At 40.4% G+C, this 272312-nt stretch overlaps 13 protein-coding genes across 28 annotated transcripts; 4 read left to right on the top strand and 9 right to left on the bottom strand.

Moving 5' to 3' along the window:
* Nucleotides 1-1971: 1971 nt before the first annotated feature.
* On the top strand, nucleotides 1972-2922 carry LOC101463992 (sialidase-3-like). Its single transcript, XM_023154307.3, has 2 exons — nucleotides 1972-2199; nucleotides 2302-2922. Exons 1-2 carry the CDS (start codon nucleotides 1972-1974, stop codon nucleotides 2920-2922), a joined length of 849 nt encoding a protein of 282 aa, XP_023010075.3.
* A 3178-nt stretch (nucleotides 2923-6100) lies between these two features.
* LOC101472204 (forkhead box protein D1) lies at nucleotides 6101-7271 on the bottom strand. The gene has a single exon (XM_004567860.3). The coding sequence runs from the start codon at nucleotides 7148-7150 to the stop codon at nucleotides 6233-6235; it is 918 nt and encodes a 305-aa protein (XP_004567917.1). The 5' UTR covers nucleotides 7151-7271; the 3' UTR covers nucleotides 6101-6232.
* A 1291-nt stretch (nucleotides 7272-8562) lies between these two features.
* zglp1 (zinc finger GATA like protein 1) lies at nucleotides 8563-15940 on the bottom strand. Of its 3 annotated transcripts, none has more exons than XM_004567861.5 (5): nucleotides 15665-15940; nucleotides 12297-13772; nucleotides 12077-12189; nucleotides 10328-10421; nucleotides 8563-9642 (listed from the first exon to the last, which is right to left on the bottom strand). In XM_004567861.5, exons 1-5 carry the CDS (start codon nucleotides 15673-15675, stop codon nucleotides 9510-9512), a joined length of 1827 nt encoding a protein of 608 aa, XP_004567918.2. In that variant the 5' UTR covers nucleotides 15676-15940; the 3' UTR covers nucleotides 8563-9509. The 3 variants fall into 3 exon arrangements, with proteins under 3 accessions (XP_004567918.2, XP_004567919.2, XP_076741132.1); XM_004567862.5 differs by having other exon boundaries at nucleotides 15701-15940; XM_076885017.1 differs by lacking the exon at nucleotides 15665-15940 and adding an exon at nucleotides 15100-15211.
* A 613-nt stretch (nucleotides 15941-16553) lies between these two features.
* fdx2 (ferredoxin 2) lies at nucleotides 16554-19302 on the bottom strand. Its single transcript, XM_004567863.3, has 5 exons — nucleotides 19084-19302; nucleotides 18698-18749; nucleotides 18012-18118; nucleotides 17838-17925; nucleotides 16554-17724 (listed from the first exon to the last, which is right to left on the bottom strand). The coding sequence occupies exons 1-5, from the start codon at nucleotides 19268-19270 to the stop codon at nucleotides 17568-17570; spliced, it is 591 nt and encodes a 196-aa protein (XP_004567920.2). The 5' UTR covers nucleotides 19271-19302; the 3' UTR covers nucleotides 16554-17567.
* A 38787-nt stretch (nucleotides 19303-58089) lies between these two features.
* On the top strand, nucleotides 58090-62386 carry s1pr5b (sphingosine-1-phosphate receptor 5b). The gene is made up of 2 exons (XM_014411687.4): nucleotides 58090-58229; nucleotides 59537-62386. The coding sequence occupies exon 2, from the start codon at nucleotides 59804-59806 to the stop codon at nucleotides 61013-61015; it is 1212 nt and encodes a 403-aa protein (XP_014267173.1). The 5' UTR covers nucleotides 58090-58229; nucleotides 59537-59803; the 3' UTR covers nucleotides 61016-62386.
* A 2503-nt stretch (nucleotides 62387-64889) lies between these two features.
* On the top strand, nucleotides 64890-80757 carry keap1b (kelch-like ECH-associated protein 1b). 6 transcript variants are annotated; one of them, XM_004567870.6, is made up of 8 exons: nucleotides 64911-64994; nucleotides 66504-66570; nucleotides 68623-69817; nucleotides 70885-71130; nucleotides 72175-72851; nucleotides 73988-74193; nucleotides 77080-77256; nucleotides 78086-80757. In XM_004567870.6, the coding sequence occupies exons 3-8, from the start codon at nucleotides 69512-69514 to the stop codon at nucleotides 78325-78327; spliced, it is 1854 nt and encodes a 617-aa protein (XP_004567927.2). In that variant the 5' UTR covers nucleotides 64911-64994; nucleotides 66504-66570; nucleotides 68623-69511; the 3' UTR covers nucleotides 78328-80757. The 6 variants fall into 6 exon arrangements, with proteins under 6 accessions (XP_004567922.2, XP_004567927.2, XP_004567925.2 ...); XM_004567868.6 differs by having other exon boundaries at nucleotides 64921-64994; nucleotides 66444-66570; XM_076885015.1 differs by lacking the exon at nucleotides 64911-64994 and adding an exon at nucleotides 65361-65787.
* A 2247-nt stretch (nucleotides 80758-83004) lies between these two features.
* Nucleotides 83005-89065, top strand: si:zfos-323e3.4 (volume-regulated anion channel subunit LRRC8C). 3 transcript variants are annotated; one of them, XM_076885012.1, is made up of 4 exons: nucleotides 83008-83075; nucleotides 83484-83608; nucleotides 83764-83922; nucleotides 86022-89065. In XM_076885012.1, the coding sequence occupies exons 3-4, from the start codon at nucleotides 83782-83784 to the stop codon at nucleotides 88302-88304; spliced, it is 2424 nt and encodes an 807-aa protein (XP_076741127.1). In that variant the 5' UTR covers nucleotides 83008-83075; nucleotides 83484-83608; nucleotides 83764-83781; the 3' UTR covers nucleotides 88305-89065. The 3 variants fall into 3 exon arrangements, with proteins under 3 accessions (XP_023010077.2, XP_076741127.1, XP_076741129.1); XM_076885014.1 differs by having other exon boundaries at nucleotides 83020-83075; nucleotides 83523-83608; XM_023154309.3 differs by lacking the exon at nucleotides 83484-83608 and having other exon boundaries at nucleotides 83005-83075.
* Nucleotides 89066-94013: 4948 nt separating this feature from the next.
* Nucleotides 94014-96590, bottom strand: cdkn2d (cyclin-dependent kinase inhibitor 2D (p19, inhibits CDK4)). The gene is made up of 3 exons (XM_004567872.5): nucleotides 96432-96590; nucleotides 95923-96081; nucleotides 94014-94979 (listed from the first exon to the last, which is right to left on the bottom strand). The coding sequence occupies exons 2-3, from the start codon at nucleotides 96061-96063 to the stop codon at nucleotides 94626-94628; spliced, it is 495 nt and encodes a 164-aa protein (XP_004567929.1). The 5' UTR covers nucleotides 96064-96081; nucleotides 96432-96590; the 3' UTR covers nucleotides 94014-94625.
* A 404-nt stretch (nucleotides 96591-96994) lies between these two features.
* Nucleotides 96995-104526, bottom strand: ap1m2 (adaptor related protein complex 1 subunit mu 2). The gene is made up of 12 exons (XM_004567873.4): nucleotides 104292-104526; nucleotides 101745-101901; nucleotides 101543-101610; nucleotides 101218-101348; nucleotides 100951-101098; nucleotides 99799-99925; nucleotides 99542-99684; nucleotides 99123-99194; nucleotides 98573-98731; nucleotides 98342-98467; nucleotides 97382-97457; nucleotides 96995-97264 (listed from the first exon to the last, which is right to left on the bottom strand). The coding sequence occupies exons 1-12, from the start codon at nucleotides 104331-104333 to the stop codon at nucleotides 97239-97241; spliced, it is 1275 nt and encodes a 424-aa protein (XP_004567930.1). The 5' UTR covers nucleotides 104334-104526; the 3' UTR covers nucleotides 96995-97238.
* Nucleotides 104527-111940: 7414 nt separating this feature from the next.
* ldlrb (low density lipoprotein receptor b) lies at nucleotides 111941-140076 on the bottom strand. 3 transcript variants are annotated; one of them, XM_076885011.1, is made up of 18 exons: nucleotides 139837-140075; nucleotides 119113-119238; nucleotides 118681-118803; nucleotides 117998-118366; nucleotides 117685-117807; nucleotides 117446-117562; nucleotides 117150-117272; nucleotides 116902-117030; nucleotides 116619-116790; nucleotides 116254-116481; nucleotides 115484-115602; nucleotides 115239-115378; nucleotides 114779-114920; nucleotides 114552-114689; nucleotides 114294-114467; nucleotides 113770-113847; nucleotides 113475-113635; nucleotides 111941-113367 (listed from the first exon to the last, which is right to left on the bottom strand). In XM_076885011.1, the coding sequence occupies exons 1-18, from the start codon at nucleotides 139916-139918 to the stop codon at nucleotides 113329-113331; spliced, it is 2583 nt and encodes an 860-aa protein (XP_076741126.1). In that variant the 5' UTR covers nucleotides 139919-140075; the 3' UTR covers nucleotides 111941-113328. The 3 variants fall into 3 exon arrangements, with proteins under 3 accessions (XP_076741126.1, XP_014267174.3, XP_023010073.3); XM_014411688.4 differs by lacking the exon at nucleotides 139837-140075 and adding an exon at nucleotides 123137-123414; XM_023154305.3 differs by lacking the exons at nucleotides 111941-113367; nucleotides 113475-113635; nucleotides 113770-113847; ... (12 more) ...; nucleotides 118681-118803; nucleotides 119113-119238 and adding exons at nucleotides 128913-129290; nucleotides 129428-129550; nucleotides 130141-130278; ... (11 more) ...; nucleotides 136740-136862; nucleotides 137079-137204 and having other exon boundaries at nucleotides 139837-140076.
* Nucleotides 140077-143366: 3290 nt separating this feature from the next.
* Nucleotides 143367-171384, bottom strand: smarca4b (SWI/SNF related BAF chromatin remodeling complex subunit ATPase 4b). Of its 3 annotated transcripts, none has more exons than XM_004567874.5 (34): nucleotides 171189-171384; nucleotides 170494-170750; nucleotides 169593-169725; nucleotides 168521-169063; nucleotides 168222-168320; nucleotides 167732-167990; nucleotides 166631-166757; nucleotides 166286-166459; nucleotides 166017-166190; nucleotides 165749-165922; nucleotides 165588-165635; nucleotides 165004-165134; nucleotides 162792-162849; nucleotides 162572-162681; nucleotides 162310-162457; nucleotides 160996-161159; nucleotides 160814-160880; nucleotides 160624-160734; nucleotides 159814-160056; nucleotides 159610-159723; nucleotides 159343-159450; nucleotides 159044-159130; nucleotides 158771-158817; nucleotides 158511-158677; nucleotides 158222-158385; nucleotides 157708-157968; nucleotides 157547-157624; nucleotides 157228-157446; nucleotides 156820-157082; nucleotides 156285-156393; nucleotides 156035-156136; nucleotides 145608-145740; nucleotides 145295-145434; nucleotides 143367-145076 (listed from the first exon to the last, which is right to left on the bottom strand). In XM_004567874.5, the coding sequence occupies exons 2-34, from the start codon at nucleotides 170707-170709 to the stop codon at nucleotides 145041-145043; spliced, it is 5007 nt and encodes a 1668-aa protein (XP_004567931.1). In that variant the 5' UTR covers nucleotides 170710-170750; nucleotides 171189-171384; the 3' UTR covers nucleotides 143367-145040. The 3 variants fall into 3 exon arrangements, with proteins under 3 accessions (XP_004567931.1, XP_012779180.1, XP_076741124.1); XM_012923726.4 differs by having other exon boundaries at nucleotides 157741-157968; XM_076885009.1 differs by lacking the exons at nucleotides 160624-160734; nucleotides 160814-160880; nucleotides 160996-161159; ... (13 more) ...; nucleotides 170494-170750; nucleotides 171189-171384 and adding an exon at nucleotides 160269-160584.
* A 904-nt stretch (nucleotides 171385-172288) lies between these two features.
* On the bottom strand, nucleotides 172289-182091 carry atg4da (autophagy related 4D, cysteine peptidase a). Its single transcript, XM_004567875.3, has 11 exons — nucleotides 181751-182091; nucleotides 179006-179276; nucleotides 178815-178898; nucleotides 178292-178465; nucleotides 177269-177620; nucleotides 177100-177164; nucleotides 175555-175706; nucleotides 175388-175466; nucleotides 174615-174691; nucleotides 174316-174435; nucleotides 172289-173549 (listed from the first exon to the last, which is right to left on the bottom strand). The coding sequence occupies exons 2-11, from the start codon at nucleotides 179223-179225 to the stop codon at nucleotides 173370-173372; spliced, it is 1503 nt and encodes a 500-aa protein (XP_004567932.1). The 5' UTR covers nucleotides 179226-179276; nucleotides 181751-182091; the 3' UTR covers nucleotides 172289-173369.
* A 2826-nt stretch (nucleotides 182092-184917) lies between these two features.
* Nucleotides 184918-270590, bottom strand: mast1a (microtubule associated serine/threonine kinase 1a). 3 transcript variants are annotated; one of them, XM_004567876.2, is made up of 27 exons: nucleotides 269340-270590; nucleotides 253108-253139; nucleotides 223495-223583; nucleotides 222779-222854; nucleotides 222186-222258; nucleotides 217162-217322; nucleotides 214933-215008; nucleotides 211885-212094; nucleotides 211694-211795; nucleotides 208327-208459; nucleotides 206723-206790; nucleotides 206544-206620; nucleotides 202533-202741; nucleotides 201567-201705; nucleotides 200179-200311; nucleotides 199045-199210; nucleotides 198726-198827; nucleotides 198140-198262; nucleotides 197898-198007; nucleotides 193283-193446; nucleotides 191782-192026; nucleotides 191356-191613; nucleotides 191030-191262; nucleotides 190499-190621; nucleotides 190235-190371; nucleotides 189456-189643; nucleotides 184918-189367 (listed from the first exon to the last, which is right to left on the bottom strand). In XM_004567876.2, exons 1-27 carry the CDS (start codon nucleotides 269376-269378, stop codon nucleotides 187701-187703), a joined length of 5133 nt encoding a protein of 1710 aa, XP_004567933.2. In that variant the 5' UTR covers nucleotides 269379-270590; the 3' UTR covers nucleotides 184918-187700. The 3 variants fall into 3 exon arrangements, with proteins under 3 accessions (XP_004567933.2, XP_004567934.2, XP_004567935.2); XM_004567877.2 differs by having other exon boundaries at nucleotides 253108-253136; XM_004567878.2 differs by lacking the exons at nucleotides 253108-253139; nucleotides 269340-270590 and adding an exon at nucleotides 245505-245885.
* Nucleotides 270591-272312: the final 1722 nt, after the last annotated feature.

Genomic DNA, 272312 nt, shown 5'->3' with positions numbered 1-272312 from the left:
AACTGTAAGACTTGGTTCTGCAACCAGAGGAGCCCCTGCTGGCCATTAGACAGAAGGCACATCAGGAACTTGGAGTATGTTTCTCTCCTGAGAGCTGGAGATGACATCCATGTTTTATAAATACAGTGAAAGGGCAAAAAAAAAAAAAAAAAAACAATGCTAAGGGAAATGTTAGATATTAAAAAAAGAAAAAGAAAAGGAAAGAAAATTTAAAGAACAAATTTAAAAGAAATGTCCTTCCTCACAGAATCTGTAACAGTACAGATATTTGGTGTCATCCTTCTGAAAGTGCTCCAAGGATCCTTTGTGCTGTTTATCGAGAAAGTGCAGCAGTTTGAAGGGAGACGTGCGAAACAAATAAAGCTATAAAAATCCTTCCTTGAACAGGATTTCCTGTTTCCTGTAATAAACGAGATGAAAGGTTAATCATATTCAAGACTGAATAAACAGTAAATTGAAATTATGAAATAAGTAAGATTTTGACTCACTAATTTCCACTCTTTCGATAAACTCTTCCACTTGCTGCACAGATGTATAAATGAAATATGAGTTTGTGGCCCTGCTGCTGTATATCATCTGTCTCTTGCAGGTTTTAATGGAAGGGGTCTCCTGCTTGAAATGCTGCAGCATATTTACTGTCACAGGACTCACATCTCAAAGGCTCCTCCTCAGACTTTACCAGCTGACTTTATTGGGCTACCATGAAATATACACACACTTTTTTTTTACAAGGGCTGAGAGTGTGTGTGTGAGCTGTAGCCGAATAAAACTTAGTAGAACTGAGTATGAAAAGCAGACTGTACTCTGAGGGTCATTTCGGTTGAAGACGAATGGTAAAAGACCATTTATGAGTCACATCAAACTTCCTAGTAGAGATTACCTGTCATGGATCAATATAGAAACATGGTTCCTAAGAGAAACTTGTGTATTACATCTTTTCATCTTAAAGATATGTAAACGTGTAAACAAAGCTTCAGTATTTGTATATTCTGATATATTGAAATACCATAAATAATTTGTGTAGCTTTAGAATTAAAGAGTTTAACACTGGGTACAATTTTAGAATAGAAGAACAGACGATTGCTGAGATTTTGGTGCAAAGTTTGGGTTCATTTACTATTTATAAAGACTGTCCCACTGATGCATGGTGCTGCTTCTTTTATTTACGAACTAATGCCATCTCTTTTAAACTGATACCCCTACCATAGCCTAATACACATGGGTGTACATGATGTGTATGAGAAGACAAGCAAAAGCCTTTTGGTCTGTGTAGAGAGCACTGTAATCACTGGTATTCAAACAGATCGTGCCACTTTATACTGATTACTTGATATTCGTTGTAGTTCCAGTGATGAAGAGGGCAGTACACGTCAAATAATGCAGTATGATCATTGCAAGATCAGGTAAATGTGAAATGACAGAGGTTCATGGTGAAAAAGACCTCAGTTCAAATTACTGCAATGCTCACAGTGACAAAGGCTCTTGACTGGAAGCTGTCAGTAATTATAATTAATTTTAGCACACTTTAATCTGCTGGGAAGCTTGTGTAAACAAATTCAGACTGGCAAGGAAGTGTGGTGTCCTTTCCAACTCAAAATGAAAGTGCAAATACAAAAAATGACCCAAGCCAGAACTTGAACAAGTGGCTGCTTTTCACACATCCAACCGGTAATGCTTAATTTATGCTACCTGGGTTGTGTCTGTTTGCTGAGGTAGTTGCCTACACAGACGGGTTATGTTAATTCTGATCTAAGCTTGTTTTCCGGAACCACCTCTTTCCTTGGACTTGGCTTTCTCAACAAGGGGAGACTTCAGCTCACTGAAATGTTAATAATTTCTTCAGAAAATGAAAAGTCACACTGTGTACAAACCAGCCTTATAAAATCCCCATCAGACAAACTTTGACAGTCATAGAGATATAACCAGCAAGACCTTTATTACATGGTCATTTTGCATGCAAGGACACCAACCATGTTCACCGTACCTTTACCAAAAGCTCAGCTGCAGAAGCAAACTCTTTTTACATCTAATGAAACTGCTGGAAACGTTTACAGGATCCCTGCTCTTCTGTATGAGAGAGAAAGTAAAACTTTATTTGCCTTTGCAGAGCAGAGGAAGACTTCAGATGATACCAGCGGAGAAAAGCTGGTTATGAGAACAGGAAAGATCAAGGAGGGATCCTCTAAGAAGACAGTTGGGGTAATAGTGATAATCAACCATTTCAGTTCTAAATTACTTGTTAGTTACGCTCCTGCTTTAAACTGTTCTGTTTTGTTTACTCCTGAACAATCTCTCTTTTAGTGGTCAGAGCTCAAACAGCTGGAAAAGGCACTTATCAAAGGATACCGTCCAATGAACCCCTGCTCGGTGTATGGCAAGGTCAACAACAAACTTTTCCTGTTTTTCATCTGTGTTGAAGACGCTATCACTGAAATGTACCAGAAAGAAAACTGTGACAACCGGACCCGTCTCTGCTTCATCACAAGTGAGGACCTCGGAGAAACCTGGAGCGATGTGATCGATTTGACGGACGAACTGAGTGAAATAAAAAACTGGTCCACATTTGCTGTTGGGCCAGGCCATGGTATTCCAGCAGAGAGTGGTCGACTGATTATCCCAGTTTATGCTTATACTTCCTTTTGCTGCAAACCTTGTTTCTTACCAAACAGTAAATCGTATGCACTCTCACTGTATAGTGGTAGTCATGGCAAAAACTGGAAATTTGGTGAACTGTTTAATACGGTATCAGTTGAGTGTGAAATAGTTGAAATTTCCAAAGACCACATCTACTGCAACGCCCGTAATGTGGGCGGCTATCAAGTGGAAGCAGTCAGTGATGATAATGGAGTTAAGTTCAACAATCTCCAACCTGGAAACAAGCTTGTCTTCTTTATGCAGCATCCAATAAGAGTCCTGCTCTGAAGGCATCGACATGCTGCCCGTGAAGTTTCTCTCATGCACAATATCAAAGATGCAAAGTCTTCATAATTGCTGCTTTCAGCTTTAATTTCTTGGTAATTGGAACAAAGATATACTGCCTCAGTACTGCGGTATGTACTACAGTACTTTGGTATCAACATATTTATTATATGAAACATAATTAGTTGACTGGAGACATTATCTTATATGTGATGCAGAAGTTTATGTTTAATAATAGATAAGTGGAAAGGTTGCAACACAAAGGGCATCCAGAAAAAAATCTGTGCCAAATCAAACAAAAAAGTGGCTAACCTCCTCCTCATTTTCATTCTTATCCTCCTCCTTCTTCTTCTTCTTCTTCTTCACATAGACTACATATACACTTATGCCAAAGGTGTGTGAAGTACTGTGTGAATCCTCAGGCTGAACATTCACGTCGTGTTACCATTGTAGTGTTTTGAACCACATTTGACTAAAGAAAAACTCATGATAAATAAATTCATACCTTCATTTACTCAAAAGAACTTAAATTGCAAAAGCAACACTTGGGTAAGACTGGAAACAGGAGACTGAGAGCATAAACTGATCGGGAAAGTGCAGTAAGGTCATGCTGTCTTAAGACTTTTTGCAACCAGAGGAGCCCCTGCTGGCCGTTAGACAGAATGCCAAGGGAAATGTGCATCAGATCTGGAAGGAAGGAAGGAAGGAAGGAAGGAAGGAAGGAAGGAAGGAAGGAAGGAAGGAAGGAAGGAAAGAAAGAAAGAAAGAAAGAAAGAAAGAAAGAAAGAAAGAAAGAAGGAAGGAAGGAAGGAAGGAAGGAAGGAAGGAAGGAAGGAAAGAAAGAAAGAAGGAAAGAAAGAAGGAAAGAAAGAAAGAAAGAAAGAAAGAAAGAAAGAAAGAAAGAAAGAAAGAATTGAAACTAAATTTCCACTTATTGAAAGATGCCACAGAAGCTTTAGCAGTGCAGATATTTGCTGTCATCCTTCTGAAAGTGCCGGAAATATCCTCTCTGCTGTTTATCGAGAAAGTGCAGCAGTTTGAAAGGAGACGTGAAACAAATGGAGCCATAACAATCCTTCCTTGAACAGGGTTAGGAGTGACTGAGGGAGAGCAGCCAAAAACAGGACAACAAGGACTATTTCTGTGGTGTTCTCTCATCGCGTGCTGTTGCTGTGATCACATTTCATGTCCAAACCCACTTTGTCTCTTACTGGTAAAAAGAACTGAGGATTTATGGAGCATCACAAAGAGCCTAGATGATTATTCATTTATTTTTACTGCAAATATTAACATCACTTTCTTTGTCCTCAGCGAAAGCCTGTTGCAAGAAACAAAAGAGAAAAGGAGATGAAAGGTTAATCATATTCAAGAATGAATAAATAGTAAATTGAAATAAGTAAAATGTTGACTCATTAAATTCCACTCCTTCAATAAAGTCTTCCACTTGCTGCACAGCTGTAGCCGAATAAAACTCAGTAGAACTGAGTATGAAAAGCAGACTGTACTCTGAGGGTGATTTTAGTTAAAGACAGATGTTAAAACATGGTAAAAGACCATTTATGGGACACATCAAACTTCTTAGTAGAGATTACCTGTCATGGATTCAGAAACATGGTTCCTAAGAGCAACTTGTCCAGTCCATGTTGATCACATTCTTTCATCTTCAAGAATTTAAAATCATGAGCAAAACTCCTGAAATTTGTAAAACTATTATTTTATTTCACAAATACTGTAAATTATCTGTGCACCTTTAGAATTAAAGTGTTCAACCATGAGTACAATTACAAAAATAGAACAATAGATGATTGTTATAGATCTGAGTGTAGAGGTTAGGTTTATGCACTCTTTATAGAGACTATATGCATTACTAATATTGGCAGGATATGGAGGAAATTTGTTCTAATCTCTTACTGACGCATGGTGCTTTTTATATGTCAGTTTTATATGTCAGTTTAAGAACCAATGCCACCATTTTTCAAACACAGCATACACGCAAACATGCCTTTTCTTTTGATGAGTTGCACATTTGCAAATTAAATGGTTAACTCCTCTCAGACCTACAATAATGAAATGGTTTATACATATTTCTGCATTTCTCTAGAAAGAAAGTGCCAAAGGGCCTTTGATCTTGATAATTCTGCACATTTTAATCATAATTGTTCCTATTTTGCTGTGTGTGTGTGTGTGTGTGTGTGTGTGTGTGTGTGTGTGTGTGTGTGTGTGTGTGTGTGTGTGTGTGTGTGTGTGTGTGTGTGTGTGTGTGTTTGGATCCGAAGCTTTCTTCTGGGAAATCAGCCATCCTCCACAACTCATCTCTGCATATCAAACACCACGGAGAACTTCTAAATAAAGACGAGGCATAACTTGTAATAATACCCAGCAGCCCGTTGATTGAGTGAATCTAATATTCTTGCTGTGTACAGGCTGGAGTACACCACAAAGCAAAAACGTGACTATTAGCTCGCCTGACAGAAGTGTTTTGAAAAATGAAGACGTGGTTTTAATAAAGAAGGCCTGGTTTGCAGTAGGATGTGAGCGAATATATATGCACTCAAACCGGCCAAAGCTAAACAGAAAAGGGAAGGATAACACGTGTACATGCCCAGATGTCTTGTGTTCTTTCATTCTCTAGGTAGCAAACTAGTCACCCACCACAAAATAATCTAAATAATCAAAATAATCACGACACAACACCGGGAACTGATCATCCTGTTCTTCAGATAGATCGATAGTTGAACTGTGAACGCTGTAGGCGCAGACTGTGGGTGTTCAGAATAATCAGTGTATTTAAATTATTTAAACATACGTATTCTTTTATCTTAAAATGATACAAAATCAAATGGCCCATTTGCCACACAATGATGGATATTGTCATTAATATTTGTATAAGCCTAAACAGTCTCTTTATGATTTATCATCGTCAAGTAAAATTAAGAATATTAAACTTGTTTTTTTTTTATTTCTCGTTGTTTTCACAATTTTATTTAAAATCCTGCAAATTTGTCATTTAAGTCTAGACTTTAGTTGTATTCAGTCGTAAAAAAGATTTAAAATTAAGCAGTAATAATTAAAAACATAGCTGAATGCATTTATATGAACCGGGTTCATTTGATATGGTCTTTTTAATCTTGTACACATTCCGATGTAACAAATAATTGTAATAAAAAGTGCACACACGAAATTAAAATGATCCATTTTATTCCAAACACACTGAAAGATTTTAAAAACATCCGTGTTGAAAGCATTTACTTCAGGGAATCTGATTCAGTATTTGGTAGCCTTGTCGGTCTCAGTGCAGGCGCACATCATTAGATTAAATTAAACTAGACGAAATCTTAAAGATCCCGTCGGGAAAAGCAGGCAGCTGCGAAAGAGTGAAGTTGGGTATCATTCCGTGGAGTGAAACGGGATGCAGGAGGCAGGAGGTCGGAGGCAAAGATCGCACAGCGGCGCAGCATCCGGCGTCCAAATGTTCCAAGTTTTGACAAGAAGGGAAATTTTTGGAGAGGATCGAGGAAAGCGCAGGTGTGACGTTGCTTACAGGTGGTCTGTTGGGGATAACCCGGGACTCGAAACCACTTTCTAGATCCTGATCTCGGTACAAATCGGGACTCTGGAGACTAGAGACCACCCTGCGCACTCCGAGGAGAGGAAAAACGGGCATCAAAGTGAGCTCCTGCGCCCTGGAGCCTTTCATCGGTGCCAAATATAAACTTTGCCGCTTAAAGCGTTTCCTGCGACGAAGAAAACTCCCATTTTCAAACATATCCGCCGACATGGGATCCAGAGTCCAGTAATTCCCCTTGCCTGGGTTCCCGGGTTCCCGGGGCATTTTGACAAAGCAGTCATTCAAAGACAAGTTGTGACGGATTGAGTTTTGCCACGAAGGGAACTTCTCCCGATAATAAACAAAGCGCTGGCTGATAAAATCGCATATCTCACTGAGAGTGAGCCTCTTTTTGGGGCTTTGGAGGATGGCCATGGTGATGAGAGCGATATAAGAGTACGGAGGCTTCACCGAGGCAATTCTCCTTCCGGGACCCTCCTGCAGTCGGACTTCAAAGTCGTCCTCTCCCTGCACGCCAGGAGAAAAGGATGAAGGCCGTCGCTCCAAGTCTACATTACTCTCCCCGAACACTGATACATCTGTCCTCCTCACAACTTCTCTGCAGTCCGCCTGGCCCCCCACTTCAATGTCCGCCTCATCCATGGGCTTGTTGTCCAGCGTCATGATCCGGACTGTCCGGTAGGCCCCAGCGGGCGAGATTCAGTGCCTGTCTAGGACAGAAAGTGGAGACCCCCTCGTTTCCTTTCATTCACAAAAAAAGTCGCGCATCTGACTGCATCCTGACTTTTGAGCCTCCCACTCCGAACTTCCCCCTCCTCCTCACGCAGTCTGTTTTAACACAGCTGCAGGTATCCACAAACCTGAAGCTGTGGGGGGAAACACTTTATTTAATCAAAGATAGAGAAATTAAACGATGATACTGAAGGCGTGGTTACACTAATTACACTAACTCGTGCATATTTTCTCCAGTGTATACACGCTTTAACTATAGTTGTTTGTTTTTTAAAAAAAAAAATAAAGGTCTTATTTTTATTCTTTTCTTCCTTCTTTATATGTTGTTTTTTTACTGTTGTGTGTTGCTTTCAAGTACATTTAAACTGCACGTCCATGATGCATATTATTTATTTATTAAACTTTTTGGGGATCTACACAGTTTTCTGACTCAGTAATCTTTGCGTGTGTACCGATTAAGTTGTTCTTTTTCTTGGCTATTATGCCACTTCGTGTTCTTATTTATTGTACCCTTTTTGTGTACAGAACTTTGCGACTATAAAAAAAAGACTTAATACATTTCATTTGCTAGATTTGATGAATGGTATACATCAAGCAGTAAAACAATGCCTTCTAATTAAAGTGAAACTGCAAAAGCAAAACAGAAAAAGTATTTCGGCCTTAACATTGTACAATAGGGTTGGAGAGCCAGGCTTAGCCATTTTATCTACTATCTGCTAATTGAACAATTAGCCTTATTTTATGTACCCATAATGTTTCAGCAACAATTAAAATGAATAAATCTCCACAGAGGTCTTTAAGCAAACGTAACTGAGTAAATGCATAAGGCTCGCCTTTGAACTGCACTCCAGTATCAGAAGTACAAAGCTGGACAGGCTGCCAAGTACCATAAAATTTGATTTGTGTACATTCATTCATTATTGATTATAGCTGATGTTTAAATGACCGCAGCAGGTGAGACGTTTTGGAGCATGTGTAATGTAAAATAAGAGCAGGCATATGAATTTCATTGAGCTTGAGCTCTCTTTTATGTCCTTGGCTTACATAGCGCTCATTTCCTTCAGTATTGCTCTTTGCTGGATGGTTTAGCACAGGCAAGAGAGCCAACTCAAGAAGACGTAATCCATTTTGAAATAATAGCTGCACTGTATCAATCCGTGCGAGGCCACCCACTTGGCCAGCAGGCCTGTAGTGCATGGTGGGCTGAAGGAACTGTGGGAAGCCTCATTACTGAACCTTTCTTCCCTCTCACTGTACTTTAATTTGATATGTGCACCCATTTGAAACCAATTTATCATTTTACAGTCACTGCAATACTAAGCTAAATTCTTAAATGAAGAACGGGGAGACACAGGTTTGTTCATGAATTTAATACAAACAAAAACCCATGCAAACACACACAAAACCCCTTTTCCCCATCTCACAGAAACCAGCAATACTAAGGAAATCTACACACCGATTTAACAAGCCAAATAAAATAATGCTCAGAAACAATGGCCCAAATAAATACCAAAGAAAAGTGACCACTTATTACAACCACAATTAGAAAAAACAACAAAGACAACAAAATAAATAGCTTGATTTAACTTGTTCAACTAAATGTATCTGATGAACTTAGTAACTGAACTGTCGCTGTCAGGATTAGGAGCAGTAGGAGTGTTTTACAGTTAATAACAGTGAAAAGCAGCACTGAGCTCAGGGCCTGTACAGAAATAACTTTCTATTACAGCTGTCGGGTACTACTGACCATTATATGTAAGCGACACTGAAGCTATTTCGATGAAAAATTTCACGACTAAACTTTCCACTGAATGCGTCACTTTCTGACAGTGGTCCTTCAGTATCCCATTTATTTGTATAAAGGATTCTCAGCTCTGCTACAAAGTCTGTGCGTCCTCAGTATATCCCTCTTGGTGAAAAAAAACAAAAAAAAACAAAAAGTAAACCTTCTAAGCTCCATCACACATGCTAAATACAAATTAAGGAGCAGAAATAGGATCAGTACAGAAAAGACTTTTTTCTCCATACAAATTTAAATGTTTTACAAGTTGTTTTATTATTACTTTTTTTGACGCACACAGTCATAGAGGTAAATGTGTACTATTGTCTGAGGTACAGTGCTATAACAGTAAAACGAATTTAAATACCTTGAGTCAGGTAAGAGGTAGTCATATCTGTAGTGAACTGTAAAGATTTACGAGAGCAGCGAGTATTGTTTCAAACTGTTGTGTGCGTCTGTGCAAAGCTCTGTCACATGTGGGCATAAAAACCTGTGATGTGTGCAAGTTCCCTAGTTGGTGTGTTTCCGCTGAGCTGAGGTCAGCCTCACAAAGTTTCCACACTTGAGGCAGCACGAGTTGGAGTTGCCCTCTTTCCGAGGGATATGCCAGCAGTTGACACAGCGCACCCTGTACTTCTTATACCTTCAAAAGTACGAGAAAAAAAATGCAGTGGTGGTTCAACTATTTGCCCTTTAATGCTCAGGTGCATAAATGCTATTTAGTCAAATTATCATAGGCAGATGACTGATTTATAATAATACTACAAGGCATTTTACAAGCATGGACATGTAATACTTTTCCAAAGTAGATTAGCTGCACATTCTTTTGAGCCCAGCACTACTCCTTATTTCCAAAGCTAACCTGTGTTTATTTCTGAAAGAGAAATTATGAGCCAGTGAGTACTAACATACCGTTTCATGCAATCATGAGATTAATGCATTAGTCTGGGAAGTCATGCATGAAGTAAAGTTTCTGTAAGGTGCAGTCAGACTCTTGTGAGAATGGAAAAAATAAGTTGATCGTTTCTGTTGTTTGTGAGGCCTGAACTTGTTTAACTGCACAGTGTTGTGGCAACTGACTGCTCAAAACATGATGAAAAATGCTGGCAAAATAAGTAAACATCAACACAAACTGATTTGGAACAGGTTTCCACAAAATACAAGTTAGAATATATTAATTCCTTTAAGCTATAATTCAACATCATCAATGAGGACTCAAAGAAAATTTTAGACTCTGTTACAAATCACAATAATCCAACTGATTATTGTGATCAGCCCTAATGCACAGCTTCAGTGTTTAAGACATTGAATATTGAATATCGAGCTACCTTATCCCACAGGCATTGCACAGTGGAGTCCCGTCCTCGGCATCTCTCCACATGGGGGTCTTCCTGGTGCAGCATGATGCACAAACTTTACCCTCTAGTGAAACAGAAATGAAAGATTAAGCAAATAGCAGTAAAACTGAACTGAGTGTGCTTAAATCACTTATTTCCAAGCATATTTTTTTAAAAATCTGAATTAAGGAAGTGTTTTAATGCAACCAAACATTGCGACTACATTTGCAATAATCATTTAACCTCCTAGGACCTGGTGTCCACATATGTGGACATCACATTTTGGGTTGTCTAGACCACAATACTAAATTTTGCTCTACAAGGTCCTGATATCCTCCTCTCGGAAACTACATCAGGTAAAAAGATGATTCTTTATTTTTACATTTATCAGCTCCCAATCAGCCCAAATAGCAAAGAGAAATTAAAAATGCATGCCATGAAAGAGTTCAGGTCTTAGGAGGATAAAGATACATTTGTAATTTTACGCCTCAAAAACTTTATTGAATTATTAAACAATAACCGACTCCAGACAATAACCTCAATTGAGCGAAAGACATTTATATTTTTTAAAAATACAACTACAATCTAAAACTTCACTGGAACATTTATACTGCATTTTCTGTTAACTGACCAATATATGAGAACAAGGCTGCATATCTGTCGAGAAGATTGGCTCTTTGGTCTTTAAACGCTGGAAATACAGCGCACTGACATTCCCACTTTACCAAAAATGAAACATAAGCAAATGTCAAATAGTTATAGATTTGTAAAGAAACTTTGTATAGGAGAAGAAAAGATTTGAAAAATTATGAATGAAATTGAATGAAATTAAAGATATGAATGATGAAAAATTATTTAGAGTATTTTTTAATAGTGTTAGCACTCAGATCTTTACCTGATGATAAGTACATTTATTTAAAGTTGAGCTTATTTTTCTCTTGTCTTAGCTGACATTCACGTTCTGGTATTAAGTTATTTAAACCACAACTTTCCTAAACTTGTTTGAAACAGTCACACCTGTCTGACCCTGTTGAGTTACATATTTCTAAGGTGGTGGTGTCCTCTAGTGGAGATTATGGGTATCACACACACATGCACTTCTATAACACTGTAATGCTGCAGATACTTTTATTTATAACTCATAATTAATTAAACATTAAAATATTACAATTACTTAATATACTGTATTTTACATATTTTATTTGTTCTTACAAAAAGTTATATATTTTTATTTCCAATATTAATATATTGGGATGTTTTGCTGAGTGTTTCACCATCTGGGGTTAGTTTAGTGTTGTATTCTGGATAAAGTCTCCTAAGACAAAATTTTCTAAGACACACTTTTGGCAAGCACAAAAAAAAAAAAAATCTATTTCTTCCTCATATTAATTTAGTTAAAGTTGAAAAAATGCAGTGTGTCTGTATTAGATAACTAAATAAATTTTTTACAAATCCAGTCTCAAACTGTGTTAAGACTGAGATGCCAACATGACCTGTTACACTTGTTCAGAATGTCTTTAATTTAATGCACATTATTATATTTAAAAAAAACTAAATAACATTGAAATATGCTAAAAAAAAAAAAATTGTACTTTGAGCTTAATATTTAACATTGAAAAATCTAATTAAAACAAGCAAAATACTCTGTAAACTCTTCTCTGCATCTTCTGTTAGATGATCCAGGAAAAACAGTAAAATAAACGAGCAGCTTGCTTGAGGACATAGTTAGGGGGTACTCACTTAAAACACTGGTTGTGTGGCCGTTCTCCTCGTCTGAGCTGCTAGTTTTAAATGATTTCTGTGATGACCGTGTCCTCAGCCTGGGTTTTCTCACACTCCTGCAGAGTTCCTTGCTGTTGTGGGTACACACAGATAAAACACCAATAATGTGAGAGGATTTCATGTAAGCTCCTACCACGTTTTGTAATGCATGGCGTGTACCGAAGATGTGTTTGTCTACCTGTATCGTGAAGTTATGAGAAGCCGACACTGTTCCCTGCTTTCGTCTAGCTCCGTGTCCATCCTGAATGTCACTCCCTGGAAGTCTGGGTCTTGAATATCAACACTACGACTGGGATGAGGCTGTTTTCTAGGAGTCTTAGTTCTCCACTGGTGCGAAGATGAACCGTGATCCTCCTTTTGCATTGTCCAAAGTTCTGCTTTGGATGGTGCAGAAGATTTTATCGGGGCAGTTGGAGGGGTGTCTCCATCTATGGGGGCATCTGCACATTCATCTGGTTTTGAACCGAAGAGAGAATTCTCTGGAGCGCTGAATGTAAGTGATGGTGATTGTGAACAAAGTTGGATGGGGCTCAGAGGAGGCAGCTTGCCGTCACATTGGGCTTCCACAGATAAAGTAAGATTTGCATTAATATCTAGTGACAGTACTGGCTTTGATAGAGTAGTACAAGTCTCATCATCTGAATTACAAGTTAGCTTAGTATTAAGACATGCATTGTGTGCTTGTGATAAAGCATATTCAAAAAAGGGTGCATTTAAAATATCCTGTTTGCTAGAAGAACAACCCTGCTCACACTCCTGGCTGCACCCAATTTGTGTGTTGACAGTGAAGTTAACTTCTGTTTTGTTCTTGTGTTGAGGATGCAGAGATGCTGTTGTACTGTCTCCTGGCAAGTCTGCTCTGTCAGTGTCTGTTGTCTCAGCAGTTTCAAGCTGAACACCCATCTCGGAGTCTTTCACACAGCACTGTAGTTTAAATCCATCTCCTGTGGGTCTTCCTGTCACTTTTTCATCAGCACTGACAGAGGGTGTGATTTCTTGTCTCTCAAAGAGACGAGGAGATGGGCCTAACATGCATTCACCACTTAGAGTGTCACTTTCAATTGCAGCTTCTGTAACATCTGGTGCTGCAGTGGATAATGTGACTGTTGAATAGCCTAATTTTGTGGCAGATGAGGCTGAACTTGGGTCTAACACCTCAAGATTTTCCAAATGAAGCAGCTTTTCACACTGCAAGTTGATCAAGCTCAGCACTTTCCAGGGACTATTGCGTTCACACTGTGATGTAGTTGTGACATTGCTGCTTTGACACTCCTCATTTACCGTTTCCAGCTCATTACATGGCAGCGAACAAGACAAACTATGGTGGCAGGAACCATTACAGGTATGAAATGAATGTGCATCGCCTTCCTTTTTCATTTCTAAAGTATCCTGGACAGAACTAGCAGAGGCTTCAAATGAATGTGGACCCTCTTCTTTTTTAATTACTAAAGGATCCTGGCTATATGTCTTAATCTGTGATTCACTGGGTAGATCTGAGTCTGGGAAACTGTTGTGGATAGGGGATACAAGCTTGGAAACTTCTTGGAAAAGGTAGAAGAGTGCAGACTGGGGTGAATCGTGTTCCACTTTGCTCTGGTTTCCCTGGATAAAGTCAGCTTGCATCCTTGATTTCGTACTCATACTGAGGCAGAGTCTGCAACATGAATAGGAACAAATAGCTTTAGGACTAGCAGAGGTAAATCTGTGCATGTTTTCCCTGTACTTTCCCTCTAGTCTTCATCTTTTCTTTATTACAAAATATTGTACCTTCAGCCCTTTACACCTCTGACATGACAAATATGCTTCCTACCACAGGTCATTGAAAGATATTAGTTTCTATCAATAGTCCACAAGCAACAAGTTGACTGCAAGCAGCTAAATATTTTATATAACGTAAAATAATAGCATAGTGTCATTTGGCCTAAATATGTGGGTCATATAACTGGAAGACAATTTAGGGTTCAGAAATGGTTAAATTGGACGCTATGTAATTTTCTGTTGCGTATTTAAGGAAAAACAATTTATTTTTAATAAATTATTGACCATTAATAAATACTCAATAAATTTCAAATAAACAACAGGTTGAAATCTACCTTGCCCAGCTTTTCAATAGTCACACTTTTTTGTAGTAATTTCACTATTTAATTTCAAATTTTTATTTTTATTTATTAATTTTTCTTACATATTTTTAAATACACAATTCATATAATAATTAAGTCTATTACAAGGAAAACAGATTAAAAAGATTTCTTGCGAGCTAAGAAAGTAATTTATAAACATGTTATTAAAAATGATACAGTAACCGTATAATATTACACAAGATTAATTATCAAGATAATTATTTATTTCTTTTATTTATACATTATGTAATACAAATGACAAACAAATGACATAAATACTCATGATCACAGAAATGCTGTTTTTTTATACACACATTCTGCTCAGAAAAAGATACTAGGAGTCAATTGTAAGACTCAAAGTCAAGGAGGTTCTTTTGGTAACACTGGGTAACAGGGTTTTATTAAATTTGGTCAGAAAAAAATGTAATGTAAAAATTATATTAAGAGGTCTGACATTTGTCTACCTTTGGTGTTAGCACCGGAGTCAATCATTCATCACATCTTCTTTACTGTCACTAACTGTTTTTCTCTTCCTTTTCCAGACAAGATAGGCGCAACACTATTTTAACTGTTATATTTGGATCAATAATTTTTTTTATAAATTACATTTTGTCGCAGAAAAAAAATTGTAATTTACACAGCAAACGTATGTTTTGGTATTTTGTGCATAGATTAATGCACATAGGTGAAACAGAAAATGTCATGCCATTGCAGAATGGTCCATGCATGCTACTTAAGGCTATCCTAAAACTGAGCTAATGCGGCCAATTATATGCATGCAGTTACAGCAGATAAGCTAATGCTATGTTTGTTTTTGTATCAAAAAACAACTTTAAAAAAAATGTAACTAGTTCAACTCACCGAAAAGACTGTAACAAAACTTTTCTGTGGCGTTTAAACGTGTTTGGGAACGTCAAATGTTGCACTTCCTGCCTTCTAGAACGTCGAGTAGCCTAAATTTTTCGCGGTCGTCGGGCCGTCGCGAGCGCAGCAGCAAATCCCACTAATATTACGTTAATGCGTTAACATGAATGCTTTTAAAATTAGTGACTTTTTTCCTCTTACAGGCCATGGATTAACTGATGCCTAAAAGTTTCATCAAAAATACATAATTCTACAGCGCATGCAAGCAGATCTACAATTTAGCATTGTGATTATATTTAAATAAACTCTGTAGGCAATGACTCACTTCATGTAAACTCAGTATCAGATCTCAGTAAGCACCCGTCAAGTTAAATGATTGCATATTCCGAACCATTATCTTTAATCGTGCATCACCTTCACCTCCTGCCATAATCGATCTTTGTCTTCTATGTTTTTGACCTGTGATGGCCTCTAGCTAACAGTGTCTTTATCATGAGGCATGAGATGAACACGTTTAAAACTCGTGGTGTAACTCTAACTACAAGCGTTCAGCCCACTTTACCTGACATTCATGTGGAGTACCAATCTCGACGCTCACCCGTGATCTTCAATCCGTTGTCAAATAAAAAATTAAGCGTGTCGATTTGCTGGGGAACTCGAACCACTGAAGCTGGTTGCTATGACTGGATCAGATTCTGGGGCCAGAAGAAGGTACGCGGGTGTTTTCCGTTTGCTAGATTACAGCCTGTCTGGGTATAAAAGCTTTGACACTCCTAACTCCTGTTCATTTTGTAGCTACTACTTGCCTGGATACGCGAGTGGAAAACCCTTTTTCTTTTCCCCGGCAATGACTGTTAGCTAGTCATGCAGCCAGTAATGATTATTTAACTGTTGGTGAGTCAGTGATAAGGTCAGTATCGTGGCCTTTGAGTTGTTATTGTAAGGTTGCTGGCTAAAGAGTTAAGGTCATCACCAGGTAACCAACTTTGACAGGGGGCTATCTGGTTGAAGTCGTCATTTCACTTTTAACAACCTATATTAAAACCTTTCACAGATGTGCATTTGCACTAGCAGTCACACACATGAGGTTATAAAATAAAATGTGCACAAAAGCAAGAGCCACATTTAAATTCACCACATGCGTGACGGTTGCGAGTTGAGTTTTGTTTTTTTTTTGCACTTTGGTTCTTTTTAGCTCCAAATTCATAGGGATACTTCCTGAAGTCCGACTTGCATTTGGCTCAACCACTCCAACCTCACTATCCTTCCCAGTTATGCCATTTTCTGCAACTGCTGCAGAAGCACTGAGCTTTGGTTAACCAATTAACTTCAGCTTGGGCAGCAATGACCTGGGTGACTCAAGTGTTTCAAGTTGTTCATCAGTCGAATTCAGCTGAGGGGGCACAATGACCTTTTTGGGAAGGCCCAGGTAATGAGTGCACTACTCAAAATAGCTTTTTAAACTGATTTTATTGCACAACTTAAAACATTTGTATTTCATCAGACATAAAATACACAATTCACTTGTGCGTAAGTTGGACAAGTACAGTAGACTTGAGTAAAAGGTAGATGTGGTAAACTTAAACTATGGTAACATGAAGATCACCAGCTTCCAAGCAGACATGCTTCCACTTCCACCATCCTGTTGTGGATCCAGCTGGACCAGATCCTCTAATCAAGCCTTAATCACTGACAGTTGCAAAGAAAACACTTTATCTGAAATGCAATTCACATGAATGTTTCTGAAATGTTTGGAGCAAATACAAAATACGTTTCAACAGTATAAATTCTGCTTTGATTTCTTAGGAGCCCGTGTTTAAGAATCAGGCAAACATGACTGTTTATGGCTTTTTTCTGTCTTGCAGAATAGGATGATTATGGCAGTGAGCATGTACTTCTACATCATAGACACAAATGTATAAATGAGCATGGTGCATACAAAAGTAAATGCTATGCATATATTGATAATAATGGACTAGCCAAAACAATAACAATCTTGTGATACTTGTGCGCATTTGAGCTGTAACAAGGAATGTTCCATTAATCAGCACAAAAGATTTAACTCTGTTAAATAAAGTCTCCCCCTGCAGTTCTCTTTTTTTCCAAAAAAAAAAGAACAGTTTGATTGAATTGTGTCTTAAAGCTGGCCTGAGAAGACGCCACAAACCCCCCAAAACAAAAAAAACACAGGATTTGTTAAACATCTTTTCGTTTTTTAAAGTTTTTTTCCCCCCGAAGTAACATCACCTGTGAGATATAGTGTCTGACTCTGCCTAGGACTGTCCTGTCAGTGGTTAACTGTAGAATTAGTCAGTTGTTAAAACATCTTGGGAGTTGCTACGGACTTTTCTATCCTTGTCATGCTTTTCTTCATGGTTGCACCCCCCTCCCAAACTCAACCAGTACATATGGTGCTTAGCGCAAAGCTAAAAGCTCCAATTTTTCTGAACACCCCATCTCACTTGTCAGTGAGGTTTGGGAACATGGCCATCCACGTAGAAGTTCCTGGTGACTTTGGGCAAGGTGAGTTCAATCCCATCAAGCTCCGGAGTGAGAATGATCTGACATCCCAGCCTGGAGTTCTCCTGCAGCATCGGTGCCATGTCAAGCATGTCATCCTCCCTATGAATGGATATATGTGTCAGTAATAATGATTTTCTTTCGAACTGCATCACATAGATTTGTCAAACTTAATGTGACATGGTTAAATAAGATGGCACTGGTAGCAGTCCTACCTCTCTTCAGGTTCTCGCAGTTTGTCAAAATGAGCAGCACTCACATAAACATGACATGTTGAGCAAGCAAGAGATGCCTCACAGGCTCCTAAATATTACAAGACACAAATATCTCAATGACAATGGTGCAAGGATAATGGTGTTCATCTACAGTTCATCTGTAACGACCCTCACCTTCCAGTTCAATGCCATGCTTGTGAGCCAGGTAGAGGACATTGTCTCCCACTTTAGCTTTCACAGGGATCCTCTGGCCTGACCGATCTATATACACCACGTTGACACTGAACAGAAGACATCAAACTATTAAAAGCAACAAACAAACAGGTGACACAACATTTCATGTCTGTGATGCATTCAAGATTACATGAGCTATTAAAGTAAATTTGTTTTTCAAAGAAACGGACATTTATGTGTGTTTGGCCATAATTTAAGTGTTTATTCCACCATTCTCAACTTATAATATACAAAATATATATAAATAATGAAGTCTGAAAATCTATAAATGATTTTATCTATTAAGTATCAGAGGTCTATTTTTTAATCTTATCTGGCATTTTATTTATTTTTAAATAAGAATAACTTTAAATGCAACAAGAGGTCTGCTTATTTTTAAGTATGTGCTCTCAAATTAATAACTCACATAAGCACTCTTTAATGGTTTAGGGTGCTTTTAAACTGGATCCAGCCGCTGCCTTGGTTGTGAGTTTTAATTTTCCATTTACACTTACGTCTAACTTCGGCTTTAGTTTTTGACAGAAGTAGCTGTGATAACAATTCTTATTAAAAGTATTACGATGTATCCATTTATGTGCAGTTCACCGTACCCTGTTGTTTCACAATAAAAGCCTCAGCTGACTTACACATCCTCAGGGTGCTCTGCATTGGAGCTCCCCTCCTCACTGTGGTAAAGACCTGGGGAAAGAGCAACACAGCCATCATTACTGTGAGAGTATTCAAAGGTGACATCAGCTCCTTCACTTTGATAATGGGACTGATTTACTTGTTGCACCCAAGTTTTACATCCCTAACTGGGATTGCCGAAACGAAGTTACGCAAGTGTTATTGAACCGATTTTCCAGGCAGATTACTGCTAATTTTACTGACCAAACTTGGCTGGCATCGCCGATGACTGAAACTTCATCAAGAAGAAAACTTATGAGCACTTATTCAGACTTATCGTAAACCAACAGTCCTGACAGGAAAGCCACCGGCTTTAGGCTAAATGCTAGCAGGCTGCATCACTCACCTATACTCGTCTGTAAGTGTCGGTTTATCGTCCGGAGACTATCAAAGGACCCCCTCCTTTGTAAATTAGCCACATTCTTCGCATTACACTTTAACCTGAACAGTGGACACGTGCTACAGTCCGGGATAACTCGAGAAAGCCTCAAAGTGAGTCCCATGCTCGACCGGACTGCAGCAGAGGCCGCCATGACTCTGTTTTGGTCACATGACTGCACGCAGCCAATAGGAAACGGAGCGGTGACATTTCTGCTGTGTAGAGCTGCTCTGACAGCAGAGGGTGCCCCCGCGTCACCAGCTGCACGTGAGAGAAGGCCGATTATGTCTGTGTTACAAACGTTTACACGTGGACCTAAATGAACTTATACGATAAAATTTACTGAAAGTGCTAAAAGTGGCAGAGCGCATTATGTTGAAAGCAGCCTGTGAGAGGGACTGTCTATGGTAGTCATTAGTGTTGTTGTATTAATATGTGAATGCTGCATTTTTGAACTTTCTTTTCACTGCTTATCTGTTTAACAGGTTGCACATAGGAATAATTTTATGATACAGCTTACTATAAAAAGTCAGCACATAAAGCTCTCATATATTTTAGAAATTGAAGTACGTATGTAATTAAGTATCACAGGAATTTGTACTGAAGTACAGCACCACGAAAAAGTCTCGAGCCATCCCTCATTTATTTATATTTTACTTTCACACAGGCAGATTTCCTTAAAATGAGGAAACTGCACAAGTGAATGACAAAAAAAAGTGGCAGGCCTAAAAGAAAACTACCCACAGCAGATGAACAGTATCGGAAAGTCATGTACTTAAGAAAGAGAAGAAGATCCAGCACAGTCCTGACACAGGACGTGAGAGGTGCATCTTGCCCCTCTGCATTTGCTGTTTGATTCAGCCTCAACAGAAATGGTCTCAGTGAAAGGGTGGATGTGAAGAAGGAACTGCTAAGGAAGGGAAACAGGGGGAAAAGGCTGAGACGGCAACAGGTCTTATGGAATGATGAATCTGAATTTGACATTTCTGGTTCAAATCGTCGTCATATATAGGATATAAAGTATCTACAGCCATCTGTAAACCACAGTGGAGACTGTCAGTTTGAGTCTAAATGATAGAATTCAGAATGCAAAAAATAATAATAATAATTTGATCCACCATGCAAAACTGTCTGGGAAGGATCTGAGAGCCAATATAATATTTTTTTTTTAATATGAAAATGATTCCAAACATTCTGTCAGTCCAGTAAAAGCAAACTGGGACAGAAAGCAAAACACACACGCTCACACAATGGAACATGGGAGAACAGTGGTGTGGTGGTTAGCACTGAGTCATCATAGCGAGGTCCTGGGTTTAAATCCACTGACCTGGCATGTTCTCCACATGTGTGCGTGGGTTCTCTTTGGGTACTCTGGCTTTTTCCCACAGTCTCAAGACATGCAGTCAGTGGGATTAGTTTAATTAGTGAATGTGAGTGTGAATGGACTGGAGACCCATCCAAGGTGTACCCTGCTTCTTACCCTGCTTCTCCCCAGAGGCTGGACCTCAACATTATTAAAGCAGCGTGAGCTCATCTTAACAGAGAACAGAACAAAAGGCAGCCAACATCCAGAGAAGAGCGTTGAATTTAATACAAGAAGCCTGGAGAACTATTCCTGAAGACTACTTAAAGAAAGTATAAGAAAGCTTGCCTATGAAAGTACAGGCCATGTTGAGAAATAAAGGTGATTATACCTAAAGCTGACTTTCAAGCTCCCTAGACTTTTACTATCTATGTTTTTGCATATATACTCTATTTCCATTTATGTCTTCAAATGTTTCAGTAGATATTCAACAAGTATTATCTTTCCACTGAGTCATTGCTAAAGACTTTTATACAGTTGTATAAACTAGCATTGAAAGACAATACTGAAGAACTAATACCTTAAAAAGAAAACTGACAACGTGTTTCAAATTACATTTAACCACAGGAGACTCAGTATAAACTGAAATCAACTAACGGTTTAAAAAAAGAATCGATTGAACTCAGTACAAACAGCAAGATTAGTTTGCCTCCATTAGGCACTGGCACATCTAAGTTATTATAGACTATATAGGTTTTTTATTTTACCTTCTATTTAAACAAAATGTCTTGTAGAAATACATTTTCATACACTTAGGCGCTATAAGCACATATGCAAAACATACTTCAGTGTTATAATATAAATAACGTCCTAATGTGAAAAAAAATATGGCAGTCAATTTCAATCTGTTTAAAAGAAGACATTTTATATAACATACTTATGCAACACAGCTGCAGCTTTGACTAGTCTAAGCCTGTTAAAATTATATGGTTCTGATTAAGGAAGCAGGTTATATTTCAGAAGTATTAGACAGTTTTGCCCCAGTGCTTCCCTCTGTAAATGGCCTACAGTACACAACAATAAATTCATGTTTTGCCCTGTTCTGCATGTGCTGAAGGCAATCTTAGATAAGAAACGATGCAGGCTGGCAGCAGGACCCTGTATGACTGAGACCACTGCGTGTAAAGACAAAGACGTGATGTTATGACTAGAGGCAGGTTAAAGGCTCAGCCGCTCTGTTTCTCTCTTGCTCTGTCTCTTGTGCTCAACTTCCACTCGAGCAAAAAGTCAGCTGCTATTAAACATGTAACCCTTTTGCAGAAAAGCACTGCGTTGATACTTGAGGTGTAATTTATTGGCCTCAGGGACCCTATAATAAAAAACGATGAGCTCATTCTGCGTGATATCACTAGAAGTCTTGTTTCACTTCTTATCTTTCCTTCACTGTGTCATAATGAACTATGGTTTGGGGAAAAGCAGACACTTAAAGTGGGTTTAAGATGCACACTAAACCCCCCATCTGGTTCTGGCTGTGGAGGTTCCTCCCATGTGGATGGCAATAAAAAGTAAATGGGGACCTCTGTCTGCTTTTTTCCCTTTATTTTATAGTAAGCCCTTGCACTCAACTCGCTGGCATATAGATTATAACTTTTAATGTACTCTAAATCCACATAATGAAACACTGTTACACTTTATGTGTGCACGCACACACACACACACACACACACACACACACACACACACACACACACACACACACACACACACACCTGCACAGTACTATCTTCAAGGGACAGTTTAGCTGTGTGTCTGAGAAGTCTGTGAATTTAAATCCCCTACTACATCTTTTGTCCTGAGGTCCTGCAGGATCGCTGTGGTGTGTGTGTGTGTGTTTGAGTGTGTATTGACATGTATTGGGTGGAGTTTCTTAACGCTTGACTTGGTTAGCTAGGTGGCCTGTAGCTGTTCCTTAAGATTACATTTTCTTTGGTTCCTGATGACTATGCTGTGCAAAAACCCAAACACCCCCACATTCATACTTTTTTAATCTACTCACAACTGTAATATTTAAACAAGGCACTTCTTAGAAATGATGTGGTCACACAGCACACACCCTTGGATTAAAAAAAAACCCCCTCTCTTAACAAATGTTGCTAACACAGAGTTAAGCGGAGACATTATGAATAGTGCAGAGACATTTTGCAGTTATGCAGTGACCTGGTGAATCTCCAGGAACTACAGCATGCATATATGTGTGCTGCTTATGTTTCCAGGGACATGGAAAAACAAATTTTTTGTCTGCAGTACTTTGGGTGCTTTCAATTACTCCTATCAGCACTCCCCCTGTTCTTTTTCCTTGTTAATGTCACCCCACCCTCCCACCTCTCTCCAATGCACCACAATGCAGCTTTTCCCTCCTTCTTTTTAACTTTAAACAAGTCCTATTATATAACATACACTCACTGGACACTTTGTTAAGTACACACGAACAGCCTACTTAATCAAATCAAATCAAATCAAATCAAATCACTTTTATTGTCACATCACATGTGCAGGCACACTGGCACAGCACATGCGAGTGAAATTCTTGTGTGCGAGCCCCTCAAGCAACAGAGATGTGCAAACACAACAACACAAACGAGCAAAATACAAGAATGGCCAACCTGAAACTAATAAATATATGTACAATATATAATAGTGTATGCATTTCTGGATGTGTATACTAAATATTTTCCTACGTGTGTGTGTGTGTGTGTGTGTGTGTGTGTGTGTGTGTGTGTGTGTGTGTGTGTATACACATTTTTACAAATTAAATAGTAAAAAAAAAAAAAAAAAAAAATAATAATAATAATAATAATAATAATAATAAAATATATAAAATATACAGAGTTGAATATGTGCAAATATGTGCACTTATTTGTTAAATGCAAATTTCGAATCATCCAATCACCTGCAACTCAGTGCCTTTAGGCATTTTGACATGATGAAGGCCACTCACTGAAGTTCAAACTGAGCATCAGTTAAGCGATTCTGAATGTGGCATGGTTGTTGTTGGTGCCAGACCGGCTGGTCTGAATGTTAAAAAAAAAAAACTGGGATTTTCCCGCATAATCGTCTCTGGGGTTTACAGAAAATGGTCAGGAAAAAAAAGGAAAATATCCAGTGAGCAACAGTTCTCTGGAAATGGCTTGTTGATGACTTGCCAGAGGTCAGAGCAAAATGGCTAGACTCTTTTGAGCTGACAGGAAGGTGACTCAAACAACTGCTTATTACAACCAACGTATGCAGAAGTGCATCTCTGAATACACAATGCAGCAAACCCTCAAGAAGATCGATTACAGCAGCAGAAGACTACACAGGAGCAATGAAACTGGACAACAGAAAATTGGAAAAGCATTGCCTGGTCCGAGGAGTCTCTTCTGCTACATTCAGGAGTCAAGGTTATAGTTTGGCATAAACATGAAAGCATGGGTCCCTCCTGCCTTGCAACAGTCGTTCAAGCTGGTGGTAGTGTAATGGTGTTTTTGTTGGCACACTTTGGGCCCTTTACTTGCTGACCATGTCCATCCCTGCATGATCACAGCATAACCATCTTCTGCTAGCTGCTTTTAGCAGGATAATCACAAAGCTCAAATCATGCCAAGAGAAGAAGAGAAGAGTCCCATCATGGATGTGCAGGTGACAAATATGCAGTAACTGTTTGATGCTGTCAAAATCTCGGGAATATTTCCAGTGCCTTGTTGAATCTATGCCATGAAGAATTAAAGACGTTTCAAAACCAAAAGGGGGTCCAACCCAGTACTAACAAGCTGTACCTAATAAAGTGGCCAGTGAATGTATATTTATGTATATTTATTCAGCCACTGCTAGAAAAAATAGCATAAAAGATTCACCCTTAACACAAAAATTTGGCGTGCAGGTAAATCCATACGGTATATCTTGCTTTCCACGTTGATCTCCAAGCTATTCAAAAGTGATCAATAACAGCCAAAGAGCTGGATGACGTCCCTTTATTTATTTATTTATTTATTTATTTATTTATTTATTTATTTATTTATTTCATAAGGGTCATGCATAAGTTACCCAATGAGTATTTAACCACAGGGGAAAATAGTCCCCCGAATTTCAGCACATAGGCTACTCATTTCCGAATAGCATTTGTAAAACTTAGTTTAGCCTTAATGAAAAAAAAAAAATGGAGCTATACATGTGGGTGTTGTTATGGAAGCAGTAACAAATGGAGTCGAGGATGAGCGCCACCGACTGTGTAAGTCAGAAAGAATTTAGATCACTGACAATAGGAAGATTATAGAATAACAAATTGGATTGTTTGTTTCCATTAAGAATAAAAGAAAGTGTAAGTTCTTGAATGTTTGCGAGTGTTGGAGGATTTCGCTTGAAAATGTCTGCTTTCTGTTCACATTTCATTTCCTGCATTTAATGTCGTTTCTGGCTTTATTGTCAGTATCATCAGTTGTGGTGTTGTTTATTGGGCCACTAAGTTGAATGACAGCAGCAATTTTGTTTGATTTCAGATGTTTTATTGCACTCCTTTGGGACCAATCTGCCTAGAGTTAGATGGATGTCAGATGTGCGATTTTAAGGAAGTGAACAGTTTTAATGCTTTATGGAACAGCACTGGCTTTGAAGCAGCTTTGAATGATGCAGCCAAAGAATGCGTTTATTTCCTTCAACTTTTAGTGCCCGGCTAAATGAGACCTTTAAGTTAAAATGAAATGTCGAGATTAGTTTCATCATCACTGCTGAATCGCTGCTGACTATGTTTTGTAATTGAGTTGCATTTAATCTTATCTTCATCTTAAAGCTTGAAACCAGTGTGTGTTTGCATACTTCGTTTCAAGTGCATGCCTGCATATGAGCAGCACGGTTATTGTCCCATCCTCTCCGATGAGTCACACACACTAATTAGAAGCAGGTTAAAAAAGAAAGAAAGTGCCCTTATGCCCTTTCATGCTTCACGAGTGTGGGAAAGCTTGTTTCTCAGCCAGGAAAAAAGGAAACTTACCATAATCTGAGTAAACACGGCAACAGCCTGGGACCTGGCATCACGGCATGATGAATGCTTTCTTACTCAGTGTCTGGGAGAGCTTAATGCTTCCGGGACGCTTTCTTTATGAACTGTATGTCAAACATTTAAATGTGAGAAAACTTCAAGAGTCTCCCTAGGGCCTGACGCTGTGTTGCATTGTTTTTGATTAATGACCTTTTACGCGCAACACACAAAAGTTGTGCAGAGGACAGCAAATGTAACGTTTGCTTTAGTTTGATGTCTAGACTCAGTTTAGTGTTTTCGAACTCTGTTCGACTTCTGTCTGGCCTCTGATAGACAGCATTGACCACTGGCTGTTGACCTTTGACACCAGATAAAGAAAGGCTGCAGAGTTAGGTCAGAAGCTTGAGGTGATGGAGGTGTAACAAAGTGTGTCACCAAATCTGAATACACAAAGAAATTAGATCTGCTCTAATTTGGCTTGAATGTTATGAACATAAAATGGAGATTTAAAGAGAGAACAGCTGTGTCAACAGCATGATCACATGATCATGATCACATGCTTATCCTTTGTCATTGTCGACGAATCCAATAAAAAGAGCGTCACCAGAAATCTTTTAGTCCACACAGAAAAGTTTCTGACTTGCTTTCCTTGCATGTGACACCCATCTCCTGGCCCAAGACATCTGTATTTTGTTTCCTACTTTATCTGCTGTTACTGTCTAACATATTAACTTTTAGCAAACAATCAGAGTAGACGGTGGAGCTGCTGGGGATAGTTTGTTGTGGCTAATGAACACACATTTGGTACTCTTGCAACTGAAGAGTGGGAGGAGGTACATTTGACGTTCTTCTTTTGAGAAATAAAAGCACAGTTAATTTATACTGACAATGCAACTGGCAATGCAACATTCAGATTAAACATATTTTAGATTCCAGCTTTGGATAATGCAATTATGTGATTTTTCCAACATATTGTTTTCTCTGTCTGCTCCACTGCAAGGATGGCCGAGGCTCATGCCAACGTATTTTGCCAAAAATAATTTACATGGTCAAGGCTATCTTGATTCAAACTTTAGGCTTGTAGAGACACATTTCTGTGTAAAGTCTCACAGAGAATATTGTTTAAAGAGAACTTTATGCCACACAGAACTGTGGAAAACAAAACAACCAGCACCCTGTTCCTCTTTTTCGGCCTATTTACAGAAGCAGGACCGTGCAAGAGTGCGGTCACTGATGTGCTTCTTGTCACTGATTTTGCCGATTAAAAGAAAAACATCTCACAGGATTGAGTGTACCATCTCGTTCAGCTTCTTCTTCTGTCAGAGCTGCTAAAGCAAATTGAGCTGTCAATCACACAGTGGTCATCGTACAATTGTCATCAATCTCCAACTTGGAACATCAGACTGTGAACCAACAGACTGCTTCCTGTTGTCATGTAAGGACAGACGTGCTTCTAAAAGCAAGTCTCTCCACTGAAAAGCCGTTTTGATAAAGCCTCCAGCCACATATTTGGGCAGTTAATATGAAGCATTATCTAAATTAGCTTAAATTTCAGTGGTTAGTGGGATATAAAACTGCATGTTTGACAGTTATGTTGCCCCATTTCAGGACATTTGAACGTTACATCTGTTTAAAGTCTCTAGTAGGGAGTGTTCATCTGCATGTTTATAGGACTGCCACTTAACAAACAGCGCTAAAAATTGCCAACTTGTATTCCATTGCATCGCACTCTGATTTGGAAATTGTTATCCATGCCTTCATGTCATCACATCTGGATTGTTGTAATTCATTGTTCATTGGTTTTAACAAAGCATCCTTGGAACGTCTGAGGTTATTCGGGATGCCATTGCGAGGAGTACTCACATGTCACATCCTTGCTAATTCAGTTGCACTCTCTCCCCGCTGACTTAAGAGTCCACTTTAAGATTCTGGTTTTGACTTTTTCACATACATCAGTGAACCTTTGCATCCATTCGTTCCCATCCCATCGTACAAGGTTGAGAACTAAAGGTGACAGAGCTTTTGTAAAAGTGGCACCCAGACTCTCTCCCTCTGAGCCTGAGATCTGTGGACTCCATAGTCTTGTTTAAAAGGCAGCTAAAAATTCATCTTTTTAAAACTTGCTTTGTGGCAATTTTTTGATTTCATGTTCCAGCATTTTTGTTGTGAAGCACTTTTGGATATTTATCTTGAAAGATGGCACCGGTGGCATGGTGGTTAGCACTGTTGCTGCACAGCAAGAAGGTCCTGAGTTCAATTCCACCATCAGGCCGGGGTCTTTCTGTGTGGAGTTTGCATGTTCTCCCCGTGTCTGCGTGGGTTCCCTCCGGGTACTCCGGCTTCCTCCCACCGTCCAAAGACATGCAGCTTGTGGGGATAGGTTAATTGGATAATCCAAATTGCCACTAGGTGTGAATGTGAGTATGAATGGTTGTCTATCCTTGTGTGTTGGCCCTGCGACAGACTGGCGACCTGTCCATGGTGTACCCCGCCTCTCGCCCTATGACAGCTGGGATTGGCTCCAGCACCCCCCGCGACCCTGAAAAGGATAAGCGGTAGCGAATGGATGGATGGATCTTGAAAGACTCTATATAAATAAAATTTAACTATACTAGGTGCATATGAAACTAATCAGATCAACTCGCACATAAAGACATGCAGATAATTAAGTCCAAATGACAAAGACTGGCTATTTGTGTGTGATGTGTGTGTATGTCCATGGTGTTTAGTGTGCTGCTGTTGAGATATGGTTGTAACTGACCATAATTGACCCACCTGGAGTTCCAGACCTGGCCTCTATTAAACACTTTGTCAGAGAACGACGTCTCCTCGGGGAGTGAGAGGCGCTAACTCTGTGACAAACTGGACTCTGTTTCACTCCACACGTTCCAAGAATCCATTTTTACTGCAGCTGTAAATGTTTCCTCATTTCAACAGTATATTTCAAAATGAAGGATCAGCCTGTATCAAATATCATTCTTACATGTCACATTATAAATTTAGCTTCAGTTTTTTATTTAATAATAATAGAAAAAAGAAGGATAAAGGGGTGCTTGCCAGCACGTGCTCACTCTGTCCAACCTAATGCACGATCTATATGTGGTGAGTGTTTGACTTTGTTGAACATTAACATTTCTCAAACTGTCATGTCACACTGAATTCAAGACAGATGTTTTTTTTATTGGCTCAACCAGCATGAACAGGCTTTTGCCTGTTTTGCCCAGGCAAACATCAATGCATTACTAAGCCTCTTATTTGCATTCATCTGCTTTTGTGCGTCTTTTTAGTTCACACTCTTTAATAGTTAAACTGCATGCGTCAGCTTCTGCCTTAGGCTCAAAGCACAGACAGGTAAACAAATGATTTGGTTGAAGTAACTAAGGCTCAAATTTTACTTTTGTGATGATTAAACCTGGAAGTTGACTACAACATTTTCCCAGTATATCACTAAGGTAAACATTGTTCTGACTGTCTAAATGTTATTTATATTCCATAGATTATTTGAACACTTTCTCTTTTTAATCTCAGCAAATTTTTTACAAAACGTGTCAGTGAACTATGGGCACAAACTCTAGACATTATTTCTGCATGACCCAGCATACCTCACTTATATGTCATTCGCTTTCAAACTCTACGTATCTCCTTTCACCCTTTCTCAAATAAACCCCCATCTCTCACCGGCTCACCAGCAATGACCAAAAACAAACATGAGCACAACTTTTCTCCACGTCAGACACACATATCTGCAGAATAACCAGTCTAAACAGAGTTATCAGTGCAGCTGGCAGACTGGAACGACTCAGAGAATCACGAGACAGGAAACTTATTTTGTGTGTGGCTCTGCTATTGTTTTATAGTTGCGTGACTTGATATCAGACTATTTATACAAACAATGTATTTCTTAATTTTTAAGATTACACAGCGGCCGCTTTGGGAGACTTGAATGTATTAATACTTTATTTCCTTTAAAGGCCACAAAGTCTGCAGGAAAACATTTAAACCCCCATCGTGTCAGGCTGTTAATGAAATCTAGATTTGGTCAAGGTCAACAATGACTTGTTAAAAATTATTTGTAAGAAAGGATATTAAGTGATTGTTCTGATATGAAATAATAAGTTAAATCTTTTATGTCTGGAGTTTATCGTTGCACGTGTGAGGGTACGTGCCATTTGTGTGTGCAGTATACATCCTAACGTCAGCGTCTCCTGTCTGTGTGGTGTTGGTGTCTGGAGCTCGACGTGTTATCACTGCAGAGCAGGGATGATAAGAGATACACTGTGTAGGCCAAGCATGGATATGTCGCTGTCCTTACTATGACTGTTCATAGTGGCACTTGCTATCCCCAAGTAGCTGGTTTGAAGTAGGACCACATTTACTGATGAAAAGTTTTATATGATTTGCCACAAATTAAACTGCCATATTGGGGTTAAGCCAGAAAAAAATAAAAATAAAAGTGCTGCTGAGTTAAGTAAATGGGCGAATTCGAACAGAGTCTAAAGAAGTTGTGTTAAATCAAGTTAAATTCTTTCTGACAACTTTTTTAAATAGTCAAACGCTTGTTTTCTGTATGCAGGCCATGTCTAGTCTAGAAAACTTGAAAAACTACTAAAAGAGAATAAAAGCACCTCCTGCAAAGAGATCTGTTTTGCAATGGTTTCAAGGATCTCAACATGTGTGAAATCAGTCAAAGTTCTGCCATACGAACAGCTCCTCAGTAAATTTGTTTTGCAGTCATGTAAGGAAATCTGCAACCACTGAGGGTGAGCGAGATGCAGACAAGTTTTTTTTCCCTTCTTCTTCTTCTAGTGCACTTCAGATTTAATCTGGTCTTTCTCTTATGTTGGCGTTAGGGCCCAAAGCTCAACGGTGGTTGAAGACATGTGAGAAGATTAGTCTCTCTGAGCTCTAAGAAAGCTGTGATGATTTAAGATTTAAGCTACGCTTAAGCAAACTTAAACAAAGCCTTCATTCTTTTTACATCTACATTGTTTGTGCAGCAGGCCGAAGGAAGATTATGAGGGGACAGATTTATGAGGAGATGGATCAAGGACTGTGCAAGAGAAACAACCCAGCTGCATCTAATCAAAATCAGGAAAAGTCATCTTGTTCAAATTGGCACCGAATTTTTATTATAATATGAATTCAGAAAAGACATATCCAATTACATGAAGTGTATTCCAAAGAAGAGTTGAGGGTTTATATCACATATTTTGTTAAGTAAATGAACTTCAGGTCACTTTTCATATTCTAAAAATTTGTCTACTGTGTGGAGATGTTATTATTTGCATGACTTTCGTTATGGAAATTAACACATATGCATATGAGCATATGTGTGGTTTTTTTTCTCACCACTTGCAATGTTGATGGTTTGATCTCCAGCCCACTCGTACACATTTAGTAGAACCTGTCGTTACAGTGAAGAGATGCTATGTTAGTCATGTCTTCACTTTCCCTTTACCAGTTGATACATTTCAGCACCCCTCACCCGGCATGTCCATCACACTCTCTCTGTCCCACACACAACAACACACGCACAATGTTACATGTAGGCCAGTGAGGCGATGATAAAGGCCTGGCAGGTGGCAGTTGAACGGTCCGGTCGGATTGTTCCTGGAAATGACGCAGCTGTTAGCGGCACCCTCTCAGTCGAGATCGTGTATCTGCACTGGGCATTGCAGAGCTTCTGTCACCCACTGTGTGAATTATTAGTCTGTGGTTTCCTGTTGTCACGGTCAAAAGCACATACATCAAAGCACATATGCAGCCATGCTGCCACATGCATGATGTATGTATACACTGCAATGTAAATGCGGAGGAAAGGAGGGTTTTTTTTAGTCACCTCTTTTAACACTTTATAGTGTAGAATTCATGCAGACTTAGATAATAGCCGTCTTGTACCCTGATAAGAGACCAGACCAAAAAAATCAGACACTTCGTGAGGTGATGTGGTGTGAACAGGTGTATCTGATGCTACTGTGTGTGTGTGTGTCACCGTGGCATCAAGCGATCGCATAATGCAGGTTTAGTCATACCCATTCCAGGACATGAACACTCATAGCTGACACTGTACACATCAAAACAAGCCATCAGAAGCAGACAGACAGAGAAATGATCATACAAACTCACACAAAGGGTGCTATAATTATCCTCATACACTTATCTCATCCATTTTCTCAAGTCTGTACCGAAGGCAGCGAGTCGTCATATCACTTCATAGAGACAAGAAGTAAATCTGCAAACACATTCAAACAACCAGTCAGACTCTTTGCCAGTGCAAGTTATCACTTTATAAAAAATGAAAAACAAGTTGCAGAGAATTTTGAAATACGATAACTACACAGGGAAAATTAGAAGATAAATACATAACTTTGACGCGTAAAGTTTGCAGTGCAAACCTACAAGCGTCAAAAAGTGAAAAAAATGTGTTGATAACAGTCTGGTGACGGCATCTTTACTGGAAGCCACAATGCCACAGAGAGCATCTGCCAAGTTTATGGTCACATAGTCATTTGCCCCTAATCCATTAGCATGTGATTTTTAATTACCATTGCTGCATAGCTGTGGATTTGTCATCGTCAAGACTGTAAGGAAGGGCAATTCAGATGTGTGTGTGTGTGTGTGTGTGTGTGTGTGTGTGTGTGTGTGTGTGTTGTGGTGGTGGGGGGGGGGGGGGGGGGGGGGCGCTACTGACACAGAAGATATACAATTTAGACAAGTCTAATACTAACCTACATGCATGTGGAAATTCCCTCCATGGAAAGAATTCATTACATACTGCTCATTCACTTTCCTCCAGGCATTTCCTCTCCTACTTTGGTAGAAGTTTCTTCTCTTAATCTTCTCGTGTGTCACTTACCAATTTCTTTGCCATTTGATCGTTATCTGTTTGTGTTATGATTGCACATAACCTTCTGTGCAGTTTTTATTTTTTTACTGCAATGTTTGTGTGCAGCGGCAGGAACGGGCAGAGCAAAGCCAATTTTAACCTATACTCCATATACTACTGTCATAGCACTGGGCCAACGCTGACATTTTGCTGAAAAAGTTTAGCAAACAGGATGAGACCCACAAAGTTAGTTGCTTTGTTGGTCTCAGGATTCCATAATAACATTGTCTTTATACATCTCAGACCACAGCTGGCCTGTTAAATAACATAATTATCAGCTGATGTGTTTGGTTCAACTTTTAAAATGGATTTAATACATTTTTGAGTGTCTCTGAGTGCAAATGTTTGCAGACTGTCACGATTGCTGGCAAAGTATTTGAAGGAGCCTGCTGCATGGCATCTGTTGGTGGTGGGCTCTCAATCAAAAGCCATCGAGCTTAGCATGAAGTGAAATAAACAGATGTTTCTTTAATGCTGCATTCACCGAATAAAACAAACAACTTTGTGCTCGTTGGCTTGACTTGGCTCAGTGCAAGAGGTCAGCTTTGCCATATGTGCAAAATATGGAGCTATGGTTGATGAGAAGCCACAGTGCCAGGAATTAAAAGTCGAGGAGGAGACAGGAGGAAAAGCACAGTGTGCCGTTTTTGCAGGTTCGCTCTTTGTGACTGTACAGCAGCTACAATAAAAAAAAACTTGTTCTGCAAACTCTTCCTAATGATTCACATTAAACCGCAGAATGGGAGGATTTACACAGAGTGTACTCCCTGCTGACTCTGAGACTCCTTCGTGTTAATGATTACTCTTGTTCTCTTCCCAACTCCCATTTCCACAATTTGTTTCATGTTGCTATGTTGAAAGGCCTTTGGTGGAAAGCCCCATGTAAGGATCAGAACACACAGTAAATAGTTATGGTCAAACACTGGTATATCTCCCTTGCCTCCATGCTTCTTTCTTCTGTTCCTCGCTTTGATAAATGGAGTGTGGCCAGCTCCCCCCACACTCATTTTTAGATCTCTATAACCAGATACCATCAACAACTAAATGAGCTAAAGAGGATCATTCTCAAGTGGTATCTACAAAGGCTCAATTGACCCTCCTTTGTAGATGTCTGGATGAGTTAATCCACCCTCACACACCCCCACAAACACTGATTATAAAATGCATGTCTGATTCCCATACTTGTTTCTTTTCTGGATTTTTCTGCGTGGTATCCTGATCTGCCTCATGCTGAAGTTAAAGACGTTTGGAAAAAAACAGGAATTTTCTGGACCATTTATGATGAGCTGCTTTCTTGAAGTTCAGTTGGAAAATAAAAGGAAGTAGAGGATTTGGAATGCCAGTATGTGTGTATTATTGTTCTGGCAAGTGTCTGGGTGAACTTTACTGTGTGTGTTCAGTTCAGTGGGTTCTCCCTGTGTGAGGTAAATCACCCGCTGGGTCGTACCAACAAACCGCACTCTGGCTGGCACAGGCCTGCTGGAGTCCATACATCTTGACTTCCTGTGTTTTCTCTCAAACCAACTCTCATTGTTTCAGTGTGACCTGAGCTTTGGCAAAGTCTCCGTTTCAAAAAATGTGAACGCCTAGTCCCGAGAAAGGGAAAGAGGGGAGGAAGTAAGGAGAGAAGATGGAGAAGAAGCAGAGGGAGTACTAAGAAAAGGAAAATTTGAGAGATGGGGGAGAAAGAGCTGGCTTCCATCTCTGTGACGCCAACCCCAAACCCACAAAGAATGAGGTTGGAGGGAGAAGGGAGGAAGGGACGGAGAGGAAGGGGTAGAGGGGCTTATGAAGCTGACTGTGGATTAAGGCAGTCTTTAATAAGCAGAGAGCCTTGGGTTTTTGCGGTGGCTGGTAACGGCTCCAGTTGTCTAGGAGCAGGACTGAACAACACAGTTTGTTTACACAAAGTAGTAAGACACGCTCACTTTGCAGCTTGCTTCACAAGAATCTCTGATGACAGCATGGATTGGCTCACTGGTCATTTAACTTCTGGTTTTTGATTGGATCCAAAATTACCAGCAAGACAAGCTGGAAGAAAGAAAGAAAAAAAAATCCAAGAATGTTGCTCAGTGAAGTTCTGGTGCTTTAAGCTTGGACTAAACAGAAGGAATTTGTCAGATTTCATCATGATTGCAAAAGCAGTGGGCAGAGTTTAAAAAAATAAATCCTGAGGTCGAAGCCATAAGTGGCACAAACAACTTGTTGCTTAATAATAAACTAAATATTAAATTTCTGAATTTATGAGAATTAATTAAGGACACTTGGAGATGCTTCAAGTTTGAATGCAGCAAATCTGTTTCCCTCTTCTTCTTCTTTTAACAAAATAAAAACATATGGCTTGAGGACTTTTGAACCACAGTACTGTACAATTCTAATCTCCTCATATTAGTTTCATAGATAAAAACATAAAATGTGATTGTCTGTGATCAGAATTATGTTATGCTCCTACCTGAGAGGTAAGGATGCAGCCTAGGATTCACAGGGATTTAAGGATTCTGGATCTAATGGTCCAATAATAAAGTGCAGTGAGATATGCAAATTAACCCCCAAAACAAGATCGAAGATCAGAAGATACTTCAGTAGCAAAGCTTGGAAAGCTCACCTCAGCCTGACAGCTGAAGCTTAACTTTACTAGTGAGAAGTTTTGTTTGCCTAACTAAGAAAATACAATAAAAATGCAAAAACTATGACAGGTGTGCATGCAAGCAAAAGAAAAAGTGCTGCTCAGCTGAAGGTCTGCTTGTCATGGACAAACCAAAACAATGAAACACAAGTGGAGTACAGGTTGGCCAGGTAATTTTGAAAGAGCATGAGACAAGCGTGTGGCTGCTTCCTGGCTATGCATTACCTGAGCATATCATCACAAGGGTCGGGATAATGAGAGGAAAAAAGGGAGAATGGCTTGTCTGCAGGGGGCTCCGCTACAGATGGGTGAGATAACAGCAAGATAAAATACAAGTGGTTCCTCTTCCGGCCCAGAATTGAAAATAATTCAGTGGGTAACTCTACACACAAAAACAACAAAAAGTAACTTCATTACTTTGAAATGTGAACATACTCACAGCTGCTGCAGAATGTAAACAAGATGTATAATTACTCTACTCCACTGACGAGAATGCAAGGAATGCCTGTGCTGTGTCTCTAAAGGGCACATTAGCAGCAGGATGTGACATCACCTAAAGACCATGTAGTCCTTGTCTGTCGTCTAACATGTTACATTCCTGACATTAATTCCATGTTGTTAAAACATCATCACACAGATCTGGGTCACTTGAAGGGCTCTTAATCTAAACAGTAGACTCTTTGATGCAATCACAACCAGCGTCATTCCCTTGTTTAGTGTCAGTCACGGTCAAAGGTCTTCAGTGGCCAACTTTCACTCCCAGCATACACTCTGTCTTGAAAACGTCTGAACTGGTGCAGAGAGTAAGAAACGGGGATTTGAAGCAGTGATGGAGGCTTATCGTCAGTCTCACTCAGTTTCTGTCTGCACTTCTCTGGGCAACAAAGTCTCTGCCACCTAGTCTACTAGTATTCAGTTTTACCGTCTTTAAAGAAGTGTGTAATAGATGTTTCTAAGCAGATGAAAATGTGTTGAAGCAATTTTAGAAGTAGAAGGATGATTATCTTAGAAAGCTGCGCTGTTTTCCTGTTTCACTTCTTGTTTAAGGCAGCGCAGTTAGTTCCATTTAACCGGTGCTACGCTCTATGAAAACTGACGTCAACCACATTAGTATCATTAGGAGCATAAGCAACCTTAATGACTGTCTCATTAAAACTCTACAGACACCAATTACTCTTTGCTCAAGCCGTGATGTGGCAAAATTCTCCTCTAGATTCAAGATCCACTTAAAATGTGAGATTTATAGTTGAGTTGGCTGCTCAAGGAGCATTTAGCTGAAGAGATCAGAGCCACATAAACCAATACCACAGAAGAACACAACCAGCATTAACTAAGCGCAGATGAAGAGATGAGCTTGTAAAACCCACATTGTTTGACGCAGAAGAAACCACCGCACCAGCGCTCAGTAAAAAAAAGGCTCACTGGCCTACTTTAGGTTTAGATTTTAAATTTGTGTTAGGGCCTTCAGTATTTAAAGTTTAAGGGTTTAAATCTCAATTTTAAGCTGTTCTCACTCGTTTTTGTTCTAAGCCTGACAAAATAATTATTTTGTGTTGAAATGCTATTTTCTACACATTTTCTTTTTATCTGCCATCAACAGGAAACTACTGACAATTAATCACACCACAGTTTTCAAAATTACTACAATAAAGTCCTACTTAAATATTGAAAAACCATATTCTTGTGTTCTGAGGGCCTCTGGATGTCTGGAGTTTTGATCTCCTCCATACCTGCTTCATGCCCTGGAGGACGGGGCTGTGGCCCCCCCACACCCTCTAGCACATGAAGGAACCTTCTAAATACAAGCGCGCTCATGCTCATGTGTACACACAGGGACTTACACACACAAACTACACCCTTATTGGCTCCTACCTCAAAGCACACAGTGCGCTGTCGATCTTACGTGCTGCACTATAATGTTTAATATTTAGTATTTACTGTTATATTCCCATAGATCATCGTGATGTTGTTTATTATGTTGCTCTTTTTTTTTTTTTCTCTTCTGCTTGTTTTCTCTTTTTTCTTTCTCAACAGGCATAGCTGGACTGGCCATCGGGCATACCGGTGGGCCGCTGGCGATTTTTTGTTTTTATGGGCCAATCGATTTGTTTTTTTGCTTTTTTTTTTGTTTTTTTTTTGGAAGGGTATAAATAATGAAAGGTGTTGGATTGGCCAATTGGTCATGATCGACTCTGGGCTGGACCAATTACAGCCGAGGAGGTCGGATGCACCCTCCCTCTTGTTTAGCAATCTTAATAGATGAACTAAAGAAATGGAGAACAAAAAAAGGAAAGGAGGTGCAGAAAAAATTAGGGCCAAAAAGAAACAAGCCCTTCAGGCAGACGCTGCCAAATGTGTAAAAATAACTGAATTGTTTGGCGGTAGCTATGGCATAGCTTCCACAGATTTAGCAACATCAGCAAGTGGTGGAGGCCAGCAGGTGGATAAGAGAAAGGGGAGGCAAGAGGAGTAGAGACCCGAGGCGGCCGCCGGTCATAGTGGCAGAGGAACTGAACTTCAGGTAAGAAGTTATGACCTGCTGTCTATCTGTGTCAGATATAAGCCAAGTTTAGTTGGAGTTTGTTTTCGTTGTGCTGACTTTTTACAGTCGCTTAGAATAACTGGTACTGCGTACTAGCTAGCATGACGGAGTTTATATACTGCTGGGCGGGTGCTATGAAGTTACTGATAGTAAATTTTATTTTATGCTTAAGGTTAGTTTCTCAAACTCCTCAAAAATCTTAACAATTGTGCCAATCCTTACAGGTTGCACCAGGCTGATTTATCATCTAAAGTGGAGAAGTCTGTGACAGAGGAGACAGAAGAGCAGGAGAGAGAGATGGAGAGATGACTTTATGTCATCCATGAGGAATGCATTTGACATATGTTTCACATATTATAGTCCAACAAGTTACTTATAGCAATTTAAATACGAGCAATCAGTTTTTGGCAGACAATCGCTTTTTGGCACAACACCGGCTATTTTTTGTTTCTTTTTATCACTGTGTAACTGAGTTCAATTGAAAGCCTGCATGCGCTAGTACCTCTTGCCACAAGTTCCCAGAATCCTTTGCGGTTTTACCCCTGAATGACATCACATTTTTGGTGGGCCGGTCTCTAGTCAAAATGCCCGGGCCGATTTTTTTGTCCCAGTCCAGCCCTGTCAACAGGTGATCCAGGTGATTGATAGATGTATTTTTTGTCTGCTTATTTTGTTGGTTTTTGTTTTTTGCCCTTTATCCCCGTCCCTCTTCTTTCTCCCCTTTCTTTTCCCCAGTCTGTCCCGTAATTAACAAGTAAAAATAAAATAAAATAAACAATAAAAGGTGAATCAAATAGACCATTATAGAGAGGCTGGGATGGTCCATTTGGTAAAGTAAATCCGTTGGGCATCTTTCTTCGCCTTTAGACAATAATTCTGATGGCAAAAGAGCCAAACGGGACAGGAAAAAAGAAAAGATAAACCATATTCTGTTTTATTTGATCCCAGCATGAAATAGTGCAGATAACCTTACTTCCTTTTTCCTGAGAAAAAGTATGAATACATGAGTTTTGCTTCCAATGAAGTTTCTCTGTAGGCAGGTACAAAAATAAGGGACTAAAGTTTTCATTCCCATACATGACTTCCAAACAGGCTCTTTTTTATGGGAATTTCCTCCTCCGTGTATCGATTGTATAATTAATATCAATAGATTATAGATGTAAAACTGAACTTTAACAAAGAAAAATGAACTCCCCCTTGTATGTCCACTTTCTTTACTTCTTTACTTTGCAAAGGTGAACTTAAAACAAAATGAGCATTGTGACTGCTCATTTACACAAACAAAACCAGACTACATTTTGTCCTGAGCATTGAGTCAGGAGCTCTCGCCACAATTAAAATAACTGCAGAGGTTCCAACCCATTTTTAAGCGGTTTAGTATTTAGATCAAATTTTCAGATTTCCCGTGCCTCTTGGAGACCTACCGGAAAGCAATTACTGATGTAAGCAATTTACTGAAAATGCAGACCACTGAAAGCAATGACAAGAGTTTAAACGACATGAATTCAATCGCTATGGCTTTAAAATCGCGATGTTTCCGATAACCTGTGTTTCTTAAATCACAATCTCAGCTGCCATGATAAAGTGAGTAAAATAAGAGTTTAATTAATTGATCATATTTAATATGCATAAATTATCTTGGCTGGAGGCTTAGATTTAATGAGCTCGAATATGAAATGCTTGACAGACGAAAAGGCGAAATCCTGAATGATGACAGAAAAGTTTAAAAAAAAAAAAAGCTCCCAAACGTCTGTGTAAACTGACAGAGGAGAGCAACAACAATAATAACTTTCCCTTGAGAACGCAGCTGTCTGGTCTTGGAAAGGTTTCCTGGCAGCAAACCTTGAAACAGTAGTTTATATAGATGGTGCTAATAAGATGCCAATTTCTCTGCACGAAACAATAGAAATCTTTCTCACTGGCAGAAACAAACACCGTCATAAACACCTCAGGACACATCTGTGAAACAAGTACAAACAAAGATCCGCTTAACAATGAAGCAATAGAGAAACATAAGCAGAATTTTCCCAAATCTGCTCTGTTCTCGATATGTGACTCAATCGTTGCCTTTTTCCGAGCCAAAAATATGATAACAGAATCTCTGTGTCCTTATCATTTGGACAGCTAATGGGGCCACAATCTATTTTATGCCAAAGAAAGGCTGCATGATTAAATGAAGCCCTATAAGCTCAGAGCTGGTAAAAATAGATATCCTTTTAGGGTATTTAAAAATCAACAGGGAAGATTCTCATTTTTCTATTGCGACAGAAAACACATCTCCTCATCTCCTCTGTTGTGTCCTGGGAGGCTTTTTTCAGCACTCTGAGGAACATCTGGAGCCAGTCACTCCGCCGCTGGCTTGCAAGTGCAGCTCCTAATGGAACATGTGAATGTGTTATAAGATCCGGTTTGAACAGCTGCTATTAGCTCAATTACATATTTGGCTTGAGAGCAGCAACGTGCTAAGTCTTCACGCATTCTGGTTTAATTGGGTAAATTGATGTTATTGCCGCCCTTAAAGAGCCAAATCGGCCAGATACAGAGGAAAACAAAGGCGGCACGGCGAGTGGAACAGGAATGGGTGGGAATGTGATTAATGTACAAAGTGGGAACACATTGTCACAGAATACTGTTCAAAGGTGTAAGGTGAAAGCTGACAGACACTGTTGCTAAATTGTGAATTCCAGAGAATTTGCTAGGGTTTTTTGAGCCATTAACTCTAGCTGTCTCTCTAGCTCTAGGCAGTATTATAGCTACTCTCACTCAGAGAAAAACATGCCTTAACATATTCAAACACACATGCCCATAAGTGTGCCAAAGGTTTCAGTAAACCCCCAACTTCCCCCAGCTCCACAATGACTTGTAAGGTCAGCAGTGGTAAAGTATAGAACTTTAAAAACCAGTTAAGAGCCATCGGAAAATCGCATCTGTACTTAGGGAGTAGTTGAACCCGAACCAAAGTAGTCCCAATTGGAAAAATATACAAACACTGCCTGGAGAAGTAATCTGCTTTAATCGCTTAATTGCCCTTCTATGTTCTTCTGGTATGATATTTATGTGCAGAATAAAAGTAAGTAGTAATGCCTCATTAATGCATGCTGAGTCTATGTTTTTAACACAGTATATTGCGTCTCTCAAAGTCAACGGCTGCATAATCCAGCGTTTGAAGTGAGAAAGAAGAATAAACAGAGAGGCCAAAAGAGAAGACCAGAAATGGGCATGAAATTTCCAGCTGCCCTGAAAGAACTGAAGTTTTGGGCAAAAGCCTGGAAGGAGATTTGGCCTTCGTCTGCTCTCTGTTTCCATAAGAGTCACATCCACCCATTCACCCAATGGCATTTTCAGCTGAACTGGACAGAGTAGCATTAATCATGGAAAACTGGAATCCCTTCCTTTGAAAATTAATGAAACAGATAGCTCATAATGTTACTGAATTTCCTTTCATAAGGCTTCAGTTCCACAGAACATATCCAGTCTAGCTTTATCCCTAAATCTATTTATTTTATTGATGCATCCAATTCATTATGAATGACAGCTAATCTAAACTCCTGCGTTATCTCTGTCTGCAAAATAACACACTGACATAAGAAAAACAGAGAGAAGTGGATACAGTGATAAGGTGAAGTGAAGATGTGGAGCAAAGGTTAAAGCTTAAAATCAACTAGTCTGTCTTATCATGTGTGACTGTATCTGTAAGCAAAGGTGATGTTGATATTATAAAGAGCCATGCAGACAGGGTGAAAATTTCCTTGTCATAAAGATAGAAAAGACAAAAATAAACAGTCACCCTCCGATTAGAAGCACTGAAAGCAACATCCTTGTCGGTACACAACAAAATAAAAACAGTTAAAATCATGCACCCATCAATTCAGTAACTTCTAGAACCACCATGAGCAGTGGTAAAGCGACCCAATAGTTTTGTGTGTGACTTTATCAGTCTCTGTTTTTGTTGTGGAGTAATTTTTCCCACTCTTCTTTAGGATTCTGCTTCGGTTTGGAGGCATTTGTTTATGCACAGATCTAAATGTCCCATCACAACGTTTCAATCAGTTGTGGACTGTTCTTTGACTGGGCCATTGCAACAACTCAATTCTTTTTTCTTTTTTTCCAGTCATTCTGTTGTAGATTTGCTGGTGTGCTTGATCCATTTCACAATCAAGCTTTAGCTGTTGGCCACACAGTCTCATATTTGACTCTAGAATTATTTGATGTACAGAGGAATTCACGATCAAGTCAATGATTGCAAGGTGTCCTTGTCCTGTGGCTTCAAAACAAGGCTAGATCATCTGCCCTCCACCATGGATGCTTGATGGTTGGTATGAAGTGTTTGTGCTGATATGCTGTGCTTGGTTTTCCCCAGATTTGTGACTTTGCAAAACAAAGCCATGCAGCCATGTTATTGCTAGAGAGATGAGGCTTTTGACAGGCAAACCCTCCAAAGAAGCAATTTAATATGCTGACTGGGGCCTGTAGATTCTTGGATGTGGCTCTGGGGTTTTTTGCAATTTCTCTAACCTTGGAATAAATTTTCTGGGAACTCTTTTCATATCCTGCATCCATGCTGCAGACCAGTAAGCTTGTGCTTTTATTCTGCTTTCATAGAGGTGCTCACACTTGCTGACGATCAGTTAATCAAGTGCCTTTGATTAAAAGTATGTGGCTGCTAGTTACCCTCTACACTCCAATGGAAAAGTAAAGTGTTCTGCACACAGTCCTGTAAAAAAGGTATTTTTCACATGATCGCACCTGGTTAAACACTGCATGAGATGATCATGTAGTCCCCACACTCCTTTTTTGCTTTTGCAATGTACAATGTACAAAGTGCTGATGCTGGCATGAGAACTCGTGACTAAACTGATGAGAAAGAATTTGTAAAGGGAAAAGATGAGCCTGATCTGACATCTGAAAGGAAAGGGGAAGCTGCAGGAAAGAGTGGGCTGAGGGGAAGGAGACGCAGGAGAGAAGGGGGCGAATTGGGTAAAGTGAGAGAGAAAGTGGGAGGAAAGGTTTAGTGAGAACGGAAGCACAAAATAGTGGACTCTACAGTAAATAAACATCCCCCACTCCTGGTGGGGAAATAGCCCTCCGGCATGTACAACCGAAGGGACGCACACAGTTTGTATTTCATACCGCATCTCCATCTTGTATGCTCCTCCTCCTCCTCAAAGTTTCAACGATAATGTCCCTCTGAACTAGCAGCAAAACAAACTGCTGCAGAACAAGTAAATACAGACTAAATCTCCTGATTTAAATCAAACAAAAAGCTCTTGTAAGAGCCTGCTCTGCACACAGTCTTTGTCGCCTCAGTGTTGCAGGGGATTTTGTGTTTTCCAGATTAAACAGGCGCACATGTGAAAAAACACACAATTCGCTCCTAAACTCTGTAAAGAGCAGCAGTCAGAGAAGAGGATGATCAGAAAGGTTCAGGTTGTAGAGGGAGACACCAGATGACAGCATGAGAAATTATGGACGATCTTTTTGCTCTCCAGTCTAAACAAGCTTTAAAGAAGAGTGCCATTTCTCTTCAGGCACTGGCATATTCCTGGCTTTTCACCGAGAGACACGATCACAGCTCTTTCCCATGTTTTCATTAAAGCCGCTTTATGGGTGACTCGGGGAAAAAAAGTAATGTGCTTCTGGCTTATGTTTAAATTTTTATGCCTTCATCTCTGTATGTGTTTACCTTTTCTTTCTTTTTCCAGATTTGTCTCCCTCTCTTCTTCAAAGTGACTTTCTTTTTAATTATCCCCCCCCCCCCCCTTGCCCCCGTAAATGCCTCCTGACATCCTACTTTTAGGAGGAAGGTCCCTCATGACAAATCCCAGTGGGAATGTCAGAGGCCCATCAGGAAACTTGTGAAATCCATCTCAACTGGCAGGTTTTGCAGCTAAAATGCTAAAATACCTCTGGCTCTATGAATCCTTTTCGATGCACACATTAAACACGGAGGACTTTGCAATGGCAGACTTAGCACTAAACAGTAAAATGGTTTATAGCAGCTAGCAACTTCCTTTTCACCAAGCCTCGAGCAGTTATATGGGGACCATAGGGACCTATTTGGGAACAGCATGTTGGGCAGTGACTCGAATAATTATGCTTCTCTAAACAGCAAGGCCTATCAGTCACTGGGAAAACTAAAATACCCTCCCTCCTGTAAAGCACCCAAACAAAACACCAAAATAAGACATGGGTCTGAAACTCACAGTGACCCTCTGATCTCTGCAGTCCCACAGAGCTGACTGGTACTGAAGCCCAACTATGTGCAGACAAAATAATAAATACGGGATTTCAACGGTATTGTTCCCAACATAACTGTCAAAATCTCCCTTGAACTGGTTGCAAGTGAGATAAGACAGATTTTTTTTTTTTTTTTTGCATCTTCTGGATCATGTTCTACTCATTCCTCTGTAATTCACCATGGCTTATTTCATAGGTTTGGAAACTTTGGAATCCTGACAGGAATTTATACGTTCTGTGGGTTTGAGCAAAACTTTTGACAGTCTTGCCAAAGTGTTTGAGTCATCTTTTCAAAGCCAGCAATGTTTAGTTCAGGCATGTGAACCCCAGGACTGATGCTTGATTTGAAACCCCTGCTCTGACCCAGCTTGACAACTTTGATTGCAGCTGACGAACTGCAAGAAACTGATTTATCTGGAGACAAAGCAGCAAGTAACTTGATAGGGTTCAGAAATAAATAAAAAACAGTTCAATAAGAAGTCAGAATAAGAAGTATTTATGGGTTAAAAGCAGTTAAATCCACAATGAATTCTCAGCAGAAGGAAGTTGGACAGGAAACTTTTTTCTCTAGAGATTTCTTCTGTCCCCTCTGAATGTCAGCGGAGTCTATTTCTGATCTACTAAAACATAAGCAAAGGAGATGAGTTGCCTAAAAGATGCAAAGTCAAACATGGCTATAGAAGAAGAAATTATGTATGTGCATGGCTATATATGTGAATGTGCTGGCCAGAGTAGGTATGGTTGTGTTGTTGCAATCACTCAAAGTGAAAAAGGAAAAACTGCAGTTCACATTTAGAGCTTTTCTAATAAATTCAAAATCCCTCACTTTTCACCGTAGAGCAATTTAGCTGCAGAGGCCAGCTGGTTTGTATTCGTGTGCAATCTGGGGTTTTACTCATGGCACCCCATTTACTGAAAGCTGTACTGAACTTGCACTGCACTGAAACAGGACCCAGCTGCTAGTGTGCTTGTGACCTGACATCTAATTGGTTGCAATGGAACAAGCAGCTTGGAAATGTGGTTTCTGGGGGGGGGGGGGGGGGGGGTGAGAGTGGTTTAAAGGGGGTAAGGACACAAATGACTGGCACATAGACGTGGAGGCTCAGAAACCGAACAAGTTTTAGTATTTGAATTGATCTAAACTGCAGGTAATTGTTTGCAGGAGCCGAACGACATCAGAACATCGAATTTTACTAATGGGCTTACTGAAAGAGCCGTGATGTCTTTTAAAAGATGCCAGGCAATAAGAGAGCTCACATGAAGCTTTACGTACGATGCAATACAGCCTTCATGTGCATGAATATGAATTTGAGTTCTTTTATTATTATTTTCCCTTCACACTTTTATCTGACTAAAAGTCACGAGTGTAAGATGTGACAGATATATCAGAGGGGGAAATGTGTGCTGCTCCTCTGATAACACCTCCCGCTATATATCTGAACAAGCCAAACTGTTGTGTGTGTGCAAAACAACACAATCAGAGGGCAAAATGCCAAATACATTAACAGCATCAGGCCTGGGACAAGCCTTAGGCTTGCTACTGCTTTTTGATGTTTTGCTTCCAGCAAATATGTCATACAACAATGCTTTGAATGAACATTTTGGCACAAGCACTTCAAGATGCGGACGCGTTTTTTGTTTTTGTTTGGTTTTTTTGGGGGTTTTTTTGTTTTAAGTTCAAAGTTACATAACGTGTAACTGTTGTTCTGTTTTAAACAGAAACATGACCGTGTGAATAACCGGGAATCAAACTCTTATACAAATCCCATCAGCAACTTAAATTTGTTAGTGAAAAAACAACTGGGCCAATGGACATGTTGTAAGTTGCCCTCTTAAGGAGAGTCCACAGATATAATGACAGAGAATGACATTTAGCAGTTAAGAAGAGGGTCAAACTTTGAGGGGGATGATTCATAGAACTACCAAAAAAAATAAAGAGTAGTGACTGATATTTGACAGGGTGGAAAGGAAAAGGTTGTTACGTATAGGAGCCTGAATGATCTGTTAACAATAATGTGTCAGCTACAATGCACTGCACAGTTATTTTTCTTAAAGTAGGGATATGATTTGAAAGAACTGAACACATCAATTGTGTTCAGTTCTTTCAAAAGTAAAGAATTTGAGCAGTCATTTTCTGGCAGTTAGACACAAATGATGTTACAGAGCAAAGTAAAGAATAACAATAGTAGGAAATAAGACAGGACTAGCCTTAGAGGGCTAAGGCTAAGGCTAGACACTGATGGTGGTAGAAATGAAGCAGCAGGAGACTTGGATAAAGTGAAAATGTGAAGGAGGTGAGTGTAGAAAGCAAAATGACAGATAAGCACTAAGATTTAAACACACAGAACAGAGGCGGATTGTTTAGCAGAAGTTGAAAATGGATTAGCCAGAGAGATGACACAAAAAGTAAGCTTAGCAGTGTGGGATGTGATAGACTAGCAGAAATTTAAGTAGATATTTAAACAAAGATCCTCTTGAACTTAAAGCACAACCGTCATCATTAGTTTCACTATTAGCTAATATTTTTCAGTCATTAAAAGATGCAGGGTGAATTATAATAATGCATTTTTTCCACTTCTTTGTGCGTTTCATCATGTCCATTCCAAGAAATGTATTAATAATCATAACATCCTTGTATTGAAGTTATGATTATTCATCTTTCTATTTAGGCGGTTATTGTTATTCTCTCACTGATATATTCAAAACCTGTGCCAAACAATTAACCAGAAATACAGAGGAGGAATGGATACAACATTGACGGGTTTCAGAGAAGTTTGCAGTTATTCCGTACCGACAGCATAGAATTCTTGTTGCAGAAGCCAGGGGGAGTTGCAGTGACGCGCCCGTGAGCTCCGCCGGCAGCCAGCCGTGCCTGAGTGACCGAGCCCCAGGCCGAGAGGCCGGGGGCACCCCACCTCCGAAGTGGCCCGAGCGAGCCCCAGGCTCCAGGCCCCGATAAGCGGCCGCCAAGGAGTGAGCCGGTGTGTACCTGGACGCCCATCCCCGGACACAAAGAACCACCAACGCACCGATGTCTGAGGGGGTCCGCCACTGGCAGGGGAAGTGGTGGTAGGGGGAGATAGGCCTCCAAACCTTGGAGGGCCTGAGATGTCCCTAGAGAGGTGGCGTCTGACACCCAACCTGACATATAGACACAGACATACAGGCACACACAGATACAAACATCCATTCCCACCCCCATGCTCTCATATGCACTTACTCCACACTCAACCAACGTGGAGACAGACATAAAGAGACGCTGTACACACGATCACACTCCCCAAGCGTACTCTACAAACCGGGTCTAGGTGCCCCCGCCCCTGGAGGGGGGAACTGCACCCAGACCCAGGTGGTGTTTCCCTTTTCCCTGCGGTGGGGGGAGGCAGACCGCCCCGACTCCGCAGCAGCAGGAAGGCTCCACACTCCAGACCGCAGTCGGACGGCCAACTCCTCCTCCTAGTCCTAGCCCCCCTGCTCCAGCAGGTCGCAGAGAATGGGGGTGAGAGAAGACTCCAAACCTCCCTCCACCCGCTCATTGTAGTGTTGATGCATGTGTGTTCTAAGGTGCATTTAAAACCCAGGAGGGCTTGGAGCTACCTGCCAGAGAGCAGCAGGTAAGCGCATGGTCCCTCCTGCTAGCCCTCAATGTCTACGTGTATTTAAAATTGAGAGGTGGGCAACGACGCCAGGGGTGGGGTGTACACCCTGATGGTACTTTGGACTCCGTGTATCGTGCCCACCCCCAAGATCCTATATGTATGTGTAATGAGAGTGTGAGTAATGTGAATGTCTAAGTTGTGGGATAAAATTGAGGCAGAGGCAGCCAGAAGGGGACAGAGGGGGGGGTAGCCTCCTCTGCACCCTGGTGACATACCCCTACTCCAAGGCCCTGCATGTATGGGTGGTTGTGGTGGAGCGGGAAGAGGGAGGCAGCTGGAGATGGGGAGGGAAGGAAGGGAGGGGCAAGTGACCCCTCCCTGGGGCCAGCTCCCCCGCTGACCCCAGTAGGCACCCCCATACTCCGCGACCCGCCAGGGAAAGGGGGCCCAGGCCCATCCAGACCGAGGCCCAGTGCAGCAGCGCCGCCCGGCCCCACAGAGCCCGGGACAGTCCACCCAACCCCACCACAGAGAAAACTGCACCCACCCCACCATCCACTCATCTTCCAGACTACATAAGACAATAAACACCCAGGCTGAGATCTTCCTCCACCTCTCCTGTATCTCCCCCTCCTGCAGAGAGAGCTCCTGAGGAGAGGAAAGCTCCTGCAAGATGTGACAATCTCCCCCACCAGTTGAAGAGCCCCCCAGGTGGCTCGACGCACCGGCGGCACCCTGCTCCAGGGCTGGGCCCCCATGCACCCACCCGAGGCCCGGTCCGGGTCCCAGCCCAGAGACGGAGCGCCCCCAGAACCTCACGCCCATCCCGGACCCACCCAGGGGCAGCCAGGTTGCCAGGTCAGTAACCCACGTCCGTCAGCACAGACCCTCCCCTAGCCCCGCTGCACGCAGCCGCGAGGAAACAGTCACCTGAGAGCCAACAGAGCCCCTAACCGGACATGACCGCTACCCCGGGTTGAGCCCCCCAAGGAAGATGCCTCCGGGGAACCCCCCGACGCCCTAAGCCTGTCCCTACCCCTACACCAATCACAACAGTGAAGGCGGGACCAAACTATGACCCCCCACCCCCACTAGGTGATGGAGCTGATCAAAGGAGCCCAGAGCAATTGATCTGATGTGGTGGCAGAGGCTGTATCAAGACTAATGTAATCTAATAGATAATTTCTATATTGGTTAGAATTAAGATTATTTTTATTTTTCCAGTTCATGAGGACTGTTTTCTTGGCTATGCATAGGGCAGTGAAAACCATATGGGCGATATTCTTTTCTGAAGTGACATTATCTAAACTGCCCAACAAACACACTAAGGGGGAAGTTGGAATGTTACATTTCAGACACTTCGATAAGTCTTCACATATCTCGCGCCAAAACTTCTGAACTGGTGGACAGAACCAAAGAGCGTGGATATAATTGTCCGGTGAATTTGTTTGGCAGTGTGAGCAGTTGTTGGTAGACGTAAAGCCCATCTTGAACATCCGATGACCTGTATAGTGCACTCTATGTAATATTTTGTATTGAATTAATTGAAGACTGGGATTTCTAATTAGATGAAAGGTTTTTAAGCAAATCTGAGACCAGAAGTTTAGGTCTAAGTTAACTGATAAATCCGCTTCCCATTTTGCAATAGGAAGTGATATTGATTCATCTGTTTTAGAAAGCATTCTGTATATTTTGGATAGTAATTTGGGGGGTTTAAGAGTAAGAAATTGAACCACACTTGGTGGTGTTTGTAGTTCAACTTGACCCGGTTTAAATTTCTTTTTTACTATGGATTTAATTTGTTGATATTCTAAAAATCTTTTCTTGTTGATCCCATATTGTGTAACTAGTCCATCAAATGAAATAAATTCTGTTCCTTCTAGTATATGTTCTAAATATTTGATTCCTTTACCACTCCAATCTGAAAAGTTTATCATATTATTGTTTTGTAATATGTCTGGGTTGTTCCAGATAGGTGTACGTTTGCATGGGATTAATGAAGACGCCATCAATTTTAGAAACTCCCACCATGCTGTCAGAGAAGAGCTGATGTTGATGCTTTTAAAGCATTCATGTCGTTGGATGTCTGAGCTGATAAATGGTAGGTCTGAGATCTCTAGATTATTGCAGAGTGCTTGTTCTACATCTAGCCAAGGTTCATCTAAGAGGGTGTGTTTTAGCCATCCTGAGATAAACTGAAGCCTGTTGGCTAAGAAGTAGTGCTGAAAGTTAGGCAGTTCTAGTCCTCCTTTATCCTTGGTCTTTTGTAGTGTTTTTAAGCTTATACGTGGGGGTTTATTTTTCCAAAGGAATTTGGACATACATGAATCTAGAGATCTGAACCAATCTTGTGGCGGTTTAGTTGGGATCATTGAGAATAAATAATTTATTTTTGGTAAGACCATCATTTTTATAGCGGCAACCCTTCCCATGAGTGATATGGGTAGACATTTCCGTCTAGCCAGATCATCTTCTACCTTCTTTAAAAGTGGGATATGGTTTAATTTAGTTAGATCTGCAAGCTTGGGAGAAACATTAATACCTAAATATTTTATATTTCCCGATTGCAGTGGTGTAGAAGAGGAATTATGGAAGGAGCAATTAATCGGTAGAACTGTAGATTTTGACCAGTTAATTGAGTAATCTGATATTCTTGCAAAAGAGTTTATCAATTCAATCACCCCAGAGATATTGGTTTGTGAATTTTGGAGAAAGAGTAACACATCATCCGCATAAAGGCTGATTTTATGTTCCATGTTCTTGCATTTTATGCCCTTAATTACTGAATTCTGTCTAATTGCTGCTGCTAGTGGTTCAATAAAAATTGCAAATAGTGAAGGGAAGAGTGGGCATCCCTGCCTGGTGCCCCTCAAGAGACAGAAGCTGGAGGATGTCTGGTCATTTGTTCTAACACAAGCTGTTGGGGAATTATATAATATTTTTAACCAGTTTATGAAAGAGGATCCAAAACCAAATTTGTGTAAAGTTGCAAATAGAAATTTCCAGTTAACTCTGTCGAATGCTTTTTCTGCGTCTAAAGAGAATATAGTTTCTAGGTTTTTACTGTATGAGTAGTCTATCAAATTAAGTAATCTACGTGTATTTGTTGATGAGTGCCTACCTTTTATGAAACCAGTTTGGTCAGGATGAATTAAGAGGGGGGTTATTTTCTCCAGTCTCTTTGAGAGAGCTTTGCAGATTATTTTAAGGTCTACGTTTATAAGGGATATTGGACGATAGCTTGAGGGATATACAGGGTCTTTGCCTGGTTTTAGCAGGAGATTAATGTTTGCAGAATTCATATTTGATGGAAGTCTGCCCTTTTCTTTAATTTCCAACAACGTTCTGTAGAAAACTGGTGCTAGAATCGACCAGAATTCTTTGTAGAATTCTGCAGGAAAGCCATCTGGACCTGGAGCCTTATTATTGGGCATACTTATCAGGGCTTCCTGGAGTTCACCTGGTGTCAGTGGTGAATCCAGTGCCATTGCTTGAGTGTCCAATAATTTTGGAAGAGTTATGTTGTCCAAAAACTGATCAATTTCTTTTTTAGATGGGTTTATTTGTGGTGAATACAACGTTTTATAGAAATCCCTGAAAATGTTGTTTATTTGTATCGGATCATATATTGTGTTCCCAGATGAATCTTGAACAGCACATATAGTTGTTTTTTCTTTATTTATTTTTAGCTGGTTTGCTAGAAATTGACCGGATTTATTACCATGTTCATAATTTTGTAGGCGTAGTCTTTGTACTAAGAATTTTGTTTTTTTTATCAATTATCTCATTTAATTCTAGTTTTGTTTTGCGTATTTTGTTCAATGTTTCCTGATCTTGGTGGGACGCGTAGGCTTCTTCTAGTGATTTGATGTTTTTTTCTAATTCCTGAATATTTTTGTTTTCTTTTTTCTTTTTATGTGATGAGAAAGAAATTATTTTACCTCTCATCACAGCTTTCCCTGCTTCCCATAGAACAGAAGCTGATGTTTCGGGAGTGTCATTATAGTCCAAATATGAAGTCCACTCTTTTTTAAAATATTTAATAAAGTCTTCATCTTTAAGTAGTGATATATTAAATCTCCAGTTTTTTCTTGGCGTAGTATTATTCTTGTGCATTAGTGTTAAAGATACAGGACCATGATCGCTGACAGCTATAGGGTGAATCTCAGTGTCTGAAATGTCGTTCAGCAGTGAGCTGCTGACCAAAAAATAATCCAGACGAGAGTAGGAGTGATGGACATGTGAGAAAAAAGTATATTCCTTACTGGTGGGGTGAAGGGAGCGCCATACATCGCAAAGACCAAAGTCGCTCATATACTGTTTGATTATATTTGTGGACTGCCAATTACGCTGAGTTCCCGCTGTATTGAGCCTATCCATGTCTTCATTTAGTCCAAAGAATTATATACTGACGCTTCATATTAGGTATCCAGAACAGAGAACGCAGACTTCACAAAGTGCAAAGTTATGAAAATGCAGATGCAAAAGTTCTCAAAGTTGTTTCATGGCACATAAATGTGGCTAGGCTATGATTAGATTAGCATAGCTAATGCTAAACAGGAGAAATCTATTAGTGTGGCTCAATCCCTGTTAAAAGTTTAAAATCACATTGATCTTTTTCTTTATTACAACAACAACAACAACAACAACAATCTTTATTTATAGAGCACATTTAAAAGCCAAGGGCATGCCAAAGTGCTTTACATAAAAGAATAAAAATTACATATTGTATGTTTACTATTTAAATGAAAATATGTTATTTTTAAAAATTATTTCTTAGTGCCTAGTAAAAGCAGGCCTTCCGGCCTTATTGGTAAGCTAAGCTAATGACTACCTGGTTCTAGCTTAGTTTTAGTGCACGGATTGTCATCACATTTATCACAAGCTTCTTTCTGATGATGAAAAAAAATATCCAGCAGAGGTAAGTTGAAATTTTTAGTTCCCCAAATTTTAAATTACTTCCAAGTAGAAATTTTGAGAATTTAACACAGATTTTTAAGTTATTTTATTGAAATTGCCTGCTGCTAAAACCATAAAACATTTCTTATTAGTGAATTTCATTTGTTTGAAGCCTGGTTGAAAGTTACTGTCATTGCCTGCACTGAACTTAATCAAAAACAAATATTTAACACTATTAATGCCGTCACCATAACTTTAGTTTGGTTTAGAGTTAGGGTTTAGTTTGGTTTTATGAACATATGAGGAGCTAGTTCTTTAGGTGAGCTGAATAGTATGTACTTTAGGAATAAACACAGGAGGGGGAAAAAAAGAAGAGGAAGGGAAATTTAATTTTAAATCACTTCCAGTCACACTAACTTTACATCTGGTTGACTTAGTTGGTACTGTGCCCATTTTGCCCGAGTCCTTCTCTTTGTAAAACACTTTTTGAATGGAGATTTTAAAAGAGCAGAAAGAGAACTGGTGTGAAAAGAATGTGTGTTGAAGTCAAGATCACTAAATAAAAAAGCAGATTAAAAGAGGAAGAAAGAAATAAAAAGGAAAAGCTTTCAGGTCCGAGCTTGTCTCTGAGCCCTTCTTGTTCTCACCTTATCTGCGCCTTGGCTCGGCATTCTTACAAATGATTTCAGGATACAGAGAGAGGCCAAAGCTTGGATATCTGGGATTCATTTACATTCTTACTGGTTTGTGCTTTCCCTGCTTTCTTTCTTTTTTTCCAAGAAGATGGAATTTCAAGGGGCCTAAAAGAAACAGAGCAGGAATCATTCAAGCAAAAAAAACCTAAGCGTGAGCGTCCCACAGGGATCCGTATGGCTGCCGTGCGGTTGTAATGTCTTTGTCCGCCCATCTCCTCTGATTACCATCAAGTCTCTGGAGATATCCATGAGGGCAGAATTCGTGTGCATTCATGTGTGTTTGGAAAGATGAGTTTGAGCGTGTTTCAAAAAAATGTTTGGAAGATAATTCCGCTGCAGTTTCAATATGTCAGGATACATTTTGCAAATTCAGTATGAACTTTAAAAACTTTCTGTGAAATACAAGGTGTTAAATGATGACCAGAAAGGCTGATATAGTTAGCACACAGCAGTACTTTATTTCCACATTTTTCAGGAAACTGAATATTTGTAGTATTTAAATTTTTTATCACATAGTGTATGTAAATCCAAAATTCAGTATCTTTCCAACTTTGCTTTAGTCTCTACCAACTCTGAAGGGAAATTTCCGTTTTTTTTTATCAGCTAAATGCTCTACTATGACTATGCCTTCATGCATCTTGAGCAGGTCCAGCAGCTCCTCAGTTTCATAAGTGTGCAATGAATCCAAGAAGCTCTCAAAGCTGATATAGTCCTCCTCTAGCCTCCTTGTTTACTGAATTGTCTGTATGGAAATCAAATCAATAACAGAAACAGCATGAGTCACTTGAACTATACAGTAAATAAGCATTAAGGTCATAGTTGCATTTAATGGGAACTACACACATAGCTGTATTGTAACTACCACTTAGGCAGTGTGAAAAATATTTGAAACAACTGGAAAATGTTGGCTATTTATCTTCATTTAAAAAAATCACATTGTACAATGATCTTAGGTATTAACTTGTTTGTTACACTTTTCTTCCTCTTTTTGGTCTCTATCACTTATCATAATCTGAGCTTGTTAAAAGATTTCACACAAATGTATCCCGGTAGTTTCCGCTTTGGTTGAATACACATAATACCAGAAAGCTACGCAAACAAATAGAACACAGGGTCTTTAGTATGTCTGCTTTGATGCAGGGCAGATGGTCCAAAGGGATTTCTAAACTATTCCACTGAGAACAGCTGCTTAAGGGAAATAGAGCTGATCCGAGGAGTGACAGTGAACCCAAACAAAAGCTGATGATAACACACTCCCAGTGCTTAGTCAAACTGCAGAGGTGGATGACTTGACTGGTTTTGTCATGGTGAGCACCTTTTTTTACATTACATGTTGTAATCATAATTTATGATTATTGCCACCTGAAGTTTAAGGTTTTATGTATATCTATCTATTGATCGATCGATCGATGTATAAATATATATATATATGAGTAAAAACTGTGAATAAGCCAAGTTTATAATTTAACTGAGGGTTTGACAGTTACCACAAAACCTTTTATTTTATTTTCGTCAAATAAGACATGGGCGAATGAATGCGTGAAAGTGTGATCATGCAAAGTCTAACTGACACAAGGCTGAAACATTTCCATGTCGGGAAACAAACCACAGTTTGAACATTAACTCTGGCATTGCAGGAATTAACAAAGCATCTTGATGGTTGAGTGGTATGGTTGCAACCCTTTGGAGCCAAAAGGGTGTCAGTATCTCACTCTAAACCCGGAAAGCTCTCAAATCTGGATCTCATTAGGCCTGTAGTCGGCTGGTGCTGGACTGAATGCAACCAGAAAGCAGCCACACTCACCCAACAAAACTTCAGCACTGAAACACAGCCAAGCCGAGAGAAAAAATAATGGATCACCAAAAGAGCGCTCAGTGACCTGAACCACCCCTGTAGTCGAGGATGGAAACTGCTGTATAAAACCTGCAGATTGGTTTGGATGTCTGTTTCTGAAAACAGAAGTTTACTTGCATGCATTCACAAACACGTGCAGGGATCTGCACTGGATTCTTTTTGTCTTTGAGATGTTATCTGGTGTTATCACTGTAATTGGAGCACTAGGTGGTCATTTCCTGCAAGACAGGATCGTAATTGTGATGACTCATTGTTCCTCACTGCTGCTGTCAGAAGATGACCAGATCGCTTGCACTGTCTTTCCCACAGCCTCCCCCATTCCTCAACAAATCCCTCCTTCTTAAGCAACTGGGCCCTGCTGCCACTTCAAAAGAGCAGAGATCTTCCTCACCCTTCACTGGCCCCTTAACCACAGCAAGTTGGCTGGAAAATCCAAATAAACAATGCAGTGATGAGAAAGCTGAACTGTCTTATGTCATGCAATGAGGGCATCTTTTGACTGGGTATGGAAGTGTATTGGAAAATATATTGAACTGGAAATGGGGAAAGAAGAGAGACAGAGTGCTGCTGTGTACATCAGTATTGCAGGGACATAAAAGAGAAAGGGGCACAATAGCAACTAATGAGGAATGTTTTCCTAGGATTACAGACCTGATCTGGTTTGCCTGATTTGAAAAACTTATCAGTCGATTAGGACTGAGGCCTGAGTGGTGATAGATTGCAGGAGGGTCAGTTGTGCGATAGCCTCAGAGAGACCCTAGCTTCTTGGCAGGCAAAGACCATTTAGATAGTCCTCTAAAGCCCAGTATGCCATGCTCATATCTTTTCCTCTTAGGTAATCAAAACCCCAGCCGTTCTGAATGCCTGACAAGCAAAAGCTGAAGCAGTGAAATAACGTCTGGGATATTTTAAAGTTTTATTGCACTGCAAAGAAGTAGGGCTTAGGTTCATGTGTAGGCCAAATTTCACCTTTACAAAGTGAAATATGTACTATGGTGCCATAAGAGTTACAGTATTTTCCTAGCTCTCAGACTGTAGGTGGTCCTTGTTTCCTCGATTTTCCAAGTGTTCATTAACTTTTGACAGAGATGTCTGTCCACACAGGCTGCAAAACATCAGGGATTTTAGAATATTAACACTACAGCTGAAACATCATGCAGACAGCTTAGAGAAGCCATTACTCCTTCGATGAATCAAATCAGCCGGTTGGCTGCGGCCCAGTGAAATAAACCTCCTTTACAGATCCTTGTGGTCACATAAGTCAACATTAAATCCACACCCAAGTAGACCTGGTTTAGCTGAAAGTGTGTGTGTCGTGTGTGTCGTGTGTGTCGTGTGTGTGTGTGTGTGTGTGTGTGTGTGTGTGTGTGTGTGTGTGTGTGTGTGTGTGTGGCCAGACATATATGTCAAAAATACATGTCAAGAGGAAGAGGCATGCAGTGTATGTTTCAGTTGTTTAAAAACCACAGCATATATAAAATAAAAGATCTCAAAAAATATGTGTGTCAGCATTCAAAACGAAATGAGACATGAGCATAAGTGTCCTACACCCACACCTCTCTTTGATGTGTTTTCACCCACATAGGATATTACCCTTAATGATCTCCTGATAGGAATCCCCCCCTACATGCAGCGGTGCAGACAGCAGGAAGTGTGAGTAAAGCATGTAACTTATACACCAACGCATAAAAACATTAAGACCAGATAAAGTTTTGTGTGTTACTTGCCCTACAAATAGATAAAAGGTGCAAACACACTGGAAATAATATCAACATTAACTGGATGGAACAGAGGAATGGAAACCTGCTGATTTTGCAGTAACTCAGATAGCTCACAGTCATCTTTGTGAAGAAGAAAGAAGTTTATGCTATACCTGGAATAAAGTCATGTTTCTACTGCTGAGTATGCTGCCCCCTTTTTTAACGGCTGCATTTGAGTGACCACTGGTTCATTAATGCATGTCAGCGTGTGAGCAGTCACATTTAACGGCCTTTATCAGGTGAGGCAACCCTTAATGCTATCAGTACACAAACACATATTGTTGTGTTATGCACTGCCCACATGCTGACACAGATATACACAAAGAAGCTTGCAAATCCTTTAGCTAAACCAGTTATATTTGCCACACCAAACAGGTTCGGTAGAAGGTAGCCTCTGTTTGAATACAGTGGTGTAACGAATCAGAGGAACAGACGGATAAAGAGCAGGAATCTGAACTGTCAGAACCTGTGGGCAGAGAAAGTTATTTGAGTTACACAGCTTTTTCACATGCATTCAATCACTTTCAGTGTTTCTCCTTCTACAGAGCAGTGTGTGCATTTGCACAACTCCAAGTGTCAGCTTTGAAACCCACAACAAACCAACAAAAGTTTTGTTTAACTTGCATTGCTTCACACTTACCTCTCCCCTGCTTTGTTTAGCTCTGATAAACGGTCTGCAAGCCCTGCAGGGGAGGTTTCACAGGTAACCTGCTGAAGCGTGTCAAAGCATGCTACAATCAGGTTCTGAGAACTGGGATGTCACTGTGGGCTTGAACCATGTGAATTAGATTCCTTTCACTTCCCTCACTGTAAAAGTAGAGTTTTTAGAACAGATAACATGAGACGGCTAAATCGAATTTCTGTGGAACTTGACAGAAAAAAAAGCTCGATGTCCTTATTTCACTTGGCCCAGAGTGGGACTGTTGCTGCAGTGTTCAAAACTGGTTCTTCCAGTTTTTTTCCAAGTAGTTGCAAAGTTTCAGTGTACGAAATGTATCTGAAGAGTTGTAGCATAGCAGTTATTCATGGGAACACATAAATACTTAAAAATGATTCTAATTATGATTATGTATGTGTTAAGTCAGTGTTCTCCCTAGTTTTGGATTTTTTTCCCTTTATTTAACAGCACCTGTAATAATAGCGGTAACACTTAAAGGGAAATGAGGGCAGTTTAGATTTTAATCAGAGACCCAGAAACATTTCCTATGTTGTCATTATGTTTTCTATATTTAATGAGAGGGCAAGGCTTTGTGATGAAATAAGAAAAATTCAGTTGATATCATCCGTTTATATTTGTTGGTTCATCACTAACACAACATGAACCTTGAACTATAATCACGACTACCGATGTCGTATATTGAGATTCACAGAATACAATGAAATGTGATAAAGATCTCTGCACCAGCTCATCTGAAGCGGCACACATCTGCATGTATTCTGTATGTGTTCACGCGCACACACTATCTGTGCAAATGTGCAAGAGTGAGCAAGAGAGAAGAAGAGAGAGGGAATGTAAGGGGGAGAGACAGTTCAGGCTAAGACCAACCCCCGAAGCTGATGCATGTTTCAGCTAAGGTCGCACTTCACTCCTCTGCCTCGTCAGTTTGACTGTGACTTACTTGGTGTGCTTGTCTGGATTCTGATGACTGAACAGCAAATGAAGTGCAGGATAAAAGTAATACTACAACATTTCCCAGGTAATTTCTTTCGTTCTTTCTTTGTGTTTCCCATGTCTGATTCAAAATTTGACAATATTGTTACCATTTTTTCTTTAGACACTTTGTTTTAGTTGAAGTTGAAGTTAAGGCTTGTTTATACAGTTTAGAACACAGGCTTTATATTTTCCTGATTTGCGTAAAAATGTATTTGTAACATCTTAACCTTGCTTTTTTTTTTTTTTTTTGTATTTTTTATCACTGTCATACCAGGGATAAGCAAGGATGCCAAAATATCTTAACTAACATTTATAGATATTTCTCTCTAAGTGATATACAGGGAAAAAAAAACATTTTTCCAGGAAGTTTGAAATCTTTGAAAGAAAAAAAGTGCTTTAGTTATCGCATACAAATGCTCATAGTGACATCATTTGACACAGAAATCCTGGTATGCTTTTATAATCTTCATTCATACTTTTCTACATTATGTAAATCATGACTGTACAATGGAGAGAGCCGACACACAGACACTATGCTCATGTTGCATTCATTTCCCAAATTCTTGCCAGTGAGCTAAATGAGTTCAAGCCTTAAATGTTAACACATGACTCAAGAAAAAGGGGGGAAAAATCCTTCACACAAAAAGAGACTGAAAAGAATGTAAACTTAATCAGCCCTGACTGTATCCAGCCTAATGGCTAAATCCATCAGTGTATTTATATTGGAATTGGCCAATGGCGTAAACTTCAGACGTGCTGTTTCTGTATTAAACTTTGAGGGTTTAAAGTAGATTTGCATATGTGAAGTTAGCTTCAAACACACGTCATGTACACAATGAAAATGAGCTGCATGTGTGTCAAATCAAACGCACACAGTGTGATGGTTCTTGTCTAACAACCTTAGAGTAACTGGCATTTAGTTTATACACAGCTGCAAAACCTAAATGTCCGTCTGACATTAAATTTACCCCTCTGCTCTCTGCATCTTATTCAGCCCAGCACACACAAACAGCAATAGTTACTTTCTCTCATCTGTTTTAGTGAATAACAAGAGGTCAAGCCTAAGTTAAATGAAATTGAATATGCATTCATACTTGCCTGTACATGTATCTGTCAGACGATGCAGCAATAGATTTCATATGTTCAGCCTACACTTTGGTTTCTTTGGATTCATCAGATTTGATGCGCTCAATCTTTTTGGGCCAAATGTCAGATTATGGAACCAGTAAATATCCACTTTAATATGTACATTTAAAACTGTGACAATTTTAAGCAGTTATTTTCAATTTCACTGATTCTGCATTTCATCTTGCCATCATTTTTATGCTCTATTCTCATGTCTTTTTGCAGTGCATGTCTAAGCTCTCTAACCAGGCAGAGCTCAAAACCACCCTCTGCTGGCAAAAAGGGGCAAAGAAAACATCTGAGGATCCTGGAGGATTACACTGTATATGCTGCATGTAATCCCTCTATGTATTGAAAGGGCTCTGGCATTTTCTGTGAGAGTGGGTATCCATTTGATAAATTCTTCACCGCTCCTACTACTGAAAGCATATCATCAAAGATGACTTTGTAGCTACTGAGTGCACACAGAATAGAAGAAAAGCAACATCAGGCATGGAGGCTTTAAATTCTTCCAGTAGAGTGACTTCAGCTTCACCCCCCACCTCCACTACTCCCTCATGTTCATGCTACCTGCAGTTCTTCTGTGAATACCAGGACAAATCTGTCATTGAAAAGCATTACAACTACACTGAGAAGCTGAGCAACCGTGATAGGCTCAAACCTGAAAGCATTGCCTTACTGGTGGTGTGTGTCCTCATCATCCTGGAGAACACTGTGGTTCTGCTTGCCATTTGGAGGAATAAAAAGTTCCACCTGCCCATGTATTACCTGCTGGGAAACCTGACTCTGTCAGACTTGCTGGCTGGTATTGCCTACATGGTCAATATCCTCCTATCGGGAAAAAATACTTTAAAACTGACACCAGTGATGTGGTTCCTCCGGGAGGGAGGGGTCTTTATCACTCTGGCTGCCTCTATAATTAGTCTACTAGCCATTGCGATTGAACGCCATGTCACTATGGTGACCATGAGGCCGTATCATGGGGCAAAGCGGGGACGCATGTTGGCACTAATTGGTGCGAGCTGGGCCGTGGCAGGGTTTTTGGGAATCCTCCCAATATTGGGATGGAACTGCATCCGCAGACTGGACCAGTGTTCAACAGTGCTCCCGCTTTATGCCAAAAGCTACATTCTGTGCTGTGTGTCTGTTTTCAGCGCTGTGCTCTTGGCCATCGTGGTGCTTTATGTGCGTGTTTTCCGCATCGTCCGCACCAACACACAGCGCCAGCGGCTCGGCTTGTCAGGCAGCATAAGGAAGGGCTTAGCCAGGAAGTCAGAGAAGTACATTGCTCTCCTCAAGACAGTCACCATTGTCTTGGGAGTCTTCATCGCTTGTTGGCTGCCCCTTTTCATTCTCCTCCTGATAGATTTTTCCTGCCCCATCCGTGGATGCTCTGTGCTCTACAAGGCTGAGTACTTCCTGGGAGTAGCTATTATCAACTCGCTCCTCAACCCCATCATCTACACACTGACCAGTAAGGACATGAGGAGGGCCATTCTGAGGCTCCTCTGTCGGCCGTGTCTAATGACGTCGGATGGGCAGGTGAAGAAGATTGGGATGCCATTCCTGGAGTGCAGTTTCAGTAAAACTGAGGTGGCCTCCCAGAAGTTAGAACCGGGTCTGGAGACCACCATTTCGTCTGGAAATGTCATCACCACTCCATCTACAATTAAAGCCCTATACCCCAAACTTTTCAAGTCATAAAGACTTTGACTGACTGTGTCCAAAATGTGTAAATGGGTTTCCCGCTCAATAGAGGATATGTAGCACATACACTATTGAGAAACAGTTCTGTGGTTTTTTTTTTCAAAGAGACAAAGAAAGGGGGGCGTATGAAAGACGATGACTCACCTTTGACAGTGTGGCGCAGTTATGGCAATATAACTGAATCACCGAATTTCATTTTGATGAAGCATACCAAACCAGAGAGCAAAGGATGTATTTCAAATGTGAACACGCAATGGTTTTTATGTATATGATGCTAGCAATATGTCTCCTTTATTAATTTGCACTGACATATGCAACCTTGGACTCAATTATTTTCCTGGGCTTCTGTATTTTGTGTGAAGCTTAGAAGGATGCTTCTGTAAACTCAAAGAGTGAAAGACTGAAAACTATGTACTTGCTGGAATAATATGGAGGCTAACGTTTCTCCTCTTGCAGTTTCTTAAGTGCCTTAAAGTCAGAATTAAAACTCCTAACAGTTACAGTGTGTAATCTGCAGACACCTGGATTTCGCTGGTTCGAAGACTGATCGTGTGCTAGATTTGCACGCGTAGATGTTTGGTTACACATATCTGTGTATGTGATGCAAAGGAATTAAGTTGACAGGAAAGAGGTGGCACCCTTCTTGAAATTACTGAATGCTGAATGCAAATAAAGTATGTGGGAGAGGAGGTGCGGAATTAAAACCCCCTGACAGTTTTGAAATGACAGATGGTTAACCTATCTGCGGTAGACGTGGAAAGTTGTTGGGGTCGTGTCCAGTTTTTTTGAAATGTCAGCCTGACATCTGCAGTAAAAACTGCTGCATTTACAAAATGTCAGCATACTTAGCATGGGATTAACTGAAAGATAATGTTACAAGTAATGTTTACTTTCCACTGGCTGACAGCTTAACTCCAACTGAAACCAAATCAGCTGCAGTTGCATCATGTCAAGGCTTTACATTGCAGCTTGTGAAGAAGACAACCTTAGGAAAACGTTCATTCAGCTGCATCACAATTTTTATGGATTAAAATATTTCTGCCTTTGTAAGTTACAGATCATTCTAATCTGGTATAAATTTACCGAGCAATTGTTTCAGTGCTTCCTTTCATCGTTCATCAAGTTAACAGAACATTTCAGTTAAAGGTACTGAATGATTTTTTTTCTTACGTCATTCAAGACTTTAATTGATTAAATGAGGTTGTGGGTTTTTTGTACTAAAATGTATGTAGTGAACTTGATGTATTTGTGAGCATATTTTATATATCTCTATTGTAAATTATATATATATTTTGTAACAAGAAAACGTTAGCAAAATTTGTGTTTCTTTTCATAAAAGAAATAAAGTGTTTCTCTAAAACATTCCAATGGGTTTTCAATTTATTTTCACTGTTAGTACCCTGCAGCATTCTTAAGTGCATCAGTGTGTATTACTGTGTTAGTGTAGCTGTGGTTAAGCGAAGAAGTATCGCAGGAAGTCAGCCTCCCTCATTTCACATCTGGTAATGGCATTGACCTATATACTTCAACTTTAGCCCGTCTCAGTATGGCTTAACCTCCACACAATGCCTCTTTTAAATAAATACTTCTTAACCAGTGGTTAAGAGTTACTATCACCTCACACTAATCTGGCCTCCACATTGCCAGTCATAGTTAACAGCCGTGTAATCTCTCTACATGTTATGTATCCAGTTAAGCTACAATGGAAAGATACTGATTGATTTGCAGAAAACTAAAAGAAGCTGCTAAATGGTTTTTCAGTTGTTGTTGTTGTTGTTGTTGTTGTTGTTGTTTTGTCAGGCCACTGTTAAAAAAAAAGTCAATAATGCAAAGCACGTCTAGTGTGACAGACAGCAGATTTTTTTCATGTGATTTTAACTGTCTTTGCCCTAAAGGCATTCTGCAGTCAACCATAAACCCGTCTTCCAGGGGTTTGCTGTATCCACTGTGCCTGCTGGCAGAGGTCATCAAGTCAGGGAATCTTTCCTGTCCTCCAGCTTGATTTTTACTGCAGCAGACTCAACTGTTCGAAGTCATGACCACCAGTGACTTATAAATAAAAGAAGTTGGTATGTGGTTTTTCAGGGTTTTTTTTAAATGTCACACCACTGTTAGAAATAAGCTGTCAATAACGCCCAGCACACCAAGTGTAATAGTGCACCCAATGTAACCTTTAATAAACACTGAACAGTAAGGTTTTGTTTTGTTTGTTTGTTTGTTTTCCTGTCAACCAGTGATTAAGAATGACTATCGCCTCACTCTCACTGGCCCTTCACATCGACTATAGTTAAAATAAGGAAAAATTACACAGCTGTTATGTATCCAGCTAATTTAGCTCCTATAGCAAGAAAACTGTTTAGTGCCTGCATTTATGTCTACATTTGTCTTATAATACTGCCAAAGTTACAGTTATGAAGACATGGTTTTTAATGCTAACATGCAAATCTGGTAAAGACTGTTGGTTGATTTGCATGAAGCTAAAAGAAGCTGTTAAGTTCTTCACTTGTTTTTCAGTTGTTGTTTTTTTTTGTCAGGCCACTGTTAAAAAATGTCAACAATGCAAAGCATGCCTAGTGTGATAGATAGCAGATATGTTCTTGTGATTTTTACTTTCTGTGGCCTATAGACATAAGCCCTTCCTGATGGTGCTAGAATAACTCTGATATGATTTGTACAGTGCAGGTGTTCCTCCAGATGTTTGCTCTATCCATGAGAACTGTGCCTCCTGGCAGAGGTCAACAAGTCAGAGAATCTTTCCTGTACTCTGGCTTCCATTCTGCTGCAACAAACTCAGCTGTTATAAGTTAAGACCCTTGATAGTCCCTTGATGCCACAGGCACAAATGAAAAACCTGTACTTTTCCTTGCTCTAGCAGAATTTGGGAAATTACAGAGCTGGGGAACTGATAGTCCAAGTGTGAGTGCACTCTTAACCAACACTTGGACTATCGGTGTATAGGAAGCATCCATCTAGAAGAGCAGTTTGGTGCCTCAAGGCTTACTTCAGCTTTTTCCTCTGATTGGATCTTTACGCAGACACACAACAGAGTCTTGGGGGAAACTCTAAGTGGTGTATGAATCATGACTTGTCATTTCATATCTAGGATTTGCCAGTCCTTTCAGCGTTAAGGTGTATAGATGGAATGTTATCATGGACTGCTTGATGTGATGAGTGGTGAACTGTGGTTGCAGAGCAACAGGGCTTAAATGTCTTGGTTATATTATGGCAGCTCGTTCCACGGGAGTAAACTCAAAAGTGAATGTTTATGCTTGCAGTCTCACAGTTAGCTTTTGGTGCCACCTTTTGGCTTTTAGGCAGAACATCAAATTCTGTGACCTGAATTACGTGTTTTGGAAGGAGGGGAAAAAAACCTTAGTGGTGTGTCAGCACTGCAAACAGATTCCTCCCAAGCTCCTGTGCTATGTAGGAGTCATTCATGTTTTAAAGCAGAACTGCAGGAACATTATAACCATGTCTCTAGAGCACACACCATTATGTCTGAGCAACATAGTGATCGTTAAACAATGCCAGTTTAGTAATTTCCTGCTGGGGTTTCAACAATTACTCATACAGTTTTAAAGCAGTGTTACTGCATTATTCTAGTTATTTTCTCATAATGAGATCCCTTTTTAAGTTGCTAAAATAAGTACCTGTTTTGCAGTTTTATCCTCTATATGGTATTTATAACAGATTTTGATTGACGTTAATGCTGCAGTTTTTGGCTCCCTGCCAAAAATTGGCCCAGCTTTTCCTTCGTTTTAAGAATTCCTTCTCAATAAAAGCCCCCTCCCACGGGGAGCGTTTGTCTGCCATTAGTAATAAACAGAGGCGGGCCAACGCTTTGGTGGCGAGCTCTTATTGTGAAGGCGAGATGAGGCCGGTACAATGCTTAGTCACGCTGAGTTACAGCTTTCCCCTCCTTTCTGTGTGGCTCGGGGCTCGGCAGACCGCGATGGAGGAATTGTTCTAGACTACGGTAATTCTCTGTTATTCCAAATTTAAGGAGCCATTAGTGATTAATGTCAGTTGTTTGGACATATCTGGATTTTGTGCGGGCGGGTTAGCAAGAATATATTTTGATACCGCTTTGTTAGCACGTTTGTTACGAGCTCGGCTCACAGCCGTTACTCTACTGTCTATTATTAGGAGCCTATTTTGCTGTCAGCTCTGTTTCCGAAACGTTTGACTTGTTGTTTTGATGGGGATTACGGCTCTTTCATCGTGAGACCTTCTGAGTTCACCGTCGTTGCAAACCCACCAGAAACCTGCAGCCGATTTTTCTTGCTCTCCTCTACCTTTGCATGCCAGGTCTGTGGATTATTTTTGTTTTACAAACGCAAGCTCAGAAATGATCCTCGTAGAGGACACACGGTGGCTTTTTGTGTGCTCTTCATGTCAGGTAAATGGCGCGGAAATCCAAGTCCATCAGGGTTTATGTAAAGGACTGGCTTCACTTCTGGGTCATGTTTTGGTACATCCAGTTCCACTGTTTGCTCGGTGAAGAGTTCACGATGAGTCACCGAAGAGAGCTGGTTGCCAAAATGCCCGAGAAACGCGCTGGACTCTGTACTTGTGTTTGTTTCACTTCTGGCTCGATTGCGTTTGCTGGCTTTGTAGCACAAAATAAAATAAAAATCGCTGACACAGCTGTAGGTGTAGCTCAGATCAAACTGTTAAACTTGTAGAGTCCCTCCAGTTGTTGTAAGACACCCAAGACCTGTAGGCCTGAAGGGTGGCACGCAAACCGACGTGCGGGGTCTCTGTCAGGGGTGAGTGTGCATCTTTATTACTGTGCTGTTGATGAGCCAACTTTCTTGTCAAGATTAGGGTTGCAGTGGAAGATTTTTAGCAGCATCAGCATAAATCGCTGGTTTATCGTTCACGTTCGTCTTTTAAAGATGTATACTGGACATTTTCAGTTTCTGTTTGAGTTCGTCCTTTAGTAAGGATTTACTGCTGCCAACTCCTTGAAACTTCCTTGTTTAGTGTCACCGTCGAGTGACAGTTTAATTGCACTTCTAGAACCTGTAATGAACAAGTTTTTTCATGTTAGAGGAGTATAACCCTCCAGATGTTTGCTAGGAGTCATTTGGCTTATGGCATGTGAAATTTCAGGATTTCCCACATGTGTAGGTTATAAAATGTCTTAACAATAAATGTTATCATAATATGTGCAGTGTTTGTCAGCTGATTCATCAATTGATTGATTCAACAACAGATACTGTCTTTAGAGTGGCTTGGACCCAGTTATACCTGTCGCATTCATCATACCCAAAAACGTGTTTTTATTATTGATGAAATGTCAGAGAAATGCAGCAGGTATAGTGTGGGACTTGGAGAGCTTGTTTGTCAGTGAGTCGTTTCTTCTGCTGTGGAAAGTGGGCGAGTTGAGCAATATGTTCTCCTGTGAAACTATTTCACCCAGAATCCTGGAAGGGGGGAGGCACAGCAGTAAATGTGAATCGCGGTGTGTTTCATATTACAGCGAGCTTCACTGGCTGACTTCCTCATGACGAGTTCCATCATGGTCACTGACGTGTTCCCATTTGTTGGTAAGATGAAAAACTCTCAAACTGAGTTTGGGTTTTTTTCCCCCTTAATCTTTAATGATTGCAAAGAACACGGTAACCTATTTGCAGATTGGAAAGCTACAAGGTCATAGAACCTGGCCTTTTGTTTTGCGTCCTTTTATCAATGCTTCACGTAACGATCAGTGTGTGTGTGTGTGTTTGTGTTGGTGTGTATACACAACTCACGGGTGCTTTGTTATATAACTGAACCCTCACAGCAGCATTGTTGCTGAGTAATTCAGACTCTTCCTGATCAGAGGGCTCCAAACAGACATTAACCACATGTTTCTTGTATTGTACGTCAATGTTGCAGGCAGTTCATATTCTGAAAAGAAGAAGTGGGATTGGAATAAAAATGAAGGCATTAAATTTTCAACTTAATGGGTTCAACGTAGTGGATCTGATCCCACATATTACCTGTAGAAGTATTTGTTTGTAAGCCAGTCTGCAGAGCCAGAGCCCTCTCCTCCTCCTGGATTACTCCGATAAAAGTACCTCTTGACTCTGATTAAAAGATTGTTTTGTTTTCTTAGCCTAATTTGGTTTAAACATGTCTGGAAGATGCTGCAATGGATGTACTTGGATTCTGCTGTTGGTTTGAACAAACTGTTCCCTCTGTTCAAACCCCCAGTGGATTGGCAACAGGGCAGAGCAAGAGCACACTTACTCATGCTGGCCTGTTAAATTAAAGCCTAATTTAAGTCACGGCGTTGTCCTTCAAAATGAGCAGCACTCCCTAGCTGCTGCTTACACACTCACTTACACTTACTTGCTGTTTTGCTTATATTGTTAGCCTCTCTATGTGGACGTTTTTTACTTTTAAAAGTACTGAAAGTAATAGGTAGGATTCCAGGCACTTGAGTTCCTCACCAACAGTTTTTCTTTTGCGTGTTTCACTTCACCCTGTCTTTTATCAGCTGTGCACACTACCTGTGTGTGAAGCGATGCCAGATAAGGAGAAACTATCATGACAAATGAAAACGCATTAGGCTACGTCCACACTAGCCCGGATAGATTTGAAAACGGCGTCCACACTAGCATTTTCAGTCATTTTCACGCAAAAGCAAGTGAGAACTAAAGAATTTGAAGAAAAGCTATCCGGAGCATGTACAAACTGATATTAATCTTTTTTAGGGCTGTCAAAGTTGAGAGCAATCAAAACAACTGCTGTATAATGCACTCGGCTATCTTTGTTTAATTGCTCACATGACTGCATCACATGACTAAAATGCGTCATCGTTTTAGAAAGTCTGCGTTTTCGAGTGTCCACACTGCGACGGGACAGCTCCGTTTTGAAATGTATGTGTTTTCGAGAGCATTTTCAAAATGCTGCGTTTTTTCTTGAGGAAAACGCCGTCTCAGTGTGGACGGGAGGTCAAAGCGGAGAGAAAATGCTGCGTTTTCAAAACACATTAGTGTGGACGTAGCCTGACTTTGCATCTGCCCTACTTAAGAGCACCTGTTGGATAAGCCCTTACAGCTATTGTAGTACTCCCTTTGTTTTTTAAATTGTCTTGGATTGCAAACAGAATTAGTAAAGCAATGTTTTAAATCAAGCCTGATAAGTATTTTTCGTTACTCAAATACAGTGTATTAAATAAACACTGTTCCTGGATTGGTACCCAGTACCAACACATACCTTATTATTGTATGTTGAGTTGAGGTAATCGTGTCGTATCAGAACTGGGGTACAAAACAAAACTGGATCTGTGCATCAGTATTGGCGACTGATAGAGAGAACTAGAGTTTGGGACTCATAAAAGCAGAAGATGGTTTTTGTTTTTTGTTTTTTTAATGAGCTGCATAGTCATCGTTACAAAGACAAAGCCTTGACTGTAAGTGGAGTGCATGAGGAAGAATGACAGAGAATTATGTGTCACTGCATTGATAAAGTTTTGTTGTATGAGTTCATAGGTAAAGAATAGTGCTGAATCACTCGCTATGCAAGGCATTGATGTACGTATGTAGACCGAGCAGAGAAGCAGAGTTTATCAGTATGAAACAAACACATGCTCTCTCTCTTTCTCTCCCCAGCTGTCAGCTGAACCAACTGCTTCTTAGTAAGTAAACAAACAAATAGGTGGGCATCCTCAAGGAAGGCTTCTCCAGAGAAAACAACGAAACACCGCTACCACTTCATTCCTAAAGGCTCAACTGCCTCACCTAGAGTCTCGGACTCTGAATAGCTCTTTTGAAGACAGCTTTGATTATTACTTTTTGTAACAAAGCAATAGATTTTATTTTATTTTTTTATCACTGTGCAAGATTGATCTGCACAGTTTGTGAATCTGGCACAGCTCTTGAGTTGTTTGATTGAAGACTTTTTGAGCAGTCAAAATATATTTGATTAGAAGGCTCAGAGGAAGACAAGATAACAGAGACGTACTGCAAACTGACTGTTTATATTGCTGGGTATGATTAATACGTTTCTGCTGAAATAATAGAGAAGTGGAAAGGAAAGCAACTGTGTTGCCAACACAAACAACTGATCTGAGTCTGGAGCAGTTCTTACTTTGCCTGCTATTCTCTAACTCTTTCTCTGAAAAGTTAACCTTCAAACAAAACCAGAGGGACCCTTAATTCAAGGCATTTTAATTATGTTGGAACTGCAGCATATATTAGTACATGCAGCCATGAGTGGCAGCCTTGCATTCAACGCTCTAGTAATGCCATAATGGGGCGAATGGCTGGACTGAAGTACTGAACATAGCAAGGAAATCCCCATGTTTTTCATAAACCAGACATAACTCTTTTACTCATAGAAAAGTCAGGAGGGCCTGGAGCTTTCTGTTTGGCTGTCTACCAAATTCCTCAAATTAAATTCTTTTATTTCGACCCATGCCTGCATGTGGTGCAAGGATGCCCCATAACGCCGTCCACTGTTCTTGAGAAGGCGACCAAAGAGGAGGAGAAAGGGTAGGAAATGACGGAGTGTTTGACAGAATACAAAGCGCTGGTGACTCCGTCCACGCGCAATGGTCACCGCGTCTTCAGCTACACGCTCGAGAGCCACACGTCAGCCGCCTTCGCCATCATGAACGAGCTGCGGCTGGAGCGGCAGCTGTGCGACGTCACGCTACGCGTGCGCTACAAGGACCTGGAGGCGGTGGACTTTGTGGCTCACAAGGTGGTGTTGGCCTCCTCGTCCCCGGTCTTCAGGGCCATGTTCACCAACGGCCTGAAGGAGTGCGGTATGGAGTTGGTGCCCATCGAAGGAATTCACCCCAAGGTTAGTCTGTTTTATCCTTGCCTGAATGTTTTGTTTGATTTGTACTCATTTAAATGTAGCTGTAGTATTGTGTTTATTTGTTGACTTCCGAATAACTAAATGGGAATCGAGTTACTCCTCTTTCAGCATAAACCGGCCTCACATTATTACAAGGAAAATCCAGTATGTATGGGAATTGTAACTTTAAAACCAAGCTGTATACCACAATGGGCTTTTCCAGCATTGTTAGAAAAAAATGGCTCCACTCCCACAAAAATCCTGCACTGCTTTAAAGTGAAACAGAAAGTCAGAATTGCTTTAAAACCATACTCAGATGATCATACCTTTATAGATAACACCATCCACTGTTTTTCTTTATCATTTATCTTTGTACAAGTGCAATTAAAAGTCAAAACTAAATGAATATCAGCCTTACATCACACTGATTATTAACCAAATGGGTTATTCCAAGCATCTTGGAGGGTTTGCTACGATGCCTGCCCTTTTTAGTTGCTCTGTAGGACTCCTCCTTGTTGCTATATGACTGCATATTTGGATTTTACATTTTCTACATCACACTTTATGATTGTTAATGTCTTTATCTGAAGTGCTTAAAACATTTTTACAATACATGTAATTTATATTCGGAAAATGTGTGTACCCATGGATTGAGTGCATTTCTCTCTTTTTTTTTTAAATCTTTTTTTCCATGAGCAAATAATATGTTCAAAGTAATTATGAGTCATATGTAAAAGTGCATAAATATTTTTCTATGGTACTCAGGACTGAAGTTCCACCTTTTTAAAAAGTAAGCTCTCTCTCTGTAAAACAGGTATGCACAGTGGCTAAACAGTTTTATCTTGACTTCCTTTACTTGCGTTGGGTGTTTACTGAGCTCACATAGAGTGTGATCGAAACAATATCTATGACGTGATAGCTTGTGAGATGCTAATCTGGGTTCCTTCCTTCCAGAATTTAGCATAGCATTAAATAATTTTTCTCTCCAGCTTCTCTCGCTCTAATTTTCTCATCTGTGCACTGACCTCCCACAGTCCAACCCCTTACGTTGTGTCTTTTCACCATTTCAGGTAATGGACAGACTGATAGAGTTTGCCTACACAGCCAGCATCTCTGTGGGTGAGAAGTGTGTCATCCATGTGATGAATGGTGCTGTCATGTACCAGATAGACAGCGTGGTCAAGGCCTGCTGTGATTTCCTCGTCCAGCAGCTTGACCCCAGCAACGCTATTGGCATTGCCAGCTTTGCAGAGCAGATCGGTTGCACAGAGCTCCACCAGAAGGCCAGAGAATACATCTACATGAACTTCAGCCAGGTAAGGCTTAAATAGCATCTCGAATGAAAGCATTTTCGTTAGAATCACTGAACTGCATTGTTGGGCTGCACATGAAGTTGGAGCCACTCCTTGTAATTGTTTTTTCCTAATTTGTGGCGCTTAAGTAATGATTTTGTAACTTAGATATCAAGAATTAAACATTCTACAAATCTGTTCAAGTTTTTGGGGCAGGAAATCTGTGTGTAAAGTGTTTTGAGGTCTGAGTAAACAATGTTTCACTTGCTGCATTGTGGTTTCTTCTGGTGGGTTCAAGCTATGAGTCCACTGGCAGACTCATAGCTTGAATTCTCTTCACAAGAAGGCCAAGAGAATTCAAGCTATGAGTCACGATGACTTGTGAGTATCTATGTGGGTTTACTGGTGGCTGAAGCATAACTGACTGCAAAAGATGATGATACAACACAGTACAAGAAATGAAAGGACAGTTAATATTTCTCCCTCATAAGGAGATAAGATCAAGGGTAGGTCCAGCTTATGACAAAGACGTGTCACATGTCTGTCTGTGAGGTTAAAACCTATAAATGGTATAATATTCAATACATGCCTGCTCACCAGAGATTTGACTTTTTAAATATATTGTGGCTGTCAGGGTAGGAAACCAGTTTTCCTTTGTTAGAAAGAGATTATTTGTTGCAAGAGTTTGTTTTGTCCTCACCGTTATGTTATAATTGATCAAAATAAGCAAAAACCAACTGATAAAGATTACATGATTGATCCATAATTTAAAATAAATCTGTTTGTATTTGGAACAGACTGTGCACAGTTTAATTGATCCAGCAGTTACTTTAGGTAAGAAAATTAGATGAGAATTTGCTGCTGGTCTAGATTCCATTCAGTCATATATGTCTGGATTTTGGACTTATGCAGCTGTCATTAGCTGTCTGGAAACTTTTAGCTCAGAAATATTAATCAGTTGTTTGAAAAATCTTTCCAGTTGTTGTAATTACTCACACCAGGTACTTTATTCTTTAACAACACGTGTATCATAAAAAGTTACTTTAAATCTGTACTCCTGCTTTCCAGGTAGCAACCCAAGAGGAATTCTTCAACTTGTCCCACTGCCAGCTGGTCAACCTGATCAGCCGCGACGAGCTCAACGTGCGCTGTGAGTCCGAAGTCTTCCAGGCATGCGTGGCCTGGGTGCGATATGACCGGGAGAACAGGCGACCGTACGTCCAAGCCTTACTCCAGGCTGTCCGCTGCCATTCCCTCACCCCCAACTTCCTGCAGACCCAGCTTCAGTCTCTGGACTGGGACCCACAGTGTAAAGACTACCTGGCTCAGATCTTCCAGGACCTCACCCTCCACAAACCCACCAAAGTGATTTCTTGCAGAACTCCCAAGGTGCCGCAGCTCATCTACACAGCAGGGGGTTATTTCCGTCAGTCGCTCAGCTACCTGGAGGCTTACAACCCTTGCACGGGAACCTGGCTGAGGCTTGCCGACCTGCAGGTACCCCGAAGCGGCCTGGCCGCCTGTGTGATCAGTGGGCTTTTCTATGCTGTTGGTGGAAGAAACAACGCGCCTGATGGTAACATGGACTCAAACGCTTTAGACTGTTACAATCCTATGAACAACTGCTGGCTGCCGTGTGCACCCATGAGCGTGCCCAGGAACCGAATCGGAGTCGGGGTCATCGATGGCATGGTATATGCAGTTGGTGGATCACATGGGTGCATTCATCATAATAGTGTGGAAAGGTAAGTCAAGTTGGCTAATAATGGAAGATGGTATTACTTTTATTACACAGACCAATTCTGCCTATTTTGAATTTATTCTTTTATCAATTATGTGTGTTTGAATGTAGAAAGAAAACCAGCAGTCTTTTACTGGTTGAATAGTTAAGTAACAATTACAGTATGTGGTCAGCACAGGTCATTTTAATGAAAGGCTTATGGTTGTGTCTGTCAAGAGAAGTAATCGGGTAACTTCCTGGAAACATTTTACTTCCTGCAATTTATTTTTAGATCACACAAAGCTGCTGTGAGGGTGTTTGAGTCTACAGGGAAATATTTTTGTAATATTAAACTTAGTGACAATTGAAAAGAGAAACAAGACACCTTTTGTTTCTCTCTCAATCTAAGCTTGGCACGAAATGCTTGTACGAACATTGTTATATGACCAGATCAAGAAGAACTAATACTCATTCTTTCTCAGATTGCTTAACATCTTGAGATAATCCTGCCGGATGCAGCTTTTAATCCACACCTGTGAAACGGCAGCTTTGTTTAGGTGCTTTCTGGTGTTGGGTATGAACAGTGACTTAACAACATACATTTTTAATAAATAATAACAAAAAGGGAAGCGGAGAGCCCATCAAGTCCCATGAGAAATATCCGAGGTGCCGTATTGGCCTTGCTCTGACTAACCTTGACATAAACCTGCCCCAGATTTTTCACTGCTACCCATTTAAAACTGGGATTACGTACATTTTAATTCAAGGCAGAAACTTTACCCAAAAGTTGGCTTTGTTCCTAAAATAGAAGATCTTACGCAGGTAGCCCACAGTCTCGGTGAAAGAGGAACATGTCCAGCCAGTCTGAACAATCATGTAACATCCGAAAGCACATATGACGCACTGTAGCACAACGGCTAACCACAGATACTGAGGAATGAAACTAATGAATCTGTGGAGCAGACTCCTGGCAGTGGTTCATTCATTGGGATGATTAGTTACAAGAGTTGGTTACATTTGCGATTTAGAAACCCGATAAGTAAACTGACTAATGTTATTAGTTGGCAAAAAGAAAACGGGAATTTAAAGCTCGGAAATATAGCGATAATTACTTTCTTTTCAAACTATGTAGCCTTCTTAGTTTGTGTTGGTTCTCCACAGGTATGATCCAGAACAGGATCAGTGGCAGCTGGTAGCCCCGATGTTAACACGACGTATCGGTGTGGGTGTGGCGGTCATCAACCGGCTGCTCTACGCTGTGGGGGGGTTCGACGGGGCCAACCGGCTCAGTTCCTGTGAGTGCTACAACCCTGAGAAGGATGAGTGGAAGACCATGGCTCCGATGAACACGGTCCGCTCCGGAGCTGGTAAGAAGGAATTGTAAAGCTGCCTCCTAATGATGAAAAACGTTTCTGAAAAACAATCAATTTACACAACTGCCCGTGCAGTTTTCCACCTGTGATTTGTAAAGATTTGCAAGACTTCCTGCCCCTGCAGACCTTCCTGTTTTTGCTAGGTAGACCCAAGCAGTACTTAAACCAGACAGCAAGGGCAGCTTAATAGTGAGGCAAAGCAAATAAACAAAGATTTCAGGTAAAAAGCAACATTTCTCAAAAAAAAAGAAAAAACAATTGAGAAATTAGACAGAACCTATAATAATCTTGCAGTAGAGTGTATATGGAAAAAGTGAAGCCAAAATATCTAGGCATTTTATTGACGTCTTTTGGCAAGCTTTGAGATGTGAAATCCAACTGGACTCTGGGAAGAAACTAGTTACCTCAGCAGTTATTACTCATATCTAGAGAACAGACCCAAGACTTTGGCAGGAAGTCTTTATGTATGGATGCTTATTAGTACTCTTATTGTTACTACTTTCCATATTTTGGTGTAAAATAAACAGAAGCGTGACTGTGGCCCCTTTTGTCAAATTGGTAAGCTTAGTTTTGTGTTACTTTTTTAACTTCTGCGATAAGTTATAAAAGGAAGAAGGTGTGTTTTGTAACGTGCATCTGGGGTTAACGACTGGTAACAGGTCTGACCATGTCAACACTGGTTATCGCTCTGTCCACAGTTTTGAACAGCGTGTCCTGTCAACCGTGACCAAAAAACTCTCATATTTTAACAATCAAATGCTGTTACTTGAAACCTGTGTGAAATTCAGTGATTGTGTGGGTCAGTCAAACTTCGATATCATGTAAATCATGTATCTGTTTGTAAAAAGACTTCCATTTGAATAGAAATCTAAGTGAAAATGGCCCTAAGCGACTTTTTTCTGTGATCTCAGTGAACTTTCCTCATGACTTATTAAGGCTCAATCGCTAGTTTCAGCTCAGACTAAATCAAACATACAGAGATCCAGAGATAACTCCTCACTTCTGGTTTCAAAACATACCGATGGAGACGGTAAAAATGCTCAGGTTGAGGTTTTGAAACTGGACTTCCCAAACCAATGAGTGTCATTGCTCTGGCAGCATCCATCTTCTAAACTGTGTGTGATAGGATAAAGGTGTCCATGAGATATTTTGGCTTTGCTACAGTGGGCAAAATCTGCTATGTTGTCAGTCTCTGCACAGAGTCAATAAACAAGAAGCACTCCGAGCACAATCCCCCCACCCAAGCACCTCACCATTTGGGCACTATTTAAATTTTAAGGGATTAGTATTGTGTTTTGTATTCATTCATTTTTAATTTTTTTTTTTGGATTTCGTTAGTTTTCAATTTGCTTAAAAAAAATAATGTTTGTAGTGCAGTAGAAATTAAATGTTGACAATAAAAACATAGGTCAGAAGTCCAAAGAAAATTTTATCTTTAAAATCTCCATTGATCATACCTTATATGATTAAATGTTTTAAATAGCTCTATGACCTCCAGATCTGTGTGTTGACCTTGAAGAGGTCAAATTTGACATGATAATTAAAATCTTTATGCTGGTACTTCATATATGTTGACACACCACATTTGTAAGTAGGGCTGCACGATTTTGCATAAAATGAGAATCACGATTTTTTTTTTTTTTGCTTAGAATTGAGATCACGATTCTCTCACGATTTTCTTTTCCAGTATAAATATTTATTGCACTTATTAACTGCACATCAACTTCGTAACAATTGAGACTGAACATAAAAACAATAAATAAACACAAAAACAACAAATGTCTCACATTTTGTTGTTGCCACAAAATGTTGTACTGCTTGAAATTCCATCTCCACCGTTCCTCGACACTGCGTGTATAGAGCAGGTAGTGCAACAATAGAAAAATAGTTGCGGGACGGCGCTGTGTAGCGTTTGTCTAGAGTGTTGATCATTTTCCTAAATCCCTCGTTTTGCACAGTGTTGATGGGAGCCATATCTTTGGTCAGGTGATAAGTGATAGCCTCCGTAATTTCTTTGTGCCTGCGGGAGTTCGACGTGTATAGGGAAGCGCTGTATAAGGTTCCCATTATTGATGTTTGGGTGGTTGACCGGGACGGATTTTCTCCAGTCACTTTCTCGTCATCCCTGACGTGCTCTCCGTTGTTTTTTCCCTGCCAATTTTAGCAGCCAGCTTCTGTATCACGTGGTATAAGGCTCCGCCCTTGTCATTTGTTGAGCAGGAAGAGTGAGCGCTTGTTTTCATGCAGATTACGTCCCGGATCAAAATGCGGTACAGTCATCGTCTTTTTTTTTTTCTTTTTTTTTTTAATTGTTGTCATTTGGAAATAAGATCGCACATAAGTATAAATTGAGATCGCGATTTTCTAACGATTAATCGTGCAGCCCTATTTGTAAGGATCATAGTTTCTAAGTTATAAGGATTCTTTCTTTTCTTTTTCTTTTTTCTCCTTTTTTTTTTTTTTTTTTTTTTTTTAAGCAAATAAATCATTATGTTGACCTTTTAAGATCATGGTGGATGTAAGCCAAATTTGAATGGATTGGTAACATTTTACAACCCTCACACAAGTGTTAAAATAAACACAACCTCCTTGGCAGAGGCAATGATTTTTCTTAATCAAGAAACGCATTAAAGAAAAAACAAAACACTTATGTGGGGAGTGTGTATGCCTTTCTTTGTGTGTCCTTAAATACATGGTTGGCCTGGAGTTTTAATTGTATTTTCCTTTTTTTTTTCTTTTTTTTATGATGGCAGTCAAAACAAAGCTACCTGTGACCGTAGCGTAGACGTTACTCTTTTCTTCAGCCAGTTCTGGCATGTGCTTACATGTGTCTGCCCACATTTAGTTTGAATAAATGAAACAGTTGACCTTTTCTTTTAGGCGTGTGTGCACTTGGCAATCAGATCTTTGTGATGGGCGGATACGACGGCACCAACCAGCTGAACACGGTGGAGCGCTATGATGTAGAAACCGATACGTGGAGCTTTGCTGCCTCCATGAGGCACAGACGCAGTGCTCTGGGAGTCACTGCGCTGCATGGACGCATCTATGTGTTGGGTGAGTAATGTAGCTCGTAGAAGCCTGCTGAGAAAAAAGCAACGATTTGATTTACAAAATATGTTTTAATTATTATACCGATATCAATGCAATTATTTTGTTCACCTCCCACATTTACAATCATTGGGTGTGAGCCAGTACTCATTTAGGTCACGAGCACCACACCACAGCATTTCATTCAGGTTGAGGTTTGGACTTTGGGATATTACAACACCTTCATTGTTTACTTTTTCAGCCATTCTTTAGTAGCTTTGCTACTGTTCTCGCGATCATTGGCCTGTTGCATGACCTCGTTTTGGCCAAATTTCAGCTGTCAGGCAGATGGCCTCACACTTGACTCTAGAATACTTTGGTAAACAGTACTTTGGTCTTGTGGCTGTAAAACATGCCCATATCATAACGCCTTCACCACCATGGACGGTTGTCTTGTGGTTTGTTCAATTGCGTCTTTGCAGGTTTGTTTGTTTGTTTTTATTTAGTTTTTTTGGTTTTCACACACTGCTTCTGCGTTTCAGTTTGTGTTAAATAAATAATGCCAGAGTGTGTAATATGTCATGTGATGTTGTGTTTACCTAGGAAGTCAAAATTAGAAACAGGGTGTGCTTTCTTTTTAATGTGTCTGCGTATTAAAACTCTTTGTAGTGTAACCGTTAAGTGTTTAGATGTATTTTGCAAGGCATGATTAACCTTGGGTAACTTGTTCAGTTTTTGTGACTATAAAATGTAAATATTTAAGTTTTTATGAGTCACAGTAGCAATAACTAACTCCTATTTACTCACTCCACTTAGTGTTTGTTATCCATAGCTCAGATCTGTGCTGTGCTTACAGGAGGTTACGATGGCAGCACTTTCCTCGACAGTGTGGAGTGTTACGACCCAGAGCAGGACACTTGGTCAGAGGTGACCCACATGACTTCAGGCCGCAGCGGCGTGGGAGTGGCTGTCACCATGGAGCCCTGCCAAAAGGATTTATTGCAGTGTCAGGCATGTGACGGTGGAAGAACCAGTGGCAAGGCCGACCCTTCGGCAAATGCACGCGAAGATCTGAGCAGGACCCGATCCACACACTGACACGCATCTCAAAACTGACCTGTGAAAACTGGTCCTTTAAATTGAGTATCGTTATAAGATCCAGACAGTCTAGCTTTGTGCTCCAACGCGGCATTTGAAGCCCTCAGCTAGATCATCATTTGTAAAGTTCAAGTAAAGGGCTCCATAGTAAAAAGGTCACTTTACTGGCCCGATGAGTCATCAGGGGCTCTTTATTGCATTTAAAGAGCAAACTAAATCTGATAGGTGAAGGAAATACTTCAAGCGATCGATTATGTAAACAAAACGTAGCGTGTGTGTGTGTGTGTGTGTGTGTGTGTGTGTAGGCAGCAATCAAAGTGCCATTACAATGCCTGTGGGCATTATCACTATGTCGGTATATTCTCCTGAGGTGCTTGTGTGGGAAGGCACAGGCTGAGTCACTGTGTGGAAATTAGTGTTAACCCAGAGAGCCACAAGATGAAGATCGTACAGTGGGCCTCATGCAAGAGCTTGTTTGACGTGCTTATACAGACCATCTTAATTCAGTCCAATAGTTCTTTACAAAATCACAATCTGCACATTAAAAAAGAATACATAAATAAATAAAGAAGAAGAATTTAAGCTCCTGATGTTGGATATATCCAGTACTAGCAGTCCAAAAAAAACTGTGTAGTAACAGGTTTTTGATATAGCACAGGAACCATTATTTCCCTCCTGTTTATTGTATATGACAGTTATTTGCTGTTATTTTTAGTAGTAATGTACATGTTTAAACTCACCATCTGTTTAGAACTCATTTTTTTGCAAATAATCTATTTTTATTTAAAGTGGACATCCTGTATGACGCCTGTGAAGGCACGCGGAAGATATTTAAATCGGTTGTTGTTGATCTAAGCTGAAGACAGATTCTGCAGCTCCAGAGCTCTTATCCCACCTTAAATATTTTCAAGAACATTTTGGATTACTGGATCACACACAAGAATATACCTGTGATATAAAAGAGGGTTTTCAAGCAAGCTGGCAAGGTGGTTCCAGTTTTAAATCCAAGAACAAACGGCCTGTGCGAGGCATTTGGTGTTGGTGTGATCCCTCGCCTGCAACACCAACCATGACGTGTGCTGTTAGATTCCAAGAAGAAATACTTTGGCCTTTCTTACATGACTACCTGAGGCTCTGCTGCAGGTTTATTTTGGTAGGCACGGCTAAAACTAGCAGTCCTGCAGTAAATCCAGCTTTCACAGTGGGTTTCTACTGTTTTGTTGCCTTTTAGTGATCTTACTGGGGCAAAATAATAAACGCCTGTCACTTTGGTGCATAACACTTCCACAGAATCACCACCTTTTTATGGAACCACTTAATCAGAAATTACAACCTTCATGAAGGTAGGATTTATTGCAGGATGTCATATTATAGAGCATTACATCTAGTTAAGTGTGTATAATCATAAACTGGCAGCTGAGTTTCTGTTCCTTCAACTGCAGTCATTATGCAGCTGTACGGGTGTGGGGGAAAATGTGCATGCACCTGCCAAATTGTATAAATTGTCATCTCAGATTATGGTAGAAAGGATCTGCTTTAAGCAAGTGGTTCTTGCATGAGGCCCACTGTGACAAATTCAAGTGTTGATACAAGAGTCTGCATAGTAACAAATGTGTTCTTTAACTGATTGCATAAAATGTGAAACTTTAGTAAAATACTGAGCGATGCTTCTTCTCGGGCTCCACGATTGTCGTCCAGTGGGATCGGTGTGCAAAGCGCCAACAGAATGAAGAAATTAGTTTAGGCTGTGTTTAGAGGAATCAATACTGTAGCATTTAAACGGCCTGAATTGAAACATCTCACTATTTGCAGACAGAAATGAGACCCTCCCGCGCGCAGTAAACAATTTTTTTTGGATTTTCACATCCTTGAGACCTCAGACACAAATGACCATGTTTGTGCATTCGTGTTCAAATATTGTATACTAATGATTAAAAAAAAAAAAAAAAAGGGGGGGGGGGGGGGGGGGAAACTTGCTTAAAAAATGTATTTGTAACAGCGGTTTAAGCTACAAATGTTTTTAAGTGATGTTTTGTACATTGATATTCTACAAAGTCTTGTACAGGAATTCAGAGCTCACTTTTTTATTTATTTGTTCAGGTCCTTTGTGATTTTTCTTCTTCCTCTAAACTGACATCAGCTTTGTATTAAATTGGACTCTGGTGTAGTGTTTTAATAACTAGCATGCATTGTAACAAACTAGGAATGCCTGTTAATGCAGATTTTGGATGTTTGTTTAAAAAAAACGCAAAAAAAATAAAACAAAAAAAGAGAAACCGACGCTTCACCTTGAAAGGGACCTTTCCCCCCCTGTCCAGTGTTTGGATTAGAGATGAAAATATTTAAAAGCATCTGCTTTGTACATTTCTCCCCCCAAGCAAGACCTACCCTGTACAGTAATGCACTGTTAATTAAAATGTGTTTATTGCACTGCTGTAGTCATGTAATAATTTTAGTTCTGATAGTTGCTGGGTTGTGTGTGTTTTGTTTGTTTTTTTTCCTGTTTTTTATTCTTGATGTTACGTTCATTTGTGCTGTTTTCAAATCACTAGTGGCCACTAGAGGGAGCTAATGCGCCTTCATATCTTCTTGTATTTTATTTCTACATTTACCCTAAAATAAAGTTACCAATTTACGCTTTTTGCTAAAGATGGATGCTCCCTGCCCACTTTGATAGGTACATCTGATTAACTACTTATTAATGCAACTATCTAATCATACGATCACGTGTCAGCATCCCACTACATTCGGGCATGAACACATGGTCTGCGTGGCCTATTGAAGTTCAAAGTGAATGTCATCAAGATGATTCTAAGTGACTCTGAATGTGGTGTGGCTGTTGGGGCCAGGCGAGTTTTTTTTTAGAAACTGCAGATGTGCTGGGATATCCCCCAACACAACCACCTTTAGCGTTTACACGGAATACAGCAAAAAAGAGGAAATGTCAAATTAGCAGGAAAAAACACTTGTTGATGCAGTAACTAATTTAGCACTTGTTACAACCAAGATATGCAGAAGAGTATCTTTAGTAGAGGCGAAATGTTGAAGCAGATGGGAACAAGAGCAGAAACCCACATCATTTCTCCTCTCTTGCTCTGATGATTCTTAATTTCTGCTGCAAAATTTGTGTGGTGGGGTCAGAATCTCATGTAAGCAAGCAATCCTGCTTTCTATTTATGTTCAGGCTGCTCGTGATGGTGAAGTGTATACTTTGAGCCCCAACTGAGCATCATTTAAACTCCACATCCTACCCATGCGTTCTTTCTGACCATGTCCATCTCTTAATGACCAAAGTGTACCCATTTTCGACATTATCCTGATTTTAGTGGAATAACCTGTAGGATGTTGAGCTTAAATAGTCTCAAACCAGTTTCCTGAAAATGACAATGAGTTTGCAATTCTCTGATGGCCTCGGCAGTCACCAGACCTCAATCTAATAAGGCATCTTTGGAATGTGGTGGAACCGGAGATTCATATCATGGACGTGCAGCTGACAGTGAAGGTGTGATCAATAAGGACCCAAATGCCTGAGTAATGTTTTTGAATCTATGCCATGAAGGATTAGGACATGGCAAAAAGAGCTTCAGCCCAGTATGAGCAAGATGCACCTAATAAAGTGTGCGTGTAGATACTAGTGTGCAAAGTCTCATTTTTATGATCTTTCTAGTGTGTTTTTCAGTGAGTCAAAAGCAGGTATGTCATTTACCGACCACCCATGATACCTCCCAACACATCTAATTTCCTGGCTAAACCCAGCAGGTGGATAAGGTAGACCACTGTTTACACTACCGGGAAGTATTGTGTGGGCTTACAAGAGTATTAAGACTTGGCAAACACAGGCCTAAAAAACACAGACTTAAAAAAGAATCTTTGAAGATATACAGTTGCGTCATCAGTTTCTCGTTGGAAGAAAATATCTTTCAAATATTGCAGATGGAAATTTAAGCAGTTAATAGGCCTCTAAACTTTTCTGCTTAACACCCGACGTCAGATTGTAATAAGAAATGCACGTCAAACACAGGAGGATGATAACTTTGTGATTCAGTTTGGGCGGAAAGAAAGTCACTGCGGTAACTTCCTCTCTTCCCTTCTTCTCCCGAATATTACCACAGCATGAGTTTACAAAAATGTCAAGGTTACGCAACACTAATCGAGGTGTGGCTGAAAAATAAGGAGGCTGTTCCTGCTTTGTCTTGCGTGAGACCAGGAGCATTATTTAATAACCATGCCTTCTTATCATTTGAAAGTCATACGATAACAGACCACGTGCTTGCATTCTGATGGGTTTATGGGTTGTTGATTGTTAGGACCGGTATCTTGTATTGTGATAGGTGAAGAAATGTCCGCTTATACACTTTGATCTATTAACTCACCTTCTACACATTGAAGAAATCTTCTGTTCAAGTTTTAGCATTCACTCTCTCCTAGTTTTCCTGAAAGTAAAAATGGGTCTGGAGTCTTATGGGTTAATTTCATATAAAGCCTCATTTTAAATTATTGCTAGGGGCGCAAATATACACTAATTGCAGTAATCACATTAACTACGTATAGATTACTTGAAGTGTGCCTCTGTAAAGTCAGCGCTCACATGCGTTGAACATGCTCGCTGACAGTGGTTTTATTTTGAAAGCCTCGCTTGTTTGTGCCGCGTGATTTCTCGCGAGCTTCACACCGGTGAGCGCCTCTGAAAGTGATGAAAAAACTCTGGCCACTGCCACCGGACACCAGAGGATCCTGTGTGCGCGCAGGTATGTAAAATTAATCTTGCTGACGCTTGCTTCTGTTTTACTCTGTTGGGTGAAACTTCTGAGATAATTTCAAACTTCAGTGGAAACTTAATGGGAGATAAGTTCTCGAGGTTATACTCGTTTGATTTAGGAAGTAGCTTTGGAAGTTCACGAATTACCTGCGCTGTTAAATGAAGACAACGCCGCAAGAAACGCCACTTTTACCTCAAATTTAACACAAGCAGCGATGTTAAGAAGAAATTAGCCAGACAGAAGTCTGCTGCAATGATTTGTATTTGGTTACCTGTGTGTGCACAAATGCGCACAGCTCACATCACAAATGAACAGGCTATTTATCTCGTCTTGATGCAGTAGTATTGTTATAAAACAGTGGAGCTTCTGTCCTTCTTTCTCTGTTTATCTATTAAGGTGGGCTTCAGGACACAAAATTGTTTCCATTCTTTCCAGAGAGAGAGAGACTCTCTTTGTTGTCAGACTAGTTCATCCTGTTTGAATCCCCCTTTGAGCGCAGGAGGAGCGTCCATTCATTCAAGGTCAATAAACAGCCAAAGCTCATGTGTGTTCTTTGTGTCATGTAACTTTAAAACCTTTGACAAGATTTTCTCTGGAGACTTCTCTGCATTGAAAGCCTGTTCCAGCTTCATTGCTCAAATCCACTCGTTCCTTTCCTTTCGTCTCCTTTCATCAGTGTGGAGCAGCAGCCAGGATGATCCCAGTGGGTGAATTCAGATCCCTCGGCACAGAGCCCAGCTCGAAGTATAGGGTCCTGAAGCCATGGTGGGATGTTTTCACAGAGTATCTGTGCATTGCTATGCTCATGATTGGAGTCTTTGGATGCACTTTGCAGGTAAGGTGTCTACACTTTGTGTCCATAAGTTTTCAAAAAGTAAAACCAAGTCATCGCTGACCTTGTCTGTCTCATTGTAGATGCCATGATAATTCCTGCATTATCTGGCCACCCAGTCACGCAAAAATGCATGCACTACAGCTGAAAGAACTTGTTTCTCCTGACCCACTTTGTGCACATTCAGATCACAAACTGGCTGCTTAATGTGTGTCTCTCATCACATGAATATCATTTCTGTGTCACATTAAAATAGCACCAAAGTAAAGCAAAGGGACTACAGTGTAGTCAGCGCTAATCAGATATAATAACATACAAATATCACAACTTGTTTACTGCAGATTTTCTAACTGTTGTGTTTTTCAGAGCAGAAGCATCAGTTTATTCCTCTAATTGTACTAAATTGTTGTTTAAGCGTAGACACCAACAACAAAGGGGCATTACAGGGGACGCATTCATGAAAAGAATTGGTCACAAAGCTGTCTGAATTGCTGCACCATCTACACAGTCTGTTTGGCGAAACTGAATGTGTGAAAATAATTCAGCAACCAAAGGGGTTCTCTATAGTCTGACACTCATTAGAATATTTATTATTTATTACTTCTGTCAGTGTAACATTTATAAAGTAATTATGGATTTCAACCAAGCAATTAAACATATAACCACCACCTTTACAAGGATGGTGTAACACACACATTTAATTTTAAATTAAAAATATTAAATCATCTGCTATTTTCGACCAAAATTTTCACAACTCAAAGTTTATCCAGTCTGGTTTCTTTCATTTACGAAATATCTTAAAAATCTACCAGTAATGAAGAAATTTTTGTACATAGTACATAGTAGTTAGTAGTTAGTTATAACTAACTCACTTTTCACATGCATTTCTCAGTCTGCTTTAGCCCGTCTACCATTGGCCTAGAATACAGCAGCTAGGCTGCTAACAAAAAACTAGTCAATACTCATAACAAAAGGCCATAAATAAAGCCATTAATTATTTTTGGCCTTTTGTTCTTCTCATATGTGTATACATAAGTGTGTATGTAGGAATGAATGAAAGACTGTGTGTTTGTAAGTATAAATATGTACTTTTATTCTTTCATCTGTTTTTATCCAGACTGCGAAGCACTTTCTAATTGTGGATTTTAGTGTTGTGATTTCTTCTTCAGACATAGGTAATCCAATTAAATGTAAAAATTGAAATGGCAGAATTAAATCTCCCTTTCACTTAGTGCTGTTAGACACGCTGTGCTCATTAACATCTGCAGCAGCACAAAATCTCGTTAAAAAACAATAAAGAAAATATTCCACTACAGTGGAATCTTCTGCTTTGGTGATGGATTTTTCTTGCTTTCCTACAGCAGCATGTTAATAGTGACTTTTACTCTGAAATGAAGAGGTGGAATGGATCATCCCTCCAAGTAGTGTCATGTCTGATGTCATGGCTTGGAACGTATAAGCCAGTTTCTGATTGTTGCTCGTCTGTTTGATGACGCATCAAAGGGCGGAGGATTTCGTGTATTTTTAAACCCCTATCTGATTTTATCATCTGCAGTTTTTAGCTTGTGCATTTAGGCTTTACGCGCAAGGTGAAACCTGTTAGTTCATCACTCCCAAAGCGTAGCATTATACACTAAGTGATAAATTGTCAGTATATTACACTTCCGGGAACCCATCACGTCCCTATATTACAAGATCAGAAAAATGAGGAAACATGAGAACCGTTTGGAATGAATCTACACGTGTGCGTTTGTTTTACTTAAATCACTTTGGAAAACACTATCTAACATGCTGGTTGAGGTTAGGGATAGAGTTAGGGTTAGGGCTGGAATACATGGCTGGAACGTGTATTACCGCGGGAGCATCATTCTGCTAGATTTCATCCATAACCTGGCACGTAGCATAAGAATGCGGAAGGTCACCTTTCGCCTTCCTCAGGAACTCCTCGGGATTTGACAAATCGTGACTATGTTACGCCTGAGAGTGAGAACAAGCGGATTAGTTTAGGCCTTGCTGTTCTCAAGTCAGAAATACTTGAGTACCAACAAGTGAACCGGGCTTTGTTTTTATCACGATATTATTATGTTCTTTTTTTTTTATAGCTCACCCAAGACAAGATTGCATGCCTGCCAAGCCACTTCACCAGTCCAACACCAAAAGCAATTGACTGCAGCAACATCAGCAGTTATGGGGACAATGAGAAGTTGCAGAACACACTGGTGACCCCGGCGAGCCCCATCATAGTGGAGGTGTTTGGGCGGAAGAACAATCTGGACATTCATCAATACGTGTTCGTCAACAACTATTGCTATGAGAGGTCTGTTCACTGGTATGCAAAGTACTTTCCGTACCTCGTGGTTATCCACACCATAATCTTCATGGTAACAAGCAGCTTCTGGTTCAAGTTTCCTGGGACATCTTCTAAAATTGATCTCTTTGTCAACATTCTTGACAAGTGCTTTGACTCACCCTGGACCACAAGAGCCCTGAGTGAAGTTTCTGAGGAAAGAGGCGAGGAGAAGCTAGTCAACTGGAGGAGGAACACTATGACTAAAGGCTCCACAGAAGGACAAATCGATGAGGAGGAGACTGTGGGCCTTCTTCGCTCCTGCTCTGTTAAGTCTAATCAAGAAAAGAAAAGTGCAGAACCGAAGTCTACCCTCTCTTTGTTGGATAAGAAGGAAGGAGAGCAAGCCAAAGCTCTATTTGAAAAGGTGAAGAAGCTCCGAACTCATGTGGAGGAAAAAGACATTTTGTACCACATGTACGTTCTGCAAACGTCAGTAAAGGTCATCCATTTTCTTTTGATTATTATTTACACCGCATTGCTGGTACCTAACATTGAGATAGTTGTGCAGTGTTTGGTTCCGCCTGAGCTGACTGGTTTTGATATCTATTGCTGTAACCACAACAAAGCACATCTTTTCTCCAAGCTTGCCTACTGCTATATCTGCTTTGTGGCCGTATTTGGACTTCTGCGTATCTATACCCTCTACTGGCTTTTCCATCGACCTCTAAAGGAGTACTACTTTGAGCAGGTCAGACTGGAGACCGGAATTAATGACATACCTGATGTGAAGAATGATTTTGCCTTCCTCCTGCATCTTGTGGACCAATATGATGCTCTTTATTCTAAAAGGTTTGCTGTCTTTCTTTCCGAAGTCAGCGAGAGCCGCCTCCATCAGCTTAATCTAAACTACGAGTGGACTGACAAAAAGTTGCGCACGCGTCTAGCCAGGAACACCAGAAACCGTCTAGAGCTACACCTGTTAATGTTACCAGGGCTTCCAGAAACCGTTTTTGAAATTCCCGAACTGGAATCACTCAAACTCGAGCAGATGAAGAATGTCACCATACCGGCTAGTATAGCAAAGCTAGAGTCTCTCCAGGAGTTATCAATGGTCTACTGCCCCGCAAAGCTCCAAGTTGCTGCCCTAAACCACCTGAGAGAACATTTAAAGATTCTATATCTAACCTTTGAGCATTTAGAAGAGGTTCCTGTGTGGATGTACACCTTACACTGCCTGGAAGAGCTCCACCTGGAAGGTCCTTTAACCAACGAGGTGTCCAAAAGTCCCATTCTGGATTCCTTTAAAGAGCTTAGAGCTTTGAGGGTCCTCACTTTTCGCTCCAAACTTACAAAGATCCCCTCCAGCATAGGAGATGTTGCGTTCCAGTTGCAGCGCTTGCGTATCTACAATGAAAGTGTCAGGGTCCAGGCTTTAAGCATCCTGAAGAAGTTAACCAACTTAGTTTCACTGGAATTAGTGGGCTGTGAGTTGGAGCGCATCCCAAGTGCTGTCTTCAGCCTGAGCAATCTGCAGGAGCTGGACCTGAAGGAAAACAAACTCACTACTGTGGAGGAGATCCTGAGCTTACAGCACTGCAGGCATTTAGTGACACTTCGGCTATGGCACAATAAAATCTCATACATCCCTGAACATATATCTAAGCTGCATACCTTGGAGACACTGGACATTAGCTGGAACAAGCTAGGAAAGCTTCCCTCTCGGCTCTTCTACTGCACCAAACTCCGGCACCTTGACATCTCTCACAATCAACTCACTTCGCTCCCTTCTGAAGTGAACATCCTGCAGAGCCTGCAGTTCTTCTCCGCAGCTTTCAACTCCTTAGAGACAGTGCCAGAAGAGCTGTTCTCCTGTAAAAGGCTAAAAACGCTGATTCTTGGTAACAACCGCCTTTCACACCTCAGCTCAAAAGTAGCCAACCTTGCCCAGCTGGTCCGGCTGGATATTAAAGGAAACCGTCTGGAGTACTTACCTCAGGAGATAGGGGACTGTCCCCTGCTGAGTGGGCTGATAGTAGAAGATAACCTGCTGGATCAACTGCCATCAGATGTAAGAAGCAAGTTAAATAAAAGCTGAGTGTGTGGAGCTAAGGTTCGTCACATACTTGTGTTTTCTAATTAAAGAGTGGTGGGTGAGCTTGAAAAAACATTTTTGATCCAAATATTTTTCAGAGAGAAGCAAAAGGAAAACCCAAACCACAGCTGACCACTAAAAGAGAACCAGTAACTCTAAAGCTGAAGACTTTCATAGGACTGACCTAAAGAGGTGCTTGTGAGAACACAAAGGTCTAACACAGTTGGATCAGACGGTCTTTAATCTACCAGGTGCCTAGCACAAAGTCCATGTGATGTCAAATTGTGCCATATGCAAACCGCAAACTGCATTAAGTGGACATCATGAAGGCTGCCTCCCGCACGCTTTCTCCAGGCAGCTTAAACCACACTGTGTATTTCTAGTAGGGAAAACACATCTGTGGACAAATGTGGAAATCCTAATTGTCCCAGTTTTGCATATCCATTAAAAAAAGATTTAAAGACTCTATTTAAAAGCAGTCATAATGAAATGATTCATATTTTTTGATTTTCACATTTTGAAAATGTTTTTTATGTGTTGTCCTGAAAATAGAATCTTTTTTTATTAAGTTAAAATGTGTAAAAACACATCTACATTTAATTTTTACAAAACTTGATTTTTACTTCAGTAGATGACACAGAAATGTAAAGTGGAACAAAAAAAGTGTTGTAATTCAAGATCAGATTAATACTGTATGTGGGGATGAAATAAGAGCTATAAGTATTTTACAGAAATAAAACAGTGAACAAGCCTTAACCTTCAAATGTTTTGGGACTGCACCTCCGTTTGTTTACTATAGACCTTTGAACCGTGTCCTGCTTGACGGGTTTACACAGCGTGAATATGCATTTCTTACAGTGTGGTGGTTCATGTTGCTCCGTTTCAGTTCCAAAACACGTGGAGGGAGAAAAAGCCTTTCAGTAGCTGGATAAAAGGTGTTCATATCTCTGTTTACACATTCAGTCAAATGGAGAAGTGAGTGAACTCATACTGGGGTGGTATGAGGTATATAAGGTAAAGGTTCACTCTCTACAACAATGACTGTGCATGATGTGAGTGCCAGTGGTAATGGCTGCTGTTTCCACTAATGTTTCAGCATAATACAGGTGATAATTGGAGGTGATGTCCAGGCAGCAGAATTTTAAAAAGCTGTGGCACGTAACATGCAACTATGGAAACTTGCTAACTTGGATGACTAGGCTGATCTGTTTAAATGCTTTAAACTGGATATATTTTTACTTCAAATCTTGTTTTTCTTTCTTTTTAAAAAATTTCAAACATCCTTTATGCAAAACTTTAGATGAATGGATTCTGCACTTTTCCTTCACCATTGTTTCCTCCATTCACATCTCATGTTCAGACGCACATAAAACCGGTGCTTCCTGGAAACAGCTTCCACTGCTCAAACGAACTGCAGTCGGTCATGTTCTGGCTTGTGTGACTTCTTAATATGTTCGTGTCGATCAGCACACTCACTTGCCCTTGATTCAAGGATTACTGTGTGTGCTATTTTCTGTCACATTAAGGAATTGAGATGTTTTAGGGAGAATTTAGCACTTATGTTATGAAGGGAAATAAGTTGCACAGTAGGAAGTAAGTGATTTGTCAATAATTTCTCTATTTCTTTAACCCTTTCACACATAGTGGTCACTACAGTGAGCAGCTATTCAAAGGCTGTTTTCTTGTATTTGTGTCAGTGTTGATGGTATACACATAAACCACTACATTGGACAATGATGTGTCAGTCCATACACATCTGTTGTCCGCCTAAGTGGACATGTAAAAAACTCTTTGAAAAGTACATGTTTAAAAGATTGAAGTTCAAAAATCTTTTTTTCATGCCTAAAGATGAATAGAAATACTTAAGAAAAAAAATTCTGAATGAGGATTTTCATAATTCATTCATGAAAGGGTTAAGTCTCAGTTAAAGTTGCAGTCAAGTAGCAGTCTAAATGTGACTAATAATTGACTGGAAAAAATAGCAATACAATGTCTCCAAGACGGTTGTTGCTTTGGGTTGTGAGGAGTGTGCAGAGAGCCACCGGTTGGGCTTGGTGTTTACTTTTGTAAAATCGGATTATTGGGTGTCTCAGCTATGTGTGTTTCTGGTAAAGGTTCACATTCAGTTCCTGCAGGCTGTGATTTTGTGCAGCTTGATGAAGTGAGAAGCACAGCAGAGCGTGTAACAGCTTCCAGTGACTCATCGTTTGGAATCTCACCAAATGCCAAAGGCCAAACAATAACAGTTTCAAATGAAAAAAAATGAAGGAAGCACTTGATTTGCAGTTCTCTACATCTTACAGTCTAGTAAAAATTGCACACATGGGAAGCTCCTCCTTTCATGAGCACGAGAGCATTTTTTAAATATGAAACTAATCCCTAAATCCTTTTAAGCTCTATTACATTTCGTAAATGAAAGAGATTAGAGATCTGAAACCAACTAATAATCTTAATTACTGATTATTTGACATATTATTCTAATAAACAGTTTGGTCTAGATCTGAATAAAGCGGTGTTACAAAACCAAAGTGCTCCAGTTCATTTCACCAAATATCTTGTTTTGTTGGACCAAAATTCTAAAATGCAAAGAGTAAATTCAGATGTTTTATGTTTTAAACAAATGATCAAACTGCTAGTTAATTATGCAGATTTATTTTCTTGGCAACATAATCACCACAGCTGTAACAGAGGTCAGGGGCAGTCGTTTGGTATCGATTCAGTACCAAGTAAAACCCAAGTAAAACACGACAGTCAGCACAAAAAAGATTCATTTTTCATAGTGCATGTTTGAGGTATATTGATTTAAAACAATTCAGTGGGCAAATCGCAAATATCGATCCGATAAAAATACCAGTGTTGGTATTGATACTGTTGAAATTTGGATTGATCTGCCCACCTTTAGTGACGGGCATTTGTGGAGAAGTGGTTTATGAATCCGTGAAGCTGTGTCACCCCTAATGTCTGTCACCCCTCACTGCTCCTCTCCGCTCTTTAATCAAAATCAGAGAAACTTTATTAATCCCAGAGGAAAATTGAGTATACATACAACTGCATGAAATGAAGTGTAGAAACAGAGACCGATCCCCATCTGCTCCAGTCTGCATACCAAATATCCTTTGGCAAGATACTTACCCCGATGCATCCACTGTGCATGTATTTAGATATAAATAGATATTAACAGACATATAAATATAATATAAAAAGACACAAGTATTAACAATAAATACACTTTAATCCAAGCAAAATAGAAAAACAAGAAGTGTGAAATCTTAGTTATTACGTTAGTTCGGTCAGACATTTGGATAGTTTTCCTTGTGTCATCTTAATTTACACACATCTGCGTGTGACTGCACCAGTACGCTGATTCAGGGTTTTCTTGTTTACTCCCACTATTGTTACTGCTGCTTGTAAACCTGCATATTTCTCCCAATCTGTGGATTAACCCAGCCACATTCAGGAAGTGCTTGAATGTAACAGCCACCCACTCAGTCAGTGAAGTCGCTGAGCTCTACCTAGTGGCTGGGCTGTATATTTAACCATCCTGGTTTTGTAACTGATTTATATGTTAGGGTGAGAAAATATACTTAAATATCTATTACACAATTTAAGGGCGTGGTGACGAAGCAGACCTCTGAGCGGAAAGTTGCTAAACTATCTGGGAAAATATGGGTGGTGAAAGACAGCATTTTGAGCAGAATTGCTCCAGTAGACTTTACTCAAACATCAGAGTCTGAGTCTGGATTAGCGCTGCTGAATAAACATCACATTCATTTAATGTTAAAATATTCCTTGAAGATGAAAAGATCAGCATTTAAAAGTAGGCAGATATTATCAGCTGTTCTAAAGCACAGCACTTGGTTTGTTTTTTATTTCATTCAAATGGAAATTTGTGTGTTTTCTATTGAAAAAATTTTGATTTATGTGATCGTTCTGTGACATCATAGATGTCTGCATAGTGAGCTGTGAGCGCAGCAGTTCAACTGTATCTCCTTTCTTGGCAAGTAAAGTTGGCCAGCAGCACACAAGCAAACAAAATGCCCATTGTACCACGAGAGCCCCGAGCACAAACATCAGCAAACTGTGCCACTGTTACCTACAAGCTCCAACAAAACAGGGCTCTCATTCATTTCTACTTCAGTTCAGCTATCTTTGTGACCTTTGTGAGACTTTTCACTGCGCTGTACATTCCAGCGTGGAGTTATTGCAAATGTCCTTGGTGGATCACCATAAGGACGTCTGAGCGGTTAAGACTGCATGAAAAGATGCAAAGAAAAGCACACAATGATTGATTAAATTCCTCTTTCAGTTGTGTTAATCTATTTTGTTTTGGGGGTTTTTGGAGGATTTTTAAAAACATGAGAAGCATCGGGAGTCACGGACAGAGCCGGGAATTTTGAGATAGTGAAGAAAAGATTATCTGTGGACTCTTATGTTCCAGCGACAAGTAGGTGGTGTGGTGATGCAGCGGTTAGCAGTTTTGGCTCACAGGAGAAAAAACAAACAAACTTCTGCACGTGAACCTTCCTGAGGCCTGATGCGTAGTTTGCATGTTTTTTCTGTGCCTGTGTGGGTTTTCCCCCGGCGCTCCAGTTTTCTTCTACAGTCCGAAAACACACATATCTTGGTGATTATAACTGTTGATTTTAAGTTCATGTGGATGTGCAATAGATAATAAATAATAAGAATGGATTGCATTTTATATAGCGCTTTTCAGGACCCCTCAAAGCGCTTTACAATACCACTATTCATTCACTCTCACATTCATACACTGGTGAAGGTAAGCTACAGTTGTAGCCACAGCTGCCCTGGGGCAGACTGACAGAAGCGAGGCTGCCATATTGTGCCATCGGCCCCTCTGGCCATCACCAGTAGGCGGTAGGTGAAGTGTCTTGCCCAAGGACACAGCGACCGACCGGCAACCTTCCGATTACAAGACGAGCACCCAACTCTTGAGCCACGATCGCCCCGATAGTGGGTAGAATAAACGTTTGATATGAATATGCTGATAAATGTGTCTTTATAGTGTAAAGCATTTGGTGTGGGAAATGCACTATGTAAATGCCAGTCCACTTCCAAGTGTTTTTTTTATTCCTATTTTACTGAACAAAAGTAAAAATATTCATTTTAATCCTCTTGCAACCGTGATAATTTACTCACCCCATCCCCCTTCGTTCTCTACATCAGGAGTGTCAAACTTATAGGTCACATGCAGTTCAATCTCATTTTAACAGTAAAATCATTGCACCGTAACCTATTTAAAAAAAAACTAAGTGTAAATAAGTACTTCCTTAAAACATTAAACCTGAAATAAATCTAGCCTAAGAACAAAAAATAAATTTACTTACAGCAAAATTTCTGTTTTTCAACTTTCTATCATTAAAAAAATGTTTCAATCAAACTCAATGAACCAGGTCAGCATGGCTCTTTGTTAAAAATTACAGAGTAGGAGTTTTCACCAATTTACCCAGCATCCAGTGGTCCAGATTGTACCCCACCAGGCCAGTTCTGACCAATGGCCACTAAAGCTCAGAAATTAAAATAAAAGTAAATCACTTCCTTTTTAGCCTTTTGTTATGACACCCTAAATTCACACACACCCACACACACAAAAAGCTGAGATGACCTGAGTGATCCCAGTGAGCAGAAACCCAAGAGCAGTAGCTCTTACTAGCCAATTACAGAATCCAAATCAAAATGAAAAGACAGCAAAACTTCAAGTTCAACACTTTATTTTGTGCTTTCTTCTTCAAATAGTGAAGTGAATAATCTCACTTAGATTTTAAAAGTATTTATATAAATAACATTTCAACAAATCACAATAAGGGTTGCTATTTACAAAGAGGAATATTCAATCCTATTTTAACAATAAATAGGAGTAAATTCAAACTCTAAGTACATCTAATTAATAGAAACACAACTATGCAAAGCAATCAGGGTGCACAATGTCAAGTTTTGTAAATTAAAAAAACAACAACATACAACTGTTACAATTCTTACACAAAGGAAATAATTAGAAAACACTGGGGGCGGGGGGGGACTATCTACAAATGTGCACTCCCAATTCATAGGGAAAACAGATATATATGTATATGTTCATATAAGGTGCCTAAATTGCACTGTGCAAAAGAGGTGTCTACAGTATATAGCCACCCATCCACTGAAAATAAGCTGCCAAGACAATATGTCCTGTCACATAATAATGCTGAGCCACTGTTAACAAAAGAAAAGAAAAATCCTTTACACAGCAACAAAAATCAAGTTACCAGGACTGAAGCGAAACAAAGTGTGAGGTTAGGGTTAGGCAAAATACACCCACTTTTCAGGCTAACTATGAATGTGCGAAAAAAGCAAGTCAATCATATCCGGCACGCCTGAAGCTCGGGCCACGTCTACCGCTGTCTGACCGCTGACGTTGGCGTGTTTAAGGTTGGACCGTGGTGCCAAATACTTCACAACATCCCGGTGGCCTTCCCGGATGGCGATGTGAATAGGAAGCGCGCCACTCCTGTCCGGGATGTTTACTGAGGCGCCGTACTCCACCAGAACCTCCACGGTGTCAAGGAAGCCTGTTCGAGCTGCGTCGTGGACAGGCGTTATCCCGTGCCTGTCCTGGACGTTGGGGTTGGCTCCTTTTTCTAACAACAGGCTGGCAATCTTGGAGTTCCCCATCATCATCACCTGTTGAAGACATTAGAGGAGAGGTGAGGAGGGTGCACTCTCAAATTCAACACCAGTGTGCAACCCTGAGAGTTTTTTTTTAACAGTCTTGCATCAAGCCGGATTCTTTTTCAATGTAATAAACACAAGCAAACAAAGTAGGAAGAGTTAGGCCTTTAGTACATCTATGCAGGAAAAACAAATCATGCCAATACAGCAGCCCTACATTAAATTTTACACCAGTGTGTTGCATTCATCTAGTGTTTCTGTTTTTTGTTTTTTTTTTGTTTGGGGGGGGGGGGGGGTTTAGAAGAAAATGAGTTAATGTTAACTATTGCACTTAAATAATACTTGAAGTCAGTTATAAAGCATAAATATCAAACAGCTTTTTAGTTCCACTTCTGAAATTTTGAGGGATTTTTAATATATTTTATTACATATGAAACATCTCAAACTCAAAGTTTCGTCACCCTGAGTTTAGAGAAATTTTGAGGGACACTTTGTTTTCACTAAATTTGAACAGTGAATTAAATAATAAACACAATAACTGCAGGCGACATCCCTGTTCGGGGTCGCTCTATAAATGTTGAGGACATATTAGGTGGACTCCAGTGTGAGGTATCACTCCTATTCACTGCTGTTTATAACATGACTATAACGCTAAATACAGGCCATATAACTAAACGGGCTGTGGGGGCAGAAGCTTTCGCTTTAACTTAAATAATTTATAATTTTACTGTCTTTACAGACACCTTTATTGACATTCTAACATTAAAAACATGGCGCTACAAGCATATTCGAGAGAAGCGGCTGGTAATTTTTCCGCAGGCCATCGTTACAAAAGAGAAGGAGATTATTCTCAGACCGTAGGACGAACTATGTTTGTCCACCAAATGAAATGTGGGCTGTTAATACTTCTGTATATGTTTATAGATCTCACGTGAACACTTGAATTGATCCTCACCTGTAGGGCAGTCCTGCTAAACTCATTTGGAGTATCAGGATGCACTCTGCATTCCTCCAGGATCCTCTGCACCTCGCTGGTGTTCCCTTTGGCTGCTGCCGCCGTCAGAGCTTTGCCGGCATCCATCTGACTAAGGACCATTATAGTCTGCCTTCCTGCCTGCTCGGAGAGAGACGTACCACAGTTACGAGGAACGCAAAACAAACACGATAAGAGGGAGAAAAAACCCCAAACTGAGGCTGGCAGGTTATTGTCGCCTACAGCTAACGTTACTACAGCATCCGGCTAACGTAAGCCGTAGTTCCCCGCTGACGCCATGTTATATGACTCCGTGCTTACTATTCGGAGTTCTGCCGGCCGCTTTAACAAAGCGTACTGCTGAACAACACAAATATAAGCTCTACCGCCAGAGGCAAGTCAACTGAAAGACACAAACAACTAGCCTCCCGGCTAACAGCTAACGTTAAAAAGAGAGCTAAAAAAACAAAACGAAAGCGCATTCAAGCTACCTGGTTTACTTCCACAATATCCAACGCGTCGCCAAGATTTTCGACCCCGCTGTCTCCACGAACCAGTAATTTTTAAAAGTAATTAAAACAACATACGTTTATCAACATTACAAAATACATTTGCGCGCTGAGCGCTATACAGCGGTGTCTCCAGACTACAATTTACAAACATTGGGGAGAACATACGCTGGCCAATCGCAGCTCGCCAAGAGGGTGTTGCGCTTCCATATATGGTAAATCGGGAGGAGTTACAACTCTGTTACTACGCTGTCACTGTGGTAACAGGAGCATTTGACCAATCGGCGCACACGGCTAAGAAAGCGGGCGATTCGTATACGTTGAGGTCTTCAAAGGCAGTTCATTCAGATTTCTAACCTTCGAGTGTATTTCTCCAGAGGCAAGTGTGGAAAAAGGCGGGTGTAAGCATTTAATTTTGGGCGGAATTTAGCGACTGTGATTGCACAAAGCCTTACTACAATACGATGGCAAAATCCACCTTGTGTGGTGTTTTAAACTCAAGAGAAAGACAACGTTTTTCATTAACACCAAGGTTAATGATTACAAACTGTTCTAAGTGAATCATTTTATTAATTTAATAATTAAATAATTTGCAGTGCTCACACAATAGAACATCACAATCAAATTGCTCATGGATTTAAAAAACACAAAACAACACACACAAGGATCAATGTTACACAGAGCAGGTGAAAATTTAAAGACATTCTTTCAGTCTAGTTAAAGTGATCATTTATGCTCCTTAGGAAGTCCTTGAAGTGAGGAAAATGTATTCAAGTTTCTCCACAGGTGTTACACATTAGTCCTCAGCTGGTAATCTAAAAAAATAAAATAAATAAAGAGAGTTAGAAAGGTTAAAATTGGACTCAGTTATTGCATCTGGGTAGGTCACTTCCTGCTTGGTAGAACCAAAGTCCAACAGACTACTAATATACCTCCACTTTGTGTTATGTAGCGGACCCACGGTAAAGCCTGGTACCCACTTTTTTCTATAATCTTCATATACCGCACCTGGTGGAAAAAAGCAGCAAGACACATTTGCGTAGTTAAAGTCCAGCTTCCCACAATCATTACACCAATTGATACTGGACCAAAGGGGTGAACTACGAAGTGAGATTAATGGGTTAGTGAGCTATGCTGAGCTTAAAGAGCCTTCTGTGCCAGGAAAGTGGCTCACTTTATGCCTGGCTAAATCACGTGTTCAGAGGTTTTGCTTAAAACCGGATGAAAGTGCGATCTTTTATCTACAGCATGTTTTAAGTGCGTCATAGATTCTCTACTGGGGAACCATTTACATTTAATATTTAATACTTTAGAGTCTAAATGTATCCAGTTTAATGTCCAGTCATCACCTTAGAAATGAAGAGGATCGCAAAAGAAACTTACGGATAAATCAATTAAATGCTTATTTTAACCTTCTCTGTAATTGCTAGATTAACAATTGCCTGCAATATTGCATTTTATTATTATATTTAGATTTGTAATTGCCATGTAATTATCGTATGATTGTGATAACGTCTCTGATTGGAGTAGGATAGTAGTAATTTTGTGTGGAAGAAAAGTCACACGACCCATGAAACACACCTTTTTGTATGAGCGAGCACAGACGTTGAGGCAGAAAGCCCGGCTTAACAGAGCTGATAACTGCCAACATGATACCCATTATCTCCAACTGGGGTTTTAGGTTTTGTTAAGTCAAGTAAGACAAAGAAAGCCTGGCTGTGTTGAACTTTATTCATAGTATAATAAGCAGAATAGGAAGCTTCCCGGGTACCACTTAGAACTTTATAATGCATAAATAATAAAAACAGTATACAGGACTTTCCATAAAGATGCTTTGATTGTAGTTTAGTCACACTACTTGGGTTTTTTGACGTTAAAGGAAACCAACACACCTGTATTCCTGAGACTGTGAAGTATGGGATTTCAAATTTCACAGTTATGGGAGGTTTGCTCTCCGCCTCTTCATTCTCCACGCTGGGCAAACCAAAATGAGCTCTCATGAGAAACTCTTTACCTCCCTGCATGGATGGACACACACAGTAAAAATGTGTAAGACACAAGAAAGCATAACTTTAGTCTGCAATCCAGTCTGCAATAGTTACAACATGTTGTGAATTTCTTACAGGAAAAGACTTGATGGTCCACACAACCAGGTTCTTCTCAGGCACATATTTGGCATTTCCTGTGCTGGTTTTGAACTTTGGCGAGTCTGCATCACTGGGGACAGGGACCCTCACTTCTACGTTATTTGCCACCGACTGCTTTTTAAACTGTCCCTTTGCCTGCAAATACAGGAATGTTATAGTAGGATATCTTATGAAAGTCACCTTTTTCCTGTTGTTTAAGGGAGACTGCCCCGTCACTGGACAGGCAGCGTAAGGACGTCATTGGTTTTTGAAACCGAACAAAGACAGTTAGTTACTGATGGTTAACAGGGAGTCGTGTGATTGTTGGTTTGTTTTTTTCTAATACTGTAGGGTCTTTACCTTACGATATGGAGCACTTTGAAGCAACTGTTTCTGTGAAAATCAGGCTATAAATACAATGGAACAATGGAAATCACTTTTTGCTCTAACAGTTTGTCTCTAGCAGGTTTGGGGCTAAACAGTTAAACCATAGATATAAATGTAATTGTGGTTAAAAAAAAAACCCAAATATAATTGAGTAGAGTACCTTAACCATAATTTCCACTCGACTGTGAGAAAATTTCTCTATGACAGATTCGATCCATATCAAAGGCTTCACCTTTAAAAGACAAAAGGTAGAGTTTAGTTACACACAAGTTTAACATTTTATCTACTTAACATGCAAATAATTCTGTTTAAATGTTAATTTAATCCACGTGTTAATGTATAGTACTGTAACGCTCACATAAGTTTGCTTTCTTTCATTCACTTACTCTGTTTAAGTCTTTACACTGTTTCTTTTCCTTATCATGTGAATTTCTCAGTCATTTTTATGTATTTATTTATGTAACTAGTACAAGGAAGTAATTCTATTAGCAACTTCTACAGTGCACAAAACATAAAGATTAATAAATGCAACAAATATCTGAATTTCATATGAGTATAAAGTAGTGAGCTGGACAATACATGAGTATTGATGCGGTAGGACATGAGTTCAGACTCCCCATCTGGAGGAATGAAGGAGATTGTTCGATCGCTCTCAAAACGTGAGAGACGGACACACTGATGGAACTTCACGTCCTCCATCATCACTGTCTTTCCTTTGTCACCTGAGCATAAATCAACACAGAGTACTTAAAGTACAAATAAACAGCACCAACTTGTTTTTCCTCTAAGACTGGGGTAACACAGTGATAATGGGTACACAGAGGTCGCATACGTACGTCCAGTGAGGCCAAAAAGCACTCGATCATTGAGGCCCAGGCGCAGTTCGGGCATCCCCGACAGCATGGTTTTTAGCTTGATGCTGCCCACAATGTCACTGCTCATCACACTGCCATTAGCATTCACCTAAACAAATGACATTATTAAATCATTTAAAAATGAGTTATTTTGACAAATATTTGAACAATTATTAAGGAGAAGAAACGGATTTAAATAAAGGATTTTGACTTTGTCACAAAAAGTATTTTGTCACTTAAACTGACAAAATACATCAATGGCTTCACTAACACACTGCTAAAATTTAAGGGTACATCACAGTATAATATCAGTTACACATATCAGTAACAGTTACACACCATAGCCTCGGAGGACTAAACAGACTTCATCATGCTGAATGCTGCTAGGTGCCAGGTTGAAATTCAGGTCACATGCACTACTACGTTTTGCACTTACAGTTTGTATAGTTTCTAAGACTTTAAGACTCTCTAAGACTTGTTTTTTTTCTTGCTTTTTATATATACTGCCTATTTAAAAAACATAACTTTTTTTGCATGTAGAAGAGTAAAGTGAACAAGTCAAATTCCTTGTTTGTGTGGACAAACTTGGCCAAATCCTCAGACCCCCTGCGAGACCTTACACTGGTGCAGTGGGCCCTGGGTTACTCGTAGTGCAGGACATTGCCTCATCTCATGAGACATGATTTCCTGGAATATCAAAGCCAGACCTGAACCCAATCAGAGCATCTGACAGCACTACAGACTGTCCAAAAGCTAATTCATGGACTACTCGAGTTCTGGGAGGAGATACCACTGGACACAGTACCAAAATGTGGGAGCTATATCAGCCCGTGATTTCAATCTTTAACCTTAATTTTTGGGGTGACTTTGAATCCACCCCTGAAATGTGTATGTCAGCAAAGATTTTTTTAATTTGAATATTGCATTCATCCAGATCCAATGTGTAATTAAAGTGCTCCCTTTACAAAAATGTAAATAAGCAGTTAGTCCTAAAACTAACTTAGTTATAGGACTAACTATAGAACTGAATTGAACAAGACTTCAGAAATGAATCAATAATGTAGTCGTTACATAACCAAACCAATAGTTAGTATGCAAGTCCAATGGATTGAGGAATCCTTCCTTTCATCTTACCAATACATTGATGGACTCGATGACATCAATGAAGACCTCGTTCTTTTTGTACTTGATACCCTCTGACCTCCAGGACACAGCATTGGTCACAGTTGTCGGCACCTTGCTCTTTGCTACTTCAAGCTTGGCACCTTCCTGAGTAATGTACCTACAGCAGAGAGGTGAAGATTTGCTGTCATGCAACACCAGACTAGCTTTTAAAGATATATTTAAAAAATGTGTGTGTGTGTGTGTGTGTGTGTGTGTGTGCATGTTGAAGATTCTCACTCTTGTAGTATCTTGCTGTCAGTAGTCTGAGGGAATCCAAAGTCCATAAGTTCATCCAGCAGCTCATAGACAACCACAAAATTATCCTGAATGCTCTCCTCTTCCAGTTCTTTAAAGTACTCTGTGAACACCTGTGTACGGACATGCAAACACCGTCATTATCTGGACAGGATTTGAGTAACTGCCAGAATTTACTCTGGATTACAGCCATCTTTGACTGTCATGTTTCACTGATGTCCCAAAACAACAAAACCATTTCTTTGGAACCAGGATGCACAGGCAACAGGAAATATTTACATTATTCACCACACCAGGCATCACTCACCTCAACTAGTTTGTAGAGAAAGGCATACACCAAGGAAGCGTTGGAGTTCTTGTTTGTTGTAGCAACAACTGTATCGAGATCAGGTCAAGGAATGTTATGAAGTTAAAAACACTGCTGTAAAAATCAAGGACTCATCTTTTCATATGATTGCTAATGGTCATTGCCTGCAAAGGATGTCATTAAACACTTAGGACAGGGATACGGTAGAGGTTGCTGTGTTTGATCCACATGAAGTGAACGTTGCCGTGTGACATTATGGGACAGAGAAGACCTTCCTCTTCATGCTGCATGAGCAAAGGCATGAAGTGGTCTATCTCTGACATGTCCACATCACCTTTGTAGTTCCGACAAATCAGCACCTGAAGAAGGAAGCATACCAGCACATGGTTACGAGACAACTGTTAATATAGAAATTACTACTTATGGAATGGTTTCTAGTGTCATTCTGTTAAATGATTGGAGGACAATGGATATCAAAGTAGCAGAGTTTCAAACAGACCCTCAACTGGAAAAGCAATTAGAGAATGATTGGATATAATCACAATAATAACAACTGATCTTGTGATTCTCAGTAAAAAGAACTAAGCTCACAGATTTTAAACAACACTGATGAGGAAAAATATTAAAATTGTCTTTATTTTTAAGAAATACTCTTCTTTCTCTTTAATTAAAAATTTCTCAGATTAATTATCATTTTGTCCCTAATAGTGGGACAAAGTGATAAAAATTTGTCACAGACATTAAGACAAGACTCAGACATCGACCTTTTTTTAAGGTTCCGAGTCTTATTCATAATATTTCTCATACAAACATGTAATCTGTTAAAACACCAAAATATCCATAAATATCCTTTAAAAAAAACAAAACAAACCAAGCCTTTATCTACCAGAAATTTACACAAATTAATCCATCTTTAATTAAACATGGCTTCCATTTAGACATTTAAACCTAAAAATTCTGATGTGTGAATAAAAGTAAACAAGAAATTGGAACATGGCCTTACTCAGCGTTCACATTCCTGTTTAGGAATGATATGTACATTTAATATACGTTAAAATACACAAACAACCAAGATGGGCAGAAATGTGAACATCAGAGGGACAGGACAAGCTGAGCACTTTGGAAGCAAAGTTAGAGAGGTGAGGCTGAGATGGTTTGGAGGGCAAAGGATGTTCAATATGCAGTTGTCAGACAGAAAGAAGACAATAGAGAAGGTTCATAGATGTAGCAAAAGGAGATATGGTGAGGGTTGGTGTGACAGATGAGGATGCTACTGGATAGGGTGAGATAGAGGCAGATGATCCACTGTGGCAGACTCCAAAGGAAGCAGCCAAAAATATTGAAGATTCTTCATGGAAGTAAGCACCTGGGGAAAAGCATATCGTCGAAACTTTTGAACCCTGACACCTGCATATTCCTCCCTTAACTGATCAGACAGGAAAAGAAATTTTAATGATCAGATTATGAGATAAATAAAATCAAACAGGCAAACTGCATTTTCAAAAGACAAAACCACTAAATATAAGAAAATACCAGTCATTAGTAAAATAATAGCAGAAAATTAATGCTTTTAATCACCAATATGGCAGCACTTTACAACAGATGCTGAGACAATAATTACAATGATTAGTTACAATGTGACTATTATTATTATCATCATCATCATCATCATCATTATTATTATTATTATTAGTTCTAGCTATAAAGTAGACAAAAATTCACCAGCATGCAGCCTGTTTCAGTTGCTCCTGCTTTTCTTTTCTTTTTAAATTTTTTCTAGTTACTTATTTCTTTGTCCTTTAATACTCTCTAAGGAAATTATGTAAAGTATTCCGATTCTAATTCTGAAGTGGTTGCTAATCTACTCTAAATGGAAATAATCATCCTTTTTTTGCCCCTTCATTTTAAAAGTATTAAAAAAAATGGAAAGCTCGAAGAGAATAGTATTTTTGATAGCTCTGTATAAAGTTAGGATCCATAAATATTTTTCTTTTAGTTGTTGATGGGACTGATTGTGTCATGACATGTATAACAACAGTCTAATTCACCCAGGTCATACATGAGAAGGACATATTATTATCTGGTGATGGAACCTTAGGTGTAGGGGAATAAAAATGTAAATAAAAGTTTTTGATGATGATTTGTTTAACCAATCAGAACCCAGACCCCTCCAAAAACAGAGCTATATTTGGTACATCCCCTCTCCATCTCAGTGTCGACTGGCCTTGGAAACGACACATGCAAAACCAACCAACCTTGAAACTTGCTGGTGAAAAAATAAATAAAAGAATGTATGGATTGAGCTTGGGTTGGAGTAGATAAATAGTAATGTCACCGCATCGCACACGCAACATGAAGCCACGAGAAACATTAACTCGAGGGTAAAGTTACATGTTCTGTCTGTCATGCCAGAGTCATGCAGGCTCCTGTGTAAACATAAACGTGACGGTGACACAAACTATCTACCTGAAGGCTACATGTGCTGCAACACGCTTTCGCTTCCATTGTTTAAAGCTTAATTTGCATTGCCATGTATCCGGAAGTAGAAAACTAAAAGTAAAATAAAATAAAAAAAAAAATATATTAGAAAGAGTGTGTCGCACGGTCTGTTATAAATTTTTAACAACGCGTTTAATGTTTAACAATTAAAAGAGCACCAAAAAAATTCTGGGTTGTTACTTATTCCTGCGCGCGTGGCAGGAATAAGTAATTATCAGTTGTCTAAAATTAGCTCGAGCTTTGCTCTTACCTTTCCCTTCAGATCCAGCACAAAGATAGCGGAGGCGGACATCGTGTCTGAACCCGGAGGACCAACAGCGTGAGATTTCACGAAGCGCCGAAACTGAGTTTAAAGCCTAACTCGAGACTTTTTGCTGCAGCTTTGTCCTGAAAATGTCAGGAACCGTTTAGGCCGGGCTGATCGCGGAGTCCACGGTGTCTTTTTCCTGAAGGTCCAGTGACGTCACAGCATGCAGGTGAAACATTAACTAGCTCACCTGAGTAAATGAAGTCCAGGAAGGGTGTGCTCCCCGCTTTAGCCGCCAGAGTGCGCCACAAACCGACAAATCATAGCAGGCACCGCGACAAGTGTGTGACCTCGTGACCTCTGTTGATCGAGAGGTTTTTCAGCGTTGATCCACCCCATCACCCCCTCCAAATGCTGCTTCATATTACAAGTTAAAAAATAATGTCATAAACTTATATCTGGAATTGGGTTTTCAGAAGCAGTAAAAGCAGCACTTCTTAAGCACACCTGATTATTCACCTGTGAAGATTGTGGGTAGGTATGATGTTAGCTTAAATCTTAAGTCGCAAGTAACATTTTCTTATTTTAAGCATTTTCTTGTTGCTGTGTGACTGTTGTACAAGTTAAAAGAAATACTTGTTATTTTATTTTATTGTATTTTATTGATGTAATTGTGGTTTTTAAGTTATCGGTTGATTGTCTGTAGATCGATGGTTGGATGTGTTGTGTTGTTTTTATCTGTGGACCCCAGGAAGAATAGTTATCGCTGCGGTAACAACTCATGGGAATCTGAATAAAGACTGAAATTATTATACTTCTTCTTCTTCTCATAATGATAATGATAATATTAATAAAAGTACTTTGAAAGTTGAAAAATTCAAACAGAAGACCAAAAATAAAATTAAAAGTATACAGATCAATTTTTAGACTCAAAATTCAAAAGTCATGCAAAACATCTATCCATGTCTATAAATATTACATGTAAATACAAATTTTTACAGCAGCACAAACAGAAAAGCTGCCAAACCTGTTGTACGACTTTTTGTTTTCTTTTTGCTAAAAATCTAAGCAGCACCTATTGAAGTATGTATTACACACTGGGGATTTTAGACTTCGTTAGTTACTTGGTTATTAGCTTATTGGTGATGCAGTGCTCGGCGCTGTCACCTGTTTCGACCCTTCTTGGGCTTTCTGCCTAGAGTGTTTGTCCTGCCCAAGTTGAAATCTTTTTTGGATTCCTCCATAAGTCCAGTTCACCCCCTATCAGATGAAATATTCTCCAGCACACCTTGGCTCTACTTTTAGTGTAGTACATGCACTTATACTTGGAATGACAGGTATTGCACAAATTTATGAGCCCTATTAAGAACCCCATGAAGACAGAAATCCAATATAAACATATCTGAGACACGTGGTGACCTCGGCTTATGCTTGTTGCTTTTTTAAAGATTATTCTTCTTTGATTTGTTTGCAGTATTTCTTTCATTGTTTAAGCTTGATCATTCTGTATTCACTATTGACATTTATAATATGACATTTCTTCTCTTAAATGACACCTGTCAGTACTTCTTCAATGATCAAGCTATGTTTTAAATGAACAATAGAAACAAATAGTTGCAGTGTTGCAGACAAACAACACGTTGGGTGTTATTAATCCCCCGAAGATTAAATCCTGTTCTACGTTGATCTGCGAGTGTGGCATGCTGTCTTTAGCTTCAGGGCTGTACAAACATTTTTCTGCTCACATGCTTCGGGAGCTCGGCCTCTCCGTATGGTATTATGCCTCAGATCTCAGCCTCCACTTATCATCTGTGTGTAAAGAGGCTTGCCTTAGAATAACATGCGCGTGTGAACATTTGCATCAGGACACCAGATGGAGATCAGTCGTTTCCAGTATCCCACTCCTTTTGACAATATAGGGTTGGTTCCTCTTATCTCGTCACTTTTTTTCCCTAATGATAAATTACTTTATCTTAGCTATAAAAAAGAAAGGCACACCTTAGACATGTTGCATTCACACAGGATATAAGATACAGTAGAAGTGACTCAGAATAGGCTGGTGCGCCGATATTAGTCATTTTATATGATGCATTTTAATTAAAATTGTGTGCCGCTACAGTTTCTTAGCACTGTGCAGCTTTTTCCATTCGAGATCTAGAAATGTTTTTCGTTTTAGGTACCAGCGTCTCTGCGTCTTCATTTAACATTTAGCAATGAGCAGAGTAGAGTATGTGTTTGGCTCTCCCTTATTAGTTGATGTTATCTGAACTATACAGAAATGACAATGGCAGAACAGAAACGGCTGCAAACATAGGGAAGCAATAGTCAGACGAGAAGAAAAATAATTTCCTGCTGCTTACACACTTGACAACAAAACAATAGTATTCCCACTCCTAATTGTATTAAAATACTTCAGATGTTTTAATCTGCATCCATTGGAAATTGTGTCCATGTCAGCTTAAGGAAGTGAGCATGACTGAGGGTTGGTTTTGACCTGAAATGTCTGCAGAATCTAAAATTCAGCAGAGCATTAAATATTATTTGCAATGTTGTAGCCAAAGTGGGATTTAATCTTAGATCCTAGCTTTTTATCTTTGAGTACAAAACAAACAAATAAATAAATAAATAATTAAAACTTAAAAATGGTTTTCTTTGATTTGGATAGAATTTTTTTTTCTTCTCTTTCACCTACCTTTTCTGCATTTTGATGGCAAAACAATCACTCACAATGCCCTAATGTTATTAACATGATTTGCTGTGCAGAGTTTTCCACAGTGCCATCAGTAGAAAATGGTCATCGTCAATTTTAACAGGGTTGATACATTTGTCTTACTATGACACTGGAAATATATCTGTTGCGTATATCTAAAGTCTCAATTATTTTAAATCCATTCATTTATATATAAAATAGAAACGGTCTTGATCATACCTGTCTTAATGTGACTTAAAATCAGGAGCAAATGTAAGACATTTCAGCAAAACACCACTCAAATTAAACCACTTAATCATTGTGATTAATGTTAATGTAAAATTAATATTAATTAATTTTCTTAACTGATGCTCCCATGATATCTCCAGATACAGTAGGGTAGTATTTTGTACTATGCAAGATACCAGTAAAACTCACCTGAACATGGTAAATATACAGCACAGCAATAATAATTCACCATATTTAGGCATTAGCTAAGCATAAGAGTTAATTTCTTACTTATAATGACTCGAGATTTGTATCCTTATCTCTCCACAGGTGCTAGAAACATTAGTGAGCTTGGATGTGTGAGATAAAGTGTAATACAAAATCATGATTCTATGGGAAACACCAAAACTTTGACTGTCAACACTATGCGAAAGCAAACGGAGGCTGCTGGGATCAGGGCGGTTGAACTCAGCATGGTGGCTCGGGGGGTGAAACTAATATCATTGAAAATAAAGGCTGTGAGTGCTATCTTTGGACCGGATGTCGACTGTCCAGCAGAGATGTACCTGACTTTGCACTTTTCTCCTCATCCAATGGAGCCTCTTCATTTTACAGTGTGTTAAAACAAACAGCTTTCCATTTTACAGCACACGTATCAGCCGAGAGATAGCCAACCCGTTTGGCCTCTACAACGTCAAACAAAAGCAAAACAGGTTGTTGCTGTTACCTTGCCATCGGGACATTTGGTACTCTGTTTGGTAACCTGACAGGGGAATATCTGTCCTCCATCTGTCACCCATCTCCTCCCACTGCCGGTTTTCGTAAACACTCCCCTTTGCTTACGAATCAGTGGTGTGAGATTGAGCTCCACCCTTTTTTTTGCCACTAGGCCAATCGTAAGACAACAAACATATGTAAATGGTGAGGCGATTAGAAGATGCAGATGAAAGCCAGCATAGCGGGGAACAGGTGTCACTAGTCACCTGAGCCCCAAGGGTATCTATTGTCTCCTGGGTATACAGACAATGGTTCTCAAGCAAACTATCCGAGTGTCAACAGTGATGCTGGTGGCGAGGGAAAAATAAGGTTTAGTTTTCTGGATATGCTGTTTTACCGTACATGCAATCAGGCCAAATCGTTTGATTTAAATATGCAACCACAAGCTGACTGAAAAGCAATTGTGCAAAATATAGAGATGACATTTGGCCTCGAGCAGATGTGAGACTGTTGGGTGTGGAAATTTTCAAGTGGAATGTGGATCCCAGTTCTTGACAGACAACATACCACAGCTTTCCAGTGAGTCAACGTGACGATGATGCAGCATGTACCATCGTACGAGCAGGGCCCAAACGTGACGTCAAATCACACTTTAGTTCTCTTTATGATATGCCATAAACACAGTCCTAAAATAAGTCCAATAATTATTTATGTTATTTATCTTTTGATGGCTTACTTTGTGTCCTGGCAAAGAGACATCCCTCTAATATGCAAACAGATAGATAGTACAGTAGGTAACCATCACACGAGTAATACTTGTGCTGCATGCACAGTCCATAAAATTAAACCTTTATGACTTAGTTTTAATCATGTCTTTACTTCTCTGTTAAAATCAGCCGAGTATTATGAGGAAAACTCACTTAACTTCCTTCTGTCCTATCATGATGTTACCTTTTAGCTTTTATAGAAAGACCTTTTTTATTGTTTATTGTGCAGAACACAGAAGTATACCACATATATGAATTGGAACTTATGGGTTAGCATGACTGTTACTCTCTTTTACTCAGCATACCTTAGAGTAGTGCTTTCACAACACAATGATACAGTAAGGAAGTGAGTGAGTGTATATGACTTGCTGTAATTTACAGTCTAGATTAGATAACGGGCCCTTTTTACTAACTTCAACACTTTGCAACAAAATACAAAACTGTTTATCTGAGTTTATCAGCCCCCACAACTTTCGCTAAACAATCTTTTTGCTGTGAGGCAGCAGTGCTGATCACTGCACCTCTTGTTTTAAAAACTTAGAGTAACAATGATGTGAAACTTGAGTTTTGACTCACACCCTATGCTGCAACCTAGACACATCATTAGTGGTGTAACCTCTGGTTTTTCAGGTCTTTCAATATGATCCGCCCTTGTCTAGACAACTCAGTCAGGGGTAACCAGTCCCAACTTGTATAAAGGTAGCTTGTGGGTTCACCCTTTTGGTCCACAACAATCTTGGTGTCTTTTCAGCTGCATCAGTGATGTGCCTGATGGCTATCTTGCTGTGCAGTTCCCTGATCCCCAGTAGCTTGATAGACCTGTAGAGTGGCTCTCTGGAAAACTGTTGGCTGCTGACCTCATTCGGGGAGGAATGTAAGCTTCCCTCTTCCTCTCAAATGCCACTGACATCCCATCTTCCCAGCGAGCAGTCAACTCCAGGAGGACTACCTGCCTCGATGGCTCTGTCATTAGAAGAATGTTAGGCCTGATGACAGTCACACCTATCACCTGGTTCATTGTCTGCTCCCCTCCACACCCTGTCGCATCTCAGCCGTTCTGCTCAAGTGGGTTCCCTCAACACCTGCTTGGATCACTGCCTGGACCACCCAGCTTCTGTCTTTCCCTGGTGTTCTTGAGTATTGACAAGTCCTGCCTATCCTGTCACTACCAGCAAACTGTGCCACAGCCACTCATTAATCTGATCAACAAACTCTTTACGATAAATTTACAACACAACAATACCAACAACACTCTGGAAATTAAGCCAACTGAACACAAAAATAAAAACTAAATAAGATAAAAACAAATAAAAAATAAGTCTCATACCACAGAACAAATAGTGTCATAAACTGATGGTGTTTTCCTAAATATTTCCAGTTTGCATCTTTTATTTCTTTTTGTCATTTTCAGTTTTCATCTCCTCCCCGACTATAGAATTAGATGCCGAAAGAGGCGCAGGCTTCATCAGGCTGTTACTTAACAAGTCTTCATGGTCTCTGTCATTGGTTTATATACTTGCAGTGTGTCTTAATTTTTCCATGAAGTGGACTATATCAGTTGGATGAATTATTCTAGTTGCTATTAAAGATACAGCACCTCTTCCTTAGTGACCAGCACTAGTGTTCTCTGCACCCTTTTAATACACAGAGGAGAACCAGAGTTATGTAGGAGGGTTATTAGATTTATGAGGGGATGTGTTTTGGTTGTTCTTGTTTATTAGTGTGTCGGGCCATCTTGGACTCTTCAAACAGTGCTGCACTTTCTTTCCTTTTCTTTAATGACTTAGGCTGAATTATGCATGTGTACTGCTTGACCACAGGGCATTAAGGATAATGCGTTTGGCCATTTATCTTTAATGGATATCCATATGCATATGGGTAAATAGAGAGCAATTCCACTCGGAAATTCTCAGTACAGAGATGAAAAAAAAAGAGTTTATTTTCAAACTTAATTTTTGTCCATTAAGATGACAAGACAAGAATATAAACCACCAACTCAAGTCCCATTAGTAAACTCTTTGCAGAATTAGGACAGCCATTAAGTTCCCGGTGAAAAATAAGCATTAGAGTACATGGATGCATTATTCTCTGCTGCGCTGTAACCGAATCAAAAAGCTGCCCCTGTCTGTTGTAATGAATAGAGGGTATTGGCTTTTCTTTATTTAAGTGTTTTAAACCACATGTCTCTCTGTAAAAAAAACAAAACAAAACCCAACAACAGGTGAAATGACGCTTATTTGAATGTGATAAAAATGATTTGTTTATGTTTGCTTAAGGACACAAAGTTCCCCATTGTTCTCTGGAAAAATACAAAGAATAGAATTGCTGGATGAGAGTTTAATGGTTATTAGCTGCAGCACTATTATACACTGTGTGTGCTTATTTTATTGTGTTTGGAAAGTAATGGCAGCATTTCTAGGCAACAAAAGAAAAACAGGGTCAACAGACATCCATTGTATGTTGTGTTAAATAATTAGCCCTGGCAGTGAAGGGCAAACATTCAGCCAGGTGATCAGCTTCACATTTAAATGCTTTAAACGTCCACTTGAAAAAAGAATTGGGCTCGAGGATGAAAGATTTTTTTCCCCGACTATTATAAGTCTCCCTATGTTCATCATCAGGGGTTTTTCTTCAAATTACAACCTTATAAAAATGGTATTAGTGAATACGTCCATTGTGGATCCTCTTTAATTAATACACCTCACTCAGAAACCTTCAAAAATAGCTCAGGTTGTTCTTTGGTCTAAGTACAAGTGTCCCCAGGGTTGAAGGTGCTTGTGTTATGAGGTATGTTGTGTATGATATAATTTTAATCATCACACTAGGGCTGTGTAGTACTTACAAACCTACTGTCAGCTTCTTCTTATTCACAGATGGATACTGTTTCTGATGCAACCCCCGAGGGACTTGTGTCTCCTCCTGAGATTGAAACACAATGGAAATTTCTGGCACAACTTCACCTATTGCTAAGTTTGTGGAGAAGAGCAGAAGAGGTTGGTTGAAGCTACAGCAACAACTTTATTACTTGACCAATGCAGATGTCGTCATCCCAGAATTGAACCAGGGATATTTCCCTTGAAATGTGTAAACCATTACACTACAGAGGCTCTCAATGTAATGGTTACACTATTTTTTCACCTGTGAGAAGTTTATGGAGTTTATTGCACTGCATTTCCTGAGACTAGAGTACTTCAGCACCACATTCATACATGCTATCTCTTTTTTAAAAATGAGCCAAGGGAGACATTAGAAATATTTCCTTTTTTGTATTTTATTAAAAAAATACCAACACAACCGAAAAGGAAAAAAAAAAAGATATGTGCATTTAACAAAGAGAAGAAGATATACATACATTCTGAGTTGAATGAGAACATTATGCTTTGTGTACAGTCGTGCTGTATGTGCCTCAATCCCACAATCAAAACAAAACATCACAGTAAAAGAAAAAGAAAAATAAGTTATCTGATTCACGGCTGTATTGAAAAAGCAAAGGAGTAAGGAATAATAAGTTTCTTCAGTGCTGCTGTGTAAACCTTAAAATGCTAATAAGAGTTCTCAGGTGTGGTGACTTGTCCGGGAAACTGAGCAGCGTACGCAAAGGTTTGACTGACATAACTTAAATAACAGCTGCACGACGTAGAGGTTAGCCCACCTCTATTAAAACACCTCACTTAACATGTAGTAAGTACCACATTCACAGCCAGCAGACAACAATCAAAAACCGTAGCTCTCATATTTCCATAAATAAATAAAATAATCTATTACCTATTTACAGTGTTTCTCGATTAAAATTTACAAACGTAAAAAGACGACACCAAGATATATTTACAGAAAATATATACAGAAACAGTTCATAGAGCTGTGTAAGAAATCATCTACAATCACTTTTACCTTAATTATCTTCATAGCAAGAAACAGAAAAAAAAGAAGAAAAAAGGATTTTCAAGCATTTTCTTCATTTTGGTTAACTTCAGAAAACGTAGCAGCTTTGGTGATTTACAGTGTAAACCATATGTAATCCACCACACTCATATCTTATGGATTCAAACAGAAAACATTAGAGATGACGGCAATATAAATGACTGACTGTCAAACTCTGTATGCAGGATAACAGAAGGCTATATATGATGCTGTGAAGACTATCAGTGGAGTGCGATTACTAAGGCATTTACTGTATGTGCATCCATAAACTTCACTAACCTAAAAGAGTGTGACTGGAAGGCTTACGGGAGTGTTAAGACAACATGGTTTAAGCTTTTCAAGTTAAGCTCGTAAATCGGCACCTAAAGGTGTTGTAACAATCTGTATCTTTTTTTTATCTATGTTTTTTAGGCATAAAAAACATAGATAGCATCAAAAGAATCACGGCTCCAGGACTAAGAACATCATCTACTGAAACTATCCAATAGTCCTTCATTTAGTAATAATTTAGTGGTCGGACTGCTTTATGCCCTATTTTCCTAAGTTTCAAAGATTGTTTCCTTTTCTTTCAACCCTTTTGCAGGCTTGGATGGCACAGTGCTGAGGTCAGAGACATAAGCCACACAATGAGGTCAACGGAGAAAGGGAATGATGTTGTTAAGCAGCGGTTCTTGTTTCCAGCACTTCAAATAAAACGAGTTTTTTCTTCATTGGCAGGTCAAGCCATATCCGTGTCATCCATGCTCAGCATTTGCCGCTGGAAAAAAAAGGAGCAACATCGTATGAGCAAAGCTTTCAAACTGATTAATTAATCTTTTTTTTTTTTAGAAACAATATTTCTAAAATGGTTTTAGGTTAAGATACCTCAGGATACACGTAGCCGTCAGAGCCATTCCTGCAGATGTGTAACTCATCCTCGGTGGTTTTCTGGTACACAGGGTTGTCAAAGTGAATGGTGTTGGTGTTCTTCCTATGCCAGTGTCTCCAGAGGTACATTGCTCCAAATACCAGAAGAGCCAAAATCACTGCAGAAGAGAAGAGTTACAATGCCATTCAATGAAAAAGAGAGCAGATTAAGTATCCTTGAGTAAGTGAGCAGGTTTAAGATATCATGTTTTGTTTCACAGAGAGCTGTGAAGAGCTAAAAAGTAGGACTTACTCAGTGGCAACACAACGTAGAGAGCAACAGGGTGGGAGGGTGGGGCTTCTTCAGGCTGCACGGCTGCTTGTCTGTCACCTGCAAAAGCAGAAAATAAATGTTTTCTTCATACAGTCTCTTAAAAAACGATAACATCTTATTTGACATGAGCCAGAAGACAGTTAGCTTAGCGTCACACCCAGTGGAGTGAGTCTAGGAAGTTAGCCATAAAATTACCCATAAAGATATAACTCAACATCATATCACCCAATAAATAAATATCATTCAATGAAACTACTACTGGTCATTTCAACCAGGCAGTAAGTAAGTAGTTAGCTTTCTGTTGTTGTAACAGTTGTAACAGTGCCAGTATACAGTAAATGTCAAAATAATAAATTCTATTTTGGCAAAAGTTAGAAAAATACATACATACAATATGATACCAAAAGCAGCATCAGTGTTTTTGGCCACAATTTAAAAAAAAATCATAAATAGGATGAGAACAATAATCTGAGTGTCTAAAAATGTAAAGAAAGTTTCTGTACCTTGAGCAGTGACGGCAGGCTTCTCTGTTTTCTGATTAGGCTGCACAGCAGAGGTAGTTGTGGGTTTCTTGGTGGTTGTAGTTGTGGTCGGGTCTGGCTGCCTGGGTGTAGCAGGATCTGTGGGCCCTTTTGGTGGGAGCGGAGCAGCAGTTTTGGGAGGCGCAGCTGTGCTTTCTGCAAAATAAAAATAAAGGGTTTAATTTCAGGATTTGATGTCAAATTCTATCTTTTTTAGTAACAAGAGGAGCGGACGTTTACCTGCCACGCATTTCTTCATGTCAGGTCCCAGGACCATGCCATCAGGACAGGCACAGGTGTATCTGGGAGACTGTGGGTCGTTCTGAGGGGCAGGTAGGCACAGGAACTCACAACCTCCATTCGTGCACCAGTTCGAACCTAAAATAAAACAGGGAAGGCATTAGAAAAAAAGATTCTAATTTCACAGATTATTTTTTAATATCTCTAATGTACAAATGTTTCCTTACTGGCTGGCTGCTTCAGGTTGTGGTGCAGTATGATGTCTTCTGGCTGGCCCAGGTCGTTTGCCAGCTCAGTGATGTCGCTTCCTGTCAAGCGGTTGGCACTAAACACAGCAGCGTTGTTCATGTCTGTCCAAAATACTTTCTCCTGTTTTTAGAAAGAAATACAACTTGAGTTAAACCGATTAAGAATTAGTGCGGTGCTCAACAATTGAAGCTCTGGCTTTGTATGTTAAACCATTTCAGATAAAAACCCTCCGTGAACTTTGTTAGACTTGGACTGGCTGGTTTTAGCAATTTAAGAAAACAACTAGTGTTGCCAATAAGTCAGGCAGATTTGTGGTTCCCGTCCTGCAATCATTACCAAAAGGATTCATCCTTAGTGGCAGTTTAATCAAATAACAACAATCCCTTTGACCTTACTGAGTCATAGTTAATCTGGGAATACACTGCCTTCATCACTAACCTCAAAGACTGTCAGGGAGAGTGGGTGGGAGAGTTTTTCCTCATTAATAATGAGACTGTGTCGGGCCCCTCCATTCACATCGATGCTGGAGAGAGAGTGCAGCTTGGAGTCCACCCAGTATAGACGTTGGTTGACCATGTCTGGTAAGAAAATGAAACACACAAATAATAGTTTTGACTACGATATTTTCATTACACAGTAAATAAAAATCACTGCTAAAAATGCATTCAGGAAGCTGTGCTTACCCAGGGTGATGCCATTCGGCCACACAATGTTGTCTTTTACTAAAGTAGTGCGATCTGCACCGTTCAGCCCACTCTTCTCAATCTTAGCTTCTTCACCCCAGTCTGTCCAGTACATCAAACTAAAGAGGACACAGTAAAGAAATCATGAGGCTAAAGACAAAACGCACCAGTTCATGTCAAACTATAATAATACATTTTATTTATAGGCGCCTTTCAGACCCTCAAGGTCACCTTACAAAAACACATGAGCAATAGCAGCAAAAAATATATATTAAATATGGTAAAATAAAATTTAGACATAAACAGTCATAAAAGTATAAAGGCAAATATAAAAACTGGGCAAGGTAAAAATGGACTCAGACAGATCAGGTGTATGCAATTCTAAATAGATGAGTCTTGAGACGTGATTGAAAAGTGGTGAGACAGTGTGTGGTCCGGAGAGCAAGTGGAAGTGCATTCCAAAGTCTCGGGGCAGAACAACTAAAGGCTCTGAGTCTAATGGTAGTCAGGCGAGCAGGTGGAACTGACAGAAGGGAAGCTGAAGAAGAGCGGAGTGTACGGAGGGGTGAGTATGTATGGAGAAGATCGGATAGATATGGAGGAGCAAGGTTATGAAGCGCTTTGAAAGTGAGAAGCAGGATCTTGAAATTGACACCGAGGTAAATTGGAAGCCAATGGAGCTGTTTAAGAACAGGTGTTATATGTTCAGTGGATCTAGTGACATTAATGTAAGGAAACGTACTCGCTGTGATGTCTGTTTAAACACTTACTTGTTTACTGGATCGACTGTGATGGCTCGTGGCTTGTCCAGGTCCGTTGCGATCAGGGTCTTCCTCATACCGCCATCCGTTGTTGCTACAGAAATAGTCTTCAAAACACTGTCAGTCCAGTAGATGTTGCCATGGATCCAGTCCACCGCAATGCCCTCTGGGGCCTCTATCCCACTTTCAACCACCACATTGTGGTGAGAGGAATTGCCAGCCACATCTATCATAGAGCTGTTTGGAGGAAGGCAAGAGTGGAGAGATTAATTTCATCTGCATCATTGAATGGGAGCCACTCCATACTATGCAAAATGAAGCAAGAAACTCATAAAGAAATGTAAAAAAGAAAGGACACAGATAAAGATTCTTACCTGTAGATTTTCTTCAGAGACAGGTCAGACCAGAAGATCATCTTGTTTGGCATATCCATGTCGAGAGCCACTGCGTTCTTCAGCTGTGGGATCACACGCACGTACTCGCTGCGGTCCACTGTCAGCTTCCTCACCTCGTGTTTGATGGTGAAGTACAAGGTGGGCACTGAGCCTGGTGGAGGCAGAGGAGGACAGTTCGGTTAAACTTGCTTGTCTTGTCTGAAGGTTGCGTCACAGGATCAAGCGTTAAGTGGGTTTAAGTGGGCTTTCTTTCTAACATTACCTGATTCAGCCTTGCAAGTTTTGGTCGCAGGGTCAATCATATAGCCCTCTTCACAATCACACTTGTAGCTGCCTGGCAAGTTGATGCAGATCTGAGTGCAAGTGTCTGGCTCAGCACATTCGTCAATGTCTGCAGAATTGAAGAAGTTGGCTCATTTGTTTGTTTCTATTGTGCACATTGTTAAATGACATGTTTACGATCTGTCTGGTTCTTAAGAGGCAGAATTTTAAATGTCTCCGTCCGCTCACCTTCACAGGTTTTGTTGTCCGCCTTCAGCCTGTATCCAGCAGGGCAGGAGCAGTTGTAGCCAATCTTCAGATCGTTGCAGTAGTGAGAGCAGCCGCCATTTCCGGTCAGACACTCATTGTTGTCTGCAGAGACAAACAGGCAAAAAGCTTTCAAATAATATTCACGACAACCAAATCCTTAGCTGACCGGGAATTTACTCATTCAAACCACAAGCTATGTAGGTCAAGTCAGGTATTCTAGTCATATTTCCCTACAGGCTGGCAGCCATGAATGTGTACAAGATGACTTCACTTACCACACTCTTTCGCTGGTTCATCAGACCTGTCCTTGCAGTCGTTCTGCTTGTTGCACACTTTCTCCGTGTCGATGCACTCCCCACTGCGACACTGGAACTTGTTTGGGCCTTCACATACTGTGGAAGAGACCAGGGGAGTATGAATGAGACCGCAATGTAATCATGTGGGACTTTCTTTCTTTTCAAGAAAGAAGCTTTTGATTACAGTTTGTGGGTGAAACTGAATGAAATCTTTTTACCTGTATCACATTCAATCTCATCAGTGAGGTCCCCGCAGTCAGCACGTCCATTACATTGGAGGCTTTTGTTAATGCAGGTGCCGTCCTTACACTGGAACTCATCTGAGCGGCAAGTGGAATGAGCTGGAAGAGAAGGAAGAAGGTAAATGAACGAAAACACAAAAAGAGAGATGGAGAGAGAGAGTAATGGAATAGAGATTAGAATAAGAAGAAACATAATACCAGTACCTCCAGAAAATATTTACTGTCAGTCTCCATTAAAAATGTAATGTGCAGGTTGGCTTTAACAATAAAGAAATTTTTAAAAACTCACTGCAATTAGCCTCGTCCGAACGATCCTGGCAGTCGAACTCTCCGTCACACTTCCAGTTGCCAGGGATACAGTCCCCATTCGCACACTGGAACTCGTGAGGTCTGCACGTCTTCTCTGGCTTCCTTCCTTCACAGTTCTGGGGCCACTCGTCAGACCCATCGGAGCAGTCTCTGTCTCCATCGCAGCGCCATATCGCAGGCACACACATTGAGTTGTTGCATTGGAAGGAGCGAGAGTTACAGGTGGGTTTGGGACAGGACGCCTCATCTGAGCCATCTGAGCAGTCGTTGTCGCTGTCGCAAACAAAGCTCTTGGATATGCACTGGCCATTGGCACAACGAAACTCACGGTCGTCACACTGCTTGGCCGCTGTGGTGAAACATGAGAGGAGGATAGGAGTTAGAAATCGATCAATTATGATATCAATAACAACACTTATTACATATTTATTTATATGTATTAACTAGACTTCAGGATTATAAATACACTACTAGTATTAGCTTTTTTTTTAAAGATTACTTGACTTTAAGTCTGTTCTTCAAATCCCTTTTGAGATATTATTATTATACATTGAACAAAATTCATTCTTGCCAAAAACACTTTCAGTTAGTCGTGTCTTGTTTGTGGATGCTTTAGCATGAACTTTGAGGTGTAGAAAAACTCGGCTCTGGTAGAAAACTTACTGCAGTTTTTCTCATCAGCGCCGTTAGTACAGTCGGCTTTGCCGTCACATTGCCAGTCTTTTGGTATGCACTGGCTCATGGGATCGCCACAGTTGAACTGCGAATCCCGACAGATTTTGACTCCTGAGGAGAGAAACATGAAGCGTGACTCATTTCACGTGACCACAGAGAGACAGCTTTTTGCTATTATGTCGTAAAGCTTAACAATCATTTACTTGTAGAAGCTGCAGTGACTTTGTTAATGTGTTTCTGATTCCCTGTGGTGACAGTTTGATCCAAAACTTTTTTTTAATTTGAATTATAAGTTAGTGAACTTTCTGTTTTTTTAAATATTTTCTAAATATTAAAAAACTATCAGGAAATTGGTCAGTCAAGCATAAAAAAACCTCAAGAATCCCAAGTGTAAGGTGTAGCTGATATGTGATAACATACCGCAGCTAGCGGGCAGCTCATCACTTCCATCACCACAATCATCAGTTTCATCACAAATCCACCTGCGGGTGATGCACCTCCCATTTCCGCACTTAAACTGATTGGCGTTGCATATGTAGGCTGCATCTGTGAAAGACAAAAATCACAACTGGAGTTCAGTGTGACGTGAGGACAAACTGCCACCCTGGTTTACATTCAATATCACCAGATCTTCTTATCAGCACTCATCAATTAGCTCACAGCTTATTGGCCCTAAAAAATGTTATTACTGTGCTGTTGAATGACTGAAAAATACACACGGAGGGAAAAAATTACAACTGAAGGCCACTGAAGTTCAGACAAACAACGGTGTAAAAAAGAAAACAAATCCAAATGTGCTAACAAAGGAAATTTGTTAATGTGTTACTCAGAGTCAAAGACAGTGAAGTACGGATAAGTGATGCTGTAAAAAAGGGAGAGAAAAAACAGGTTTTTCTTATTGCTTCACTCAGGAAATTAACAAATTAAGTTATTGACACTGTGTCTCATGTGACTTCAATATAAAGTATTTGGACAAAGAATTATTCCCCCGAAGTCATTCACATGCAAGGCCCAGTTTTTACAAACTTAGTCAAAAGATATAGACAAAAACAGAAAATGTATTCAGTCTCGTTTCTCTCTTCAGCAAAGAGTTGTTTATCTGGGTAAATACCCTGGTTTATGTGGCTTAAACGTGTGCCACATCAGATGTGTACAGATGGACCATGGCAAAGCATCGTTTCATGTAGGAGACAAACGTTTCACTACTGTGTTTAAAAGTTTAAAGCTTTGCAACCTTAAACTGACCATGGTTTCTTTCAGGCTCACAGGTCGCGGCGGTCACCTCAGTGAAATAGCCATTAAAAAAAGCCGGACACTGCCCCAAATATGCGTCATCCTCCATCCCCTCCTGAGTGCCTGTCCCTCCTGTGACCTGGAGGCTTAGCTTATTGTCAGGCTATCCCTTTAAGACAATAGCATGGGAGGAGTTGAACCATCACACCACCAGTTGCTGATTGGTCCCAAAGTGGCATTCCTCATAACAGCATCACCACAGTGACCCGCAGATGGAGGCGGAGGCTCTAAACAGAAGAAATTCTGTCATCCCAGAAGTGTAAATGAGTGATGACGCGTTACAAAAGAAACAGAACAGGTCTGACTGATTACGATAAGTTGGTGCGGATGGTTATAGCACAAAGAGAGGATGCTTTCTCAACACTTGATATGTGGCCAAGGGTTGCCTCCCTGCTTTTCTGGCACTGTGAAAAGTAACACTGAATTGAGAAATGTACTGTATTTCTTGTCTTGCTATTTTAGCAACATTTAGTTGAGTCTCAGTTTCCCTTAAAGGGGGGAAAAAAACGCTCTGCATGTCCACTTCTGACACAAACGTAGGATGAAGCCTGGCAAACAGCCAGCAGAGGTTCCAGGAACAGACTTTCCAAAACATACTAAAGAACTAACGCACATAGAGCACGTTATTCAGTGCTCATTTTACATCTACAGCAAACTTTAAAGAACTCGCACTCATTTCCCCTTTATGAAGCAGCCATTTAAATTGAATCCACTGAAAAAAAAGGAGGAACCAAAGCAGGTTAAAAGCTGCTTCTTCCCGATCTTTAAACTTTCAACCTCGTCCCCATGGGTGGAAAATATAAACTTCCCAAGCCTATGTTTTCATTTTCCACTGCTAATGTTTCCCACAAGTCTCTTTAGTCTCTCATTAAGACTGCTAAGTAAAATGAGGTTTCCATGAACTCTTTACCGTAAGTCTTTCTCAGAGACAAAATTAAAGTTTCCACCTGGCTGATGACAGTGATATACTGGTAAGTTCTCTCTGTTTTGTGTTTGACATTTTTAGACCTCAATGTTCAAAAATTCCCCAACGGTTCGTGGCCTCGTTTGCCACTTTGTTCATAACATGTCATAAAGCAAATTTGTGAACACTGCAGTTTAAATAGAAACTGATCTTTATCACTTTTAGTCCGTTTATAATCTGAAAACTAAGTTCAGAAGTATCACTACTGCATCAAAAACTACCTCTAGTCTATCTAGTCAGCTAGAGCCTTAAAACCTAAGACCACAAACTGCCAGTATGTTTACTAGTTTGAACAGGATGTCAGACAGCTCAGGTAGAGCGTACTTTGTTTCTGCAAGAGAAAGTGCACCCTCCAGTTTCTATTTATACCCACAGTATAAACCTTCAAAGCCACCAGACCTCACACATACAACACTACCATACAAGGCTATTCAGGCACTACCTTAAACACATGCCCGGCCGCTATGGTTCAGTTCAAAATGTAGTAAAGCTGAAGCTTGTCTGACAGCAGAAACTGGCTTTACAGAATCAGTCACAATGCTGAGTGACAACAATCATCCCTTGTGACTACATGAGACTTTGTTCTCTAACAATGCATTGCTGTCTTTCTGTGGTACGTGTCTGCAATATACACACACCAGAAGCCTTCATAAAGAGAAGGTTTTATTTATTCAATCATATACCCAGCAGTTAATTAATAACCAGGATGGATATCCATCACGAGGACCGGCAGCACTCACTTGTGCATTAGGTCTGGATTTATGATGATTAGTCCGGTCATGTAGCTGCACTTTATTGAGTCCAGTGGAGTCATTGCCTGATAAATGAAGACAGTAATGTGCTCGAATGACGTTAGATTGAAACATGCTTTGAACAAGTGCAAGACTTGATAGTGAGGTGGCCATCTGCAGAAGAGCAAAACTTGCAATGCTTTACTTTGTAACCTTCAAATAATTTTAGTATTTTAAGCCTATGAAAAGACTATGTTAATGCGTGAATGATTCCTATACTCTAAAGCTGGAGGTATTTCTAAATGATAAATAGGCAAGACTATAAAGTGTCTCTATTTGTGAGTCACTGCATTGTAAAGGTTTCTTCTCCCATGTAGGAAAACGAAGGCTTTTATTACACACACACACACACAGACATGCACAGCTATACATACACTAGCAAATATGATGAATGGAAGCGGAAATCTGAAAAGCTCTTGTTGGAGAGTACAGATTTTAGGGAGGGTTAATGAAGCAGGGGGCAAAATTGTGCTGCAGAACATTGATTCCTCCGAGGGAGTTCACTCATTCAGTGACCATGTTTGAGGACGACAATGGTACGATGTAAGGATCAGCCCGAGACTTAACATGGCACAAAAGCCTGAATGCTAATGATATGAGGGAACAATTAAACACGCTTTAAATACTGAATCTTCATTAAATGAATGTTTCATTCCCTTTTTAATGAATGTTAATGTTTCCTCGTGTTAAATATTCAATTTAAGCCAGTTATGGGATATATCCGCCTTTTTATTATCTGCTTTGTTCAGTTAATTCTCTTTAGTTCATATTTGTATTCAAAGGTTTCTGCGTCTCTTCTGGCTCAGTTTCCCCCATTTTGCGTCACAGTGGAAAACGTAGGCTACATCCTGTCTTCTGTGAGGCCTGGAAACCTCTGAGTGTCTAAACTGTCCATTAACATGTACATTAACTCATTCTTTATGCAGTCAGTAAAAGTACTTCGAAGCTATTTCCTCGGATACTTTTCAACAAATGTGCGCAGCTACAGTAAAAATGCAGACTTTCTTGCATCCAATTTCCTGCATCCCGCTTGAAGGAGGAAGCCTCGCCTTTCAGCCGCACCCTCCACCCCTCCCAGCTCCATTCGTTGACAACGGCCTTTTTGGGCCACGCCCACCCGAAACTCAAAGCCGGCCGGCAAGTCGAGCATGGTTGGATGTTCTGTTTCATTTTACAGCGAAACGAACCAATCAAAACGCCGTGCGTACATTCATTCATATATGCAGAAATCGTAAACCACGTTGTGGAATTATCGTCAAAATTATTGACTTGTATATCTTTATGTACCGATACAAAGAATCAGGTTATTACACCTTTCATTAAAAAGAAAAAAGAAAAAAGAAAAGAAAAAAACACGAGAAAGGAAATGCAGTTACCGTGAAATCTATTTCCTTACCTGTTTGAGGCAAACAATGAATAAGCATCAACAAACACCAGCAAGCGGACAGCCCGGCGAGTCCCTTCCAAATCCCAAACATGTCCCGTTTCTTCTTATATTATCAGCTACAAAATAGAAGTCAGCTGCGCGCACAGATGTGAAAAAAGAAGGAAGAGTTCGCGGTTGTATCTGTGCGTAAAAAGAATCCGGAGGAGACAGAATCACAGAGGAGAGTCACCCAGTGCTGGTCCGTGAATGTCGAGTGTGAGCAAAATATATTAAGGAGCCCGTGTCACATCTCACCACTTTCTATGAGGCTGGCACGAGGGCGGTGCCAAACCAGTGGTGTGATGTTTGAATTTGGCCTTGAGCATTGCTTGGGGGTGGAGCCTGCTGGTTCCATCACTCCACCATGAAAAAGCATAGCTTCCTCCTGTGTGTGTGTGTGTGTGTGTGTGTGTGTGTGTGTGTGTGTGTGTGTGTGTGTGTGTGTGTGTGTGTGTGTGTGTGTGTGTGTTTTAGAACGTATAATATGTCTGAAAGGAAGAGGAAACTCTGACTGCACAATAAAGTATCTATCTGTAACACATTGATAGCACCTTTTACAAAAAAGCCACAAAATATATCACATGCAGTCTCACTACAGCCAGACTGACTGTGATGATAACACTTTGGTAAATGAAAACAACAAAAAGAGCAAGTGTGAGAGTGTGCTACAACATGTGGAGTTAAATAGTAGCAAGAAAGACACAGTGATGAGAGCCACACACATTTAGAGTGTGGTTGTTGTACAACTTTCAGCCCCCTCCACCACCACCCTTTTATTCAACCTAAATTCCATATTAAAAATTAACCAGACAATTCATGAATGATTCTAACACAAAAATGACTGAAAAAGCAAAATAATGATGATAAATAATTCATATTAATGGGCCGAATGCAGCGCAGATATGTACGATACATATCTTTGTACTCCATCAGTTTCGCTGCAGCCTGACCGCTCTCCTGATCATAATGCCTTGAATTGTCGGGATGCTTTAACGCTGACAAACTGCCATACTTTAGCTTACTGTATTAACCAGGTCTATGCAAAGGTTATTTGTGTCAACAGTCACTGTTCGATCTTCAAGCGCAGGCAGATCATTTGCAAAGCAAAATATCGGCTTTATAAGTGAAGCACTTTGTTTGCTGCAGAAAAAGCTGCAATTTACTGGAATCGGTCAGGTACTCTGGGGGCGAGATGCCTTCTTCCCTGGAAAAAACTCTACAGCCAAGAAAAGTGGTCTGCCACATCACCGTCTGCTCATCCCTCCCCATAATGCTGCTTGATGTAACTCCTAAAAATTGAGTGTCTGGTTATACAGAAAAGTGATTCCAAGGTTTTCCTGGCATGTTTTGGGGAAAATCACATTTTTAATAGGTTTGAGATCAGTGCCAATGACGAAGAGAGAGTTTTGCTTCAGAATACATGGACATGATACATATGTAGAAGTCAAATCAGGCAGATAAAGTGTTTTAGTGTTTTTAAAGTGCTGTGTGTGAGTGCTCCCAGAGTAAGAAAGAGGGAGGAGGAGCTGGGCTTGGCTTGGCTCCTTGTAGGGGCAGGGAATAATCTGTGGGAGGCATTCCTGGAATGTAAAAAAAGCAGCTGGATTACATATTCTGGTTCCCGGCATCCCCACACACACTGCTAACACACACAGAGGTGCAGCTCTTAAACCATGTGTACACTTTAAATAGTGCCTACATCATGGCCGGTACCTTTAGTCAAACATCAACTCTACTTACTTCCGTAGAAGCCTGTGAGTCATTAGAAAGGCTCCTTAATAATGACTTACAAACCCCATTTTGTCCCCTAATACAAACACAGTATCACCACTGCTGTTAACAGGTCGGACCTGTTCCACTCTAGTGTGACACTGGGCCACCTGGACCTCAAACTGCTAAATGGAAGTAAGCCATTATTTTATTTTATTTCAGAACAATGTCAGTGAAAACATTTTTTTCTAGCATATACATATTATCATTATATACAGTTGTTGTAGATTTGGAACATACAGTGGTACCATGACTGGGGGGAGCATGGGTGCAAATAAACCATATGCTGTTTCTCGTTGCTTGTTGCCATTAACATGATCTTGTTCTTTGACATAAGAGTGGGAATGTTATCCAGCATCACTCAGTCCTAATTAATCAGCAGCTTTCTGAATTATTGCCAACATTCTCCATCTTATCCTGATGACTACTGTGTCTCCAAGTCTCCCTATCTACAGTGTTGGTATTCTGTGTTCACACCCTGATTGCCAATCACTGATTCGTACCCTGAATTGATATTTTGCTTCCCTCCATTAGCAAACATATTAATAGTTGAAGATACCAGAGATGGAATAAATAGTAGACTAGTTCCTATAAATCTTCCCTGCTCTGTGAATTCAGGCAGCCTTGAATTCTTATTGACGCTCTTCTACTAAAGAGAGAACTGGACTCAGTCAGAAACACACCACATCATTAAATGCCTTGAGTTGTGAAAATTACGAGTGTCTCAGGGCCAACAAAGCTGATAAGTGTGCACATGCATACGTAATTCGTGTGCACACTCTGATGCCCGAAGGCCAGATGTGATGACAAAGCAGCTAATGTCTAACAGGTTCCAGTTAAAATACAACTAACAAATCAGAAATCGGAAGAGTACAGACACACACGCTCACACACTTACACAACTTTTTCCAAGAGCACGGGTGTGTCTTTATCTCAGTGTTGCATGAAATTTTTGCAACTCACAGTCTTCCCCTAATTCAGGTCTGTCTCTGAACATTTGTGGTTCTGAAATCATATAACATTGTCAGCCAAATCGTTTTTCTACTTAAAATCAGCACTTCTCTGTGCTGCCTGTGAACACAGTGGAACTTCCTTTAGAGCAATAAATTATTTTATTGCTGACAGAAACGCAGAAGTATAAAAGTTATTGTGAAGCCATTAAAGGGAACTCTTCATGGACTTGGACTTCAAGCTTCTTCTGACAAAAAGCTCTTATTATAATTTAAAATTATACAAGGAAAAGTAAATAAATAAAATTACACACATATGTCCATGTTACCAGATATGTGTGCTGTTTGTGTGACGTGTATGTTCACTGCTTTGTCGTGGCAAAGAAGCCCAAAATTAGTGTGAATTACTTTTCCACTGCTACTGCTGCTGCTGCCCCTCCTCCCTCCGCAGATGTTAACAGCTGCTTTTAAGTTGCTGCAGGGGCAGTCCAAGGGTTTCTAGAAATAAGGAAAACTAGTTTGTCCCCTTCCTCCTCTCATCCTTATGAATCAACAATGTGGACCTTCTGGAGTCTGCGATGTGTACATCTCCTTAGGCATACTGTACATTCAGGAGCAAACATTTTAGGGGAATAGCAGTGCCGTTTGTCATCTGCAAGAAGAGTTTCTGTTTTGATTTGCTGGTATCACCATACTTGGAGTGAGACTGTTACAACATCTACTTTTAGATTCTCTTGGATGCTTTGACCATGGTATTATTAATAAGAGGATTAAAGGTATAAATGAACTGAAGGACTCCTGATTTTGTACTTCTGGGATATTTTTTTTTTAACTCACTGAAGAAAGCTCTTTGGGTGTATGGGCTTAAAATCACAGCCAGATCTAAAGAGCATGAGTGTGAGTTCACTGGGTCAAGCCTAAAATATTTCTTCTATTTGTATGAGACTTCCTCCTAGTGGTGAAATTGGATAATTACACCTTCCCACGTGTTTCATGGAGGGAAGAAATAAATAGTTTCCCCTGAGATGTTTCTTACTTAGAAGACTAAAACTTATAAATACTTCCAAAACTCACTTATTGGGATTTCTTCTTGTTGGCCTCCAGCTGTTAGGAATACAATCTAATGGAGTAACATCATCAGCAACTAACTTTTCAGTTCTGATAAATGTGCCAATAATGCTGAGTAGTTGTTTATACTGAAAATAATTCTTTAAAGTTCTTTGCCCAGCATAATCTAAACTTCACACAGTCTCACACTAAAATAAAAACAAAGCCGTTTAAAAGCTCAAATGAAAAAATGCCTTTAATCTAAAAGTATGCCTAATCTATGTCTCACCATATTATCGGCCCCTTAGTATCAACTGAGTGTCAGTTTAGATCATTTCAAACTGGTTTCCTGAACATGACAATGAGTTCATGTCACAGGGTGGAATGGACAAAGTTTAACTTAGTATTTTTATTTCCTTGCATGTAGTGTTTTGTTTTATTCTTTGATTTTTATTTATTTTTAACATGTAGTGTTTTATTTTGTTGGGTTTTTGCATGTTTTTGTTTTGTTATGTGATTTGTTCCGGGGAGATGCCCTCCTGATCATTAACCTGGCACACCAGAACGAAGAGTCAGACAGGACGACAACGATCCTGTTGGTTTCTGCGCCGTTTTGTCACGAAATACAAAAATACAAGAAACTAAGAATACTGGGCCCACATGGCCCAGGACCATGACACGTTTGGACTCTTATGGGACTTGATCTTCATGGCTGAGGCTAGTGCATTTTAGCTGTATTGTTTTAACTGCTTTTAATGTTTTTAACTTCATTTTTCTGCCTGGCCAGAGTATTTTAGTGCTTTATTTTTGTAAATAAATTATAGTTTTAACAACTTGAGTTTATATTTACTACTTCCCTTGGCTGCTCCACTGCTCTTCCCGTCAGAAGCGTTTCCCTTCTGTTTTAAACTTATCACCCGTTAATCCTCTATTACATTAACAGTACTCAAATGGTCTCCACAGCTACCAGATCATCCAATGAGGCACCAGTGGGATGTGGTGACATGGTAGATTTGCAGGATGGATGGGCAGCTGACAAATCTGCATCAACGGTGTGACACTGCCACGGTTTAGGTTAGAAACCCCAAACAGTGATATCCGCATGGAGCAAGATCTCAGAGGAATGCTTCCAGCATCTTGTTGACTTTATGCCATAAAGAATTGAAGCATTTCTGGAAGCAAAAGGGGTCCGAGCATGACATTAATGCCCATGATGAGTGTATGTAAACTACGCTACATGTGTGGTAGAAGAGGTAACTAGCTATGTGTCCATAAATTATAATGATTTTGCAAGCGGTACATCCGTGCATTGAAATTATAATCTGAAAATACTCTATGCAGTATATCCAACACCACACAGCCACAGAGAGGAGCCAGTGTCCAAAATCCAAAGCAGAAAAAGTGCAGAAATAATGAAACTGTTCTGAAGTCCCAAAGTCACCACACATCAGCAGAAGAACAAGTTACAGTACTCATGTATTACAACCTTGTGATTCCTGAATTCTACAATCAGCAGTTGTAAGTGCTCATACTGGAAGTGTAACAGGTAAGCCGCAGCAGCAAGGTTTTTATTCTGTAAAGTAGTGGAGAGTGACTGGGCCTCAGCTCCATCGAACCTCAGACAAATAAGAGCTTCTGAGAAGTCTGGAAACACCCTGCGTACACAGCTGGCTGGCTTTCCAACCTAAACAGTCAGAAACATGTGATGTACACACACCTCAGGAATCACAGCAGGTCCAGAGACTGTTGTCACAAAACATCATCAAAGTGAGGCAGAGGTGAAACATCAGCTCTGTTCATATCCAGAGGATATACGGAAGGTCAGGCAGCAGCTTAAGACTGTGTTAAAACACAGCTCAGTTGGCCTTCAGTGTTTATTTCCTTAAAGGTGTGAAACAATACTGAGTAAAGCACAGACTTCAGGTTATATAAGGAATTATTTACAGTTTGTCCAAGAATTAGAAAATACAGGTAACTGATTTAAAGGAAGCTAATGTTTTAATAGTGAAACTTGTGATGGCAATATTTGACCTTAAGACCCATGTTTGACATTTCAAACATTTTCTGTAACTCAGTGAGTGTTACATGGTTATGTTTATTCCAAGATTTGGTCATTTGTCCTCCTGTTGGCATCCATAAGTGGATACGACAAAACAGACAATTGGTGGCAGTATAGTAAAATGTAGTATTAATATTGGTCATCAATACCAATGCATTAACTTTTTATATATAACTTTTTATACAGGTCTTGGTGGCAGGTTCAATCTCATAGCCCTCTTCACAATCACACTTGTAGCTGCCTGGCAGGTTGATGCAAATCTGAATGCAAGTGTCCGGCTCAGTGCATTCATCAATGTCTGCAAACAAACAAATAGAAGAAAGAACTTGGCATCTTTGGATTCTTAAAAAAAGTAGTTTCTAATAAACTTTCTTAAATCACGTTTATGACCCATGGCCTGCTTGTTAGGGTGCAGAAATGTGTCTGTTAGCTCACCTTCACAGGTTTTGTTGTCTGCTTTTAACCTGTATCCAGCAGGGCATGAGCAGTTGTATCCAATCTTTAGATCGTTGCAGTGGTGAGAGCATCCGCCATTTCCGGTCAAACACTTGTTGTTGTCTGCAGAGACAAAGAAATATTTTAAATAATATTCATGAACAAAAGATGATTAGCCAACTGAAAACTCACATGCAGAAGCTTTGCTAATGTGTTTCTGAACATAACAATCAATGATCAGTAATATTCAGATAGGTGACACATAAAAAACACTTATTTAATCTAACACCGCATCTTTAGTAAGTCTGCTCTTTAGCAATGAATATGGCCCCCACTTCTTGTATGGTGCCTGACAACATCGGGACATGCTATTAACGACTGATGTCATCGGGTATCTCCTCACAGATCTGGACCAGGGCATCACTCAGCTCCTGGTCAGTCAGAGGTGCAGTATGGCTGTGTTGGATGAACTGAATCATAATATCTCCAGAGCTGTTCTTTAGGATTAGGCTGCACAGCAGAGGTAGTTGTGTGTTTGTTGGTGGTTGTAGTTGTGGTGGTCGGGTCTGGCTGCCTGGGTGCAGCAGGATTTGTGGGACCTTGTGGTGGGAGTGGAGCAGCAGTTTTATCTTTAAGGGGAGGTGCAGCTGGCTGAATTTCAAGATTTGATTTTAATTCCATCTTTTTTAGTAACAAGAGGTGCAGATGTTTACCTGCCACGCATTTCTTCATGTCAGGTCTCAGGACCATGCCATCAGGACAGGCACAGGTGTATCTGGGAGACTGTGGGTCGTTCTGAGGGGCAGGTAGGCACAGGAACTCACAACCTCCATTCGTGCACCAGTTTGCACCTAAAATAAAACAGGGAAGGCATAAGAAAAAAATATTCTATTTTCACAGATTCTTTTTAATATCTCGAATGTACAAATGTTTCCTTACTGGCTGGCTGCTTGAGGTTGTGGTGCAGTACGATGTCTTTTAGCTGGCCCAGGTCCTTTGCCAGCTCAGTGATGTCGCTTCCTGTCAAGCGGTTGGCACTAAACACAGCAGCTTTCCTCATATCTGTCCAAAATACTTTCTCCTGTTTTAGAAAGAAATACAACTTGAGTTAAACTGATTAACTATAGACAATCATTCTTTACAATACAATTATTATAGTTCTACAACTGTTTATACACTCTAAAAAGTAATTCATCAGGCCTTTTACCACCACTTGATTAAACCCATGGCTGCAACATAAAAATTCTAATTTATTGATTAAGATAGGCCTTCTAAGTTGCAAACTTTATTTTTTTGGGTTGTGTTGAATTAATAATGTTGGTAATTACATTAAATTAATTTTATATGTAATTTGAAATTAAATCCCAATGTTAATGGGTTCAACCAATGTTAGTGGGTTCAAAATAAAATTCAAGTTGTAATTACTTAAAGAAATTTAATACATAACTTATTTTTTTCCACTGTAACTTCTGATTTCAAATTCCCTCCCCTACTGACTTAACTAGCCCGGGCAAATTCACACATGTTGCGTTGCATGGTGCAAGCTTTTGTAAAAAACATTTCAAGGTAAGTAACATTTCATTTACAAATAACAGTTCTACCAAAGCAAAGCATTTGTGCTAGTCACCTTTAGTGGATTTGTGTATGATGTGATGCTCATACAGATAAGGAAATACTTTGCACTACCACATGTAGCTAATGCTAGCCATTCTAAACTTTAGCACAGCAGAGGATAAGACTTATAAAGTTTCATTTGACAAAAGTCTTCAGCTAGAGAGTGCAACTGTGGCTAGGAAAAGCATGATTAAAGTTTTGCTACACAGTGCAATCTAATTTCGATCATAGGCTGATTTTGTTTTTCTTTTTACCAAAATTAGAAGCCTTTAAACTGTGAATAGTTCTTTCAGAGGGATAACCTAGAGGCTTCTTTTTTCCATCTGGCTCACCTATTTTATATCTTTATAAAACTTGCATGACCCATACGTAATATTACATTGATTTTGGTTAGTATTGTGATACAGCTTAAAGTAAGTATTGTTCTTGATCTTAAGAGCTGTAGCTATCTTTGTTTTGTTTTTTTTGTTTTTTGTTTTTTTAAATCAGACTGTGTGAAATATTGTTAATGTCATTCCAATAGCATTATTCTGGCATGGGCTATGTGAATCTACTTAACATTAAGACTTTATGTAAGCAGTTAGTATAGTGTGATAATCTAGGGTCATTAGTGCTTTGTTAAGTTGGGACACATTTTTTACAAAATGGGCTGGGAGTGAACAATGTGCAAATTCGAAACCTCTGCAAAAACAGGGTTGCTAAAGCATTAGAGATTACACCACGGTTATGGTGGGGAAGTCTCCCTTGTCTTCACCAAGATTGTTTTTGTTCCCTCAAAACTTGGGGTAGCCTTAGATCACATCTATCCTCTTTAAATAATGTATTAGAGCATTCATTAATGCAGTATAGCTAATAGTCTGCAAGGTTTAATTCTTCTCTTTCTGTGGTCTACAGATAAAGGAGGAGTTCAAGAGAATAACCACTGTAAGCCTTGAATAGCTACACTTGACCATTGCACCCCAAAACTGATGGATGTCATTTTATCAAGGGGAGGAGCTAAGGGAGTGAGAATCAGGCAGATCAAGGACATGCTTCTTGAGGTAGGACAACTATTTAGACTTTGGGTAGCTTTGAAATGCACTTTGTTGGCAGTCACCCATGTATTTTATACTCATACTTTATTTTTTCTTAAATAGCACAATACAATTGAAACATGCAGAGAAGTAACCATCTGCTGCCTTATCACTTTCCTTGGAGAGAAGGAAGAGGACCTTTTCATGGAGTTCGGTTTAAGTAATTCAGCATTGTGTGTGTGTATGTGTGTGTGTGTGTGTGTGTTCCATTGATCATCTGAATTCATTAAGTTTCAGTAAGTATAAAAGTCTAATCTATAATTCACTAACCTATTAATTACTTAACTTAAGGTTGGCCTTAAGTTAACACCGAAGAACTTAAGGCCAACCTTGAAAGGCAGGTGATGAAAACTGCCATCATCAGTGACCGGTACAAATGCAATTTTATTGCGTTTGACAAAAAAACTGAATTCAATTCTATTGTATTCTATTAACAATTAGTGCGGTGCTCAACAATTGAAGCTCTGGCTTTATATGTTAAACCATTTCAGATAAAAACCCTCCATGAACTTCGTTAGACTTGGACTGGCTGGTTTTAACCGTTTAAGAAAGCAACTAGTATTGTTAATAAATCAGGTAGATTTTGGGGTCCTGTCCTTTTCCTAACAATAACAACAATCCCTTTGACCTTCACTGAGTCAAAGTTAATCTGGGAATACACTGCCTTCATCACTAACCTCAAAGACTGTCAGGGAGAGTGGGTGGAAGAGTTTTTTCTCATTAATAATGAGACTGTGTCGGGCCCCTCCATTCACATCGATGCTGGAGAGAGAGTGCAGCTTGGCGTCCACCCAGTATAGACGTTGGTTGACCATGTCTGGTAAGAAAATGAAACACACAAATAATAGTTTTGACTACGATATTTTCATTACACAGTAAATAAAAATCACTGCTAAAAATGCATTCAGGAAGCTGTGCTTACCCAGGGTGATGCCATTCGGCCACACAATGTTGTCTTTTACTAAAGTAGTGCGATCTGCACCGTTCAGCCCACTCTTCTCAATCTTAGCTTCTTCACCCCAGTCTGTCCAGTACATCAAACTAAAGAGGACACAGTAAAGAAATCATGAGGCTAAAGACAAAACGCACCAGTTCATGTCAAACTGACACTAATCTAAGGAAACGTACTCGCTGTGATGTCTGTTTAAACACTTACTTGTTTACTGGATCGACTGTGATGGCTCGTGGCTTGTCCAGGTCCGTTGCGATCAGGGTCTTCCTCATACCGCCATCCGTTGTTGCTACAGAAATAGTCTTCAAAACTCTGTCAGTCCAGTAGATGTTGCCATGGATCCAGTCCACCGCAATGCCCTCTGGGGCCTCTATCCCACTTTCAACCACCACATTGTGGTGAGAGGAATTGCCAGCCACATCTATCATAGAGCTGTTTGGAGGAAGGCAAGAGTGGAGAGATTAATTTCATCTGCATCATTGAATGAGAGCCACTCCATACTATGCAAAATGAAGCAAGAAACTCATAAAGAAATGTAAAAAAGAAAGGACACAGATAAAGATTCTTACCTGTAGATTTTCTTCAGAGACAGGTCAGACCAGAAGATCATCTTGTTTGGCATATCCATGTCGAGAGCCACTGCGTTCTTCAGCTGTGGGATCACACGCACGTACTCGCTGCGGTCCACTGTCAGCTTCCTCACCTCGTGTTTGATGGTGAAGTACAAGGTGGGCACTGAGCCTGGTGGAGGCAGAGGAGGACAGTTTGGTTAAACTTGCTTGTCTTGTCTGAAGGTTGCGTCACAGGATCAAGCGTTAAGTGGGTTTAAGTGGGCTTTCTTTCTAACATTACCTGATTCAGCCTTGCAAGTTTTGGTCGCAGGGTCAATCATATAGCCCTCTTCACAATCACACTTGTAGCTGCCTGGCAAGTTGATGCAGATCTGAGTGCAAGTGTCTGGCTCAGCACATTCGTCAATGTCTGCAGAATTGAAGAAGTTGGCTCATTTGTTTGTTTCTATTGTGCACATTGTTAAATGACATGTTTACGATCTGTCTGGTTCTTAAGAGGCAGAATTTTAAATGTCTCCGTCCGCTCACCTTCACAGGTTTTGTTGTCCGCCTTCAGCCTGTATCCAGCAGGGCAGGAGCAGTTGTAGCCAATCTTCAGATCGTTGCAGTAGTGAGAGCAGCCGCCATTTCCGGTCAGACACTCATTGTTGTCTGCAGAGACAAACAGGCAAAAAGCTTTCAAATAATATTCACGACAACCAAATCCTTAGCTGACCGGGAATTTACTCATTCAAACCACAAGCTATGTAGGTCAAGTCAGGTATTCTAGTCATATTTCCCTACAGGCTGGCAGCCATGAATGTGTACAAGATGACTTCACTTACCACACTCTTTCGCTGGTTCATCAGACCCGTCCTTGCAGTCGTTCTGCTTGTTGCACACTTTCTCCGTGTCGATGCACTCCCCACTGCGACACTGGAACTTGTTTGGGCCTTCACATACTGTGGAAGAGACCAGGGGAGTATGAATGAGACCACAATGTAATCATGTGGGACTTTCTTTCTTTTCAAGAAAGAAGCTTTTGATTACAGTTTGTGGGTGAAACTGAATGAAATCTTTTTACCTGTATCACATTCAATCTCATCAGTGAGGTCCCTGCAGTCAGCACGTCCATTACATTGGAGGCTTTTGTTAATGCAGGTGCCGTCCTTACACTGGAACTCATCTGAGCGGCAAGTGGAATGAGCTGGAAGAGAAGGAAGAAGGTAAATGAACGAAAACACAAAAAGAGAGATGGAGAGAGAGAGTAATGGAATAGAGATTAGAATAAGAAGAAACATAATACCAGTACCTCCAGAAAATATTTACTGTCAGTCTCCATTAAAAATGTAATGTGCAGGTTGGCTTTAACAATAAGAAATTTTTAAAAACTCACTGCAATTAGCCTCGTCCGAATGATCGAGGCAGTCGAACCCTCCGTCACACTTCCAGTTGCCAGGGATACAGTCCCCATTCGCACACTGGAACTCGTCAGGTCTGCACGTCTTCTCTGGTTTCCTTCCTTCACAGTTCTGGGGCCACTCGTCAGACCCATCGTCGCAGTTAATGTCTCCATTGCAGCGCCACACCGCAGGCACACACATTGAGCTGTTACACTGGAAGAAGTGAGGGTTACAGTTGGTTTTGGAACAGGAAGCCTCATCTGAGCCATCTAAGCAGTCGTTGTCGATGTCACAAACAAAGCTCTTGGATATGCACTGGCCATTGGCACAACGAAACTCATGATCTTCACACGGCTCGGCCGCTGTAATGTGATAAGAGAGGGAAATAGGAGTTAATATGGGTATAAAGGTGGAAAACACATCAACAATAAAACTTTTAAAATACATTTTTTAACTTATATTAACAAATTTTTTCCTACTGTAATCTACAGGTAAAAAGCACACAATCCCAGTCAAGTCTAGTTTTTCGCATCAGTTACTAAGCTTTCTTTCTGGTAATTATATTGCAATGCACTGCTGTTATAGTCAGCTTTTCGACCACAGTGCCATTTCTCTGCGACACAATGGTTCACATAGTTATGAACTGCTAAACCATTTCCCAACATGTTGTAGCTTTCATTAGTACCAAAGCAGCTGAAGCGGATAAAACAGCCCCTCTGCTACTTAACTGACCAGATCAATTTCCCAGAAGTTTAAATGACTTGATGCTGATCTCTGATTAAAAAGAAGAAATGATCGTTTTTTGTCTCAAAATGCAGGTAACAAGGTGCTCAAAGATACAGTGGGAATTGTATAAAAAGTAAAAAAGCTCACTGCAGTTAGTCTCATCTGAACCATCCTGGCAGTCAAACATTCCATCACACTTCCAGTTGTCTTTGATACAACTCCCATTCACACACTGGAACTCATGAGTTTGGCAGTGTGTTTTCTTCTCTGGTTCCCTTCCCTCACAGTTCTGGGGCCACTCGTCAGACCCATCGGGGCAGTCAATGTCTCCATCGCAGCGCCACACCGCCGGCACGCACACTGAGTTGTTGCACTGGAAGGAGTGAGGGCTACAGGTGGTGTTGGAACAGGAAACCTCATCTGAGCCATCTGAGCAGGTTTCGTTGCTGTCGCAAACAAAGCTCTTGGATATGCACTGGCCATTGGCACAACGAAACTCATGATCGTCACAATATTTGGCCGCTGTGGTAAAACAAGAGGGGAGGATAGGAGTTAGAAATCGATCAATTATGATATCAATAACAACACCTTGAGTCATTGCAATGGAAGGAGTGAGGGTTATAGTTGGGTTTGGGACAGGAAGCCTCGTCTGAGCCATCTGAGCAATCGTTGTCACTGTCACAAACAAAGATTTTAGGTATGCACCGGTCACTATCGCGACGAAACTCATGATCTCCACACAATAACAACACTTATATATTTATATGTATTAACTAGACTTCAGGATTATAAATACACTACTAGTATTAGCTTTTTTTTTAAAGATTACTTGACTTTAAGTCTGTTCTTCAAATCCCTTTTGAGATATTATTATTATACATTGAACAAAATTCATTCTTGCCAAAAACACTTTCAGTTAGTCGTGTCTTGTTTGTGGATGCTTTAGCATGAACTTTGAGGTGTAGAAAAACTCGGCTCTGGTAGAAAACTTACTGCAGTTTTTCTCATCAGCGCCGTTAGTACAGTCGGCTTTGCCGTCACATTGCCAGTCTTTTGATATGCACTGGCTCGTGGGATCGCCACAGTTGAACTGCGAATCCCGACAGATTTTGACTCCTGAGGAGAGAAACATGAAGCGTGACTCATTTCACGTGACCACAGAGAGACACAGCTTTTTGCTATTATGTCGTAAAGCTTAACAATCATTTGACTTTGTTAATGTGTTTCTGGTTCACTGTGGTGACAGTCTGATCATTTCCTTCATCATGCACATCATCCAAAACTAAATATTTTTAGTTTTGTGTAAGGTGTAGCTGATATGTGATAACATACCGCAGCTAGCGGGCAGCTCATCACTTCCATCACCACAATCATCAGTTCCATCACAAATCCACCTGCGGGTGATGCACCTCCCATTTCCGCACTTAAACTGATTGGCGTTGCATATGTAGGCTGCATCTGTGAAAGACAAAAATCACAACTGGAGTCCAGTGTGCCGTGGGAGTCCATTCATACCTTGCTGGGCATTTGTAGTAACGTGTCGGATATGTGCAGAAGAGGCATAGCGGATATACTGGACAAAGGATGTTGAAAGTACAGCTGCCAAGCAGGAGGAAAAGAGGAAGACCACAGAGAATATTCATGGAAGTAGTAAAGGAAGATGTGCAGAGGGTTGGTGTGATAGAGGAGGTAGGATAAGGTGAAGGCTGATGATCTGCTGGGGGGGGGGCTGATAAAAGAAGCAGCCGAAAGAAGAAGACAACAGTGTGTGGGGTTATGAAGCTAAACTGTGCCAAATATAACCGTTCACCATAAAACTATTTGACACTATAAGCCAAGCAAAGTGTTTCTGACTAACAAACAAACATCTGTCCTAGAGGGAAAGTTTTTTTTTCTTTTTTGCATGTAAACAGATGTACTCTTGGTTTTATCACACTCAGAGGAGGAGCCAGACATTTGAAACACCCGGGGCTTAGCCCTAAAGGGTAGTATGCATGTGGGATTTTTTTTTTTTTTTTTTTGAGGGGGGGGGGGGGGGGGGGGGGGGGGTGTAGAAATGACTGAAAGATTAATAGGCTCTGTTTTGAGTTTTGTTCAAAAAAGAATGACTTCATATAGGGAAATATATATATCACACATGCAGGACACCTTAAACTAGTTTTTTAATTAAGCAGCAAGACAGAACGAAGTTGGGGCTGTATCAAGACACAGGGACTAAACCCCAATTCAACCAGACCCAGAACTGATCCAGAATTAAAACAGGACTACAACAGTTCAAAAGCAGGACTACTGAGGACTTAACCAAGACATAACCACAATCAGAACTAGATGATAGTAGCACTAAAAATCATCATAGACCTGCACTACACTTATTTATTTAATTCTACCAAAGTACAATATTTAGATTGAGAAAAGTTTATATAATTATTTAGCCTTGTTGTGCAAACAAGCCTGCAGAACTTAATAAATATAGAATTTGAAAAATAGCAAACCTAAAAAGAAACACTAGGTACAAGATACATGAGTACCTATGATACAGTGATACTTTTAGTAAGCAACCATTTGACTAACATGTGTGTCTCACCTGCTCTTGTTCATCTCTGTTCTGTCCTCATTCTCCATCTCAATCTCTGCTCCTCTCTCTCTGTTCCTCTCTCTCTCTCTCTCTTTGTGCTGACAATCATCAAATATACAGTTGAAACCAGATATTTACAAACTCTTCAGATCAAAACACAAACACTTTTTTAATTGTAACATCAAATCAGACTAAATGTTTATTTTTTTAGATTGATAAATATAAAAACATATTTGTTAACTTTAAGAGTAAAGAGAGAAACTGTCTGTGTTTTTTAATTGCAAATGGCACCAAATTGTATTCAAACTGAGCCACACTTATGGAGCTCCACAGTTCTTTTCCTGGTGTTTTGGTTGACATCTCTTGATTTTCCCATGTTACAGAAACAGGCTTTGTGTTTTGCCTTATATGCATCCACAGCTGTGCCACCAATTTACTCACATGGACTCTACTAACCTATCAGAAGCTTCTTCAGCTCAGAATGGAATCGTCTGGAATTTTCTTATTAATTAACAATAAACTTAGTGTATATGTACTCCTAAATTTAATGAAAGTGATAAAAAATAGACAGCTCTGTCTCTCTTTATTCTGACATTTAACTAATTCAAAAGATATTTCAATATTTATCTAAAACAAAAGTTTACTCTAAATTGATGTTGTACAGTAAAAATGTTTTATGTTTTCTCCCTAAAGTGTATGTAAATATCTGGTTACAAATGTGAATATCCTGCTGTGTACTGAAATCCCTATTGTTTTGCATAGAAATATACTGAACAACATACAAAGCATAATATATAAAATAACATTTACCTGAGTTTTTTCTTTGAAAGAACCCTCTAATGTCCATTCTTATATTTCAGTACATAACTGAAACCGAATTAGTCGGGGAGGGTAAGAACTGAAAATATGAAATAAACACACGTAAGCTAAGACTCTCTAAAAAATAGCATTTGTTCGGCTTTTCATTTCGCCATTTGTTGATTCACTTGAAGAGCAAGTAAAATAATATTGGTCAAGTGATCAGTTTCATATCAATCTTTCGTGATGCACCGTCATATTTACATTATTTGTACGGTACGAATGATTTGCTTTGGTACCTGCTCAAACTTAAGCTCTCCTTAGTATGGCTGGCTCCGTCTCTCCAACAGCGCACTCACGGGCAGCAGCTCCCCCCGCCCCCTCGCTCAGTCGCTTAGTGCCTGAGCTTGGATCATACCAATATCAGGGGGGGATTCACGCACAGTCGTAAATTCCCACAGTGTGCACTATGTGCTTCGAATATTGTGTGTACTTTTTGTTTTATACAGTTGTCAGCCAGGCATCTAACTATGAAAAAATTACACTCCAAAATACCCCGGGCTTCTGACAAAACAACCCGGGCTTAAGCCCCGTAAGCCACCCCCACGCTCCGCCCCTGATCACACTTCTCCTTTCTTCATAAGTTTTAATGAAGCACATCAAATCTATTACAACACAGGAGGAAAGAAAGAGTTGGTGAAAAGTTCAATTTCTTACCAGTTTCAGACGAACAATGAACAAGTGTCAAAAGACACCAGCAAGCAGACAGTCCTACGAGTCCCTTCCAAATCTTAGACATGTCGTCTTTTATCTTCTTTTTCTTTGACAAGAATAAAAAGATGACTGTGAGCAAAACTATATAGAGAGCCTCAGTCACATGAGTGTTGCACCAATCCCAGCTGGGGTGTTTGAAATTGGGAGCAAGCAGCGCTGAGCCCACTCAATGTGCTTATCTTCGTCCCAACCAGTGGGTTTTCCTCTCTCTCTCTCTCTCTCTCTTTCTGTGTAAACTGACAAATACCAATGAATATACCTGTATGTTTTATAATGTTGTGCACAGATTTTAAAGGCGTTTTTGGAAACAGGTTTTTTTTATTGGCAAGAAGAGTTATTGCTGTAACACAGGCTAATAGGCAAAATATAAAAGAATGTTTTTCTACATTAGCAACAACACCCCCGAGAGTAAAAATTACTTTTTCTTTTTTAATCAGAGGTAAACATTCACTCTTTCAGAGTATCCGCTCAGGTGATGATATGGACGATCACATTATTCAGGCAGTACTATGGAGACAGGGTATCTTCTCCGGGAGGTGTTGGAAGGTGGCTGGGGCACTAAGTAAGCCAAAAGGAAATGTGTCAAATTGGTAAACACCATGTGGAGTGCTGAAAGAGGTCTTTGTCATTAACTTTGAAGATAAGGGAATCTACCAGTAGTCATTTGTTAAATCCAGTGTCATTAAAAAACACGGAGTGGACAACAAGTACAGGAGACTAGATGTGAGTGACACTGGCTTCAACATATACACACACGCTAGTTCACAATAATAACAACAGGGCAACACCAGGCACTCTGCGACTCTTCCGTTAGCTCCATCTCTACCATTGCGTTCAGTCCTTTCAGAGTCACCTTTTTCTCGTGTGAGTAAGATCGTACCATCTCACAGTCATTGTAACGTTGTATGAGATTTGTGTTTCCTAGCTAAGGAACAACACCCAATGACAAACCTACAACTTGGTATCATCTGGCCTCTGGACCAGCGAGAGATGGTCCTCAGAAAGGAGATGGCTGAGATTTGGAACCTGCGGCCCCAACTCATCTCTGTCATTCACAGGGCTCACCAGAGAAACAGGCTCCACATCCTTACTTGCTTTTAGGAGACCGAGGTGGTAGATTTGTTTCTCTCTGTCCCCTGATAGACAGATGCATCAACACACTGTCTGTAGATGCATCTACATGAATGACTGGGCGGGTCATCTGCTTCTATCATTTTATGCAGATGAAGCTGGAAATTGATGACAACGGCACAGACGACACCATCATACCCTCCCTGCACCACTCGGGGAGCAGTTCCGGGTGCCATTGATTAGCCACTCTTGCTTCGCATGATTTACAGACATTTGATGCATTTAGGAAACAACTGATGATTTATTAACTGTTTCCCACATGGAGTAACAACACTCACGTCACTTTCCTCAGCTGGCACTGCTCCCTCAATCACTCCTCCTGGCAGCTGGATTAGAGATTCTGCTACACTCACTATTACAACACGCTGGTAAAACACAGAGTTTCACAAGTTTGTTTTGTTTGAGTTTGAGAGACAGACTGCCTCTCCGGTTGACCTTTGAGCTCATAAATCGAGCTTCCTCTCACTCATTCTGCTGAGGGTTGCACTCGGCACTTCTTCACTCCAGCATTTCATTACATCTTTCTTTTCTGTCTGTTTCCCTTCATCAGTGTTTTGTTCTGTCTACTTTTCTCTTGTCTTTCTTCTTTTCCCCGCACTGGTCGCAGCTGGCCCTTCCTTGAGCCTGGTTGTACCAGAGAAACGGGAGTTTTTTTTCCTTCCCACTGTCACAAAGTGCATGCTCACACTGGCTGGCTTGATTGTTGGGGTTTCGCCCAATTCTGTAGTGTCTTTACCTCACAGTATGAAGAGCATTGAGGTATCTGCTGTTATGAAATAGCGTTATATAAATAAACCTGGCCTAATGTTGTTTTTTCATTTTTTTAAACAGCGTAAAAACTAATGAATTTAGACAAAAACTCACAATGTAATGAAATTATACAAGATAAAAATACAAAAATGAAGCAAAATACACACATAAACAGTTTGGGTCATCAAAGCAGAGCCAGGTGAAAAACAGCTCAGCTCCCCTCTCAGCAGATGTTACATGTAACAGCTAATTTTAAGTTGCTTAAGGGGTAAGGGTTGTGTAAGGGTTCCTGGAAATCAGGAATATTGACTCATCCTCGTACTTTCCCCTCTTCCCCTTAAGGCTGTGGCTACACTGTAGCTGCCATCACCAGTGTGTGAATGTATGTGTGAATGGGTGGATGACTGGATGTGTAAAGCGCTTTGGGGTCCTTAGGGACTAGTAACGCGCTATACAAATACAGGCCATTTACCATTTACCATTTATTGACATACAGTAAACTCACTGAGCCTTAGTTTTAACCAAAAAACTCGCACATCTCAACCTGTGACTCCTCTAAGCATGCTGTACATTCAGCATACTTCTGTGCTGTTTGCAAACAGTGCTGTTTGCCATCTCAGTGAAGAGTTTCTGTTTTGATTTGCTGGATCATACTTAGAGTGAGATTTTGGCAGCACAATTCTACTTTCACATTGTACTGGATGCTTTGAGCAGTAAGAATAAGAGCATTTTATGAATGCTCAGAAAGACACCTGATTTTATAGTTTAGGAATTAAAAAAGAGAAAAAAAATCACTGAAGAAGCCTGTGGGACTGTTACAACACAGTGCTAATTTTACATTATGTTTGATGCTTTGGCCATGGTAAAAACAACTGCATCTAAAACTCACTGAAGAAAGCTCAATGGGTGTATCAGGCTTAAGACAACTGACAGACCTAAAGGGCATAGGCGTGATTTTACTGTTCTACTTGTATGAGACCTCCTACTAGTGATGAAATGGAGTCATTACACCTTACAGTTGATCCTAACAGCAGGTTTGTTTGGGTCTGAAGTTAAAAATCTGCTGAAATGAAAACTACTGCCGTAGCACTTTTAGTTTGTAGACATAGGATTTAAAGAGTGTCAACTGAGACATGTAAATACCCCCAAAACCTTTAACTCAGACGAACTTACTGGCGTTTATCCTTCTGGGCTCAAGTTGTAAGAAAAATAATAAATATAGCTGATTGCCTGACGAGCAGCTGACATTTGGCATTTCAACATTAAAAACTCGTGTTTTACTTGTGAATTTTGCCTAGAGTGTTCTGAACTTTGACCTTTACAAAATACAGTCCACACATGCCTTAATGTTAGTCATAGACTACAAGGAACACAGAACTGGGCTATCCAGTGAGCAAAGACCACTTAATCCTGCTTTCTTTTTTTTATGCTTGTTAAGCTTCTTTAATATATGTTATATGGGGCTATGCAAATAAAACCAAATTGAACTAATCCATGTAACAAGCCCTTATATGTTAGTTAAAGTGACGCAAACTATCAATTACCAACATACGGACTAATTTTGATTCGTTTAACCACAGCACTACATCACACACTGTCAATAATTTATTGTTTTGTTCCAAGTTTTAGCCACAATGAAACAACACAACACAGATGCAAACACCGATGCTTTGGTTCACTCTGGTTACCTACTGTAATGAGATAAGTACAGTACTGAATTTGCAAGCTGTACATACATGCATTGACATTATAATCTGAAAATACTCTATACAGTATATCCAACACCATACGGCCGTGAGGCATTCACAAACAGAGAGGAGCTGACGTCCCTCTGGTCCTTTGTCTTAAAAATTAAAAGCAGAAAAAGTGCCAAAATAGATGAAACTGTTCTGAAATCCTAAAGTCACCACACAACAACAGAAGAACAAGTTACAGTACTCATGTATTACAACCTTGTGATTCTTGAATTCTACAATCAACAGTTGTAAGTGCTTATACTGGAAGTGTGACAGGTAAGCAGCAGCAGCAAGGTAAAGTAGGGTGTTTTTATTCTGTAAAGTAGTGGAGAGTGACTGGGCCTCAGCTCCATCAAACCTCAGACAAATAACTGTGGTGTGTTGCTAAAGAGCTTCTGAGAAGTCTGGAAACACCCTGCGTACACAGCTGGCTGGCTTTCCAACCTAAACAGTCAGAAATATGAGATGTACACACACCTCAGGAATCACAGCAGGTCCAGAGACTGTTGTCACAAAACATCATCAAAGTGAGGCAGAGGTGAAACATCAGGACAGTTTGTCCAAAAATCAAACTTAATGTCTAATAGTAATAGTCTTGATGATAACATTTGAAGCTCCATATTTGGCATTTATAAGCATATGCAAACATTTAATGGTTACATAGCTGGATTCATGTATTTGTTAATAACTGTGACATGGCAGTATAGTCAAACGTAGCTCTAAATCAATAGAATATCTTGATGTTATAACCAATTAGTAAAAATAGGTACGCTGAGTCATACTATACTGGTCACAAATATACATTAAATGTTTATATATAGCTTTAAATAAATGCCAAACAGTGGAACTTTTAAAATAAAGTGACATTGCAGTACATGTTTCCATTAGACTAGAATTTGCCTCACACAAAGCTTCAGGGCATTTATCTGAAGACAGGCTGATGAAGACTCCTAGCATGTTATCTCTACACTGTTATCACATATAATATCTAGATAATTACTGAAATAGGTCTTAAATATTGGTACACTAAAATTAAAGAAGAGATCTGTTTTTAATTATAATTACACATTTTACTTAAAAAAAGATGACAATAAGGAACTTTTCCCACCTTTGCTTATTACAAACATGCACGTCCTGCTCTGTGTAGTGGGCAGCAGCTTTTAACTTGTTTATCAGAATACACCTTTATGTTACCGCCTCATGGTTTGCTGACACAGCATCTTTTGCTGTTGTGTTTTTTGTGTGCTATTCTCTTCATAGTTGTCACCAATGAAGCAGTAATTAGATTATATCTGTATACAAATATCTCAACACTCCCTGTGCAACATATATTTTATGGTATATGGAGCCATCTGATGATCACGTCTTTGCAAATGTACAGAAAGAAACTCCTCTTCTTCGACTTCTCTCGAACATATTTGACTGAGGGTGGATGGAGTGGACCGAGGCATGTTTTATTACTTTAGAAGTGTTGATTGATTTGGTGGGATATCCCTTTATACACCCTTCTCTCCTAATTCACAGTACAGTTCAGGCCTCCTCATCGGTGGCACTTGGGGAGCGCTCCTGAAAAAAGGAAACAGAGATATGTTTTAGTTGACTGGGAAAGACTTCTAGTTTCACACATTTTACAGGTTTCCTGAGATATCCTGCAAACTAAGAAACAAAAAAACCAAACGTGTATATTTGTGCATCTACCTGCACTGAGCAAAAAACTATCAACCCCATAAAAATTCCCCACACAAATGCTTGCAAGGTTTAAAGGAAAATGACAAAAAAGTTACCTCTTCCTGCTCATCCTCAGAGTCATCATCACTGACGACCGGCTTTGCTCTGGTGCGTCCCGTCCGTCTGCTGCGTCCCTTCCCTCGATCTCCACCTTTATCCTTCCTGCTCAGACGGATTTTCACCTTCACTGAACGGGCTGGAAATCAACACACATGGAAAGAACATGTTGTCAGAGTAATCATACAGAGAATTTTGAGATGTTTGCCAGAGGACATAAAAGGACAAACTCAATCTAAATCAGTTAGGACACAGTCAAATACAACTGAACAGTTTCTCCTCTTTATGCACGACATGCACAGGCATGCTCACATTCGGACTCTGATCCTTCCTCCTGCTCTTCCTCCTCTTCTTCACTCTCCTCTCCCTCACTTTCCTCCTCTTTCTCGATCTTCTGCCTCAAGCTGGTGAATACCGACTGTAGAACGATGGAGTCCTCGTATATCTGCTCATAAACACAGCGGGCAGATGCTGATTATGATCATGTGGCTGCAGGGTAAAGTGTAACCCACATCAGATTTGTGGGTTGTGCTGCTGCATAAGGTTGGAGGTGTAATTTTCCCTCCCCGCCGCTAGGAGGCGAGTATGCCTTGAGATGACTTTCTGTTAGTCAACATTTCCTGTTGTGGAAGCCATTACTCACGAGGCAACCGCCAAATTAGCTGAAAGATCCTGGTAAGAAAAACTGAAATAAAAGTTAAATTCGCAATTTATCTTCACATACTAGCTGTTAACAGATGGCTATTTATTAGGATCTGAGATCTGTGAAATACGGCCGTGGGAAGCTGCGTCAGCTGGACGAGCTATCTCACCACGAGCTCCGGTAAGGGATGCTACATGAATGTTAGCGCCATAAAGACATGTAGTTGACTGCTGTCAATATATTTTCTGCTTTAAAAAATAAAACCAGTCGGAGTTGTGATATTTATGTTTAAAGTACTGTAAGATCACTGATGTGCAGATGTTTAATTTTAAGTGCTAAAGTATACATTAGAATGTGCCCAGCTAACCGCTAGTATTAAGTTACTGCTTAGCGATCTCTGTGTTCTAACATTACTGTGATTCATCTGAGTTTGTTAGCTTTCCAAAACGTTGGAGAAGCAGTAATATTGTCATGTAGTGCTTAAATGCACCCTTTCAGTTTTGTTGACTTAGAAGTTAATTCATTTGATGAAGATGCAAAAAGTTCATAAAATGTGATTATAAAATGTGAGGGATCTCATTACCCTGTTGATGTATTAATGTTTAAAGAAGTTGATATATTTTTCTGAGAAATAATTCAGGTTGAAATATCTGAAAAAAGAAGAACAGTTAAAAGCAAGCTGTTAAAAGGATAAATATGGGAGAGTGAATCTTATAAGTTTATTTATTCCCAAAAGGGTAAATATAAGGTATATTTTCTGTTGCACTAAGACCTTGTGTGATGTAACTCAAATTATTTTAGGATGGTTGAGACATTGTATAACTAAAATAATTTGTTATACTTGAGCAATACTTGACTGAAAGATGAGTGATGGAAGAAGAATAGATAAAATAGTAATGTATGCACTCTGCACTGTGTGCATAGATTGGTTTTTGACCAGGACTGGATCATTTGAGATCTGAACCCTGTGGGTTCAGTGGCGAGCCAATCCCGAGAGAGTGACTGTCGACGGACCCGAGTGCGGTGTGGCCAGCCGTGGGATCCATCTTCAGCGAACCTCAGGACTATTACTACCTTCCTTGATACAGATAAGACTAACACTTTAAAAATCTACCCGGGTAGTGTTCGAACCAATGGACAGAAACACACACACAAGGAACTCTAATTTCTCTTTCTAAAGAGAAGTGGACTGAGCAACGGGAGCGGAAGCTCTTTAATTGAAACTCTTTGGAGAATTTCCTTAAAGAGGATGTTGTTTTGATTTTATTTTTGGGCCCTTTAATGTGCGTTTGTGCACTGTAGGAAGCCGGCTTTAGACAGGCAGGGTTTGTAAACTTTACAACTTTCAATACAGTTTCTACTCAAATCACATCTATTCTATCATTGTGTGGTTCCTTCTCTGCTGATCCTTTCAAGGCTCCATAGTCTTACCTAGAACTTTCTGATACTGGTCCAAAGTCGTCGAGACAATAATTTAATGCATATCTCATGTTGTTTAATTGTAATACCTGTTACAAAAGTGGCGAGCCAGCCAGGAGCCTAGTTAAGTGTCAGCAGTGAAACATATCTCAAGTTTGGGGAATTGTATAAAAAAAAAAAAAGTTGTTTAAAAGTTGTTTGTCATTGCCAAAGATGGAGTTCATAGCTAACTCAGGTATCAAAGTCCCTAATGCAGTGATTGTAAGTGGGTTGCTTGAATCGCCAGAAGATGAGGAGATTATAGACTTTCTGAAGAAATTTGGTTCTTTTAGGCTTGTTTCAGTAACTGATGCTGAATCAGAGTTTTATAAAAACCTGATTATTGAATATCAAGATGGTGCCGCCATTGAAGCCTTATCTTCTCTTTTGCCTTACACACATGAACTCAAAGAGAACCCAAGTGTCAGGTATCTCGTTCAAGCTTTGGCTAGCATTTACACTACGAAGGTTGGCTGCAATGTTACCAAAACCTACCTCAATGAGATAAAGAAATTGGCAAAATTAAGTGGGAAAGACTACGAAGAAGTGCTGAGAGACATGATGTCAGAGATCAGTGAGGCAATTGGAACTGACAGCATTGATGAGGCATCTGTAGCCAAACCGTTCGACACATCTCTTGAAACAGTTGAAACCTCAGAGCACCGGATGTTCAGAAGTCCCTCCTTAACAGATTCCGGTCAAGATTGCCCCAAACCAAAGCCACCCACCATCCTGAGGCAAAATCTACCCATCAGGGAGAGTGACCTCCATCCACCTGAAGTTCAAAAGGTCATCGTTGAACACATTGTAAGGAAAAGTGACTGTAACACATATCCACATTTTCCCATCAAGCTTCACCCATTTTCAGGAAAAACCCCAAGACCCAGTAATGAGACCGACTACGACACATGGCGATCACATGCTGAGCTTCTCAGGAAAGATCCCACTCTGTCCAATCTTCAGAAGTCTCGGAAAATGGTTGAAAGCTTGCTCTCCCCTGCAGCAGATATTGTTAAAAGGCTAAGTCCTGAAGCTACCCCTGAAACTTACCTTCAACTGCTGGATGCAGCCTTTGGAACTGTTGAAGATGGCGAAGAACTTTTCGCCCAGTTTATGAACACTCTTCAGGATCCTGGTGAAAAGGCTTCGTCTTACCTCTGCCGCCTCCAGGCTGTTCTAAACCTTGCTGTTAAGAGGGGAGGAATTGCTGCTGAAGAAGCAGACAAATATATTCTCAAACAATTCTGCCGCGGTTGTTGGGACAACATCTTGCTCTCTGACCTCAACCTAGAAGAAAAGAAAAGTCACCCTCCAGCGTTTGCAGAGCTCCTGTTACAGATCCGTACTGAAGAGGATAGACATGCAGCCAAAGTCACACGCATGAAGAAGCACCTCGGCTCAAATCGACAGCGGGCCATTACTAGCTCGCAAAGCACATGTGCCTGCAGCCAGCAAGTAGTGATCCCACCCGAGTCCAACACGTTGGCGGAACTCAAACAGCAGGTCGCATCTCTTCAGAGCCAGCTTACCGCATTGATGTCAAAGAAACCCCAAAAGACCTCGAAACCCAAGGGGAGCGCTGAGCACACATCCAGCCAACCACTACCACCTAAACTTAACCCTAGAGCACCAAGCTGGAAGCCCTCCAACCCAAAACAGAATGCAAGGCCAAAGGCTTGGTATTGTTTCAAGTGTGGTCAGGATGGCCACATTTCCTCAACTTGCACTAACGAACCAAACCCCACTCTCGTTGATGAAAAAAGAAGTCAGCTAAGAGAAAAGCAGCGTCTTTGGGATGCAACCGACCATCTAACTCCCAATGAAAATTTTTAGATGTAGCCTCAGTTGTAGGGCAAACTGAGGCTGTAGCAGCTCACCAGCGCCCTGTTAATAAAGACGCTACACCTAAATTAAGTGCTGCTTTGAACCAGTGTAATGTCAGGAAACACCTTTCGAAGGTTTCCCCAAAACTGATAGGTACAAAGAGTACATGCCAAGTGATGATCCAAGATAAACAGTTTAACTGTCTGATGGACACAGGTTCACAAGTGACTACGGTTACCAAGTCCTTCTTTGATCAACATCTGTTCAAAACACAGATAGAGCCACTGTATGATCTATTGGAAGTTGAAGGTGCCAATGGGTTACCCGTGCCTTATTTGGGCTACATTAAAATCACCATCACCTTCCCAGAACAATTCCTGGGGAAGGAGTGTGATGTCCCAACCTTGGCCTTAGTGGTCCCAGACAGTGGAACATCTGGCTTTCATGTACTGATTGGTACTAACACCCTTGATGTGGCATATAACATGCACAAAGAGAAAGGTCCAGTGATCCACCACCCTTCAGCAGATGGCTACAAGACTGTGCTGAAAGTATTACAACTGCGACATGAACAATGTCATGACAGTAACATTGGAGTGGTGAGGATGCATGGGAAAGACAAGAAGGTTGTTCCGGCTGGAGAAACTGTTGTTTTAGAGGGAACTGTAGCAGTCAAGGGACTCCAGTCGGAGAAGTGTGCCATTGTGGAGTACCCTACATCATCTCTGCCTGGAGGACTTCTAGTAAAGACCTGCCTCCTTAACATACCGACCAGATCCCCATGCAGGCTACCAGTTGTGATTTCTAATGCGTCTGAGCACGACATCACTATTCCGGCCAAGAGCGTGATTGCTGAGCTCAATGCAATCCAGGCTATTCTACCGCACAAACAGAGTGCGATGGAGGGTCAGGAGCCAACCAAGCTACCTGGATCCAAGTCCCCTGATCAACATAAGCTGGTCTTTGACTTTGGGGAATCTCACATTTCTCCAGAGTGGAGAGACAGAATTGTGGAAAAGCTAAATGGATTGCCTGAAGTCTTTGCCATGAATGATATTGACTTTGGGAGGACAGATAAAGTAAAGCATCACATCAAGCTGTCTGACCAAACACCATTCAAGCACAGGGCCCGGCCAATCCACCCAAACGATTTGGAAGCCGTCAGAAAACATCTTCAAGAACTTCTTGATGCTGGAGTGATTCGTGAGAGCGAGTCTCCATTTTCATCTCCCATTGTTGTGGTCAGGAAGAAAAATGGTCAAGTTCGCCTCTGTATTGATTACAGGAAGTTGAACCTGCAGACAGTGAAGGATGCGTACGCATTCCCAAGGATGGACAACACTTTCACAGCACTCTCTGGTTCCAGGTGGTTCAGTGTTCTCGACCTCAAGTCTGGTTATTACCAGATTGAGGTTGATGAAGCTGATAAGCCCAAGACTGCCTTTGTCTGCCCGCTTGGTTTTTGGGAGTTTAATCGCATGCCTCAAGGAGTGACGAACGCCCCAAGTACCTTCCAGAGGCTGATGGAAAAGTGCATGGGCGACATGAACCTGAAGGAGGTTGTAGTTTTTCTGGATGACCTGATAGTCTTTTCAAAGACTTTAGAAGAACACGAAGCGAGACTCATCAAGGTTCTCAACCGGTTGAAGGAGTACGGGCTGAAGCTGTCTCCAGAAAAATGCAAGTTCTTCCAGTCTTCGGTTCGTTATCTGGGACATGTGGTGTCGGAGCGGGGAGTGGAAACAGACCCAGAGAAGATAGCAGCATTAAGGACCTGGCCAGTTCCTCACCGCCTAAAAGAGCTGAGAGCCTTCTTGGGATTCTGCGGGTACTATAGGAAGTTCATCAAAGGCTATTCAAGCATAGTAAAGCCTCTGAATGACCTGACATCGGGGTACCCACCTGTTCAGAAGCATTCCAAGTCAAAAGACAAGAGTGGGCAGTATTACCACCCAAAAGAACCATTTCTGGACCGTTGGACACCTGCTTGCCAGCAGGCCTTCGAAATGATTATAGACAAACTGACAACATCCCCAGTTCTAGCCTTTGCAGATCCCACGTTGCCCTACATCCTACACACGGATGCAAGCTCCACCGGCCTCGGAGCGGCCTTGTATCAGGAGCAGGAGGGGCAGCTGCGTGTTGTTGCCTACGCTAGCAGAGGGTTATCACGTAGTGAATCCCGCTACCCGGCTCACAAGCTTGAGTTCCTGGCATTGAAGTGGTCTGTGACAGAGAAGTTCAGTGACTATCTGTATGGCAATCAGTTTACGGTGGTCACTGACAGCAATCCTCTCACTTATATACTTACTTCTGCCAAGCTCGATGCAACCAGCTATAGGTGGCTGGCTGCACTCTCCACCTTCTCTTTTAAGCTCCAGTACCGCCCTGGGAAACAAAATGGAGATGCTGACGCATTGTCGAGACGCCCTCACGGCAATCTGCGTGATGACCTACCATCTCAGAAAGAGTGGGACAGGATACGTCGTTTCACTCAACATCACCTATCTGACCCAGGAGACATTGAAGTGGTTAATCCAGAGGTCGTTCAAGCCATTTGTGAGAGACAACTTATCTATTGCACCGACAATGCAATGGACTGCGATGGTAGTATCTCCCTGGTTGAAAGCCTGGCCATTTCTGCAGATGCGGTGCCTGACAGTTTTGGTCATGAGGACGGGCTTGGAGGACTACCCATCATCCCAAACCTTTCAGAAGAGGACCTCAGAGACAAGCAACGAGCTGATCAGTGCATTAAGCATGTCATTTCCCAGATTGAGCACGGAGTGAAACCACCATCTAGTCTAAGAACCGAGCTTCCAGATCTGCCTCTCTTGTTGAGAGAATTGAACAAGTTTGAGCTCCGAAATGGCATCCTCTATAGAACACGCCTAGAAGAGGGACACCCCCAACATCAGTTAGTCTTGCCTGAGGAACTTCGGGACGTGGTATTGACCAGTCTGCACGACGACATGGGTCACACGGGAAAGGAACGCACAGTGGATCTAGTCAGAGCTAGATTCTACTGGCCAAGAATGGCTTTGGACATTGAGAAGAAAATAAGGACGTGTACCAGGTGTGTGTGCAGGAAAGCTCTACCCGAGAGAGCTGCACCTCTGGTGAATATAACAACGACGCGACCACTCGAATTAGTATGTATGGACTTTTTGTCTGTTGAACCAGACAGAAGCAACACAAAGGACATCCTCGTGATCACTGATCACTTCACCAAGTATGCTGTAGCTGGACCGACACAAAATCAAAAGGCTCGAACAGTTGCAAAGTGGTTGTGGGACAATTTCATCATCCATTATGGATTCCCAGAGAAGCTGCACAGTGACCAAGGTCCTGATTTTGAGTCGCGGTTGATCAAGGAACTCTGTCAGATTGCGGGCATCCGCAAAACGCGAACAACACCATACCACCCGAGGGGCAACCCAGTGGAACGCTTCAACCGCACTCTATTAGACATGCTTGGCACTCTGGGAAGTCAAGAAAAATCTCACTGGAAGGACTTTGTAAAGCCGTTGGTCCACGCGTACAACTGTACCAGAAGTGAGGTGACTGGGTTCACACCATATGAACTAATGTTTGGACGCCAGCCAAGGTTGCCTGTCGACCTCGCATTTGGGTTACCAGTGAAAGAACAGCGACACAAGTCACATTCCCAATACGTACAAGACCTTAAATCTCGCCTTGAGCAGAGCTACAAAGTTGCCACAAGAACTGCTGCCAAGGTAGCTGAGAGGAATAAGATTCGGTTTGATAAGCGAGTGAGTCCTTCTGCTTTAGGCGTTGGCGACAGAGTACTCGTCAGAAACGTGCGTATCCGAGGAAAGCACAAGCTCGCTGATAAGTGGGAGTCCACAGTCCATGTGGTAGTAAAGAAAGCTGGAGACCTCCCAGTCTATACAGTTAGACCAGAGAACGGCGAGGGTCCCAAGCGCACGCTGCATCGTGACCTCTTACTCCCATGCGGATTTCTTGCCGCACCAACGGAGGAGCGTGCTCAGCCCAAACGAGCTAGAAAGCCTAGGACACGTCAGAATACTCCCAACAGGACAACGGAGCTTGACCAGTCTTCAGACGAGGAGGACATTGTTCCCATTGCCTGGTTCGAAACACAGCCAGTCTCTGAGACGACTGGGGGTGCTGCAAGGCAAAATGCCCCAAGAGACCTAGGTTCCAGTCACGCCAAGAGTAACCTGACATCAATCTCCGCTGAGTCAACGGAGGTTCCGGAAGGTGCCAATGTTATGCCTGATGCCACATCAATTTACCATGAAACAGATCAATGTGGCGATGAGCAGACTCCAGATGATGGTCAGACCTCACCTCCTGCTGCGGACGTACCAGCACCTGAACTCCATGAATCTGTGGGAGAAGCAAAGATGGATGATAGTGCATCCACTGAATCTGAGGGACAAAGGATGCTGCTGGATAGCAGTTCAGGAGAAGATGAGTTGTTTAACGAGGTCAAGGATTTGAGTGAGGACCAACCTAAAGAGATCCCAGTCCTCCCGGACAGGTTGGAGGATGTGATGAATGATCCTGGAACTGAAGGACAAGAGGAGAGTGGTGAAGTAGAGGAACGAGCTAACGCTGATATCCATGTCAGGAGGTCTGAGCGGGATCGTCAACCACCAATGAGGCTCGACTACACTGAATTGGGGAAACCAATTGTCACCGTGGTGAAGTCTTTCTTCCAAGGGTTGACCGATGTGTGGAATGACATGGTAAATGAAGGTGAAGCACCTGCTTCTTCCCTTGCCTTTCCCCCCAAGAAACATTTGTGTGAACCTTGTCATGCACAGGGACGTGCAAGAGTTCAGGAGGGGAGAGTGTAACCCACATCAGATTTGTGGGTTGTGCTGCTGCATAAGGTTGGAGGTGTAATTTTCCCTCCCTGCCGCTAGGAGGCGAGTATGCCTTGAGATGACTTTCTGTTAGTCAACATTTCCTGTTGTGGAAGCCATTACTCACGAGGCAACCGCTACTCACGAGGCAACCGCCAAATTAGCTGAAAGATCCTGGTAAGAAAAACTGAAATAAAAGTTAAATTCGCAATTTATCTTCACATACTAGCTGTTAACAGATGGCTATTTATTAGGATCTGAGATCTGTGAAATACGGCCGTGGGAAGCTGCGTCAGCTGGACGAGCTATCTCACCACGAGCTCCGGTAAGGGATGCTACATGAATGTTAGCGCCATAAAGACATGTAGTTGACTGCTGTCAATATATTTTCTGCTTTAAAAAATAAAACCAGTCGGAGTTGTGATATTTATGTTTAAAGTACTGTAAGATCACTGATGTGCAGATGTTTAATTTTAAGTGCTAAAGTATACATTAGAATGTGCCCAGCTAACCGCTAGTATTAAGTTACTGCTTAGCGATCTCTGTGTTCTAACATTACTGTGATTCATCTGAGTTTGTTAGCTTTCCAAAACGTTGGAGAAGCAGTAATATTGTCATGTAGTGCTTAAATGCACCCTTTCAGTTTTGTTGACTTAGAAGTTAATTCATTTGATGAAGATGCAAAAAGTTCATAAAATGTGATTATAAAATGTGAGGGATCTCATTACCCTGTTGATGTATTAATGTTTAAAGAAGTTGATATATTTTTCTGAGAAATAATTCAGGTTGAAATATCTGAAAAAAGAAGAACAGTTAAAAGCAAGCTGTTAAAAGGATAAATATGGGAGAGTGAATCTTATAAGTTTATTTATTCCCAAAAGGGTAAATATAAGGTATATTTTCTGTTGCACTAAGACCTTGTGTGATGTAACTCAAATTATTTTAGGATGGTTGAGACATTGTATAACTAAAATAATTTGTTATACTTGAGCAATACTTGACTGAAAGATGAGTGATGGAAGAAGAATAGATAAAATAGTAATGTATGCACTCTGCACTGTGTGCATAGATTGGTTTTTGACCAGGACTGGATCATTTGAGATCTGAACCCTGTGGGTTCAGTGGCGAGCCAATCCCGAGAGAGTGACTGTCGACGGACCCGAGTGCGGTGTGGCCAGCCGTGGGATCCATCTTCAGCGAACCTCAGGACTATTACTACCTTCCTTGATACAGATAAGACTAACACTTTAAAAATCTACCCGGGTAGTGTTCGAACCAATGGACAGAAACACACACACAAGGAACTCTAATTTCTCTTTCTAAAGAGAAGTGGACTGAGCAACGGGAGCGGAAGCTCTTTAATTGAAACTCTTTGGAGAATTTCCTTAAAGAGGATGTTGTTTTGATTTTATTTTTGGGCCCTTTAATGTGCGTTTGTGCACTGTAGGAAGCCGGCTTTAGACAGGCAGGGTTTGTAAACTTTACAACTTTCAATACAGTTTCTACTCAAATCACATCTATTCTATCATTGTGTGGTTCCTTCTCTGCTGATCCTTTCAAGGTTCCATAGTCTTACCTAGAACTTTCTGATACTGGTCCAAAGTCGTCGAGACAATAATTTAATGCATATCTCATGTTGTTTAATTGTAATACCTGTTACAAAAGCATTCAGCCTCAACACATCATTTAAACACTAATCATTTATCAGCAACTAGTAATTAAATGTCTGATACATTGCCCTGCATGATGAGTTTTCCGATGAGGTCTTTTATGCCTTAATGCGACCTCAGAGTGCTCGCTTTCGTCAGCTTTAATCAGGCTTCACTTTCAACTGTAATCCATCCACAGGAACTAATATGTACCAGTTAAATAACACAAATTCTGATTCAGATTTGTCTTGTGCAAGTAAAAAACAAATAAAACAGCAGGTGTTTTTCTATACAGCACATCTGTCTCACCAGCGACCCCTCCAGGTTGAAGGTCTGAGCATTCTGGAAGAGCAGCATGACGTCTCTCTCCAGGTCACCCAGACTGCGGTAGCGATGACTTCGAATCCTCTCCTAACATTGAAGACGCAGCACAAACATTGGGTATGTAAGCGAGAGAATAACACACCAAGCGAGTCTGTTAACCTTTAAACACGTTTTTTTTTAATGTGCTCTGCTGCAGGAATGAAAACATGTTACAAATAACACTATTTAATCTTACCTTGATCTTCCTGAAGTCTACCGGCTTGCGGATGAGTTCGTAGTACTCGGGCAGCTCTTTTCGAGACGGCAGCTGGATGAACACCTCGCTCAGCTGACGCCCACTGGCGCTGCAGGACATGACATTATTATCACGAGACCAAATATCTGAAATATGTCTGCAATATCAATCCAATTGATCATAGCTCTCAAAGCGAGTTTGCTGTTGGCTATTTATTAAAAGTGTTACAGGGTTTTTTGCCACCCCAGACACGTGAATGTGTTTAGTCCAGTCAAAATATAAACTGCCACCCCGGTCTTCCTAAAGACCAAACCTAACAACTGCTATCAGATCCTCTTATCATTATATACATTTGGCATAATCTTCAGTCTCAGCATTCATGAAATCACTTTGTGACATCATGGGGGCTACAATCTGGGGTTTTTACCCCTTTCTCATGACACAAAGAAAGCCTGGCAGGTTGAACTTTCTTTCTAAATAGACTAAAATGACTGAAAAAAAGTTTCAGATTTTCCACAATCACAATTTCTGCTACCTGTCTTTGTATTTGATGACAGCGTCCACAATTTTCTTCATCTTTTTTGTGAGGGTGGGAGGATTTGGTGAGAGTTTTTCGACAGGTGGCCGTCCCCTCTTCCTCTGCCTCTTCCCATCATCATCTTTATCCCCCCGTCCACGTCCCCCTATGGAAGAGGAGGGACCAGGGAGATCCAGGTCACGGTCTCGCTTCCTCTTGCGGGTCGTCTTTTTGTGCCGCACCTCTTCCTCCATCTCCTCCAGTGTGCCTTCCTCTATCGCCTGAACAGGGAAAGATACAGAGTGAGAGATTAGCATATAAGTGTTAAAATTACCCCCCCCCACACACACAAATTTGCCTTTTCCTCCAGAAAGCCAGTTAGTTTAGAAGCCAATTTATATCCTGAAATCTTTGTCTCAGGCGCACCTTGAGCCACTGCTTCTCAGTCAGCGAATCGCTGTAGTCCACTTCCTTCCGTTGTCGGGAACCTCGGCCAAACATTTTCTCCTCCTCTTCCTCACAGGTAAGTCGCTCAACCTCAGCATCGTCCTTCATGATCCACGTGGGCAGCTCGTCCTCCTCCATCAGCCGTGGTTTTCGTCGTGGGTTACGAGCCTCCTCGCGGCGTCGGTCCAGGTCCATACGCTACGGAAGCAAGAAGAAGAAAACACAGGGAAAGATGTGGGGACACAATATTATTGCGCGGTTGAATCTTTACCTCACATTCAAACACACAGAAACTCACCATGAACAGCTCGAACTCCTCTTCACTCCTAGCAATCATCTGGTTGACCGTCTCATCATCTGGCACCTCATCCTCCTCCTGAATACAGCAGACACACAATGGCAGGTAGAGCAGAGGAAAGCACACTCTTTAAATTGTGTGTTGGCGATGCACGCACACACATTCATGTGTAGGCACACGTCTTGACCCCAGACCTCGTCTTGCTCCTCGTGCTCCAGGATGGCCTGCAAAAAGGCCCTGCGCTCGTGGCTGGAAGACTTCTGGTCGAACATGCCGGCCTGGATAACTTTTTGATCCACATTTAGTTTGTATTTGGCCGCTGCCAGGATTTTCTCCTCGACACTGTTGACTGTACAGAGACGTAACACGCGTACCTCATTTTGCTGACCAATGCGGTGAGCTCTGTCCTGTGCCTGCAAGTCCTGGGTAGGAGAGAAAGATAAAGAAAGTTAAGCTGTGGAGCCCAAACCTTGCCATTTCTGCTTTCACTGTCAATAAATTGTGAACACTACAATATTAAATACTGAAACCTAAATATCTTCCCCAGTATTCTGAGGACAGACCCTGGACTTTTATCTTCAGCCTCTAAGTGCAAAAAAAAAAGGCAAATCAAAGCTGATATGAGCTTGAATGCTGATTTGATTAAAAAAAAATCAATATAAATATGCATCACACCTGATGTGGGTTCCAGTCGGAGTCAAAAATAACTACAGTGTCGGCAGACTGCAGATTGAGGCCGAGGCCTCCAGCCCTTGTGCTCAGGAGAAAAATAAAGTACTCTGACTCTGGGTCATTGAATGTCTTCAGTAACATTCCTCTATCCTCAGCCTTTGTTGTGCCTGAGAGGTATGAAGGTGGGAAATAAGAGGAAATGCAGGCAATAATTCACAAAAAAGATAAACCAAAGGGAAACTAATAAAAAGGGGACAACAAGAACTGATACGCATACAGATCAGTGTCTCACCATCCAGACGCAGGTATTTGAAGTTACGGTAGGCAAAGTAGTCCTCCATGATGGTCATGAGTGAGGTCATCTGACAGAAAAGCAGCACTTTGTGGTTTGTGGCTCTCAGCTTTGGCAGAATTCGATCCAGCACCTCAAACTTTCCCGATGCCCGATACAGGTCAGGACTGAGGGAGCGAAAGGAGGATATTTTTTTTACAAAGGCTGCAGTTTGTTTGTGTGTGTTTGAGATCAGGACCTAAAGAGGAAGCAGTACTTACCCCTGAACTATCCCACCAGAGAATCCTAAATGTTCAGAGAAGGATTCCTACAAACACAATGTACAACCGAACATTTCAGTTCAACGGTGGCTTTATTTTGATGACTGTTAGCTCACTGACACATCAAACAGAAGTCAGAAATGGCTGCTCTTATCCTCAGAAATTCTCTTTATTATAATAACAAAGAGAACCTCTGATGATAAGAGCAGGACTGAGAAACACAGGCAAATAACTACAGACAAAGTATTTATGTGTCGGGCTCGTCAGTGTTACCTCTATTTGCTGAAACATATAAGGGTGATTGCAGATCTTCCTCAGCTGCATGATGGTGTTCATCAGTGTCTTCGTGCCCCCTTTACCCTATTGACCGTGATATGATAAAAATGTTTTTACTGCTAATAACTGGGAAGTGTGGGGCGTGGACTTGAAGTACATGCAAAAAAAAAAATCCAACATGGAAAGAAAAGCGTCTGGACTTTCTTTCCAAGCTCCTTAGACTACGATGACCTGGATGACTGAGAACCTTCACAGACATAATACAATACAATACTTCAAATTATGTGTTCCTTCACCTTCTTGTCTTTCTCTGATCCATCAGTGAGCAGGACTCCCTTGGCCTGCATGTGCCTGTAGAGGACTCTCTGAAGAGAAGACATGTCACACTTGATCACATACTCCACCTGAGGGATAGGAGAAAAACATGTGTTTCCATTAAGCATGAATGCACAACATCAGAACAGAAAAACTTCATTTTCTATACGTCTCCTCAAGAAATGATGCTAAAGAAAACAAGAGCTGCTTAAACGGGATGTTGCCTTTACAGTGCGTGTGAAACATGCCTTTTCTGGAAGCTGTGCCTCCACCTCCTTCTTCAACCTCCGTAACAGGAAGGGGCGTAGCACTTTATGGAGACGACGAATAATCAGAATTGTCTCCTCTTCATTAAGGTCCACCTGAAGCGGAAGAAAGAGAAATTTCACACTCTTATTTAGCAAAACAGACCCCTGCTGCAACCTCAAAACTCTTCCCATATTTCTGCACACCTTCTCTCCAGTCATAGCGAAAGGGGCGTTAAACCACTGTTCGAAGGTGCTGCAGCACTTGAAGATAGTGGGCAAGAGGAAATTGAGCAGCGCCCACAGCTCAGGAAGTTTGTTCTGCAGCGGCGTCCCCGTCAGCAAGACGCGCCGCGGAGCAAGGTAATGGGTGTTCAGGACCTGGGTCAGTTTACAGTGGTGGTTTTTCATGCGGTGGCCTTCGTCTACAATCATGTACTTCCAACGGATCTGAAGGAAAGAAGAGGATCACGTGGGCGAAACCACAGTGCCAATACCCTGTATCACTGCTCCTGTCCAGCCACATCAAACCAATAACTGAAAGTGCGTAAAAGGAGGATTTTTTTTTGTCCACTTTGTCCTGATGACTCAAGTTGGCCCAGTCCCAGGCTAGTACCTGTAACCATCACATGGGAAAGCCTTGCCTGAAGCGCAACACCCACCTGTGAGCACAGTCAGGAACCCTATATGACTACATGAGTGCATAGCAGCATGATGGTCACAGAGGACAGTGGGAGACGTGGTTTACAGGTCGTGTCAGTGTGTTGCAGGACCTAGGAGAGAGAGCACTGAGATGCAGGGGGAGGTCAGATTGGCCAGACTCAAAAACTTTTAGAGGATTTGGGGGGATTTAAGGAGCCAAAGACACAAAAACCTTAAGTAAAACAGAAGTATGATAAATAAGGTATGAAAAGAAACAAAATGTTTTTAATCTGTAAAGAAAAATCTACGCCATCACAGCCTCAATGTGTTCGCTCATTTCCTTGAGTCCGTGTTTGTCCGTGCAGTCAAACTCACCTTGGCCAGTACTTGTTTGTCCTTGATGATGTACTCATAAGTGGTGAGCAAAACATTAAACTTGCCACTACGCAGCTGAGGGACAAACGCTCTTCTAGCAGCAGGAGACCCCTAAAAAAAAAGGTTCAATATCTCAATAATTCTTTAGAAGATTTTAAGATAAAGACAGGCACGCCCATTTTTGTGTTACCTTGTAAGACACTTTAACGACTGATGGCGCCCATTTGTCAAACTCATACACCCAGTTAGAAAGAGTTCTGTCAATGAGAGACAGCTTACGTGTAGTTAAACAATTTATTACCGGTACATTCGTCTTTATTTAAGTGCTGTGCAGGACTGAAACACTGTCATAGCAAAAGCGTGCGAGCTCACGAAAGAGGTACAATGATGAGGTAGGGTCCGTTGAGCCGTTTGTGCTCCATGAGGTATGTGATGAGAGCGATAGTCTGGATGGTTTTTCCCAGACCCATCTCATCGGCCAGGATCCCATTCAGGTTGTTGTTGTAAAGAGAAACCAGCCACTCCAAACCTTTAATCTGAAAGTCAAAAAAAAAGGAGGGGGTTATTTATTACTGCTTTGAAATCTGAGAGACTCTGTTTCCTATGATGTCCCACTTCAATGTAAAGTCCTACTTTTTAAGAATCTGCCAAAAAGGACACTCGCATAGAAAATCGTAAAAAAAACATCCCAAGAAAATAAGAAAACATTAATGTGGGCATTAAAGAAATACTTATTTTATTGAAACAAATAGAATATTGATGGCAATGGTATAAGAATCTATGGGGGTACACCTATAGTAGTTTTTGAGTGCATGCTGGACAGATGGCTCAACAAATCTATAAGATTTACTATAAATTAAAGAAAGAATTAATTGGGTCTGAACAAATTTGAGGAGAAAGGCTAACAGAAAAGGCAAAAATAATAGATAAGTAGTGGAAATAGTCAAAAGAAATTATGAAAGAATAAAATAGAAAACGTTAGCCCCCCCAATAGACCCTATGACAGCTGCCCCCCTAAAGAGAATAGATAGACGGATGCAAAATAGAAAAGCCTATATTAAAAAATTCTACCCCTTCCATCCATCCATTCACTTCCACTTATCCTTTTCAGGGTTGCAGGGGGCGCTGGACCCTATCCCAGCTATCATAGGGCGAGAGGCGGGGTACACCCTGGACAGGTGGCCAGTCTGTCGCAGGGCTAACACACAGAGACAAACAACCATTCGCACTCACATTCACTCCCACATTCACACCTATGGGCAATTTAGACTAATCAATTAACCTATCCCCACTGCCCACTACCCCTCCGCCTCAAATTAATTTGAAAATCCTACCTTGTTTTGTAAGAAAGAGCGTTTCTTTGTAAGTCAGCAAACTTACAAATTCAGCAGAGGATCAAATAATTATCTCCCCCACTGCATTTTGTAATAAAAAGCCTGAAAACCACTGAATTATGGCAACCTTCAAATTAATTCGCCTTTTAATGTCTCTATGTCTTTAATTAATATGGCAACAACCAGAAGAAGAAGCAGAGTAAGTGCATAATTTCCTTTGGGATTATTAAAGTATTCTGATGAAGTATAAACAATATCCAGTCCTGACCAGCGTGCAGCTAAAGATGTAAAATGTCTGAACTGCAGGATTTGTCAGTGCTTCGTGTACTTGCTTGTGCTTGTGCGTGTTCACCTGATACTGTTTAAGCTGCCCATTTATCAACAAGCTGGACTGTTTCTCCACCTTCTCTGTGACAGCGTGAGCCACAGAGTAATACGACTGGAGTCCTCGAGCAAACGCTGCACCACTATACTCATCGTCCACGTCCTGTTTAGCATTTCTGTAAAATGACACGTAAAGTCTTAATCAGTCACAAAATTAATGACATTTGGTGGAATTCGCTGTATTTAAACAGCACATACGTTGCACAAAAATGAACGTTACATGAACTCACTCAATGATGTGTCGGACGTCCACCTCTGACACATCTTCACTGTCTGGGTCTGTAATCTTCATCTTGTCCTCTACTGGAGCTGCCGAAGGCTGAGGCTCCTCTTCTTCCTCCTGAGAGACAGCATGTGAACTAAAAGTTGCTTTTAACTCCCACTGGATGAACGAATATGAAGTGGCTTCAAACACATCTCACAAAAAAATAAAAAAATAATTAAACCAACCTCCTCCTCTTCCTCCTCCTCGCTGTCTTCACTGTCTGAGCGGGGAGCCACCTCATATCTGGACAAATTTACATAAATACACTTTGAAAAAATTTGTCCCTTGATATTGTCCTTTAACGCTGAAAGTAGCTGTCAGGGAACGACAAAACCGCTGAATGACAAATAATGACAAAGAGAAGATGTTGCTGTTCTTGAACATTTTGAATAAGTGGGGCAGAAATGTATATATGAGACTATTTTGTTAAAAACTAAATTTCTCCAAATGATTTAATCATCCGTAAAGCTCAATCTCTATCTGTGCTGCGGGTGTCGTTATGCTCAGCTGTGTCATTTTAAGTAAATGCTAATCACTTGTACAGTTAGTATGTGGTTGTGTGAAATTTTGAACAATTGGACAGATCGCCAGTCTATCGCAGGGCTAACATACTGAGACAGAGTCAAAGGAGCTTGCAAAGAAAAGCGTCTGGACTTCTTTAAGTTGCTTGAAGACGTTTCACCTCTCATCCGAGAAGCTTCTTCAGTTCTAAGGTCAAATGGTGGAGAGTCCCAGATTAAAACCAAGTGGGAGTGACCCCCCACAGAGGGACAAAAGGACCCCCTGATGATCCTCTAATCGCCTGAGCTAAGGTGTGAAAATGGGTGTGGGTCTGGGGAGGGAACTCAAAACTGGATTATAGATGGTGTCAGGAGAGTCTTCTCCAAGCATTTCAGACCCAGCAACACGCTCAGACAGAAACTGGTTCACCCGAAAGACAAAACTCCTAAACACAAACTTAACAATGTGGTGTATGCTGTACAGTGCAGCGAGGAATGCCCAGACCTCTACATTGGAGAGACCAAACAGCCACTTCACAAGCGCATGGCACAACACAGAAGAGCCACCTCCACAGGACAAGACTCAGGAGTCCATCTGCATCTTAAGGATAAAGGACACTCTGTTGAGGATGCCAATGTTCACATTTTGGACAGAGAGGACAGATGGTTTGAAAGAGGAGTGAAAGAAGCCATCTATGTCCACTGTGAGCGACCATCTTTGAACAGAGGCGGGGGTTTATGACACCAACTCTCTGCCATCTATAATCCAGTTTTGAGATCCCTCCCCACACGCTTTAACACCCACTCACATCCTGAGGCCATCTGACCTCAGGAATTCGCATGATAAGGTGGGGCCAGGTTTCACAATGAGCTCACCTGAAACTCTGGCTGATTGGGACCCACACCCAGTTTCACACCTTGGCTCAGGCGATTAGAGGATCATCAGGGGGTCCTTTTGTCCCTCTTTGGGGGGATACTCCCACTAGGTTTAAATCTGGGACTCTCCACCATTTGACCTTAGAACTGAAGAAGCTTCTCGGATGAGAGGTGAAACGTCTTCAAGCAACTTAAAGAAGTCCAGACGCTTTTCTTTGCAAGCTCCTTTGATTACGATGACCTGGATGACTGAGAACCTTCACAGACATATACTGAGACAGACAACTATTTATACTCAAATTAACACCTAAGGCCAATTTAGAACCACCAGTAAAACTAACGTGCATGTCTTTGGACTGTGGAAGAAGCCGGAGCACCCAGAAAGCACCAACAGGGAGAACATGCAAACTCTAGACAGGAAGGCTCCAGCCAGCGAATTCAAACCCAGGACCTTGTTGCCACGAGATAACACGCCGCTCTTCCACCCCTTAACTAAAAGTGTTGTCTGTGCTGTGTGTTTTGTCTGTCCTAGACATAGCTTTTCACCAGATTTTTTTGTCCTTTGGTGCATTAAAAATAAAAGTAATACGCATATCTATACTCCTCAAAAGCTGTAGATCACTGCACATGAACTGAAATCAGTTAACAAAAGAAAAGAACAAAAGACAGGCTAGTTTGATGTTTTTTTTCTATGAAAAGTGTGGAGTCAACTGAAGAACCTTTGTAATGTAACGACATAATTGCAAGTGTAATGTAATTACAGTTTTAATGAATTTGAAATGAATTACACCCAACAGGCTGTGTGATATCACCATACCCTCAAACATCAAAGAATGATCCCTCTATCCTTGATCCTGAATGTTTGTGTTAAGATCTACCTAAGAGACTGTGTTCAGTATAAGACGTGCAGAAAAATTAATAACCTGTAAACATCATCTCTCTGGGCAATTGCATTAAAACATTTATACGTCTTTTCTATAAACATTTGCACAAGTTCCTTCCTCTTTGCATCCAGACTCACCCAGGGTTCATCTCCAGCCAAGTTTCCAGCTGTCCAGCTTTGGGAGCGTCCACCCCTGTCAGGATATTCCCACTGTCCACGTGGATGACCTTCACCGGCAGGTCACTCATCTGACTCGTCTCATCTAGAGGCTGCAGGAGTAGAGAGGGTTTGTTTAAGACTTTAAATGCCGACAGAGATTCAGATGGTTAATCACTGGCGCTGCAGCTATTTGATCAAACAAACAAGTTCACAGTATCAAGCAAATTCCCAATTATTTGTAATTCAGTACAACACGTGCTCTATAAATATTTTTTACAGCGAAACCACTTTGCTTTCTTGTTGTGATAAAGTCCAGGTGTTTATCATTGTGCTCAGTCAAATAGCGGGTGATATTTTGCTTGTTTTCCGAGTAGCAAAAGGCTTTTGTTTGGTCTCCTGTTGCGGGTTACCATGTCATGTGATGTCAGCGCCGTTTGTGCCTGATGAGAATCGAGCTGAAGAAATGATTCCCCGCAGTGAACAGTGACTTAAAACTGCAGCTTCTACTCCTGTACCATGTCTTTATCTCTACAGTCTTCATTAAGGCTTCTGCATTTGCTCACCTCTCCATCAGGACCCATAGCAGGAGTCTGACCCTCTGCATTCTCCACCTGCAACATAAGGGAAAAATAAGTAATCAGGTTATACGTGACAGAACATAATCAGAAACAAAAATCAGTGTTACGCAGACTTTACAGTGGAGTGTCTGTGTTTGTCGATGTACCTTCTTCTTTTTCTTTTTCTTCTTTTTCTTCTCCTTGAGGGCCTGTGCAGCTTTGTGAGCTCGGACCAGCTCTGTGAGGTTTGCAACGTACTCGTCGGTCTGCTGCAGCAGGTAGGCCAAGCGCTTATCCTTCTTCTGGTCGATGAGTTTGCGGTAGCCCTCCTCATCCTCAGCCTGGGTAAAAAATATGGTACAATGTGTAGGAGGGATTTGTGTACTGCTACGTTCGTGATGGGCATTAAGTGATATTATAGTTTCTTCTTTTTACCATGAGCCTCCTCATCCTCTCTTTCTCAATACGCTCATTCTCCTTCTTCTGCTCCCGCTCGGTGTTGGCGTGGTAGGTGGCCACAGCTTTGGTCAGTTTCTGGATTTTGCCTGTGATCGAACGGTGGTACTCCTTGAAGTCTTTGGCGTGCTGAAGGATGCTGTTGAGGTACTCCTTTGTTTAGATTGGATGAAGGACAGAAAGAGATTATCAGTGAGAAGCAAAACTTTAAAAAAATATCACAGTTAACCTCGAAGTTTGGGCTCAACCTGATGTTTTTGTCTACGTTTGCGTTCTTGTTCAATCTTCTGCTGTTTCTCCAGTTTCTCTGTGATGCGGGCTTCGCGGAGAGACTGTCGCTTGCTTCGCTTGTAGGCCTTGGCATCAAGGGCGGTCTCTAGAGCTGTGTCACGGCGCATACACACCACCACCTCTTGACGCAGCTTTTGGGGAGAGAGAGACACAATAGAAAACACACAGAAAATGTAAACTCACCAGCAGAACCATCCACACTGAAAACACACACACAAACCGTAATGGTCTCTGATTCACCATAACTGCCAACGATGCATTACTGTTAAGGTTCGAGGTGAGGATGTGACTGTAGTGCATACCTGTCTCTGGAAGTTAAGTAGTCGCAGGGCTTTGAGCTCTATGGTGGCTTTGGTTCGTAAATCACCAGCCAGAGAACCCGGTAGATTCTCTAGCTCAGCAATGCGATGGGTTATACGAGCTTGTAACCTGAAGAAGCAGGTACAACGAGTAGTTATATCCCAGAAAAAAATGTTGTTTGTGCAGGAGCTGATGGTGAGAATTATGAAACATCAAAACCACAACTACCATAGCACACAGAAGAGAAAAGGTACTACTGAGATATTAACAGCCTTTAGTCTAGGTGTGTAGAAGTATGCTAACACTAACATTGTGCCATACAACTAAATAAGCACTAGAAAACCAAAGTTCCTTTCAGAGAGAGGGGTGCATTGAAACCAGGACAAAAACAAAATCACTTTGCAACTGTGTGAAGTGTTTGAGGTGTTGGAGTCGAGAACTTTGCCAGTGGAGTGCCGACATCTTTAAAAGATTTACAGATGACATGCTAGGTCCTTACTCCAATGAGCTGTCAATCATTTAAATAAAAGAACTGATGACATATTACACAACGCAGAGGCAACTTAGTGCAGGCACGAGTACTCATGTATGGGCTTTGAACTTTAGCTTTAACTTTGGTGTGACTTATGCAAACAAGTTTGAAAGTCATGAGGTTTGTGATCACTGCCATCTGTTTGTCTCCTGGTCAGAAAGATTACATAGAAAGAGTCGAGCCAAATTTGTGGGAATTTGGTGGAAAGGCAAGTGGAAAAGGAAGAAATGATTCAATTCTGGTGTGGAAAAAACAGCAAAACTGGGTTTGATAGAAGATTTGCTTCCCAAATGTCGATGCAAAAAAATGATGTATTGTTTTGTACTTTTGATTTTTTTGTACTATATTATAAACATAAGATAGAAAATATACAAGAAAAAGCTTGTGGTAAATATTATATGCTTTAAAAGTTTTAACACAAAGTAAAGTAGGCCATCTCTAAATATATGTACTGATTATGGTACATATACAACCCTTAAGAGTCAGATAACTAAAGCTCAATTTAGCTATTTTGTTCAACAGATAAATAAATGGGACAGAGGATAGCGCATCCCCCAAAAGACTTGGTTACCTGTACTCCCTCTCCTGCAGTATCTCCACGGGGTCGAGGCCACAGGGTTTCTGAATGGGTGTAATGCGGTTCTGTTTGGCATGGTAAGGCATCATGGGAGTAGGCTGCGCAGGCTGGCCGGGAGACTGGGTCTGCGGGGGCATCACCGGGGAGGCAGCCGGCGGAACTGAAGGGGGAGCAGGAGATGGCCGGCCAGTGGGCTGAGGGGGGATGAGTTTTTGTGGAGCGTTAGAGGGGGCTGCTGCATTCACCATCGGGCCTGGAGGAAAGTGTAGTGAGGAAAAGTCACTGTGGTCTACACAAAATGATGAACGTCTAAAGGAAAATTAGGAATTACAGCAGAACTAACACTGTACGACAGCATAGTTCATCTCCTCTATCAGCACTTAGTCGGCCGTTTTTACACTAACAGCCTAACTAGGTTTCAACAAAGATGCTCCTAGTGAAGAGACAGTCAGTTTTCACAAGGTCTTATAGCAGCACCACGTACCTTCGGGCCATGACTTGGGAGGTCCATTAGTATTTTGACCCTGCATCCCAACTGGGGTTCCTGATGGGCCGGGGGGAGGCATATTTGGACCCATCATTCCTAAGAAATCAAAGAATGCAGATTGAATACGGCTGATATCCATAACAAGGCCTTGTTAAAATTTTAGAAACAATACTGTGGGAGATTTATGAAACGCTGAGGAAGACTTAAAGTGGAGGTGTGAATTAGTCTTCTATGTATTCACCCTCAGGTTATAAGAAACAGTACTGCTATTTCGGACATTCCTCATGCTTGCTCACCGTGACCTCGGCTGTAGCCTGAGCCCATTGGCCCTGGCCCTGGTCCTGTTGGACCACCTCCTGGCCCTCCTCCAGCTCCGGGAGCCAGACTAGGCATGGGCTGCTGCATCCCTGGCATTGGCCTCTTTCCTTGGACAGCTATTTGAAGGTGGTCTGGGAGGGGCTGTCCCCGGGCTAGCATCTTATAAGCCATGATCTGGGCTCTAAGTTGGTGAAGCTGGTTCTGGTTAAAGGGAGTTGGACCACCAGGACCTCCAGGTCCCGCAGGGCCGCTGGTATCAAGGCCAGGACCAAGGCTAGGGACACTGGGGCCAAGACTGGGTCCAGGGCTTGGACCTGGTCCAGAACTGCCTGGAGGGACGGGTCGGTTATTAGGACCCAAAATGTGCTGATCTCCACTGGAGCCATCTAATGGTGTAGAGGCAGAGCCAGGACCACCAGAGGAAGAGGAGGAAGATGATGAGGGCATAAGGGGCCCAGAGGGGGGACCATTTGAAGGGATGGGACTTGAGTGATCAGAGCCACCTAATGGAGAGTGGTAGCCTGGAATACACAGAGAAAAAGGCAGGCAGGTAGAGAGAATCACTCTCTACGGGTCCTCAAAGGAAAATTTGATAATAATCTTACAGTCTTCAAGCCAAGCACAAAACACAAAACTTATCATCGTACCAAACCTGAGGCAAACTCTAACAAACAATAAATTATTGTCTAAATTTGATCAAATCCTGGATTATTATTATTATTGTTATAATTATTTCCAGGAGATTGTTAACTGTGATTCACCACGTTAAGCCTGTCTATATCCCATCCTTACAGCACAGAGCAGGCTGTCTTTGTCTGAGCCAGACTGAGCCATGACAGTTGTATATCATTCAGTATTTCAATAATGAAACAGTGAAACGGTTTTCATGGTTCATGTTACAGCTGGTGACAACAGAGACACTCCCTTCTGAGCCAGTCAGGACACATAGTCACACCACTGCCGTTAAGTCATGCTTAAAAGCCGTCACATGTCTTACGCAATGTAGGAATTAAGCAAATTGCTTAAGAATGGTTTAGGTAACATGCCTACCTTGTGAGTGTTGGTCTAGAGGACTGGGTGGGGGGCCCATACCACTGTGCCCGCCCTGTCTCACTGACAGTCCCTTCATCTGACTTAAACGGCTCTCCTCACTCAAGCTTTTCTCGTGCAAACCCTCCATGGGCTGTGGGAGGAATCAGACAGTACTGAAGTTAAACACTATCAGTTTTGTCAAAAGTCGCCATTGCAGAGGATTTGCAGAAGTTTCACTGAGTTAAAAAGCAAATACCAAAGGCAAAACTTAAGTAAGCAGAAGCATAGTTATATGAAAAAAAAAACATGTAGAGTAAGAGCAGTTAACCAATGTCAAGTCAAACATGTTCGATTTTTGGGTCAAATATGGAAGAGGAGCATTGATTGCTCACAGGCACAGGTGCTACTTAGTGCATATCAAGTTTTCAACTCTCAGTGAATAATAATGTTTAGAAAAAAAACACTGAAATAAATCACGTACCCGTAGTTAGTGGAACAAATCAATGGTTTTCTTAGGTTAAATATTTCTGATACATTCTCCTTCAAGCTTAGCTAGTAGTTAATCATTTATTTAGTGAATAAATATTAGATAATATGTGTGTCTATTAACATTATACTGATATTTAGATCTAATAACTACAAAGAGCAAAATTAAGCATGATGAAAACATCAAATTTAAATGAAGATGGAAATCTGAAGATGAAAATGCTTGAAAGCTTTGCTGTACATGTGCATCATCTACACTTCATTCTTAAGCAAGTGAAATTAATGTTTAAATCCTTTCTGTTTAAGAGTCACTGTAAATATGTAGCAATGAGGTTTAAAAAGTAATTGCTGACAAACTGCGGTTCCCTAAAGGACGGCAACACGAGCAGCTGCTGAGAGCGTCTCACTGGGACTGCTGCCTGAATGCCCTTACTTTGTGCAGAGGGTGCATGCTGTCCGGGCCATATCCAGAGGGCCCTGGCTGGGAGTGTCCAGAGGAGGGAGGACCAGGGCTGGGGCCCATCATACTGTGAGAGGAGCCTGGGGAGGGTCCGGGGCTGGGGCCAAGCATAGCCCCAGGAGAAGGACCCGGACCAGGGGAGGGACCAGGGCGAGGGGTGCCTCCCATGGGGGGATCAGGTGTTGACATGATCGCCTGGGATCTCCTGCTCCTGGATGAGCAGGAGGGACCTGAGAGAAGGAAGAGAAATGACAAATTTCAGTAAGAGGGCAATGAAATATGCACCAATTACTTATCTGAGAAGGAAGTAATAAGGTTTTGGTTTGGACAATTAAAAAATCATGGCAATAAAGTCTGCATATGACTTCAGCTGCATTTCTAATAAATGATGAGGGTGCACAGTCTTTGCGGGATAGGGGTGAATTTTTGTCCAGCCTATCAGATGTAGACTCTCTGCTCGCCAGCTGCGCTGCACCAAATCACCCGTTGCGCGCATATGCAATTACAGCTGCCGGGTCTACCACTGAACTTGAGCTGAAGACGGGGAAATACAGTAAATTATGCACAAGAGCCCGTGCTGCTGAGAATCTTTTCACTCTGGCATGAAAGGGTGTCTCGTTAAATATAAAAAAGGGGAATGGCGGACTGTGCTTGTGCGACAGACCTACCCGCATCAACAGGATTGGCAGTCCTGGGTGGATTTCTGCGCTCCCGAGCTGATATTTGCGGGTGATGAAGGAAGATGCAGCAGTTGTCGCAATTAGCCTACTCACCCTCTTTGTAATCTGCCTGCAAGCGTTGATTTCTTTCACCGACGTGGCTCGAGCGCCCCCCTCCACAGCTCCTATGACCGAATGTCTAGTCACGGCCGCACGGCAGCGCGCATGCGTGCGCAGAGACGGCAAACCTGTACTCGGCGTGCATCAACCCTGAATTCTTGTTTGAAAATCCAAAATAATCGTGGAATATTAAATGTCGAGATAACCTGTGGCTAGATTTCACCCACAACAGTGAAATCGTGAACGGTGGCTGTGAACACAGGTATTAGAATCACGCGACTTAATAACTGCAACCTTCAAAAGCAACACACACAACCAAAATACACCGTTTTCTGCAGTGCACATTTGGCATTTTTAATTTTGAGAATTTATTGTGAGGTTTTGCACTTTTCATTCATTGCCTGCTTTCTTTTAAATATGCAGTGTTATCCCGTTTTTTTAATTTAGTCTCGATTCTGTAAAGCACAAAAAAAAAAAAAAAAAAAAAAAAAATACATACTGCATGCTTGTTTTCCCCCACAATTTAAAATACAATAAGTGGTGTCATGGTGGCGTAATGATGTGGAGGATATTTATCATATATTATTTAAATGTCACAGCCTGCCTTGGTGTTGTTGAACTGATGATAAAGTCACTGTACTCATATCGCCTTCAAAGTCCAACATCTTTGAGATGTGGTGGAACAAGAGATTCAAAACCTACAAATCTGCATTAACTGTGTGATGCAATCATGTGATATGGACAACAATCTCAGGAATGTTTCCAGCACCTTGTTGAGGGCTCCAACGTGGTATTAACAAGGTGTGAGTAATGAAATTATATGCCACATGTTACTTCAGCATCTGCTGCATAAACTTTACAACAAGCGTATTTGCTCTGACCCTGCTAACTACAGAACATTGAATTGATCATTTCCCATCGCTCTCGTTCCTTTGACAGCGTATATACCTGCAGTTCAAATCTACACAAAAAAACGCAGTAACATGTACTGTAATTCCAGTGTCTGAAGTTTAATCAGGACAATAAACTCAATAACAGTAGTAGTGCAACTTGCAGTAGTAGCTTTTACAGAAAAAGGGGACAAACAAAAACACAGAGACACTGCAGCAGAAGTCTGAAAATCAAGCAAACAACAAAATAAATTTAAAAAAAAGAAAAAAAAAAAAAAAAGATCTCCATTCAGCTTCGGTTTGTCTCATTACCTTGGCTGTGCAAGGTAAAATCTAGAACACGTACATAAGTAAGAGCTGGGTGTTTTACTTTGCAAACATGTTTATATAATAGTATAGCGGGAATGATTTAAGCCACAGTTTGACAGGCAAAAATACAAAAGTCATCTCCAACTTTAGGCATTGTTTTTCTTTATACCTGACCTTTAGTTCTTTAAGCAGCAGGAACAATGTAACAGCAGATTTCTTGCAGATTTTCATATCCTTAATGAATAAAGAGTCAGAGCTGAAAGTGCATGGGCTTGAGACCACGATGTCTAAAAATGAATTTACAGCTGTTCAAGACGCTCGTGGAAGAATCTGAAATTTATCTGGGATGTGACACGGCATAATCCTTAACACAATTTAAAAGACAAATAAATTACACTAACAAAACACTCACTCGCACACAAAACACACATTCTTAAATCTAATTAATTTAAAGAATAAAAATTAAAAAAAATATTCAGCAGAGGGAAGGTGATATAATACAAGTCATGAACAATATCGGGCAGACGAGTGAGCCAATTAAAGATGATGCAGACACCACTGAGGCTTTTTTTGACGTCGTCTGATAAAATGAACCAAGAACATTTCAAGTACTTGAAAACGTTTCTATCCATTTTGAAGTCACCTTCGTCAGGTAAAGCAGTGCTCCAGCCAGTAGTCACTAATGCCTGTTAGCTTATAACGCCACCCACACAGAGGTGATGACAGCAGCCGTGTTGACCAGTGAGGAAGACAAAGCACAAAAGAGTTGTGCCCGCCTTGCAGCCGCACCATCGACAGAATCAAGTCTTTTAAAGGCAATTGAGTGTCCACTTCTGCCCCCTACAGATGGGAGAGCATCGTCCTCAGAGCTTTACAGGAAGACAAACTCTTCACTGCTTCTTCTGTTGTTGCTTCTGCCTAGTCTCCCTGGAGGCAGGATATGAGCTGGAGGTCCACTGTGATTGCTGCTGTGACCCTCAAGTCCATAATCCTGACTGTGGCCCTCCACAAAGGTGAAGACAGGATACTTCTCCTTCGACGATGACAGAGCCTGGAAGGACAACAAAGTCCAGTTAAAGCAGATAATCTTAAAAACAAAACAGAATATATCGCACGCAGAGAAAAAGAGGAAAAAAAAAAATCAGTTTTTGACATTTTTCTTCTTCAAACTATCATAACGATATCTCCCAATTTATTATATTTAAATTTGTTTTGGGAAAATATTCCAATTTTGTTCTCCCACAATGGTAAATAATACTTCTAAAAATTAATGCATGAATTACTGAGAACACTTCAAGACTGGGCCAAGCTCTAGCAATGGTGAAAAATGTAATAATTTTAATGCAAAAGCCCAAACAAACCAATTACATCCTTGGCACATATATTATTTGAATGGAATATGAAGATCTACATACAGTACCTGCTTCGATTGTGTAGCACTCGCTTTCTACATTTGCTCTCGTATTCAACTGACTGTTAGGCATTACAAAGAAAAGCAGCCAATTCTCATGTTTTGACCTCAACTCAGAAAAAATAAAATCGGAAATCTTTGCTTGAAAAATTTGTGTAACTTGAGCTATTGAAATTGTATCTGTGCAGAAATGAAAACAGCAAGATGATTATTCAGCTTTCTGGAGCCGAAAGTGATGGCTTAATATTGCTTTTTTTCCCTCCAAACCAACTCAAACATATTTAACTGTCAGAAACAGGACAGATTTATCTCTACAAAAGAAAGAAAAAAAAATGCTGCTCATTTCTAGTATGTTGTATAAATTAAATCAGAGCCACAAAAATGTGAGGAGGTTGTAAAAACTCACCTCACTGACAGCAGAACATAGAGACTCAAAGTCCTTCTTGTTCTTGGCGTAGAAACCGATGGTGCAGCTCGGATCCATACGGTTGAAGGGCATCTTTTTAGGAGAGCTACAGTGGAACGACTGCAGAGTGGTAAAAGGAGACATGGGTCATACAATAAACAGATCAGAGCCAACTAAGCAGACATGTTATCTTTAATGACCCGTGAATGAGTTTGAAGTCATATGATATGATCCCAGGAAAAAAAAGGAGATAAAAGCCAGACAGACAGAAGAGAAGAGTAATGAAGCAGGCAGCAAACCTCCAGTGAGAAGTTAACTTGACTGACATCGACCACTGGCTGGCAGTAGTGAGGATCCAGATACAGCAGCTGCTCATCTGCCAGACAGAGAGGAATCCAAGTATAAAACAATAAATCAAATAGTTAAATGATGAATAGTCTCTCATACTTTTTATAATTCAGACAGCTTGTTCCTGCTGACCTTTGTAACAACTACCACAGAAGCCCAAAGCTGTAAGTTACAAACTCTACTTCCTTAACAAACCACCAAAACATATGTATAATATTATATTAGACATTGATACAAAAGGCACAATTTATATTTTTAATTTCAGAGAGGCTTTGTGATGGTTCATACAGGAAGTTTCCATTTGTAGTGTGAAGATTTATTTGGGATGTGCTTTTTTGCCTTAAGGGTTTTAAACCATTGTCAGGTAGCAGTTAAACACATTAGCAATCAGCTAATAAGCGACAAAGTGACAAATGACACCACAGTTTTTAAAAGCACATTTTACTTATGCTTCTAGATATCCTAAGTTTAAGAGTAAAGTGTCGTGAAGAGTAATGCAGAGCGTGATAAGCAGAAGTAGCAGTTCTGCACCAAAGCAGCGCGTCATTATCCACACCTGAGAGAATGTGTGGCTCCTGCATCGCCACTGCAAGAATAATACGGGTTGCAGAGGAGCATAACAGCAAAAAATGTCAGTTCTTCCCTAGCTGCCCTTGCTTCGGCTGGATTTATGCAAAAAGATTAAAAAAAAAAATGTACAGAGTATGTTTTTGGCAATCCTCACCTTGGAAACCAATGAAATACAGCGAATGTTTTGGTTTGCCTCCGATTATTCCAATACAGCATTCCAGTTTCAGGAAGTTCTGAGAATGAACACAAATATTTTTAATATGAGTTTAGACACTTAAAATCCTTTAGGAAGTGGGGTCAGGCACTGGATGGTTAACAGACCTTGACACAATCGATGTAGGATGGATTGAGGGCCTCCCCTCCCAGCCGGACAGGGACCAGTATGATAACAGACTTCCAGTCCTGACTGGACGGATCGGAAGAAGTCTGATTCAGTGACCGATCACACAGATGCACCACATCTTCTTTGTACACTACAAGGCACAGAAACAGTGAGGGTTAAAACAGGCATGATGTAGAGAGCAGACACTTTATTAGGTACACCTAGTTAGTACTGGTTTAGACTCCCTTTTGCAATCAGAACTGTCTTAATTATTTCCGGCACAAATTGAACTAAGCACTGGAAACATTCAGAGATTTTGGTCCATACTGATGTGACAGCATCACAGAGTTGCTGCAGATTTGACAGCTGCACATCTGTAATGCAAATCTCCTGTTCCACCACATCCCAAAGGTGCTTGGTTCATGTGAAATTTAAGGCTACGTCCACACTGTGTTTTTGTTTGAAAACGCATTGTTTTCTCTCCGTTTTGGCCTCCCGTCCACACTGAGACGACGTTTTCCCGTCTCGATGACGCATTTTAGTCATGTGGTGCAGTCATGTGACCAATTAAACAAAGATAGCGGAGTGCATTATACAGCAGTTGTTTTGATTGCTCTCAATTCTGACAGCCCTAAAAATGATTAATATCAGTTTGTACATGCTCCGGATAGCTTTTCTTCAAATTCTTTAATTCTCACTCGCTTTTGTGCATGCGCAGGACTGGAACGTAAGCGTTTTGGGTCGTTTCAATGTGGACGCACAACTCTGTGAAAACGACTGAAAACGCCAGTGGAGGCGGAGCGTTTTCAGACGAAAACGCAGTTTTCAAATCTATACAGCCTATCCGTAGCCTAAGGTATCAGTCGGTACTAAGAAACTATCCCCCACACCATTACACCACAACCTGACAGGATCGATTTTATGTTGTTTATGCTAGACTCTAACCCTAGGATCCAAATGATACAGGAAAAAATAAGACTCATCAAGCCATTCTTCTGTTGTTTTGTTGAGCTTGTGTGACTTCTAGCCTCAATTTCCTGTTCTTAGCTGGTAGGAGTGGCCCTGGCATGATATTCTGCTGCTGTAGCTCATTACCTTCAACGTTCAAAGTGTTCTACATTCATAGAGGCTCTTCTAAATACTTAAATTATAATGAGTGGTTATCTGAGTTTCTGTTGCCTTCCAATCAGTTTGAAGCAGTCGGGTCACTCTCCTCTGATTTCTGGTATCCACAAAGCATTTTTGGCCAAATAACTCCTGCTCACTGGATATTTTTCTTTACTTTGGATCGTTCTCTAAAACCCAGAGATGATTGTGTGGGGAAATCCCAATAGATCAGCTGGAATATTCAGACCGGCCCGCCTGGTGCAAACAACCATGCCACATTTTAAGTTTGTTAATCCCCAATTCTGATAAATGCTTTTAACTTTAGATGTACAAAAACACTGACCGGTGAGTGTATTTACACTCTTAGTGCAAAGCAAATATCAATCTGCTCTTTTCTCATTATTAAGCTAAACAAATATCTGCTCTATAAATCTCACCTGTACAATCCTGAGCCACATATACAGCCAGGTTTGTGACCACAGATGTTTTGTCCACTGCTTTCCTGAAAGGGACAAGAAAACAATTCCATAATTCTGGAAATGCTTAACAGCTGTGTAAATGATTTCAGAACACAGAAAAGCCTTGCTTGCAAAAACGAGCCCTTACCGTAGTATGTGTGCGACTACAGAGGGGCCATACCAGTCACCAGCCTTCTTCCCCGAACCTTTGCCAATATCCACCAGCTGGTGAACGCCAAAAGGTGCTGGGGGCTGATCCCCAAACCAGGTAACAAGCCTGGAGTGGATGTGCTCTTGCCTGTCCTTTGTGGACTCGTAGACCCTTTTCTTCTGGCTGCATCTAGGTGCCTGACTGCTTGGCAGGGATTTCTCAGGGGTGCTGGAACCTCGTGGAGAGCCAAAGGAGGGTATTGGGACCCCTCCAGCCCGGGCTGGGGAACGTGGATGGAATACCTCAAAGTCCACATCAGTAAGCTGCTGAGACTCTGGCCAAACCCAGTCTAGAAAAACAGAAACAAAATGTATTTATTTTATTTTTTTTCTTCAGACTTTAAACGATCAGAGGATGTTACAGACATGAGTATACACACAGAAAAAAAAACAGTATAAAACTGTGTATAAAACAAAAGAACGGAGTTAGAGAAAGGATGGGTTGTCAGTTTTTGAGTCAACCATAGACTGTATATAAAAGATGGACATGGCTACCATGTGGGAACCTGTAGGCGAGATCCCAAACCTGAGGGTTTTCTCCGTGCTATCATAGTGGTGGTTGATGTGACTGAGAAACCGAGGACACTGCTCACTCATCTGGAAATGACACCTAACTTTTTCTGTAACTGACCGAGGGGTGACGGGCGACGAACTGGGATAGTAAATTAAATGGTCTTTAACTGGCCAGTTCCAGAGTACAAAGTCAGTGAATGACAAATGTCACACTGAGATTAGCACAGGTTATACCCTGGTGAATTCATAGCTTCCTGCACCCTCTACTCAGGTATCTCTCTTGGCTAAACCAGAAATGAGACACGGACCATCTTTAGCTTTGAGTTATATGTGAGGACACATCTTGGTCAGTGCCGCAACCTAATTTTTATGATATTTTATATTCTTAATGGATGAACACTTCTTATGTTTAAATGTAAAAATGTGTGTACCAGATGGAGAGTTCTACCTCTGGGCATCAAGTGAACCAGGAGCCCCTGTGCCAGCAGCATCTGCCCACTGCGCAGCATGCAGCCCCAACCACAGTCTGTTGTCCAGGTGGAGCCCTCCAGCTGAGGGAACTCTCTCCTATAGGTCAACCAGATCCTGGACACAAACGCTAGGCGGAACCGCTCCACCTCATCTGAGAGGGAGTGAAATAGAGAGGTGGAGCAAGAGACACACAAACACACACATATTTAGAGCTCTAGCACTTTGTTCAAGCATTAAGCTGTTTGTATTACTAATTTTAAATTATGAAAAAGCTCAGTTATGATACCTGCATATAATATTTTGGAAATAAAAGCGCAGGTTTTGTCTGTTTTAGTTCCTACTGCTCAGCTTTCTCATGTCAAATAAACATTTAAATAGGAAACGGTTAACCAGTGTGGTTAGCCACAGCACACATCACTACAACACCTGGGGTCTATTCTTCTTTACGTTTCTCTAGAGAGGAAATAGTTTTAAGATGTATGAATACATTTAGCACTTACCTTCACTGTTAAGCAGATAGGAGTGACCCAGGACAGTCACAGGAGACATCTTGTTGAAGGAGGTTTTAGACTTAACAGTCCAGCCTGCAGACAGAGGCGCAAAAAAGATTCTCAAAGCAGAAATCTCAGTACTCCTCTATATAAACAAAAATCCAACACTCAGTCTTCATTACTTAAAACTGACTACAAACCATATTTGACATTATTCCACGCTGACATAAGTTTGGCCTTGAGTTTGTCCATCTCGTCAAGCTCCCCGGCGGCTTCTCTGCTGGCACCTTGAGTTTGTGGAGGCCTGACTCCAAAGCTGCCCTGCCGCTCCATGGGCTGCTGCTGCCTCCCCCTGTCCACCAGCTCATCTTGCATGACTCCCCCTACGTATTGTGCTGCACTCGGGGAAACTGAGTTCATGGCTCCGAGACCTCAGAGCTTACCTCTTGTGCTCCTCATTGCGACACAGAACTGATGAATGAACAAAAAAGAGGAACAACACAAGAATCTAGGTAAAAAATTAACTACTGATGCATCTTGTACTCAAAACGCTTTTACACTCATCCTGCCACTCATATACTTATTAACTCAAATATTTACTTGGATTTAAACTCATTTTAAAAGTGGCTTTTCTTCTTTGAATACACAGCACACAGTTACACTGGATTTTTCCTGGCTCTTAATTATCTGTGCCATCTTGTTTAACAGAAGTCTGAAATCTCCCTGTTATTTCTAGTTTATAAACACAAGTGGATTTTATGTTTCATCAAATTAAACTGTAGGTTTGAAAAGCCTCTTGAAATATTTATCTCTCAGTGCTGAATGTTTTTCATCTTCTACATTGCCGTTGTCACATATATCCAGTTATCAACGGATAGACGTGACATTTGTCATCCATGTGATGGTAATAAGTAATAAGTTTCCATTCTGTAATCAGAATGCTAAATATACATTTACTGATGCCTTTTGCTTCTGGTCAAGTACCACCCACAGGTCTTGAAGTCTGGTGGTTTAAGAATACTGATAATCCTCTGTAGTGCCTGGTGTATTTCCACTCAATAGTTTTGTTTATGCTGACATTCTACCTTGATGTAAAGAGCAATTTGGAAAAAAAAAAAAGTAAGATTCAGAGGCTCCATGAATCCTGTACTGATCATTTTCTATGGTATTTTCCTTTTATATATTGATTATTAGCCTGTAAATTTAGAGAAACTTTTCATTGTTTAGCAGATTCTAACTAAAGTACACATTTTCAGTTTCAACACTGCCTTCAGAGATGAGCACCTGTTTCTGGTTTGTATGCTCTAACATTTTTTTTCTCCTGAAACCTGGTTGTGTGTTTTCTGTTTGATGTAATAGGAGGACCAGCTGTGTTGGTGGTTGTGGGGAGTGTTGTCTTGTTTTCATGTTTCATGTTGCTAAAAACAAACAAACAAACAAACTCAACCCAATTTCTCCATTGTTAAAACGGAATTGGTAACAACAGAAGAGGCAGAGTTTGCACTTTGGCAGATAAATGACTAATTACATAAACCATTAGGGTAAAAGAAGAAGTCAAATTTTTAGCTGATGTATGCGGGTATGTAATTGCAACAAATTTTATTTCCCCTGAAAACATCAAAGTCATTCATTAAATAATACTTCTTATAAGAAGGAGGATTGTTATCCATGGCTAATCACTTTCTAACATTCACACAATAAAACTGAAGTAGGACGTACAACTCTGGATTCAGTGCCCAAGGACACTTCCGCAGGTAGACTTAAACGGTGAAGGAACCTGCTGACTGACAGATGACCCACTGAGCCACCTGAGCCACAGTGACTAAGACAGAGAGCTGGAAACAAAAAGACCCATTCTATGTCCAACTTCCACATTTACTATAATTGCTGTATTCTTTTATGTAAATGTCACTGGTATTTGAATATCATTTTAATGTGTGCCCCTAGATATTTATATTTTTCTAAAAACTCTGTAAGGTCATTATTAATAACTACTGAGGAAGCTGCTTGCTTTTGCACCTTCTTAATCACATGTGCATTTGAAGCCTCCCTTGTGTATTTGTATCATCAGCTTGTATAACTGATTGAACTGTTGCCAGGATACTATTGCGAAAGAGATGTTTAATCTGAGTTGTCTGTCTGGTTAAGTAAAATAAAAACATGTTTGTATATGCACAATTTTCTTTTTAGTCCTCTTGCATTATACAGTCTGTCAATGATCCACACTCATACTTTCTGCTGAAAACAATATGCTTGCGTTTGAGAGATCTGATAACAGCCTAAGGACCTGAGCAGTTCACAGGTTTCCTTGTTTCATTATGGATGTTTAACTCTAGAAAAAAAACAAGAACAAAGTAAGATCCTTCGTTTTTTAACGTCTGTAAGTCAGAATCAAGGGCAAACAGCACAAAGAAACATTAAAAAAAAACCAAACTGTCAGAGTAAATCCGAGTAATCATCCACAGCTGCCCATTTCACAATTTGAAAAACACTTAAGGAAAGTACCAGAGACCTTTTTCACCCTGCCCTGAAACTGATGAGTAGCACTTTCGACAGGGAACAGAGAGTATTACGATGAGTACTAACTGATCCTGCTGATGGAAACGTTTCTATGGTAGAGAAGAAAAAAAACACTCATCATGTGATAACCATTTGACAACCGGTATGTCGGGCTTTTCAACGTCTGTAAAAGTCATCTGATGATGATGGTGGCTACCATTTTTCATCACCTGTAAGTCAACCGGTTTATTAACCATAATCTATTATAGAAACACTCTCATGACACGACCAGTGTCAGGGTATATGAACGGATTCTGACCAGCAGCCTCACTGTCAATTCCCATTTACTGCTCTGGTCACAAAGACTCACCAGCACTATAGCGCATACCTAATTTAAAAAGCGTCTTTCACCATTATTAAAGAATCAAAGGCCAGCAACAACATACCTGATGTAAAGGTCGGTTAAGCAGGTCGGTACCCCGTAATAGAGCCACTCATTTCGGATATTTCCTCCCTCCTGGCGTACAGCGGCAGCCTGAGACTAGCTGGCTGAACACGCTAACTTCAGCAGCTAGCCCCGGCGTTAGCTCTCTAGCACTGAAGACGGAATCCCCGAAGAGCTTAATGCTTTTATAATAAAATACAGTTAATGTACGAATGGTAGACTTCCTCCCATTTAACACAGAAAGTCATTTATCTACACGGTTACGAAAATAAGCTACTACATAGCGTCTATGCTGCTCCGTGTGACAGCTCCTGACCGGACAACATTTACTTCCTGTTGTCCTTTTCCGGCGCACCACTATTGGTTGAATTAAATCCTGTAGCAAATCTGATAGGATAATATTGCACTAATGCGCAGTGCACGGTGCCATTGGCTAATAATAAGTCCTGTAGTTATGCAATGAGTGACCTGGTTAAAAAGTATGCGTTACTAAACATAAATAATAAATTTAGGTACAAACATGCCAACAATTGAAAAAAGTTAAAATAATAAGTAACATATAATTTTGGTTTATATATTAGTAAATAATTATGGTGTAATTAGTTACCTTTGTGCAGCTTTCAACCAGAATAACCATCATACATCCAAAATCCAACAAAAAAAATCTCAAGCAGGACCCAGTAAGGAATTGGCAGAAACGCCAGCTACTGATAGATAGAGCAGTTTCTTGAGGCTGTAAGACCAGGGTGAGCACTGTAGACAGTCCAGGTGTTATGCCTGGACTGTCTACAAGAAAGCCTGTGAATCAGTCCCTCATGCATGGATCCTGGAGTGCCTAGAACTATACAAGACAGGACCTTAAGAGCCTTCTTTAGGAAAGTCACCATCAAGAGTGGGATTTACCAAGGAGATGCTCTGTCCCCACTGCTGTATAGGCATAGGCCCGAACCCCCTTTTAGCCAGAACATTAAGAAGACTAGATATGGATACAGACTACAAAAGGGAGCAAACATTAGCCACCACCTCTATAAGGAAGGAATGAGTCTGAGCACTAATGAGTGTCAGAACCACCATCAAGGATGAAACAGCAAGGTCCATGAGTACACCAGGATGATGGTCACAACTGATTATGGGAACCCTGCGGGACTTCTTAATACAGACAGACAAACTGGTGATGGCTAACCAACTGGACATAGTAGTGGTGGACACGCAGAGGAAGACAGTCATAGTGGAAGATGCAGCTGTACCAAGTGAAAGCAACATGAGGGAGAAGAAACATCAGGAGCTCAAGAAATACCAAGGGCTAAGATGTGTAGGGTGAAGGCAACAGTGGTGACTGTGGTAATCCGATGACTGCCAAACAGGGGAAGTGGCTCCAGCAGATCCCATAAACGATATTCGAGAGCTCCGTCCAGAGCAGTGCACTGTGCAGGACTCTCAAGCCCCCAGGGCTTTGGTAGAAGACTCAAGCTTTAAGGATAAAGAAGGGTAAGTAACTTTATACTATATACTTATAACATATATTTTTAACCTGTCATCCTATCCCTGGCATCCTCCTGTGTCACACCAATCCTCTGCATGTCCTCAATCACTGCATCCAATCTTTTCTGTGGTCTTTTTCTCCTGCTCTCAAGCTCAATATTCAACATTGTTTGTCCAGTATATTCACTTACCCTCTGCTGTACATCTAACCATTTCAGTCTTGCCTCTTTAACTTTCTCTTGAAACCCCTCAGCCTAATTTGTCCCTCTGACATACTCATTTCTAATCTTGTCCATATCAGTAACTCTTAATGAAAATCTTCTCTGCCTCCTGTCTTTTGTCAGCATCACTGTCTTCAAACCAAACATCATAGCACACACCACTACCATCTTTTAAATGAGTAATATATTAACAGACCTGTCATATGTCTTCAAATACATATGGATACATTTTCATGTAAAAATAAATTACCTCCAAGAATTTGATTTTCAGGGGTTAGACTGATGGTTATAACATTGCTTAATTAATTAGCTATGAAAGTAATAATTTATTGCACCTGTACAGCTGCACAGCTGTTATAGGGCAAACTGCAGACAGGTTGCCAGTTTACTGTATCACAGAACGGTAGACCACTTAACCTCACATGCATGTCTTTGGACTATGAGAGAAAGTCAGACTACCCACAGAGAACATGCATCTCTACACAGAAAAGGCCCCAGCTGGCCTGGTTAAGTCAGACCCAGGGCTTTCTCATTGTGAAGCAACAGGACTAACCACTGTACCACCATGATGCCCTAGTTCAAGCACACTATTTTGATTTAATTTATCCTTATTCTAAGAAAAGAATTCAGTGCGAATATGCACAAGTAGTGCAAGTATCTGTTTAGTTCCGTCTTAACACGGCTTCACGTGTGGAGGTTACACATACATCATGCCCTAGACTTGGTCCCTAAGGTTAACTGGTGATTCCAAACTGACTGTAGGCTCAGATGTCAGTGTGTGGTTGTCTGTCTCTGTAGTGGCTCACAGCTTGTACAAGGTGTGCCTTTTTTCTTGCTCTGTACCAGCTAGGAAATTCTCCAGCCTCCCTGCAACTCCAAAAGTAGAAGAAAATAGATGGGCCTTAGACACTTAAAGGATGTGAATGTTTTCTCCACTAGTCAATGACAGTTTTGTTGACAGAAGATTCCAATCCATTTTATTTTGTTAATAAATGCAGCTAACTGTAATCTTGATAGTCTTGGTAGGATCAGAGGCCTTTTCATTTGCAAAGGAATCAGCTTCATAAACCTTTTCACAGCTGGAGAAACACAGAGATAACTAATAACATTAACTATGACTTTATTCCAGAGATTATAGCGCTGCAGCAGCTGTGAAAGGTTATTAGCTACACCTGTCTTTGACGGCTCTAAATGCTCTAAAAGAAGGTCTATTTTTTAAAAATGATTCATATTTGCCCCTAGGTAACACCCTTTCATAAAGTAGGACACTGAAGTCAGAATTAACAACACCCACCAAGCTCTCCTATTAGTAACAGCTACGATGACATGAACATCTTTTTTCAGGTGTAAAGAACTTATTAATAATTACCTGCACGCTGTAGCCAGAGGTGTGCTTACTGTGATAAATGCTGCTGTGGGATTAGAGGTTAAAGCCAAAAAAGAGTGAGATCCTGCAAGTTTTGGAACAAAAACTGAATTTTATTCCACGTACTGCACTTCAGGTGTCTGCATTTAGGTCACACCTATCACAAACAAAAATGCCGCAGTGGTACAACTAAATACACTTCGAGTGAACAGAGAAATGTGGAATGTTTTTATACTTATCAGACTTTTGTGTTCATTTGTAGAATCCACATTGTATACAGGATAGTAACTTACAAACAATATCAACTCAAGATTTTTTTTCTTTCAAATAAAGTGCATTTCTACTACTCTCTCTGTCAACCACGGAAAGAAAAAGACATTTTAAAACATGTATTATAGACACCACTGATCAGCAAAAGGCCTGAATTTTGATACAATAACTGCAGGAGTTTGTTTTCTTAATCGGGTGATTTGAGATGACCTGATGACTCCTTTATTACATCAAGGTATAAAAGAACTCCTTGCTGTGAATATAAGACAGTATATTTAAAAACGTAACTATTCACAAAGATATAATTAACAGTCACAACGGAAAATTAATAATTCATGTTTCAAGTGTTCATTTTATAATTACTGCAAATATTTTGTCATTAGAACTTTAAATGCATATTTGGTAACCGTATGGCTAACAACAACCATCAAATCAGTGCTCTGCACTTCATCAAGGAAACACTCACTCCAATAGATTATGATATTTCAAATATTTGATATTGATGCTAACCACTGGAGGGCAGTAGAGTAGTGTGTCAAATGGGAAAAGAAATCCCTGCCAAGCATGTAAGGCATGGGATATGTTTTCATATTCATGAATGGTTATGTGAAAAAACTGCTGCCAACACAGCAGAGATCAGCCTCCTGGTTTGTAGCTCTATGCAGTCTTAAGCTCATTGTTGCGGATTTCCAGGCAGATACAACAATGTAAAGCAACAAGCGGCTGCTCTTCGTTAAACTGTACACTGAACACCCAGTCGGAAGTGACCGAGACAAACTTTCACTAGATATGTTGTGCAGATGAACCACTTGTTTGAGGTTTGGAGGTAAAAGTACATTTTAATCCGTGAACTTCTGCATTGGTGTCAGATTTACATGCTGTTGTTGGCTGAATCAGTTTCCCTTTTATGTTTTTAGAACCTTGAATATCTACAAAAAATCTAATCACTGGCAGAAAGTGACAATTAACAATCACATCTGGATTAATCTGTTTAGCCACCTACTCTCACACATGGATTTGCATAAGATTATGTACACTGGATAGTCATGAATTACAAGAAAGTGACTATGACCAATGAGAGAGGAACATCTTTTTGTGTGTGTGTGTGTCTCCTGTGAACATTTCCCAGCATTCCTGCTGAGATCACTGACAAACACTTTTATCTGTACGTTGCACAGCAAAATGTGAGGATTATATTAATCAGTCTGGACAAGCTAACTTGTAAGTACCTAAATACAAAGTCATTCTGATTACACTGTAGATAGCCTGGTTTAAAGAGAACGGGCTCGATGTGATATTCCATGTATGCACAAACCCTACTTTTGCTATAGAGCCCTTTAACAAGTAGATTATAGTATGCTACATCCATGACTGCCTGCTTTTTCAGATTTGACTGAAAACAACACACGGGGTTCACTGCATATGTGCATAATACATTTTTCTATGCCTTAACATGCTATAGTCTCCCAAGCAACCTTCACTGTGCCGGTTTGATTTGTTGGGGAAGGATTTCCTTCCTGCTTAAAAAATAAAATAATACTTTAACTGTTACTGGATCCTGACTGCTCATTTTGAGGAGAATTTTCATGCCAATGACCCTCGCTGAGTCTGCCGAGTCTTTGAACAGACACAAACATGGTCACACGCTTCTTAATCCACTCATAAACACACTTGTGTCCTAATTCGTGTGACCACAGGCGTATGGATTTAAATGCATGAAAATCAGCTGCTTCCTGTGGCGATGTGCGAGTGTGTGTTTGCGAATGTGGCAGCAGCCAGAGATGGAGTGAAGAAAAGGGCTGCGGTAGCCCATCCTGCGAAGGAGAGATAAGCGCCGAGGTCTGACGTTCTTGCTTTCCTCTGTGGCCTTCAAGAACCACCAGAAATTGTCCCAGGGTAGCTAAACGCACATGCGCTTGCACACACAAACACACACACACAAAATCCCCTACGACAGAGATTGCGAGACTGTGCTCGCTGTGACGTCCACTGACAGAGTGCCTGCTTTGGCTTCGTCTGACCGTTTAACTCAGGAAAGTAAACTGCTGGATGATGAATAAAGAGCTCAATTATCTTCTTACTCAGTAACTGTTTGATGTGTCAACTTTGATTTGACTGTTTCACTGCTTTGGTTGACGAGCAGTAAAAAAAAAAAAAAAACCAAAATCAAAAAAAACCCAAAACAAAAAAAGGGCTGGCTGAAAGAAAAAATAGAGTGACTGGATTTGGTATTCACAGTATTCAGCATGTTTTGATCTGTAAAGCACTTTTTGACCATCTTGTACCTATTACACATGTACAGTACAAACCATGTGACATGCATTCACACAGACTCACATATACATCTGATAAAGTGTTTCACATTACATTTAGAGTCCTCTTATTAAAGTATTTATAATAGAAAATCAACAGTTAATGCACCTTTACAGTAGATCTTTTACTCCTGGTTTTAGGTTAGATTCAGTCAGTGATTGGAATCAATAAATAACATTTTATACTCTTAAACTGGAATGTACATTGGTTTTAAGTGCTAGTCTTCTGTTGCACTGTCCAAAAAAGGCATCTTCTTTTTTTTTCTTTTTACTAAAGTCCCATTTAGGGACTCCATGAGGTCACATTTTCGGCAGGCTGCTACCTGTTGCCTTCTCTAGCGGTGAACCAGCAGGACTCTGGGTCACCACTGCAGCCCCAACAACCACTCGACCTCCAGCTGGAGAGTCAGACTTTCCCACTGTGCCTCCCTGTTTTTCCTCTGCTGCTTTAGACTGCTGCTCTTTGCTCTTGGCCCCCTCTTGAGAGCCGAGCTTGATCGGCCCGAGGACGTTTTTGGCCACAGTGGTCAGCTGGCTGACGAAGCTTGTCTTGTCACCAGGGGAGACAGGCCGTGACTTACAGAGGGAAGGTCCACAGAGGGAGGGGGTTACCGCGGTTGGGGAAGGAGAAGGAGAGGGTGAGTGCTCCTCCACCACCTCCAGACGACATTTGTCCTCCCAGTCGAGTGATCCCCGGTAGCAGTTGACAGCCCCGAGTCCCTGCCTTACTTTGGCCAGTGACAGCGCCTGCCCATGCGGGGGAACGACAGGAGGGAGGACCCGAGCTGGTAGTTTGGGGCTTTTGGAGCCAAGGTCTGGTGTCCTTGTGTCACTGCTGTCAGTCCCCATCTTTCTCAGGGCGTCTCCAACTCCTGATGGTTTAAAGGTTTTGCTCAGAGGACCTCCTGTCACTGTTGTGATGATGCCAGCGGACTTATCTGGAGCAGAAACAGAGCTTTTGCTGTAGGCAGCTCCAGGAAGACCACACCGGCTCTTGTTGTCTCCTTCCTGCTTTGATTCAGGTCTGCCCCCTAGCTGCTGCTCCTGTGGATGTTTACTGTTAGAAAACAGACTTTTGGCTATCTTGGAGTCTAGCTGTTTTGGAGACATGTCCACCTGACTCTGGGTGAACTTCTCAGGCCCCTTGTGAGCACCTAAACCCCCTGTTGTTTTGGTAGGCGTGCTAGGGGTTATAGCTTTAGTAGTTCCTGCACTTAGTACAGAGCTTTGTGAGTTCAAAGGCTGCTCACTTGCATGAGGTTTTCTTCCTAAGGATGACTGCGATCCTGTCCCAGCCTCCTTCTCCCTCTCCACTCCTCTCTCTTTCTCTTCCCTCTCCCTTCCAGCCAGTAGTGTTTCCCTGCTCAGTGGTGACTCCTGTCTCCCTAGTCTCCTCGCTGGCTTCAGCACACCAGTCTCTGGGGAAGTTGAGGATGAGGGTAGAGGGGGAGGATTAGGAGGCAAATTTTCCCCTTCTGTCTCCAGCAGGCTCTGGAGCCCAAGCTCGCAGAGGAAGGCGTCCTTGCGGTACTCAGAGTGCTGCACCTCAAGGCTGTGTTTCCTCAGTGGACCCCCCAGCCCTCCTGTAGAGCTTGACTGGGTTAGAGGTGAGCCGAGCTTCTCTGCTGACTGCACGCGTTTGAGGAGAGGTGATCGCGGAGGCTCGGCACTCTTGGGCCTGGGACGTACCACCGGCGGGGAAGAGTGGAGCTTGGCAGGGAAAGACTGGGTTGTGTTGGAGCTCCCTACAGTGTGACCTGGTAAAGGTGGAGGTGAAGACTGGGTGGGGGAGGGCGTGTGAGCCAACGGGGACAGTGGAATATTACCGGCAGACTTACAACGGGCAGACCGATACTGGCGATGGAGTTTCGGGGAGAGGCCGTGCAGTGAGCTGGGTCTCATGTGCTGTGAGGGAGCCGGGGAGTTTGGAGTGCTGGATGCTGCAGAGCTGCTCTGAGAGGACGCACCTGCAGAGAGCAGAAAAGATGAGTGAAGCTGTCAAAACCCCCAAGGAAGTAAAATTAATTTGTGCACTGTTTATTTTCAGTGTCCTACCCAAGTATGAGGGCTCAGGGGTGGAGCGATAGCCCTGAGTTGGAGACCGTGCAGACAGGCTGTGAGTTGGGGAGCCGGGAAGACTCTCACTGGAGGACAGAGAGCGATTCAGGGAGGACAAGCTGCGGCTGGTGTGCAGGAGATTGGACTGTTTTGTGATCTTGCGGAACAAGGAGCTACGCTTCTTACTGCGGGATAGAGAAGAGAATAATTAAAGAAGGAAGGAAGGTCTGAATTGGGAACAAAGATAACCGACAGTAATTTACAGTATTTATTAACTTCGTTTAAAAGCACAGTGCTGATGGGTTTGCAAGTAATGCGTACTAGCTACATACAGTACACTGAGTATTTTAAACTGTTGCTAAGCATTTCTCAAAAACACTGCACAATTTTGCATTAATTCTCTATTATTTTAATCATATCAGACTCAGGGCGATGTGCTGCTCTACAGTGTTTTGACAAATTTCCTGTCATTGCTGCATTCAAGATAGCTTTGACCTTAAGCAGTTACTGACTTCGAAGTCTTGTTATAGTCTCCGAAGATATTTTTTTTTGTAGTACATTAAAATAAACAGAAATCAGGTTCTGCTTTAAATGTATAATGTGTACCTCAGCCACAAAACTGTTATAATCAATAAAGCAAAACACGTAAAGCTCTTCAGTTAGTAAGGCTAACTCTTCTTTGGTCTACAGCCATTATAATAATGAAAAATATGTTATTGAGGCGAGAGTTCAGCTGAGTCGTTGTATAAGTGCAGTGTAGCAGCTACTTGTCCTACTTGTCCTGGCTGTCTTTGCCCATCGTCCTCTTGTTTCGCCGGGCCATCTTGCACTTGTAGCTGGCCTTACGAGCAGGGCCCACTTTAATGGAGGTGTTCTCAAAAGGTGTGGTTGTCACCGTCACCTTGTTGCCACTCTGCACAGAAGAGCAATAATAATTTCCGCACTGACAAGCACATTTACATAAAGCCTTCTCTTGAAATTGAAAGCTGGTTATTTATATTGCCAGCGTGGAACAACTGAGAATAAATAAGCCTGCTGACCTTGAGGATGAGCTCCACTACTTCAGTGTGGACCAGACCGTGGACGGGCTCCCCGTTGACATGAGTGATGAGGTCACCAGCACAAAGGCCAGCTTCCTGGGCGGGGCCACCGTCCTCCACATGCTGCCAAAACGCAAAAAATATTCAAGTTTGCGGAAGGGGGAAAATCACCTCCATGTAAACAGAATGCTCATGTTGTGATTCTCACTGGTAAATCTCAAGACAAGACAAATATTTTCAGATCAGATTATGTAGCATATTTGTGTATGGTGAGATTAGAAAAGTGGCTCTAACGTTCAACAGCAGTGATCTTGTTATGTCCCTATTGTCCAGCTTTACCGCCGTCCTAATCCTGCTCTGCATTCTAAGTGCTTCCCTTCAGTTTAATCCCCTTTTTTAAATTATTGATTCCTATTTAATGGCAGCTCCACTTCTAAAAGCACACTCACAAATCAAAACACAGGCCATCCCTCTTTGCGTGAGGTTATGGAGTTCAGCTACAACATTAATACATGTCTGAGAGTTTCTTACCCAAACAATGTGATGTACGCTGTAGATATCACTGTCTCCAATGTAGACTCTGATGGCTCTGAGAGTAAAGCCATATTTCTTTCCGGAGCGGTGGATGGTAATGGGGGAGCGCAGCACACTGACTGCTGGGAAAAAGTCTCTGCTGGGTGAAGAGTCGCGTGACGAAGGGTTGGAGGAGAAAGAGTGGGGCGACATGGGACTGGCCAGCGGGGAGAAGCCGCCATGCTGCTCCACTAAAAGCAAGGAGACGGTAAAGAGGAGAAATAAGTATGACGTATCAGTAGTATTATTAAATGTTTCATTGTCTCTTTCCTTGCCCTTCTTACCTGACGGTATGATAACAGACAGGGCCGTGGCAGAGGCTGATTTAATGACCTTGTTGCCTGCTCTGGAGTTTCGCTTCTCTCCCTCACCAGACAAATGCTGATGGCGTGCCCTTCGGAGGACCAAGTCATTTGTTGCTCGTGGCCCCAGAGGGTCATACAGAGGAGTCATCACATCCCGGCCGGTTGCTGCAGGACCTGGGGATAATGTGGTGATGGCTGTGGTAATGCCTGGTGTCTCTCCTGGCCTTGGAGATTTGTCTGTGAGCACACAAATTAATAACAATGTTAAAAATGACTCAGCTGACTCAACAGTAGCCATCTTATAGGCAAAACCTCTTTTGCTTTCTCTATCTGCTCTAAAATCTGTCACTTTCTCTCCTTGCAAACATTTCACTATCTTTGAGGCTTTCCCGCCTGCTGACACACCTGCCCCATTGATCTCCTTCAGACTGTTCCTTTGCTCCAGCAGGCTCGGTGAGGGGACAGTAGTCCCGTCCAGCGAAGTGCCACGGACCTTCATGTAGTTCTGGCGGGACAGGAATTCGGACTCGCCCTCTAGAGGTGAGGCAAAACGATGCGTGTCCATCAGAGCTGAGAAGCGTCGTCGGGCACCAAGAGGAGGGCTCGCATCACCTTCTGTGTAGAGGGACTCTGAACAGGACAGGCGCTTCCTGTAAGAGAAGGATGCAGTCAGAGAAGGTAATGGCACAAATTTCTCTGCAACCACGCAAGTGACTGTCTGCTCTAACAGTGCAGCAATGACTATTACAGCCCTACAGAACCTGTGTGGGTGTGTTTTGCTTTTCCTTCCCTGCTTTTGGTAATTACCATTCTACAAAAATTCAGCCGATGGGAATGTCTATGATTCTAGACTAGGAATAATAAAAACTCACAATTTAAGAAATATGACAAAAAGTCTGAGACGATACTTTTTTAAAAAATTTCTAAGGAAAACATTTCTTTCTAGTTAATGAACCACATCACTTCACTTTGCATTTGAATTAGCAGTAATTAAACACCAGTGATTTTTTTTTAGCAGAGAAAGACAGGACACAATCAGATCATGTATTTTTATTATTTTTCTAATTAAATCATAATTAAATAATGAGCTGTAAGAAAAAACACTTGGCTGAAGAGAGAGATGATACAGATAATGTCCATTTGTTTTGGCTGGGGAGAAAATATGTAAGGTAATAAATAATGAGTCTCTTGATTTTCTATTATGGAGACAGAACCTATCAGTTATTTCCTTTCACGTGTGAATACAGAGTGATTTCAATCCCGACAAACAGCCTGAGGTGAAATGGAGACATGAGAAGTAATGGAAATCTGTTTCCTGTGTATGCAAACCACAGTATGAAGGAATTAGATCTCACAATGAGAGTAAATTTTCCATTTATGCGAGCTACAAACTAAAATGATTGATGCAAGCTAATTAGAGGTCTTTAGTTTTCAATATTAAGATTGAGGCAGGCGTTTCCTGTAACAGACGAAGAGCTAATAAGCTGTGTCTGTTAGGAACTGAAACAGCTTCAGAATCGAGGGTACAAGTATCATTGAACCACTTGCACTCAAACTAATGAAATGGAATAAAACTAATGAATCTGTTGAACAGAAACATATGAGGCACCAATCAAACTCGGCTCTCCTCCTTCAGACTGGGTGGATCTGATGCTGTTTTTGTCTCAAAGTGAGTGCAAATCCTCACACAAAGATCTTTTTATACAACGAGTGTCAGAACTGGTGTGAGTGAGATGGAAATAAAACTCCAGACAAACTGAAATAAGTGAGGCTGCCAAAAGGAAAAAACCTTCAGGGAATCACCTCATGAACATCCTCATACGTTGCTTAGGTGTAAAGAACACCCCTCCTTACTGTGTCATACCTACAATAAACTGAACCTTATTCAGTGCTGCCCACCACTCACATCTCAGGGGATCCAGTCCTCCAGCTCTTGTCCCTCATGCTGAAGCTGCCCATGCTCTCTCTCTTCGTTACCTTGTCCTCCCGTGGGCCCTTGTGTTCCCGACGGGACACGGAGCACGTAGCTTTCTGTTCCAGCTGAGAAAGATGCTCCATGCTGCTGTACACCTGCAGCGGGACACAGTCAGATCGATGAGCATTTGGTCTGTTGGCTTTGATTAATAGCTCAGGAGAAATGTTGCTTTTGAGTTGGAGTTGCAGATATACATTCTGTGTGAATTTGTTTCAGACACATGCCTTTATTTCAACAATTACTGGTGATATGATGGTTTTTATTATTCAGTTCAGGTGGAGATAGAGTGTTTTTGGCATAGACTGTAGATAAAAGTCTGTGACATCAACCAAAGCTTGATGTCATTTTTTTCCCCTGAAACCAGCAACTTCACAAAGCTGCCCAGCCTAAAACGCACACTGCTTTATCATCTATTTTACTCTAATTGGTAACATAACTTACAAAATTAGTAGCATGCAGTATTCAGTATGATTGTCAAGACTGAAGTCTCTTCAGGAAGGTATTTATGAGGTTATAGATTAAGCGAGTGCATAGTTTGCATAGCTTTCCTATAGAAAACTATGCAATCCCACTTCAGTTTCCTTTGAGCCACGTCCCCATTTGACCTGGAAACTCAATCTTTTCAGTCTATAGTTTCTGGTAGCAACCTGGCATAAAATACACAAATAAATGGACTGGTACTATCATTGACACCTTTTGTCTCGTTGTGCTTTAGACTACAAGTGTCATTTGGCCAACCACCGAGTGCACCTATACGCACTTTTATCTAACATTGACCGATGGATTGGTAAGAACTTCAGTTTCCGTATCTCGCCCCAAAATATTTTAGCACATGGACAGGAGGAGCCAGCGATACTTCTGATTAGAAGGCAACCCGCTGCATTGCCTGAGCTACAGCCAACCAGTGGGGAAGATGTCAGATTCCTTAAATTTCACCAGCTTTTGCACTTCAGTTTATTTTTACAGGTCTGCTTATGTATGAAAGTTGCATAAAGGATAGAGCCAGCAGTATAACAAATAAAATAATCAGATATTCACCAAACGTGTGTAGCTCACTCATAATCACTGCCTGAGGCTACATCCAGTGCTGTATAACACACCTGAATCCCCAAGCAAACTGTGGTCGCACTGCAATTTCAGTTATAGGAGATAAAACCGCCCGCCATGAGTCTGAAATGCCAAATCGATGGAGGACTTGTTAATGGAGCATCTCGGTCCAGGTTTTAGCTTTCAATGTGGTCTGCCAGCTCAAAATGTGTGCAGACCATTAAAAAAAGATTTTACTCTTTTAGATGATTCAGCCTTTAAAACATGCATATATGCCTCCTTAGGAAGCCTCTAACAGCTCAGGTTTGCAATTTCTGTGGAAAATTATGTGTCACAGTCTGGCCAAAATACTTTAAGAGTCTGATAAGGAGAACATTATGAGCTGTTAAATTTTAGGACATTCTGGCAGTCGTAATTTTCACTATTGGCAGCTTCAATTCAAAAATACAAATTTCCACCTTGGCTTTTGCAGATATGTGAGTGAGCAAGACTGGAGAAAATGTCCATTTGGAATTTATTAACCAGTTTGCTTTGATGCAAGTCTGTGTGCATTATGTAATCATGGCAAATGGTTACTGTGCTATATAATCAGTGGGGTTTTAATCGTGGGAACACTGTGCATCTAAAAGTAAAATGCAGTTAACTCATTTGCCTAACATATGTTTGAGAGTAGAAGGAGGCATAAATCTTTGGGAGCATTGTGTCAGGAAGGCCCACCTAGGGTAAAAAAATAAAGTGGATCTCTCAGCTGCCTGTTTTTAGAAGATATTGTAGAAATATTACAATATCACTAATCTATGAATTTAAGTACAGTATTTTTGGGGGTTTTTTTATTATCAAATTAAGTGGTTAAGAAGCTTTGCACTACTGTAAAGACACTCCCAGTAGCATGAATGTTTTCTCTGCATGCAAGTGAGTATTAACGTACCACAAAGACATGTGCATAATTCAATTGTAAGGCCTTTATTATGTGCAGAGTAACACAGGAAAGCTAAGCTGTGTGGGGGAGGACAAGAACTGAGCTGTGTTAAGGAAAGCCTGAAGAATATTCTGCAGTGCACCATGGAAACAAGTATCAGCTGAAGACTGAGCTATCGGCTTAGCAGGAAAAACAATGTTAACAGCTACAAACAATTTCTTAGCTTCATGCATTCCTTCTTTTGTTAAATGCACCACAGTCATTTAGCAGCAGTTTCTTCTGTTCTATCACCTAGTTTTATCTTTGTTTGTTAGTGGTTCAAGATGATCAAGACAATACAGCACTATGTAAAACCCCTAATTTTGCTTCAAAGGAGTCAGATTTTCTTGTATTTTTAAAGTGATCATCAGCAACAGTTCTCCAGGCGTTCTGAAGGTACTTAAAGTCATTAGACTCATTTACAGTCATTCACTCTCAGTCCAGTCCTACCTGATACTTTTTTTCATTTAACTCTATGAATCCCCTTAACTCTATAAATCACTCAAACATTAAAAGACACCTAATTCAAGGGAACAACCAGTGTTGTGTCTACAAATAACAGGCAACTTAACTTAGCAAAGAATCAATTTTACGCTGTACCTTCAGGCACTTCGATACTAGCAGTATGTCGTAAAAATTGATAATTTCTTTAGTTGAATATGAAAAATGACAGCGCTAGCAGAGTTTGATAGGCATAAAATAGCATTTTTGCGACTGGAAAAAAATCCAGCAAAGATCTGACACAGGACCTGAGAGATGCATCTGGCTCTTCAGTTATCCAACCTACTGTTTGCTGAAGCCTCATCAAAAATGGTCTCAGTGGAAAAGTGTCTGTCAACAAGCCCATTTTTAGAGAAGGGAAACAGGAAGAAAAGGCTGAGGACTGAAAATCAGTGTGATGAATTAAAAATTACATTCAAACTGTTTTCAGTATGTAAGGAGGAAGTTTGGAGAGAGGTGTCCAAAGACCACCTTGTGCCATACAGCATGCTATTTAAACTTCCCCTAACTAAGACCCTTATTCAAGTGACCTAACTGTGTTGATGCACATTCATTTTGATTCTTGTTTCAGCCAGAATGCTGATCCATGGATAACTGGCTGCTCACTGCAGCCTCCATGCCCGGACACACCTGCAAATGCTCCTCGGCTTCTGGACAAATCCCCTGCCAAATATAAGTGCTTGTTAAAATTGAAGCTTGAGATTTTACTGGGGCACTTGTCCCAAAAAAGGGGTCTAGCAACACTGATGTATCAGGTGACACATGATATTCTGTTATAGCATGCAGAAAAAAGATTAATGAGTGTCACCAAACCTACTTTAAAAGTGTGCTGGTCTAAGTTTTGCATTCACGCCCTTGTTGGTTGCAGAACGACATTACAATACTAATTAAATTGTTCTTGAATTTCTTGGATAATGATCTAATAGCTTGGTGTCACAGTGTCTGGGTTTTGTCTTATTTTGAGTTTGGAAACCTTGCTAATCAGTAATCACTTCCTTGTGTATAAACATTCCTGTCTTCCTTTTAGTCTTTATCTGACAATCTGCTTTCCCTCCTGCATGCTCCGAGTAAGGTTCCTTGTTCCCGTGCTCATAGTCTGGTGTGGACAATGTCAGAAAGCTTTCAAATAAAATACCAAAGTTTGTCTCACTCTCAGTCCAAATGTCAGAGATTTATCTTTAGGGCTACACAAGTAAGAGAGAAGTACCCAGTCTTCACACCAAGTCAAACCAGCAGACTTTTGCTTATCTAAGCCACTTAACTAATAATTAAAGTAGTTTATGATTAAATTATCATTATTAATAATGATATTTCTACAGCAGTACATTAAATTAGTGTAATAGTGTATTTGCCACAGATCTTGTCGTTTCAGGGTGCTTGACAGATGTCTCTGTTCACGTGCAATACCTGTAAAAATCTGCCAAACAGCCTTGCAACGCTAACTGTAACGTTATTTTAAATTTAACTGAAATTGGGATTTCATTGAGGCACTTTCTGTTTCCAAGCAGGGGTGGACGGAGCAAATGGAGGGAAGGCAGAGTGAGTTAGACAAAGAGATATGAAAAGACAGCATGAGGTGAGAAAATCCCATCAGAGAGAGAAAGTGTGACAGAAGAGGGAGTCACAGATCAGAATTGGAGGAGCCAAGCAGAAAGTGTGAATGTGAAAACAAATATAGTTAAAAAGATGTCTGGATCATAACACATCTGTAGATAGGAACAGCAAAAAATGTAGTGTGAGGAATTAGAAAAATAGCAGGTGGAAGACCCTGACTGTCTTAAAATAGAAAGAGAAAAGAGCATCAGTGATGATGGCGGAGTGAGTCCAATTAGAGTTATTAGCAGCAGACATGAGACCTGGTCCGACCTCCAGATGCTACACTATGTACAGGATGACCTACTTTTATCTAAAAATCTTGTCTCTTCACTCATTTAATCCTGTCCGATGTCTGTGTGACAAAATGTGACAGAGTGAGGAAAAAAAAAAGTAAAAGTGACTGAGACAGAGATTTAAAAAAGTGAGAGGCAAAGTCAGACAGACCTTGCTGAAGCGAGGAGAGCAGGATGAGAACTGTCTGATCTCCACTGGCTCATCGTCATTGGTGTCATCCTCGTCGTACGTATTGATGTGGTGATAACGATCGGAGCGAGCTGGCAGACACGAGAGAGAGAGAGGCAGAGAAGATAAAATGTGATTTTCCGGCTGGGGTTGTGTCAGAACATCTTTAAATAACCCATGAACCTAATATTAATGTCATTTCACATAAATCTAGACACACGTACTATCAAAGTAGCTTGTGTCCTCCTCTGACTCCAGGTGAGGGATGAACTCTGCCTTCTGTCTCAGCAAACTGTTCCAGTCCAGCTCACTGAAGAAGGAGTGCTGCTTTACCTCAAATGCGCCCCCTGGTGGTGGGGGTGCAAACAACATTAATTGTTACCCTCATCCAAAAATAAAGATGAATGAGATGAATAGTCTTTCAAGAACAAATGTAAAATATATTGCAGAATGCCAAGTGGATATGATAAGATTTTTTATGATACTTTTTTATGCATTATATAAACGCTTGTGCCAGAAAGTTATAGGTGGACAGGGGAGAAACAGCTTTCCTGTCTGTATCAAGAGGTGAAGGATTATTATGCTCTCTTAAAGCCACAGCTTGTTTTAGGTGGCTTTATCTGTATTTCAGCTAAGCTAGCCAGTGGCTAGCTTTAGCTTCATATTCTGTGTGCACAAAAAGAAACAAGACCCAAAATACTTTTGTTTTATATTGCACCTGTTCCTTTTAATGTTACTTTGCATTCTTATTCTTGTTGCAAATAGCTGCACATGTCAAATCAGATATCAAGTGAAAGAGCAAACCAGTACCTGTACCAAGCCTGACCAGAGGGTTGGTCTGTAACAGGGCAGAGATGAGGGATTGGGCATCTGCAGGCAGGGCCTCATCACCATCTGGCCAAACTATGTCATCTACCAGAGGCACAAGAAACAGAGAGAAAAAGGTCAGAATAATAATAAAGAAAAAAAACATACTTAGTTTCTGGAACAGAATTTTAAATCTTTGGTTTCTAACCTTTACAGAAGGCTTTAAGTCTTAGTACACTTATCATTAACCACTTATAATCTTTGCAGTTTGAAAAGGCGTTTAAAACATAGTAGCAACATAGGTTTATCACAGTTTCCTCACCTGTGATGACCTGTCCAAACAGCTCCTCAGGAGTGTCTCCAAAGAAAGGCACACAACCCACTAAGAACTCATAGAGGATGATCCCCATAGCCCACCAATCCACCGGCTTCCCGTAGCCTTGGCGGAGAATCACTTCTGGAGCGATGTACTCTGGAGTACCGCAAACCTGTGAGCAATGATTGAGACAATTTGGAGGAATGGAAGAAAAAAGAAAATGAGAAAAGGAGAGAAAGACAAGTTAATCATCCTTAATAAAAATAAGCTGCTACTGTGGACATCGGCGTAACTTTGTGCTGAACATTGGGGGGGTCAAGATCTCTGTCTAAATAAATAAATAAATCTGGATAAATTCCTAGATGATTAAACATGCAACTATTTTGCTGGTAATAACTGAAATTAGTAAAGAAAGTCAACAGCCTATCTATGCAAGATAATTAATAATTTTATTGGGGGGGGGTCATAACCCCCCTAACCCCCCTGGAAATTACGCCCCTGACTGTGGATGTAATGGAAGTGTTCTGGATAAACAAACAGTACATCAATACTGAGTGACACCTAGTGGGAACTATCCAAAACAAGAGTTGTGGACAAATTATATCAGACACATCAGGACAGCCCAATAGTAAAAGTTCTGACTGACTGAGAAATTCTCTCTCCGCCATAATCTCCACCACAAAGCTGCAGTCTGTTTCTGCAGATGTGAGCTGATTACTGGCAGAAACACAGATGCTTGCTTCCACTGAGAAGATGAAAAGGACACGCGGCCCAATCTGACTGCTCATGACTGGTTTAATTCAGAGTATAAACAATTACTGTAATTGCAAAACAGGATTGTTATGGAGATGGAGGGCATTAATGATTCACTTATTCAGACTAAACAGGAAGCATTATAATGCAGCATCTTTGTTCGGATAATATTGATTTTGCCAGATGACTTGGCAGGTTTGCATGCGTGGTTGAAAAAAGGATTTTTTAAAATGGGATTCAGCTAATTAGCCTCTAAGTGGACATGCACCTCATTCATAAAGTTACTAATTAAAAAGTGAAATTAATTATTACCATGTTACATTGATATGCTGTACTTCGTGTTTTAACATGTTTAATGCGACCGGTGTGAGGTCGTGGGTACCGTACCTGCTTGTCCAGAAACTCCCTGGCATCTTTCTCAATGTGTCCCTCATACAGGTTGGTGGTGAGGCTCATTAGGCCCATCTTCGACAAGCCAAAGTCAGTCAGCTTAATGTGGCCCATGGAGGTAATCAGGAGACTACAAGGAGAGAGAAAACAGGCATTCATTCTGGCAAATGACATGAAAAGCCCCCCCAAACAAAACCAAAAACAGAAGTTTTTATACACCTATAAGCCATAAAGCAATCCAAACCAATCCCTCAGCAATTGAGGAGCTGTGTAAAATCTGAATAAAACAGAATGCAGCGATTTGCAAATCTTGTAAACCCATATTTTATCTGCAATAGAAAACATTAAACACATCAAATACTTAAACTGAGGAAATTAAATACATTAAACGTGTTGAAAAAAAAGAAGTTGGGACTGGGCCATGATCAGAATACTTTATTAAGCTCTGATTATGTGAAAATATGCAGTCAGAGAAGCTCCGACACAGTAAGTACCGAACCAATTAAAGTAAATTAAATGATACAATACTGTATATTACAAAGTTACAAAACATGACAAAATAGTTCTAATAGATATAAATACCTCTGATTATAAATACCCCAGTATATTACACAAATTACATAAGGCATTACAAATACCATGGCCACAGCCGTGTCGGGAAACTGAGGAGATCCGTTGTTGAACTTCTGGGAGAGGAAAGTCTCCTGTTCCCATATAGGATTCAGTCTGGGGTCTTCTTTGTTGTATTTTTGGTTTCATTATTATTTTTAAGTTTCCAGTTAGTGAAAGGACAGAGGACACTGGACACGGACCAGTTCAGCAGCTGGACTTGTTTAATAGGCTGTTGCACTCGATGCAGTTTGCAGTTTTGATTGTCTTGTTGAAATATACAAGGCTGTTCCAGAAAAAGACCTTTGGATGGGAGCGTGTGCCGCTCTAACATCTGTGTATACCTTTCAGCACTGATGGTGCCTTTCCAGATGTGTAAGCTGCCAATTCGATTAATGAATGCACCCGATCAGCGATCCAGGCTTTTGACTTTTAAAGTTTTATCAAGGGTTGTTTGTTAAAGAAAAATTTGGATGTTTTGTTTTTGCATTATCTTAGGCTTCGGTCCATGTCTATTATTATTATTCGTTTTTATTACTATTATTATCATCCATTCAGTCATCTCTCCATCCACTTTTATGATTTAGGATCACACGGGGCTCGAGCTGTCATAGGGTAAAAGGCTAGGTACACCCTGTGCAGGCCATCAGTCTTGACTATGTCTACAACCCAAAATGCACTGGGTTGCTGCCATATGATTGGTTAATAATATATTTGAACAGGTGTAATTAAACAAGTGATTATATTGATTGATAATATAAATTTTAAACACTCACTTGTCGGGTTTGAGGTCTCTGTGGACGATCCCATAGTTGTGCAGATACTCCAGGGCTAATACAGTTTCAGCAAAGTACATCCTCGCAAGCTCAACAGGCAGAGCCCCGATGTTCTTCAGCAAAGTGGCACAGTCCCCACCTGCAATCACATAAACAACACACGTTACTGTTAATGTGATTTTGTAGTTATAACATAAATCTATGCTCGACGTGTTAAAACTTTCAAACAAATGGTGCCAAACCCCAGAAAGACATATTTTGATGCTCTGATTAGGGAGAACAAATTCATTAAATATGACTCATTGTTTTTATCACCAGAACATTAGAAGTCTTTTCTGAATTAGTAAAACGATTTGCTTTTTATGTTTCTATTTTTTGGGTTTTTAATTAATTTTTGTGCCATCCATATTTGGCACTGCCATCACACATGAGTCATAAATTCGTACCTACCGTTGACAGCTCAGTGTGTCTGTGAATCAACAGCGATCTTGACAAAATAATAGAATTCAGCACAAATAGAAGGAAAACTGAGTCGAGCTTTAGCCGTGAGCCAGTAAAACTCCCCTGCCCTTTTTTGTAACTGAGACATTATACTTCACTGCACGTTTCCTGAATGCTTGACCTTCGGTTTAGAAGCCAGAGGCTCAGGTGGCAATTTTTATTCACAATTTTAAAAAATAAGTCCAGGAATTGAATGAAAATTAAAATAAAAAATGTAGATAAAACAGAAAAGGCCATGGCTACAGCATCCAAAGGAAAGGTGGCGTGAAAAGCGCATCCTGATGTGCTGGAGGTTATTTCACAGATGTAAAAGAGTCAGGGAGGAAATGTGTTACTTTACACACAAGGCACAAACTTGACCAACACACAACAAAAAAGAAATCAAGGCACGTGTTTAGAGTAGCTTCATGCGATCTTATCAATTTGAACTCAGATCTAGTGAAAAACCACAGCCGACCCCCTTACCTTCAACGTACTCCATGACCATGCAGAGGTGTCGTCGCGTTTCGAAGGAGCAGAACATGGAGACGACGAAGGGGTTCTCCGCAAATGTGAGTATGTCCCTCTCCACAAACGCCTGCTGGATCTGGTTCCTCAGGATCAGATTCTGCTTGTTGATCTTCTTCATGGCGAAACGCTGGCGTGTCTCCCTGTGTCGCACCAGGTAGACGGCGCTGCAACGCAGGGGAGACAGAAGAGTACAGAACAGAAGAAATGAGGTATTGAGGAAAACAGCAGGTGGTACAAACTGCAGAGGATATTTCATCTCCTTTCAGACACGAGCTCAATAAAGTGTGGCTGTGTGGACACATCAAGGAGGATATTAAGACTTGAAAACCTCCAGCACAAAATGTCAACCCCCGAGCTCGTAATCTTCATTTTATGTTTGATCCTGAACAGAGTTTTTGAACTACACCTGAAAAATAATCCATTTTCTCTCGTGGGTAGATAATGGTAGAATAATGCTGGCCTGCCAAGTACAACTCTTTCTTCGCTGATCCACCTTACTCAGCTTTTGACAGCCTTTAACATGCAGCAGCATGTGACCCGGTCAAGGTGGAGAGGAGACCATATGTTACTCGTGTGTTTACATCCCCACTGGCCGTCTCTTTGCTGTGAAGTGCATTTTAAATGTATTATTATTTTATTTTCTTTCAAATCATTGAACCCCGACAATCCCGATTCCTGACAACATGTCAAATGTGCATTTTAAAATACATCCCATCTGAATCTCTCTGTGCATTTTAATTATTCTCTGTGACAGAATGAAGGATTAAGCGCTGCTTTTAGTGTCTGTATTTATTATTTCTTTTTTTTTTTTCCTGTGCCGTGCCAATTATATTTCATCCCTCATGGCATTACAAGACAATATAATATATTTTAACACTAAAAATACATAAAACCTTGCTAATAATTTTTTATCTAAACAAAAATTTACAACCACCAAATTCTATTTTTGGTAATACTAATAGAAGTACCTTTGTTGTTTTGTGATCTAACTCAAGTTTTCAGGGGTTTTTCCCAAGCTTCATCATCTTTTAGTTGGTATTTTTGGCTCCTGCTCACATTTCCGGTATTATCATTAGTATTTATATTAGTATTCACAGTGCCACTGTCTTCTTTACATCCCAGGATCCTGAGGACTTCAGTGACTGCTACCGTGTCCCAGTAACATTTTCTATTAAATGTTGATTCATTTGGATGCATGATTGGGATCATTATGCTAATAGAAAATCTAGTGATTACCAACCTTCAATTTATGAACCCAGGGCATTATGATTTTGTTTTTTTTTGGGAACAGAAACCATTATCAGCTTTGCAGCAGTAACAACATATCAGCAGATTACATTATAGGGAAATCGTTTACAGGCGGACACAAGTACCAAAACTGGTACATAAACTGTTTTATGATCACTTGTTTGATAAAGCAAACTAGCAATTTGAAAACACAAGATCTTGGCCACTTTCACTATGGCTGTTGACAAAGGCAAGAACATGTAATTTCTACAGTAAACTAGTCTTGCTTTCTGAGTGATCTTATCGTTAAATCATGCATATTCAACCATTTAGATGTCAACTTGTAGAAATCTGAAACATTTTTGTTTTTTTAAAACTTGCTGTCAGGGATTTGGGAGGAAACTGAACCCCACATACATGAACAAAATAGTGTCTGTGGATGCAGCTTGCAGTGTAACAAGTGCTTTGAATACCTTGAAAGCAAAAGGTTAGGTTAGCTGGTGATTCTGAAGTGGCTGTTGGCAGGACAGTAAATGGTTATCTGTCTCTCTGTGGTAGCCTGCTAAAAAAAAAATAGACTAAAAAAAAGATGACGGATGTGCCAGCATGACAGAGCTGAGCCAAGGATAAAGGAGACTTCATGCATCAAATACATGAAGTTCATTAAATTGCACAGGAAAAAAATGTCACCGGATGAATGTTAAATGTCCTAACAGAGTTGTATGTGTCATAGCGCTATCACGTGGGTGAAAAGGCAGTGCCTCCACCTGCACAGCACTCTGCAGTTGTCATCGGACTACTGAAGTAACATGTAGCAAATGTGAATTGCTCGGCTTTACTTAAGACAAATGCGCTCTTGAGAAGCTTTGAAGTTATAAATTTCAGTTATTTATAGTCAAAGGTACGGTGGCCCTGAAAGCTCAAAATACACTCCAACTTGAAAAAGACTGCATAGAAAAAACGCTGTATAAGCACACAAAACACAACAGAAATGAGGCATTTATCTGAAGGACCAACTGCAGCGGTTACAAAAAGTAAAATATGTAAAGGACTGCACCGAGACACGCTTAAAAGTCTTCATCAGTTTTGTGAGGAGAAGAAGAAAAAGATGCAAGATGTTTTTTTTTTTTATTCGCATGATTCATATAACACTGTAGATACGCTTGCTATTAGCCGTGTAGTGTTAGCTTGTTACATCCGCAGCTGGTCCGTCACATTATTATCTCTCTAAAAATACTTCAGTTGTATTTTTCTAGTTCTGTCGTGTTTTAATCATGTTCTATTTTATTTTGTGTGCTTTTGCGTGTTTTCTCTTTGTTGTATTTTCTTAAGTTGTGCATTTGACCTTTCGGGTCCACCATACTTGAGCATTTAAGTCAAGAGTGTAACTGGTGAAATTTAGCCAGAGGTTGAAATTCTGTAATAGGCTATGTGCGCCTCAGCATATGCTACTTCTGGTGGGAAAACTCGTGTAGAGCGCTTAGTTTCCGGCGTGATATTCGCGCCTTGTTTACGGTCGGGTTTTCCAAAACAAGTCAACCAAATGGATGAATCAAGCGGCGATTTATATTTCTCAAGACGTCTTGGGCATTTACCGAATAAATCTGTGGATGATGTTCATCGACTTGTCGATATTTTCCCCCCGCGCCTCAGAGCAAAGGAGAGAAAGGATTCAAATTTGATATTTCTCAGTATTTGTAGAATTTTGAAGGTAAGTCACAACATACCCTTCGTAAATACTGATATATCGAGACCCTTACCAGCAATCATTCATTCATTTTTTAGATCCTGTGACTTTTTTTCACGATTTGTTGACGTGCTGTGTAGGTGTGTACTTGACTGTGCACGCTGATGTCGACATAACGGGGAGACATCTGGCTTTGACTAATGTTCGCCTGTAGTTTGAATGCTGAACATTTGCCTGTTTAAATCATTAGAACTGTCACTATACAGAGACGTGCTTCTGAATGTGGACGATGTGTCTTCTCATTTTGTAATGCAGTTCTGCTTGTGTTGAGTGATGTAAACAACCAATCGATCTACACTCTTCAAACGTCAAAACTGATAATTAGATTTTTTTATGACACAGCAATGGTGAGTGTTCCCACCTTCTGCTCTTTGTAACTTAACGCAATCTTTCTGTTTTCATATTTTGGCCATGATTTTGGAGTCCATCTTCACAATAGCGATTGACCGCAAAATAAAGCTACCGGAAATGTACATCCGGTCTTAAAACAGGAAGTTACCAGAGTGGAAAGTTTTTGAAAGCTTAACTGGCTAATGAATTTTTCAAATTAATGGCTCCAGAGGGACAAACATGTAAACTCAGCACCAGCATCCACTTTTGAAAGAATGTTTCAAATATTTGTTGCACTGCTCCTGATGGATTTGACCAGTTCCAATTTAGACTGAACAAATATTTTTTATACACATTCAAGTCCAATTCTAGATCTTTGCTGTTCAGTCTGACAATCTTTCTGCCGTTTGTGTTAGAGCTTGTTAGAAATCTCTTCATAAATAGCTTTCTTGGATGTTTTCATGATCCAAATTCTTCATGCTGTTGCCCTGTGTGTAACATAAAGACAGACAATATATCTGTATTGTAGCTCGAATATAAATGTTTTTAGATTCATGAGCTTTACCAAGTTTAACCACTGGATTAGTTTTAAAGCTCAAGGAAAAAATTGGATACGATTAGGTTTCTATGTGTGATCAGTGACGTATTAATCAATTACTCACCCATAGGCTCCATTGCTGATCAGTTTTATGGTCTGAAAGTCTTCCTCAGTTGGTGGCTTGATGGCTCTCCCTTTTCCCTGATGAAATACCCAGAGTTTTACAATTATAATTCAAAGTTAAAAACAAAACAAAACAGGTAATTTGTTTCCTGTGTCTGTGCATGCGTGTTTCTTCGTCACCTCTGCTGAGTCATCGGTCTCTGGAGTGTGCGGACCCTCACTGTCGTAGCTGTCAAAGCCCACGATTTCTGTTGGGACACGTGTTAGTTAACAGACAAACCTGAAGTGACAATAAAAAGCGACACTAGGCCCCCCACACCGCTGTGAGCAGTTAGAAAAACTGCAGCTCTCAACCGCTACAGACCAAATCCCACAAAGTAAAATATGAGAATTAAAACAGCTTCTTTCTATTAATTTTTCTTCTCTCTTTCAGATTTCCCTCCTCTTCACTTTGTTCTTACTCCCCTCATGAACAGTGGCAGAGGAGTGGCAGCTAATTTCCAGTGTTCTTGCATTTTTTGTATGTGACAGCTGCTTGAATACACTGATTACACAACTGTTTTGTTGAAATAATTGAATGATAATTACCTTTTGAAAGCCCCTTTGTGGTTCTAAACTTTATATAAGATAAAAGTCACTGAGCTGGAAACTGTATATTCTGTCAGTGTCTGTTTGACACTGTTTCTGTGTGAGAAACCAAGAAAAGAAATGTGAGTGCGAAAGTGTAAGCAGCTATGTGGGTGCGCATGTGTGCCTATGCATGACAATGTAGGTGCTAAAGAAAGTGCAAGATCAAGATATCAGCAGGCACATTGTTAGACGAGATTAACTCACAAAGACATAACCAGATACATCTCTCATGAATTCTGAAATAAAAGCACCGTGGCTTATTGTGAAGAGTCATTCTGAGCCATTTAACCCATCAGCTAATGCGAGCTCTTGATGGATTAGACTGGGAGTGGCTGAACAGATGGGAATAGTGAACTGTGAGTTTGGGGGCTGATTTCGAGCCATGATGATGAATGAAAAAGAGAACTGCAGCCGCACCACCAGACAGCAAATGATCCAAGCAGCTCAGACTCTTCATCTCAATATATCCTCATCATGGACGTAAAGAAAAGCTGATCAATATCTCAAAGTGGCACTTTTTAAAGCTTCATACTGCCACCACCCAAAATAGAGATGAAACATTTTTTCTGTGGATTTCTCTCACATGCTTGCAGATAGGATGAGAGGAAAAGACACAAGTGAGAAGCCACGTTAGCTAAATGAAATGCACTTTTGCAACGACGACTGCTGCCAAATCTTACTAACATACTAAAGCAAAAACATCAAGCTGTTAAAGTGTGTCACTATTTCCTACTGTATCAGTTTAATACTAAGATTATGTGAAGTCACTGAACTGGAGAGTTATAGCACAAAACTCCCACCAAAATCTTACATTATTTATGCTAACTTGCTAAATTAACAGGCATAGCATGCTAATCTGTACAGTCAGTTGTATTGGTGGCTCAGTTTCCCCCCTTGAACAGTACCAGGCTAGCTCTTTCCAGCAGCATTCGGCTTTTATAGAGAAGTAGGTTAATCAAATCTGGACTCAGACACAAGTGGTATTGATCTACTTATCCAGCTCTGGGAGTGAAAGTAAACAACTGAAACCAGCAAACATCTGTTGGAAAGCATTCTTGCAAATTAAAAACTTTACACTTTCATTTGTTTTCATATTTTCTATTATATATACACCTCTGGAATAAAACCTGAAACCTATTATTCCCATTTCTTACCCTCCAGTGGATCCCTGGTCAGTCCCAACTGACTGATAATATATCGAGGGATGTCTGCCTTCATCAGTTGTCCCTCCTTGGCGTGGTCCTCTGCTGCTTCGAGTAAGTGATAAAACTCTTCTGGGTTGAACTCCTATAATTCCAACAACAAACAAGGAGGGGTCAGGAAAAGCTACAAAACACTTGTACTGTACATGCATCTTAAATTAACATGATCTCACATACAAAGACCACTGCTGAAGTGGTGACGTGTGCAACACAAGACAATTGAAATCATCACAGCCTCTCTGAACATGTGGAAAAATTTGAATTATGTTTGCAATCATCAAAATCTGTGAAATATTTCCAGCAATTTGTTGAATCTGTGATGTGAAAAATTAAAGCAGTCCTGAAGGCAAAAGGACACCCAATGTGGCACTAGCAAGGTGTACCTTAAAAACTGGCCAGTGATTATATATTTCATGAAAGGTCACATAATTTTGAGAATCACCAGACTAAACACTCAAAAATCTACATTTAATTCAGATTCAACTGATAAACCCAACAAATATTTACACTGTGAAAGCTATAAGTTAAATTATTACCTCGTATTATTTCTACTTCTATAGTTTCTATTTCAATTAAAATCACGAACCAATATCCTTCTTTATATACTTTAAAATATCCAAACTGTAGTGTGTTGATAAAACACAATAACAAAGTGAGTGTCAGATTACGTTTTTCCAGTTCAACAGCCGGCTACTGAACCACAACGCTCTAGTGTGGAGTCACAAAAGGATGTGATAACAGCTAACACTAGTCGAGCATAAAGAAAACGATGTTATGTTGTGCCATGTGACATAAACAGTAAGTAATTCTAAGAGTACATCCAACTTATAATCATAAAACTAGATTTTAGTTCAACCTGCAGCAATTTCATGACCGAACACTGTTACAGGGCTGTCAAACAAACACAATCAGTGTTAATACACTTCCAAACTTTAAATTGCTTTCTCTGAAAATGTTCATTTTTTCCTATGATACAGCCTTTTGTGGTGTCTTATGGGATTCGGTCTCATTGCTGTTGGTGGAGTAACGTTTTGATTAGAAAGCCTGGGGCAGCCAGGATCATTTCTTTCCATGCTCTCTCTCATATCTGCTCCCTTCGACTAGAGGGAAAAAAAAGGAGTACGGAGACGGGGAATTAACCTGGCTCTCTAATAGTTTGCGCTGCTGGAGGATAATATTCTTGCAGCTAACAGCCTTCTGACTGTGTGACATTTTCACCAAATCAGACCTTGTGACTGACTTGAATGCTAAATGAACTCTACGGACATGGACAAAATTTCATCTGTGTGTGCCTTCTCCTCTCTAACCCACGGGCCGTGAAGATCTAAAGTCCCCTCCACATCCTGCCTGACCCTATCGACCTTTTCTGACGGTCGCCTTGGTAACAGAAAGATGAGCCGGGAGGGTTTGGGAGGAGGGACCGCACCATCAATCAGGGAGCTGATATTCAGGTGTGTCCTGTGGATGCAGAGAGGCTTGTTATTACTAAATAAGTTTTGTTGAATTAATGAATCAGCATGTCAAGGACACAGCTCCGTCTTGGACTGGATTTGATGTTCTGTTGTGAAAACGAACAAGTTGAGGAGGTGGGAAGAACGAGAGTGAAAAATATCCTAAAGCAATAATCATGCAATTTGCAGCAACACAGGATGACTGATGTGCTGAATGACACAGCTTGAACAAAACCATGACCTCCATGTATAATACAGTGTGTTTCAACATTCATACACTCCCATGTGTTAAGAATGCTGTAGGTAAAGCAACGTTTATGGGAAGCAAGAGAATGGATTGTAGCAGCTACTTCCAAATGCAAGCAAAGGCATGTCAAGAGAAGACAGGTGTGAAACAAATAATGGTACATCTTCTGGCTTGGTTTAAAAAATATCACAAATTCATGGCAATCTGGCAACTGGTATGTCTAAAATTTCAAATTTTTACATATAATTAACAGGGGAAAAATATGACATGCTACTAAATCACATCGTGATGAAGTTATTTGTACTCTGATGGTCAATGTCAGTATTTCTTTTAAAAACGTGTTAGCTAGCTACCTTTGACTGCTCCCTTATCACAAGGGTCACCACAGCTTGTAGCTGCGTATGTTTGATTTGGCAGTTTTATGGCAAATGAAGCTCCTGATACACAGTATTTTATGCTGATGTTAATGATAGACGAGGTTTGGACCTCTGCAGTTATTTAAGCAGCAGAGCATTTGTGACTTTTCACACTATGGACCTCAGCACTTTAACTTTATGTAGTCAGACATTTCATGGCAGAGTGGCTGTTGTTCCTGAAGGCTTGATTTTATACACCTGTGGCAATAGGGGTTGAACTACCTGAATTCAAAGATTAAGAGGTGTTGTGCATTGCCTTTCTTGTCTTTTATAATCTTGCTTATTTCATCTCCATGTTCCACTGGATTGGGCCTGTATCTCATTACCAACTGGTGATAAATGTGTTATGTGTGCGCTGAAGTTATGACAGAATAAAAACAAATCAAGCAGAGTTGGTTAGAGCTTCAAATATGCAAGATTCAACACAGGAAATGCAGGGAATTTAAAGGCCCAAATTGCTTCTGAATTCTCTAAAATCTGAGACAGAGGTGTTTGCCATGTTTGATGAAATTGTATGCAGATTTTCTTTTTTAGGTGTAAAAAAAAAATCTTACTTCTGTAAAAATGTCAGGGTTAACGGGGAAAAAAAGCAGTAGCAATGGGATACCCCAGGGGATGGTCTGAGGTTTGAGGTCTGTTGCTATTTGGCAATAACTTACCACAGACATCTTCTCTGGCTTAGTAGCCAAAATGTTGGCCTCCTAATGCTGTGTAGAGACACCAGTGTTGCTGTAGTTTTATCTGTAAATTTGGACCTTTATCCTGTTCTTTTTTCACAGTTTTATTCCACCACAGTTTTATTGCTGCAAACACTACTTGTTTATACTTGTAAGTTGCAAAAGTGAAACACATAAAGAAGACATCCTGTCTTGTCTTTCTCTGTTAATAACATACTGGTAAAACAGATGCAACATAAAAGATTAAACAAAACTTGAACCTTTCCTGACTGGAGTGGCAGCATAGCTTCCTGCAGTGACACACTTATGTTTCATCTGTTCAGAATGAACGAACAGTCGACACTCTGCCCTACTTTTAGATTCTGTAGTACCAGTTCAGCATATTCGACCCTCCGTTTCCATGTGGGAGGACGGGAGTGTCTTCGAGCAGCTCAATGGGGTAGAAAATGCCTCCAGAAACAAAGAAAGTCTGGATTCTCGATGTGTTTGAAAGTTTAGCCACAATCAGATAAGCAGGGCGGAACTCACCAAGCACTCCAGCAGCCTGGCAGGACGAGATATGATGATGAAGAGCTTTTTGACAAGCTCGATGACGAAGGTGAGCTCCGAGCTCTCCGAGCGCTTGTAGACCTGATGAAGAAAGACAGAAATTTGGAGAGACAGGGTCAGTTAGCGAGGTTTGGAAGCACATCACATCAGATTCCTGCTACACAACTCACGTCGTGCAGCATCTTCTCCAGATTCTCCTGCAGTTCACAGAAGTAAACGCTGGTAATGACGCCCTCGCGTGATTTGGTCAGGCAGTCTCTGGCTAGCTCGGTTATCTGGTGGTGGATGAAGCTGAGAACCCCGTCAGCCAGTGGCAGAACACTCTCTGGGGAGTAGTTCTGGATGAAGTCTGCCAACCTCTCTTCCATCTGAGCTGTGGCCTGATTAGAGACACAACAGTGGTTAATAGTCAGTGAGTGTAAGATAATACGATCACCTGTCTTTATCTCAATATACGGTGCTCAGCCAGCTCCACACATTCTATATAAATGTGCTACTTTAGACACGACACTCATTGTTTTCTGAACAAGCCTTTGTGGAAGGGCCTTGATGTTTTTTTGCACTTCACTGTTCATTCCCTGCAGAAAAAAAAAAAGATTTTTTAGGATGTTTCTTTCTCAGGCTGCAGAAACTCAGCTCAGCTAAGGCACCTCAACGAAAGTGATGTGTGAAGTGATGTAACACAACGTGACGCGCCCTGTGTTCGGTCCTTGTTCATTTGGTTGCTATTGCACCTCTTTTGACTGTGTTATTCTTTTTAGTATTTCCATCATATTCATAAAACTCAAACCTCAGGAGGAGACCGACAACCACATTAGACTTTGCAAACTTGTGTGTATAAAGGCTTATCTTGATTTGTTGTCACTTTTTCAACCTTCATATTGAGTGCATTTTTGTGCTTCCAATCTGTATGTATTTCAGCTTGCTATAATTATGCCACAGTAAAGTGCTGCTTTAGAGAATTAATGTGCCTTTTCTGCCTATTTTATTTTCAGAAATTACCAGTACTCATGTATGGTGAAGCAAACAATTATCTGGAAGGATGCTACTATTATTTTCTAATAAGTAAAGACATTTAATGGTCATTATAATTAATTCAGCTGTAGGACTGGGCCATATCATACCGTTCACGGTAATACCGGTATAATGTTGGGCAACGATAAGAAAATGAAATATCGCGATAGAATATGAGTAAAACGCGCATGCGCAGTGCCTTTGTTTTCATACGCAGATGGTGGAAAAATCATGGCGGCGATGGAGAATGAGAAGGGCGAAAGCGGATCGTTGAATGAAACGGATGAACCAGAATTGGTTTGTAAAAATGCTGCAACTTCAGTGGTGTGGAACTGGTTTAGCTTTCGTCCCTCAGATACACAACAAAGCACTATTTTTGGTAGAGCATGCTAGCGGGCTGTCGTTATTACCGTGTTTTTTGGAAAATACGGCATTTTTCTGAAAATCGACAGCGCCCCTTATAATCCCGTGTGCCTTATGTATGAATTCTGGTTGTGTTTACTGACCTCGAAACAATTTTATGTGGCACACGGCGCTCGAAAATCTGTCAAATGTTTTAGTACGACTTTGCTAAATTTTTAGATAACTTTAATGCACATAAAAAACAGCTGCTTGTTTAAGTGAAAATACATTGATGTTTTTGGGGTTTTTTTGCAAGTTGTGGAGTTGTAAAGTATTTTGTCTAGTGTCAATTATATCGTGAGTTATATCATTATCGCAAATTTTCAAATGTATATCGTGATAAATATTTTTGGTCATATCGCCCTGCTCTATTCAGCTGACAGGTTAACTCGCCCAAATATAAACAGATTTCTTGGGAAAGAGCAGGGAGAGATCTAGAGGTTTCATTAACTGGAACCTCTCCTCAGTGCTTGAGTTTTATACAGTTGTTGCAAGTCTTTTTCAAGTATGCAAATGATAACTACTCCTACAGTAACATTAAAAAAAATACAGCAATATTAAACCTGCATTCACCAACTTGGGATTTGTGAGTGGGACGACTCGTGCTGCTTCACAATGCATCACTGTGAATGAGCAGGATTATAATTTGTGTGTGTGTGTGTGTGTGTGTGTGTGTGTGTGTGTGTGTGTGTGTGTGTGTGTAGGCAGGTGTTTGAGGACACCTGCAATGTGAAAGATTTCCTTGCACACACTTCACTGTTCATCAAAATGGTTGGCTCCCTGAGACACCGAGTCATGTTTACACGTCTCAGAGTCATTAAAACACATCTAATTGACTTTTTAATTATGATCTGCTAAAGGACTTTAGACATGGATGACCTTTTAACAGCTTACCATGAACCATGTAATAAATTAAGAGTGGTGAGCATTGTTTAAAGTACCAAGCACACAGATACCTGCTTGTTGTAAGAGAAGTGTGCATTAGGAAATCTGTGGCAGCAGAAAACCCTGAAAGTGGAATCCAGTACTAACTGAAAATGAGTAGAAATGGACACAGAGTGCGCATTACACTTTGAAATAATTACATGTTAAATTCTAGTTTTGAAATGGTTTAAAATAGGGTGTGTGTCATTCATTTTGAAGCATTTTTAAACACAGCCATGAACCTCAAACTGGTCCTGGTCAGTAGTCACTGGTCTGCTGGTTGGTGTAGCAGCAAGTAGTTTAATTGGTGTATATGCCATCAATGTTTTGGTCTCTGCAGTCCATCAGGAGTGCAAAAGAGGGATGGCAAGCTTCATCATGTCACCAAAGTGTGCTCAGGGAGAAAGCTTGCAGTGTCCATTCGTCTCCCTGCCTATAATTTCTATATATTCATACTCAAAATCTGTTTAAAGCAACATCAGGACCTTAACTCAGTTATTTGTTCCCTCTGGAAATAGAACTTAACATTTTACCTTTGAATTATTTTAACATCATCACAGTAAATAAGCGCAGCTTTTATCACTGTCTGAAATTCCAGGGAGCTGCTTTGCTGCTTTTTTTGTTTTACTTCTTGTTTTGTTTACATGTTCAGCCCCTCCAGCACTTTTAGATCATCGGCTGCTTACTTAAAACAACAGATTCTTGCAAATAGTGACTCACTTTGGATAAAAGAAATATAACAAATATTTTAAATGTAGCTGAGAGATGTCTGTTGCCAGTATGCATATTGTGTATGTGTGCGCTCGCGTGTGTGTGTGTATTTTGAGGTGTGCGTGGAGGTACAGTTTACACTTGCGTATTTGTTGTGCGAGCCTGACCTTGGGGAAGCGCTCCTTGTAGACATGGTTCATCATCACTATTTCATTGTCATAGCAGGATGGTGAGCGCCCCGGGCTGAAAACAGACAAACAGAGAGCAGGAGTGTAATATACAGCACCGACTGAGCAGAACAGAGTGAGAGGAGGCAGCCCAAAGAGAAGCAATTCTGTATTTTTCACCTGAACGGAGAAAATATTCACAGCACTCCCTCATGTCTGTCCTGTTGGTATATAACGCTAATAAACCGATCAGAAATTCAGTACGCCACGTTTCTATTATGGACGCAGTCCCTTCCTACATCTCCTCCATCCTGACCGTGGCAAAGATGTCACAAGCATGTAAACATGAAAGTTCAGCATATCCTTTCACAAGATGTAAGCTAAACCAACATATGGCAGCAAAAGTCTACTTTGTTGATTTTATTTCTCAGGAACTGAGCTGATCTACACATCTGTAAAGAAAAAGGAACTGATAAAAAGTCCTTTATGGGAAAACACATTATAATTTAACATATACACAATAAGGAAAGTCTGCGAGCTGATTTTATCTAGGCCAGGAACTGCTGAGGAGCTTAATATGAAAACTGAATACTGATGAGTAGTGATGTGTCGGATGTAGTTAGGACATGTTGCATCCAGAGGGGAGGCTATAATAGGTGTGGTTGCAGGGAGTGTACACCAGAGGCTTCAGCTATTAAAGAAGCTGCTGCACCCTGGAGATGCTCAACACACTGGAGGCTGGACTCGCTACTGATATAATAACAGTGGTGGAAAATACCCTAACCCTAAGTACAGAGACATCAGTGGTGTGCTACAGTTTGAGGCACTTGTACTTCTACTTCACTGCTTTTCAGAGGAAAATATAAAAACGTCCTCAACCATTTATCCTTAACTGTTAGTTTATTATTCTAAACTGTTTATTATAAATAGGGACCAGTTTAAACTGTTTATGTACGTTCTTAGCAAACTGCACATGACAGCTGACATCTTAGAGATAATTACTGTTTGTTTTTTTTTTGCACTGGTGGAAACAGTAGACAGATTATTCACTTAAGTAGAAGTACAGCTAGTACTTGCATTCTGAAAGATTTAGGTAGAAATATTAATTTAATTTCTTTTAGGTCAAAGTGAAAACTAGTGCTACCCCTCAGCCTCCTATTAGACACACCTATGGTATCAGTTTGAAGCTCCTACGTTGCCTCTTTGTTGAGTTATCGCATTCACAAACGTAGGTGTCCACGTGGCTCGCCGCCCCGGCAGCTTAACGACAAAAAAAGTACAAAGTAACTCTTCGAGGGGTATTCCTATCCGCTAGTTTTGTGAAAAGCTAACTGATCAATATCTTTGTTTTTGTTTGTTGTGTGTCATGAAGCTGCTAATGGTACTTTTTTCTGTCACAGGTCCGTCTTTGCTCTCTTCCCTGCATCTCATCTCTGCGTCTTTTACGCCAGTCAGAAGCAATAAGCACTGATGCTGGATCCACCAACAGGATTGTCTTTCATGTTCCCTCTATTTAGGTTCAAATGGGTTTAATGTGTGAAAGGCAAAATATTCTCCTAAAATGTGTTAAAACTAGAGCCTAGAGTGGTAACAGTAAAGTAGATACTGTTACGAAAAGTAAAGAAACATGTCAGAAGAATAACTAGTCATGTAAAGTGCAGGTACTCAAGTAACATATTTGTACTTTGTTACTTTCCACCTCTGTCGACTGTGTCCTGCGTACTACTGCAAACCTATCGCTATACCATGATAAAGGGACATTTTACAGTGTTGCATTGGTGCCGGTACAGCAAGGACTTAAGTACTGTTTATCAAGGTATACACATCTTCAAAACAGAGCATGCTGTGTTTGATGAAAAGGCCTAACAAACCTAATGTCCCCTCTTTGTAAATGCGAGCTGCACCAAATAAAGCACTGGCACATTCACAAAAGGCGACTCATCTGAATTAATGACTGAGAGCACTCCACACCTCTTAATAACAGAAAGAAGTTGGTCCTGCACAGTAACTGAATAAAAATCGCTTTTATCATCTTTAATGGCTGCTAAATGTCCTTTGATAACAGCTTGCCATGTTGAATTTTGGCTAGTTTTGTTATGTCTTACACAGAATACTCAAACATTTACAAATAAAGCTTTGATGTTGACATCTTTATTCTCCAGTGTCACACAGGAGGGATGGGATCCTTTACTTAAACAGTCTTTTGCCCATTACCTGTCACGCTCTCACCTGAGGCTTCGGGAGCGAGGACGGACGTGCGGCGAGCGGCGCCCGCCGTCGTCGTCTGTGATGCTCTCTGTGCTGCCAAAATGCTTGGACAGGAAGTGCAGCTCATCCATGGTTGGCTGGAAGGGCAGCTGGTGCAGACGCTCCTGGGATGAGCTGGATGACTGGAGAGACATGAAAAGGAGGCAAGGTTAAAAAGTGAACTGGCCGTCGTTTGATTTTTTTTAAGCCTCTGTAAGAGCTGCAAGATCAATAGTTTAAAAATAGACATCCAGTGATGAAAAAGAACATCAAAAACAAAGACAAGAGAAGACAAGAGAAGAGAAGAGAGGAGAAGAGAAGAACAAGGTGTACTATAATGTGAGTGGGTGTAACAAAGAACTGAAATGAAGAAGAAACCAAGTTAAAAGAACAAGGAGAGAGGTGGCGAAACAAGAAAAATATCCAGAAGGAGTTGGTGTAGGAGTGCAAAACAGAGTAACGCAGACTGAAAAACAGAGCAAAAAGACTGCAGGGAATCAAAAAATCACCCCGAGTAAAAGTTGACTGCTGGTTAAGCATCTCATGCCTCTGGGCGATTAATGGCAGCGCTGCCTGGTTTTAAACAAAAGACTTTTCTACAGCACCGAAGGAAAAAAACAGCCTGGATCAATGGGAGCCTTAATGAACACATCTCCCAATGGGACATAATGGTTGGCTTTGGCCACACAATGATTTCTCCTATAAAAATCCATTAGAAACTCTTTTCAGGTCTTACTCTCGCGCAGGCTGAAGAAAAGTATAGAAATTGCAATGCTGAGAGTGCAACATGATCAATTAAGAAGTTCCCCAAAGACAGAGCAAGATTGAAGAATGAGAGGAAATGCCACTGAACATGATGGATGTCATGAATAAATAAAAGTTTATATGATTTGGTTTTGCTACTTCATTTGGAGCATTTCTCCAACTTGTCAGTCTTTCTTCACTTCTGCTTACTTACTACTAAAGAAAAACAAATATGATAAATATCTCCAACATTTAGTTTTGTTATTATGGTGGCACAGCTGAACCACTGGTCATTCAACCTTAATGCTTCTGACCTTTAATGGCTTTGAGGCTAAACAGAAAGCGAAATTAGTCTCTGCATGTTTTTCCTGAAATATATTTTGAAGAATATGCAGATTCATTTCAGGTGCATCGGGCTTATAAATGGAGTGAGAAAGATTTGCTGCTGAGAATAGCCTGAGGAGGAAATTTTTGAAGATCATAAAAAATGCTTGGCTTTAACAGCTTTATAGGAGAATATAAAGTCAGTCCCAGAATGGAATATTTACTGGAAGCATTGCCTCTATATAAAATGATTCTTTTTCACTGCATTTACTAAAAATCTCAAAAAAGTGAATAGCAGCAGATCCTTCCAAAGAGTTGAAAAGTGTGGCTTAAAGATTCAGATTCATGATAAAATGTGTTATAAAGTCACTACTGGTTTAGGGCACGAACATAATAAATTACAAAATAGTCTCAGCAACATATAGGTTGTATGCTTAGAACCAAATGCACACAGCACTTATAATGGTACAAAAATACCAGGTTGTATGAGCGGAATGCATTTACCATTGGATTGTGTATTGACACTGCTGCACTTATAAGCTATGAAACTTTTAATTATAAATGAGAATGTCTCACCATTTGAACAAAAAAAATTGGAATTATTTTCTTTAATCCATCCATCCATCCATCCATCCATCCATCCATCCATCCATCCATCTTCTAAAGCTCATCTGGGTTGCGGGGGCAGCAGTCTAAGCAAAGATGCCCAAGCCCCCTCTTAATGATCACCTCCGTCAGCTCTTCTGGAGAAAAACAAGGGTGGTTTTCTCCAGAACTCCAGCTGGAGAGATGTAAACTCTTTAGTTTGTCCCGCATGTGCATCAGGGTCTTCCTCCCTGGAGGACCTGCCCGAAACACCTCACCTCGGAGGTGATTAAGAGCTAGATGTCCAAACAAATTCAACTGACTCCTTTCAATGTACTCCTATCTCTAACAAAGAACCAAGACAGAAATGTAAAGTATAATCCGACATATGGCAAAACATAGTTTCTTCCCACTACAAAGGTTTTCAGGGAAATATTCAACATGTTATTTTTAAAAGACCAAAGTGCTTTTTCAGCTCATGACTGCACTATCAACTATAAACAAGTTAAAGGTAGAAATAAAAATATAAAAAAATAATAATAAATCTGAGCATTGGGAGTAATATGACAAGCCTGTACCTGCCCTGGTGTAAAATTGCTGTTTTGCTGTGTGAGGCAGGATCTAAGCAGAAATGAGGAATCTATTGTTTGTGTCATCTGTAAGGCTTAAACCGTTACATATCCACTGTCTGTATACACTTCCAACTGTTTCTGTAGCTTTTCTCTAAAATATTATGTCATTTCTACCTATAGGTATACACACACATACACCTTGTACTCTGATCTGCTCTGTTCAGTATACAGCGGCCCTGCTGTATCTAATCAAGCAAGTAATGGAGAACAAGGAGAGCACTGAAAACTGATTGATGGGACGGAAGGCAGGGTAGGAGGAGTGATGGAGGTGGAGAAGATTATGGAGACACAGAGCAACCACCTTCAATCTCAGTAAAAACAGATCAATGGGTTATCTACAGTGTGTGCGTGTCTCTGCACGTGCAGCTGTGAGGAGAAGCCGGGAGGCAGTCAATGAAAGAAATGATGTGCGAAAGACAGAAGAGAGGCTGAGGGAACGATCGCGTTCAGGACGGCACAGAAATGTACAGGGAGTGGATTATGAGTCAACGCATCCACCTGAGCATCAAACACATTAAAGTCCATTTCTCAAATGGAGTCTTTACCAAATGGGCCTTGGCAGTGTTCAATTCTCCGGGTAGTCTCTTATGCCGCAAACATCTTGCACTCAAGAAGAAAGCGAACATTGTTTTTGGCTCTCTGTTTGCTTCAAATCGAGTTTCATTTCCACCTACACTCTCTTTTATTTGTCTCTGTTGTCCCTCTTTATCATCTCTCTCTGTCTCTGTGAAGAAATGATGGATGAAGAAATACATACTGGAACAGGCATGAATACAGACTGGTTACATTTCAATTATCTCTGCTCCACTTTTTCCAGAGAGGCCAAGTCATCAGTTTCAGATAAATCAGGTCGAACATATCTTAGCAACTGATTACTTATTTTTAGTTCTGATTTACACATGATGCATGTTCTTGCCACTGAAAAGCTTCTTAACAGTCATCTGGGACTGACAAGAGGAATTACAAAGTCAAAGACTGCGGAGTTGTGCTTGTTTGTGTATGCATGGCATTTAGCCGCGACTGTGGCCTGTAATTGTTTCAAACGGAACAAACGTAGCACATGCAACTTTAGAATATGAATTCAGCAGCGCCAGAGCTGATTTTGTGCATGTAAATATATGCAAATGAATTCTTTGAGTGAAATCCATATTCATGCACAGGCTATAAAATGCACCTCATCTATTTAGCAATGGAAGAAAAATCGAAAGTAAAGTTCTGGTGCAGTTTCATGACTTAGGCAGCAAATTAGCCAAAGGAAAAAAAACAAAACAAAATACACATTTGACATTTTCTTGTTGTCATTTTTCATGATTCTCTGCTAAAACTATAAATGAACGTACGTAGTATCTGGTCATACTTCTCTGTTTTGCACTTTCGAAAGGGAGCGCGGGGGGAATGTCTACTAAAAAATACGATGATCACAGAGGCTCAACAATTTACTTCAGAAGGTTTATATGAAGCTCATTGCACCTACACTGTGCAGCATAGTTTGATAGACATGTTTTGTCTGACAAGGACACATTTAGTCAGCAGCAGTGGCTGTGCAGTTAATGATACACAACAGATGGAGGAAAGTTGTCGCCAAGGAAGCCACATCTGTTGTATGGTCAATTATGCTAGTAACCTCTCATACACCTGCTTTCATTTATTCTCCTTCTTTAATATTTGTATAGGAATAAGTGTCCTTAAGCATTCAAGTACTTAAATACTCAAGGACTAACCAACTACTCAGCAACTAATGGTCCACTCGCTGTATCATCTGAGCTCCAGCTGCCACATATGGTGGTGGAAGCCTTTGTTGATAATGAAGGACAAATAAACTGCTCTTACATAGTGATTTTCAACCTTTGCACAGCACATTTCTTTACAATTTGCCTCTCATTCACTCATTTAGACACACATTTACAGAAATGGTGGCTGAGATGGCAATGCAAGACACCTGCCCAGCATCATTAACAGGAGCGACCTCTCGATCGATTTGTCTATATATAGTATGGATCATCTGTCCAGGCTGAATGCCCATGTGCTCAGTGATTGTAAATATCTTCATGCAGGCAATAATCAAGTAGAAATATGTCAATCAAATGATGACTAGACATTTATCGCCCTCTGATAGCTAATAGTGGTGATTCTGACTTGAGCCCTCAAGGCCTGTAGGTTATTTTCCACCAAAGAAAACACCCTCTGATTTAGTGGTGCCGGAATGAACAACCTTGGGCTCGACGGATGAGACGCATGGAAGATTTTTGAAATGCGATAAGTCTCCTTATCTTTACCCACAGCCAGAGTAAGATATGAAAAGCTGCGGCAAGTAGGAACAATTTCATTTCCACTTTACGGAAAGTGTAAATTAGCGAGTCAGCCTTCTAGCAACAAAAGCTTTACAACAATGAGTCAGTAACACTGATGTTTTTGAAGATCAAATCTGACAAATCGGATTAAGCATAAATGAAATGGGACAAATGCTATATCCTTTTTTTGTTCCATTAATCTGTATTTGCCTTTCAGGTAGCAAGGAATGTAGCAACGCACCAACAAGGTCAGGAAAAACAGACGGGATGTAAAGAATAAACAATGAAAATATGATGAAATCAGCCTTGCATATGTTTTACGGCAAAGGAAATGCATTAAATACATTAACCAGACAAAGAAATTCCAGCAATGATCACATTAAACTGCAGGAATGATAATCAAAGAGTTCGATCTTCTGCTGAAACCTACCGTTGAGCTGGGTGTGTTGGTGCCATATCCTGAGGAAGGCAAAGAAGCCAAAGACCATCTGCGACCATCGGCCCTGAGAAAAGAAATGAAAAACAAAAGTGAAAAACAGGAAAGCATATGTTAGACACAAAGGGAACCAAAAACTGTTTTTCTCTACAACTTTTAACAGCCAAAATTCGAAATGTCAGTTTCTATTTTTGTTCCTCCAAACAGGACAATTGGCTGTTATACCGGAGCAATTCTGCCACCTTCACTGCCTTTCAATCTATCCAATTACACTTTCACTCCTTTCATCCCTCTCTTCCCTGAGGCCTCCTCCGGCTGTCCCGGAGTCTGACACTTCCCCTGAGTGAGTGATGAGGGGGGACTCGTTTGGGCAAAGTCCAGGCACTTCGCCTGATTCATGTCGGCCTGTTGTCACGCCTCAGTCACACAGACCCAGGACAAAGCTGCAGCTCCATTTTACACGTGTGTGTGCGACTGAGTGGGTGTGTTCCCTGAAGGATTTCACTGTGTGTTTGTGTGCGTGTGTCTCAGAATAATCCTAACAGCAGTCAAGCTCCAATATTTTGCACAAAAGAAGTGATGCCAACCTTCGAGAAGAGGCAAAGGAGAAGTGGGCAGGTCCGCTTGGTGAGAAGTTGCGCGGGCTGTCCAACGGACTGCTTCCTAATAAGATACATATGGAGAAAAAACAGTTTAAAAAAAAAAAACAGACGCTCTGGGTTACCGGGCAGGGTAATAAACTAAAATACATTCTGTTTGTGGCTGTTTTACATTAAAAGTCAGTTGGTTTTGTTCACTTCCTAGAATATTCAGAATAACTGTGTCAAAAGCTTTAGGAAAAGTGCATCTCATTTCTAATCCCTCTGCTTATAAACATATGGGTCCATGTTTGCATGAGCGGGTTCTTGGATGTTTTTCTGCTCCTGCATGCAGATGCAATGAGACAGCCATGGGGATATTTTACAGCTTTCTACTGATCAACCTGACAGGATACACAGCCAATGCAAGCAAGCTGCAGACTGCATGCAAATGCAGAAAGAGTCAACAGAAAAAATATAATGACAATCCTTTGGCTGGTGTAAAAACAGTGAATGTAAATTTTGTTTTATTTTCAAACTTTGCACCTCATATAATTTTTCTTTTTTTCTTTTTATTTCAAATTTTCAACAATTTATTTTGGCTTTCATAGCAGATAATTGAGATGCTAAGAAACAAGCGGTGGGACAGACTGATATGATGTTCAGGAAAGGCAGCTGGAATCAAACTGGGAATGTGGTAAAACATATACATCGGGCATACTGACCTATGTGTCCGGGCAGTGGTGAGTGCGGTCGTGGCAGGGTGGGGGAGGTACTGGTCAGGATGAGGCTTTTCCGGTTACTGGTTCTGCAACTACAAACGTAAACAAGAACAAAGAACACCTCAGTATTTGTCTTCATTAGATCAATTAACAGCTGACAGCCCAAACGACTCAGGGAGCCCCAGGTTAATGAATACACTCGCCGAGCTTGGCCGTGCGCTTACATGACAGCCCAAATAACTCTATAGCCTGCAGTTAAATATTTGTGTGCACAAGTGTGCATGCTGTTTATCTTGAGTACACTATGTCATTCTGTGTGTGCATGTGCCAGAACATAATAGAGGATTTTATTGACATCTGCAGGTCCACAGGGGAGTGCGACAAAGCAAGACAGATTTTAATTTCCTCAAGGTCCAGCTGCATGATGGCTGCCGCTGTGAAATATAAAGGCTAGATTGATGGAGGGCAGGAACGAAGACAGGGAGGAAAAGAAGGAACAGGGAGGGCAGGTATAGACCATAATGAAGGAACGAAGTTATTGAACCATAAAGACTACACATGCTGCCGCCACTAGAGGTGCCGCTGTGCAGTTTGATGGAGAGTGCACAAGGGTCATTGTTTTATGTAACAGCTCATAAAGAGGGAAGAGGAATTTTCAGGTGCTCTTTTCCTGTAAGGATTGCTCGCAGGGCTTTAATGTCTCTGTGTGTGAGTCACATTAGTGCCCGTCAGAGCAGATTTTAGAAAGCAGCACCTAATCTGACAATCAACACAAGTTTGCTTCTTATTGCATCAGCTAGCATGCTGCTCTACATCTGTGCAGAAAGTAAAAAACAATCACAGCATTTACACCCAGGAGTAAAGAAAAAAAAACCCAAACATGGTCACACAACACACAAACCCTGTAATCTATAATCTACATCCCAGTCTTAGAGTTCCTCCCTACCTCCCTCATCTCTATCCTCTTTTTAAATGCAAATCTTCAGCGCTTGTTTCTAGCAGTCTGAGAAGTCTAACTGGCAGGATTTCATTGGTGGCAGTGCGCCTCTGTGGGTGCCAGCTGAGGGAGAGCTTGTACTCAGTGTTGCAGAACAGAAGACAAGCACATTGAAATATTTAAGGGGAATGCATTAGCTTTGGACAGAGGGCTAGAAGTGGCTTAACACCATACTTTGCTTCAACTCTCTTAAAACGAGAACAGAGGAAGGGGGAAGGGTAGCAGAGGAAGGAATAAAAAAAAAGGCACAGAAGACTCGAGTGCACATTTCCTTGAACCTGTTTGAAACTCACTTTCATTTCCCTTCCTCTTTTTTCCTAGAGGCATGAAAAATCCACATTCTCACTGCTGCTCTTTCTCAAAACGCTGAATCGCTGGAGCGTACACCACTCAAGCTTCACTTCAGAACACGTTCTCAGCTTTTGATTCATGATTCATCGTATCTACAGGAGAAACACTCTATCAGTGACTCGTTAAATGGGAGTGATTCACTTTCAGGTCTAGTACCTAATGTTGCAAACCACATAATACTGGGAAGGAGCATTAATTCTACCTGCCTCCTTTTTGCGACTTTCCTCCTATTCTCTATTATCCCCAGTCACAACAAATGGTGTCACCATATTCTGATATCTCCATTCATGCCCAGATCCATATTGCTTTCTCCTTCTCCCAAATTAACTCTCTAAATGATGAATAATTGAAATGTGTGACGTCAGGAAAAGTCATTCTCTCCCCTAACTCCCCTTTAAGGCAATACAAGGTTGACTAAACTATTAAAAGCAGAATGAAAACCCTACAAAGGCAAAGCCATCTAATCTTCCTGTGGAGTTGAGAGCCTCTTTGCATTACAACATTATCTTAAATGAAATGCTTCAAAAGGGTATCTTGCCCTAAGCATTTGTACTGTAGCAAAGGTTAAATAGGAGCTCTGCTCTTTATTCTATACTCCAACTGCCAGTCACACCAGTAAAGGTCACCGTAAGAGCCCTGCTACTTCAATTCTGTTAAAACTAAGTGGAGCACATATGACAGACACAGTGGGGGAAAGGGGGGGCGGGTCGTAAAACCATCCTACCGTGGTGGTTGTATATTCCACTGTTTGTTTTTTTTGAGATCTCTTTCAGTGTACCTTTCTAACATTTACCAAGAAGTCCTGTTTTTAACAAAACCAGCATGAACACACATTTACAAAAGCTTTTACAAAACTGAAACCATCGACCTAGCTCAGTGCCTTGCAACCTACTGCAACCTGGTTTGTTTGGGTTACTGTTGTTAGACAGACTTACATACAGAGGCCAAATCAGTCACACATCAAAAGAAAGCCTCATAAAGTGCTTTAGTGCTCCTCGGCATAAAGAACCGCATTCTAGCATCAAACTTGATGCAGCATAATTAGGAATTTGAGTACATAACAGTAAAGACTATACAAAAAATGAAATAACACAAATTAAATAGCATTGCAATATTGTATATTACATTGCATTGTTCTAATATATATATAACATTGCATAATATATTTTCCTTTTTTGTTTACAGTTCATAAAAATATTGTTTGTTTTGTATAATTATGTGTGCACACACGATTTCCAGCTTTCCTGTGCTTGTATTTTAAGTTTAAACAACATATGAATGAAAATACTGGCAGTCACCAGCGCTGCCGCACAGCCTCCTGCTAGATGAATCTATGGCATAAATGTGAAAATTGGAAAGGGGAAATCTTTGATTTATTTTGTTCACAAGATTTTCAGAAAACTTGACCTCTAACCTCGACCCTGAGGTCGAGGTCACAGAGGTCACCATATATTGATCATCAACAGCTGTATAGCAGCATTTGTAAATTTTTCCTCAGCTTACGTGTTTATGTTCTCTTAACAAAACGTCTGTTTCTGTTTGTTGGATGTCTACTATATTGTCTCTCTGGCCACTTTATCAGTTTTAGCAGCGACTCTGATAATTAGGGGTGCGACGATACACAAAATTCACGGTTTGGTTCGGTTCGATACTTTGGTCTCACGGTTCGATATTTTTTCGATACAAAAAAATGTTCATGCTTTTTTAATTTGTTAAATTTGCCATGTTGCAACGAGCTTAGCTTCTGTCTTGCTAGCTTGCGCTGCGCTCAGTGGATCTGCGCTCGACAGTGCAGCCTAGGCGGAGTAGTCGAACGCAGATCCACTGAGCTCTCAACACAGACAGCATCGTCAGAAGAAAAGTTGATAAAATAAATAAAAAAAATTGTATTGTTCGATACATATGCATACCGAACCGAAAGCACCGTATTGAACAGTTCAATATCGATACGAGTATCGTTGCACCCCTACTGATAATTTGTTGTGATCCAGACTCAAGAAAGTGCTGGAAACATTCCTCGGACATTTCGGGCCATAGTGACACGATACTACTCAGATGCTGCAGATGTGTTGGCCTTAAATTTTTGATGTATTGTTTAAACACTGTTCATTATACCACCAGAGCAACCTGAGCCGTTGATTCCAGCTAGGATGGTTTTACCGCAGATTCTGACCGTTTCATCTAAATGTTGCAGCACAAATTGCAACTCATCAGATCAAGCAACACTTTTCTAATCTTCTATTGTCCAATTTTGTTGCGCATGTGTAATAGCGGTTTCAGAGTCCCATTATTAGAGGTGGGTGTGGTCTTCTGCTGCTGCGGCCCACTTACTTTACTGCATGTTTTGTGTTCAGAGATGCACTTCTGCATGCCTTAGTTGTAACAACTGGTTATTTGAGTAAGAGCTGTCTTTTTATCAGCTCAAAGCATTTCGGCAATTCTCCTTTAACCTCTGGCATCAACAAAGCCATGTGATTGGCTGATTATTTATCTGCCCTAATGTGTGTTTGAACAGGTATATCTGTGGTTCCTTTTTTACTAAAACTACAATTTTAAGAGGAAATGGGAATGTGATGAGGTAAGACATGAAACAGTATTAAAACTGAAACAGTCAAAACACAGAAAAAAAATCAGTCCTCGTGGATAATTAGCCGATGAACCAAAAACATTACAGTTTGCTCATTGCTGTATCTGGCGCACATTTCTGTCTCTTATTGTCTATATGTGTTAGAATGAATATGTTTGTATCTTGGACTGTTACTTTGATAAAACTTCATGTGGTTCACTTGATATTTTAAAGTCAAATTATAAATTCACCAATCAATTCCTATTAGCTGCAGCCCCAGTTATTATGTGTGACATCGTGGGGAGTGAATCGGTACAAAAAGGCTCACTAATGTAGCTATAGTTGCTCTGTTTTATGGGTATGCACACTCTATAAAAACTGTGTATTTACACCATTGTCCCTTCTCTAAGTGAGTACCAATAAGATCATTTAAGAAAGCTCATTAACTGTAAAATCCAATCATGTTCACCCTATATCCCTTCCTGATAATTAGTAGCAGTCAGTGAGGAATATAGGCGCTATAGGCGGCTGTTGGGGCTTCTGACTAACACGCCGTGGATACACTTCACTGGGAAAGCAAAGGAGATAAGAGAACTGGGAAAGCTGGTGTGTGTGGTAATGTGACTTTAAGTCACTCCGTCACGGTTATAGCCGTGCAGCCTGAGCTCATCTTCTTTCAGTCTGGTTAAGAAGATGTTAGTATGTGTGTGTGTTTGTGTGTTTCTGTGTGTATGTGTGGGAGAAACGTAGACGCAGTTAATACGCTGTACACTGCCGTCTTTGGATCATAAATCTGCCTCTAGTTTAGTAGTCAAATACAAACAGTTTACAGTTTGTCAGTTTACAGCCAAACAGTCCTGCAATACATCATCTGCCAGCTTCTCTGTTTTCAGGCTGACGGTGATATTTGGGCTCATTCAGTCATCCGTCTCATGGATGCATGAATTTTAAACATAAGAGGCTGAAGCGTCACTAAAAACAAGACTCTTTCCTTTTAAAATATTCAAACCACTTCAGATCAGATTAGGCCAATCAAGAGAAAATTCTCTCCATACAGAAGAAAGACGAAGAGAAACTGGGGGGGGGGGGGGGGGGATGTACAATGTTACCATAGCAACAGATTTAGAGTTACACTCATGAGAAGCAAACGGCGTCATCTACAACTGTTTGGTTTTAACCAGAGCGCGCAGCAAGAAAAGAGACAGCTTGTATTAAATTAAATAATTAAGGTGAGTACGAGACTGAATCAGCTCTAACCTACAAAAAAATGTGGAAAAAGATTTCACCCGGCAGTGAACCTCAGTACTGAGAACCAGAGTCTGCTCACACAACAGAGCCAATGAGCGTTTGTGTGTTTTTCTCGTGAATGCCAGTTTTTTAATCCATCATAATCCATTGTGTAATCCATCATGCAGACTCAATCTGTGTGTGACAGAGGGCTAGTGGCGAGGCGGGAGGTTAGTGTCAATCAGGCGGCGTGTAATTCACTGGGGTCAGCGGTGCATGCTGCCATTGTGTGGGCCTCTGTGGACGGCGACCAGAGCTGACGAGAAAGCTGCGAGTGTGACGCTACTTTTAATATGGGAGGTAGAAGTAAAGTGTGTCTGCGTGACATTGTCATCTCTGTCAAAGCATAGCACATACATGTTTTTGTTGTTTTTTTGCTTCTAGGTATAGTCTAAAGAAACATCTCGAGCATGAAGAAGAGGTGGACATACTTGTTAAATGTTAAGGCTTTTCTTAACTGCTCAACAAATTAAGGCTGGGGAGCTGGCATGTATCCCAGCTATCATATGGGTATCATAGGAAGGGTACACCATCTCAGAGCATTCACTTTCTAAATAAGAGATGTTCTTGATTCCACTGGCCAGCAGGGGGTGACTCCTCTGCTTGCAAAAATAAGTTTGACTATGTAGAAGAAACGATCGAAGTGATCGCAATTCTTACTTCGTTTATAACATCGGTGCCAACTTTTACTACTGACTTTATGGTCTTGATCACAAGTGTGAAGTCTTTGTTAATACAAAGTTCCATTGGTTTTGTAAATGATGGTTTCCTTTAGAGTAAAACAGAAGTTAAAAAGAGTAAGAAATAGGGTGTGGTTCCCTCTGGAGTGAGAAGTTACAGAAGCTACAATGTGAGCGTGCTGTACTCTTTGATTACAGTCAGAGCCACTGCTAGCTAGCCACATCATCAAAACATGGGAAGCAAGCCAAGCTCAAGAATTCATAACGTGTAGTGTCACTGTGCTACTTCCATCTTTTATATACAGACAATCATCTTGTAATATTAGCTGATTTTCCTACAAAATCTGCTGTTAATATTAATCAGTGACAAAGAGCAATTTTAACATGAGATTAATGCTGAGTGCAGATTAAACAGTCAACAAACGGAGCCCTGAGGTGCAATTTATATGCAATACGCTGGAGACATAGCACACGGCATCCAGGTTTGTAGCAGAAACTATCAAACATCCTCAGCAATGACAAGCTTCTGCTTCATTCACGTCCCCGTCAAGTACTTCTAACTAACAAGAACATGGTAATAAGCCACTTAAGGGAAACTTAACTCAACAATGTGATTATACAGAAGTTAAATACCACATACCACAAATATACATGTAGACAGCCAACAACCCCTGCCTGTGTCCCAATCTCCCAGTGATGAAACCCAGTGCTGTAAGTGGTTATGATGCTCTGGTCAGCTCACTGCGAGGGGGTCAAAGGTTAAATCTGTGGTAATGACTCGTGCAGAAGCTTTGACGAGCAATTATCCCCCTACAGGCCTCTGGCTGGCATAGGGCCATTAGTATCTTACACACAAACACACCATGGAGAAAAACACAGGGTCAGTCCCCATAACACCGACCAAAAATTCAATAAACTGAAAATAAAAATGATGCAAACAATAACACATGGATGTGGGGGATTAAATCTGGGATATTTAACGCAATGCTGGGGCTGATATAGTCTCTCTCTGGAAGGATAAACAACCTGTTTTTAAATCAGCACAGATGTGACGTATATTGTAAGCTTCACCCCGAAGGCAAATTTGGGTTAATTAAAATCCAGATCTTCATATGTGATAATGTAGTATGCCTTAAAGTAAGAACTGGGAGCTGAGAACATAACGGTATTGGAACAACCGTGAAAACCACGAAACCTCAGGAAACACAGGAAGTGATGCAAATGTGGCTGTGAAGAAGCGATTCTTAAGAAAGGGAAATGAGGAGAAAAGCCTCAGGTACCCCAAATTAACCCTCAGGGTCTGTTAAAAATCACCACCCTTTCAGCTTGTTAGTGGCCACAAGTGGCCACCTACAGATTAGGTCTGTAATTTTTTATTATTTTTGTTTTTTTGCCATTTTTTTTGCATAAAGCTTTTAAGTAAGTTCAGTTCTTTCCATAAATATAAAATAATTATTACTTTTTTATTTTTTAACCCTTTAAACACCAGTTTGTTTGTCCACTGCACCAGCTGGACGACAACCTCAAATCTCGCAATTTTATATAATTGCATTGCTACTGAAATTTCTTGTATTATTAATAGTAGAGTCTGGGGCATGTAATTGATTCACATCAACATTGATTATAATGCATTGTTATTTTAGTGCAGAGAGAGCAAAAACATAAAAAACCCCTTTCAGACTGTTAGTGGCCAAAAGTGGCCACCCCTTGTTTACATTTACAAAATGCTATAAAATTATTATATATTAAGAAAAATGTCCAGTTTTTTTTACATGATTTTTTAGATTAGCATCAGGGCTGTTCATCAAAATCAAAATTTCATTAAAATTCTGAAATTTAACCCTTTAAATACCAGTTTGAACACATAATCATAACAACTCATAAATACAGAAAATCATAAAATCCCAGTTTTTTTTCTAAATAATACATGCCATCTGATTTATTTGCTAACCATGATGAAGGTTAGATGCATAGCAATAATTAACACCATCAATGACATTTATGCAACATTGTTTTTTTCTGCAGTGGCAGAAAAACATAAAAAACCCCTTTCAGACTGTTAGTGGCCAAAAGTGGCCACCCCTTGTTTACATTTACAAAATGCTATAAAATTATTATATATTAAGAAAAATGTCCAGTTTTTTTTACATGATTTTTTAGATTAGCATCAGGGCTGTTCATCAAAATCAAAATTTCATTAAAATTCTGAAATTTAACCCTTTAAATACCAGTTTGAACACATAATCATAACAACTCATAAATAGAGAAAATCATAAAATCCCAGTTTTTTTTCTAAATAATACATGCCATCTGATTTATTTGCTAACCATGATGAAGGTTAGATGCATAGCAATAATTAACACCATCAATGACATTTATGCAACATTGTTTTTTTCTGCAGTGGCAAAAAAACATAAAAAACCCCTTTCAGACTGTTAGTGGCCAAAAGTGGCCACCCCTTGTTTACATTTACAAAATGCTATAAAATTATTATATATTAAGAAAAATGTCCAGTTTTTTTTACATGATTTTTTAGATTAGCATCAGGGCTGTTCATCAAAATCAAAATTTCATTAAAATTCTGAAATTTAACCCTTTAAATACCAGTTTGAACACATAATCATAACAACTCATAAATAGAGAAAATCATAAAATCCCAGTTTTTTTTCTAAATAATACATGCCATCTGATTTATTTGCTAACCATGATGAAGGTTAGATGCATAGCAATAATTAACACCATCAATGACATTTATGCAACATTGTTTTTTTCTGCAGTGGCAGAAAAACATAAAAAACCCCTTTCAGACTGTTAGTGGCCAAAAGTGGCCACCCCTTGTTTACATTTACAAAATGCTATAAAATTATTATATATTAAGAAAAATGTCCAGTTTTTTTTACATGATTTTTTAGATTAGCATCAGGGCTGTTCATCAAAATCAAAATTTCATTAAAATTCTGAAATTTAACCCTTTAAATACCAGTTAGAGCACATAATCATAACAACTCATAAATAGAGAAAATCATAAAATCCCAGTTTTTTTTCTAAATAATACATGCCATCTGATTTATTTGCTAACCATAATGAAGGTTAGATGCATAGCAATAATTAACACCATCAATGACATTTATGCAACATTGTTTTTTTCTGCAGTGGCAGAAAAACATAAAAAACCCCTTTCAGACTGTTCGTGGCCAAAAGTGGCCACCCCTTGTTTACATTTACAAAATGCTATAAATGTCCAGTTTTTTTTTACATGATTTTTTAGATTAGCATCAGGGTTGTTCATGAAAATCAAAATTTCAATCAAATTCATAATTTTAACCCTTTAAATACCAGTTAAATCACATAATTGTAATGATTTACATAGGGATAAAAGCATAGAATCCCCATTTTTTTTCTAAATAATACATGCAAACTGATTTATTTTCTAACCATGATGGAGGTTAGATGCATAGCAATAATTAAAAGTATCAATGAGTTTTATGCATCTTTGTTTTTTTGTGCAGTGAGAGAAAAACAAAAAAAAATCCCTCTCAGCTTGTTCGTGGCCAAAAATGGCCACCCCCTGTTTACATTTACAAAATGCTATAAAATTCATATATATTAAAACATTTTTCTACTTTCATTGACTTGATTTTTTAAATTAGCACCGCTTCTAGTCATAAAAACCAAAATATAATTCAAATTCTGATATTATACCCTTTGAATACCAGTCAGGTTATGTATTATTATAGTAAAAATAGTAATAAAGTTCACATCTTTTAGCATATAAATGGTGAAACCTAATATGTTTTTTATCATCATTGCAGGTCAGTAACAGTAACTGTCACAATGCTTTATTTTTACTTTATTTATTTATTTATTCTTTCTTTTTTTGGGGGGGAGAGATGAATGGCCAGTGACGCAATGTCACAAATGGTGTGTTAGTGGCCAGTGACGCAATTTAATGACCAAATAAAAGAGCTCAATATTGAGCCGGAGAACGCAATTTCATTGTTCTTTGACAATGACAATAAAAATAAATACTTGAATACGATCCGCGTCCTCAGCCAGGGAGCGATAATCCTTCCTGCCCGGAAGCGGAGAGTTGGCGAGGCCGGCTCTCACGGCCGCGGCCGGCAGCTGTCTGAGGAAAATGTGGGCGAAGAGAAATCCCCCGTCGTCCGGTCCGAGAAAGGACAGCATGTGCGCCATCAGTTCGAGAGCCGTACCACCACCCAGGCCTGAGAGGGAGAGGAGCTTCTCGGCTCGCTCTGCGTCGATGAGGGCATAGCACCGAAGACGCACCTCCTTAGGGGCGGCGTACTCGGGTGGGTGAAGCGTCAACGCACGACGGGTTGCTAGCGGGTCGAGAGAAGCCACCACGTGGTGAAGGGCGAACTGGGCCTCCACGTGCACGAACCACGACGGGGGATCGTGAAGCCAAAAGTCCGGTGTTCTGACAAGGTAGGACGTTTGCGCCACAGCAAACGTAGCTGCAGCCGGAGGCAGAGGGCTGGCGCTGCTGATGCATCCAGAGCGGAGTCGGCGCCACCATCGGACTGCAGCATGTTCGAGTCAGGGGTCACCAATGTGGAGGTAAACACAGACGACACGAGAGCTGTCGATAAACACTGCTCGTTTATTGCTCATCACCACAGAACTCAACACTTTCACTCCAAAACACAACAACAACACTTCCTGAGAAATGGGTGTGAGTGGAGCCCTCCAGTGGTCTGGAGTGGAGTGAGTGGAGCCCTCCAATCATTGGTAGGGGGGGGCTCCACCTTCATGCCCCCCAACCCCAATCCTCCCACAAAGAAGAGGATTCGGGCACTGGCTAGAACTCATCAGTGGTGATGCAGTCAGCCTCTTTGAAGATTGTCCCCTCATCTTCTGGAGAGGAGGTTTCTTCATCTTGGGCAGATGTATTTTCTTCAAGGACAGATGACTGCTGCTGTCCTTGCTCTCTGACCAGATCATATAGGCAGTGCTTGAAGCAGTGATGACCTTCTTGCCATATTGCCAGAATAAATGATCTGGAAGCTGTTAGGCTTACTTACAGCAGTAGCTCTGTCTGCACCTGCAGAAACTCCAGGACACGTTTACAAACAGTGTTTGTTGTTGTTTGCGCTCCAGCTGCAGCTGCAGGTTTGAACTCTGCAAAATGTCCTGTGATTGGGGTTTTTTTTTGTTTTTGTTTTTATTTCTAGAGTTAATATTTTGGGTATGGTATCTTTTGATGAAAAATACAAGAGTAAAAGTGCTTTTAGCATGTGCTTCAAAGCTAAGTGACTGGGAACCTCAAAGCTCAATATCCTGCATCCACAGAAATTCACTGCAGCCTATGTAATGTTTGAATTTATTCCAGTCTATCTTGCAAATACATGTTTGTACTGCAATGTCATGCATAAACACAAACTATTAGATCCTTAAGATCAAACCTATGTCAAAATTGTTTCATTATTTTGGTCCATTGGAGTGTGGTAGGCCATCAAAGGCTGCTACTAGAAACTCAGAATATTACATGAAATTGCTTGCTTGGCCAAAAATGGGTAAATGATGTCATTTGGTAAAAAACATTAAAAACTACAATTTTCATGTGTTGACTTTAGAATGAAAGCAATTTTACCTAAATTGCATGATATAGTACTGTCAGTAACAAGGAATCAAAAAAGGTGGTTATAATGGGTTTCAATTGGCCACAAATGGCCACTATAGAACCAAGAGGAACTATTTAGTGTATAGTGAATATTATTGACATTATTAAGGAGCTGATGTTGAAAATTAAAAAATCTGACAAAAATACACACCTTTGGGAAGTTTCATTCCACTGGCATTAACAGAACAAAAATGGTTGAAAAGCAAAGTGGCCACAAATGGCCAGTATAGAGCCCTGAGGGTTAAACACAACAGTGACTGTCTATAGCACACTGGAGCCTCTGTCATGGTTTAGGGATGTGATGTTGGGGATCTTGTCAGAATTGATGGGATTCAAAAAGAGCTTTGAATGTATTTCGAAAATCTAGAAGAATTATTCCTGAAAACTAAAGAAATTACAAGAAAGTTTGCCTAAGAGGTTCAGCCTCTGAGGTTATCAAACACTGACTTTCAAGCTCATTAAAATGGTACAAACTCTGTTTTGGGGTTATTTTGTACATTTCAATAAAACGCTCCAACTTTGTCCCATTTTGCTAGCAACACATTAACAACTCAAGGGTGACTCATGACTTTTCGACAGCACTGTACTAGTTTGAGATATGAAACACTTAGGTTTCTTTTCTCATTGATATCATAAAAGATTTCAGCTGTCTGACCACATTATAGTCAGACAGCTGAGCACACTAATTACAACAAATGGTCACTGATACAAACCCAGCAGCTCCGTATTAAATACAATCAATTAAAGGACAGCAGATTCTGAATGAACAGCCTAACAGTGCATGATGAGGGGTTTACCTGTCATAGGCTAACATGTGCATGCAAATAGAAAATCAGTCATGGTCCACCGGCGTACACACAACACCCACACGCACACACACACATGGAATGGAAACACACACGTTTTTACCTACGTCCATTTCACCATCCATCAGATGGGTGTGAGCGAGCGCCTGTGCATGCTTAATGTGCTTTACCTTGCTGATTATTAACTCTCTCTCTCTCTCTCTGTGTGTGTGCGTGTGTGTGTGTGTTGTCTATCAGTCAGTGGTGTCATCTTCTGCCCTAAGTGCTGACTCACAGGGCACACAGGACACAAGACCTTTTCGATGGGTACACCATCGATCCATCCAGTCTCACTTCCTGTCAGGTGACATTCTCTGTCTCTTGCCAGGACCTCTTAAAATAGAGTGCATATTTACAACTGTGGGAAAAGGGCTGTACCTTATAAAATGCTGCCCCTTTAAGAGACTGGTCCTTGTTAGTGCATCCTCTGTTCTTACAGGCACATTGTGAAACGGTCACTGAGACCTGGATCGATCCCAAACTTGGGAAAGTGTCCAAATCAAGCCATGTGGGCAGATTTTTTGAGCATTGGACATCTAGATGGAGACTGAGAGAATGAATGAGTGATTCTGACAGGCAGCAGATGAAATAAAACAGGTGATGCAAAAAAAAAAAAAAAGACAAAAGCAGAAAAGATAAATGATGATGAAGAAAACAGGAGAGCAACAACAGGACTGTCTGGATGTCAGGAGTTGCTGCAGGGGTTAGTCACATGGCCTTCTTGTTGCTATGCCATGTAGCACAGAGAGACATAAATAGAGGCTTTTGGTGTTATTCCTCATGAGAGACTAACCGAGGGGAAAGCGTGACAAAGCCGGACAAAAAAGTAACACCCATAGCTTCACCATTGTACAAGGCAGAAAAGAAAAGGCTATTTAAAAAATGACAAATAGAAGAAGAGGATTGAATAAAAGAGGTCACAGGAAAAATTTCAGCATGTCAAAAAACTATTTTGGAAATTTATGAAAAAGGGACAATGCTCACTTGTTACTAGGAGTTGCTGCCAATTCATTACTTAATACATTGCTGTGTTTTTTTTAAACCTAGCTGTTTATGCAGCTGTTGATTGTATAAGAAAGTTGGCTAACAGACAGTGAGGCTGACTGTTTAATTTGGTGACCGGTCTGCTGAAAACTTGTCATTCAGACTGACTTACTGGTTGAACTTGTGACTGACCATGTGGGTAGCCGATAGAGGAGACTGACAGAGTGCATTAACAATGAATAACGAAGGGATCGTGAACTCTACAAAAGCTTATGACTCAATTTTTAGCATTTTGTAAATGATTGCAAGTAGTTCCCATGAATGTCTGGCCACAGATTGAGCGTACAGCACCTTTAACATTTGCATGACCACTTTCAATTGGAAGGCGATTGCACAGACTGACTGCAATTACTCTGAGATCAGTTGGTGAAGGTTTGAAAATAACTGAAGTCTAATTGATAAATGCAGGCAGATTGTAAACATGCTGCAATCAATCTGAGTGAGTCTGTGCTGACAAGTGCAACTTCCCTGCGACATGTCTCTTTGCAAAAAGAGACTTAACTCTGGTGTATGGTCGTATACTATATAAAACCATGCCTTTCACCTGTGCTTTTTTTTGTTAGATCACTGTCCTGCAGCAACTATGTCACTATTTTGGTTTGAAATGTAAAAGGATCTTGTTGGACTTGTTGGATGTGAAATTCTGTTTAATGTTTCTATGTACGGTATGTAGACAGCAGAGGTCTTTTGATTTTTACCAATTTTTCACTGTTATACATTGTATTATTACAAACAGATTTGACCCTGATCCCACTGATTTCCCTACTGTTTGCAGCAATAAAGGTGATACAAAAAAGGTCACAGAGGAGATCGTATCACAACATGGTTAGAAGCAGCCAAGTACTCTACAGATGGGTTATTCAACCTGGTATGCATGTAAACCTGGTATCTAGGTTGCATTTTTTTTTTTAAAGTTAAACATCTTTTGGGAAATCTGTTCAGATTTCAGATTAATAGCTCAGCTGCAATATCTACAGATCCCCTGATCTCAATCCCAACCCAAATCAGCTGATCTCCACCCCACCTCTTCATCTTTATGTGTCTGACTTAATCAGTGTCATTTCTGTTAACATGGATGCCCTCTCTGCGCTGGGGTCTTGCTGCTGCTCTGCCTTTGGCTTTCCATGGAACGATGGAGAGTTGCCAGCAGAGAGCTACACGCCAAAAATAAGTTACTGTGGATGGAACTAATTTCCTTTTAGCTGTAGTTGTTCTGGACTGCTTTAATTCATTGTTAGGTGTTAATTGAAAGATGCCTATAAGTCTTGTTTTGTTGTGTACTGAGTATACACAAAGATCAGTAATTAGCTTAGCTTAGCATAAAGAACATAAATTAAGGTTGGTTGAGGAATGACGGTATATTAAGCTGTACCGAAATCTTCACCGGTTCTTGGAACAAAACCTGGACGCCTCACCAAGTTCACACGTGTTTGTTTGCTAAAAAGTATCAAAGTGTCTGTTTAATCAAATCAACATGGACACGTCACACCAATCACAGCTAATAAAAGACTAATTTAAAGGCTGCAGCGCACACTGCTAATTGATTGTGGTTACAACCTTGTGAACCTTCGTGAAAGGTTCTTTCCTATCAAGAGAAAACTCAAGTTGGATTAGATTTTTTAACTTAATTTTTATAACTACTTAAAAAAGACAGCTCACATTATCACAGAAGCAGCAGCACAGCACAGCTTTCTGTGTATTATGAAAAAAGTATGATGACACAACATGGCATTCAAAGATTCACTGGTCTCAAAGCAGTGCCTCAGTCAGGGCCGAGCTCATAAATATGACAAATAAATAAATAAAGTACTGGGTACAATAAAAATCCAGACATCTATTTCAGTCACATCATTCCCTCTATAGATGAAGGTGTTGTCAGATGTCCTGTTAAGGTGTGAAAGTGTATCCTCAGGCAGAGTGATGCAGCAGGAAGTTGCGGTAGTGCGAAGAGCTATCTGGCTCTTTCTGCATGTGTCTATCAGGCCTTTCATTTGCTGGTTTCCTGTTTGTCTGCATTACTCTCTCCACATTGCGTTGATAGCTGTGTCAGCTGTCTGCAGAGACTGCATGTGGAGACCCGAGAAGTGCTCTGAATCACTGCAACAACGGCATTTCACTTTGTTCCCTTCGTGACCTCATTCACAGCAAATGATCCGTAGCCACCACCTCATAAAGAATAAAACCCTTCCATGAGTGAGCAGCACTCGTTTGCGTTAGTAGGGAGTCTCATGTCTAGCACACATTAGAAATCACGTGATTATGGGTAATGCATGTGAGTTCACAAGAAAGCAAAGGCACAACATCTCTTGGAGATAGCAGTGGGGAGATTAACTCAGTGTTCCAAGACAGAAAAATGACTCAACTATAAATGAAACCATTTTGACATTTTCTTATCAGATATGTGACAATGCTGTTACCACAAGATGATTTAGTGCTAGGAAGTATAGATGTGCCTTTACAAAAACAAAGCTGTTCTCAGTTTGCATTTCTTTCTACAGTCGCGAAGTTTGAACCACTGTCAAAATTACTGTGCATATAGAGATCATCAAGTGCTCTGTTCTCTGTCTGTAGTTAAGTGTGCATCACAGTGTACCAAGAAATACTGTGGCCATCAGCATGAATACAAGGCAGAATGGACCTCTGGCCTCAAAAAGGCATTTTCACCCCGAGAACTGCAGGTCACTGGATATTATCTCCTTTTTTGGACCCTTTCTGCAAACTCTAGAGATGCTTCTGTGGGAAAGTCCCAGTAGATCAGCAGTTTCTGAAATACTCAGACCAGATCATCTGACAACAACAATCATACAATGTTGAAAGTCACTTAAACTACCTTTCACCCCGATTCTGAAGCTCAGTTTAAACTTCAACAGGTCGTCTCAACCATGTTGTATTGAATGTCTGCCATGTGACAAGCTGATTGTCAAAATCTATTAATTCACATTTTTATTACTTTTAAGTTGTTGTTGTTTTTTTTTATAAATACACCAAATCATGCATACTGCAATCACATCTTTCCAAACATATTTAGTTTTTGTAATCACAAGCGAGTCAAGAGCAGAGACAACTTCTCTTTCTCACATTCATAAAACCCACCCACAATCTTATGATTATTAAGACAAAATTTGAATAATCAAGCAATCGCCTTAGTCCTACTGTTCGGTACAATATGAGGGCGTTATGTTAAGTTCGTAAGTGAAGTACTGCTGCAGTCATCAAAAGATGCTTAAAATGTTACAGAAGTAACATTTTATATGAAAATCCAGGCTGATCATGTTACCTTTAACCAGAGATGGGCACGCGTTACTGTAATCTGATTACTTTTTCAAGTAACGAGTAAAGTAAGGGATTACTATTGCAAAAACGGTAATTAGATTACCGTTACTTTCCCGTAGTAACGCTGCGTTACTGCGTTACTAAAACCGTGATTTTTTTGCGAGAATGTCTAACGACAGTGACGTAAGCGAGTGCGCTGTTAGTGACAACAGCTGTGTGCAGATCAACAATGGATCATATATGGAGTGCAGGAGAGAGTATGAGCGTGCAGCGTTTAAAGCGTGGAAGTACTGACCTTATTTTAAGTTTGATTCCATAAAAAGTGACAAAAACATTAGCGTCCATCGTGCGTGGGAAGAAAACGTCTTTTTACAGTGAAAAAAACCCCTAAACTTCCAAGCAAGCACTGAGTGCGCAACGACATAATGGGAAACTCACAGAGAATCTCGGCGGATTCTTCAACTGACCGCGGCACACCTGCACCAGGGTAAACCTCCGCCTACCGCAGTCCTGCTTTACAGGTGAAAATAGAGCAACAGGACCGCTGAGTCTTTGACTTTATTTATTTCCTGCTGTGTTTTACTTGCATCTATTTGAAAGAGTGAGTGTAAACACAAAAAATATTTTATTTTATGTGCTGGAATGTGCAGAAAATAGGTTTAAATGTTAAACTAATTTATTCAAGTCAGAGAATGTTGCATAAAGTTAAAAGATTAAAACTAATAAAACAAGTTAAAAAAAGAGACTTTTCCATTTGATTACATTTTGTATGATGGATTATGTAGAAAAAGTAGAATTGGGCTGAAAGATCTATCGCTTTATCACCTCTTCAGGTTGTAAATCGTGTTTTTAAAAAGTAACTAAGTAACTAAGTAATTAATTACTTTTGAAAATAAGTAATCAGTAAAGTAACGGGATTACTTTTTTGGGGAAGTAATCAGTAATTAGTTACTGATTACTTTTTTCAAGTAACTTGACCAACACTGCCTTTAACACATTTAACTAATTATTTAACTAAGGTTACGATATATGACTGTGGTAACAAGCATTGCAACATATGTTTTATGGATGAACAAACACAAAAACAATATCACTCTGACAAAATAAGACAGACTTTTGCACTAGTGCGCCATATCTATTCATATTTACTGAAAACATCATCCACTTTAAACCTTATTTCACATACCTCATGGAGAAAGCGACTCTAATATGTGTCTGAAATCTCAGTAAATTGCTGATAAATAGACATCAACTTGTTTTGTGTTAAACTAATTTGACACAAATATTTTCTGTTTGCAAGATCAAAATGAGCTCAGTGTTCTTGGTCAACTCTAATAAGAGTTTTCAATAACTCTGCATGTAAGAAATTTATACTGAATAAAATAACGGACACTAGCTGCTCAGTTAATTTCAAAGCTTTCCTTGTGCTGAATAATAAAGATGAACTTAAGAAAATGTATCTTTATCTAAAAATGTCTTATCAGAAGATTCAGGTTTGATATCATGCAGTTCAGGTTTGCCAGGCTGTCATCCAGCTCAGGGGTCTATATGATAAGTTGTGTTATAATGTCATCGCAATATCAGAGTTGAACCAAAAACAGTCTGTGTGTTTTGGTCCAGGCTAGCCTGAACACCAGCCAGTAACAGATGGTGCTGTCACAGTACAAACAACAGGCATACAGCACGGAGAAGAGAATCCATGTTCGATGCTGAACATTTTCTTTACTACCTTTCTCTGCACAGCTATTTCAATAAAAAACAGCAGAGCAATAAAGCTGCTCAAACACCAAATGACAGACCCAGGTTTTATGCATCTGCTGCAAAGTGCAGATAAGCAGGTTCCTGTTTTTAACCTCATACATGAACACTGTGCTGACAAAAATATCTGAAAAAGGACCATTATTTTGTAGCATCTAAAAGCCATAACACCACTGAGTATGTGCTCAAGCAGATAATTGTGGAACCTACTTATGTCTGGGTATCAGGTCCATCAACATAATGTATGCTCTATTGAAGCTGACAGTTTCTTGTTGCAGAGACCACAACAACATCTGCACATATCAGATTGGTACAATGGAACTAGTATTTACAATATTTAATGAAGTTAGATTAGAGTAGCAACATGTAATAAAGCCTGCAGTTTGGTGCCCAGTTAGTAAAGAGGAAGATTCAGCTAACAGGAAAACTAAATACTAATGATCGCTCCTTCTGAGTCACAGTCTTTCCTTTGCGTTGCAAATGAAAAATAAACATTAACACCTGCATGTGAGTGGGATGAAACGTCATGAGTTGACCTGATCATGAGTGGGTTCATTGGTACACTGCATGATGTCCAAAATGAATATATATATATATACAGTATGTGAGAGAGAGGTAAGGTCTCTGGCAAGAAAGCCATTAAGACTTCCTTCACTTGTTTGTCATCCAGTTTGAATCTTTTAATTCTCCTTTTGTTTCCCTGCCTTTCTTTCAGGATCTCAAAATCCAGAGCAACAAACCTCCAGAGTTTACCTTTAGATGGTGAAATCAAGTAAGACAGAATGAAGCAGACAAGGACTCAGACTCTATTGTCAGGGGCTGCACTTAAACGTACACTGAGACTCTGCTTCAGGCTCTGCCTTTCCTCCCACCCCACTCTCCTTCTTCCTGCTGCTGTCTCGTGCCTCCTGTTCTCTTTCTTACTCACACACTTTTACTGTCTTCCTCTAGCTCAATCTGTTTGGAGTGGACACAAAGCATTATCTCTCTTAATTGCCACAGTCGGCCAAGAAACCCCACACACAAACACACACACAAAAGAAAGAGAAAGGAAGATAATTAAAAAACGCAGATTAAGAGAGGAAGCAGGGATGATATTTATAACACAGAACCTGGGACTGAATGTTTTTCAGTGCTCGTGCTGATACAATAATTGAGTCTCAACACTTTTACAAAATCAGTATGCATAACAGGGATGTCACCAGAACTTATGATACCTTTGTTATTAAAATTATGAAAATGTGATAAAGCTTTATTTTTTTAAGATGTAAATATCACAGGTAGCACATACATATATTCCTTTTTGTAACAGGATTGATACCAACAGTGCAATCACACAACAGCAGCACTGTAGACAGGCAGACACACAGCACCTCCCATCACTAGCAGCTGAACACCAGAACAGCAGCACAACAAACGTCTTAAAGAACAACACTGTGGCGAGAGGTCAGTAAAGCTCCCATTTAAACAGTTATCATAAATATTAACCTGGCTGTTGCACACACTAACGTTATGTGTTTAACTAGTAGCAATGACCCACATTAGCAGTCTGCTAAGTTATGGTTAAGGTAGCGGCTAACGGCTAGCGGCTATGGCTAATAATAAAATAATGTCACTGTTGGGGCTAGGCAGCAAATATTATCAGTCCTGACCATCTGTAAGGTTAATAGACAGTCTGTTCACCAGGTTTCAGCCAGCAAACATCACTGAAACCTAGACGTCCTGTCTCTGGTCAAAAGTGGCAAAAACTGAACTGTAAATGGACAGATGTTGATGTTGTTTCGATCTAGACTAGAGGGTAAGTCATACGTGTCTTACAAAGTGAAAAATATAGATCAGGTCATTACAAAGAAGGAATGAAATACATTTTTTAAAAACAAATGTGGCTAGTACACTGTTCTGGACAATGTCATAGCCACGTACACTGATTAGCATAACCAAAACCTTCTTTTACAAAACACAGCATTTTATATTTTAGTCTAAAATATTATTTTATTCTAATCAATAACGAGATTGTCCCAGACTGAAGCAGGTAAAAGTTCACCAACAAGTACACAGAAAAAGTGGCAGTCTGCCTTAACTCTTTGTGATCACTAATGAAAATGTGGTGCCAACTCACCAGAAGCACAGGAGACAAACAGGGCTGGAGCTGAATACATTTGCACGGAACATCATTGTTCTAACTCTTATTTTTAAAAATGCCTTTTGGTTTTTTTTCCCCCTTTTCAGCATTTTCCTGGATATTGGCATCGGATTTGAAAATACAGTACTGTAAAAACCCTAAAGCAAAATTATGTTTAATAAACATGTTTTCTGCAAGATCTCTGTCGAAATTAAACTTAAGAACTGGCAAATTATTTGTTTGCATCTTAGCAAAGAATAAGAAAACACGATTATGAATCTAACCAGGCATCTGATGCCAACAGTACTTGACAGCTTTCCATATTTAGTGCTGCAGACAGTGCCAGGTCAGTGCCAGCAAACATAAAAACTCGAACGGTCAGAAAATTAATCAATAACAACTTTCATGAATGACTAATTGCCAAGACAAAAACAAGCCAAAAACGAGCACAGGATCACTGGATTCATATTGATGTAAATTCATACTGCGGTGGATCTGTATTGCTATTTTACAGTCATCTGTGTAAATATAGACACGAGTTCAGATCATACAGGGAATTCAAACAGACATATACAGTCTCCCAAATAAACACATTTTCTCTAAGCCACATACAGTAAGTGGGGTGGCTTTACTCCTGTTCACATACAGCACATGGAGAGGGACAGTGAAGAGTCCGACTAATGCCCCTGAGATGACATGAGATGAGAACAATTAATCACAGTGGAGACCGGCGAGGAGGGGATAATGGGGGAGGAAAAAAGACACAATGAAAAAAGATAGATGGAGGATGCTGGGGACAGAGAATAAAGGAAAGAGAGAAGGTGGAGGAGAGGGAGAGAAGTGAAGAGGAAGGCAGGAGCTTTGCCAGGCAGCCAGCACTCTAGTACTGCCCACTGCTGGCTCTCTGCTACACAAGCACTCCCTGGACACTGGAAATGCTTTCACTTCATAAAGCTATCTCTGACACGCAGGCTACTAAACAAGCACACACATACCTTCCAGAGTGAGTGTGCCAGACAGAGCCCACCTAACAACCCATAATCTAAAGCATGTGCAACTCTAAAATACAAATAACAAGTCTTATGCTGGACTGTATTGTAAAATAGAGATGAGCACACATAAGGAGTGTATAAGCAAACAAATGATGCATTTATAAAAACCCTCCTGCCATATACCTGTCACATATAAAAACATGCTGTGTGCACAGAAGCACATTATACGCACACATATGTATGCCAAAAAACAAACACACAAGTACACACACCATATTGCTGAAGCTAAATGGAGACAGGGAGACAACTGTGAGACAGCATGACAGTTGGCAGGGACAACGGACACATCATGGAAAAACACAACAACCTCCTCCGATGAATCAACACATACTAACAACAGCAGGGCACCACACCGGTCACAAAGACTGCACGTTGACATATTGCTGGCGTTTACCTTTTTGTGCGTCGAAACATGTTGGTAGCGGCAGAGGCTGTGTTGGCAGATGAACATGAGAGCAGCTGAGCCTCCACACGTACACACACCGAAATAAACTCTCTCACACACACACACAGGCTCGCGCTCAGTCAAGAAGCAGCGATTACGCTCCACGCTGGCATGTCAGCTTCCTCTGGCCAGTTAAAAACACACACACACACATTCTCTCTTTGATGTCTGTACACGTGAGCATGCCTACAGGAGTGTGTGCAAGGGAGAGAAGAGGGATTTGGAAATGTCATCTGTGTTACAGATGAAGAAAATGAGAATTTAAGTTGGAAAAAAAGGAGAGACGGGGAGAGAGAGGAGACAGGGGGAACAGGCTGCCGAGCATCCCTCTCGGAAGGAGAGAGGATTGTGGAGCTGTTTTCAAGGGTATCGTGCCAAGCCAGGAAGTGTACAGCGACAGAGCAAAAGGGGGAGGGGGGGGGGCACCAAAGAGAGTGAGAGAGAGAGAGAAAAGGGAGGAGGAGAACGAGATAAAGGGAAGGGGTATATGCTGTATGAATGAGAGAAAGAAAGAAACAGCATGTGGGGGGAACGCAAGTGAGAGTGCAAGAATAACAGAGTGAAAGCCAATCAGAGGTGGAGAGATGAGGGGGGCAGTGAACTGGAGACTAATGTGAATGACAAGAGAGACACAGAGAGAGGCAGAGAAAGAAAGAGAGGAGGGACACTGCAATGTGATTTTCATGTGTTATTTTGTGTGTTTTTGTGTATGCTACAGCTTACACATGAGCACCACCAGACAGGGAATGACATCATTTAAAAAACAGACCATTCAAGGACAATGATGTTATATTTTTCTTTCTCTCTTTTCTGCCCCATGTACTGATGCCAACATTAACTGCCCTCTGTGTTTGTATAGTTTGCTTTAAATATTATATTATCATTATATTGTATTATCGTCAAGGGCAGCAGAGTGACACAGTGGTTAGATTTGTTGCCTCACAGCAAGAAGGTCCTGGGTTTGAATCCACTGGCTGACTGTGTGGAGTTTTTACAGTCCAAAGACATTCATGTTAGGTTAGTTGGCCATAGTGAATGACTGTCCGTTTTCTATGTGTTAACCCTGTGATAGACTGCCAACCTGTGCCATGTGTACAATTATGATAGCTGGGATAGGATCCAAATGGATGGATGGTATTAATGTATGTAGGTTTCATGATAAACAACAACTACTAACATGTTTATTTTTTGATAATATTATCAAGCCTTGTAGTGCAAAATCTACTTGCATTAACACAAGAATTAGAAGAAAGCTTTTTATAGTAACATTCAGGCTGGTTAGATAGCTGACAGTAAATTATGAAGCAATTTGTTTTTTAATCTTAAAATCACAATATTTTCCTAATTGTTATTACTTGCTTTCATTGCCTGACCCTAACCACAAATGTGTTGTCTCCCAGTCTGCTCATAGATCATCAAAAGGTGATGCTTCATTAATTCAGTCAATCAAAAATGGCCTCTGAAGCTCTGTTACTACAACTAAACTAGGTCAGGTTTGCAGTAATGTAATATTAGATATTCTAGGAGCCATCATTGCTTACTGCCTACGATACACACGTGCATTTAGTCAGAAAATTTTGACACCAATACTCTGGGTTTTTAATAAAACACTAAGTACTTTCTTGCTTTGCAGAGGCAGGTGATAAAAAGTCAAAATAATTACTGGTGTTCATGTGCAATGCAATGGTATGGGGAGCTCTATAACACAGAGGACCTACCAGGCGTTTTGCTACACTACAATACTTATTTAACAGTAGGATAAATTTATCCTTAGATCTTCTGTTAGATTTATTGGGATAATCAGAAAATATATGCAAACTCATCCCTTAAAAATATTTCTTTAAGCCAGTTATTGGTTGGTATGTTGCCTTTTTTCTATTTTTAGTTACTCCCACATGCATTGTTCTACTGCTGGAAATTAGTACTTATCTGCAGATGCAGATGGGGAAGTGAGAAATTACTGAAAAACAACAGTTGTGATCATAAGTTTAAATACACTCATTGTGGGCAGAATTTTCTGTAATCCACACGGGTTCAAAAGTAAACATACAGGCTCAAATATATCCATACACTCACTTAAATCCTTTAGTAATTTGTGCTAAATGTTTTACAGGGTCTTTTAACTTATCAAGGTCAGGGTCTATTAATGTATAGTTATTGATCATGATTGAGTAGAGTTGGTTTTTTTCGAGGTCTGAAAGAGGACCTTAACTGTAAATGTCAGTTGGGAGGAGATTGGTTAGGATGTTCAGGGACCGGCAAGGCTCAAGCCTGCCATGAACTGAAAACTGCAGGAATACCAGTATCACAGTGACACAGTGAGTTTTACATCACCATGTACTGGGAGGTTGGCACTTAAAAAATAAGCCTCTGCTCCAAAATCAAGACCTTCAAGCTTGACTGAAATTTGCGGCAGCCCACATGCACAAGCCAAATGCCTTCTGGAGAAAACTTTTATGGTCAGATGATACAAAGACTGAGCTGTTTGGCCACAATAACAAGACGTATGTTTGAAGGAGTAAACGTGAGGCTTTAAAACCTAAGAACATTGTACCAACTGTCAAGGATAGTGGTGCTAGCAAAATGCTCTGGAGCGTTGCTGCCAGTGGTAGTGATACATTGTACAAAGTGGATGGAATAATGAAGAATTGGAAGAAGGACTACCTCCAAATTCAACATCTAAAAGGCTGAAACCTGGACATATTCGGGGGTTCCAGCAGGACAATGATCAAAAGAACTTTTGGAATGGCCTTTCCACAGCGCTGACCTCCTCTAACCCTGTTAAAATTTTGTGGACTATGGTTAAAATTTGAGTCTTTCCTAGCAAACCAAACAAATTTAAATTAATTCTACCAATTCTGATAAGAAAAGCAGTCAAATGTCCAGCCATAGAACGGTAGAAGTTTTTGATGGTTACCAAAAGCAATCAAGATGACCAAGATGTAATTTGCTAAGGGAAATTTAACCAAATATAAGAAAATCAAAAATAAGCTTGTTCACCCAGTTCTTACTTTTTAAGTCATTAAAGATGTATGCGGCTCAGTCATTCCACCCTGTAAAAAGAACAGCTCAAAGAAATCATTAAAAGCCCTAAATCCCCATGATATTCATGCCCATGATGACAGCGTGTAAACTTCTGACCACAGCTATATGCCAGCCTTTTACTTTAATGCATGCATATAGAAACACACTGACACAGTTATGTTTTTTTTTCTAAAATATGAAATGCCAGATTGGATGAGCTCTGGCACTTGTCTCTTTGTCCTAGATATCACAGGAGCTGCTCTGCAATGCCCAACCACGAGAGATGTCATTTCTGTGTGTGTGTGCATATATGTACGCCCTCCCTCCCTCCCTCCCTCCCTTTGAAACAAATCCACCAAATGTTAAAGCTGACGTGGGGTGACAGTTGCACAGTAGTGCTGAGGGGAGTAATTCAATAATGGATGCCGTCTCTAATGTGGGAGTCTGGGTGGATAAAATATACATGGGAGAGAAGAGAAGGAGAGAAGGGGAGGAAGTGGGAGGAGGGCGGTGATATCATTGAAACACAGTGGGGGTCACAGAGAGAGGGATGGGTGGCATGATATCATATAGAAGACAAGGTGGGTGTTTCCGTGTTTCCGTGTTTTCTTGTTGGTGACCCGCCTGTCCTTCAATTTATTTTCTGCATAAACTGTCAGTCATTACACCCACTGCCCAACACGACACGCATGTAAAGAAAACCCAAAAGCAGCACCAGCTGTGAGCCTCCAGCTCTCCAGCATCATCTTCATGTCATGCTGTGACATCTGCCACCCTTCCACACAGGTCAAAGGTCACGGACAAAATACATCCAATGACAGCCGCTGGAGACACACATACATGATTCACATAAGAGCACACACAAACACGCATGGCCAAACCGAGTCTAACAGTAAACTGCAATAAACGTGGATACAGACGCACATTAACTACCCCTGGCATGTATAAGCTAACAGTGTCAGACTACTGCTAGCAGACATTACCTCTGCTCAGAGTAAGATGTATACAGAATACTAAACAGAGAAGTACACGCAATAAAAAAAATGAAGTTAATAATAATTTTTTTTTAAACTGAGCTCTATGGGGAGAATTAATACCATGCTTCATATTTATAACCCCCTAAACGACCAGGACAGGCAGTACAACAATAACAGTTTACATGACAAACTGACATGTGAGCGAGCTAGGCGATTCACATTCAACTCATGCACAGCAAAAGTGGGCGAGCTGAAAATAAGCAGGGGAGGGAGGAAGGCATGGCTACATCGATTTCAGATAATTTTCAAGGATTTCAACACTTGAAGCAATGACAGCAAAGAGTTAGCATATAGAGGAAAATTACACTGTCCTCCAGGTTCAAAGGTATTTGCCGGCTGCATGTTGAGCAGAAGGCAAATTTCCAAATTCTCCCTGATTTTGTGGAAGGCTTTTAACAGCAGGAGCAGCAGCAAAAGAGAGGACACAGCCAAAAAGTAAAGAGCAATTAAGACGGATGGGAGGAATAAAACAATGCTTCTGATTTTTAAGAACACCAAAATTTTTATTATATTGGCTTCCAGTATATAAATCTAGATTTAAAAATAAAAATACTCGTTTAGTTCTATTCTTATGTTGCATTCCAAGGACAAAAGAATCAATGATAAACCAGCAAAAAGTGGGGAACTTGGTTTCAGCACCATGGACAGAGACTCGCACGTCGTTTAAGCTTCTTTTATACATACATATATTTCATATTTTAACCAACATAGCTGTCAAATGTGAAGGGGTTTCACACGTTTGTGCCACACCGCGAGCCATTTTAATTGGTTCTGTCAAACCTCCAAACTTCATTCTATCCCATTCACTCCTACACTTCACAGAAAGCACCTAACTTAAGCAGAGTTTCCTTTCAGTATGAAAAGTCAGTCATATTTTTGTGAAGCTGACTCTGGATTCGATAGCTTTAACGTGGGACATTATGAAGGAATTCCCATTAATCATTTCATTCAAAGACACAACTACAGCAAAGTGTTAGTGGGTCTTTTTCTTATAGTTTTCAAGTTATAATCTTGATGAAGTCATGTACAAAATGAGTCATACACTGCAGCCAACTCAACCAACATTTTTTGTGTTTGCAATATGAATGTTACTTAAACTTAAAACACAATGAGCGTCAGGCAACCTAAAATTATACAGAGACTCTTATTTTCTATTATTTATAAGCCGTTTCTTTCTTGTATTTTTTTCTCTCACAATGGGCATCGGACATACCCAGGGAAGTGTGAGTCATGCTGATTCTAAAAATATCTGCTTCGTGTTTTTTTTCTTCATCTGCAGCCAGGAGCCAGTCAAGACAAACCGAACTTAAACTAAAACAAAACCTTAAAATAAAATAAAAGTGGGCGTAAATTTAATTCTGAAATATTAAGCGGTGTGCATAAATATTAACTGGATAAGCATTTAATTTTTAATATTGGGAAGTCAATATACACTCATGGTCACTTCATTAGGTACACCTGTTCAACTGCTTGTTAATGCAAATGTAGAATCAGCGAATCACATGGCAGGAACTCAGTCAACCTGCTGAAATTCAAACATCAGAATGGGGAAGAAAGGCTATTTAAGTGACACTGACCGTGACATGGTTTTTGATGCCAGACCGGCTGGTTGGAGTATATCATTTGATTTAAAGGGATTTTCCAACACGACCATGTCTGGAGTTTATAGATCAAAGAAAAATATCCAGTGAGTGGCAGTTGTCTGAGTGAAAATGCCTTGCTCATGTCAGATGTCTGGGGATAATGGCCGGACTGCTTCGAGCTGATAAGAAGGCAACAGTAAACCAAATAACCACAATCAACCAGAAATACCAACTGAGCATCGTTTAAGATGCTACCAGAAAATTGTTGCTCATCTTCTGATGGCTTCTTCCAGCAGGATACCACATCAAGTTGCAAAGCTCAAATCATCTCAAACTGGTTTCTTGAGCTCTCTGTACTCAAATGGCCCAATAGAGCCCCTTTGGGATGTGGTGGAATGGGAGATTCCCAACAAATGTGCAGCAAATGTGTGATGCTATCATGTCAAGATGGACCAAAATCTCTGAGGATTGTTTCCAGCACCTTGTTGAATCTTTGTCACAAAGAATTAGAGACAGCTCTGAAGTTTAATGGGTGTCAAACCCATTACTGGCAAAGGATATATGCGTACCTCAGCTTAGGTACGTGACTCTTTTCTTTTCACCTCATTGTTGCCAACCTACAATAAAGCACTTTGTGCAGAATCTATGGACACGTTCTGCTTTGCAGTTAAGGTCTTGCTCTCCCTCTGCAGACAGCTCTCTCTCCCTTTCTGTGCTCCGTTCGCTAAGAGACGAATCAGCCAACCGGGGCACCCAGACTGAGGCTATGAAGAGAAAATGGTAAGAGACATTCTGTTGCTCTGAATATTTCTCTGAGAATAAATCTCAGCACAGCCTTTATCTTTACCATATGTGTAAGGTGATTTTTGTAAGTCCTTATTTCAGTCATGTTTAAGAGCTTCGTTAACTATGTCAGGGTGCTCTTCACTGTCTGATGCCTTACTTAACCAACTGTAAGGGCTTCTTGCTATGTTTGTGTTTGTCTGCACTGGGTTCACCACGGGTGGCAGTGTAGCACAGCCTGGCAGGGGAAACGTATAAGGGGCACAGGTGTAGCAGAGTGACTAATCATGCTTGGATGACGAGGAGATGACACAGTTTTCACCGATTGTTACGCTTGAACGCTCACAGTTTTAGGATAGCCACACCAGCTATGGTGTCGTCACGCAGGGTTGTTTTGTTTTGGTGACACACCAACTGTAAGTTTGCAACAGCAGATATTATATTGGTAATTCAATAAACAAGCAGTTCTCCCACCACAAGGTAAGTAACTAAACATTTGACAGCTTAAGTCCTAGGCTGCTCTGCTCTCTTTTCTCAACCCTCAGACCCCTCTCATCCACACGGGGCATTGAGGTCACAGCACGGTGCTCCTGCTGCTGATCTTTCATTGCACAGCTCAGTGGTGCAACAGATTGAACCAGCAGAGAAGCTCCATGAGTGAAAAAGCTCCTGCAAAGCTGAAACATGCTGCAGTCAGTAGATGAGGCTCCCACTACACAATAACATCATTTGACCATGACTTCTTGTAATAAAGCTGAAATGGTTCCAAGTCTTTAAAAAATATGATTCCTTCTTCATTTTTCAACAGTATCCCATTCAAGTCAGACAACTGTGCCCATACAATATACAGGAATTGCAAAATAGCAGTATATTGTAGCAAAGCACATTAAATGCTCTTTCCTTAATACCTTGCAGATAATTATCGTACTTTTCACACCAGGATCTCACAAAATTCCAGATATTCCACAAGGCAAGAAAAAAACTCACATCACACACAGCCATACAACCAACATTACAAAGAAACTCTCCAGGAAGTGTTCTGATGATGTCACACATGTGCACTACAGATGCTACTGAATAAAAAAAACATATTATTATGTAGGAGAAATGCAGAGGAAAACTTACCCACTACTTTTTCGGGGCAGAGGTAGATCCTTCTGGTGAGAAAGAGAAGGCAAGAGAGAAAAGGAAAAGTGGAGAAAAGGAAGGAGAGGGGGAGCAGACAAATGAGACTGGTTAGAGTTTTACACATCATGCAATCTGCAGGACTCATTTCTAAAAGGCAGAAAACTGTTACTATTAGTTATCTATTAGTGTGGTAATGAAATGTGAATTAGCATAACATCTCTTGTAATATCTCATTATACAGACTGTTACCAGCAGGAGTTTATGATTAATCTAACCACACTGATATAATTACTTATTAAAGACACACAATTACCAAATTTTCTGTCGTATTATCAATTTAATGTGGCATGAATTTTCCTTTTGTATCCCTTCACACATTTTGCACTGATGTTTTTAAAGTTTTGTTTGAAGCACAGCATAATTTCTCAGAAAACAGGACGAGCACGTTCAAATCAAGGTCAAAACTTAGACTGATCTTGAGTTACACAAAAAAATGTCGCAATATGCTGTTTTCTCTGCCTTAAGGCAATGTGAACATACACAGATTTTTATACCTTTATTTATGTGTAAGCACTCTGACTTTACATATAATGAAGCTTGGTATATAAATAAAATTGTCATTGTCCTTGCTTGTGTCCTCTTGTTTCAGGTGGGGATTAGACGTGCCTGTTTCAATGTGAAATGTTCTGGAACATACAGGAACCTGAATGAAAGCACACATTTTGTCCTAAAGTCTTTCAAAAAAATTTCATCATGGGTGTTACTAACAGATATTTGTCGAGTTACGAGCCACATTAGGTACACCTGTTTAAGCGCTTGTTAACACAAATACCTAAACAGCTATGTTTACATTGGGGCCATGAAGACATGCTCAAAACGACCTCCTGAAGATCAAATTGAATATCAGAACGAGCAGGGAAGATGTCAGTGGCTTTGAAAATGGTATGAAAGAATGGCTCTCAATCCAACAGAGCAGCCAACAAATCTGCAGAAACTGTTTGATGACATCAAAATCTCTGAGGGATACTTCCTGCACCTTTTTGAATCTATGCCATGAAGAATTAAGGAAGTTCTGAATGGTCCAGCCCAGTAATCCAGTAATGAAGAGGCTGATAAATGCAAATATGACACAAGGGTAGAAAATAATTACCACAAAACTAGGATTAAAGTACATTTAATGTAAATCCCATGAGCCTTATACAGTATTTCTTGTACTGTGACTGTGCCCCCTAAGTATTAATCACATCCACATATTGCAGAAAAGGTTTATGAGATTTACTCCTGCAATTGATAGCAAAAGTTACATGTAACATAAATATTAACTACTGTAGGTAAAGGAAAGATTTTTCTTTCTTTTGCCCATCAGTTAAAAAAAAAAAAATCCTATGTGCATCACAGCATACATCTGTCACCTGGTACCACCTCCTCATTTATCTGAACCATAATTGTTTAGCAATAACATATATATAAATGGTTAATCTTCCTAAAGTCGCAATCTGTGAATTTGCTCTTCCTTAGAGTTAACCACTAATGCTACTTGCTCACTACTTGCTTAGGTCTGCAATAGGCTAGTTTCCATTTATTCAAAACTAAATGTAATTTTGTATATGCAACATAAGCATATCATTTCTGAAATGACTATTTTGGTAGAAAAGGTTGCCGACCCCGGCACTACAGCCAAACCCCGAGCTGATTTTAAAATGCATAAAGTATAACACTGGCTTAAGTGTTTAGAGAAGGGATCCAGGGTATGTTCAATATGTCATCTTAATAAAAACACCCTAGATGAAAATTTTAAAAAAGAGCAATGTTTTAATTTACAGCTTGGCTTTAAGGTGATATTATATTGTTCATGTATCCTGTCAGTGAAAAGCAGTTTGACAAATAATCCCTCGTAAGTGCTTGGAGACCTTAGGGCTTCAGGAAACACCAGGTTGGAGGGAGACAAAATCAATTTAAAAATTGTTGCTGCTATATTTATGACACTGGGACACAACTGTAAGGACTCTGATGTGATTACGATCTACTGGGATGAATCTGTATGCTGCTTGTTACCCATCAAGTCCCAATTTAAAACCATTAAACATTCAGTTTAGCTAAGATCAGGTTACTGTCAATTTCTCTTGTCAGCCTGTCCTGTGTCGCTTATCAGGATATTTTCTACCTCTCAATGGCTTTGCTAAAAAGATAACATCTTTTCCCCCCCCACTCGGCTTGTCACACACAGCCATGTCTGTGAATTCAAATGAATATAAGTAACTAGAGACGCTAGGGTCACATAAGTTGAGGGAAATAAGGTAATTATAAAGGACTGCGACTGGTTTTCACTGGTTTTGATTTGATCCTGAGAGTTCTGTCCCTCCGTCTCCCTCGTTGCCTTTGTTTAAGTAAACCAGCATTACAAAGTCAAACTGATGAAACGTGACTTGACAGCTGGAGCTTTTGTCTCCAGTCTCAAAACAAGCTGGCTACCCAAACCCGCCCAATTCCAACACCGTGGGCCATGAACACACTTGCAGTCCGTTGATAGAAAATTACATTACAATATTCAGTATTTAGCACGACAAGAATGGTCCATGTGTTAAGGTATAAAAGGTTTTAATACGCAGAACAGTTGATCCAGATGTTTAGAAACTGAAGTCAAAGGTAACTGGATGAAAGGACAGAAATCTTTTGTCTGCCTGAAGTCTTTGTCTCGCAGCCCTCGGCAGATGCTTCTTATCTGCCTTGGTGATGCTCTCACACTGCAACCACCTTTAGCTCTTGTCGATATCTTTAGCCCAGCTTTCAACAAGAAAAAATCAGACTGAGTTGAATAATTCTGGTTGCTTTGGCTGCGTGTTTTGATGCATGCGGCTGAATTTGAGCATACAGTTTGCTCCTGTATACCTCCTCATTCTTCTGTCAGCAGTGCAATCATACATAAAAAGCAGTGTGCCAGTTAAGCTGGCAGCCATAGGTGGCCCAGCCATAGCAGACCAGCCGTTATGTTTGATAGATGAGGTGGTGTGCTTTGGGTCATGAGCCATTTTTCTACATATTTTGTTCTTGTCACATCTTTTTTTCCATGAGTCCATAACTTTGTACAAGAGCTTCCACTTTCTTTCTGGATGTTTTCTGTATTGTTTTATAAGTTTCAATCTCATATAGGATTTGTTTTTTCTCATTGAATCATCGGATGATCAGTTCATTACATGATCATTATTATTTGCCTGCAGATTATTCTTAACTTCCTGCTGCCCTGCTCGTGTTTCTTGGTTAGACATTTTTTGCTTTTTTAGAATGATCCCAACTTTTGTTTTAGCCAATCAACTTACTATCTGTCTCACAGATTTAAGCTTGTGCATCCAATTATTTTTTAAGTCATTAAAGATGTATGCTGTACAATCATTCCACTCTGAAAGAAATCATTAAAAGACCAAAAATTACCAAAGTTAATCACTTTTTTTGCAGAGAATTACATTACAGGAAATCTACCACTCTCGTCGGTGGTATGGAGCAATGTTCTTCCTTGTTTTCAGTCTTTATAATAAGAGACACTTATCATATCCAAACTGAAGCTTCATACATGCTGAACAGACATGACGTCTTCACTGAACTCTTGCCAAGAAAGTGCTACTTGACAACTACTCATTACAACTTATATTCAATATTAAAATATGCAACTTTAATAATAGCATTTCAGGTAGAGCGGAGGGCAGACAGTTTTTATCTGGGAGTGACATCATCTATCATGGTCAGTTTTTTTCAGGGATGCTAATACGGTACATCATCAAGAGGAAGTGAGCTACGCCAGGGTGACTCAGAGAGCGCCCCACTGGAGTCTTGTGTGTGTGTGTGTGTGTGTGTGTGTGTGTGTGTGTGTGTGTGTGTGTGTGTGTGTGTGTGTGTACGTACATATGTGTGTGTGTGTGTGTGTGTGTGTGGATATGGGGCAGTAGGGATGGCTAATGGACCAAACCCCAACACCTGCTCCCTCTCACTGTCTTTTCAGTTGACAGCTACTGTATGTACCGCTTTCTTGTTACTGGCTATTACTAAGCGTATCACAGCAAGATATAGGCACAAGCCATTATTACTATTATTCTCTGAATTTTAGCTCTAATACAAGATTTTTCCACTGTTCAGTATTCACATGATTTAATATAAAAAAATGATAGTAATGTAAATCTGAAACACATTTGACGCAGTGTTGCACTGATTAATTGATCCATTATTTTAAAAAGATTATTGGTAATTATCTGAAAAATCCATTACTCTTCATAATTAAAAAGCCATTCATCAGAGATTTGAGATTATTTAATTCCAGAAAGTTTCTCCTTTGCTTTGAGTTCAGAGAAAAGAAGTTCTGACAATGACACAAACCTCGATGGACATTTTTCCTTTTTCTCTGGTGTTTTCTAGTTTAGACTAAAAAAGATTGTATAAATAAATATTAAATGTAATAATTGTAGATTTAAGCTACACATTAATATACAATAAAATTAATCAATAGCAGCAGTAGCCACAATCTCCTGACACACGTCAGACCTAAGCCAGAAGACAAAAAAAGGGCAATCCTTCATTAATCAATAAGGATTTCAATCTCATAAATAAATCACTGTGCATCCTTCACATGATGTAGCAAAGTGCTATTTCAGTCTCTAAAAGCCTGAATGAAAAGTTAATACATATTTTTGAATCTATGTGTACAAACAAGTGTTTTTGTTAATTTTTAGTAAATGAATTAATACAGAACAACAAAAAAACTGACAATTTGCTGATGTTCCTCGATTCCAGGTGTGTGCAAGTAAATGTAAAACCATTTTATACAAAGTTGTACCAAAAGTTAAATTTTGAGATTTTGAACTGATTGTAATGCCACAAAGAGGTCACATTACTAAACAATTATTACATTAATTTAAAAAAAACAAAAAACTGATCAGCTGATTTAAGAAAAACAGTTACTTGTTTGCTTCTGTTTATCTGACCTCTGTTTCATCTCCTTTATGGTATTTGCCTCCAGGCGCTGTCACTTTCATGCTTAAGAATGTATCATGTTCAAAATAAAATCACTTTTTATGACATTTCATGTATTTTATGCATTTCTTTTTCTAAAACAACTGACATCTTGGGCACATATGAAATGATTAAAGATCATCCTTTAGAAGATGCATAAGCAATACAGTGCTAGCATCACTGATGCTCATTATTAAAACTCATTCTCGGTCTTCACGGTTATACACTCACAAGCCACTTTGTTAGGTACATGTACATGTGTTAACACAAATATTTAATCAACCAGTCATATGATTTATGACCATTTGTGACCAGTCATATGGTCATACAGACACGGTCAAGACAACTTGCTGAAGTTCATCAAAACAGAACAAAAGGTGATTGAAGTGACTTTAAATGTAGCATCATTGTTGGTGCTAGATAGGGTGTGTAGAATATTTCAGAAACTTTTGATCTTGTAGGATTTTTCTACATAGTTATCTCTAATGTTTACAGAAAATGGACCAAAAGTTGAAAGCAGTTTTGACTGCTTCAAGCTGATAGAAAGCCAAAAGTAACTTGAATAAATACTCGTTATAACTCAGGTATGGAGAACAGCATATCTGAGCAGATGAGCTACAGCAGCAGAAGACCACACTGGATGTCATTTCTGTCAGCTAAGAACAGGAAACTGAGGCTACAGCTCACACAAGCTCACCAGTATTGGACAATAAAGAACTAGAAAAATGTTGCCAGGTCTGATGAGTCACAATTTCTGCTGCAATATTCAGATGGCCAATGTAAGAATTCCAAATCATTCCAATATGGACCAAAATCCAGCACCTTGTTAAATCTATGCCATGAAGATTTAAGGCAGTTCTGAAGACAAACTGAGGTCCGACCTGGAACTAGCAAGATGTACGTAATAAACTGACCAATGTGTTTATGGGACGTTTCATTATTAGCACCCATTTTCTGCCTTTGTGCTTATACTAATGCAAAAATGTGTCCATGTTCACACTGCAACAATTTAGAAGTGTGATCTCGGACACACATACAAATTCCAGTTCACATTCATGGCACCGCAGTTACATTACATAACAAGAAAGCCTCCATACAAATATTTAAACAAAAACATCAACTTTAAAAAAAGTTCTGATGTAACCTGCGTGCACTACAGAGATGCAAAAGCATTAGTTAAGCATTTTTTACAGCTTTAATTCAACATAGCCAGACTCATGGAAATCTGCACATACAAACAAACACCTCCCCGGCACATTTAATGTATTATGCACAGCTTCCGTGCGCCAAGTAACAGCCCATTAATCACATGCTCCTCGGTTGCTATGCTTTGCGAAGACAGGACAGTTCAACCCAGATTAAAATATTATGCAAGTTTGCCAAAGACGTTAAGGCAGGGTGTCAGATGTTTTTTCTTTGGCTTTTGCTTTTCAGTTAATATCTACCCAAGGACCAAGTGAAGGCCAAGTGCAAACCATAGAAAAGAAAAATGTTAATATGTTGCTCCTCTGGGCAGAGTCATGAGACTTCTGTTCTGTTTCCACTGCCAAAACTCAGAGCAGATTGGAAGGCAAATGTCACACAGTGTATTGTTCAGTTTAACAGTCTGCAAGTCTTCAGTTTTTTCTTAATAGCCTTCAATTCAGAGCTCTTGACACTAGGGTCTGAAATAATGTAGCATCTCGATGAAATGTGCGGATTTTGAAACCTGAAGAGCTGGTATCTTTTTCTTACTTCATGTATTTCGGGAATTAAGCCTGGCAAAAACTTTATTTCTTTAAAGGTTTCTGGCATGGGAATTCTAGCTCTGCAAAAAGTAGTTCAAATATTTGAAAGTATTCCCAAATATATTGTGGCCTAGATTTGTTGCTTTGATGTACACTTTGCTCTCCCAGTGCAAAACCTACCCTTTTCTGAATAATACTGACATCAGAAGGACGTGTTGAGGCAGAACAAAGAAGTGGGCATGGCAATGAGTGACAGGACTTGGCAAACAGAGCTGGATCTTCTGCAGTGATCACACTCTTATCCCTCGTGCTTAGCATATTGGAAATGGGCACACTGCCCAGAACAAAATATTGGACAAATTATGCGTGTGTGTGTGTGTGTGTAAGTGGCTTACTCCATACTCCTACATGAGAGCGGGATGAGACACACAGCATGATTTGTGTTTGTTTGTGTGTGCGTGAGTGTTTGACCATATGGGTTAAGTGTAAGTATATTGTACTCCACACACGTACAATTGCTCGGACAATATGATAACCTTCTCTTCAGATGAAAACAACTCATATGACTGATACACTTTCTCCCACAGCAGAGACTACGGTTACAGTTGAATAAAATGGATGGAAAGGTGCCTAAACTCAGGGTGTTAGTCATGATTGCTGGTGATCTACTTTCTATTATTGTGTGTTTACTAATGAGGCAACTGCTTCTGTTGCATGACAGCATGACTTTGTGTAACTGATATAAAGTCTTTGGAGCACTACAGTCTGTAATTGTCATTTAACATGATATCAAATTCACATGAAAAGTGTAAGTCAGTCTAAAGCTGTTGTCTTTTTTTTTTTTTTTTTTGCCTGTCCCGTTTGGCTCTTTTGCCATCAGAATTGTTGTCTAAAGGCAAAGAAAGATGCCCAACGGATTTACTTTACCAAACTGACCATCCCAGCCTTGCCGTAATGGTCCATTTGATTCACCTTTTATTGTTTATTTTATTTTCACTTACTGAATACGGGACAGACTTGACTGGGGGAAAGAAGGGGAGAAAGAAAGAGGGAAAGAGAAACAGCTGAGAAGAGGGACGGGGGAGAAGGGCAAAAGACAAAAACCAACAGAACGGGCAGAAGAAAGAAAAAAAAAAGAAGAAGAAAAAAAATGCATATATCAATCACCTGGATCACCTGCTAAGAAAGAAAAAAGAAAACAAGCAGAAGAGAACAAGAGTAATAGAATAAACAACATCACAATGATATATGGGAATATGACAGTAAATACTAAACATAAGATCAACAGAACACAGTGTGCTTTGAGGTAGGAGCCAAAAAGGGTGTAGTTTGTGGGTGTGATCACCCGTGTGTACACCTGTGAGCATGGACGCGCCTGAACAACTACAGGCCGATCTCAAATCTCCCGTTTTTAAGTAAGATCATTGAAAAAGCAGTTTCTCAACAGCTCAGTTACTTCTTAAAACAGAATAATTGCTATGATGCCTTCCAGTCAGGTTTTAGACAGAACCACAGCACTGAAACCGCTCTGACCAAAGTGTTTAATGACATATGTCTGAATACAGACAGTGGAAAAATGTCAGTCCTAGTTTTACTGGATCTCAGTGCAGCATTTGATACAGTTGACCACAACATATTACTCAAACGACTGGAGAACTGGACAGGTCTTTCAGGAACTGTACTAAACTGGTTCAAAACATACGTAGAAAACAGGAAATACTTTGTATCAATAGGTAACTTCACATCTGAGCAGACAAGTATCACATGTGGAGTTCCCCAAGGTTCCATCTTGGGACCCCTTCTGTTTAACATCTACATGCTCCCACTGGCACAGATTATAAACAACAACAAAATAAACTATCACAGCTATGCAGATGACACACAAATATATATCACAATGTCACCAGGAGACCGAGGCCCTGTACAGGCTCTTGGTAAATGCATTGAGGAAATCAATGACTGGTTGTGCCACAATTTTCTCCAGCTAAACAAAAACAAAACTGAGGTAATAGTCTTTGGCGCCAAAGAAAAATGATTACAGGTCACCAGAGAACTTCAATCTATACATCTAAAAACCACAAACCAGGCGAGAAATTTGGGTGTAGTGATGGATGCAGACCTAAACTTAGAAAAACACATTAAGACAATAACAAAGTCAGCTTACTATCACCTCAAGAATATATCAAGGATAAAAGATCTGATGTCTCAACAGGACCTGGAAAAACTAGTCCATGCATTCATCTTTAGTAGGCTTGATTACTGTAACAGCATCTTTACAGGTCTACCTAAAAAAATCAGTCAGACAACTACAGCTCATTCAGAACTCTGCTGCTCGAGTCCTCACTAAGACCAAAAAAGTGGACCACATCAGTCCAGCTCTGAGGTCCTTACACTGGCTGCCTGTCCGTCAGAGGATAGACTTTAAAGTTCTGATGCTGGCCTATAAAGCTCTGAATGGTTTAGGACCAAAATACATCAATGACCTCCTGACCCAGTATGAACCATCCAGATCCCTCAGGTCATCTGGATCCGGTCTTTTATCAGTTCCCAGAGTCAGAACCAGACACGGAGAAGCTGCATTCAGCTTTTATGCTCCTTATATCTGGAACAAACTCCCAGAAAGCCTCAGATCAGCTGAAACACTCAGTTTATTTAAATCCAGGTTGAAGACTCACCTGTTCTCAGCTGCATTTGAATAAAGCACCAAATCCACACTTTAAGCTTAAATTTCAAAACTTACATTTAACTACTGATTTTATCTACTGTTCTGATTTTATCTGTTTTGATTTTATATACTGTTTTGTTTGTTTGTTTGTTTGTTTGTTTGTTAATTAGTTAGTTAGTTTATTTGCTTGTTTTAATCAATTTTAAATCATGCTTTTTATTTGTTCTTGTTTCTAATGTCTCTGTAAAGCACTTTGAATCACCTTGTTGTTGAATTGTGCTATACAAATAAACTTGCCTTGCCTTGCCTTGCCTTGTTTTTTTAAAAGGTTCCTTCATGTAATGATCTGCTAGAGGGTGTGGGGGGGCCACAGCCCCGTCCTCCAGGGCATGAAGCAGGTGTGGAGGAGATCAAAACTCCAGACATCCAGAGGCCCCCAGAACACAAGAGACCAAGGAAGACCAACAGAGGGGCAGCCGCGCCACTGTCCCAGAAAGAGCTGAGGAGAGTCCCAGATGAGGGCTCACTCAGCAGCTGCGGAGCAGAAGCCAGGGGGAGTTGCAGTGACGCGCCCGTGAGCTCCGCCGGCAGCCAGCCGTGCCTGACTGACCGAGCCCCAGGCCGAGAGGCCGGGGGCACCCCACCTCCGAAGTGGCCCGAGCGAGCCCCAGGCTCCAGGCCCCGATAAGCGGCCGCCAAGGAGTGAGCTGGTGTGTACCTGGACGCCCATCCCCGGACACAAAGAACCACCAACGCACCGATGTCTGAGGGAGTCCGCCACTGGCAGGGGAAGTGGTGGTGGGGGGAGATAGGCCTCCAAACCTTGGAGGGCCTGAGATGTCCCCAGAGAGGTGGCGCCTGATACCCAACCTGACATATAGACACAGACATACAGGCACACACAGACACAAACATCCATTCCCACCCTCATGCTCTCATATGCACTTACTCCACACTCAACCAACGTGGAGACAGACATAAAGAGACGCTGTACACACGATCACACTCCCCAAGCGTACTCTACAAACCGGGTCTAGGTACCCTTGCTCCTGGAGGGGGGAACTGCACCCAGACCCAGGTGGTGTTACCCTTTTCCCTGCGGTGGGGGGAGGCAGACCGCCCGACTCCGCAGCAGCAGGGAGGCCCCACACTCCAGACCGCAGTCGGACGGCCAACTCCTCCTCCTAGCCCCCCCGCTCCAGCAGGCCGCAGAGAATGGGGGTGAGAGAAGACTCCAAACCTCCCTCCACCCGCTCATTGTAGTGTTGATGCATGTGTGTTCTAAGGTGCATTTAAAACCCAGGAGGGCATGGAGCTACCTGCCAGAGAACAGCAGGTAAGCGCATGGTCCCTCCTGCTAGCCCTCAATGTCTACGTGTATTCAAAATTGAGAGGTGGGCAACGACGCCAGGGGTGGGGTGTACACCCTGATGGTAATTTGGATTCCGTGTTTCGTGCCTAAAGCTGTTGTCGCATGTCCAAAGATCACAGAAAGGACCAACAGGAGATATGGGGGAAAAAACATAAACCAAAACTTTAGATCAAAACATCTACTGAACGTCAATGTTTTACAGCGATTTATTTCTCTGTGTGACATCATAATGATGTGGCAGCTGGACAACTGCAGGATGAAAATGATACAGTCAGAAGGAAGGATAGGTGGATAAAACACGTGACGCAGATGAAGTGGTATAAAACACTACTGTGGATCCAGTGGAGATAAATGACTACTAAACTATAGATGACAGCAGGTTTAGCCAATCAGCAAACTACTGACCATGAAAATTCACATGCTTATATGTTTAATCTATTAGCTAAATATGTCTGGCGTGCCAGCCACAGAAGAGTCAAGCATACACACTCCATCTACTGGGCAAATATTTTCATCAATATCCACCCATTATGCACATAAACTGGTGTTGAAATTGCAGCACACGAGTGTCAAAGATACATCTCGATGTCCCAGCCACAGATTTCTGTTGGCACACCTCTCAATGCTGCCTTGTTTTCTGTCCAACGAGCCCTCCAAATTAAAAGATAAAATTTGCCCATGCTCTCCAGAACAAGAAAAAAATCTGATGCACCTATTGATATGAAAGCATCAGTTTTGTGGCCCTTCAGAAATAAATATACAATTTCATGGGTTTGAGTTTAAATGATGACTTTGTGAAGGTAAAGCAATCATTAACAAATAACTAGTTAGCTAATATTTATGATCATTTATAAAGGAAATCATCTTTGGTTGGAAAACTGTCCTGAGTTCTGATGATTTTGGATCTCCTGTTATTACAGACTTCGCTGTCACTCCGTCATAACATCACCTCACTTCCTCCTTTGGCACCACCATAATTACGACAGGCCATGTATAATTGATGTATATTTAATACATGTTTTCAATAATACATCTAACTTCTGTTTCAGCGTCGCTGGTACTAGGATGAAAAGCAGAAAATATTTTCCACCTCATAGTACAATGAAATCATTTTTTTCATTTAGCTCCTTATTGAATCATATTAAGATTTACATTTTTTGAAGCCTTTACTTTTTTTGTATATTCTGTTATTTTCAGTTTTACCAAGCTTTTTCTTTAGTTTTATTTTTTAACCTTTCTTACCTATTTTGGTCTGTAACATTGCATTTATTTTATTGATATAAGCTGTTTGGGATATTGTAACACAGTATTTTACCTATTTTTAGGATTAATAAAGTATTTCTTATCTCTGAAAGTTTTGATATACAGTGGACCTCATGGCTGGACATGTGTAAGTGTTTGGAATGGGGCATTCAGGAGGTCTAGCAGCCCTTTTCCACTAGTACCTACTCAGCGCGACTCGTAGTACCTGGCACCAGGTACTTTTGTTAAAGTCCCATGTTTTACCTTGTATCTTCTGTTTATGCTTTATTGATTCGAAAATAAACTGTTGAATGCCAAAGATTTAGTGATACATCCTGACATTTCAGATCTTAATCCCCTGGCATCAAATCTTAAACATCAGAAAATCTTGTTATCTTTGCTTCCTTTCTTAAATTTGACTCACAAATTAAATCAAGCGTTAAAGTCTTTCATTTAAAAAAAGAAGAAATTATTTCTTTCTATCAATGATCCTGAGGAAGTCATTCATGCTTTTATTACATCTAGACTAGAATGCTGCAATTCCTCATCTGTTGGACTGAGCAAAACCTGATATCATGAATGCAGCCGGTTCAAAATGCTGCTGTTAGACTCTTGACTGCTACATGGAAGTGGAATCATATTCCAGTCATTCTTAAATCATTGCACTGGCATCCTGTGACGTACAGGATCAATTTCAAAATGTTGCTTCTCACATGTAAGTGCTTTTGTGGGCTTGCTCCAGTTTCCAGCTTTACAATGCTTTGTTCTATGACGCTCACTTAGTTGACTTCTTGTAATTTCAAATTCCCGATAAGGTTGTGCAGGTGATCAGGCATTCTCAGTCAAAGCTCCAAAACTCCCTGGAATCATCTTGTTTCTCAGGTTAAGTCATCTTCCTCGGCAACTGAAAACAAACATCTTCTCATTAGCTTTCTCATCTTCAGACTATTGCTTAATTTTTCCTAATTCCTCTTTTTTACTATTCGTATTTTATTATTTTTATTATTATTTACTCTATTTTTCTTTATTGTTCTTAAATCATTAATATTATTCCTATGATAGTTTTGATGCTGTGCAGCACGTCTCTGTCTGTTGTGCCTAAATGTTCTATATAACATATATATATATAATATTGACTTGAAACATTATTAGATGACCTAAAACATTATTGCACATTTATGTGTTTCAGCTACCTGTTTCACCCCAAATTAGTTCAGTGTCCACATTCATAGTTGACCAGTGAAGTAGTCATCAGTGCTAAACACAAACATGTCATCAGTATATACACTCAGTCCTTTTCCTCCCTCCTCCATCCCTCTGGTATGAAAGCAGATCTAGGCAGTAAAGGGATCCAGATATTGTAACAAGCACTTAAATGGGGTCTAGTATAGCCCACAGCTGCTGCCTTCTTCTAATCTATGCTGCCGCCACCCTTCCTCCTCCTCCTCCCAGCCTCGAGCCCTTTCAGGCCATCCTGCTGCTGGTGGTTGGTCTTCCTCCCTCAGGGCACACAGGGCTGTTAGGCCACCATTAGTCCTACTAATGGGCCTGACAAATGCACCACATCCTCAGCATTTAGACCTCCTCTGTCTGAGATATGGATATCGACCACTTCTCAATGGAACTGGAAAGTATAGGGCCAGAGGGTGGGAGTCGATTTTGTATGTACATATACAGAATTTGTGTGTTATGCACGCACACACAAAAACTAACCGTTGGCTTCAAGACATGTCTTCACCTTAAAATTCATTGGTTTATGCTACCTTAGGGGAACTTCATGATCCTATAAGGAAATCTAGTCTCCATAACGATTTGTGGAGACATGATTTTTAAATCAAAATAATCTGTAAAAACTAGAAAACACACCTACACATTAAACACCACATGACTAAAAAGTACACGAACCAAGTACCTGTGTCTTTCTATGTGGTTATGTGTTCCTGATTACCATTACAGTCCAATTTACAGAGTGTGCGAGTGTGTCTCTGTCTCGTTGTGTATTTGCATGTGCATAACATTAATGTGCACATCAGATTGCCTCTTGTCCCCTGCCAGTTTACCCGCTCTCTGTTTCTATTGACAGTGTTGAGATCCATGGCTGAAATTCCGATATGATTAACTTCTGAAGAAATAATTCAGTACTAAGGACTTCTCAGTGTTTCATTCACACACTGAAATCTGCCAAACCATCATTATAGCATAGAGCAGTCATTGAGGTGAACTAAATTCTACTCTAACAAGCTCTGGTACTCATTTGCGGAGAGGAATATCTATATTACATATCTGATCCAGATCTCTTTACTTCTTTGATGTACAAGATCAGTCTCCTGGTGTGAAGAGTTAAGAAGGTGCAAGAAACAACTCTAACACATAGGGATTCATCAGAGAAGCCCATTCAGAGCAGAGCTGAAAGAATAACACCTGTTTAATAAGGAAAGACACCGTCAAGATTTACTACTTTTTATACTACACGTAACCGGTGAAGGCTGGTAACCTGCGATTGCCATGTTTCAGTATATTTTAACATGGTGTCTAATCTTTCAGTCTAAAAATACAGTGTACACATAAGTTCAGAGTAAAAACAACTTACTTGCAGCAAAATGCAAAATTGAAGCAACTATTTTAATGATCAAAATTTGACGTAAAACTCACAAACTTTTATGGTTTCAGGTCAGTCCAGGTTAGTCATTTGATACTGAAACAAACAAATCAAGCTCTCTCAATAGAGATTAATGTTGGATGTAATTTCATTATTTTCTTCTGTTTTATAGACTGAGCAGTCAAACTAGACGGTAATCAGCATAAATCATTTAGATGGAGGAAAAGCTGATGGGAGTTCAGCTTTAATAAAAGGCGACACTCTGGTAAATAACAACCTGTTAATCACGCACAAATGCATTTCGGGAAGTACACAAACATTACTGCTTCCTGCACTTTTATCAAATGCCTGGTCTTAATGTCAACACAGAGTTCAAGAAGTGCAGCTCAACAATGGCAGGGATGGCTGTGATACCCACAGACTGCCTTGTTTTCCTCCTGACCTTACAGTGGGGACACAGGCAAACTACAATCTAGGGAATAGCATTGCAGGAAATTGTTTACATCTATTATTTTTTTCTATTATTATTACTATTTATAAGTGATGGGAACTCTTCTACAGAAGGATATTTTTGGTAGAGTTTTCAGCAAACTAATCTTACTGTAAATTAATTTAAAAGGCAGCTCAGACAGACTAGCAAACAGTGGCACTAATGGTGAGCTTTGCCTGTCTCACTTGATTAGTTTCACACGCCCACCACACGAGCGTCAGAGCAAGCTTTTACCGGCGCCTTGACATGTCAGTCACAATAAAAGTGACTAACCTACATAATGCAAATGTAACAGTACAACCCATTTAACTTACTCAGTCTCCAACACGACTGATTACTATGGATGTCCAACATATAAAGAAAGCTTCATACTGTCTGCGATTCTTATCTGTTTATTATCACTTTATGTAACCACTACTAGAAATTAATGATCTATTTTAATAACTATGACAACATTATGATTTGTCAGGTGTCTGTGTGCCAAATTAGCCAAGTATTGCATTCATATTATCAGTTGTGATACATGTAAGCTGGTTAAGAAAAGGACACCGACATTTAAGGAACTGTATTTTAGAGGCAGAACACAATAGTTTTTATGTGCTCTTTAGATGCTTCCAAAACATTTGACATCACAAGTAGTTTGTTAAATTGCAATGCAGAGGGGTCCCTGCATATCTAATTAGGATTTTACAGTGTTGGTACTCACATAGAACTATGCAAGTTAAGTGGAATATGGAGTTATCTGAATCTTTTTCTGTATAATGGAGTAAGACAAGAGGGAATATTGTCTCCTGTTCTATTCGATCTGTATCTTAATCATCTTTCTGTCACGTTAAATGACTGTAAGACTGGTTGTATGCTGGGTAATCTTCTTGTTAATCATTTAATGTAAGATGCTGATCTTATAACTGTAATTTGTACATCCAATGATATCTACAAAAACTACTTAAACTGCATCGAATTTAGAGGAATGCGTGTTACACGAATCTATCTTACATCTACAAATCACCACCATGCAGCAGCTTCTGGCCAAAGAAATCTTCCATACTTTCATGAAAACACTTTCTGTTATTATGAAATGACGGCATTTTATCCAAGTAATGACTGCGTTTGCGTAACACCCCAAAAGTTCTCACCTGCAGCCTCCGTCTTCGGATGATCCCTGAATCATCCATAGCGCGTGTCAGAGGGGATGTCACACCTGTCGGTTGGTCTCGTGGCCCCCTGGTCTCCAGGTGACGGGGCGAGAAGAGGGTCCACTCTCGCGTGGCTTTCAGCGAGCCAGCAAGACGTGATAATTGAACGCTAATAAGCCGAAATACCCGACGGAGTGTCGGTAGGTGTCAACATCACTTTTCAGAGAAAAGCAGATGATGTTCCGGAGATTAGGTGGCCCTGTTAAGGTCAGTATGAGAAATACCACAAATCCTATATATAAATACGCATATATAAACGTTTACCGTCACGTGCTACAAGGAAAAAACTACACCGGGGTTTGACCAAAATATAAAAAGTGCCGCTCCTGTGCTCGACCGCAGCCGACATCCCATGCTGGCTGAGACTGACAGAGAGTACTGACTAGGCTCCTCTGCGAAGTGCTGAATAAGCAAGAGGCTTCACGGTGGGATCAGCTTGCTCTGCATGAACTTAAGTCCAGCTGGGAGATAGAGAAGAACCCCTCACACCGAGGCTTATCGAGGCGAAGATAAAACAAAGTTTGCGCACATCTTCACTCCCGAACAGCCGGTGATCCACGGCCAAAGACAAAAAACATTTTCACTAAAATTAAATTAGATCACCATTTTAGATGCTTCTGTCGCGATGATGCTCCGTTGGTTTAAAAACCCAGTAAAGAAGTCCTCAAGCAGCCAAGCCACATACATCTATGTGCTGCGTGCATGTACACAGAGTTCACTGCATGCATTCTGCACATCACTACCACAGATCTCGATCTTATCACACATCCACGTCAGGGAATATGTGCATTTAAAAAAAAGAAAAAAAGGAAAAAGGGGGGAAAGGCACGATGAATGAGAAGCGCCTCTACCCGTCCATCTGGTGAAACATGCAAACACAGCGGCATCGAAAGCAGGTTGATCGCTTCTCGTTTTCGTCCCCTGGGACACGGATTTGTCCGTCTTCGGGTATTCGATGTGTTTAGTCTGTTCTTCTTGGGTGTAGCACCGCTTTTCCTGTGAAGAAATGATCTGTGTTTGCTTCACAGTCTTTGCTCCATCCTCGGCTCCAGCCACCCACTTCCTACTACCAAGCGACGTTTAACCCCTCAGCGACCGGAGACGGTGAGAAAGACTAGCTGTACCGGCTGAGATGTGCGATTTTCTGTTCCTTATTCTGATAATAGCAGGAGTTTCAGGTAGGAACTGAGCAGGAGGAAAGTGGAGACACGATTTCTTTTAAAGATGCTTGTAGAGTGAAGCTGGGGGACATAGTGTACCTGTTTCTTCATTTACTGGCCCCTGGTGTTGTTCTATAAATAGCTGTAGAATATTTTTATGTACTGAAGAACTCATTGAGTGCTCAACCTGTTATTTCAACTCTTACATATATATTAAAAGTATTAAACTAAATGCAGTCGTTTTGGTAGAGGAGTTTATTTTTGTATATCTCAATTACCAGCTCCTATTTAGCACCATAACTGGCAAAGGATCACTAAATGAAAGTAAATCTGAAAAAAAAAACCCCAACCTTCCACCTGAGCTGTTTTCTTTTATTTTACAATAACTACAATAATTTCATGGGTCATGTCATTTCTTCCTGTTAAAAGGGAGTTTTTCCTTCCCATTATTGCCGAAGTGTTTGCTCACAGGTGGAAATAGGATTGTTGGGAGTTTTCGCTGTTTTCTTTGCATAGGGTCTTGACCTCACAGTATAAAGCACCTTATTAAACCCCCTATATAATTTTAAGGGCCTGTAGAGCAAGGATGTCAAAGTCATTTTACACCAGGGGCCACATACAGCCCACTTTGTAGGTAGGGTCTCAAGTGCGCTGGACCAATGAAACTGTCCTTTCTGTCCAGTCAGTGTATAGAGGTTTAACTGGCCGTTTAATCCCTACAATATCTCAGTGTAAGAAAAATAAGTTTAATTTGAACAGTATACCTCAGTTTTTTTTACATGATAAAGAAATGCTGCTGCAGCCAGTGAAAGAAAGCTATCATTAAGGCTCTTTGAGCTTAAATTGTAATAAACAAATGTGTGAAAAATAACAGAAAAAGTTAACTAGTGTAATTAACCGTGTTCCCATTTCTATAGTAGATAATGAAAAAACAGTTTTTTTCCTGTCATTTGAATATTTATTGATTAATGCATTACTTTAGTGTGGTATGAATGACTGTGGGGGAAGGTCTTAATCAGCAGGAAAAGCTTTAACATTTATGAAAATACTCGAAAGTCTAAAATGTATGCCTTCACATTTCCCAATGTGTCTAGAGTCTAGAGGTTCAGATTTGAATCTTCTTGTATTTGACGCCTCTACTCTAGTTGAAGATGAAGATCAGTCAGTCCTGGGGGTGAGGGACATTTGTTTGATTTTATTTTGTGGATGTTTATGGACACACCCTACATGACAGTTCGTTGAAACCTGAACTCCTACCTAAAATAAATTAAAAATAAAAAATCCTCCCTTAATGTTTGCATTCAGGGTTATTAAGTTACCTCCAAGTTTAAGATTTAACGTTGTTGTTCATAAATGGTGTCTTCCAGCCGCCTCCTGACATGCTTTCTATTGGTATTCCTATGAAAAATGGCATCAAGTATTATGCATTATTCAACATTCACACCTGTCACACATGGGATTCATTGGCACATAACATTTCACAGCTCCTCACCCTTGAGTTACTTGCATCCCTGATCCACATGCTAATGAATGAACATGAGAAATTTCCACTGCTGTGGTTTTAAAGACAAAGGCCTTTTGGGATGCTGGCATATTAAGGGAAACTGTGTGTCTGTCTGTTCTGATATTATCCAAATCAAGTGAACCATGTTATTCCCTGCTGAGCCTGAAGACAGATGTGAATACATACTCAATAAAAGGAATGCACATCCCAATCAATGCTAAAGAAAAATCACTCCACAGTAGTAATCAC

This window comes from Maylandia zebra, linkage group LG6 (genome assembly GCF_041146795.1).
Source record: "Maylandia zebra isolate NMK-2024a linkage group LG6, Mzebra_GT3a, whole genome shotgun sequence".
NCBI lineage: Eukaryota > Metazoa > Chordata > Actinopteri > Cichliformes > Cichlidae > Maylandia > Maylandia zebra.
Note: the sequence above shows the minus strand (reverse complement) of the source record. Positions and strands in the feature narration are given on the sequence as shown.

Coding starts and splice junctions, on each gene's coding strand:
- atg4da (XM_004567875.3), bottom strand. CDS start 179,225: ATGAACTCAGTTTCCCCGAGTGCAGCACAATACGTAGGGGGAGTCATG. Junction 177,165..177,268: donor GTAGTCGCACACATACTACG/GTAAGGGCTCGT, acceptor TGTCCCTTTCAG/GAAAGCAGTGGACAAAACAT. Junction 173,550..174,315: donor TATGTTCTGCTGTCAGTGAG/GTGAGTTTTTAC, acceptor TTGTCCTTCCAG/GCTCTGTCATCGTCGAAGGA.
- smarca4b (XM_004567874.5), bottom strand. CDS start 170,709: ATGTCAACACCTGATCCCCCCATGGGAGGCACCCCTCGCCCTGGTCCC. Junction 162,682..162,791: donor AGGAGGAGGAAGAGGAGGAG/GTTGGTTTAATT, acceptor GCTGTCTCTCAG/GAGGAAGAAGAGGAGCCTCA. Junction 157,969..158,221: donor CCGACTGGAACCCACATCAG/GTGTGATGCATA, acceptor TCTCCTACCCAG/GACTTGCAGGCACAGGACAG.
- cdkn2d (XM_004567872.5), bottom strand. CDS start 96,063: ATGGTCCTTAGTCAGATGGATGCCGGCAAAGCTCTGACGGCGGCAGCA. Junction 94,980..95,922: donor TTAGCAGGACTGCCCTACAG/GTGAGGATCAAT, acceptor TGTCTTCAACAG/GTGATGATGATGGGGAACTC.
- LOC101472204 (XM_004567860.3), bottom strand. CDS start 7,150: ATGACGCTGGACAACAAGCCCATGGATGAGGCGGACATTGAAGTGGGG.
- keap1b (XM_004567865.5), top strand. CDS start 69,512: ATGACGGAGTGTTTGACAGAATACAAAGCGCTGGTGACTCCGTCCACG. Junction 71,131..72,174: donor TCTACATGAACTTCAGCCAG/GTAAGGCTTAAA, acceptor CCTGCTTTCCAG/GTAGCAACCCAAGAGGAATT. Junction 77,257..78,085: donor TGGACGCATCTATGTGTTGG/GTGAGTAATGTA, acceptor CTGTGCTTACAG/GAGGTTACGATGGCAGCACT.
- ldlrb (XM_023154305.3), bottom strand. CDS start 139,918: ATGTCTAAGATTTGGAAGGGACTCGTAGGACTGTCTGCTTGCTGGTGT. Junction 135,383..135,893: donor TTCAGATGAGACTAACTGCA/GTGAGCTTTTTT, acceptor ATCACATTACAG/CGGCCGAGCCGTGTGAAGAT. Junction 133,808..133,918: donor AACTTGCAAGGCTGAATCAG/GTAATGTTAGAA, acceptor TGCCTCCACCAG/GCTCAGTGCCCACCTTGTAC.
- ap1m2 (XM_004567873.4), bottom strand. CDS start 104,333: ATGTCCGCCTCCGCTATCTTTGTGCTGGATCTGAAGGGAAAG. Junction 101,349..101,542: donor TTCTCTACAAACTAGTTGAG/GTGAGTGATGCC, acceptor GTCCGTACACAG/GTGTTCACAGAGTACTTTAA. Junction 98,468..98,572: donor GGACCATCAAGTCTTTTCCT/GTAAGAAATTCA, acceptor CCATCCATGCAG/GGAGGTAAAGAGTTTCTCAT.
- zglp1 (XM_004567861.5), bottom strand. Junction 10,422..12,076: donor CCACACAACCAGTGTTTTAA/GTGAGTACCCCC, acceptor CTGTTTCACTAG/AGGGTAAAGTTTGTGCATCA. Junction 9,643..10,327: donor TGCAATGCCTGTGGGATAAG/GTAGCTCGATAT, acceptor GTACTTTTGAAG/GTATAAGAAGTACAGGGTGC.
- fdx2 (XM_004567863.3), bottom strand. CDS start 19,270: ATGGCGGCCTCTGCTGCAGTCCGGTCGAGCATGGGACTCACTTTGAGG. Junction 18,750..19,083: donor ACACTTACAGACGAGTATAG/GTGAGTGATGCA, acceptor CTCTTTCCCCAG/GTCTTTACCACAGTGAGGAG. Junction 17,926..18,011: donor GCATGGCATTGAACTGGAAG/GTGAGGGTCGTT, acceptor TGTAATATTTAG/GAGCCTGTGAGGCATCTCTT.
- si:zfos-323e3.4 (XM_023154309.3), top strand. CDS start 83,782: ATGATCCCAGTGGGTGAATTCAGATCCCTCGGCACAGAGCCCAGCTCG. Junction 83,923..86,021: donor TCTTTGGATGCACTTTGCAG/GTAAGGTGTCTA, acceptor TTTTTTTTATAG/CTCACCCAAGACAAGATTGC.
- s1pr5b (XM_014411687.4), top strand. CDS start 59,804: ATGGAGGCTTTAAATTCTTCCAGTAGAGTGACTTCAGCTTCACCCCCC.
- mast1a (XM_004567876.2), bottom strand. CDS start 269,378: ATGGATGATTCAGGGATCATCCGAAGACGGAGGCTGCAG. Junction 212,095..214,932: donor ACAAGGAGCGCTTCCCCAAG/GTCAGGCTCGCA, acceptor GTCTCTAATCAG/GCCACAGCTCAGATGGAAGA. Junction 206,791..208,326: donor GACCAGGGATCCACTGGAGG/GTAAGAAATGGG, acceptor GTGTCCCAACAG/AAATCGTGGGCTTTGACAGC.
- LOC101463992 (XM_023154307.3), top strand. CDS start 1,972: ATGTTCACCGTACCTTTACCAAAAGCTCAGCTGCAGAAGCAAACTCTT. Junction 2,200..2,301: donor CCTCTAAGAAGACAGTTGGG/GTAATAGTGATA, acceptor TCTCTCTTTTAG/TGGTCAGAGCTCAAACAGCT.